This window comes from Miniopterus natalensis, chromosome 9 (assembly GCF_054644295.1).
Source record: "Miniopterus natalensis isolate mMinNat1 chromosome 9, mMinNat1.hap1, whole genome shotgun sequence".
In the NCBI taxonomy this organism is placed as follows: Eukaryota; Metazoa; Chordata; class Mammalia; order Chiroptera; family Miniopteridae; genus Miniopterus; species Miniopterus natalensis.
In genome coordinates this window covers 189,607-436,814 of record NC_142089.1, presented here as the reverse complement: position 1 = coordinate 436,814, position 247,208 = coordinate 189,607, and the positions used below count along the sequence as shown (strand labels likewise).

The window sequence follows — 247,208 nt, the reverse complement described above, 5'->3', positions numbered from 1 at the left end:
TCCCAGGCTCAGGAGTCCTCAGCCAGGGCCTCTACCCAGCCCTGGCCGAGAGCTCCTACAGCTCCTCCTCAGCTCTGCCAGGAGTCACTTCTGCTGCTCACGTTGAGCTCCCACCTGACCCCCAGGGGACTCCCCCTGCCTCCTCCTCAGCTCTCCTCCCTGGCCCCAAGTCTCATTTCTCTGTCCTGCAGCCCCCATCCCCACCCTGGGGAGACCTGGCCAGACAGAAAGTCCCCGGGGAGCTAGGGGTCAGCCAGGGGTATAGTGGTCAGGGCCAGGGCTTAAGCTTGAGGCAGACGCCAGAGGAAACACAAATATAATGGTCCGGAAAGCTCCTCTCTGAGGGAAGGCAGGCTGGGGGCAAGGAGGGGCAGAGAGGAACAGAGGCGCCAGGACACAGCAGGCCCTGGCCCCCAGGCCTCTCCCTCCCCTGGGCCCAGCCCTGCTCAGTCCTGGCGTTGTGACCTTGGTCCAGCTGGGAGACCCTGTGCATCACTTCCCGGAGCTAGCCTGCCCGCCTGTCTGTCCACAGGCAGGTGGAGAGGGTTCCAGGAAACCCAGGGACACTACTCTGTAGGCACCACCCTGCCCCCACCCGGTCCAAGCTTACTCCCTCCTCCGCACAGTCCAGGCCTTTGCAGAGAAGAAGGGCCTTTTGTCCCCAGCTCACTGTGGTCATGTTGACCCCAAGGAAAAGGGCAGCTCCCTGGGCTTCTGACCTCACCCCTCACCCAGCCTAGGACTCTTTACTGGGCCTGAGGGGCAGAAGGACCTGCCCCCTGCCCCCCTTCAGCTGTTTTTTCACGTTGTTGTATCTCCCCAGACAGAAACAGAAAAGGGGGGCGGCTGCCCTGGGCCTGGGACTGGGCTGTGGGGCAAGCCAAGGCCCCCCCGACCTTTCCCTACAACAGTAAGTAGGACACAGGGAAGGGCAACTGAGAGCAGCAGGTCCCAGAGGCCCCTTCCAAGCCCACCCAGCTGCCTCACCCACACATTCTTCTAGACTCAACCTGCCTGTTTGTGGTCAGGGATGTGCCAGGGCCTGAGGACCTGTCTGGGGGTCTGCATGTCCCAGCCTCTCACTCCCAGGAACTCAGGCCTGCAGCCTGTGGTCCTAGCACGGACCCCTACCCAGTGCCCCACCAGGGTGGCAGGGAAGACGCCTGGTGGGGTGGGCAGGCTGAGCGTGGGGTGGGTACCACCCCATCTGCGTCCGTCCATGCTCTGTGCTGAGCCCTGCCACAGGCCGGTTGTGCAGTGTGGGTGTGGTAGGCAGTTAGACAGACATGAGCAGAGCAAGGATAATGGGCCAGGTACAGAAGGTCACCAGGGCAGAAAGCCCTGGGGGCCTAACAAAGGACAACTGTTGGGTGGGAACTCCAGCCCAGGGTGACCTTTCCTCCCCTAGCATATCGCTGGTCATGCGTCATACGCGGTTTGGATCCCCTTTCCTCCCTAGAGGCCTCAGTTGTATTTCAGCTCCAGGCCCAGAAAAGCAGCAAAACCAGACCAGCGACCCCATGGCTGCCCTCAGGACCAGCTGCATTGGTAATGATGCCCTTCCCTGGTGCCCACCAATTAATCAGTGGAGACCTGACCCTGAAAGGACACACTTGGAAAGCTGCTGAATATTCTATTGAGATCTTACCCTGGGACCTCTGGTAAAATTTCCATCCTTAAAAGCCTTAGGACGGAGGCCTTAGAACACTCTCCCTCCCAGGAGCTGTCCCATGCCTTTCCCCCTCCCCCACCAGGGGTCACCTTTACCTTCCTCACTTCTAGGCTCCAAGGGCCCTTCCTCTACCTCTATAACTTGTTTCCTAAGCCCACTTCTTCTAGGAATTACTTGTACCTTTGATTTTCCTAATAAATGTTCTCTTACAGTTGAGTCTTGGCTCTGATTCTTTCCTAGCCAGTATTCAAGTGCTGAGGTTGCCGAACCCAGGTCCGGTCTGACCCCACCCACCCTTCTAACACCTGGTGCTGTTCCCACCGCCCGCAACAGGGACATGCAGGTACTGGGCACAGCCCTGTCCTCCCAGCACTGCAGGGTTAGAAAGGGGACAAGCAGTAGCTTGCCTGCAGATTCCTGTCTACAGAGGGTGGAGGGCAGGCCGTGTCAGACCAGGGGGCATCAACTACAGGACATGCTAAGCTCCTGGGTTTAGGGCAGGCAGGTGTGTGTGAGAGCAGTAAGGAGGGCTGAGGGGCAGAAATGGAGGGGGTGGGCTGTAGGGCCTTCATGGGGCAGGCCAGGGCCCATGGGGAGGGTGGTGCTGATTCAAGGCCTCCAAGGAGACTCCTGGGTAGCCGCTGTCAGAGGTAGAGCCTAATGGGCAGGGGTGGGAGGGTTTCAGCCTGCGCGGGAACTAACAGTGGTGTCCTCCAGAGGTGGGACCCCTAGCTTTGGATCCCTCTGCTGGAGTCTTCTGTTACAGAGAGGTGACCACTGCACCCCGCCCCAGGCAGGGTCCAGACAGGATTGTATGGGGAAGGAGAGAGCAGGGAGGGACTGACTTGCGTCAACACCTTGAGAACGGACTCCCCAGAAGTGGGAGTGTGGCTCAGGGGGGCAAGGGCCTTAGACATCAGAACCAGGCTCTGCCTGTTCCTATTGTGGGGTCCAGGTCAATTCATCCCTCGATGTGCTTCAGCCCTGCCCGGTGTGACTCAGTGGTTAGAGCATCGGCCCATGAACTAAAGGGTGGTGGGTTCAGATTCCGGGTAAAGGGCATGTACCTGGGTTGCAGGTTAGATCCCCAATTGGAGGCAACCAATTACATGTCTCTCTCATGATGACATTTTTTTTCTCTCTCCCCACCCCCACCCTTCCACTCTCTCTCTAACAACAACAAAAAAAATCATCAACAAAAAAATATCCCGGGGTGAGTGTTAAGAAAAAACAAACAAAAAAGCTGTCCCTCAGTGGGACACAGATCGAAGGTAACGTTAGCCTCAGGCTCAAGAGAAGCTTCTGCCCCTCCCTGACTACCTGGAAAAACTTGAATCAGAGGCCTTGCCCCTGGTAAGAGATTATCAGCAACGACCTCTTCTGACCTGTCTCAGGGCAGGACCCATTTCTGTCGACTGAGCGGGGCCTCCCCTGGCCCCTGGCTTGGGATGTCTTACAGACCCTGGTTCCCTTCTGTCTCTGATCCTCTCCTCTCGTGCACGTGGGGGTCTGTCTCTCAGGTGTGCACACCTATGTCTAAAATTTGGCTATTTTCTATCGCTACTCTGTCTCAGGCCTATTTCATTATTAGACCAGCTAGAGGAGCCCTGCGGGTAGAGGAAAGCCTGTTCCTCCCCACTCTACCCAGCCCACCTACCCCTGCTCACTTCCTGCCCAGCACCCCTTGCCTGGCCGACATGCCTGGGTGAGGGCAGGGCCCACAACTGGGTGCAAGCTGGAGAGAACTGGCCCAATCCCCGGACTCCTCCTAGCCGCTCCTTGCTGTCTAAGGGTGTGCCTGCAGATGCCTCAGCTCCCAGGAAATACTTCGTGCGTGAATAAATGACCTTGGGCAGGTCAGGGAATCTTGCACAGTCTTCATACCTGTGGGGTTGGGATAATGCCTTCCCCCCCCCCCCCACCAAGATGTGAGGGAAGGCAGATAAAATAGATACCCACAGGCACAAGCCAGAACATGTACACACACACACAATGCACACACACAATGCACACACAGGTGCATGGAGGCCCCCCAGCCAGGCACGTTCTTACAGAGCAGGGGCCTGGGCACCTGGGTGGGGAAAGAGTTTGCATCTTCCCAAGTGTAGGTCTTCCCCTGACCCATCCAGTAGCTCAGCGCCTGCTTGCTGAGGAGTTTGGGTCCCTGGATGGGTTCAGGGGTGTTGAGGTCAGTGCTCCTAGAACTTTATTTAGGGTGGGGATGGATGGGCCATTCTTGGCTGGGGTTGAGGGGACTTTCTTGGGAAAGGGGAGCAGAGGCTCCATCAGGATGGGGTCTGGGCCTGGGGGGCTGAGGCTCTGAAAGAGGGGCTTCTGTCATGGGCACCATGGTGGGCAAAGGTTTAGAAACAGAAATCTCTGGGGTTCGGATGGGGTCGGTCCTGCCCAGGGGGATAGAAAGGCCCAGATAGGTTGCCTGAATGACAGGCCTTGAGGAGGGGAAATCTTCTGGCTGGAGGGCCAGGGCCCTGTCTCCCCTTAGCTCAGACCCTCCCACCCCCTTCCCAGGAACCTGTCCAAATGGCAGCAGGTAAGGAAGAGTACCTTGGACACATAAAAGAATGGAGGGTCCTCCTCAGCCTTCCCCAGGCCCTGGGGCCTGTTTCTGGTTCTCTCTGATGAGTCAACCCTTGGTCCCCAGCACACAGTGTCCCAATTTCCCTGACAGCTGGCCCTCTAAAAGCAGCCCCACGCAGGTGTCCTTTTGTGAGCCGGTGGGAAGGAGCTGGGACTGAGGCAGGACTTCCCTGGGGCTCAGGTCTGGCCCTGGACACTGGGACACACCTTAGGAACTGTGCTGCCTCCTCAGGCAGCTGAGCTCCCCACCCCCACCAGACCCAGCTGTTGTTTGATGACTCCAGGGCCAGGCCTATCCTCAGGAGAGTCCTCATCCTAGATGCCTGGCCAGAGCCAGCCCAACCCTGGGCCGGAGGGGAAGGAAGGCGGCCTTGGACCAGGAGAAGTTATCCTTGGCAGCTGGGCGACTGGCCAGGTTCCTGTCTGACTGGGAATAGCATCAGAGCCGGGCACAGACAATTGGAAAACCCCGAGGACTCCTGCTGGACCTGAGCCAGCTACAGCGAGCTCTGCTGTAGGCCACAGAATGAGCCCTGACTCTGGTCATACCCTGAACAGCCAGTCCCGATCTTTGGGAGCATCTGAGACCTGACCCTGCGGGTCACAGGCGGAGTCCAGCTGGCAGTGTGTGCTGGATCCTTTAAAAGGCCTTTCAGCTACCGCTAGGCTCTGGGCGGATTACAACAAGCTCACATTTTTTAATACACTGCTGGGCTTACAAGGGAGTAAATATCTCCAAGGTCCCTCCAGAATCAAACACTGAAAATAGATAAACAGAATAGTGAGCAGAGACCCAGGATGATGCAGGAACACAGATGGGGAAGCAGAGGATTCTCTGGACACAGGGCTGGGGGAGCCACCCTGCAATCAGGGAGCTAGTGTGGCATGGCACGGGGGCTACCAAACCAGGACCCTATCGGGGGGGGGGCAGGCTGGCAGTGCCTCTCTGGAGGGAAGCAGCCCCCAAAATTTCACAGGTATGGGCTGACAATGACAAATGAGCCAACTTTCAGAGAAACAATATGCTATTAGTGAGAATCCGCAGAAACAACACATAGCAAAGTCAGACACCCCCACACTCCCCAAGACTAACAAGTTGGAAGTGTTAGGGACAGAATATAAAATAACTGTGAATTGTTCAAGAAATCGGAGCTGGAATCCAAAAATCAAGCATCCCACCAAGAGACCATCAAAATGAGATTTGAAAAGGAAACAAGTAGAGCTTTTAGGTACGATAATTTAAAATTAAATGGCTGAGTTAACAGGCAGGTTAGACACAGCAAGTGAGTCTGAACTGGAAGAGGGAGCCGAAGGAATTGCCCGGAAGGCGGCAGAGAGAGACAATGGGATGGAAAATACAAGGGAGATGAGTTGGCATTGAGGGTGAAGCTTTCCCCAAGAACATGTACAACAAATGAGAGGGAGAGCTCAAGGGGTGCCAGGTGAGAATTCCCCAGAACTGGTGAAGTTTGTGAATCCCCAGGAACGGGAAACACCGTATGTAACAAACAGATAATTAAGAACATATTATATCCATAACTAGAAACACACTTAAAGCACAGGACAGAATGCAGACGACACAGAAAACCTTAAAATTATCTGGAGAGAACAGAGTGAACCCTTACTCTGGTGCCTGTCTAAATGCTAACCCTGGGCACCGGCTGAGCCCTGACCCTGGTCTCAGGCTGAGCTCCAACCTGGCCACAAGCTGAGCCCTGGCCCTGGACTCAGGCTGAACTCTAACCCTGGGCACCGGCTGAGCCCTGGCCCTGGTCTCAGGCTGAACTCTAACCTGGCCACAAGCTGAGCCCTGGCCCTGGTCTCAGGCTGAACTCTAACCTGGCCACAAGCTGAGCCCTGACCCTGCTCTGAGGCTGAACTCTAACCTGGCCACAAGCTGAGCCCTGGCCCTGGTCTGAGGCTGAGCCCTGCGAGCCCTGGTGCTCTGGTCATCGCTGAGCTTCGGGAAACACGGGCTCTGGTGGAGCCTGGACGTCTCGCCCCCTCCAAACCCTCTGGAGGGCCCCTGGCTGACCAGACTCGGGGTCCGCAGGGGCTGTGTTTGGTGAGGGGGCAGGAGCCCAGGGCAGCCACAGGGGCAGAAGCCAGAGAGGCCGCCCGTCTGCGCGCCCGGCCAGGTGCCGTCCGCGGAGAGCCATCCCGCCTCCTAGGGGGCGCTCCAGCCTCTCGGCAGCCGGGGTGCCCGCGGGCGTGGGGCAGGGCGGACCCCAGTCCGGAGAGTCGAGCGCCGTCTCCCGGCCACTCGGGGCACTGCGCTCGAGCCCGAGGCTGACCTGGACGCAGGCGGCAAGTTCGCCGCCCCGGGGCCGCCTTACGGGAGTCACCGAGCGGAGTGCGGGGGCCTCCGGGGTTTGGAGGTCTCGAGTCCTTGGAGGGCCGCCGGGGTCACACCCAGGCGCAGAGCTGCTCCTCGCCGTCGGGGTGGCGTTCCTCCCGGTCCCCGACGCTGGACCCTGGGAGGCGGCGGGGTCGAGGGGTCCACGTGGGGGGCGGCAGCAGCGGGCGGAGGCGCCGGGCCAAGCGGGCGCGGGCGGCCGAGGCGAGCACCAGCAGCGGCGGCAGCGAGAGGAAGCCCAGCACGATGAGCGTCGCCGAGCTGCGGTCCGACAGCAGCGCGCGGCACCTGGGGCTGGGCGCCGGGTGGACCTGGGGGCGGGGCGAGAGGTCAGAGGGGCGGGGCCTACAGGGGCGGGGCGGGGAGCAGGTGGACCTGGGCGGGGCGAGATGTCAGAGGGGGCGGGGCCTATAGGGGCGGGGCGGGGAGCAGGTGGACCTGGGCGGGGCGAGATGTCAGAGGGGGCGGGGCCTATAGGGGTGGACCTGGGCGGGCCAGATGTCAAAAGCGGCGTGGCCTATAGGGGCGGGGCGGGGAGCAGGTGGATCTGGGCGCGGGCGAGAGGTCAGAGGGGGCGTGGCCTATTAGGGCGGGGCCGAGAGCAGGTGGACCGGGCGGGGCCTGGGCAGGGCCTGGCAGCAGGTGGGCGGGGCCTGGAGCGTACGGCCCGGGACTAGGGTGTGTGAGGGGCGGGGCCTACAGGGGCGGGGCCGGGAGCAGGTGGAGTGGGCGGGGCCAGGCAGCAGGCGGGCGGGGCCTGGAGCGTACCGCCCGGGACTAGGGTGTGTGAGGGGAGGGGCCTAAGGTCTGGGGGAGTGGGCGGCCGAGGCCCGCAGAGGGTGGGCCTGTTGTTCCCGAGTCGAGGATGGGAGACGAGGAACCCGAGGGGTAAATGGGAATCACCTGAGGCGAGGCTCAAACAATTCCCGCCCCTCCTCGCTGCTGCTGGATCCCCGCTGCCCCCCCCGCACTGCTCTCCCAGGGCCCTTCTCTGTGCTGGTATCTGACCAGGAGCCCCAACCTGTGGGTGCCGCCAGCTGGCGCCACCTTCTCCTGCCTTATGCCTATGGGCAGGGGACACGGGGCCCATCCGCCCGCACCCTCCCTGCCGCGGCCCAAGCCACAGCGCACTGCAGGTGGGGAGGCCCAGCCCAGGGCAGGAGGGGTCCGCCAGGGGCGGTGTGAGGGTTGTAAGGGTGGGAGGGGGTGTGGGCTGGTGAAATCTGACATCATCTGCTCTTCGTGGAACCCCCTCCTCGTCCCACCCTGCCCGGCTGCCCAGGCCCTGGTGGCTCCTGGTACAAGGCTGGGAGGCCTCGGGGGAGGGGAGACAGCTGCCCCCACCCCCAGTGGGGAACAAAAGCGCTTCTTCTGCTGTGGCCAGTGGGGGAGGGGTTGGCAGAAGAAGGGCTCTCCGGGAGGGACACAGTGTCTCTGGGGACAACCGGGCTGTGCCAGAAGGGGGAAGATTCACCTTCAGGCCCAGGGCCCGGGACATCCCAGGGATCCAGCCAGCGCCCCGCCCACGGAGGACTCAGCTCACCCTGGAGTGGCACAGGAATCCCAGGTAGATGACCCCAGCCGCGGGCATCAGCACCAGCAGGAACACGGTCGAGGGCAGCAGCAGGTGGAGCAGGAGCCCGGCCAGAATCCGGCTGGGCAGCAGCAGGGGCCCGAGGCCTCTGGCAGCCAGGCCTGCCCACCCTGAAGATAACAGGGCCGATGCCTGGTGGTCAGGACGCCTTCGGGGCAGCATGGGTGCTGTGTCTGAAGCGCCCCCTCCCTCGTCCTCTTCTGTCTCCCTCTCCTGCTCACTCATGCTCTCGAAGGCAACGGGCCTGGTGGGCTCCCGGCAGTAGTCAGACGGCGACTGAGACCCCCGGGGTCAGCTCTAGATCCTCACGTCAGACTCCTTCTCAGACCCCAGCAACCAAATAATGGACCCAGCTGAAGGACAGGACCCTGGGTCAGGTAGGTCCAGCCCTGACCATCAGTCTCCAGGGCCACACCACTGCCTCAGTTTTCCCCACTGCCAGGCTGGGTCTTTCTTTGCTGGGCAACTACAGCTCTGTTAGCCAGCTCCCGTGTGCTCTGGTCAGGACTTGCACAGCTGTCCCTACAGCCTGGCACTGGGGCCCTCCTCCATCCTGGTCCCGCCCTCCCCCTCCAAGTTTCCCCCCACAATGATGTCATTTTGTAGGTCTTTACTCCGACAACTGCCCCATCAGGAGCTGCCACATAGAGGTCACCATCCACCCCACTTCCCAGGCCTAGCCCTTGCTGGTCCCCTCATCTTCAAATCCAGCCCCTGTCTGCCTCGACAAAACATGGAAGATGCTGGGTGCCTACATCCTAATGCTGTTGAGAGGGTCCGTGGGACCTCTCAGACCCCCTGGGTCTCCTTGCATAGTGAGTTGACACTTAAGCTAGTGAGCAGGTTGTGAGCTGCACAGGAGGCCATGGGCATCAGGTACCCACATTTCCCTTTCACACCTCTGCTGTGACCTTTCCCCTCCGATTTTTCTTCTAATGCGTTTCAGGCCTCTCAGGCTCACTAGCTCCCTTCAGACACCTACGAGTGGGGGAAGTGACAGTGACAGCGGGGGCACCGTTAAGGAACACAAGCCTGCCTGCAACAGGCCCCATCAGGACAACGGAGCCTCCCCTGAGGCTCAGGCCATGCCCTGTCGCCAGGGACAAACACAGCTCACACAGGTCAAGGTCTTATAGTAGCTATTTATTTAATCAGACAGTGAATGTGGGGTTAAAATGCTGCAAACGGTAATGTCGGGATAGAGAGTACTGAGTGAGGATACCTGTTTCATCTCCTTTCTAGCCCCACCCTCTCCTCAGGTTGGTCATCTACAAATACTCACTGAGCTCCCACTGGGTGCCAGGCACTGCTCTAGACCCTGTGGATATAGTGGTGAGTGAGTGAGGCCGGCAGAGGGCATGGCTCTGTGTGGGCATCCTGATGGCCTTGTGTGAACCTACAGAGGCACCTGGGCCATGGCAGAACATGGGAAGGCTGCCAATAGGCATTCCTACGCTCCCCTGGCTCTAACGGGGCATGGGGCAGTCCACTGGGCCCCAGGGTACACCTGTAGCATGTAGTGGGTCCTCAACAACAGGGTGCCACCTGTGATCTGGCCCTTTCTTTTCAGTGTCTTCCTGGGGTACAGGGGACATGGGGAGCTGACACTTCTGCTCCTTTGCTTTTTTTGGCTACTTGAGCGGTAAAGTGTCTGAACCCACCCAGAGTGCTGGCTTCTTTACGGCTGAATCTGCCAGCCTGTGTGATGGATGTGCCCTCACGGGCCTCTCATTCTAGGAGAGGAAGGCAGATATTTAAAATAAAGCAGATTCTTTCATGGAGAGATCAGTGCTAAGAAGAAAAAAAAACAGGGTCAGAGACAAGGTTGCTTCAGATTGGTGGTCAGGCTGGAGGGCCCCTCTGGGGATGTGACAACTGAGCAGAGTGACTGGGGATCATGGGGTGAGGTCTCTGTGGCTTGAGTTAGGGTCCTTCACCTCTTGCCTGGAGACCCCCCTTTGGACCTGGCACCTGGAAGAGCTGCTCTGTAGGGGGGTGGGGGAGGGGCCAAGGCTCTGTTTCGCCTCTGGTTGGGGGACAGGACAGGGCCCACAGGCCTCCTCATCTCTGGGAACCTGGGGGTGGGGGCTGGGGTGGGAGCTTCACTGCTGCCTGGTGGACAGTCACACAAGGCAGCAGGAGCACCACCTCCTTCTGTGGTCAGGAGGCCTTCCCCAGGGATTGGGGGATGGGAAGGCAGGGCCAGCCCCCACCTGACCACCCTGCCCCCGGCTGGGAATCAAGGTCACTCATGCTGCAAGCCTTACTCAGGCCCCTTTCTGCAACACCATTTCCAGATGCTTCTAGTCTCCTGTCCTAAAAATGCTCCCTTTGCCTGGCTCCCTCCCTTTACTGCCCAGTGGCTGACTTTCCTCAACACCTCAAGGGGCTTCCTACCCCAGATACCCTTATCCAGGTTGCCTGGCTTGGGAGGGAAGGGTCCCAACTCCCCCTGTCCACCTCCCCAGCCCGGAATCAGGCGAGAGGCAAGGCTCCGGCGGGGAGGTGGTCTTAGTCAGCAGGGACAGGAGTGGGGGTGAGGGGCAGGGCCTGAGGGAGGGACCCATAGGAAAGCATGTGGCTACCTGGGGGGAGGGCAGAGGCAAGTCCAGGCACATCACAGGTTGTGCTCCTTGGAGGAGCTGTGGTCTGCGGGCGTGTTCCTGCTTGCCTGGCCTTTGTCGCCCCGGGGGCCCTGGCAGTAGGTTGGGGAGGACAGTGCTGGGGCAGGGGCTGTGGCCACCAGGCAGGACCTCTTCTTAAGTTTCTGGGTAAACTGGAGAAGTAGACCTTAGCCTGGCCCAGGAGGCAGCAGGAGGCAGTTCTTACCCCCCCCCCCCCAGGGCACTGCAGGTCTAGCCTTCCAGCCCTCCCTGAGCCCACACTCCCACCTCCACACCTTCAGACGGAGTTTCCTGAGAGGGCAGCCAGGCTGTGGCTGGACCAGGATCCCCATGGAGACGACCCCTAGCCAGAGGACAGAGTCCCCTCTAGGGGTAAGACTAACTGGTGGCCTGGTTCCCTGGGGAGAAGATAAGGGGGGGTCTATGTTGGGTGGGGGGACCGGGACGACACACAGGTGGGCTGGGACTGGCTGGGGGCCTCCAGCATCCGTATAGGATTCCTGTTCTTTCCAGGTGACACCTGGGAGCTCAGAGCCTGGGAAGCAGGACCTGGCAGAGGCAGAGGCAGAGCAGGAATTCAGATGGATAGAGCTGGGCTCTGAGGGGGCCCTGGGAACGGGGGCAGAGGGCCCGGGTGTCCCACAGGCCTGGGGTCGCCTGCTGCAGGCCGTGTGGAGGGGTCACCTAGGCCTCGCGACACAGCTGCTGCGGCAAGGGGCCAGTGTGGAGGAGAGGTGAGCCCCAGGGCGGGACAGGGTTTGGGGGGGGGCAGAGGTCCCTTCGCTGAGCGCGAGGTCCCTCGTGCGTGAAGTAGCAGGTCCCTTCCCCAGGCCCAGGCCCTTCCCCGAATTGGGGAGGGAGGCCCGCGCTCCCCTCACCAGGCGGGGCAGGGCCCCCCCCGCCCACGCAGCTGTCGCGCCCCGCAGGGACAGCGCGGGGAGGACCCCGCTCCATCTGGCCGTGCTGCGCGGCCACGTGCCCCTGGTGCGGCTGCTGCTGCGGCGCGGGGCGCCCGCGGGGGCCGCCGACGGCGCGGGGCGCACGGCGCTGCACGAGGCCGCGTGGCGCGGGCACTCGCAGGCGGCGCGGCTGCTGCTGCGGCGCGGGGCCCCGGCGGACGCGCGCTCCCGGGCCGGCCTGGCGCCGCTGCACTGCGCCGCCGCGCTGGGCCGCACGCTGCTGGCCGGGCTCCTGCTGGGCGCGCCGGGCGGGGGCCCCGCGGCCGCGGACGCGCGCGGCTGGACCGCGGCGCACTGGGCGGCGGCGGGCGGCCGGCTGCCGGTGCTCGAGCTGCTGGCGGCCGCAGGCGGAGGCGGTGCGGGCCTGGACGGCGCCCTGCTCGTGGCGGCCGCGGCGGGGCGCACGGCGGCGCTGCGCCTCCTCCTGGCCTGCGGCGCGCAGGTGGACGCGCGGGACAGCGCCGGGGCCACCGCGCTCAGCGTCGCCGCCGGTTTGGGCCACCGGCAGGTACGTCCGGGCCTCACCCCCAGGTGCTGGGGCGGGTGCAGGGGAGCCGCTTCCACCCCAGGGGCTGCACCATCCAACTCAGGTGCGGGGAGCGCGCAGACGGGGCGGACCCCCAGGCAGGCGGAGGAAACACCACCCTCTCCGCCTAAGGCTGCAGGGCTGGGGGATGGTGGGGAGGAGCCGGCCAGCAGGGCACCCGGGGGAGGAAGCCTGGCCGGGCGTTCGGACTTTATCCTGGTGACCGGAGGCAACAAATATTTATTGGGCACCAGGCGTGTGCTTGAGTCCAGCCAGCCCCCAGACAGCGTGCGGGCCAGCAGGTGGCTGCAAGTCTTGAATTTGATCTAAGATGATTAGAACAAGTGGAAGTAAGTCCCTAAGCAGAGCCCCTCCAGGGTGCTGCAGGCGCTGGCTCACTTATCAAACGGGGAAGCAGTGTTGAGCAAGAGGCAGTTAGGTGACTCAGGCCAGATGGAGTGTGGGTCAGGCAAATGGCACGGTGGCTCCAGCCTCTCGCCTGCCTGTGCCAAGGCTGGCCCCTGCGTTGTCCTCCCCTTCTCTTCCAGGTTATGGAGGTGCTGCTTGACCACCGGGCAGACCCAAGCCTCAAGGACAGGCACAGACGCTCTGCACTCCATAGGGCTGCCTCTGGTGGACACCTGCCTGCTGTCCAGTTACTGGCATCCTCCGGAGCTGAGGTGGATGCTCGAGACTCACTGGACCTCACACCCCTGCACCACGCAGCTCGAGGAGGCCATGTGGAAGTCGCCAGCCACCTACTGGACAGGGGTGCACAGGTCAACGCTACTGGCTGGCTCCATAAGACGCCCCTGCACCTCGCTGTGGAGCGTGGCCACAGCCCCGCCGCAGAGCTTTTGCTGAGCCGAGGAGCCAATCCTGCCCTGAGAACGCAGTGGGGAGAGGTGGCCCAGGACCTGGTGTCTGAGGGGGGCCTGTCCCAGGTACAGCCCACCCTTTGCAGGGAGCAGACTGACTGCTAGGGATACATAGCCCCCGGGGCCTGAGCCCGAATAGCCAGCGCAGGACAGGAAGCTCCAGGCTCCCACAGCCTTGGGAGTGTGCCAGGCTCCTCTCTTCTGGGCTGAGGCCACCTGCCGAGGTGGAGGGGAGAACAGCTGAGAGCTCCTGGAGGAGCAGGGGGCAGTGCCTCGAGCTCCAGCAATGGGCCTCTGGCCTGACCTGGGACTGCCCCACTGGCTCCCAGGGGCTCACCACCTCCGCAGCTCCAGCCTTCTCCGAAATCTTTGGTGGCGAGACTGAGTCGTGGCCATAGATTTGATTCAAAGCTCATGGTCTCCCCTTTGTCCGTTGTGGGGGTGTCACGCTCAGCTGCTTTCTCTGTACCTGAGGGTGCTCTTGCTCTCTTAAATTCAGTGTTTGTCTGTTTGTATCCATTAATTACAGGGCCAAACCCACGGCCACAGTACTTACAGCTCCCCTGGAACCTAGAGCCCACGCATCAGCTAAAATTGCTAAATCACCTGGGCCAGGTACCAGACAGCTAGAGGCGGCCCCTATGCAGCAAGGCCCCCCAGAGGCTCAGACCAACCAGTCCAAAAACAGTTCCCCTGCCCCGCCTCGCCTTTCCCGCTGGAAATACACAGTGCAGTCTTCTGGTGTCTCCATCTTCTTTCCAAACGATCCAGAAAACCCCCGCTGACGTGTTTATAAACATTTACTGAGAATGATTGAAAATGGAACAAAGTGTGAAGTCGGTGCTTTCGGGAAAGCGTACTTCGGGGGTTCCTTCAACCGTGTTACAACTTTTCTACGACTTACAGACAAAACGTTACAAAGAAATTGCACTTAATTTAATGCCCCCCCCCCCCTACTTTTTATTGTGGTGAAATACGCAGAATGTAAAATGTACGGGTTTAAGCGTTTTAGCGGGTCCAATTCTGGGCGCTTATGCCCCGCCCCCACTGTCCCGGTGCAGAACCTGTCAGCGCTCAGAGGAAACCCTGCCCCCTGGCGGCCACTCTCCGCGCACCCACCCCGTCCGGCTGGGCTTGGGGCCCGCGGGTCCGCCTATTCCGGGCGTTCCGTGGGCGGGAACCGCACAGCGCGTGGCCTTCGAGCCCTGCTGTTCCCCGCACGCGCCCGGGCTCACGCACTGGCGGCCGGCCTCGCACCCACGCGCTCCTCGCCGCGGGGCTGCTACCTGCTCCCGCGCCGCCCCGTCCGCCGCCCTCGGCTCCACGCCCGCGTCCGGATGGGGGTGGACGGGAAATCCCTGCAGGCTGCGCACGCACCAGAGCACGCGCACCAGAGCGGGGCAGCGGGCGGCGCGGGCGCACGCGCAGTGACCCGGAAGTTCCCGGCGCGGCGCTGACCCGGAAGCGCTCGGGCGCGGCGGCGCGGCGCGTGCGGAGCCGCCAGCCCGGGGCGCCATGGTCTTCCTCACGGCGCAGCTCTGGCTGCGGAGCCGCGTCACCGACCGCTACTGGCGGGTCCAGGAGGTGCTGAAGCACGCGCGGGTGAGTGCCCGCGCCCGCCCGCCGCGCGCCCCGGGAGCCTGCGGGCCCCGCCGACAACCCTCCTTTTCCGTTTTTTTTTGACCCAGCACTTCCGGGGAAGGAAGAACCGCTGCTACCGGCTGGCCGTCCGGGCGGTGACCAGAGCGTTTGTGAAAAGCACGAAGGCCCGGAGGCTGAAGAGGAGGATCTTGAGGACGGTGAGCCTGACCCGGGGCACCCGGCGTCCCGCCCCGCTCCTGGCTCCCGAGGGGCCCGGCCCGCCTCCCGCCCGGGCCGACGGCGCCGCTGCAGCCAAACCCCGCACCCCTGGCTTCCCCGCCGGGGCGGAAACCTCAGCACCACCCTCAGTGCCTTCGTTCCTCTCCTCCCCACACCTGACACCCCAAACTCCCGCAGGAGCCCCCCGGCCCTGTCCCTGCTCCGCCCAGACATCCCGCTGTGGCTGCTGTGACTCGTCCCTCCCCCTGAGACCCCGGGTGACTTCCCCACTCGTAGGGAAAGGCGATTCCTGCCGCCTTGGTCACTGCGGTCTCGCCTCCGACCACTCCCCCCCACCCCCACCCCCGCGCACCTGCGGCCTCCCGAGCGCTTGCACTTGGGTTTCCGCGAGGCGCCCGGGTCTCAGGTCAGCGCCGCTCAGCACCCGCGTGAACTCCGCATCCGTGCACCGTGTTTTATTTGGTTGGTGGTTTATTGCTCGTCCCCGCCCCCACTAGAATGTAGGTTTCACGAGGGGTCTTTCTGCGACCCCGGGTCCAGATCAGTAACACTATGTAAGTAGGGCCGGGTGTATAAGGGGGGGGGGGCGGCGTAATTCCGACTTTTTAAAATCAGATACGCTTCGTTAGCCGTAGATTTAGGGTCCCAGCGGGATGAGCTCTCCCGTCCCCATCCTGTGGGTCTCTGCGGAGTGGCCTCTGCTCCCAGCTCTGTTGTTTTCGCCTCTGGGTTTTCTCGGCGTGGGGTGGAGGTGGTGCAGCCCCTGGTGCCCCCGAGGCCCAGCGGGGCATCTGTTCAAATGCGCTGTGAAGAGCTGGCGCGCGCGCATTTGCTGCCACAGCAGCAGAGACTCCCAGGGTGGGGAGAGTTCCCGTAGAGCGGCAGCGTCTGGTGCGAGCTTGTTGGAAGTGTAGGTTCTCAGGCTCCACCTGCGCCCCCTGAAGCAGAAACACTGGAGGTGGGCTCAGCGAGCTGCTTTAACAAACCCATGGGTAATTCTGATGCACGATCTAAACGAGAACCACTGAAGCAGGGGAAGAAAGTGGACTCGCATTGGCACCTTGCTGAACCGTCAGGATGCAGAAGTAGCTGGCTCGAAATAGCCGGCCAGCGAGGTGTTTAACATCCAGTAAAGAACGACTTAAGAGAGTGTCCCTTGCCCTGGCCGGCTTGACTCCGTGGTTAGGGCGCCCGCCTGAGGGCTGGAGCGTCTCTGGTTCAGTTCTGGTCAAGGGCAGGGACCTCGGTGGCAGGCTCGGTCCTCCACCACAGTCGGGGCGCATGCGGGAGGCAACCAGTCACTGTGTCTCTCTCACACCGATGTTTCTGTCTTTCTCTCCCCCTTCCACTCTCTCTGAAAAGCAGTGGAAGAAAATTTCCTCGGGTAGGATTAAAGAAAAAAAAGATTCCCCTGTTTAAAAGAACAGATCCACTCAAGCGTTTGCATCACTGGCTCATCCTTCCAGATTTTCCTGGCTCGCCCCCTAGCCTTGACTCCCCTGCCCTGGAACACCCTGCAGCTCTCCTACCCCCAGCCCTGCTCTTCCCTCAAGCTTTTCTCCTCCCCGAAGCCCCAGGGCCAGTGTTGCAGCCCCAGGGTGCACTCAACCTTGACTGCTGTAATTCACCACATGGATCCTTTCCACACTCTGAGCCCTGTCTGCTACAGTCTGTCGCTCATCTGTGTTCTCGGTGCCTGAAAGTAGGTTTTTTGTGTTGTTTTTTTACCCTCACTCGAGGATGTTTTTTCCACTGCTTTTTCAGAGAGAGTGGAAGGGAAAGAGAGGGAGGGAAACAGATGAGAGAGAGACACATCGATTGGTTGCCTCCTGCTATGGCTCCAGCTGGGGTCTGGGATCAAGCCTGCAGCCGAGGTACATGCCCTTGGCTGGAATCAAACCCAGGACCCTTCAGTCTGGGGGCTGATGCTCTCACCACTGAGCCAAACTGGTTAGGGCTAAAAGTGGAGTTTTAATTCAACCTCACTGCAGGCCACTTTTCTTATTGAGAAAGAAGCTGGCATTTAGATGAAGAGCACCAACGTTTGCTTGCTGCTGTTTGTATTACAAGCCTGTTTGCTTGAATAGAAAACATTATTTACTTTTACCAAAAATCCTAGCTTATTCAGAACCTCTGTTGGGAGGTGTGGATATAACGTACAACTAGTTCTTAAGCATCTCAGTATTTTTTTATTTCAGCTCTGGATTAATCGAATTACAGCTGCCTCCCAGGAACACGGCTTGAAGTACCCAGCATTCATCGCCAACTTAATTAAGGTACGGTTGAGGATGTGGTCCTGTCAAGATGTTGACTGTCTATGGAGACCGGCCCAGCTGGCATGGCCCCGCAGCACAGCTGCGCAGTGTTGGCACCTGAACACTGCTTTTGTTCTGTGGGTGTTCTGGTAGATGCGGGGACTCCCCACACTAGCCTGCCCTTACCCTGGTGGTAGAATTGGAAATGAGCAAGACACAAACACTGGTGTTTCCCCCATCAAGGGGAAAAGGCAGAAAAACTTGGCTTTAACTTTAAAGTTTAATTTCACAGTTTTTACCCTGAATGAGTTCTGATGAGGTGGCAGATAGGAGTCGAAACTCATACCATCAGAAAGGAGGGAAAATGTCTTGGAGGCAGTAGTGTCAGCATGTCAGGAAATCTTGCTAATTGTTTTATCTGGTGATTTTGCTATTTCCTGAGGGGGTGGGTATTGTGCTTCTACCTTGTACTAGTTTCTGTCTTTGGTACTTTACAAAGATCCCTGGGTTGCTGCTGGGGAACTGGGCTCAGAAAGGAGAAGGACTTTGCCCAGGGAACACAGGTCTCAGGTGGTAGAGCAGGTTCCCCTCCTGCATATAATGCATGGAACCATCCCACCTCACTTCTGCTTCTCAGTTTTTTGTTTTAAATATATATATATATACACACACATATATATACATATATATATACACACACACACAAATATATACATATATATATATGTTTTTAGTATATATTTCAGAGAGAGGAAAGGAGAGATAGAAACATCAGTGATGAGAGAGTCATTGATCGGCTGCCTCCTGCATGCCCCTGACTGAGGATCGAGCCCGCAACCTGGGCAAGTGCCCTGACTGGGAATCGAACCCCAGTTGCCTGGATCCTAGGTCGACGCTCAAGCACTGAGCCATGCCCGGCCAGGCTGGGCTGTTTTAAATACTATGTTTTTATTGATTTTAGAGAGAGAGGAAGGGAGAGGGAGAGAAACATGGATGTGAGAGACACTGACTGGCTGCCTCCTGCACACCCCCCATTGGGGATCAATCCCACCACCCAGGCATGTGCTCTGATGGGGAATAGGATCAGCAGCAGCCTTTCAGTGCATGGGACAGTGCCCATCCAAGCCACACCAGCCAGGGCCTTAGTTTTCTGAAGTCACCTGCAGTTTTGCTTGGCAGATGACTTGGTTTGGTTGTCTCATGGGAATTGGGACTGCCCGGTTTTGGTTCCTGCTTTCTCCGCTCTTGTCTTGTAAAAGGGGAATTGTTATTTCCTCTTCTGACTGACTTCAAGGCTTATCCCAGGCCCAAAGAAATAGTTCTGTCTGGGTGATGACCGTTTACCCCAAACAGGGTCCTTGGTTTTCTGGCATCAGGACTGGGTGCCAACCTTCTCTCCAGTCACCTCCAGCCACCTCCAGCAGGGAAGACCTCCCTTCCTTGTCCACTGTTGTCCTCCAGCATCTTGCTTGGATGGGATTCACCACTCCCTTTTCCCCTCCACTCACCTCCCCAACAGAGTGTGTGTCCTGTGAAGGCAGAGCCTGCCCTGGAGTGGTGCAGGATGTGCTCTGAGGTGTTCCAGCTTATGCCCTGTTACAGGAGCTCAGTGGCATTCTCTTCTGCTTTGGAAAATGCATTTCTGATGCTGAAACAAGCTCTAATTCTCTTCACAGTGCCAGGTGGAGCTCAACAGGAAAGTACTGGCTGATCTGGCCATCTATGAACCAAAGACTTTTAAATCCTTGGCTGCTTTGGCCAAAAGGAGGCGACAGGAAGGATTTGCTGCTGCCTTGGGGGATGGGAAGGAGCCTGAAGGTATATTTTCCAGAGTGGCACAGTACCCCTAAGGAAGACACTGACACCACCTGCCCTCTGCAGCCCAGTGTCTTAGGAGGAGGTGTTTTCCCCCGATCATAATTAAAACAGCAGCTAAGAATCGTTTGCCAAAAATGTGGTAAGCTTGACTTGTAATTGTGTTAATTTACATTTCAGTAATGGGAATGAGAGAAAGGCCTGTCTGTCCTTGGGACAGACTGGAAACATCTCATATAGGTTGTATAAATAAAGCTTTTGTGGTGGTCAGCGTTTTGAGTTGTGTCCTCTGGCATCAAGCAAACACACCTTTGTGTGTTCTGCCTCTGGTGCTCATTGTCTATGGCAGTGTGGGAGGAAAGGCTGCCAGGGTTAGGGGTCAGTCAAGCACAGGTACCTTCCTCTCGGAACCTGGGATCCCCTTCTGCAAGTGGAGTTTTTGCACCAGAACTCTGAACCCTGGCTCCCCTCGGTGCTGTGGGTGCCCAGCTAGCACACAAGGTCACCTCTGGACCTACCTATGCTTGACTTCGCCCTCTGTCCTTCCAGCCTTTCCAGCAGGAACCCTGTGGCTCTGCTTTTCAGCCATTCTGGATGCCAGCCTGTTTCCCTACTGTCTCCCTCACTCCCCATCCCAGGAAGGACAGCAGGCAGGGTGGCTCTTCTGGTCTAACTCACCTTAGCCTCCACAGGCAGGGCAACCATAGGATCATCTGGGGTGATCCCTCCCCCAAACACTTGACTTTATTGAACCCAGAGTGAAGCCCAGGAATAGGATCCCAGCATGCTCGCTCCACTGAGGGCCTCACAGCAGCCCTGCAGTCTGGCTCCCCCTCCCCCACCCCTTCTCTGCCACTACCACCCAGAGGAGGTGTAGGATGTGCTCCCTCCTGCTCAGGGCCAGGGCTTCCTCTTTGCCTTCTTGGGAGCTAGTTCTACTCTCAGCCTCTCTCATCTGTATTGTGAGACCCACCTCTGGAGTGTGCTCTCCTTCCTCTCGGCCCCACTCTGGTTTTCACCTCTAGCTTGTTACTGAGTCTGCAGTAGGCCCTAATGGCTCTCACCAAAGCCATCTTCTGGAACCAAATCCAATGGATACTGTCAGCCCTCAACCCCCAAGGACCATGTACTCCCTTCCCTCTTCCCTCACTCTTCTCCAGGTCTCTGCCCCAGGGAAGCTCTGCAGGCCCACAGTAGCATTCACGGCTTGCTGGTGACTCCTGCATTTATCTGGCAACGCACACCTGTCTTACCCTACTCTTAATGCTCCCATGGTGGGTCCTGTGGTGACACCATCCTCCGTCCTTTGCTAGCAGTCCCCTGGAGGTGCTTCTGGGTTTTTTCCTAAGACTCGACACCCACCTCCAACCCCCATCCAGAGCCAATCAAGTCCTGGCCACCTACTGCCTGGTTATCTTTCCCCTTTTCTCCATCTTCATTGTAGGCCAATGTCTCTTCTGGCTCCAGTCAACACCCCTCCTGGCCCTTGTCACTGTGTGTAATGATGGACACTAGACCAGAAGCATTTGGAAGTTGGGGATGAGTCTTGTTTGCTCTTTTTTTGTTGCATCTAGTACATTGCCTGGCTGTGTGCACAAGGTGCTCAGTGCACTCACTCACCAGGAAATGGCCATTGTTTGGTCAACAGGGTGGAAGATACAGCGAGCCCTTTGGTGTGTGGTGTGAGCACACTGCACTGCTGTGGAGGAGCTGCCTTTTACCTCTATAAAGGATGGTGAGGATGTGACAGACAGCTGTGGGCTCCCAGCACTTGTTCCCCCTCCAACCACTGGACCCCTTTCCCTTTCAGGGCCTGGCCCTGACTGGCTAGAGCCATGAGCTTTTCCCTCTCCTCTGGCCAGTCACTGTTCAGGGGATGGACAAGCAGCCCAGGCAGAGCCAATGATAAGCTGTTTGCTGGGGTTTTTAAGACATGAAATTCCTCCTTTCCCACTATTAGTCCTGGTGAAAGTTTGGGGTAACTGTAGCAACACAACTAGGATTGCATCTGCTCCTCTGCTACAGATGTGACAGCAGCAGGCTGTCAGGTGATTTCAATACCACCAGAGGCTGGCAGTCAACACCCAGAGAGCACCTGATATAACCAACCAGGAAGTGGAGGATCAGTAGAATCAGTAGTTCATAATTGTATCAACACCTCAAGTGCTTCCACTGTTTGTAGGGTGAAGTCCAAGCCCCTTACAACAGGTTCTGGGGGATCCCAGCCTGGAGCCCCTCCCAATTCCTTCAGGAACCCATGCCTTTCCTCCTGGTGTGCATTCCTCATGGTGGCATGGGCTTTGTAGAAAAATTGAATTCAATGTTTCCAGCTACTCCTCTTCCCTGTAATCGCAATTATTTTGTTTTGTCTCTGACTCTATTCTGAAGGGAAGAACTCTGGTGATCTGGTGGTAACATTTGTACCCCAAAACCTGGATTCACTAAGAACTAGTAATGACCACACCAGCTGCCACGTATTAACTCAGGCAAACAGAAAAAAGAGCCCTCTAAGTAGATCCTGAATAAAGCCCAGGAAACTTGAGAACACTAAAGCAGAAGCTCGGTTCCAGGGGAGCTTACCCCTTAGCTCCCGAGCCGTGGAGAAAAACGGAGCTTGGATGGCCCGTGTGAGCGCCACACCTGTTTGCTCACCAGCCCTGGAGCTATGGGGGAGTCTTTTCGAGATCCTGGATGAGCCCCAAATATGCCGGACATAAAAAGTCGGCCAAGTGTTCATTTAGCAAAAATAATTTATCCGGGAGGGAGGAAAGATAGCAATCCGGAACGTGCATCCACGGCCAGCCAAGTGGAGGTTTCCGCCCGGAGGAAAATGGAGGAAGTACATTCGAGAACGGAAGAGGAAGTTAAGGGCGGGGCAGTCACCCCGTGGAGCTCGGTGCTGCCCCTAGAGGCGTCTGCAGGGTTCTCCCGACGGCAGAGGCGAGAGCTCCGCCGCACGCTCCGCTAGGCTAACCTGTCCTCAGCGCCGACCCTCAGACACCTCCGAGGCTCCACCCGGCTCCTGGGGCGCCGTCCCACGGCAGAAACGCCGCCGCAGACCCCAGCGTGCGCCCCGGGGGAGGGCCCGTCCCGCCTGGTCACGCCGCCCGCGGACTGCCCGCACACCCCTCGGGAACAGCCGGGCCCCTAAGAAGCCGGGCTGCAGGGCGGGACCGGCTAACTCCCGCCTCTGCCAGAAAGGAGCCGACGCGCCCGGACGGCCCGGGGTGGCACCTGCACCTAGTGTTTCCGGATCAGGGCGCAGACCGCAGCCTTTCCCGGCCGCCGTGCGGCCTCCTGGGTAGGGAGTCAACCCCCGCCCGCGCCGGGTTCCGGCGTCGGCCGCGAGGATGACGGGCAGGTCTCCTAGCCAATAGTCGTAAGGTGTCGCCGGGCCGCCCGCCGGCAGAGCCAATGGCCCGTGGCCGGGCGGGGCGGTCGCGGCCATAGAACGTCGCGAGGAGCCGCCCTGCCGGGAAGGAGCCCGAAGAGGAGTCGGCGGCACAAAATGGCGGCGGCAGCGGCTGCGACGGCCGTGGCCGGGGCCCCGGGGCCCGCGGCGCCTGCAGCAGCAGCGGCCGGGACCCCGGGCTCGGGGAGCACAGCCCCCGGGTCGCAGGGGGTGCTGATTGGGGACCGGCTGTACTCCGGGGTGCTCATAACCCTGGAGAACTGCCTCCTGCCTGACGACAAGCTCCGCTTCACGCCGTCCATGTCGAGCGGTCTCGACACGGACACGGAGACCGACCTCCGCGTGGTGGGCTGTGAACTCATCCAGGCGGCCGGCATCCTGCTCCGCCTGCCGCAGGTGAGGGCGCCGCCGCGAGCCGCGGGCCGAGGTAACCGCCGCGCCGGCGCGGGGGGCGGCCGGCCCTTTGTTGGTGCTGGGCCGAGGCCAGCGCGCACCCGCCCGGCCCTGTCCCCGCCCCGGGGCCTGTCCTTGGTGGGGGGCCGCCCGGCGCTACCCCCGCCCCAGTCCTGGTCCCGGTCCTGTCCCCGCCCGGGCCCGGGCCCAGCGCTTCGCCGCCGGTGGCGAGGGAGACGCCGCAGCGGACGCGAAGACCCGTGTCGACCTGTAAAACGTGTCTTTTCACTGTCGGGGGCCCCGCGAGACCTCCGATTGTGCGCGTTTGAAACGATGGCAACCTTTGTCTTTCCTAGGTGGCTATGGCTACGGGGCAGGTGCTGTTCCAGCGGTTCTTCTACACCAAGTCCTTCGTGAAGCATTCCATGGAGGTGAGGGCTCCGCCCGCGTTCCTTTCCCCTGAGCTGTGTCGGGAGGAGGCCGGGGTGGGTTGCCTGCCCGGCTGCTCGCAGGAACCAGCCTCCGCTTTCCTCCCGGTCGGAGGCCGCTCTCCCGGGCTTGGGAAGCCCCCGGCCCGACCGCGGGTCCCCTCTTCCTCCGGGTGCACCTGCTCTGTGCTCTTTGTCGCCTTTAAGCTGTTGGAGGCCATCGGCCTTGGAACAAACCTCTGTGTCGCAATGCTTACATTTCAGCACGTGTCAATGGCCTGCGTCCACTTGGCCTCCAAAATAGAAGAGGCTCCGAGGCGGATCCGGGATGTCATGAACGTGTTTCATCGCCTGCGACAGCTGAGAGAGAAAAAGTGAGTCTGTGCCACGTCTCATAAATGTCTGTCTCGTTTGTATACTTATCGAGTGACACTAATGTTTCTGAAGCAAAACTCGGGGTGTGAGGTTTTTAAACGTCCCTAGAAGAGGGCCTTTGCCCAGGGGGTCCCCAGCTGCTGATGCCTGCAGGGACCCGGGTAAGGAGGACAGGGCGCTGTGGACAGCTTGCTGGTGCTGGTTTCCTGGTTTCCTAGAGCTGATGGAAGTCCTTCGGGAGACAGCCTGGGACTGTAGGAAGGTTGAGCTTCCTTTGGGTTTTCGGATTTTCATTCATCCTCTGCACGCACCCTGCACCCTTAGCCAGAGTGCGTTCAGCACTGCGGTGAGGTCTGTCTGCCGAGTTGTTTCTCCGGAAGCAAAGGGAAGGCTATTGAGGGGTAAGGAGGCAGCGCCGGGTTGGATGAAGACTGGCTGAGGGAAGTGAACTTGCCACATGTCTTTTGTGGTGTTTATAGTAGACTCTCTCCCTTTGGGGGTAGTTGGGATTTGAAAGAGTTTTATTTGACCTGCTGGGCTGTGTCTTGTAGGAAACCTGTGCCTCTGGTATTGGACCAAGAGTATGTTAATTTAAAGAACCAGATTATAAAGGCGGAAAGACGAGTTCTCAAAGAGCTGGGCTTCTGTGTGCACGTGAAGCACCCTCACAAGGTGGGTATGAGGCCCCGTTGCCCCGTGAGCCCACCCAAGTCTCTGCTCCGTTCTCACCCAGATGGAAAACTCTGAAGAGGAATAAATGTGCCCCTGACTTGGTTTTCCCGTTATAGCTGTGACCTGGAGATGCTCTTTGCTCGTCAGTCTTCTCGTGTTACCTGTTAATTCTCGTAGTGCGTTAATAGTTTTGGAAGTGGCATCTTATAAGCTTGAGCTTCAAAAATGGTGATGAGCTTGTAAAAGTGGAACCTGTCAGTTTATATTTTTGTTTATCAACAGCTAATTTTCTTTTTTAAACTAACCTTCACTTGAGGATATGTGTTTTTTTGTTTTGTTTTGTTTTGTTTTAATTGACTTGAGAGAGAAATATAGGTCCGTTGCCTCCTGTAAGCACCCCAACTGGGGATCAGACCTGCAACCTTGGTGCACAGGATGGTGCTCCAACTAACTGAGCCACCCGGCCAGGGCTCAACAGCTAATTTTCTAAGGTTGCTTTAGTAATGGCTTCATTTCCTCCCATAACTGAACAGTTTTGCAGGGAGTGTCAGTTGAGGAGCATGGTTACTGTATGGTACTCTGGGTTCCTTCTTTGTTCCACTCAAACACAAAGCTGTTTTTTGTTATTGTTTATTTTTACCTATTTATTTTAGAAGGGGAAAAGAGAGAGACAAATGTGGATTTGTGGCTCCATTTATTTATGCATCACTGGTTGCTTCTTACATGTTGCCCTGACCCAGGATTGAACCCCCAACCTTGGGGAATTGGGACGATATTCTAACCAACTGAGCTACTCTGCGAGGGCCCAGAGCTTGTTTTAGAAGAGATTGCTGTTTGCATCTTTGCTTTTATAAACCCTTTTTATTGGTGGGTTTCCTCACCCCTTTTCTCGTTTATTTGATTTTCTGGCATTAAATCAGAATCTCAGTTAATTACTCACCATAGGCTTAAGAGCTTTTCTTCATTTGCTGGGAGCATTTTCATACCGTGTTTTGTGTAAATTGGTGATTGGATACAGAGCTGTTTAGGGCAGGCTGATCTCACTGGTGAAAATGTGTGAAAAAACAAGGCCTTTTCTGTGGGGGCAGCTTGGGCCTTGTGCTGCCCGGCTGCAAAGTCAGGGAGCAGGCGTGTCAACAAAAGCCCCTCCAGCTGAGCTGTGCACTGGGCGTGTGACCAGGAGCCACCCTGGGATGTAGCATGAGACTCTTATTTGCTGCATGGACGCCCTCAAGATCTGAGTTCTGGGTTCCCAAGATTCTTGGTAATAACTGCCTGACCCGTATCTTCCAGATAATCGTTATGTACCTTCAGGTGTTAGAGTGTGAGCGTAACCAACACCTGGTCCAGACCTCATGGTGAGTTGACCTTCCTTGTTTTATGAGACCAGCCAGGGCAGTGCAGGAATATGTTGATTTGAGGCACTTGGGCAGTGGGTAGTCGGTCCCATGACTTGGTTGTGGGCTGGAGTTGTCTGAGTGCCCAGTGTTCCTGCCATGTAAATTCCAACCAGCCTCCCAAATATCAGGCACTGGTGTAACGGTAAGGTGCCCACACTTCCCCTACCCCAAGAGCAATTAGTAGGCTTCCTGTGGGGGATGTTGACTGGGCACCCCAGGATCTTTCCCATGGGTGCCAGCATGGAGTTAGTCCTGTATCTCCTGTGAAATTGCTCCTAGCTGTCTCTCCTAAAGAGAACCCTGTGGGAGAAGGGGGTATAAAGTTTATCTACAATTTTGGGGGCTGATTTTAATGCATATGTTAGAAATGAATCCTGAAGTAACTTTTTAGTGCTGGGTACTTTGTGAATGTTTTCCACAGAGTTAAGTCTATAAGGGTCATATTTTTGCTGCCTGAATTGTCTGGTGCTATGCTATGTCTAATAGAGAACCTATTTTGACTTTTCTTTTCTGTACTCTTTCAATCAAAGGGTAGCCTCTGAGGGTAAGTGACTAAGACTTCTCCTCTACTGTCCAAGCGCTTCGGTGCAGGGACAGCGGCCGTCCTCAGCCACTCCCGTGCAGGCTCTCCACCGAAGGCTGGCTCTAGATGGTGGTATGCTCACGATAGTAGAGTGCTGGCCGACTGCTGCTGTGGCTCTGATGGTTGTGCTTCTTGCTAACCCTCTGTCGGGCTTTGGTAATTGTACTGATTAGACTTGGTAACTGTTTTGACTTGAATTTTGTCCCTTTAGAACTGCTGTACCTACCTGTGCGATAAAGATGCAATACCTTTCTTTGGAAAAAAAAATTTGTGGAAAGCTGTAAGAATTGGCTGGTGGGAATTGGGACTTAAGCATGATTATGGCATTGTTTCTGGACGTTCTAAAGCTGCTCTTTTCAGCAGCTAAGTGTTGACACTCTATAAAGGGTTGCATCTTTATATTGTCCCCATGGACACTTTATATTGTAACATTTCAAGTATAGCAATATAAATATATGTTTTAAGGACTTAAGTTTAATAGATTAATATTATCGTTATTTGAGAATTGAAAATTTTTTACTAGAACCAAAAAAGTTAATGATGGTTATGTGTATAAAATGTTTGAACTGTTCATTTGCAATGCTGTGGTTCATGTGGCCTTGGTGCCATCCATTCTTGTCCTTAATTACCTCCTGATGCCTGGAGCCAGTGCTTCCAGAGCCAGGTGCTGCCAGTTGGCATACGTAGAATTTATCGTTGAGAACCCTCGGAGTGGATTTGTATGTCTCCTTCTCCAGGGTTTAGGAGCAACGATACCAGGGGCGGGGGTGGGGGGGTGTATCAGTCAAATCACGGCATGATTTGGCTCACCTGTGGAGGTTGCCTGACTAAGGCGTGTCATATTGGGGTATGTTGGGAGCAGTGAATATATATGACCTGTTCAACTGTTTTCTTATGGAGTTAACTCTATGTGTGTGCAGTACTGATAACATTTAATATGAAGTCTGATTTTGGTCTGTTAAATCTTAAGAGAAATATATATGAAAGAAAATGTTAAATGTAGCCAATTTTAAAACCCTTTACCTTTTAAAAAGTGCAAATGTTTTGTATTTCTCTATTTTCTAAAGTACGATAATGTTTTTAAATGTACTGATTGTGGTGAAAGTTGTAGTATTTTGTTGCTTTTGTCTGATTTTATGAATATTCATTTTAAGACTCCTTGTTGAAATGGGACAATTTGGAAACGGTTCTTTGATAAGCCTGAGAAGAGGACTGCCCTCTGGGCACTGAGCCCTCCTCGGCATGATGTTCCCATGCTCCCAGGGCACGCCCCCCTTTCCGAGCGACTCCGAGGAAGAAGGCCAGGCCATGAACCCTCTGGAAGGAAGAGGAATACGAGTTGGGGAGGATGGCTTGTCTCCGAAAAGCCTCACAGCTTCGTGCTCGGCAGTCCATTGAGTTTGCATGTTTCTCTGCACTACGGATTCTGAGCGCTTAGATTTCTTTAATCAAGTACTTTCTCACCCCTGCAATAGCTGATTTCTTTCTGAGGCATTGTGCTTTGCATGAGAGCAGGCCAAAGTTGAGAGGGAAAAGTAAAGTTAAAGTTGGTTCTCTTTCATAGCAACACGGATTGTCTGACGTTCAGCCAGCTTAAAATTTTTTTGCCAACAATTTCCCCATCTTCCTGTCTTGTGTTCAGAAAAAGTAGTTAGAATGTTTTCCCTGAACTTGAGAGTCACGGGACTGTACAGCTCCAGTCCTAGCAGTAGACTCCTTAGAGGAGCAGTCACCTCCCTAGATAACACAGACGGGTGTCCTGGGTCACCGGGGTGTTGCAATTCTTCTTGCATTTGGTTTCAGGAATTACATGAATGACAGCCTTCGCACAGATGTGTTTGTGAGGTTCCAACCCGAGAGCATCGCCTGTGCCTGCATTTATCTTGCTGCCCGGACACTGGAGGTCAGTGCTGTGCCACCACAGGAGTCCAGTCAGACCCTTTCTCCTGCCTCCAGAACACTTTTACGTAGTGTTCTTCAAGTTATGCTCCTTGGTGCCAATAAGAAGCCTACTTCTTGGTTACCAAGGACCTTGTTTGCCATGAAGCACAAGCATAATGCAATGGCATTTGTGTTTTCAGATTCCTTTGCCCAATCGCCCCCATTGGTTTCTTTTGTTTGGAGCAACTGAAGAAGAAATTCAAGAAATCTGCTTAAAAATCCTGCAGCTTTACACTCGGAAAAAGGTTCTTCATTTTTTCCATGTAACATAATGCATTTGTCTTTGAGAAGAAGCATCTATTTCTGACTAGATGGACTTTGGCTTTTCTAGGTTGATCTGACACACCTGGAAAGTGAGGTGGAAAAGAGAAAGCACGCCATGGATGAGGCAAAGGCACAAGCCAGGGGCCTGCTGCCAGGTGGCACCCCTGCCCTGGACAGCACCTCGGGGTTCTCGCCTGCCCCGAAGCCTGGTGAGTGCTTCCTGTAGGCTGATCCCCCCCTTCCAAGAAGACTTGTCTGAGCACCGCAGGCGCCAGTCTTCAACAAACACCTGGTGATCTTTGAAATGGGACAGGACTCCTGAATGAGTTTGCTTCCATCATTGTTGCAGTTTTGTTAGCAAAGGCTATGGACAGGTTTTCCAAAATGGTTTTGTTTACCTAGCCTACCAGGTTGTATAGAACTGGAGCGGTAGGCTGTGTTGTTAGACCCTGCAGTTAGCATGATGCCTGTGCTCAGTCTCTGAGGGCAGCTGAGCCGGACTGGCGGCCCTTCTGTGTGTCTTCAGTGCATATTCAGGTTCTGAGTCCCAGGTTGGGAGGAGGAAGTTAGGATTAGCATGTGTCTCTATGAATCCCATAGAAGTGGTACTCTGTTGCTCTGCTAACCTGTTTCGTTTTCTGAATGTCAGGTTTTAACTTCTTGTACTTGGTTCTAGTGGAGTCTCCCAAAGAAGGTAAAGGGAACAAGGCTTCCCCGCTCTCTGTGAAGAGCACCAAGAGGAAAACGGAGGGCATGAAGAAAGCCAAGGCTGACAGTCCGGTGAATGGGTGAGTGTCTGAGTTCCCCAGAGGCTGTGGGGGTTGGCGGAGCTCAGGTCTGTAACTGCTACTCTCTGTTCTTAGTTTGCCGAAGGGGCGAGGCAGTCAGAGCCGGAGCGGGAGCCGGAGCCGTGAGCAGAGCTACTCGAGGTCCCCATCGAGATCCGCTTCTCCTAAGAGGAGGTATGTGCCTGGGGGGCCTGACCTGGTGGGCGGGCGTTTTCCCCAGGTGCAGAGGTGATGTGGCCACCCTTCAGGTGTCTGGGGCAGTTGGTCACCCGCTTGGTGGTGGTGTCCTTCATAGGAAAAGTGACAGTGGCTCGACGTCTGGAGGGTCCAAGTCCCAGAGCCGCTCACGGAGCCGCAGTGACTCACCACCGAGACAAGCACACCGCGGCGCCCCCTACAAAGGCTCCAAGGTGCGGAGCTATCGGAAGTCCAAGGACTGCAAGTACCCCACCCAGAAACCACATAAGTCTCGGAGCCGGAGCTCTTCCCGCTCTCGGAGCCGCTCACGAGAGCGGGCAGATAGTTCTGGAAAGTACAAGAAAAAAAGTCATTACTATAGAGATCAGCGACGGGAGCGTTCGAGGTCTTATGAACGAACGGGCCACCGCTATGAGCGGGACCACCCTGGACACAGCAGGCATCGGAGGTGAGGCTCGAGGTCCTGGAGGGCTGCCCTTCAACCCTTGGCGTTCACACCTTGGCATGACTGACCTGTGGCTCGACTCTTTCTGTAAATGGTTGACTCTGGACCTTGTGATGAATTTGGAGATGGAATCAAGAGGCTGGCAAGGTGCCCTTCAGGTTGGCCTGGGCGAGGTGCATACCAGTCCCAGCGCAGGGCCCATCTCGGCCACAGCCCTGTGGCAGCGAGCTGCAGAAGTAGATAATGCACATCCCGGTGGTGTGGATCGGTGCTAATGACAGGCTGTCTTCACTCCCATACCGATACTCAATTACGTTAAACCAAGAAAATGACTTTGAGAACCTTTGCCTATATTAGGTTGTACTTCTGTACATATTTGCCGTGTTTCACAATGAGAAAATGGCCTTAATAGCCCCTTATTCTCTATCCACGTTGTAAATAAACATGTGTTTAATGCAAGTGAAAGCTATACATGAGAACTCAGAACTTGAATTCTGTCAGCTTAAAACTTGTGTAGAGAATTTGATTTTTTAAATGTGAAGGTATTTAGATCTGTGTTGAAAGTCGTATATTTTTATCTGCAATGCTGAGTGCAGGCCACCAGCTCCTAAATAGAGGTTTCCTATATATGCATTTTATGTGGTTAAATAAACACAATTCTCTCTACTCAGGATATTTGGAACATTAAAGAATTTGTAGTTTGTCCTGCTTGCTTGTTACTGCACACAGCCTGCAGCACCCGTTCTAGTGGTGTGTCTGCGCTGCCGTCTCTGATCTCATTAAAGTTGTGTTTTGTATCAGGCTCCTGTGCGCCTGCTCTTCTGTCAAAGGCTATGGGGCCTCAGCCGGCTGCATGTTCTGACAAAGGCTGCTTCCTGTGAGCAAGGAGGGAAGGTGTGAGAAACACAAAACAGCCTGCACCTGACGAACACTGGTTTGTCAGGACGGTGTCAGGCTGGTGCAGCCGGGAACAAGGCACCTGGAGCATCATCCCTGGCATGTCCCCCTCAGAGTGGGTGGCAAGTGGGTGGACAGATGGTGGTGCAGGTGAGCAGGGTGGATCTTGGGGCTGTTTCCCAGTCCTGGGTGGGCTGCGGCTCCAGGGCTTTTGGGGCCTGTCTTAAATGCCCACTGTTGGCTCTCCCCAGACTAGCACCTGGGTGCAGGTGAGAGGGTACTGGATATGGCCTTTCTGGTGCCACTGAGCCTGGAGAAAGGTGTATGGAAGTCATACTGCCAAGGAGACGTGAAAGCGACAGGGTCAGCACCTAGTTTCCAGGTGGTGCGCTCTTCCGACCAAATCATAACAGCCTCGGAAGCTGCAGCTGGAGAAGCGGGCTGGCAGGCACGTTGGTGCACCTCCCTACTAAAGCAGCCCGCCTGGAAGGGGGGTACAGCGCCCTCCTGTGACCTCAGGAGAGCGGGGCCTGGAGCCTGGGCTTTCTGCCCTCCCGTGGGCGCATCCAGCAGTCGTTGCTTAGTTAGGTCGGGGCCTGGGGATGACCAGGCCTGGCCACTGGCCACTGCTAGGACTCACTGGCAGAGCCACCCACGGGGCTGCAAGGAGCGCCGCCGCATCCCTCTCCTAGCCGGCGCCCTGCAGGCCCATCGGGCGATCCCTCCATCCCAGGCGACCCCAGCGAGAGGGCGGCGACGCGGTGCGCTGGTCGTCCCGGCCCTGAGGACACGGGCTCGGCCGAACCCAGCTCCCCACGGAGGCTGCTCTGGGCTTTGGACAAAAACTGAAGTTTGACTTTTCCTCCCACAGGCACAGTTTGGGAGTTTGCTTTAAAAAAGGAAAGGAAATCCACCCCTGCAAAAGCAGGCCTCGCGCTGGCGGGGAGAGGCGGCGGCCAAGGGACTGGGCGGCGCCCTGGCGCCCGAGCTGCGGAAGCGGGGCCGGGCTGGGCCGCCGTCGCCCGTCGGACCCCTTCACGCCCGCCCGGGGGAGGGGAGGCGGAGGGGGGAACCGCCCGGCCTTCGCCTCCAGCCCCAGGGGGCGCGGCACCCCAGGCACTTCCGTCGCCCCGCGCACTCCACTTCCGTCGCCAGGATGACGTCAGCCTCGGAAGCCCGAGAGGCCTCTTCCGCCTGCCTCGGCGAATCCGACGCGAGTTCCACCCGCGCAGGCGCAGAGTCCATCCCTTGGGATTGTGGGAGACGCAGTTTTTGCCTAAGAGCCCGCGGGGCTGGGGCGGCGCGGGGGCGGCTCCTCTGGCCGGAAACCGTGGCTTTCTGGGCCCGGTGGGGCCCGAGCGGTCGCGGAATCGGGTTCCGGACCCGGGGCTGAAGACCGGCTTAGGGACGGACCGGAAGTGCCGGAGCCCGGCGGCGAGCGGTCAGCAGGCGTCCCGGTCGGGTCGGGGGAGGGCGGGCGGCCCCCAGGGACGGCCGGGAGAGCCGCGTTCCAGCGTCGAGCCCGCCCGCGTGGTCAGCGCCTCGGGGCGGAGCGGAGGCTAGGGGAGGTGACCGGCCCGGACCCGCGCGTTGGCGGAGGCGGGCTCGTGCGCGCGCGCGGCCGCGTGGGGGGAGCGAGCGGGGTGCGAGGTAACGTCCCCGTGGTGGGGAGGGGCCGGGGCCGGGCCGGGGCGCCCCGCGACCTCCACGCGCGCCTGTGTTTCAGCTCCGCCGAGCACCTGGGCCGCCGCCACCCGCCGACCATGATCCCGGTGCGCCTGGCGTCTCGGCTGCTCAGGGTTGTGCCCCGGGCAGGTAAGAGGCCCCGTCGGGGCGGAGGGGCGGGTGCACCAGCTGCCCGGAAGCATCCAAGCCTCACCGAGGGGGGCCTGCCCCCCACCCCACCCCCAGCGTCAGCAGGGGTCCAGGCCAGGAGTGAGTGCAGGTCACCCCAGTCCCGTCGTGTCCAGTCGCCCCGCTCAGGTGGAGCCCTGCGGGTGGTAACTGCCGTCGTGTTTCCTGCAGGCCTTAGTCGGCCCCGGCCTGTCTCGGGGGTGCTGGGCAGCCGTGTCTGCGCGCCCCGGTACAGCACGCAGCCCGCAGGCCCGAGTGGCGTTACCATCCTCCCTGGCAAGGGGTTCCAGGGGGAGCTCGAGGAGATGCTGGTGCCCAGGAAGATGTCCGTCAGCCCCCTGGAGAGCTGGCTGACCGCCCACTACCTCCTGCCCAGACTGGATGCTGCGGCCCCGGGGACTGTGGCTCCAGCCCAGCTCTACGAGTGTCCGCCTAGCCCGGCGGGGGAAGGGGCCGAGCAGGAGGAGGAAAGGGTCCAGGATGCGCCCCGGATGCAGTGCAAAAACGTGCTGAAGATCCGGCGGCGGAAGATGAACCATCATAAGTACCGCAAGCTGGTCAAGAGGACCCGATTCCTGCGGCGGAAGGTCCGGGAAGGACGCCTGAAGCGGAAGCAGGTACATGCGAGCCCCCGGCCGGAGTGGGACAAGGTGGCTGAGTGCAGGGCTGCGCCACAGACGGTGAGCGGTGCCTCCCTCTGCCCTCGCAGATCAAGTTCGAGAGAGACCTGAGGCGCATCTGGCTGAAGGCGGGTCTGAAGGAGGCCCCTGCAGGCTGGCAGACCCCCAAGATCTACCTGAAGAACAAATGAGCGTAGAATGCTGCTCCGGTGCTGCTGCTGTTCATTGTAATAAACATGCACAGAGCTCAGTCCTTCCTGCCGCCTGGGCCCTTTTCTGCCTGGTGTGAGCTACCTTGGGATCGAGGCTGATGCCAGCCTCTGGGTGTTAGAGGAGGCACCACACCCTGGGTGGCAGATCAGCAGTCCCTTCCCCTAGCTGGCCTCGCCTTGGTGCTGGGCCTGCAGGAAAGACAGCCTCCCTGTTGATGGATGGATGCCGTGGGGATAGCTGTGCACAGAGGCCAAGCCCTGCCTGTGGGGCACTTATGTAACGGTCCACTGGGGGAAGGCAGCCTCTTGGTGGTCACACAGATGGCGTAAGTGCCACAGACGACAAACATGGGGCGTCAGGGAGTGCCCAGGCTGAAGCGTATGTGTGGGGGCTCAGGCAGGGCTTCAGTGGAGAGACTGGGAGGGGAGGCAGGAAAGGCCCCCTTGTCCCCAGAGAAGACAGTCAGTGCCCCGCAGGCTTCGAGGACCTGGGTGTCGAGTGACCTCCTGAGTGGCCCTGCTCAGCTGGGGTTGGGGACCTCTGGCCTGCTGTGGGCTCCTTGTTCTCTGCCACTTCCTGCGGCCTGAGAGGGGGTGGCCTGGAGGGTGTGCTCTGGCAGGTTCAGGGTTGCGGCTGGCTGAGGAAGGTGCCCTTCGTGGAGTCACACAAGCCCTGGAGCCTAAGTGTGAGCCAGCAGCCCCCAGTGACTCCCCCAGTGACTCCGGTTCCTTTTGGGTGGAGATGGGGAATGCATTGTCCCTAATAGCGGGGGCCTGGAGAGGCCTGGGGGCCTGCATGGGCTTGAGGTGAGGGCTGGATTGACGAAGGGAGGCTGGTTCCCACCCTCAGCACCTGCTCTGCTTCCTGATGTCTGAGCGAAAGGGGAGGAAACCAGTGCATCCTTCCTGAGCTGCCTCCTCTCCCTCGCCCACGAAGGGCCACGCCACTTCCCATGGGGCCGTGGGACTTCTTGTTTGGTCACAGGAATGAATGCAGGGCCTGGGCTTGAGTTCCCTGTGGAGGAGGCAGTCTTGGAGAGGCTTGAGCTCTGGGTTCCCAGCAGTTTTCCTGGAATGGAACAGACCAGGCTGTGCTGATAAGTCACGTTGCTTCAGGGACCAGGTGGGAAAGCAGGCTTCTGATAGCTGGACCAGTTGGGACATGGGCCCCTGTAGGGCCTGCACTCACCAGCCGAGGAAGCTGGTCGCGGCCTGGAGGGACCTGGGGCCGTTGAGGGCACAGGCCTGCTTCTGCTGGTGGCCGCAAGGGGGCAGCAGTCAGGTCTGGCAGCCCTGGGGTCTGGGCTGAGGACCTGGAGGCGCAGAGCACCCTGCTAGCTCCTGAGAGGGCCCCCGCTGGGGTCACGGACATCCTTTCGAGGTCTTGGTTTCCCCAACTGTGGGTGGCCTGATGTCCCAGGGCCAGGGCCTCAGTGGTGGAGCCGCCCCGGGGTGGAATGGACCATGCCTTCCAGGTGCCAAGTGTGGCCTCAGCTCCGCAGGGCCTCTGCTGAGGTAGCCGCCCCGTGGCTCGCCCGCCCCACCCTTCCCCGGCTGGTGGGAGGAGAAACCTGCTCAGTTGTTAGAGCTTTTTGGAGACAAAGCCTCTGTTGGGAGCTGGGCTGTGCGGGGAGTTCTGGGGGCGCCGCTGCCAGCCTGTGTGCCTGGGGCTGGCAGAGCACCATGGGGCCCACCTGCTGCAGCCTCCATCCTGGGGCGGGAGCCAGCTGGTCAGGCTGCCCATGTCCTCCAGGCCACTTGGCCTCACGATTCCTTCAGGTCACACCTGGGGACATCTTGGTTGTGGCAGTGGAGGCACAGTGGGTAGGGGGCAGGGATGTGCTACATGTCCTGCTGTGCACCAGACAGGGTCCCCCCCCCATAATTAGCCCCGAGCCCAGACCCCTGGTCCAGATGTCACTTCGCTGGCCCTGTCAGGGCAGCTCCAGGGCCTGCCCAGCCTCCTGTCCTGACGGCCTGAACCCCAGCAGCCCTCTCCCTGCCCCTGCTGGGTGGCATGTGCCCAGCTCCTGCTGCCTGTGGCTTGGATGCCTTTGGGCCCCAACCACGAACTCCGGAGGCAGTTCTGGGTTTTATTTTTATCTCTGCAGCCCTTCCCTCTTCCCCGTGGAGCCGCCATCCTGCCCCCAGGCTGTGGGAAGTGCAGCCCCTTCTCCCTGTAGTCTCCCCTGTTCTGACCCTAGGTGTCCCCCGAGCGAGAGTGCAGAGGGGGGTGAGGGGGGAGCAGTGGGGGCCTGCAGGCTGCCTGCGTGGTGTGGTCCTGCCTGTGGCCTGCCCCTGGCCCCGGTCTCCCTTTGCAGGTGCCTAGGGCTTGAGTTCCAGTCGGGAGGCCACAGCTGATGGGGGTGGTCTGGGGACCTTGCTCCATGCCCAGGGCACAGCCTGTGTCCTCTGGGCTGGACGTTCCCACCAATGTGGCAGGCCAAGGAAGGAGCCGGGCAGGCTCGGGCCCTGTGGGAGGACGCTCGTGCTGGACACTGGGTCCTGGTAAGGGCCAGCTGGGCTCCCAGCTCATGCTCGGGCAGACACACGAGCGTCGCTGTGGGCCCATGCTGTGGACAACAGAGCTCCTCCCTTTGAGGGAGACAGGATGTCGGCTGGAGCTCGAGCCAAGGCTGGAGAAAGAAGCCTGCTCCCCGGGCCTACCCACGGTCCCTCACGGGAAGGACACCGGGCCCTGGGGGGCGGAATTCCTCTCCAGGGCTGTCTGAGTTTTGCAAAAAGCCCTTGAGCCACAGCCCCCAGGATGGGCCCAGAAGTCCAGACCTGGGTGTGGAGTTAGCCTCCAGGTGGGGCAGAGGGTGGCAGCCCTGGGCCTGGCTGGGCACCCAGAGGCCAGCCTGTGCTCCTCTGGTTGTATGGCCGGGACGCTTCCTGAGCCTGTTGGTTAACTGTCCCTGTCCTACTGGGAACCAGACGCAATCACTGTGATTATAACGTCTGCAGTGTGACGGAGTCTGATGGTGTGGGCAACACCGAGAACCCGAGGATTCAGAGGGAAGGAAGTTGCACTTTTAACGCCCAAGGAGCCTTCACCCTGTAAGAAGGGCCATTTTCTCACAGAATCTACAGAAGAGGGAGGGAGGGAGGGAGGATGGTGGGTGGTCCTCAGGTGAGATGTGAAGTCCTGGGGAGGGCGAGGATTGCCCAGGAGACCGCACCTCCCGTAGCTGGACTCCGGTGTTTAAGTCAGGCTGGCTGGGAAGGGTGGACTTTCACAATTTACGGTAGAAACTGTCTAGATAACATATGTATTTAAATATGTCTTCATTGATTTCAGAGAGAGGAAGGGAGAGGGAGAGAAACATCAATGATGAGAGTCACTGATCGGCTGCCTCCCGCGCACCCCAGGCTGGGGGTCGAGCCCACAACCGGGGCCTGTGCCCTGACCAGGAATCGAACCCCGATCGCCTGGATCCTAGGTCGACGCTCAGCCTCTGAGCCACGCTGGCCGGGCTAGATAGATAATGTTTTTAACCCACATGAATCCTTGGGCTAATCAGCCTGGTTTCATACTTTGTTTGTTGTTAGTACCTGAGGATTCTCCCCCCTTGATTTTTAGAGAGAGGAAGGGAGGGAGGGGGAGAGAGGAACATCCAGGTGAGGGAGACATCGAGTGGGTGCCTCCCACATGCCCCCCAACCGGGCCTGGGCTGGGGATCAAACCCACGGCCTTCGGGTGCTTGGGGCAGCGCTCTAACCACTGTGCCTCCAGCCAGGGCTGCTTCCACTCTTTTGATTTAAAACAACTGTGTAACCTGCCGAGCAGCTCAGTTGTTTTTACACCAAGATTGTGGGTTTGCCCCCGGTCAGGGCAGCCAGTGAAGGCGTCCGTAAGTGGGACGCAGGTCGACGTGTTGTTTCCTCTCAATAAGTGAAAATTCAAACAACTATTACCCTTCTCGGAGTTTATGACGGTGTAAAAGATAACGTGACCTGATCTGGTATTACAGCTTCTGGGAGAATTAGACTGATTTACTTAAGTTAATAAAGCTTAATTAAACTCCTAAATGTCCTAGTCTGGCTTTATGGGTCAGGTAAGTCCCCCCCCCCAAAATACTTTAAGGTCTTATAAATAAATGTTAATGTATATGTGTAACTATTTCGATTAAAATAACCAATAAAACAACTAATGTCTTTATAAAGGACCTGTTGTCGTAAACCTCAGAGCCCTGCGTTGCTTGCCTGCCATTGTTCGCTTACCCCCCCCCCCGTGGCGTATCATCTGTGCAGATGTCACAGCCCCCCCTTCACTGTCCCCGAGCCCCTTGACACTTCTCCACCAAAACCTGGGGTCTGTGTCCCTCCCTTGACCTGGGCTGTGACCTGCTCTGGCCAGTAGACTGGAGCGAGGCCGCCGAGCTGGCCTTTCCCGCTGGCGCGTCCACCTGTGGGAGGAGGAAGCGGGGCCTGGACCGCCGAGCGAGGTCATGGGGGGGGCCCGGACCGAGAGGCCCAGCCGCAGGGTAAAGCCGCCCGGGCCCAGCAGCCCGAGCCGAGCCACCGGAGCCTTTCCCACTGCCCTCGGAGCCCTGCCCGACCCCTGACCCGCGGGTCGCAGGGCGGAAGGTGACCCGACCCGGCTCGGCGGTGCCTGAGCGGCTGGGACGCCTCCAGCCACGGTCCCGCTTCATCTGCACGAGCGAGTGGGATTCCCCTCGGCGTCTCGGCGCGGACTCTGCCCCCCGACCCGGGTCGCTCACTGCTGGTCCCTCCTTCCTGCGGGCTCGCAGGCGCTGCAGGCCAGCCTGCCCCCCAGGCCCTAAGGGAGCCGCCTGCCCGGGACGGGCGGGTGAGCTCGGCGCCTCCTCGGGTGACGGGAGCCCGCGTGTGTAACCGTTGCCACAAGCAGCCGTCTGCTTACAGTGTGCCAGGCGTGGGCTCACACCCGTGGCTCCAGCGGGGGCCCGGGCAGCACTGGGCCCGTCCAGCCCCACTCACCCGGAGCCTCTCCCCCGACACTGAGAAAGGGGCTCCCACCATCTTGCACCCGCCCGCTGCAGCGTCCGGTGCCGGGCTGCATGTCCAGCAGCGTCAGGCCTGGTGGGCCGCGCCCGTGGACAGAGCTCATAAACCGTGGGTCGCGTGCGTGGACGTCGGCCCCCGTCCAGGGAGCGACCGGGCGTGAAGTCGGAGCGACGGCAGCCTGCTCTGTACGCGGCTGGTACGGTGCCCGGAGCGGGCAGTGTACACTCGTCACGTAGCAACATAAACGCTGGGCACAGACCCGCGGGCAGGCCTGTTGAGGCCGCGGAGCTCGGGACGCGTACACGCAACAGAGAAAACAGCAGCTTCGCGCGGCCGGGAGGCACCCTGACCTCCGCTGCGGGCCGGGCAGGGAGCGCGCCCCCCACCCAGGCTGGCCTGGGCTGGTCCTCACCCGACCAAGCGCTCGCCGGAGGCCCCGGGTGACACGCTGCCCCCTGGGTCCCCGTGTGTCGCCCGTCGTTGGCGTGTGGCTGGCGGTGACTGGCACCCGTCTCCTCTGACAGCTCCTGGTGTCACCTCCCCCAGGTTCGGGCCTGGGGTTCGGAATCCGAAAAACTGACACCACGTCTTTTACTTTTTTTTTTTTTGGCTTCAACTACAGACCTTTATTTCTCACCGTCCTGGGGCCTGGGAAGTGCACGACCACGGCGCTGGCAGACCCAGTCCGCCGAGAGCCCGTCTCCCGGCTGGTCCCCAGCGGCTCCTGGTGTTTGAAAAACCGACAGCGTGTCCGAAACTGTGCCTGTCTTCGGGGTCCCCCGCACAACGCAAGGGCCAGTGGACGCGGGGAACCACAGGCCGGCGTTTCTCGCCCTTCCTCCCGCGCTCAAACCAATAAATATTTAAAAAGAAAAGAAACCAGGTTGTAAGCCGGCCGTGGGCGCAGGAAGCTGGTCGGGTTGGCGGCTCTACACCCCCGGCCCCAGAAGAAAGACGGTCCCCTCTGGGCTCCCGGGAACGTGGGTGGACACGGCCGGTGGAATCTGAAGCGGGCGGGTTTCCAAGCGGCCGGGCCGAGAGGGGCGGCCGGGGCCGTTTCTGGCACCACGGGCGAGATTCAAGCGCAGAGGCCCCCCCTGCGCCTGGGGACCCGGCTGGTTCAGGTCTGCGGCCCCCACGCTAAGCAGGCCTCTGAGCGTCTTGCCCTGTAGCCTCCGCCCCCACCCGGAACACGCCACGCGCGGGCGGGCACCTGCGCTCGGCCCTGGCTCCTTGACCTTCTCCCAGCGAGAAAGGCCGGCCGCCCATGAAATGATGTCCGTGCATTTCCAACTCTTCTTGTCCGTGTTTCCAGATCACAGTGTCCTCCAGCCGTCCGGACAACTGGTTCTCCCCCGGGGGAAGGCGAGAGCCCCGCCCTCCGTGGGACACGCCCGGCTCTCAGACTTGGGGTCTACAGAGTCCCCCGCCTCGTGCCAAACCATCGGGACTCCAGAAGCAGGGAGAACGTGTGCAAGTGACCGCTGCCAGGAGGACCGGTCAGCACCAGCGGGAAGAGCCTGAGCTTGACGTCGCTGTGGTCTGTGCCACACTCTGCCCTCTGGCCTCAACCGCATGTGGACGGTGCATCAGCTCACGCGCCTCCGGGGAAACGCCAGGGCACCGCGTGGCTCCGGCCTCTGCCCACGGCCAGCTCCTCGGCCAGCGGCCCATCCTGGACGGAGACAGCAGTCGCTGCTCCTTGTGCGGCTGGGGGCTCTCACCCGCTCGGGCCCTGCCGGCCTCGCTCTGAGGCTGTCGGATTTGTCTCCCGTGGCTGCGTCCCAGGTCACCACGCACCGAGCGGCCGAACGCAGCCTGCGGCGCCGGGTCTCGCCAGGTGGAGCCCATCTCGGCTGGGCAGTGTCCTCACCTGCGGCGCAGGCTGCTCCCGGGTGGTTGGCTCGCCCGGCTCATTGCCGTTGTGGGACCGAGGTCCCTGTTCTCGTTGGCTGAAGGCTGGGGCTGCCCTCACTCAAGGCCTCGCCACGTGGCGTCCACCACGGGCCCTTTCGCAGCGTGGCCAGCGGGAGAGCCGGCTCCTCGGCTTTGATGGGGACTGAACCACAGAGTGACGCCCTAGCACCTTGTCCTGCGGGTGGGAAGCACTACCCACCGTAATCACCACTCCCGCGAACACTCGAGGGGGGACAGCGGTGTGGACGCCGTGGCCGGAGCCCTGGGGAGCACCTTAGAACTGCCCGCCACCCGGCCCCTGGGCGGCTGTTTTCCTTGTAGGTCCCTGTGAATCCTGACAGCTCTAAACTGACCACGTCTGCGTTTCCTGAGTCATGAGACCACATCCCTCCTGCACTTAACCCCCTCCAGGCCCAGGCCTCCTGCTTTCCCTGGTGGCGGCCGCGTGGAAGCCAGACCACACCAGCACCGCTCCCTCTCACCTGGGAGGCGGCTTCCCTGGGCCATGCACTTGCGGGTGTCCCTCCCTCCCAGGCCCCAGCGGTCGGTCAGTCGGGGAAGTAGCCCTCCCTGCTTTATGGCCGACAGCACTTCTCACGGGGCATAAAATGACCTCATTGATCAGCCAGCAGGTCTGCCGCTCCCAACAGCTCCGACAGGGCGACAGGGCGGGAGCCTGGCATCCCCTCCCACCGACTCCCCCGCCGGGCACACAGTAGGTGCTCAGCAAGCAGCAGGTGTGACCACGTGTCTGAGTGTCTGGTTGGGCCTCTGAGTGCCTGTGGTTTTTCCTCCTAATGAGCCAGGCTGCCTGGAATGTCCAAGCCCCAGGAACAGGAGCCAGAGTCTGGTTCTCAGCGCCTCTTGGGCCACACCTCCCAGGAGAGGGGGGTGGCCTGGGCTCTGGGGTGGCTGGGGGCTCCGTGGAGCTCGAGGGGGGACTGGGGGACGTCAGTGTCCTCTGTCCCCATCTGTTCTCTTCCCGGGTGGAGGTGGGGGGTACTCAGCAGTCCACAGGCACTGGAGAAGGAGCTGGGGGGACTCAGGCCCTGGCTGTGGGAGGGGCAGGTGGCCTGGTCGCAGCCCAGGCCGAATGCTGGACCTCTGCTCTCATCTGTGGTCATTTCCTGCCAAGGATTTGGGGGGGGGGGGGAGGCAGCAGCCCTTTGCCGCTCTTCTTGGCTCCCCGGCCTCAAGCAGAGGACCGATGGGGCAGCGAGGCCGGGTTGCAGCCCTCTGCTGCTTCTGTCCATCACTGCCCAGTGGTGCAGGGGGGTCAGCTTGCACTCAGTGGCGCCCCCCTCAGACTTCTGTCTGCATTGGGGCTGAGGGGAGAGCTCCGTCTGCAGCAGGATGGCCTCACTGGACCTCAGTGGAGAGGGAGGGCTCTGCAGGGAGTTTAGGGTGCAACCGGGCGCCTCCAGGCTCCTAGCTCGGGGCTGGGAGTGACAGGGTCCCCTCAGACCCAGGGGCGGGCCCCGGGCCATCCCTGCCTGTCCCCGGCATTGCTCGGGCGTCTTCCCTCGGTGGAGGAGAGAGGGCGGCAGACAGAGGCAGGAACTGAGGACAGAGATGGAGAAACAGACACGCGGGGGCGCAGGGGGGAGGGCGGGGAGGGCGGCCACCAGCACTAATATAAACCAGTTAGAAAAACAAGAGGGGAGGCCAGGCCCCAAGGCCAGGCGGGCAGGCTTGTTTTTCCAGAATGAAAGGCCCAGGGAGGAGCTGGGAGTGAAGGAGACAAGAGCCGAGTTCTGATTCAAGTTTGGGAAACAGGCTCCACCCTCCAGGGCCTGGATCCTCAGCAGGATCCGTTAAGTGAGTGTGGGGGGGCGGGGGGCTCCCTGTTGTCACCCCTGTCCCCTCTGCAGCAGCGCTGGCCTCCTCCCCTGCCCTGCCCGGAGCTGGGCTGGGCTCCCGGCCTGTCTGAGGACTTGGGGACCAAGGCAGGGTTCGAGGGTGAGACCCTAGCCCACCAGGGACTGGGGCTCGTGACTATAATTTGACCCAAACAGGCCATTGGAAAAATGCTCTGTGGGTTTTTGTGGTTGTTTGGATTTTTTTGAGGCTTGCTTAAGTAGAAGGAGTGGGTTTGGTGCACAGTGCGTGCTCTGTTATTTCGCATTTGTTTATGTGACTTTGTAGGTTTTCCCAGAGTTTCAAATTTGTGCCTCCTGGGGCGGAGGGACTCCTACGGCCCTCCTTCCTCCCCTCTCCTCTGGGTGGGCAAGGTGCTCGCCGGAGCAGCGCAACCCAGGTTTGCTTTCAGGGACACCCGATTCCGCCCTTGATGGTGGCAGATGTTGGGGGGACAGAGAGGTGGGCATTGCTCACCCACGGGCCCCCTCAGTGCTCGGGGCTCAGGGTCCCCACCCCTCATCTCCCTATGGAGGGTGAAGGTGACTGGAAAACAGCAGGGTCCTTCATGCTGTCCCCAGACCCCCTGCTGCTGGGCTCCCCCCCCCCCCCCCCCGGGGCTGGTGCTATTCTGATCCCCATTTCATAGTTGAAGAAATGCAGCCTCAGAGGAGAAGGGCAGGGTCACCGCAGGCTAAAGGGAAGAGCCCGTGGTCTGGCGGCCTGGGCTCCTTGGGGGTCCCCGCCCCCGAGATGCCTTTCCGCAGGCCTCCAGCTCCACAGCAGGCAGAGAGGGGACCCCGCCCAGCACAGTGGCCAGGCTGCCCACATGGGGGAATGCCCTGGGACAGTGTCCCCCTACAGAGGCGGGGTGAGGGGATGCTCACTGCAGAACTCCAGCCCTGCAGCAACCCCAGAAGGGCCCCATATGTCACAGCCGCCCACATGGCATCTGGGACCCCGCCCTCAGGCCCTCCTGCCCTCTGAGGGCTGGGCTATTGCCCCCTCTCCAGGACCAGAGCCAGAGAAGGGACCAGGTCTCTGCCTGGACTCCCCTCACTCTCTGGAACATAGTGGCCACCGTGCCCCCCTCCCCACCAGGCCAGCTTAGGATGGGGGGAGGCCAAGGGGCTGGGCAGAAGCCGAGGGGGCGGTCTGCAGACTGTCGACCGGCCCAAAGCTCCGTGATGTCATGGCGGGTGCTAAGGAGGGGGAGGGGGCCGGGCTGTTTTTCTGGAGAGTTAGAGCCTGAGGGAGTGAGACAAAGCCAGGCCAGCAGGGCCAGGCTGGCGGCGGGCGCCATGGAGCTGCGGTCCCAACGAGTCTTGCTCTGGAAACTTCTGCTTCTGCAGAGTGAGTTTGGGGTGTGGGAGTCAGGAGGCGGCAGCCGCCAGTGGGTCTGAGTGAGCTCGGGGTTTACAGGCAAATCCGCCCGTCTGAGCTCAAGCCCTGAGGGGCACGCTGCCCCCACTGGGAAGGGGACAGGTCTGGGGGACAGGTCTGGGGACCTCAGAGGGAGCAGCTTGTGATGATGAGGGCCCCCAGGCCCTCGGAGGGTGTGAGTCGTCAAACATCCTCCAGAACTTCCCTTCATGCAGAAGCTGGAGTCAGAAGCCAAATGGGCAGGGAGGCTGAGGCAGTGGACCGGGTCCCTGGCGCAGGGGGAGGCACCCCAGGCTGGGCTCCCAGTGGTCAGAAGGGGAGCCAGCTGGGGATGGGGGGCCTGGGAACAGTGAGGCTTGCAGGGTCTGCTCCAGCCTCCCTCCCTGTCCCCAGCCCGACGCCCGAGGCTGGCCTGCTGACCCGGCACATTCCTTGCCCTGGGCACTCAGCCACATCTCTGCAGCAGGAACTTGGCTGTGAGGTGGCGGATGGCGGGGTCACTCCTCACGTCCAGCGTTCTTGTGCTCAGACCTCTGCGCTTCAGAAACACCAGGGGGGCTCCAGCCCTGAGTGCTGGGGGTGGGAGGTGGCTCCCGGTGGACCGAGGACCGTAAGGGCTCCTTGGCCTGGCCCTCGGCAGGTGCGGTGCTAACCAGCCTCCCTCCCTCCTGCGTCGGGCTCCAGTGGCCTTGCTGCAGTGCTGGGGCCGGCAGCCTCCAGTCCTTAGGGTGGCCTTTGGTGACAAGCGCACACTCCTGAGCCAGCCAGTGGGGGGTCTAACCCTAACCCTGCACTCACCTCCCAAAGGGCAGGTGCTGTCCCTGAGGCCCAGGGCAGGTGGCTGTGAGGATTAGGTGGGGCTGTGGCTTCTTTGGCCCTATTAGCACCCACCTCAGTGGGGGCTACAGAAGGGGCCAGGGGCCAAGCGCCCCTCCCCGCGTTGGTGACTGGGCCGTAAAGGCCCAGGTCCCCCGCCCCCGCGTGACTCCCCCCTCTTCTCCTTCCAGGCTCTGCTGTCCTGTCCTCAGGTTAGTGGCCCCTCTCCCCTGGGCGCCCGCCGCGCCAGCCGCCCTCCTGCCCGGCCGGCCCCGCCCTGTACCTGTCCCCTTAGGGCCCGCCCGTCTTCCAGTGACCCCGCTTCCCCGCAGGGTCCGCGGCCACGGGCAGCTCGGTGGTGTCCGAGTCCGCCGTGAGCTGGGCGGCGGGAGCCCGGGCGGTGCTGCGCTGCCAGAGCCCGCGCATGGTGTGGACCCAGGACCGGCTGCACGACCGCCAGCGCGTGGTCCACTGGGACCTGAGCGGCGGCCCGGCCGGGGGCGCCGCGCGCCGGCTGGTGGACATGTACTCGGCGGGCGAGCAGCGCGTGTACGAGCCGCGCGACCGCGGCCGCCTGCTGCTGTCGCCCTCGGCCTTCCACGACGGCAACTTCTCGCTGCTCATCCGCGGTACCGGGCGACCGACGGCGGCGGGGGCGCGCGGGGCGGGGGCGCGCGGGGCGGGGGCGCACGGGGCGGGGGCGCGCGGGCGGGGGCGCGCGGGCGGGGGCGCGCGGGGCGGGGGCGCGCGGGGCGGGGCGCGGAGCTCAAGCCTGGTCTCCCCGGGTGCGTAGCGGTGGAGGAGACGGACGAGGGGCTGTACACCTGTAACCTGCACCACCACTACTGCCACCTCTACGAGACGCTCGCCATCCGCCTCGAGGTCACCGACAGCCGTGAGTGCGCCGCCCCGCGCGGGCCCCCCCCGCCCCGCCGCCTCCCCCCGTCCCTGCCCCCGGCCCCGCCCTCGCCCGCCCCGCCCCGCCCCGCCCCGCGCTGACGCCCCGCGCCCCGCAGCCCGGAAAGCCGGCGCGCACTGGGACGGCGAGAAGGAGGTGCTGGTGGCGGCGCGCGGCGCGCCCGCGCTCCTGACCTGCGTGAACCGCGCGCACGTGTGGACCGACCGGCACCTGGAGGAGGCGCAGCAGGTGGTGCACTGGGACCTGCAGCCGCCCGGGGTCCCGCACGACCGCGCCGACCGCCTGCTCGACCTGTACGCGTCGGGCGAGCGCCGCGCCTACGGGCCGCCCGTCCTGCGCGACCGCGTGTCCGTGGAGGCGGACGCCTTTGCGCGCGGCGACTTCTCGCTGCGCATCGACCCGCTGGAGCCGGCCGACGAGGGCACCTACTCCTGCCACCTGCACCACCACTACTGCGGGCTGCACGAGCGCCGCATCTTCCACCTGAAGGTCACCGCGCCCGCCGCCCCCGCGCCGCCCCCGCGCGACTCGCCGGGCAACGGCTCCAGCCACAGCAGCGCCCCGGTCCCAGGTGCGGGAGGCCGCCCTGGGCGCCCGGGGAACGTCCAGGGGCTGGGAACGGCCCAGCCCGTCGAGCGGGAGCCCCCCGCCCTGCCCGTGCCCGTGCCCGTCCCGCGCCCGCCCCACTCACGGGACCTGGGTGTCAGCGAGGGGAGGCGCCCACGGGCCGCGGCCGCCTGTCCCTTCCCGAGGCGCACGTGGCGCGGTCAGCCACGCGGCGCACCCCCTGACCCGCCCTCCGCCCCGCAGACCCCACGGTGACGCGCGGCCGCAGCGTCATCAACGTCATTGTCCCCGAGGGCCGGGCCCACTTCTTCCAGCAGCTGGGCTACGTGCTGGCCACGCTGCTGCTCTGCATCCTGCTGCTCATCACGGGCATCCTGGCCACCCGTCAGCGCCGCCGCGGAGGTCAGCGCGCGCGGGGCCGGAGCCGGGGCGCCCCGGGGCCAGAGGCGGGCGCGGGGCCCGGGGAGCCTCTGCGCTTGGCGGGGAGGGTTCCCGGGCCGGGCGCCAGGCTGCCCCGCTACACGAGTCTCCCTCCCCAGGTTACGAATACTCCTCGGACAGGAGGTCGGGGAAGCCTAAGGGGTGAGTGCCCCTCCCGGGGTCCTGGGCGCTCAGGCCCGGCCCCACCCGCGGTCCTAACCTCCCTCCCGCCTCCAGGAAGGACGTGAACATGGTGGAGTTTCCTGTGGCCGCAGGGGACCAGGCTTTTTATAGGAGTGAGGACATCCAACTAGGTGAGGGACCCCCCCCACCCCCGCCAGACCCCCCCCACATGCACCCAGTGAGGCGGCTGGGGCGGCGCCCCCGGGGGGCTCACCCTGCTTTCTCCCTGCACCAGATTACAAAAACAACATCCTGAAGGAGAGGGCTGAGCTGGCTCACTGCCCTCCGCCCGCCAAGCACATCGACTTGGACAAAGGTGAGTGGCTGGGGAGGGAGGCCGCTGTCCCTCTGAGCCCGGCCAGGTCCCGCTCCACTCCCTCTCAGAAGGCACCAGCCAGCCCCAGGGGAGGAGCCCCTGGCCACCTGGGCAGTCTTGCTGGATGGGGAGGTGGAGGGCAGCCGCCCACCCACCTGTCCCCTTGGCTTCCAGAGTTCAGGAAGGAGTACTGCAAGTAAGGGGATCGGGGCTCCTGGCTGGCCAGCAGCTCTCCCACCCCCTGTCTGTCCGTCTCGGAGCACATCTTCCTGACTGACCCTCCTGCAGCTCACCTGGTCCCCTTCCAGCGGCTGGTCCCGCTGTCCTGGAACTTGGCCCGGACTGGTGCAGAGTGGGCGGCCTGCAGAGCCCTCTCCTGGGAGCCACCCTCATTCTCAAAAGTAACAGTGGGCTCCTTGGGACCCTGCCTGTTCTGCGGCTGTACCCAGGCCCTCAGCAGCCCCTCTGCAGGCGCTCACTGCTGGCCCTGCCCCCCTCTGGCACAGCTGAGCCCACACTGATGTTCACCAAGCCCTCAGGCTCTCCAGGCCTCTGCCCTCCGGAGGAGCCCGGCCTCTGCAGGGGAGCTCAGCACAAGCCTTGGAGCTAGGGTCAGCCTCAGGGCCGGCGCTGCTCCTTCTCCACGGCTTCCTGGGGGGAGCGGCCCGCTGGCTCCCAGACTGCACTGTGCCTTACCCAGCCAGGCCGCCATCGGCTCTGCACAGGGACCTGAGGACTGCACACTGCTGGCCCTGGGCTGATGCCCCTCTGTGGTGCCTCTGGCCACCTGGGGCTGCCCTGGGCCCTTTCTCTGCTTTCCACCCTGCTCCAGCCTCCTTTGCAATAAGCTGCCTTGACAGTCACTGGGCTCCAGGTGACTTTTGGCCCCTCCCTGGGCTGGAGTCTGGGGCTGGGGCATCATTTGGCTTCTGTTTTGTTTGAGGACCTGGGAGGGGTGAAGATGGCTCTAGAGTGGCCTGTGCGGCCACTCCTGACACCCACATTTGCTCCTCTTGGGGGATTGCCACCATCACAATAAAGACCTTTCTGATTTATAGACTTGGCCCCCGATATGCCTCTGCTGCCCCCCTCCACCTCCCAGGGGGCAGAGTCTGGGCCTTGGAATCCCCAGACTCAAGATGAATTTCCTTCATCTAAAGTCCCACGATCATCACACATGAGTGGAAGGTCTGGGAGGGTGTCCTGGGAAGGGGGACCTCAGGATTCTGCAGCACTGATGCCTGGTGGGGACGGAGTTTGTGGTCAGCTCCTGAGGGTTTACGTGAATGTGGGGGAGGGGAGCATGCTGGTGGACGTGAGGCCGGGGTGGTGTTAGTTCAGTCCTCTGAGAAGCAGATGGGACTGGATGTGTGAGGATGCAGGTGGATGGAGGTGGCAGGAGGAGGCAGGGCACCTGCAGACAGGGTGCAGGTGTGACACTCCTGGGGGGAGGGGCTACAGTAGGAAGGAGCCTGTTTCCCCAATCCTGACCCCATCCTCCAAAGCCCTCCCAGGACACCAGGGAGCCGGAAAGCCCCGATGGTCACCTAGGGTTGGAAAACCTCCGAGCTGGTGTGTTAAGAACCTGACCAGTTGAATGAGGGGGCAGGAGCCACCCACGCAGTTGGGCATACGAGCTCCCACTAGGGAAATGAAAGCTCTGGGGCTGTTTTCATGAAGATGCAGTGTCAATAAACTCACACAAAGGAAATAAAGTCTCAAGATTTATTACTTTGCAGATCCCAGAAACAGCAGGGGGGGAGGGCAGGCCCCCCTGTCCCAGGTCACAAGCCGGCAGGGTAGAAGCACCTTTGACGTATAAGTGGTTGGGGTGGAGGTCACTAATTTTTCACAGGCTCAACTCTGAGTGGTTATTTTACAAGGTGCCCAGGAAAAGCAAGGTGGGAACTTGGGTGGGAATCCTAAGCTCGGGTCCTTATCTGAGTCCAGATTCTGGTGTGAGCCGTGGTAAAATGCCACGACTCAAATAGCTGTCCCCTCCACCCCTACACATACCCAAGGACCCATAGTGGCAAAGGCATGGAGGGAGGCCAGCCTGGGAGCTGTGGCTTGCTTGAGAATGTGCCTCTCTCCCAGCCCAGTGACTCCTGGCCCCACAGTGGCCACCGCTTCCACTGGGCAAGGCCTCACCTGTAAGGGCTTAGGCTCTGGCCACAGACTCACCCCTCCTTCAGGGCCTGAGCCTGACCACACTGGCACCAGCTGGGGTAGGCTATCAGCTTCTCTCCTCCGACTTGGGCTGTCAAGTGGGACAGACAGCCTTGGGGGCTGGAGTGCAGCTGGGGCATCCGACCCCCTGCATGTGTGTGCCAGCAGCCATGCGTGTCTGGCGTAGAGGATGCTGGTCCCCCATGAGCTCTCAGGGCAGGCCCTGTCTTCCTCCTTCCCCGGACACCCAGCAGGAGGCTGTGATGGACCCTCCCTCCAAGGCCATCCTGCCTGCCTTCCTCGGATCACCTCTGGGGAACCGGAGACCCGGGCGGAGAAGGCCCAGGCTTTGCGGAATGGGTGCCAACCTCATAGAGCCAAGGGGAATGGAGGTCAGGACCCCTGGCCTAGGCTGACCTGGGGGTGGTCCCAGCCTGGGCGCCTCTAGTCAGTGGTGGACAGGTGGGGCCTTTTCCTGTGCTGGCCCACTGCCCGAGGACAGTCCTGACCAGGTAGGTGGGTCCAGCCAGCTGCAAGGCGTGTGCTGGGGACGGGTCCCAGGGGCATCACCCCCCATCCCCATCAATCTAGCGTCCCATCGTAGGGCCGCCCCTCCTGGTTGCTCTCCTGTGGGGCTCCTTCCGGCGGACGCCTCCCGGGGTTGGGGGAGGGAGGTCCCCTCACTCCAGTGGGAGCAGCGCTCAGGGTCTCCCTAGGGAGGGCCTCGTGCAGGTTCCATGGACGGCGGCCCTTCCCCGCTGCCTGCAGCACCTGCGCCCGGGCACCTCTGCGCACACGTGCGCGCTCCGGGCCGCCCTGGTGACCCCGCAGTCGCCCTGGATCACACTCGAGCTCACGCCCGCGCGCCGGGGCCCCCCGCTTTCACCTGGCCCCTGGGCACCGGAAGAGGGGGCGCGAGGTCGGAGCCGCAGCGGGGGCGCAAAGCTACCTGGTGTTCTCCGCTCCCCTGAAGCCCCCAGCAGCCCGCCGACGCTACCGGGAGCCTCGGGACTCAGCCCCCGCGGGCCCCGGAGCTCTCTCGGGGGGGCGGAGCGTCGGGACCCGCCGAGGGCGCCCGGGGGGCGGGGCGGGGCGGGGCGGGGCCCGGGTCCCCTTCGGGCAGCTGGGGCGCGAGATGCAGGTGGGTCCCCCCACCTCCTGCCCCGGGCGCGCCCCGGTCCGCCCGCCGCCGACAGCCGCGCCCGGAGCGATGCCCGGCGCCCCCGGGCGCCCCGCAGGGGGCCGAGGACGGGTCCCGCCGCGAGCGCGTGGCAGGCACGGCGCCGGCGCGCACACGCCGCCCGCCCCGCGCGCCCCGCCCCCCCGCCTCCCGCGCCTGCGCGGCCCCGCCCCGCGGCGGGCGGCCCGGTGACGTCAGGCCCGCCGGCTCTCGGGCGCCCCCCGCCGGCCGCGCGCTCAGCCCGGTGCCCGGCGGTCCCTGGAACTGCGCGGCCCGAGGGGGCGGCGGGGCGCGGACGCGGCCGGGCCTCGCGCGCTCCCTGCCTGCGTCCCCGCGCCGGGGGCGGATGGGCGGCCGCGGGCCGCGGGGCAGCAGCCGGGGCGCGCGCGGAGCCGGGCGCGGCGGGCGGGCGAGGCCGGGGCGGCGGGCGGGGCGCAGGCCGGCGGCGGGGAGGCGCCCGCGCCCGAGCCCCGGGCCGGGCCCGCGCCCGCGCCATGGCGGAGACCAAGATCATCTACCACATGGACGAGGAGGAGACGCCGTACCTGGTGAAGCTGCCCGTGGCGCCCGAGCGCGTCACGCTGGCCGACTTCAAGAGCGTGCTCAGCAACCGGCCGGTGCACGCCTACAAATTCTTCTTCAAGTCCATGGACCAGGACTTCGGGTCAGTGCCGGGCGGGGGCCTGGGCTGCGCCCCGCGCGCGTGCGTGCCCGCCTGCCCGGCCCCGAGCCGGCGCGCGGGGCCCGAGGACTGGAGCCGGGCGCGCGCCCTGGCCTCTCCACCACCCTGGGCCTGACCCGGGTGCCCGAGTGTGCGTGACCTGCGGGTCCCGGTCTGGGGCCCGGGGCGAACCTGCAGCCCCGCCTCGGGCCCGCCGCCCACCTTCTGGGAGGGCAGGTGCTTGGGGCTGGCCTGGAGGGCGTGTGATGCGTGGTCTGGGGTCCGAGGAGGGTCTTTGGGGAAGGGGTGGAGGTGGGGGCGAGTCCCAGCCCCCCAGCGGGTCCCCTCGTTCCCATGGGGGGGGAGATGAGGTGACCTGGGACAGGGGTATGGATCAGTCCGCTGGGGTCTGTAGAAGTTTCTGGAGGCCCAAGACAGCCTGCCCCTGGCCCCCTCCTCCAGGATCCGGAGTACAGGGCAGAGGTTAAGGGTCACTCCCCCCACCCCTGCCCTGGGGTTGCTTGCCATTTGGCCTCTGTCCCTGCTGAGCCACACGGCACTGGGTGTCCTCGGAGCAGCCTCTGGGTCACCGTCCCAGCGTCTGGTCTTGGTGGTGGCTGTCTGCTGCGAGGACTTCCCGCTTGCACTGCCCGGGCCTCTGGGCGGCGAGCGGGAGGCGGGCTGTGTGGTCAAGGCCTGACCTGACACAGCCACCAGTAACCTGAGTCCCCAGCTCAGCCGCGCTGGGGAGGGGGAGCCAGAGGCCCCGTGGGCTGAGCAGGTGCGCCCAGCTGCCCTCAGGCAGTCCTTGCCCTTGTGTGCGGCTGTGTCTGGGTCTTTGACATTGAGGCCATTTCCTGGATTCTGTTGTTTGCCTGGGCCCTGGGCAGCCCCGGGTCAGGTCAAGCTGGGGCTACTCTGCAGCTCTCGGGGACCTGAAGGATGGATGCTTGGACAACCGGACTCTCTTCGGCCCCCCACCACCAAGGGGAGGCGGGGAGGGGTGGGTGTGTCCCTGGCAGCCTTAGAAGGCTGGACACCCGGAGCCCTGCTTGGCTGGCCTTCCTGCTGGCCCAGGTTAGGAGCCCACATGAGGCCAGGCTCATGGGCGGGGCATCCTGTGCCCTCCCCCTGCCCTCCCTGGGCAACCTCACAAAGCCTCTGCACCTCTGGATCTGGGCTGCTTTGGCCCTGACTGTCGGCTGTGTGAAAAGGCACTTTTGTTTTTAACTTAGTTTATTGTTTTGACAAAAATTACCAAAGTTACAAACCAAAGCCAGTAGAGAGCATATGGTGTGGCAAGGCATGTGCCCAGCCCGTAGTTTGCTGCCCTCGGACCATGCGCTGGACCATGTCCTGAGGGCCTGCTGCCAGAGAGCCACTGTGGGCCGCCCACGAGCTGCAGAGGCCCCCACTCCCCATGCAGTCCCAGCAGGACCTGTCGGTGCCCTGGCTGAGGAGGTGGGTGGGCAGGCCATTGGGGTCTTGGAGCAGGACTGGAGTACTTCAGGTTGTCTGAGCAGGCCTGGAAGTGGCTGGGATGTGGGGGAGGGAACAGGACCTGGCTGGGAGGCAGGGGCAGCTGCGAGGCCAGTGTGGGTCGGGACAGGGGGATGGGTTTGGGTGATGCTGGTAGGCACAGTGGGCAGACAGATGGGGTAGGCTCCTTGGATCTCTGGGTGGTGTGGCCTGGTCACCGAGGACCCCCATCAGCTGCCTCCTTTCTCCCGTTCCCTGAGATCTGCCTGCAGAGTCCTGAGGTCCGCCTATCCTATAATCATTTATTCAGCGGCTTAAACTTCCTCTGGGAGGGGCGACCAGTTACACTTTAGCGTGAATGAAATCTGGGTACCTAGTGGAGGTGGCTGGAGGTCGGGAGAAGGTGGGCAGGTCCTGCAGGGCAGGGAGCATTGGCCACCCCATGCCACGGTGGCCTCAGATGGGGGGCTGTGAGAAACACCTTGGTGAGCCTGGGCTTCCTGCTTCCCCCCACCCACAATGGGCTGGGCCCTGAGTCCCCTGAGTCCCCGTTTCTGGCCACGGCTGGCCACCTAGTGAGGGAAGGGGGAGTCTGACACAGGGCTAGGGCCATGTGCTCTGGAACGGGCCCCACTTCCCATGGGTGTCCTTGGCCAAGTGGGTAGAGGATCCTGCACTCATCCCCCCCTTTCCGCATGCATGTCACAGTCTGTTCTGACCCAGCAAAGTTGGGGAGGGTCTCTGGGTCTGTGATGAATGGCAGTGTAGGGAGGGGTCTGGGCCCCGCCCTCGGGTTCCATGAGTCTCACAGCACCTTCAGCAGTATTGCTGGGCTGATTCTCAGCCTGGCTGGACTTGGCACTTAGCGCATCTGGCTGTAGTCCAGGTCCCTCTATTTCTGGGCCAGGACCTCTGGTCTCTGGGCCACTTGCTTATGGGCCCTGGGTGGTGCTGTGTCGGGGCTACAGGGCAGGGGGTGGGCACTCAGTCTGCTGAGTCCCATTCTGCTCTCCACAGCTGTGCCATTTGGGGTCAGTGGCCCAGGAAGTGTTGGTCACCTCGCCCCCCCCCCCCCAGCTTGTGGCAGGGTGTGGAGGTCTGAGCCCCCCTTACCCTGAAGCCTATAGAGTCTGGGTTTGGTTGGGGGTGCTCTTTGGGGTATTGGAGACGGCCTTCCTCCCCTGGCTGGTGCCAACTCTCTTTGCCAATTTCCTGCTCTGTGACTACCCTGTGCCTCTGGGGGCGCACTTAGAGCTGTCCCTTGGGGAAGGGCTGGCGGTGGTGTGCTGTAGCCTGGGGAACCCCTCGGGTTTTCCTGGGCCCTTGGCCACACTCAGCTCTCGGGGCCATGCTCTGAGCAGATTCCTCGCCAGGGAGAGCCTGCGGGGGTGGCGGGTGGGGCCGGACAGCCACAAGTTTGAGGTTAACTGGGATCTCGCCAGCAATTCTGAGGTCAGGGGCAAGATGCCACCAGGGGTGCCTGGGTGGCCGCCTCTGAGGTTTAGTGGAGGCTGCTATGGAGGTCTGCTCTCCCACCCAGTGAGGCCAGCCCAGGGGAGCCTCAGGGGTGTTGGGTGGCATTTCCCCAACCGCCACCCCTTGGCTCCCAGCCAGCAGTGGGGCACACCCCGAGGAGAGCCCTGTGCCCTTTGTCCTGGGGGCTCTCTGGTCTGTCTCCTCCCTCCCTGCTGTCCTGGCCTAGCTGGGCCGGGGCCTGTGGAACCCCCATTGCCCTGCCCCCAGGTGGAAAGCAAGATGCTCTGTCATGGGTATAGGACGGGGGTTCCTCAGGCTGGGGAGGGCCGGGGGAGCAGGACCTCTGGGACCTGAGAGGGTGTCTGTGCCTGGGTGGGGGGCTCACAGGCCTTGGGCAGCCCAGGGTGATGGGTCATGGAGAGGCCCTGGCTGGGTGGGCAGTACGGGACTGGGGTGCTCCTGGGCCTCTTGGGGAGCCAGGGGTGCCCTGTGGTATGGGAGCTGGGGGGGGTTGCTCATCTCCCTCCCTGTGGGTGAATCAGAAAGGGCCAGAGCTTGGGTGTGTCAGGAAGGCCGCCGGCGTGGCCACCTGGGCTGTGTGGGGACTAGGTCCCACCTGGGTATCTCTTCCTGCTGTCACTCAGAGACGGTGCTTTCAGTCCACTGGGCCCCCCTCTCTGTCAGCTGCAGCTGGCAGAGTCCCAGATGTCCCCAGCCCACCCCAGGTCTGGGCCAGGTCACAGTCTCCCCGGAAGCTCAGCTCTGGGGGGCTGTGGTGCATGAGTGGGGGCCCTGAGAAATGACCTTTTCTGCAGGTTGAGGTGTCCACCTTATTGGTGCATGTGGGGCTGGCCCTGGAAGGTGTCACGGGTGTGTGTGTCCATAGGACCTTGGCAGTTGCTCCCTCCCCCAGATTGGCCCTGTCTCCTCCATCGACTGCCCCAGGGTCTAGGGCCCCCTCTCCATGTTTGGGGTGAACTGAGGCCTTGCTCCCCAGGTGGGAGTGTGGGGTGCTGGCTTTGCCACCTGCTGCTGCCTAGGACTAGCCAAGCTGAGTCTGCTTCCTGCCTAGTCTCCTGGCTCCCGTTTCTCTACTGGGCCCAAGTCCTGGGCACGGAAATCCTGTTGTACTGGGCAAGGCTGAACTCCAGGGGGCCAGGACATCTGGGCCCCCGCCTGCTGCAGGCCCCGATCCTGCCTGGCCTGCTCTCTGGGCCTCCAGGGGCCACCCTGTGGGGGTGTGTCTGGTCCACACCCCAGGCCTATCCTTCCCCATGGCCCCTTGCCAGCTGTGCTGGCTGCTGTTCCCCTCACCTCTCTGAACCTGAAACCTTGACCCCACTCCCACCCCCCGCCTGTTTCCCACACCAGGGTCATGGGCTTCCTTCCCAGTCAGTGTTGCCCTGCCCTCTGCATCCTGCCTTCCCCATACCTCAGGCCCACCTGACCAGGGGCAGCATTAAGAAATAGGTCCGGCTGGTTGATGTGGAGTGGGTGTGGCCAGTGGGGCTGACTTCTCCGGGGCCTAGCTGTCCTCTCAGGTCTTGAGTTGGGCTGGTGCAGCAAGTGGGGTCTACTTGTCTCCCTGGCTGGGCAGGTGGCCTGCCCTTGGAGAGAGCGTGTGGTACTGTGCCATCTAGACCTGCCTGTGTCCATGGGGTCTGACAGCCTTCGCACCTGTGCTGACGCCTGCTGTGAGCCAGGCCCCATGCTGGGCTGTCGGGGGCGGGGGGGGGGTGGGGGGCTGCAGGGAAGAAGCCAGACAGATCCCCTCCCTCACGGATCTGCCCCATGGGGCGCACAGACACAGAGCAAGGTGGAACTCGCATTATAGGGTGCTGCAGGTGGTGGCACCCCCATGCTGGAGTCCCCAGCAAGAGAATGTGGTGGGCAGGACATCCACACAGACTGACAGCTGGGCGTGTGGCTGGGCACCTTGGTGGGTTGGGGGTCTTGTCTCCAGAGCTCACTGGTGAGAGCAGCCCCCTTGTGGGTGGTCTCACCGAGGCGTTTGCCTGCAGGGTGGTGAAGGAGGAGATCTCTGCTGATAACGCCAGGCTGCCCTGCTTCAATGGCCGCGTGGTCTCCTGGGTGAGTCTGGGGGGTGTTGGCAGAGGGCGCTCGGCTGGGGTGGGGGTGGTTCCAGAATCGCAGGGGGCTGGGCTCAGGTGAGCTGAGTGTGTGTGTGGGAGGCTGGTCACCTGCACCCTGGGTGTCCTGTGGGAGTCAGTGGCTGGAGACTAGTGGCACCCCTGAGCCTCACTATCCTCCATCCACAGCTGGTCCTGGCGGAGGGTGCTCACTCGGATGCAGGCTCTCAGGCCACCGACGGCCATACTGACCTGCCCCCACCTCTTGAGCGGATGGGCGGCATCGGGGACTCCCGGCCCCCATCTTTCCAGTAAGAACTCTGGGGGGGCTGAGCCCAGTGGTCCTGTGGGGCCCCTGCCAGGCCTATCCGGGGGTAGGCAGCTGAGAGGGACTCACAGACAGTAGGAACTGATTAGCAGAGGAGGGGCCGGCAAAGGCTCAGACCAAGCAGGTGGGTGGACAAGGGCCCCTGTGGAGTCAGGGCCTCACCAGGCAAGGGGAGGCAAAGGACTGAGAGGGGTCCGAGGCGTTGGGGGCCCAGCCTGCCCAACACTCTTGTTGGCACAGCCCGAATGTGGCCAGCAGCCGTGATGGGATGGACAACGAGACTGGCACCGAATCCATGGTCAGCCACCGGCGCGAGCGAGCCCGACGCCGGAACCGGGAGGAAGGTAACAGGCCATACCCTGGGCCCTGGACCCGTGGCCACCCCCGGTCCTTGCTGATCACGAGTTACTGCACCAGGCCAGTGGGGGTCTCTGGGAAGAGGTCCTAGGCCTGACTTCTCAAGGATTTCGCTGACCCACCAGCAACCCCATAGTTTTGCTGCCAGCTCTGAGGTCAACGGGCTTGAGGCTGCCCATGACCTCCAGGGATCCCTGAAGTTGGCTCACTTCCCTTCTGTCTCCACAGCCACTCGGGCCAACGGACATCCAAGGGGGGACCGGCGGCGGGACTTGGGCTTGCCCCCTGACAGTGCCTCCACCGTGCTGAGCAGCGAACTCGAGTCCAGCAGCTTCATTGACTCTGAGGAGGATGACAACACGAGCCGGTGCGTGGGCCTGTGCAAGGATGTGTGCACGTGTGTGTGCATGTGTGCACACGTGTGTGGGTGTGTGCATGTGTGCTCGTGTGCACAGGCATGTGTGTGTTCAGGTATGTGCTGTGTGTTTTGACGCATGCACCTGTGCAGGTGTGTGTGGGCATGGTCACGGGCATGTGCACATGGGTGTTCGTTGTGATTGTGCAAATGCGTGGTATTTGCTGTGGCTGTGGGTGTGTACACGAGCATGTGTGCAAATGGACGTGGGGGGCATGTGTATGTCATGCTTGTGTGTGCAAACGGGTGTTTTACAGGGGTGTGTGCGTGTTGTATACGTGCATGTGTGCACAGGTGTGTGTCCATGTGCACTTTGTACACACACGAGTGTGTGCCAACATGAATGGCCATGTTGACTTACCTGGTGCTTGTGTCTCCACGTTTGCTTCGATCTTTACTCTCTTTATAGAGAGCAAAGATCCCTGTAGGTTCGGGGTTTGCACATCACACGTGCAGGGTGGGGTGTGTGCAGCCAGGAGCTGAGCCTTCTGACAGATACCACCTGGCCCCACCTGCCACCTCTGGTCCCCTCCCCTCTGCACCTCTGACCTTCGTGCCCCCTGACCTCCATGCCCCCCCACCGCACCCGCAGGCTGAGCAGCTCTACGGAGCAGAGCACCTCATCCCGGCTTATCCGGAAGCACAAGCGGCGGCGGCGGAAGCAGCGCCTTCGGCAGGCAGACCGCGTAGGTGGCAGATAGCAGGTAGTGCCCCAGGTAGGCGGGGTCTGTGCTTCCGGCCCGCCCCTCACCTTGCGCCCTGCCCTTCCCAGGCCTCTTCCTTCAGCAGCATCACAGACTCCACCATGTCCCTGAATATCATCACGGTCACGCTCAACATGGGTGAGGATCCAGTGGGGTCCCTGGGCAGGTGGGGGGCCCCTAGGTGGAAATGGGAGTCCCTGGCTGGGGGTGTTGGTTCCCTGGGTGGGAACGGGGGTCCCTGGGCTGGGCTGCTAACTACTCCTACCCCCCAGAGAGGCACCACTTCCTAGGCATCAGCATCGTGGGTCAGAGCAACGACCGGGGCGATGGTGGCATCTACATCGGCTCCATCATGAAGGGCGGGGCTGTGGCTGCGGACGGCCGCATCGAGCCCGGAGACATGCTGCTGCAGGTGGGGGCACAGGGAGCTGCTGGGGGCCAAGAGGCCAGCACCCCTGCCCACCGCACTGAACCCTTGTCCCCCCAGGTGAACGATGTCAACTTTGAGAACATGAGCAATGACGACGCTGTGCGGGTGCTGCGGGAGATTGTGTCCCAGACAGGGTGAGGCCCGAGGGACGGGGGGGGGTGGCACGCGGGGGACACGGGACGTGAGGCCTGGCCCACGTGACCTGTCTGTTCCCGCCCCACAGGCCCATCAGCCTCACGGTGGCCAAGTGCTGGGACCCAACCCCCCGGAGCTACTTCACGGTCCCAAGGGGTGAGTGAGCCCACGGGTGCTGGTGCAGGGGTGGGGGGATGGGGCTCCTGGCCCAGCCTGAGGGCCTCTGTCCTCTTTGTCCTTTTGCTCCACTTTCTCTCTTATATCTGTCCACCCATCTGTCTGTTGCCACGCGGTGGCCACCCAGCTGACCCCGTCCGGCCCATCGACCCAGCCGCTTGGCTGTCGCACACGGCGGCGCTGACCGGAGCCCTGCCCCGCTACGGTACGAGCCCCTGCTCCAGCGCTGTCACCCGCACCAGCTCCTCCTCACTAACCAGCTCTGTACCCGGCGCCCCACGTAAGTGGCAGCTCTTAGTTTAGGGAAACTGAAGCACCAGGGCCAAAGATCGGGCTGAGGTTCCACCTGGCACGGTTGCACCCAAGGGCCGTGCCAGCCTCAGAATCCATGCTGCTGTGAGGCCCCTGGGTCAGATACCGGGCCCACATGTGCCTACAGGCTCAGGTTCCTCCCAGTGCACATCCTGTGCCATGCGAGTGGAGGTGCCTGGAGGGGCTGGGCCAGCCTGGGTCCCTGCCCAGGGATCCTCTGTGGCTGGGCAGGCAAGTGTGCCCATGGTGGAGCTCCACCTGCTTTCTACCACTAACACGACTAACAGCTCGGAGGCGGGGAGGAAAGAGGCTGTGACCTGCGGGGCTCTAGGCTGTGGTGGGGATGCCTTGCCCTGGCTTGGGCCCAGGTCCTGTTGAAGTATCTGCAGGAGTAGGACATCAGTCCCCGGACACCTGCTTCTGGGCCCCGGGTTCCGAGGGGGTGCAGTGGGCGGCGGCCTGTGCTGAGAGCCCGGCTGCTGCCCGCTGAGGGGGCCGTGCCTTGCAGAGCTGGAGGAGGCGCCTCTGACGGTAAAAAGTGACATGGGAGCCGTGGTCCGGGTCATGCAGCTGCCGGACTCTGGCCTGGAGATCCGCGACCGCATGTGGCTCAAGATCACCATTGCCAACGCCGTCATCGGTGAGCGGCCCGCCGGGCGCTGCGGGGTGGGCAGCGGGGGTGGCCGGCTCCCGCCTCACACGGGCCTCGGCAGGTGCTGACGTGGTGGACTGGCTGTATACGCACGTGGAGGGCTTCAAGGAGCGGCGGGAGGCCCGCAAGTACGCCAGCAGCATGCTGAAGCGCGGCTTCCTGCGGCACACCGTGAACAAGGTCACCTTCTCCGAGCAGTGCTACTACGTCTTTGGGGACCTGTGCAGCAGTGAGTGGGGGGGCTGCAGGGTGGGGGTCCTGGGGGACCCGCTCACGCCACCCTCACGCGTCTTTCCCTCCCACCAGATCTTGAAGCCCTGAATCTCAACAGCGGCTCCAGCGGGGCCTCGGATCAGGACACGCTGGCCCCGCTGCCCCACCCGGCTCCCTGGCCCCTGGGTCAGGGATACCCCTACCAGTACCCAGGGCCCCCGCCCTGCTTCCCGCCCGCATACCAGGACCCTGGCTTCAGCTACGGCAGTGGCAGTGCTGGGAGTCAGCAGAGTGAAGGTGAGAGCCCGCTGGTGCCTAGCTCCCTGCCGCCTGCCGCTTATCTCTGCCCTGTGTGCCCGCTCCCTGCCCTGTGCGCTCTGCCTGCTCTGTGCTCGGGTTCTGGGTGGGCTCCCTCTGCATGGGGGGGGGGTGAGGAGGAGGAGCCTGGAGGCTTTGTGGGTTGCGGGGCAGAGGCAGGAAGTCAGGAGGTGGTGTGGGAAGGATGGTGTGGTAGCCTGGGGTGGGGGAGGGCAGAGGGGCCCCAGGACACAGTGGGGGACAGAAAGCTCCTCCAGACACCTGCAGCCCAGCATGGAGCCAGAGTGGCCATCTTCACAGATAACCCCATCCCCACGCTGGGATGTGTGGGGAGCTGAGGGGACAGGCTGGGGGCATTCCTGAGGAGGAACAGTGGCCCGAGGCTGAGTAGGGACCAGTGAGGCCAGAGGGCAGTGCCCATAGGGTCAGGGGAGAAGTCAGGCAGCTGGCCCTGTGGATCCAGACAGGAGAGCAGGTCGAGGCCCGCAGTGCCAGAGGGGAAGCTGGTGGGGGGCATGCCCTGTAGGAGGGCAACGGGCGCGGGTGCCGGGCTGGGCCTGGTGTGTAACTCATGCTATCCCTTGCTTTGTGCTGAGCAAGCCTTAGACTGAAGGACTAGCGGAATGGACCCTCGGGGCCGGTAAGCCAGGGTCCTGCCCGGCGTCCCTCTCGGCATGTCCCTAGCCAGCTGGCATCCTTGAGTTCCCAGCGTTTCTGAGAACCCAGGGCAGGGCTGAGCCGAGTAGTTAGCCAGGGCCTTGGGGTCCAGTGGAAGGTGGGTCTTCGGGTGGGGGGGCCCAGGTTGGCCAATGGGAGCCGGCATATGGGGTCTTCACGGGTGCCTCAGTTTCTCAGCTGCTAGACCAGGCCCTCCATGCAGGCATTGGGGTGAGGTTTGGGGGCATCGAACTGGCCCCAGCGTGTCCCCACCTGCCTGCCACTGCCCCCTGCCCCCGCCTGCTGCAGCTGCCCCTGCGTCTCTGGGCAGGGCCAGTCCTGCTCTCGTGTCTGCATGGCCACCCCTCTCATCCCCGCCCCGGCTCGGGACCACCAGGCTCTGCCCTAGGTGCCCTAGCAGGGGTCAGTTGTCCTGGAAGAGGTGAGGCCTGGCACTGACAGTCCATTCCTTTCCCTTTTCCATCCCAGGAAGCAAAAGCAGCGGGTCTACCCGGAGCGCGGGCGGGAGCAGCCGGCGGGCCCTGGGCCGAGAGCAGGAGCGCCGGGGGCCTGGAGCTGGGGGCAGTGGCAGCGAGTCAGACCACACGGCCCCAAGCAGAGCAGGTGGCAGCAGTTGGAGGGAGCGTCCCGCCAGCCAGCTCAGTCGTGGCAGCAGCCCACACAGCCAGGCCTCGGCCACTGCTCCGGGGCTCCCCCCACTGCACCCCCTGACGAAGGCGTACTCAGTGGTGGGTGGGCCGCCTGGGGGGCCCCCTGTCCGGGAGCTGGCCGCTGTCCCCCCAGAGCTGACAGGCAGTCGCCAGTCCTTCCAGAAGGCCATGGGAAACCCCTGTGAGTTCTTCGTCGACATCATGTGACCGAGGACAGCATGCCTTCTGCCCGCCTTGCTGTGGGGGCCCCGGGGGTCCTGTTGCTCCCGCAGGAGGGCGCTACATCTGGAGTTTGTGTGGCCTTGCCTTAGCAGTGGCCGTCATGGGTCAGCTTTCCATGTGCACAAGGGGCCATGCTGTGGGGTCCGGAGCAGACGGAGTGGGAGCAAGCTGGAGGGCAGCCTGAGCTCCGATTTGGACTCAGCACTGCGTCCATTCCTGGTGAGAGCAGCTGTGTCCATGGGGATCTGGGTGGGGGCATCTCTACGCTCAGCAGTCTGACCTGCCTCCCTGGTGTGTGCCTCAGGGACCCCCAGTTGCCCACAGCGCTGTATACAGGGCTCCAGGCCAAGCTGAGAGGTGGCTGCTGGGCCTGGGCCCCACTGGTCACTCAGTTTGCAGGCCCCACCCATCTTGCCTAGGCTGGGGAACCATGTTGGGGGTGGAATCAGAGCCTCCAGACCTCTCTGGCTGCCCAGGGTAGGGGTATAATTTATTTATTTATTTCTTGTCCTGTGTCCTCTGGGAAGGGTGGTGGCCAAGCCAGCCCCCATGCCCAGCTGGAGCAGAGTTTGCATGTCCCCCCACTGCCGGGTCTCGGAGCTAATGCAGGGACACAGGTTGTGTCTGAAAGTGTGTGTGGGGGGTGGTGAGGGGGAGACGGGAGAGGGGCACATCTCGGCGGTGGTAGGAGTGGGACTTGACCCACAGGCGCTCAGCTGCTGCAGGGACAGGTCTGGGGGAGAGGGGCGGCCAGCCCGCCCTTCCCTGCTGCCCTCAGGTGACCACCCACCAGCACACATGGCTTCCTTCCCAGCGACTCTGGCCTGCACACGGCTGCGCTGTAGATACTGTATCACGTCAGAGCGTCGTCTGGATAGTTACTAGAGCTGCTTCTGTGTAAATGCTATTTTAAACACTAAAAAGCGTTTTAATTTTATGGGACTGAGGTGTGGCCTGTGTCTGTTCTCTCCTGCCTGGCTGCCTGAGGAGACTGGGGTGTGGGGGTCGATCCAGCCTCCCCGGGTCTGGCCGGAGCGGAACCAGGACTTGCCGGGTGCTGTCTTCTGGGCCTCCGCTCAGCAATGAGACTGTGACCCCGGCTGGCAGCGGGCAGGGTCCTGGCGGAAAGTCTTCTGTCCGAGGTGCTGGCTTCTGGCTCCAGGGGTCTCGGCGGCTGGCGCTGGCCTTGGTGCTGAACCCCCACCCGGCCTGGGCTCTGTCCGCGGTGCTGGAGGTGGGCTGACCCCGTTCTGCGTGCTCAGGCCAGGCCAGGGAGAGAAAAGGAAGCTGGTGTCCACCTTCCACCAGAGTGGGCCTCTGTCCTGCACTGGGGCCCATGGTCAGGGCAGCTGTAGGCCACTCACTAACCTCCCACTCCAGTGATGATTAGAGGGGTGCTGGGCGGGGGACCCAGGCTCGGCCCAGCCAGGTGAGCGATGTCCAGCTGTGATGTTTCCTGAGCTCTCTGTGGGCCGCAGGGGCTGAGGAACCCTCTCTAGGCCTCTTTCTAGCTGGGTCACTGGGCGGGCCTTAGCGGGGCAAGGACAGAGCCTGACTGGGGCACCAAGAGGTGACATCTCACAGGGCCGAGCCCCCTCATGCCCAGTGCAGGCCCAGGGGTCATCAGGTCAAGGGCAGCAGTCAGCCTGGGTCAGAATCTAGGGAGGGGGGGTGTCTCGGCAGAGTCCGGCAGTCTGGGGGTTGCTATATAGAGACTAGGTCTGGGGTCACTGGGGTGAGGTTACTGCGTCATGCGCCACTTGTTTTTGCTGAGTCACTTCTCCACCCCCACTGCTGCCCTGCCCTCTGGCACTGCCAGCAGGATCCCCTCCCAGGAAGAACTCAGGGGTGTTGCTTTCCAGCTGCCGCAGCAGCAGGTAGCACTTGGGCAGGTGGAAGGTGGCCAGGATACCCAGGGCGCAGAGGAGGCTGGCACCCATCTGCACAGCAGGCTGGTAGGCCACGTGCACGTTGGCAAAGATGGGCACAAAAGAGACCCAGGTGATGAAGTAGACCAGTATGGCAAAGGTGAGGCCACGGGCGCCATTATAGCGGCCAGGCTGCTGGTGTACCAGGAAGGTGCCCAGGAAGCACAGGGAGGCCAGCACACTGTTGGCAGCGTGCACCAGGCCAAAGCTGACCCAGGAGCGCACGCGGCAGTGCACCAGCGCCTCTGTGGGCAGTGCCCCCCAGTCTGTCACCACCTCCGGTGGGAAGGCCACCAGGTACCAGGTGCACAGTGCTGCCTCCACCAGTATGGCCAGCAGCACTGTCAGCCAGGCCTGGGGCCCACGCAGGTGACCGAGCAGCCGGTCTGCCCAGCTCGGCGGCAGCTCTGACTCCACGAAGATCTCCGCCGCCTGCAGGAAGAGGGTGCTGAGGCAGCCAGTGAGCGGCAGGTGCAGCAGCGGCTGCTGGGCCAGGCAGCTGGCGCGACTGGGCCGGCCAGGGAGCAGGAGGACACTGAGGCAGACGAGGCCCAGGCAGGCCAGGCCAAAGCAGGCCCGGGGCCCTCCCGAGGCCCGAACCAGGGGGCTGTCCCGGTGCCAGATGAATAGCCCCAGGGCCACCAGCACCAGGCCCAGTGCCAGGCCCAGCAGCGCCAGCAGCAGCAGCACGGCCGGCTCCCCCCACGCCAGGAACTTGGGCCTGCGGGGGAAGCAGCGCAGGCTCCTGTCTGGGGACCACTGGTCTTGGTCACACTGGGTGCAGAAGAGGTCATCTGTAGTGTGGGAAGAGAGAGGGTGCTGGTGGCAGGGTTTCCCCTGGGCTTGCCTCCACCAGGGGCCCTGGCCTGGGTGTCAGCCTGAGCCAGGACATGCCAGGACCCTGTCTAGCTGTGTGCTCCTGACCCTGCGGTCCCCTCCCCCACTCCTGCCTCCGCTTGTATAGATCAGCAGGGAAGGGCGCTGACCCGGGAAGGGGGCTCACCTGCGTTGCGCTGGTAGCTGCCTGCCTTGCAGTCCACACAGTCGTAGCAGCAGGAGTGGAAACCCTTCACCCGGCGCACCTGGCCCTCCTTGCACTGCCTTGAGCACTGGGACACAGGCTTCTGGAGCCAGGGCTCAGGACTTAGGCTCTGCTGGGCTGGGTGCACCCACCAGGACCTGGGGATGCCTCCCCCCCCCAGGTAGGGCAGACCTTGCTCCAGAGATTCCGTGTGGCTAGAGACACAGCCTGGCACTCACCATGTTTCTTGGAGTGTGCCAGCGCATCTGGGACATCTGCAGCGTCAGGCGGCCATTGAAGCCACCCACAGTGTGCAGCTTAGGCGTCTGGTTCTGCCACACCCACAGTTTCAGGTCGTAGCTCATGTCCACGTTCCCGCTGGTGTCAAACCGCAGAGGCCAGCCGCGCACCCGGAAGCTCAGATTGTACATGCTCTCCAGGAGCTGGGGGCGGGGGGAGCAGTGGGCGGGACTGGGCCAGCCGCCTGCAGCCCAGACCCCCCGCCGCTGTCCCTTCTTGTTGGACACCCGCGAGGATGGCACAGCTCCCACGTCCTCACCTGCCAGGGCCGCACGGGCGCTTGTGTGGGGCAGCCTGAGGCATTGCAGAGCAGCGTGTTGTGCAGGGCCTGGGCCACGCTGTACACGGCCGCGTAGGCCGCGAAGGTCTGGTGGTGCAGCAGGCCGGAGGACACGTTCTCCAGCGAGATGTGGTCGCACTGGGGGCAGCGTGGCCCCACCACCTGCTCCTCCAGGCCGGGCTGCTCTGAGTCCAGTGAGGCACAGAAGGCGGGGTCAGCGGCCAGGGCCAGGCAGGTCCGCACATAGGACGGGAAGTCGGGCATCGGGGCCCCCTGCTGCAGGAAGCCCAGCACGGTGCCCACCTGGGCCATGCCGGGCAGTGTTGTGACCAGGTCCGAGGTCAGCCAGGCCTCGCTGGCCACCCACACCTTGGGCGAGAGCCTGCTGCGGATGCTGTAGCTAAAGAGGGCACGGGCGGCCCAGGCGGAGGAAAAGAGGACCACCACCTGCACGCTGCTCTGGTTCACCTGGTGCAGCAGGCCCTGCACGGAGCCCAGCCTCAGGCCGTGGGCGCCAGGCAGCGGCACCAGACCCTCGTGGGCGATGCAGATGCCCCGCGCGTTGGCCAGGCTGGAGAAGAGGCTCAGGCCCTGCCGGCCGTATTCGTCGTCGCTGCCCACGGCGGCCACCCAGTTCCACCGGAGCCTGTGCAGCAGCTCCGCCACCGCTGTCGCCTGCACCCGGTCGCTGGGCACCGTGCGGAAGAAAGATGGGAAGGCCTCCCGGTCGCTCAGCCGGTCCGTGCTGGCACCGTAGCTGACCTGCAGGGCCAGGAGGCACGTCCTGACGGGGGCGGGCCCCCTTGGGCAGGGCTGGCGGGGTGGGGGGCGGGGGAGAGACTGGGCGCGCACCTGGGGCATGAGGAAGAAACCGAAGAGCTTGCCAGTGACGAGGGCGAGCTCAGTCGAGTGGGGCCCGATGACGGCCAGCACGCGGGGCTGGTACTGCGCGTAGTTGCAGTAGGCGGCGACGTCGCAGCTGCCCGCTCTGGCCATGAACACCAGGCTGGGCTTCATGGCGACCACGGGCTCTGAGCATGTGTCGAAGATGTCGTAGCCCAGGCGCAGCCCCGGCAGCAGGGTGGACCCTCTGTTGATCTCTTCCACGGCCATCTTCATGGCCAGTGCCCAGAGTAGGCCGAGAGACGAGAACCTGGGGACACACAGGGCTGCAGGTGGCAACGCCTCACCCCTGCTGGGAGCACCCCTGCCCGCCACCCCTAGCCTCCCTACCTGGTGCACACCGTGGTGTTGGGCTGTGTCCTGTTGCTGAGACCCACGTCCTCAGCTGATCCCAGGGGAAAGAGCCCGCCCAGCACGTAGTCCCCCTGCATCCTGAGCTGCCTGGACAGGCACAGCGGTGCCCCGGCCCCAAGGCCCAGCAGAGCGGAGAGGCCCAGGAGAGCCAGGCCTGACATGGCAGGTGGCAGCTTCTGGCAGGGATGGCAAGTGGATGAGCTGGGTGGGGCCCAGATATGGTGAGTCGGGGCTGGGAGGGGTGGAGATTTGTTTAGCAAAAGACCTAACCTCACCTGCCAAGCCCAGGGGCCCCTGGAGAATCTACACTTCCCTTGGCCCAAGGTGTCCACACATTGGACTCTGTTATCCTGATGCCACTAGGCTCTCTGGCTGCCAGTGACCTGGGTAGGCAGGCTTTGAGCAGCCACTGACCACAACCTTGTTACCTGCTTCTGCCCAAGCCCCTCGGCACCTACCCCATTCCCGGGGAGTAGGCACAGGAACATCTCTCCAGCCCTGGGGAGGAACCATCTGCAGTCAGGAGGGGACTGCAAGGGTGACTCCATCTGCAGGTCCAGGGGCAGCCTTGGCGGGGTCCCACAGGCCTGCCCACCAGCCAGGACAGTGGCCCACCGGCCTGCCTGGCTTCCACCCTGCTGCTGGGGTGGGGACAGTCCTGGGGTGGGGGTTGTGGCGTCTCAGCCTGCCTGGGAATAGGGCACTTTGGGGGGCTGGGTGGTTCCTTGGCCAGGGGCCTGAGGTCTGGAAGCTTTGGGAGCTCTGTGGCTGTCTGTGTCCCCCTGGGTCTGGGCATGACACAGCAGATCCCTCCCTATGGGGACAGGGCTCTCAGGGGGGCCTGCATGCAAAGGAGGAAGAAAAAGCTGCAACCAAATGGGCCACAGCAGCTGGGTCAGCACCAGGTGTGCAGCAGGCAGGTGGCAGTGCCTGGGGACCTGTGTTCCCTTGCTTGGGGGCCTCACTGACATCATGCTTGGGGGTGGAGGTGCACCCAGAGGAGCTGGGGGAGGCTGGCAACGCCCCTGGGGTTGGGACTCTAGGAGTCTCAACCCTGGCTGGGCCTGGCAGACATTTACAGGTGGTGATCTGGGGACCAGTGTTTGCCCATCTCCACATTGCTTAGCACACTCAGTACATGCACATGCACGTGTACTACAAATGGGGCACAACACCCACAGTGAGTACGTTGCACCTGCACAGCATGACACACACAAAACACACGTGATACACACACAGTGCACCTCACCTGCATGACACAGTACATGCACGCAGTACACCTGCATACTTGTGCTCACACGTGTACAGCCTTCACTCTCTGGCCCATCTGGACCCCAGGTTATCCTTCCAGGCAAATCCTTCATTGTCACCGGTCTTTGTTGGCACCACACAGGGCTCTGGGCTGTTTGGAGTGGGGCAGAGCTGGATAGGGTACAGCGGTGGCAGCCTGGCTTTGGCTCTCACACTAGGGGTGGAATGTTCAAGGGGACCCTTCCTGACACTGTGTGGCCCAGAGCAGCTCCCGCTCCACTGGCTTAGCTGGGCAAGGCTTTCTTCTTCCTGCAGGGGGTGCAGCTGGCCCAGGTCTGCCCTTCCAACCCAGCCCCTGGGGCCATTCTGCGTCTGTCTTCTCACCAATAACATGATAATCCCGTGGACCTTGGCAGGGGTGGGGTCAGTGTCCAAGCTAAACCCTGCACAGGGCAGCCAGACAGCAACCCCCCATGGTGGATGGGGCGTGACACACGTGGTGGACACCACCCTGCCATCCTGACAGTGGGGCCTCAGCCCCTTCCCCCTTGGTAAGCAGATGCCTGGCTCACTCCATACTCCCATCCAGGAGCCCAGAACATACTTGTGACATTGTCATTTATTTCTGCTGGAAAACCATCACCCGTATGTATCACAGTTTCCAAGGGTCCCCACTGCGTGCAGACCTTTGGCACCTGATGTCCTGAGGTTCCAGTGAAGAGCCATGGGCAGGCAAGGCTGGGTCTACCAGCCTGTTAGGGAACGGGATCCAGGCCCCGGCCTGTGCTGTGCATCCTGGGTCTCCTGAGCTCCATGGGGATGGGCAGCAAGGGGCAGGGGAGAGGGAATGCAGCATCTTGCTGGGAGCCGGGGAGGGAGAGGCCAGCTGGCCCAGCAGTCATGGGTTCCCGGGGGGCTCTGGGGCTGTGCTGTGCAGACTCACAAGCAGCTGCCTTGGGGAGCACATTGTGGCTGCAGGAGGCTGCTGATGTGCGGGGCTACAGAGGCAGGGTGGGACTGTGCTTGGGGCTCCACGTCCCTGCTGTCATGCTGAGGACATGTGGGCCCCTGGCTAACAAGGCAACGAGGGGCAAGGAACCAGATGCAGTGCCAACAGCTGCCCAGGTTCCCTCCTTGCTCTGGGGATAGCCAGCCTGGTAAGGAGAGTCCATAGGGAGCTCACCTGGCCACAGATACTGGGTCCTGGGCCTGGAACCCAACAGACGCGAGCAGCACACACACCACCAGCTGGATACGTCGGCTGGTAAGGAGTCTGCTCTCCAGAGACCCGTGACTCACCCGTTTTGCAGACTCGACCCATGGGTGAGCGCAGCCTCTCAGGCTTCTGCATGGACTCTGATCTTGCCCCCACCCTCCCTGTGTTCTGCATTTTACCCACCTGGCCGGCGCCTGCCTTCTCTGTCTGCAGCCTGGGTGGGCCACACTAGGCCTATGGCTCCCCACAAGCTCAGCTCGCAGGGGGATAGTGGCTTTTCTGCTCCTGGGGCACCCAGAAAGTTCCGTGGTAGGACTGATGGGCCCTGGCTGCCCCAGCCCAACTCCAGAGAAGGGAAAGCCCTCCCAGCCTGGGCCTGCTGGCCCCTAGGGCAGGTCCAGCAGGGTGTGGTCAGCATAGAGCTTCTGGGAGACATTGTATACGTGCTCGATGTAGGGCAGGGCCTCGCCCAGCATCTCCACAGCCTCCTCAGCGGACCCCACGTTCATGGTCTCCAGGAAGACCTTGCGTGTGGGCAGCGTGCAGAAGGCCACGGTGGCGGCCCGGCGGATGATCCAGGGGTGGTAGGCAGCTAGTGAGGCGTTGTAGGAGTCGGTGCAGAGCATGGCCGTGCTCGCATCCTCAGGGCTGGTGCGCAGGCCCTCCAGGAAGAGCTGCAGCCAGCGCAGTGCCCGATGCAGCCGCAGCACCGTCCGGCAGCCCGAATCTGGGTGACGGGAGCGGCGATCCAGGTCCACCAGCTGGTTGCCCACCTCATAGGCCACCATGGACTGCAGGCTGCTGTAGTGGTGCTGCTGGGGGCCACTGCACAGGCCCTCCATGATCTGCAGCTTCGCCACCAAGTCCTTGGAGATGAAGGAGAAAAGGGAGCCCAGGCTGTTCAGGAACCTGTGAGGGGAGGCAAGGGCTGAGCCGGGGGTGTAGCGGTGCCCACTGCCCGGGGTGTGTGGCTGGGGAAGGCCCGCCTTGGCAGTGGCCCCTCAACGCACCTGACCAGGCCCCTCCAGCCAGCGAGGTAGTGCTCCAGCAGCACATCTTCCTTCAGGAGACACTGCTTGAAACTGACCAGGACGGTTCTCAGATTGAAGTCAGACTGCAAGTCGACCATTTTCAATAGGGCTGGGGGTTGTCTCACTGGGAGTTGGTTCACTCCTCTGGGGGGTGGGCAGGAGAGTAGGAAAGAAACAGCTCGGGTCCCATTGCGCCCCAGGAGCCGACCTCACTCTGCTTGGGCAGCACTCTGACACCCGCCCGACCCTACCATGCCCCTTCCCAGAACAGGTGCCCACAGACCTCAGCATGGCCCCTCCCTGTCACTTAGGCACACATCTCTACAGCCAAGTTCTCTTGCTTGTTTCGGTTTTGTTTGTCTTTCTCACCAGAACACCTGTTTTCAAGACTTGGAGAAATACGTGCTGAGTCCCCACCCGGAGCCAGGCACTTGGGTGCTTGGAGACAGAGATCAACAGCCCAGCCTCATCGAGGCAACATTCTAATGGGGGGCGGGGTGAGACAATGACAAAGACAGGAAGTTCCAACAGGGCAGGTAAAAGTGGGTCAGCACCATGTAGAGAGACAGGGCAGTGAGGTGGGATGGCTGGGGAGGGGGCTGGGCGGCCGGTGCCAGTGAACACCCCGGCCCCTGCCTGCCTGGGTGCCCAGGGCTGGCACTGAAGCGTGGCTCTTATTGGGCCCTGCGGTCTCAGCTGCATCTCACCTAATGTCCAGGACAAGCTCCCATCCCACTGGGCCTGGGGGGTCCTGTGCCTTTGGTGCTGGGTGCCTTGTGGGGACCCGGCAAGGGAGGGAGGCCACCCGAGCCGTGCCCCAGCCCCAGCCAGGCACCGGGCCTCCGGGGGCCTGCGCAGGCCCTGCCCTGCCTCCCGCTCTGAGGGCAGGTCCCTCACCATCCTGAGACTCGGTCCATCATCTCCGGGGAAAACAGGCCAGCGCGCCCGGCCCTGTCCACCACCCAGGCCGCGGACCGGCTGGCTGTGCCCAGCGGGTGCTGGCCCCGAGGGCTGGGCCGAGTGCCTGGCGTCGGGCAGAGCGCTCAGAGGTGAGCTCACCCCGTCTTCAGGGGGGGGGCGCCCGTGCCGGCCAGGCCTCGGGAGCTGCCTCTCTGGGGACCCCCCCGCGCCTGTCTGTCCCCCGGGCGCGGGCCTGCAGGTGCCCCGCGCCCTTCCCGCCCGGGACCCCCGCCGGCGCCCAGAGGAGGGCCGGGGGCTCTCGGGGCCGGACGCGGGAGGGCAGGGCGGTGCCGCTGGGCCGGGAAGGGGACGCGGCCGCCGCCGAGGCTCGGCCCCAAGGTCGGGGCTCCCCGCGGGCCCGGGCCCCCGAGTCCTGTGCCGACAGCAGGGGACGGGGGCGCCGCCCCGGGCCCGGGCCCAGAGGAGGGGGAGGCCCGGCCGCGTCCCGCGGGGCTCGCCGGGGGGCGAGGGGAGCCGGGCTCGGGGGGCGGGGCCGGGCCGGGCGGGTCCCGCGGCAGCCGAGGCCCCGGGGGGCCGGGTCCCCGGGTCCCCGCGCCCCCCTGAGCCCGCCCCTAGCGCTCACCTGCGGTGCCCCTGCCGCCGCCGCCGCCGGACCCGCCGCCGCCACCGGACGCGCCGCCGCCACCGGACCCGCCTCCGCGCCCCGCCCCCGGCCGCTCGAGGGACCGCCCGCCGTCCAATCAGGAGCCGGGACGCGCGGCCGCGTTTCCGGCGCGCTCACCGGAAGCCGGCGCCCTAGCGGGTGCGCCTGCGCAGTGCGTCGGCGCGAGTCGGGGTCGCGAGCTGCGGTTCGGGTCCTCGCGTCCGGGGTCTCGTCGGGCGGCGCTGGGGACGGGGCCGGGGAGCGCGCCCCGGCGGGATGCCCGAGATCAGGGTCACCCCCCTGGGTGAGTAGGGGCGCCGGGCGGCGTCGGGCGGTGGGCGCCGGGGCCTCGGGCCTCTGCCCGCCTGGCGCAGGCCCCGCGTGGACCGCCGCGCCCCGGTGGCCTCGGGGTTGCGCCCCGGCCCGCTGCGGGGGGTGTCCCCAGTTTTCCTAGCGGCGAAATGAGGACGAGGTCGCCGAACGCGGGCCCCGGGCGACGGCCACATTTCACCCCCTTTTGCACGTGGACTGATGCTCGTCACCCCTGCAGCCCCCCGTCCACTCCCCCCTCCCCAGTCCTCCTCCGTCCACTCCCCCCTCCCCAGTCCCCCCTCCGTCCACTCCCCCCTCCCCAGTCCCCCCTCCGTCCACCCCCCCTCCCCAGTTCCCCCTCCGTCCACTCACCTCCTTCCCCGTTTCCCCCTCCGTCCACCCCCCCTCCCCAGTCCCCCCTCCGTCCACCCCCCCAGTCCCCCCTCCGTCCCCTCCCCCCTCCCCAGTCCCCCCTCCGTCCATTCCCCCTTCCCCGTCCCCCCCTCCCTCCGCTCACTCCCTCCCCAGGCTGTCTGCAGCCTCCCATTTACCCAGCCCTGCGGGCCATCCTCATTACAGCCCTGGGTTTACTTTGTCTCTGTGACGTGAAAAAAAAAAAAAAAAAAAAGCTTTGCATCTTGATAAATATTTTCACGTGCACGTTTAAAAGCCTGGACAGCCCAGAACAGTGCAAAGGAGGCAGGATCACTCAGAACCCAGGGGCCCAGAAGCAACTGGAGTTGTCGTTTGGGTGGCCGCCCTCCAGGTTTCTCTGGGCATTTTTCCTGCACACGCCCCGTGCGCTGTCCCAGCACCTGCCTCCTTCACTGGGCTGTGTGTCAGGAGCATCTTTCCGTTCGGGTGCCTTGTCACACCCATGGACTCTTGTGGCTGTTGGCACAGGGTCCCCTCTGGCCACTGTGGCCCCATGCCCGTCCCTGCCCGTGGCTCCTTTCCAGGGGCCTCTGCAGAGCCCTCCTTCCAGCCCCTTCTTCGTTTGGCCCTTTTTGTCAACACCCGCTGTCCTCAAACAGTCCTGTCCGTTTCCTGCTCCCTTTACCCAGTCTGCACCTACGTGTGCCCCCAAGGTCACTCAGCCTCATCACCCCTAAAGCAGAACCATTTCTCCACTATCTCCTGTCATGTTTCTGCCATGTTTGTGGACTCCCTGGTCACCTGGACCAGGTACAGAGAGTCTCCTAAGTCACTTACGCCACAGGGCCTTTGCACACCTGCCTCCCCCTTGCTGTCCCTCTCCACTCTGCTTGGAGGTCCTAAGCCTGTCATGGTTCTGGAAGTTTCTGTGGCCCCTTCCCTGCCTAACTTTCCTCCCTGGCGCTCATCTCCACCTGGTGCCCTTGGTGTGTCTTGTCTGTGTGTTCATCATCTGTCTCCTTGCTCTAGAACATGAGCTCCTGCAGACAGGCTGTCTCCTGTCTTTTCTCCTGAGCCCTGTCCCCTCCTGTGTGCCCTGGACTCAGTTCCCCATATCTTCTGCCCAGCTCAGGCCACTGTTTTTGCTCCCTGAGATTATCCTGGTTCCTGTCGGGGGCAGGCGGCCAGTGCCTAAGAGCTGGGCTCTGGAATCCCGAAGGCCATCCCTGGCCTGTGCTTAGGAGCCACGTGCCTGGGGTGGGGTGGGGTGAGGTGGGATGGGGGGGCGATCCCATGCTTCCCCCATCTACAAGTGTCTGAGCTGCCATCGTAGGGAAGAGACAGCTATTACGCTGCTCTCGGGGAAGCCCATCCTGGTGGGGACAGGAGCAGGCCTGTAGGAGACCTGCAGGCCACCACCTGTGGCTGGGCTGCCTGAGGCACACAGGCAAGCTCTTGGCTGACATCCTCTGCTATTGTCACTGGTGATAAACTTCCCAAGGACCAGCCCCATCCTGCTCTGGATGTGGCAGTGTCACCTGTGTGTGGTGCCAACAGAAGGTCAGGTGGCAGCTGGAGAGAGGCTCATACGGTTCAGGATGGAAAGCAGGCCGTTTGCTCTTATCAGGCCCTGCAAGGTTGTGTCCATTTCCTTCTGGACCCCAGACCCCAGAGGAGGCCACAGGTGGCTATCGGAGGCGGCTGAAATGGCTATCCTGCTGGGGCTGGAGCAGCTAGCTGGGTGGGGCTTGGAGGTCAGGAATGTGGACAGGACTCAGTTTCAGGTCTGGTCACTGCAGTTGGTTGTTGCTGGACAGCTGGGGCCTTGTTTCTCTGTGGCTGGGCTAGAGTCACATGGGGAACCTCTGGGTGGCACCACCAGGAGGTGCCTGACACCTCTTGGGGGCATGTCCTAGGGGAGGGGGTCTCACAGCCTAGATGTGACCCCAACACAGGTTTTAGGAGGTGTGACGAGGCCCCCAGAGTGCCACTGCCTCTCTTGGTGCTGCGACCACAGTCCAACACCTGTTCCTCAGCCCTTGGCCATTGAGGGTGTGGGTGGGTCACAGCAGGTGGGCTTCGACCTTCCATCTGAGCTGGGCCTAAGGCTGGAGGCACTGTGGGGTGGGCACTCAGGTCAGAGCTCAGGGGAGGACCTGGCGCTTTGTCTCCTCCCTGTGCATTCCCCTTCCTGTCTGTTGTGGAGGTGGCAATGTTCTCCCCTCATATGTGGCCCACACAGCAGCCACAGGGCTTTCCCCACCCCACTGAGGGCTCTGTGGGGCCAGGGATCCAGAGTGCCTGGTTGGGGTCTGGGACAGGCAGCTGGACCTTGGCCTTGGAGTTGGGGAAGGGGACTCAGGGGAGGGGCAGAGGGCGGTAGGGGATCGGGGAAGCGTATGGCAGCACCTCACTGGCCACTGTCCCTGCAGGGGCTGGCCAGGATGTGGGCCGAAGCTGCATCCTGGTCTCTATTGGGGGCAAGAACGTCATGCTGGACTGCGGGATGCACATGGGCTTCAACGATGACGTGAGTCCTGTCGGCAGGCTGCAGGGAGGACCCGTGGGGCTGGGGAGGGCCTGTCACCCAGCCTGTTCCTTGTCAAGGACCGCGGGCAAGTGGGCAGGGTAGGAGGCAGGTGGGTCTGGGGTCACTGTTCCTGGGCAGCTCCCACCGTCATATGTCAGATGGGGTGCCTTGTGTAGGGGCTGGTCTGCAGAGAGGGGGCTTGTGGGCCTCTGCAGGGTCATGTGGGGTGGGCTGGGCTCGGTTACTGGTTCCAGCATTTGAATCCCCTGTGCTCTCGGAGGCTGTGAGCAGTCAGCGGTCCAGGTGTAGCCGGCTGGACTGGGGTGTTGGTGTCCAGCTGCTCCCCGGAGCACTGGCTGCCCCTCCTGTCACCTGAGACCCAGGCAGCTGCTGTGTCCTGACACTTTTTCTCAACTTCTCAGAGGCGCTTCCCCGACTTCTCCTACATCACCCGCAATGGCCGGCTGACCGACTTCCTGGACTGTGTGATCATCAGGTGGGCCCATCACAGGGCTGCTGGTGACAGTGCTGTGCTATGCTGTGCTGGCTTGAGCCTTCCCTGCCTCCAGGACCCCGTGGAGGCTGCATCCCGGGGTGTCGCTGGCTGGGGTCTCTGTCCCAGGTTGCCTTTGTGGCTCACCCCAGGCCTGGCCCTCCCTACCCTGATGGCTGGCCCTGTCGGTGGTGTCTTTGTGTGTGGTCATAGGTTTCACAGCTGCTCCTTGGTGGGCTGCAGTCAGCCCTGTGGGGGGAGGGGTGGACAGTGCTATGACCCCAGGTGTGGACGAGAGCCCAGGTGCCCAGGGAGATAAGGCTGTGTCAGGCCTCCAGATGGTGGGCCCGTCTACAGCAATTATTGCCCCTAATCCTGCCCCAGCCAGAGGTACCCTGTGTAGTGCTCCGTCCTCAGCTGCTCTGAGGCTCCTGTGATCTCCTCCTAAGTTGAGGACTCTCACCCCATCTGCTTCAGTTGGGGACAGGCACGGCACTGCTGTTCCCACTGCCCAGTGCCTTTCCAGGCCTCACCCTGGTTCTGTCCCTTCTCCTTCCTGCCTTGGTACATGTGCCTTAAGGTGATAGGGGTTGTCTTCCCGCCACCCACTGAAGATGGTGACTCCTGGTACACTGTCCCTTTAGCTGCTCTGTTTCTTCAAGGAATGTGTCACCGTCTGATACACACTTTAACTGTTTATTTGTTTATTGCTAAACTAGATATTTAGACTGTACAGTCCAGGAAGACAGCAGTGTCTGTCTGCTGGCTCTCCACTCCCTTGTACTTAGCACAGTGCCTGACACACAGCAAGCACTGAGTGAATGAATGAATGAATGAATGAGTGGGCAAGACAATCTGAGTCTTGGGCTGGGGTGGAGGGGCTGCGGCAGGGTGGGGCGTGGTGACCCGCTGACTGTGCTGCGCCCCCAGCCACTTCCACCTGGACCACTGCGGGGCCCTACCCTACTTCAGCGAGATGGTGGGCTACGACGGGCCCATCTACATGACCCACCCCACCCAGGCCATCTGCCCCATCCTGCTGGAGGATTACCGCAAGATCGCCGTGGACAAGAAGGGCGAGGCCAACTTCTTCACCTCCCAGATGATCAAGGACTGTATGAAGAAAGTGTCGGCTGTCCACCTCCACCAGACGGTGCAGGTCAGGCCTGCAGCCCCGGGGGCTGCGGAGAGGGAGGGACAGGCCAGTGGGATACTTGTGCCATGTGAGCTGGACAGAGCTCTGGTGTGCGGGCCGGGGAGGCAGGCACTGGATGGTGCTGGGCTGTGGGGTGTGGGCTCCGTCTCAGGAGCTGGTGTGTGTGGGTTGGGGAGGGGACAGAGGGCTGCAAGCAGGTGAGACATCAAGCAGGTAACGTCTGTCAGAGATGTTTGTCTGTTTCTCCTTAGTCTGTGGGGTTTGCTTGTTGTTAGGGACCTACACGTTTGGGTCATTTTTTCCTGGCTGAACCTTATGTCAGTGTGAAGTGTGTGTGTTTATCTTTAATAATGATTTTCACCCTGAAGTCTTCCTGGTAATGTGTTGACACCAGTCCCACCTTCCCCACCTTGGTTCACGTTTGCAGAGCGTATCTCTTTCCATCTTTTTACTTTCAACCTTCCTGTGTCATATTTTAAATGTACTCTTTTAACTAGTGTGTGGTTGGGGTCCTTCAAACCCAGTCTGATACCCTGTCGTTTAGACGCGCGTTGAGACTCCACATTTCATAGGGTAACGGGCTTGGCTGTGCTGGCACCACTCGCTTCTTATAACTTTCCTGCTCTCTATTTTCTTTCGTTGCCTTTTTTGAATTGATTTTTTTTTCTGTTTTTAGTCTTAACCCAAGGACATGTTTTATTGATTTTTTTAGAGAGGAAAGGAGAGAAACATCGACATGAGAGAGAAACATCAGTCGGTTGCCTCCCATATATGCACCCTGACCAGGGATTGAACCCGCAACCTTTTGGGGTGTGTGACAACGCTCCAACCAGCTGAGCTGCACCGGCCAGGGCTGGATTGATGGGTTTTTTCGTTTTGTTGGTTTTTTGTTTGTTTGTTTTTTGCGTTTTGTTTTTAAAATATGTCTTTATTGATTTCAGAGAGAGGAAAGGAGAGGGAGAGAGAGAGATAGAAATATCAATGATGAGAGAGTCATTGATCGGCTGCCTCCTGCATGCCCCTGACTGGAGATTGAACCTGCAACCCGGGCATGTGCCCTGACCGGGAATCGAACCCCAATTGCCTGGATCCTAGGTCGACGGTCAACCACTGAGCCACGCCCGGCTGGGCTGGACTGATGTTTTAAAAAATTCATTGATTTCTCCTCTTATTCGGTCAGTAGTTGTATACTCTCTTGTAATTATTTTAGTGGTAGAGATGACCAGATGCATCCTTGACAGCAAAAGTCTCAGGTACTTGCCTCTTTACAGGACAGGGCAGGGGTCTCACGTTTCCAGCCCGTTGGTCTCCACCCCCAGCACACAGGCTGTTCTGTATTTTACCTCCCGTGGGTAGTGAGCCTGGCAGGACCTCGGTGTGGGGGGGTCTCTCTGCTTATACTCTGTTCTCCTGTCTACCTGTGGTCCTCACTTCTGATCTGGGGTAATTTACCTCCTGCTGAAGAGCGCCGGCATGGACCTGCTGGTGACGGGTCTCAACTTTTGTCTGCAGGTGGGCTTATTTCACCCTCACTCTGGGAGGACTTTTTCATTAGGTACAGAATTCTAGGTTCACAATTACTCCCCCTCAGTGCCCTGAATGTGTCTTCTAGCTGCTGTTTGGAGGACAGCCTTTCCCTTGGGCTCTGCGGGGCCTCTTGGGTCTGCTGCGTGATGTCTGTCATCGGGCTCCTCCAGTGCTGATCTGCCCCTTCTTGTCCTGCAGCCCAGGGCTCTGGACGCTTGAGTATTAGACCTCTGCACACTAGGCTTCCCACCCTTCTGTGTATTTCAGTTCACCAATTCTTTTTGGTTATATTTAATGTGCTGTTAAATTTCTCCATCGAATTCTTAATTAGGGTTGTTATAGTTTCTGGTTTTAGAATTCCCACTTTTTATAATAACTTTTGTTGCCCTGGCTGGTTGCTCAGTGGTTAGAGCGTCGGCCCTTGGACTGAAGGGTCCTGGGTTTGATTCCAGCCAAGGGCATGTACCTCGGTTCAGGCTTGATCCCTGGCCCCAGTTGGGGTGCATGCAGGAGGCAAACCATCAACGTGTCTCTCTCACATTGATGTTTCTCCCCCCTTCTCTGAAAAACTGGAAAAAATATCCTAGGAAGAAGATTTAAAAAAAAACAAAACTTTCTGTTATTTTGTCAAAACTCTCAACCCTGTCTTTCGTTAATCACAGTCCTTGGAAGTCTGCACCTGAAAACTGCAGGGCCCTTGAGGCTGCTCCTCTAGTTACTGTTTCTCTCCTTCTAACGCTGTTGCTGTTGTCTCACCTCTTGTGTTGAGTCGCTTTGGTTGAAAACGACATCATCTGTGAAAAACAGGAAATAATGAAAGGCTTAGAACGACATCCTCTACTTGCACCACTGCCTCCGAGCCGTTTCCTCCACGGCCCTCTGCTGTTCATGCTGACCCTGCCCAGCGTGGCCCAGCCTTGACTCGCCCTCTCCCCCCAGGTGGACGAAGAACTGCAGATCAAGGCCTACTACGCGGGCCATGTGCTGGGTGCGGCCATGTTCCAGATCAGAGTGGGCTCGGAGTCTGTGGTCTACACGGTCAGTGGGAGCCCTTGGGACACAGGAGAGCTGCTGGGCGGGGAGAGGAGGCCCTTTCCTTAATGCTGCTCCCCTGCAGGGCGATTACAATATGACCCCGGACCGGCACCTGGGGTGAGTCATGGTGTGTTGGTTTCATCCTGGGGATCCCCCCCCCCCCGGGAGTGCATTGACCTTCAAGGATGTGCTGGGTGCCTGAGCAGCATCAGTGGCCCCCACGGGTCCCCCATGCAAGGCAGAGTCTCTGCTCCTGACTTCCCATGAGTGCTACCCATTGCATTCTGCTGACTGGGCCTGTACAGGGGAGGCTGCCAGCAGGGGTCCTAGAAGGCCTTGGCTGTGGACGGGGTGGGGTCCAGTTCATTGCTCCCAACCTGGTGGCCGTGTGGGCTGTCCACCTCGGGCCACACCCACTATTCCAGGGCCGCCTGGATCGACAAATGCCGCCCCAACCTGCTCATCACAGAATCCACGTACGCCACGACCATCCGAGACTCCAAGCGCTGCCGGGAGCGAGACTTCCTAAAGAAAGTTCACGAGACGGTGGAGCGTGGTGGGAAGGTAGCTGGCCACAGTGGGGGCGCCAGGGGAGAAAGCCTCACAGAGCAACTGGGAAGAGAAGCTCCCTCTGATCCTCTGGGTTCTCCCCTCACGTCTCGGGTTCCAACGCGGAGCTGGCCGGAGTGTCCACTAGGGCCCCTTCTGGATAGATTGTGGCTGGAGGCAGGAGTGAGGAGCAGAGTGTGGGGGGGACCTCCAGCTCTCAAGGATGCTTGGCCATGATCTCTCAGTGGACAAGGCCTCTGGTCATAGGAGCTGCCAGCAGGGCCAGTCTTCACAGCAGCTGCTTCCTGAGAAGGTGGCCACAGGGAACAACTGCCCAGGCACTGTGCTCACCTGTGGGCTTCACCTGGGTGGGCAGGGTGGCCAGGGACTCCCACCCACGCCAGCCTTGGCCTCCTACCCCACAGGTGCTGATCCCTGTGTTTGCATTGGGCCGTGCTCAAGAGCTCTGCATCCTGTTGGAGACCTTCTGGTAGGTGCAGCCTGGACAGCTTCTGGGAGCCCTGGCCTGAGTGGGCGGTAGAGTAGGATGCCCCATGGCTGTGGGGGCGCAGCCTGATCCGGGAGGTTTGTGACCGCACACGGGCACCATCCTCTTGCACCGAGGCCTCCACACCTCTCAGCTCAACACGTCATAGGAGGCGGCAGGCTGAGGGCACTGGCATCAACCCAGCTGCGGGCTTGGGGGACACATAGCTTGTCCTGCCCTGGCGGCTCCTCCACGGTGGCCCCACGCTGTCCACAGGGAGCGCATGAACCTGAAGGCCCCAATCTACTTCTCCACGGGCCTGACGGAGAAGGCCAACCATTATTACAAGCTGTTCATCACCTGGACCAACCAGAAGATTCGGAAGACCTTTGTCCAGCGGAACATGTTTGAGTTCAAGCACATCAAGGCCTTTGACCGGGCCTTTGCTGATAACCCGGGTCCAATGGTGAGGCCCTGGCCTGGAGGGGTGGGCATGGCCGTCTGCCTTTTGCAGCCAGGACACTCCACCCAGGCTGGGGCTGGGGCACAGCTGCACTGAGTGTCCACTGCGCATTCCTCCGTCCTGTCGGGGGCCTTCCAGGGGTCTCTGCCTGCGGGTTCTCAGGGGAGTGGGGCACACACGTGTTGTGGGAAAGATGGAGGTTGGGGGTGGGAGGGGGCGTGGTGGGTGCAGCTGAAGGCCTGGCATGGGCTGCCCTGACTGCCCCATGGCCACCCCCAGGTCGTGTTTGCCACACCAGGGATGCTGCATGCTGGCCAGTCCCTACAGATCTTCCGGAAGTGGGCAGGGAATGAGAAGAACATGGTGAGGGGTCTGGGCCCCAGGATGGCTCCTTGGAGGGCCTATGAGGTTGGGCAGAGGTGGAAAGCAGGGCTCCCCCTGGCTTGGGGACACTGCTACTATCAGCAGGGGGCTCGGTTCCCTGGGGCCTGGTGGCCAACCCAGGCAGCTCAAACTGTCACCGTGTCTCTCTCTGTACCAGGGGTTGTGGCGGCCAGGCCTGGGCAGGCTGGAGCCAAGACCTCTGAGCCTGCCTGGGTCTGTAGCTGGGCCGGCAAAAGGGAGTCAGCAAGGGGAAGGGACTCTGCCCAGGGTTCAGAGGAGCAGAAAGGTGGGGTGGGAGTGTCCCAAGAGGAAGCCCTGAGGCAGGAGATGGGAGGCCAGCAGCTCTGTCGCTTTCTGTCCCACAGGTCATCATGCCCGGCTACTGCGTGCAGGGCACCGTGGGCCACAAGATCCTCAGCGGACAGCGCAAGCTGGAGATGGAGGGGCGGCAGGTGGTGAGTACCTCCCTCCCCCAGCTCCTCGGGCCCTCTTGGGTGGGTGCTGACAGCCCCTGTGCACTGTGCCACTGCAGCTGGAGATCCGGATGCAAGTGGAGTACATGTCCTTCAGTGCCCACGCGGATGCCAAGGGCATCATGCAGCTGGTGGGCCAGGCAGAGCCTGAGAGCGTGCTGTTGGTGCATGGCGAGGCTAAGAAGATGGAGTTCCTGAAGCAGAAGATTGAGCAGGAGTTCCGTAGGCAGCCTGGGTGGGGTGGGCTAGGCTGGTGCCGGGGATGTGGGCAGGGTCTACCCACGGGGTCAGCAAGGCAGTGTGGGCCAGGCCTACTGACGCTCTCTCTGCCCCTTGGTCCAGGGGTCAGTTGCTACATGCCGGCGAATGGTGAGACGGTGACGCTGCCAACAAGCCCCAGCATTCCCGTGGGCATCTCGCTGGGGCTGCTGAAGCGGGAAATGGCACAGGGTATGCAGGGCAGGCATCGGTGTCTTAAGTGGAGCCAGGCAGGGTGGAGCTGGGTAGGGCTGGCAGACTCTGGTGACTGCTCTGATTCCTGTCCTCTAAAGGGCTGCTCCCTGATGCCAAGAAGCCGCGGCTCCTGCATGGCACCCTGATCATGAAGGACAGTGTGAGTGTGCACAGGCAGTGACGGTGGTGGGGGGTGGGGTAGAGCTCCTGTGCGCTCTGACTTGCTCCTGCCCCATAGAACTTCCGGCTGGTGTCCTCAGAGCAGGCTCTCAAGGAGCTGGGCCTGGCTGAGCACCAGCTGCGCTTTACCTGCCGTGTACACCTGCACGACTCACGAAAGGAGCAGGAGACGGCCCTGCGTGTCTACAGCCACCTGAAGAGGTGGGTGCCAGCCTGGCCCCTCTGGCCCTGGGGGCAGGATGCAGCACCACCAGGCAGATGGGATCTCACTGTGTCTTTCTGCAGCCTCCTCAAGGACCACTGTGTGCAGCACCTTCCCGACGGCTCCGTGACTGTGGAGTCCACCCTCATCCAGGCTGCTGCCCACTCAGAGGACCCAGGCACCAAGGTGCTGCTGGTCTCCTGGACCTACCAGGTATGTGGTAGGACACAGAAGGGCTTATACCTGGCAGTGGGTCAGGACAGGTGGGTCACCCTATCACCCTGGCCGCCTGGATGGGGTGGGCTGGGGAGGATGGGACAACAGCCCCTGGTGTCCTGTTGTAGGATGAAGAACTGGGGAGCTACCTCACGTCTCTGCTCAAGAAAGGCCTGCCTCAGGCCCCCAGTGGAGGCAGCTGACCGCAGCAGGCTGTCCTGCCCTTCCTCTGCCCAGCTGGAGGGCCCTGGGCTTCCCCTGTATGAGTGTCTGTGCCCGGCCTTCCCTCTGGGTGTGCAGCACACAGCTGGCCACAGCCCTCAATTTGGGGACATTGTCAGTGTCACATCTGCCCAAGAGGCAGTTTTTGGTGGAATAAATAAATAACCCTGGAGACTTCTTCACATTTTATTTCTGAGTCTGAGATGATAATTTCCGGTAAACAGAACCAAAGGCTGCCTGTGTTCCAGTCTTGGTGCTCACGGTGCTCACACCTGTTTCTTGTACCTACCCCGGGGTAGCCTACCTGGGGCAGACAGGCACCCAAGGTGGTGGGGACTTGGGGAGGCAGGAGGCCTGCTGTGGCCCCAGGCAGCTGAGTGCTTGACAACACAGGGCATGTGGTGTGCAGAGCTAGGCAGGGTCCAGTGGCCTGGCCAAGTGAGCCAAGGTTGCTCTTGACCTTGGCTCGGCACCTGGGGGTCATCTGTGGCTTCAGTGCTATGGACCCTGCAGACTACACAAGGCCAAAAGCTTTGGGAATGTTGGAGGCAGGACCTGTAGACAGATCCTAGGTCAGCTTGGGGGCAGGGAGTTCTCTGCAGGGGCTGGGGAGCCCCCCCTTAGCCTCCCTCCTCCATTGGGAACTCGTGGGGTATGGGCTGAGGGGGCTCTGCCCCTGAGGAACATGGGCACCTCACTCCAGGCTGTTTGCCTTTGGGCCATTGGTCTCTGGCCTGAAGTCCTCTGGCTGACCTGGGGCCTCCCTGCCCCCTGGTCCCTGGCTTTCCTGCTGGGCCCAGGCTGGACTCCCAGATGCTAGAATGACAGATGAGGGCTGTGACAGCACTGCCACCAAGGGTTCCTCCAGCAAGGGCCAAGCCTGGAATGGGGCCAATCAGTGGGGTACACGGACAGGGATCTTCCCAGGCTGCCTCTTACCAAAGTCCTTGAGGCCGCTGTATAGCACTGACTTCAGGAACAAGCCGTGGGCCGGGGCCACACGTGTCTGATGCTTGCCCAGGGGGTCCCGGCTCTCAAGAATCATCTTCACCTGAGTAGGAGTCAAAGCTCCTAGTCCCACGGCCACCAAGATCGCTGTCATCCTCCGCACCTGCAACCCAAGGCCAAGGCTGCCACCATGGCCCGAGTCCCCCCGACCCCACCCTGGGAGGGCACCAGAACAGAGCCCACCTGTTTGTACAGGAAGGACTGGCTCTCAAACTCCAGGCTCCAGAACTGTATCCTCCTGGGGACACAGGCACCTGTGATGTCCAGGCCATAGGGCAGCCCCAACCCAGTTTGGCCCCAGACAAGGAAAGTGGGCTGGGCAAGGCAGGGGCCCCAGAAAGATTGTACCCACCCTCTCTTCTACCCCTGGGTCCTCCACTGATGTCCCCACCCCTACAAGAAACCTGTAAAAGGGAGATTTAAAACCAGACAACTATCACTTGTGGGAGGAAGGGATAGCAGAGCCTTCTGGGGGCCTTGCTGTGGGGACGGGGCCCTCGGGAGGAGATGCTAAGGTCCTGGTATCGGCTCAGATAGCTCATCTACTAGCCTTGGGCTGGGGCTCTTTGGCGTGAGTCTAAGGCTGACCATGTAGAAGTCTCTCCTCCCTCCAGTGCTGGCCCAAACTAGGAAGGTTCTGGAACTCAGCAGCTGCCATGGGGCCAGAGGCCCCTGGGACAGTGCTGGGGGCAGTGGAACCAACCCTGTGAGACTGGGCCAGAACCACTGCCTGGTGCTTCCCCAGCTGGACCTTCTCAGTGGCTGCCAAGATCCATCCACTAGACAGTGAGCTCTGGGCAGGGCTGGGAGCCCTCAGGGAAAGAGAAAAGCCCCCATTCTCGTCCTCTGTCCCCCAGCCGGGGGGGAGCGCACAGCTGCAAGTTACGGACACCATCCAACTGCCCAATAGGTGCCCAGGACATCCTGCCTCTGCACTGCCCTCACCAGGGAAGGTGCTGGAACTAAGGCCAGCCCCACAGCCTCCAGACCAGCACGCAGGCTGCCTCTCACCTCTCCTGGGGGACGACAAAGGGACTGGCTGGGTCAGGGGACACCGAGGCTCGGCGCAGTGTGCGCACCGAGGTAGTGGACGGGCTGCCGGCCGACTGGAAGGCGCTGAAGTCATGTGTCCCCAGGAGGTGTTGGGCAGCCTCCTGCATGGCAGCTATGTCCAAGTGGCTGCAGGGAGCCAGGTGAGCGGTCAGGAGGAAGTGGCCAGCCAGGTGGGCCTGGCAACCCCCCCACTCGCTGTCACACCCCCACACTCACTCTGCCCGCAGCGCCCAGCATCGGTTCCGTTCAAACACAGACAGCTGGTCATGCCGGGGGCAGCCGGTGGCCAGGCGGTACAGGTAGGTCCTGGACGTGGCGGAGTGGCGGGCGTGGAAGTCACTGGGCACACGGAAGGCCTGCAGGACCCTGTGGGAGTCAAGTTAAACACAGCAGAGAAATGACACGCCCCACGCCCGTGTCCCCTTTCTGTCTCCCGTCACCCCCAAGAAGCTCTGTCCAGGCACAGTCCTTCCCGGTCTCTACCCGCGTGGACCCGTGGGTGAGAGCGCAGGGTGCTCACCGGATGGCGGGGTGCTTCAGGTGGGTGTTAAGGGCCTCCGTCAGGACCGCAGGGGAGAAGGGGGCCTGGCCGGAGCGGCGCTGGACGTCCAGGTGCGCCGCGTTGCTCAGCGCGTGGACCCCGGCGTCCGTGCGGCTGGAGAGCACGAGCTTCACGGGCGCGACCGACTTCAGCCTCTGCGCGGCCTCCTGCGGGGCCAGAGCCGGGGCGGGCGGGCAGCGCGGGGCGCAGGCCCGGGCGCCCTGCGTCCCTCCCGGGTCGCCCTCCCCCGCCCAGGCCCTGCCCGCGGAGCTCACCTCCAGGTAGTTCTGCACCCCGACCGCGCGCTGGGCGCCCCGGACGGCCGCCACCCCGCTGCGGGCAGAGGGGGCGCGTCAGCCCGGAGGCCGCCCCGCCCAGGCCCGCCCTCTGCGGCCCGCGCGGCCGTTCCTGCCGTTCCTGCCCCGGGTCCCCGCCGAGCCGCAGGCGCGGATCCTAAATATAGCTCCCCGCCCCCGCCCGCCCCCCGGGACCAGCTCCGGGGCTCCCCGCGGCGCGGGGCCCGGGGGAGGCCGCGGCACGTACTTGAAGTCGGTGCCCACGTACTGGAAGTAGACGAGGTAGCGCGCCCAAACCGAGCCCGCGGCGGCGCCCGAGCCCATGGCCCGCGGGGACCGGCGCCCGGAGGAGCGGGGGCCGCACGTGGGCCCCGCGCGCGCGCAGTCTGGCCTCGGCCGGCCCCACCCGCGCCTGCGCCTGGCTGTCGCCCCGCCCACCCGGCCCGAGGCCGCCGAGGGAGGGGGAGCGGAGGCGGGGTCAGGCTTAGGGAGCGGGTGCAAAGTGCGGGCTCGCTGCCGAGCGCGTGGGCCCGACTCGGGCCGCTCGTCGGGGGAGACGCTCGCACAAGCACGCGCGGGCCCGCACGCCCCCTCGTGCGCGCACTCGTTCGCCCGCCCGCCCCCCCACCCGCTCGTGGCGCCCGGGCCTCGCGGAGCCTGTCCTTCCGCCGCGTGCCCGCCCAGCGGGTTTTGCAAACGCCCCTAGTTGCGCAACGGCCGCCTCGCCGGAGAGGGCGGGGCCCGTGCCCTCCCCGCGCCTCGCGGCCCGGCCCACGGCTCCCCACGCCCGCTGTCGCCGAGCCCGCCTTGCTCCCCGACCTGGAGTGGCCCGGGGCGCAGGGGGGCGGCACGTCGGGGCGTCCGGGCCGGAGCCGGGCGAGCCCGCGGCCGCAGAGAGGGGCGTTTGGCGACGCTCCCCGGCGGTGACAGCGGGCGGCGCCCGCGCGCCGCGCACTTTGGCGACGCTCCCCGGGGGTGACAGCGGGCGGCGCCCGCGCGCCGCGCACTTTGGCGACGCTCCCCGGCGGTGACAGGCGGGGCGGGGCGGCGGCCTCATTCCGGGCGGGCGGGCGCCGAGCGGGCCGGCGGGCGGAGGATGCCGCTCGGGGCGCCGCGGTCCTCGAGCCAGTGAGCGCCGCGCCGCAGCCATGACGGTGGAGTTCGAGGAGTGCATCAAGGACTCGCCGCGCTTCAGGTGCGCCCGCCGCGCGCCCGGGTGGCCGCCGGCGTCGCCGCCCTCGGGCACCGGGCGGCCGGGGGATGGGCGCGGGGCGGCGGCGGCGGCGCCCCCTTTGTGCCCGGCGCGGAAGCGGTGCCGGGAGCCGGGGGACCCCGCCTCGGACGAAGCCCGCGCGCCCCGGACGAGGCGACGGAACAAAAGAGGCCCCTCGCGCGGGTCACCTCGCGGGGGCGCGCGGGGGCGGGGCTGCGCCGCGGGCCGTCTCCCGGGGCGTGCGCCCCGCTTTGTGTCTGCGCCGCCCGCCGGCCACCTGCGCGGGGCCGAGACGCGCCCGGCCCGGGACGTGCGTGCGAGGGGCGTCGGTCCCCGCGCCCGGGCGGTGCGTCGGGCGGTCAGCCGGGCCACGTGCGGCCCGGGCTGGCCGCTGACAGGGGCGACCTCGAGCCGGGGGTGGGGCTGGCCGGGCGGGCTGGGCGCGAGGTGCTGGGGGAGGCCTGGGCCGCGCACCCCGGGTGTGTTTCTGGGGTGCAGGCGTGCCCGCCGTGTGCCCGCCCGTGTGCCCGCCCCTGCGTGTCTGCTTTGCCCCAGCATCTCCCGTGTGCCAGCTGCACACGCGGGAGGTGCGCCCGGCTGCACCCTGCCTTGAGGTGCCCGCCCCGGGTGCCAGTGCGGGTGAGCTGCACCCCTGTGCTGACACGCCTGACACATGCGTGTAGGCCAGTAATGGGTGCGCGCTCGTGTCACGTGTCACTTCTCGACGTGGACACACGCCTGTACTGTGTGTTTATCACGCCGGCGTGAGTGTTGGCACTGAACACACGTCAGTTTGTTCGTGTGTATCCCAGCACTGGGACCCACGCCTCTGCACGCGTGTCTGTGTGTGCCCTGTGCCACTACACACATGCACATGGGACGGCGCAGGGGCGTAGCTACTGTGCCTCTGTGCACGTGTGCGCTTGGTCATGTGTGGCGTGCATGCTGGGTCTCTGGGCTGTGCCAACAAGGGGCCTGTGTGTGCCTGCACCAGTGGGACTCGGCCTCCTGCAGCCAGCCTCTTGCACAAGGGAGGCTGAAGATGAGGGGCCTGGTCCACCCCGAGTGGCCCCAGGCCCTGGGCGAGGGGTGGGGGCGACCCTCTCTGTTGGCCCATCCTCTGTTGCTCATTGAGGGAGCGGGTGTGAGCAACTCAGGCGCTCAGGATCCTGGGCGCCCGCCTCTGCTCACTGTCCTCCAGGACCCTGGCTGTGGAGGGAGGTGCAGCCAGGGCCTCAGCTGGGCGCTTAGTCCTGGCTGAGGCACCCTGGCCTTGCCCCAGCCTCTCCCGCAGAGCTTCGTGCTCTTCCTCCCCTGCGTGGAAGGGTCCAGGCCCACCTGGCCTGGTCAGGTCTGGGGCCCCAGCACCCTGTTCACCGCCAGGTCTTCCCTCCCACACCAGCCTGCTCTGCCTGTGGCACCCGCACTGGCACTGGGTGCTGTGGCTTGGTCGTGCCTCCCCTGGCAGGGAGGGGCTGCCCCGTGAAAGTGCCCGGCTGGGCCTAGGGGAGAGGCTTGGTGGATTCACCCAGACCCTGGGCCACAGAAGCCTAGCTCTGGATTTCAGGTTGGGCTGAGGTTTAATGGGGGTTTGAGGCCACCCTGAGGTTCCCGTTTGCTTAGCTTCTGATGCAGCTGAGGATGTAACCTGGGCTTCCTGGAGGTTGGCCTGGGGCGGGTGGGGCAGGGTGAGGCGGGCAGCGAGGATGTGGTCAGTGATGTGAGGCTTGTGGCCCCAGCCCTGGGAAGGGGGACCCTGCCTGTGCACTCTTGACCTGGGGAGAGCCCCACAGACCCCATGCATGTGGTTGGGGGGGTCCAGACTCTCCCAGACAGGCCTGGGGCCTCCGCCCACCTCTTGTTCTTGGTGCCCCCTCCCTTGGGTGGGGCTTAAGGCACTGAGTCATGGCTTTGGTGGGGGAACCGGCCTCTCTCTCCTCTCTGTCCGCCAAGCTGCTGAGGAAATCCTGGAGGGAGGGCAGAAGAGGAGGCCTCTGGTCCTCAGGGGCCAGGGAGGGAGAGCTGGCACATCGGCTCCTTGCGCAGCCCCACCCTTGCTGCACTCCAGGGACCAGGTGCCCAGGCCCAGGGGTAGCAGCTTGCTGTGCAGCTGCCCAGGGCACTGGGGTATCCGGGGCTCGAGGGCTATGTCTCCCTCTGCAGCATGCTCTTCTGGGTGGGTGTTTCTTCCCTGCCTTGGGACCCTGTGAGGGGGACAGGAGAGGGTACAGCAGAGGTCAGGGTCCCCAGGGTCCCAGCCTTCTGCAGTCAGGCCACACCCCCAGGCTCTTCAGAAGAGCAGTCCTGGGTGGGCTGCGGGGCACCCTGCTGGGGTGCCCTTGTACCTCCAGTACAAGTAGACAACCCCTCTGACCCCTCTCTGCTCCAGAATGTAGTCCCCTGAGACCCTCGGGAAGGGATGGGCACTGTTCAGAGAGGAGCCCACCTCCTGCCAGGTGACACTGGTGGGGACCTTACAAGGTCCCTGGCCCCCTCCCACCTCCCCAGCTCCTAGTGGAGGTCATTTTGAGCTACACCCCCCTTGAGCAACCAGGCCCTACTCACCAGGCGCCTGGGAAATCTTGGAACATGCTCCTCTCCCTGCCTACCTCCCCTCTGCCTGACCCCGCCCAAGGCCTGTCCCAGGAGGCCTGCCTCCCGCACCTGGCCTGAGCCCCACTCCTGTTATCCCTCAACCCCAGGAGGCCAGATGGGCCCAGCTTACCAGCTGAGGGTGTGGGGGGGCACTGGGATACTGGCCTGATTTTCCTATTTCCTGTTCCCGGAGCATGGAGGGGGGGGAGTGTCACGTGGCTGATCCATCTGCCTCTGCCTTCCGGGGATTCTCCTGTCCGTGGCTTCTCCGGTGATGTCATGTGTTAACTCTCCCCTCCCCGAGAGAGCACATTGTCCGGCTGCCCCAGGGAGTGTCCTCCGAAGCCTGACCCGCCCCTCTCTCCCGGCAGATGGTTGTTTTGAGGCTGAGGGAGTCTGAGGTCTCAAGGTGCCCAGGGAACCAGAGAGAATGGCCGCTGTGCTCTGCGATCTGGCTGAGATGAGCTTGCTGCAGGGGCCACCCGGCTGGGGTGGGGGGGGTCCAGTTGGTGTGTAGGGTCATCTCCGGGCCCTGGGCCTGGCAAGAAGGTAGCTGGCCTGCCTTGTCCCCACCCTGAGTGTGTACCTGTGCTGGGGTTCCAGCCCCTTTCTCTGTCCTCAGACTTGCCTGACCTCTCTCCCCAGAGCCACAGCAGCCCAACCCTAGATGGGGGTGTCACATCCGACTGGGCCTCTTCTGCCTGGGGTTGTGGTGGGTGTTGGGCAGCTCTGGAGTCAGCTGGACCTAGGTCCCTGTCCTGCCTCCTCCCGGTGTCAGCTTCTCCCAGCTTCCATTTCCTGGCCTCTCGGAGGGACGTGGGGCCACGGGTCAGCCGACAGGAGCAAGTAGCCATGAGCCCAGCAGTCGCCTTGGGGAGGTGCACAGGGAGGTGAAGACCCAGCCTGACACATGGTCAGGGCAGCTGACTGCAGACTGACCCCTGGACGACCCATTCCCATTGCAGGGCAACTATCGATGAGGTGGAGACAGATGTGGTCGAGATTGAAGCCAAGCTGGACAAGGTGAGGGGCCGGGGTGCATGGGGTCCAATGCTGCTCTCTGCCCCCCCACCGAGCCACCGGTCTGTGTGTGTGCGTGTGTGAGCGTGTGAGCCCACACGTGCTATGCACAAGATGTGGCCGTGTCCCTGCCACCCTAGCTGTGCCTGCCATGCCTGCCCCAGGTGCACAGGCTGCACACACATGAGCCCGCCCCTGGGCCTTCCATCCGGTGGGCATGGGCTTTGGTGAGTCCCTCCAGTGTGTCTTCAGGGCCAGAGACAGCTGCTGGGCGGCTGTGCGTTTGAGTGACCAGGTTGGGGGCCAAGGGGATGGGGCAGAAGGAGGGGCAGCATCTCTAAACCCCCTCAGTGGCTGGTCCTGCTGACCCTTGGCCAGGACCACATGTCCATCCCTGGGTTCTCTGTTTGGACTTCCCTGTCCTGCTCTGACCTGCTCTGGAGCCAAGGCCCAGGTGGCACCAGGCTGCCCAGTGGGCTCTGGGTGGAGGGCAGGCAGGGATGGTCCCTCCCCAGCCTCAGGCTGCTCAGGGCAGCTGTGTCCTGGGCACTGCTGGGCCCCGAGCTACATTCTGCTGCCCCTGCCTCTCGGCGGCCGTGGTGAGGGCCGGTGAAGGCAGGTGGCCTGGGCGTCACTCCCTCTGTCCCTTCTGCAGCTGGTTAAGCTGTGCAGCGGCATGATCGAGGCCGGCAAGGCCTATGTCACCACCAACAGGCTCTTCGTGAGCGGCGTCCGAGACCTGTCTCAGCAATGCCAGGGTGATACCGTCATCTCGGTGAGGGGGCAGCTGATCTCTGACTGCTGGTCGGGGGCAGGCATGGGCAGGCAGCCCCTTGAGGGTGTCCAGGCCCTGGGAGCAGGTGGGCATCTGTGCTGGGCGGCAGGGGTTGTTCTGTGGCCTGTTTCTGGGAAGGTGCTGGCCACTCGGGGGGCATGACTGTCCCATCTGAGTGAGGGGCCTCCCACCTGCCCTCCAGGAATGTCTGCAGAGGTTTGGAGACAGCCTACAGGAGATGGTCAACTACCACATGGTAAGCCTGCCAGGGTGGGGGTGATGTCTTTGAGGACCTATCCAAGGGCACGTCCCAAGGAGCTGAGCTGGCTGGTGGGGCCGGCTTTGGGAGAGGCCACATTTCGGCTTTTCCAGTTTGTGGGGCAGGGGGCATCATAAGGCTCTTTGCTGTGCCCCAGGTGAGGGTCAGACAGTGGGGAAGGCAGGGGAGGAGGCACCACAGCCCAGGGCTGCAGGCACTGGGGTCTCAGTGTGGAAGACGTTGTGGAGGTTCATCCAGGGCCCCCCAGCCAGGCAGGGGTGGGCAGCCATGCAGCAGAAGCACCTCCCAGGCTGACCCCACGGCCCCTGGGTAACTCTAGCCTCCCTGCTACCTGGGCGGGTCTGGGTGACCTTGAGCCCTTGGGTCTGCCAGCACGGTCACACAGAGCAGGGCCTGAGGCACACTTGGGTGGTTGGACAATGGCCTGGGAACCGGAGCCCCAGACTAAACAAGGGGCCCCACCCCCCACAGGGGAAGTTCAGAAATAAACCAGCTCAGAACAGCTCATCCTGCCCGTCTGTCTGTCTGTCTGCTTCCACATGGCGGATCTGATTCTGGGTCCCATAAGTGCTGTGGGGTGCCCTTCAGCTCAACAACCACCCACCCCTACTCCCCAGGCCAGGTCCCTCGGGAGCCCTGGCTCCAACCTAATCCTTTCTCCTTCAGTCCTGAACACCCTCAAGGTGGCGTCCCAGGGTTAGGAGGCTGTGGGTGTCACCAGGTGCCAGTGTGGTGTGGGGTCGTAGGAGGGGGCGCATCTGGGACAGCTTTGGCTTCTAGTCTGGCCTGGAGCCAGGAGGGGAGATGGGCAGGTGGTCACAGCTGTCGCCTCTGGGCACCGACCCAGGCCTGGGGGCCACGCCCACTCCCCTGGACCCTGTGAGGCCGGCTTTTTGGGGATGAGCAGCTGGAGGCCCAGGCTGGACTAGGTGGGGCTTTCCCTGGTTTTCACCTGGAAGGAACAGGGACCTGGTCCTGGGGTCATGTGGGGACAGACCACTAACACCCCCCTGTCCCTCGAACCCCAGATCCTGTTTGACCAGGCCCAGAGGTCCGTGCGCCAACAGCTTCACAACTTCATCAAAGAGTGAGTGGCCTGAGGTCCCCAGAGCCGGAGGGAGCCTGGCCTTTCCCAGCCTGGGAGGAGTCAGTGGTGCTGGAGTGGGTAGCAGACCTGCTGTGCTTGATCTGGGGGGGCCTGGGGCCTGCTCAGGAGGGGCCTTGGCTGAAGGCCTCTGGGAGCCCCTACCCTGATATCCGCCACCCCCAGGGACGTGCGGAAGTTCAAGGAGACCAAGAAGCAGTTCGACAAAGTGCGGGAAGACTTGGAGCTGTCCCTGGTGAGGAATGCCCAGGCCCCGCGGCACCGGCCCCATGAGGTAGAGGAGGCCACAGGTGCCCTGACCCTCACCCGCAAGTGCTTCCGCCACCTCGCGCTAGACTACGTGCTACAGGTCAGCTGCTGGGCATGGAGGGGTGGGGGGTGTTCCCGCACAGACGGAGCTGTCGTCTGGAGAGGTGCCTCTGGCTCAGTAAAACCCAAGTCAGATCTTGGGAAGGGACGTGGTGGGTGGCAGCCAGAGAGGCCCAGAGATGGGGATGGGCTGGGACAAGCCGGGGGCCTGGGAGTAGGGGTGAGAATTCTTGACTTTGCCCATGGGGGGGGACCCAACTTCCTGACGTGGGAAGGACTCCGGGTCGTGGGAGGATGGGGTTGGCCCAAGTGCAGGGATATGAAGATGAGCTGCAGGTCTCAGGGAACCACAAGCAGCCCAAGTGGACTCTGGCAAGGTGCAGGCCACGGGCTACCTCGACCCCGACACGCTGCCCCTGTTCACCCCTTCCCTGGCAGATCAATGTCCTCCAGGCCAAGAAGAAGTTTGAGATCTTGGATTCTGTGAGTGCCTGGTGAGGGGCACAGGTCGGGGGGCTGCCCTCTAGTACAGGAGTGTGCAGCAGGTGTGCTGGGTGCAGGTGGCCTCACCTGTGCCTCCGCCTGCAGATGCTGTCCTTCATGCATGCCCAGTACAGCTTCTTCCAGCAAGGCTACAGCCTGCTGCACCAGCTGGACCCCTACATGAAAAAGCTGGCGGCAGAGGTGAGCCTGCAGGGAGGGGAGGGACCCCGGCCAAGGTCTCAGGGGAAGGAGGTCCCTTTCCCTCCCTGACATCCCTTCCCGTAGCTGGACCAGCTGGTGATCGACTCGGCGGTGGAGAAGCGGGAGATGGAGCACAGGCACGCTGCCATCCAGCAGCGGGTGAGACCCTGACCTCCCTGCCTGGGGGTGGGGCGGGTAGGGGGGTACACCAAGAGGCACCACCTGCATCCCTCTCCATGCCACTAACCTGGGAGGCCCACCGCCCCCTCCTTTCCCCCAGGCCTGCCCACTCTGCTGGGGTCCCCATCCTTAGGGGCCTCAACACAACGGAGCAGGAGGGGCAGGGTGGCCAGGTCCGGGGTGGGCAGGGGGCCAGCCCCCTCAGCACACAGTAGCTGGGACCTTCGTTCAAGACCAGTGGTAGCCTCTGGGGACTGAGTCGCTAGCTCCTACTGAAGCCTCTTTGGTCACCTGCCAGACTGTTGCCCCCACACTGCCCAGGGCGGGAGTGGGCTGCAGGCAGAGCTACCCTTTCAGAATCCCTGGGAGCCTGGGCAGGTGGGGGGCTGGAGGCGGAGCTGTCACTCACTGGAGTCCTCTCTCTCCTCCCACCCCCTTCTGCTCTGCCCCAGACGCTGCTGCAGGTGAGTAGGCGTCCACCCTAGGGGGAGGGAGGAAGGGGAGGGCCGTGTGGGTGGGGCTTCTGCCCTCCTTCACCCCGAGGCTCTTCAGCACCAAGGACACCTCCCAGGCACCGGTGGGCACTTCACCGTGAGCGGTGGCTGGCACCAGTGTGGACACGGGGCTGAGCCGGGATGCGTCCCCCGTGGGAGTGCCAGCAGCTGTCCCTTCCTGCCCCCGCTCAGCCAGGGAGGCAGGTGGCTGGGCCTCCTCTCCCACCGCTGAACACACAGGACAACACTCAGTGTCTCCCCAGCCTGGTGAATGGAGCTCTGTCAGGCAGGGAGCAGGCCCAGCTGGCGACATGAATGGGGGACGCGGGATGGGGGAGGCAGCTTCCTTCCTGATCCCAGAGCCTGCTGTTTCTCCAGGGCTGCGGTGGGGGTGGGGCCTGGGCTCTGGAGCCCCAGTGGTGATGTGAGACAACTGCCCCCAGGGGGCTTTGGGTAGGGGCTTTGCTCAGGTCTGGGGTAGACATTCACGGGGGGCCTGGCTCCGACCCCCCCAGGACTTCTCCTACGATGAGCCCAAAGCAGAGTTCGACGTGGATGCGCCCAGCGGTGTGGTAATGGAGGGCTATCTCTTCAAGAGGGCCAGCAACGCCTTCAAGACGTGGAACCGGTGAGGGAGGGCCTCCTCGGGGGCAGGGCAGTGGGGTGGACATGAGGCCGGCCCTGCCTGACCCCTCCTGGCCTGTCCTCCCGCCCAGGCGCTGGTTCTCCATCCAGAACAGCCAGCTGGTCTACCAGAAGAAGCTGAAGGTTCGTGCAGGGCCCCTCCTCGCCCAGGCTCTGCGGTGGGCTGAGGACAGTGATGGGCATCATGGCCTGAGCGGTCAGGGGACAGGGAGCACTTGGGTCTCAGATGGTCTGTAATGCAGAGCAGTAAGTGGGTGGTCGGGGCTGGGTGCTGAGCATGAGGGCCCCCGTGTGCTGCCTGCAGGACGTGCTGACCGTGGTAGTGGATGACCTCCGCCTATGCTCCGTGAAGCCATGTGAGGACATCGAGCGGAGGTTCTGCTTCGAGGTTGTGTCGCCCACCAAGTGAGGAAGCCCAGCCTGGCAGGGTCAGGGAGGGGGCCCCCTGCCTGCCTGGCCTGATGTCCCCTCCCCCCAGGAGCTGCATGCTGCAGGCCGATTCTGAGAAGCTGCGGCAGGCCTGGGTCCAAGCCGTGCAGGCCAGTATCGCCTCCGCGTACCGGGAGAGCCCGGACAGCTGCTACAGCGAGGTGCGGCCCTACCAGCACTCTCCATGTGTGCACGTGTCCCCCACAGGCCGCCCTCGAGCCTGTGTGGGCAGTGCAAGCATGCACGTGTATGTGTGTGCATTGTGGGCATGTGCATGTGAGTGTGCCTGCTCACGTGTGTGCACGGGCTTTGCTTCGAGGTCTTAGCCTGTGCTGGCACCTCTGGCTGGGGAGAGGAGGGGGCCTGCTGGGGAAATGAGGCTGGAGCTCCTGAGGGCTGAGTGGCCCCTCACACCGTCCCCAGAGGCTGGACCGCACGGCGTCCCCATCTACAAGCAGCATCGACTCCGCCACGGACTCCCGGGAGCGAGGCACCAAGGGAGAGAGTGTGCTCCAGCGCATGCAGGGCGTGGCTGGCAACGGCCAGTGTGGCGACTGCGGCCAGCCGGACCCCCGCTGGGCCAGCATCAACCTGGGAGTGCTGCTCTGCATCGAGTGCTCAGGCATCCACAGGTGGGCCCATGGGCGGGCGGGCAGGGGTGCCAGGCCCAGCCATCCCCTGACTTACCCCTGCCTCCCCGCCGTCTAGGAGCCTGGGTGTCCACTGCTCCAAAGTGCGGTCTCTGACTCTGGACTCGTGGGAGCCTGAGCTGCTAAAGGTGTGTGTGGGGGGGTCATTGCAGGCCACTGGCCACTGGTGCAGGGTGGAAGGGGATGCTTCTGCAAGCTGGGGGTGTGCAAGCTGGGGCTGAGGCCCACACCCTTGTCTCTTGCTAGCTGATGTGCGAGCTTGGAAACAGCACCGTGAACCAGATCTACGAGGCCCAGTGCGAGGGCCCGGGCAGCAGGAAGCCCACGGCCAGCAGCCCCAGGTGAGGCAGGCGCAGCACGGATGGGGTGGCGAGCCCCAGCCCCGAGCGCACCTCATGTCCACTTCGGTCCAGGCAGGACAAGGAAGCCTGGATCAAGGACAAGTACGTAGAAAAGAAGTTCCTCCGGAAGCCGCCCTCTGCACCAGCCCGGGAGGCCCCGCGGCGCTGGCGGGCCCTGAAATGCCCGGGCCAGCACAGCTCCCCCCGTGCCCCCACCGCCCGCCGCAAGGTCCGGATGGAGCCTGTCCTGCCCTCCGTGGCTGCTCTGTCTTCAGGTGGGAGGGCTTCTGGCTCACCTGGACCTGGATGGGTGGGGAGAGGGTTCCACTAGGGGTGTGCCACCAAGGCCAGACCCGGGGAGGTCAGGCTGGTGAGGCAGGAGGTGGGGCTCACGGGTGCACTGGGTGCACCGGGTACACCGTGTGAGGGCCCTGGGTCTCCCACTCCTGCGCAGGCGCGGTGGAGCGTAGGTTCCGCCGGGATTCCCTCTTCTGCCCCGACGAGCTGGATTCGCTCTTCTCCTATTTTGACGCAGGGGCTGCTGCGGCTGGTCCACGCAGTAAGTGCTGGGAGCCCCCCAGTCCCTGCTGCCCACCCCTCTGCCAGCCAGGGCAGCAGGGCAGGACCAGGCTTGGCTCACCAGGGGGGTGGACCACCATGGCCACTTGCTCGGGGACTGGCAGGACAGGTGTTTTTTGCAGGAGGTACAGGGCTCCGAGGTGGTGTCAGGGGAGGCTGGTCTGGGGGTGGGGACGGGATAGCACCTCAAGGGGCTGAGGTTAATTTGGGCACTTAGAGGCCAAGGCCATGACCCTTGAGTGATGTGTGTGTGTGTGTGTGTGTGTGCGCGTGTGCTGTGTGCACACAGGAGCGTGTGTGTGTCAGTGTGCATACGGGCGTATTTTACAGGTACGTGTATGTGCATGTGTGTGCCGGGGGCCTAGAAAACTCGGGACACAGTTGTGCACATCTTTCTCATCTCTCTTGGAGTTGGGGGGCAACTGCTACACGTCAAGCTCCCCCCCCCCCGAGGGCTGCCTGCTAACGGTTGGGCAGCACCTATTGGCCTGGGGCACGTGCGGAGCCTTCCTGGGCAGTGTGGGCAGCAGGCAGGGACCTCAGCCAAGAACTGGCAGAGCTGATGGGGGCGACAGGGGTGACCGCTGGCAGCAGGGGGCGCTGCCTCACCGTGGCTGAGCCTGGGGCCTTCCTCGAGGGCTGCCCTTGGTTGACCCGGCTGAGAGCTCGGTCAGTGCTGCCTGGGGCCCCTCTCCAGGGCCTGGCCAAGACCCCATCCTGGGCAGTGACCTAGCATGACCGGGCTCCAAACAGGGTGAACACCCACAGCGCGCACACGCCCGCCCCTCCTGCTGGGGCTGACCTGCCTGAGGGTGGGTGTCCCTGGGGGGCTGCCCCTTGTTTTTTCCCCTATTCTCCCATCCTGAGCAGGGCTCCCCCTACCCCCTAGTGGGGACTGTCCTGCCCCTGGGGGTATCCCCTGGAGGATGGCTGGGGGTTTGGGGAGGAGTCAGGGATGCTCAGGACCCCCTCTGCCCACGGACCCCGCAGGTCTGAGCAGCGACAGTGGCTTAGGGGGTAGCTCTGACGGCAGCTCGGATGTCCTGGCCTTCGGCGCGGGCTCTGTGGTCGACAGCGTCGCTGAGGAGGGTGGGTGTCCTGCCGCCCCACCTTCAACACCGCTGATCCCAACCCTCCCCCGCCCCCGCTCCAGGCCAGGTCCGTGTGGATGACCGAGCCCCTTCCCCCCCTGCAGAGGGTGCAGAGTCCGAGGACTCCAGTGGCGAGGTGGACGGAGAGGCAGAGGCCTGGGGCTTGGCCGACGTGCGGGAGCTGCACCCCGGGCTGCTGGCCCACCGCGCAGCGCGCACCCGCGACCTTCCCGCGCTGGCCGCGGCGCTGGCCCACGGGGCCGAGGTCAACTGGGCAGACACAGAGGATGAGGGCAAGACGCCGCTGGTGCAGGCCGTGCTAGGGGTGAGCAGGGCTGGGGCTGGGCGCCGGGCGCAAGTGCACGCATGCAGGTTGGCATCTCCAAGCTGGCTCCTTGGTGGCTTGTACACAGGGCCCCTTGTCCTCCACTGGAGCCCGGGCTTAGTCCGGCTAGGGGTGCCCAGGGCCCTCCTAGGGGCCGTCCCCTGGGCTCAGTGTGACCGCCCCCCCGTTCCTGGCTCCCCAGGGCTCATTGATCATCTGCGAATTCCTCCTGCAAAACGGAGCCGACGTGAACCAGAGAGACAGCCGGGGCCGGGCGCCCCTGCACCACGCCACGCTTTTGGGCCGCACCGGGTGAGTCACAGGTGCCCCTCCTGCTCACCTTCGGACCCTGTGGCTTGGGTGCGCCCCAACTCATCTCCTCTGCCCCTCAGCCAGGTCTGCCTGTTCTTGAAGCGGGGTGCCGACCAGCACGCTTTGGACCACGAGCAGCAGGACCCGCTGAGCATCGCGATCCAGGAAGCTAACGCTGACATCGTCACGCTGTGAGCGCTCACGTGGGGTTTGGGTGCCGTTGGGGGTGGGGAGCAACCTGGGGCCCTGGGGGGGCGCCCTCACACACCGCTTCCCTCAGGCTACGTCTGGCACGCATGGCGGAGGAGATGCGGGAGGCCGAGGCACCCCCGGGCCAGCCAGGCCCCCTAGCGGGCAGCAGCCCTACCGAGCTCCAGTACCGCAGGTGCATCCAGGAGTTCATCAGCCTCCACCTGGAGGAGAGCTAGGGTGGGTGGGCCTGCAAGTGGTGAAACCCAGCTGCCTGGCCCAATTCTGAGAGTCCTGGGGCCCCAGCAGCCTGCTCTGCCCTCCTTGGAGCTGTCCGGAACCCCAGGGCCAGGGGAGGGACCCCAGTCTTCTGAAGCCCCGCGTTTCCCCAGAGGTGCTGACCCTATGGCTTCAGGTGACTCCTTCCTTGGGGGCCTGGGCTCCTCATGTCACAAACCACTCATAAGGCTCTGTGTCACCTTGTGCCCCCGTCCCCAGGGCCCATGTAACTTTGTGTCCCTCTGTCCCTGGGGCCCATGTCACCTTGTGTCCCTCTGTTCCAGGGACCTGTGTCACTTGTGTCTCTCTGTCCCCAGGGACTGTGTCACCTTGTGCCCCCACTTTTATTGCTCCAGACACCGACCTGCTAGTTGGGTCCCTCCTACACACCCCCAGAGCCCCTCCACTAGGCCCTGAGGCTGGTGGCTGGCCACCAGCCCCTTGCGAGGGCAGAAGGGGCAGCCCATCCAGGGAATCAACCCGTGTACCTCACTTAGTGACCCCAGCGTCCAAGCTGGGCTTCTCGGGTGCTGGGGGGGATCTGGCGTGGGGTCTCAGCCCTCGCTGGACGCAGGCGTCCCAAGGCCACGTGGCTGGCCACGCGGACCCCATGCCGGGAGGCCCTAGAGGGGTCCCTGCCTCCTCTGGAAGTACTTGGCCCAGAGCAGGTGCATAAAGGACTTTGGCACTTTGCACCCCTGCATCCGGTGTTTTGTCATGGACTGAGTGGATTTTCTGCAGCCGCCTTGTTCTCACATCTCCCCTTTTCTCTGTGGACTCTGGGGACCACCTTGACCCCAGTTCTGTCTGCTGCTAGGGGGAGGCCCCTGCAGCTCTGCCCCCCACTCGCCAGCTCACTGCTTGGGCTAGGCCCTCGGATGGGTCTAGGGGTCCCTCAGCTCCCTCCCCAGGGCCCACAATGCCTTCTGCCTTCCCTGTTCCTGGAGCCCTGGGGCAGCAGCTGGGCCTCTCCCAGACTCGGGTCCTTGATCAGGCCAAGGCCAGTCGGCTGGTCACTATGCAAAGGCTGCCCAAGGAGGCTTCATAGGTGGCAAGGTGGGCACTGCCTGGGTCCCTCAAGTCCCTCGCCTGCTGGCTGTGACCCCTAAAGAGCAGAATTAACTCCTTTCTCTTTCCCTGCTTGAGCTCTGCCCCACCCCACTGCCTGTCAGTGCCTCCTGCCTGGGCCTCAGGCTGGTGGGACCGCCCACTCCAGATCACTCAATAATAAACTGCCGCTTGCACCGCTGCCTGTCATTGGCTCACCTGCCTCACTCCGCTGTCTCAGCTGGGGAGGGGGTATCTCTGGGCCCCCTGGCTTAACTTAGGGGTGGCCCTGAGTGGGGTAGCACCAGAGCCCCCAAAAGATGCAATAAGCCGGAACCCAGGAGCCTGATGGGGGGTCTGGGCTTCTTTGATGAAAACTGACTCCTGATACCCCAGCCCCCATTCCCTGGCCCCTCTGTTCTTCTCTGGCCTGGACAGTGGCTCCTGGTAGGAGTAAGGGTGGATGCCAACTGGCACGATGGTCTGGGCTTGGTCTTGTCCCCTGGGGAAGCCCTAGACCTGCAAGGTGGCCCCCTGCTCAGTGTCCTTCTGCCCCCCAGCCCCCAAAGTGTCTGTGGCTCCAAGGAGTACGGAGGTGCAGTCTAAGGTTTTCAGCTCATTTGGAAGGGTGACTGGGGAGGCACGCACATGTTCCACCCACCAGGTAGAACTGCTGGGGGTTTTTTATTTTTTAAAACATTTTTAACCCTCACCCAAGGAAATTTTTTCTGTCGCTTTTCAGAGAGAGTGGAAGGGAGAGAGGGAAAGAGAGAGGCACACATACACGTCGATTGGTTACCTCCCGCACGCACCCCAGTCGGGGTGTGGGGATCAAGCCTGCAACCAAGGTACATGCCCTTGACGAGAATCGAACCCAGACCCTTCAGTCTGCAGGCCGATGCTCTAACCACTGAACTAATTGGCCAGGGCTAATTGCCAGTTTTATTACAAAGCAGGCCAACATTACCACCTGGCCCTACCCTTCCTCCCACCTGCCCTGAGCTAAGAGAAGCTCTGCCTGATGCCTGCACACCTACCCATAGGTGTAGGCAGACATACTGACACAGGCAAACATATAATACCAAACACAGACACACTCCTCCGTGGAGGCACCCCCCACGCATGCACATCTGCATGAATGCACATGTGCACTCGCCCCTGCACACATGCATGTATGCATATGCACATGCATACTCCCATGTGTGCACACAGACACATGCATGAGCACTCAGTCATGCCTGGAACATGGGAATCCAAAGTGGTGGGGACACTCCTCTCCTCCCTGCCCTCGGCTCCTTGAGAACTGTGAGGCCACCATGGGACATGGTGGCTGTACTGACGAGAGGCCCTGATGTGCTGGGCACCCTCATGCCTGCCTGCCAGCCCATGGGCTCCAGTGCTGCTGCTTCCTGGGCCCTAGGCTTTGCTTGGCTGGCCAGGGAGGCCCTGTGATGCTAGTCTGGCCCACCCTGGGCAGCCAGGAGAGCCCACTGCTGCTACAGCCCCCATGATCAGACTAAGTTCAGGTTGGTGGCTGGTTCAGGTGTCAGGGGTCTTGGGGGACCCACACTTGACCTAATTCTTCAGCTGAGACTCCTGCCGGAGCCTCGGGAAGCATCGCCGGCTGGGCCCCTGGGCGTTTGAGGTCATGCCTGCAGTCACTGGGCAACTGGTTGGCCTCTGGCTCGGTGTGGGCCATTCCCAGTTGGGACCCTTGCGTGCGGCGGAGCCAGCGCCAGCCCAGCAGCAGGGTGAGGGCCATGGCATCGAGCAGCAGCTCCAGCAGCTCCAGGACAGAGAGAACAGATGAGCCGAACCACAGGCTCCAGAGGCTGCCCATAGCTGAAAGCAGCTGCGGCACCTGTTGGTGTCAGTGGGCAGTGAGCAGTGCACTGGGTCTTCGTGCACCTGCGCTCCCCCGTGTGCAAAGCCAGGCTGGGGTGGCACCCCCATGTCTGGCCAGCTGCTGTCCCCTGCCCCAGCCCTTGGACCCTGGCCTGCTCACCGAGTAGACAGGCGTCTCGTCCACTGTGCGATAGTTGAGCTCCTGGTAGAAGATGTTCACCTTGGCCACATTGCTCCTGGGGTGGGGCAGACATGAGAGGGGCTGGGCCCCGGGCCTGTGTGTGTGGGGGGGCTCCTTGGGGGCACTGAAGGGTGAGGTTGGCAGGAGGAGGGGCCAGGACATGACCTCTGGTGGAGGAGGAGTGCACCCACCTGGGTCTCGGGCCCCAGCTAGGGCTCCTGCTCGGGCTCCTGCTCGGGCTCCGGCCAGGGCTCCGGCGGCTCTGTTTGCCCAGCACGGCCAGGATCCAGTCCTGCACACAGAAGGCTCCCTGTGGTCACTGCTCCTCCAGCCTTCGAGGCACTGCCGGCCGGTGTAAGGCCAGGGACCGCAGGGTCAGGGGCTGGTCTAGGGTGGGCTCTGTGGGACCCACGAGGCCCGTGTGCTTGTCGGCCCCTCACCCCACCCACCCCTTCAGGGGACTCACCTCTGCCTTGGAGGAAGGCCACCTGGAGGCCCCAGCAAACAGCTTGTAGGAGGACTCCCTAGGAGAGAGCACGCCCGTCACGCCCCTGTGGGGTGCCCGGGGCAGGAGCCTGGCCCCAGCGCCTACTCACCTGCAGGGCCTGGGGCAGCGCGCGAAGCAGGGGAGCCGGTGGGTCTCCAGTTTTCTGTAGAGGCGGTAGAAGCAGTGGCCTGGGGACGGCGGGGGGCGGGGGGTCACAGGTGAACCCCTTAGGGGAGACCCAGGGGTGGCGGGGAGGTTCAGGGCTGATGGGGCCGCCTGCCTGCGACTCCGCCCCGCCGCCCAGCTGCAGGTGAGCGGGGCGGGGCTGGGCGATGGGCTGGGCGGGGCTAGAGGTGGGCGGGGGCCGAGCGTGGGCGGGGCCGGCGGTGGGCGGGTCTGACTATGGGGCTGTGGGCGGGGCCGGCGGTGGGCGGGGCTGACTATGGGGCGGTGGGCGGGGCCGGCGGTGGGCGGGGCTGGCTCACCCCAGGCCGGGTGCCGCGCGGAGCTGCAGTACTCGGCGCCCGCCGGCAGGGGGTAGAAGTAGTAGCCGCAGGAGCAGGTGTCCACCATCAGGCGCTGGAAGCAGGAGACCAGGCAGGCCTGCGGGGGCGGCAGGGCGCGGAGCTGGGGGTCCGGGGCAGCTCTGCCTCCCTCCCCTCCCGGCCGGCCCCCTTCCCCGGCCCTTCCCCACCCCCGCGGCCCCCGCCGGCACGCACCTGCATGGTGTACGTGGCGTTGTAGAGCATCCGCACGTCCACGCCCTCCGCGCTGTCCGTGCAGCGGCCGTAGGGGCTCCCCAGCCGGTGCACCTCGTCCTGCGGGGGGGGGGGGTCAGTTCCACCCGACCGCCCTCGCGCTCAGACCCCAGGGCTGGCCCCTCCGCCCGCGCGGGCGCCGCACCTCGCGGATGCCGATGGTGGTCTCGGTGCCCGGGCGGATGCTGAAGCCGCGGTGCTCCAGGAAGGGCGTGTGGTCGCGCTTGTGCACCATGACCTTGATGCCCGCCTCGGTGGACAGCAGCGGGAGGTGGTCCTGCTGCTCCGCCCTGAGGACCAGGCTGATCCCTGCGGGAGGCTGGGCGTAAGGCCGGGCCCGAGGGCGCACCCTGCCCGCACCCAGCCCCGGGCCGGCATTCACCGTGGGTGATGCCTGGGCGCTGCGCGGCCCACATGCCATCGAAGGTGTAGCAGCTGCCGTAGGTGGGGTGGTGGAACGTCTTGAAGTGCCTGGAACCCGAGGCAGGCTCAGGTCAGATCAGCGCCCGCCTTCCGCCGAACCCATGGCGTGTGGCCCCGGGACCGCAGCCTGCCTTATCTCTGCAGAGAGCTGTTTGCTGCGGGCGGGACCCCATGGGTGGCACCCGTACCCGCTGGGTGGGGCAGAGAGGAGGGCCCCCGCCCTGCCCCACTCACCGGGCCTGGCAGTCCTGGCCATTGTAGCGGCAGGAGAAGACAAAGTGGCCGCCGTGGCCGCCGTGGCCGTCCTCGGGGCCCGTGGGCAGCGTGGCCAGGATGTTCACGTAGTGGAAGCGGTACCAGGCCCGCACGGCGGTCACCCCGGACGAGTAGGCGCGGTAGAAGCAGTCGCCGCCGGTGCTGTTGCACTGGGTGGGGGGCGTAAGCTCAGCACAGACCCTTCCCCTGCCCTGCCCGCACCCAACGCAGCGCCCCGGGGGACACTCACCAGTCTGAAACCCACTTTGTTCTGGCCGCCTGGGCCGCTCAGCCTCTGCAGACGGATTCTGCGGTCCAGCTGGAAGGGGGGCTCTGGGCCCGGGTCCTTGGCAGAGGGGGTGTCCCCACTCTCCCTGAAGTTGAACTTGTAGAGGGCGTAGATGTTCTCCTGGGCAAACTCGTCCAAGGCCTGCAGGTGTCTGCCCAGCAGCCTGGGCCTGAGAGGGAGGCGCAGGCTGGGTCAGAGTCAGCCTCCGAGGTCCCCCACGTAAGTCCCAGGGCATTGCTGGGGCCGGCTTCTCCGCCCCAACGGTGCTGACCCCAAATCAACAGAGCAGCCCCTCCCCCTCCTTGGGATGCCCAGAGGGAGGTTCTGAATTGGGAGCCTGGCCTGCAGCGTGAAGTCAGGCCCCAGCCCGGCCTGGCCCCTGTGGACCTCGCGGCCGCTTCTTGTCTTTGCTCCTGCTGCCTCCCCACCTGAAATGCTGCCCTGCACCCTTCTCTCGGGGGGGCCCCCATGACGGAAGCCCCCTCCCAGCTCTCCTCACACTCCCCGGCTGCCCAGCACCTGGGTGCCTGCCAGGTCCCACTGATCACACCAAGCTTCACCTGGCTCTTCCTTTTCTCTCTCTCTCTCTTTTTAAAAAAAATATGTCTTTATTGATTTCAGAGAGAGGAAGGGAGAGGGAGAGAGAGAGACATCAAGGATGAGAGTCATTGATCGGCTGCCTCCTGCACACTCCCTACTGGGGATCGAGCCCGCAACCCGGGCGGGTGCCCTGACCGGGAATCGAACCGGGGTCTCCTGGTTCACAGGTAGAGGCTCAACCACTGAGCCCACAAGCCCGGCTCTTCCTTCTCTTTTAACACCCACCCTCAGGGGGCAGCGTCTCAGGGGTCCTGCCCGCGCACGGGGTGGCGTGAGGTGGAGTCATCAATACCCCAGGCACAGCTGGAGCCCTTTCCCCCCGCCCGCACCCTCCACCCCACCCCGCCTCACCGGTGTGGGTTCATGTCACACAGGGTGACGGATGGGAAGAGCTTCCTCTCTGAGTGCATGGACACGGTCATGATGACGGGGTAGCGCCAGTACTGCTCGAAGAGGAGCCCGAATTGCCAGTAGAGCACGCCCATGGCGCCCAGGAACAGCAGCCCCCAGGATGCTGTCTTGAGGCGGTTCTGGCTGGAGCAGACGAGGCGGATGGCGCCGTGCATGGTGGCGTTGGCGCAGAAGAAGGTGAACAGCTCCCTGAAGGAGGCGTGCAGCTCCACCAGCCTCTCCCCCTGCCCCTCCTCAGTTGGCTGCGGTGGTGGCGGCTGGGCCAGGGGGGACTTCCGGGCCTTGGGCCCCTTACCAGCTGCTTGGGCCACTTCTCCAGCCTGTGTCCGAGAAGCGAGCCTCAGCAGGGCCTGGCCCAGCCGGACCCCCACCCAGGCCTCTCCACCCCAGCCAGTGGACTTCCATTCTCTGTCCCTGGGAACTCCCAGGACAGATGTGTCCCTTGGCCACCAGTGGCACGGCCCAGCCTGCTGAAGCTCCAAAGAGGCCCCATCAGAGGCTTTTCCACACTAGGAACTGACCCTGCAGCCATCCCCACAGCGCCTGGCAGGGCACCACCCGGCCTCCTCAGGTGTGTCTTATCACAGCAGAGCTGAGCCTGGGTGGCGGGGGCAGGGCCCACAGGGGACAGGCGTCCAGGCAGGCTTGAGGCTGGGTGGGTCTCTGCTGCCATCCCCCAAGTGGGGCAGGGGCCTGTGGGCAGGAGTAGGTCACGTGACCTGCTCAGGGTAGAGACTGCGTTGTGTCCGTGGGCCCCGAGGCCAATATTGGGCGTCCTGGGAAGGCTTGACTCTGGGCCTCGATGGCCTCCCCCAACCCCCAACAGTCAGTGTGGCCATGTTTGATTGCGGCTGACGGAGCCAGGCTGGCCAGCCATGTCTGGGCCAAGGGTCAGGCCTGAGTGTTGTGTTGTGGGCCCAAGGTGGGGCATGGTCCACTGAGCTGGACCTTGGGCTTCAGGGAAAGTGGGAAGGGGCCCATGGGCCAGTCAGTGCTGGGGATTCAAGGCCGCAGAAAGTAGAGCCATGGCCTGCTTGGCCCCCAGTCCTGCCCTGGACATTCCAGCTCCCCCAGCACACAGGGATATGGGGCCCTGACCAGGCCAGACCTGCTGGCCCTGGACACGCACTGAATCACTGCTCAGGCTTCCTGCGGACTTTCCACACTGTCCCCATCTTGATCTGAATCATTAGGCTTCCTTGTAACCAGGTGCAGCCTCCGGCCCCTCCCTCTAACCAGGCCTGTGGCACCTGGGGAGGGGGCTGAGCCAGGGGAAGCATCTGCTGGGTCTCAGCCAGCGCACAGCCAGGTCTGCCTGAGCAGACTGCTCCCACGTGTTCTGAGAACATGCGTGTCTCAGCAAGCCAGCCAGCTTCATGAGACCTCAGGTACGGGGAGGGGTGGGTGGGGTGGGTGGGTCTCCCCACTTTTGGCCTCGGGTTTGTGGGCTCCCTGCTTGCCTTGCGACCAGGAGCCCGTGCCACCATAGGGTGCTACTAGTGGGCTCCTCATGGGATAGAGCTCTGCCCACACCCATGTCCCCATCCCCATGATCACGCTAAGCCCTCCCAGGGAAGGCAGGACCCTTGGCTATGTGTTGCAGGTGAAGCAAAGGAGGCTCTTGAAGGTGCTTTCTGACTCCAGTAACCATGCTGTCTCCCCTCCCCCAGACACGCCGCCCAGACCAGCCCCCTTCCACCCCAGCTGGGGCTGCAGGGCAGAGGTGGAGCTCTGGAGATGGGTCTTAGGGCTGCTCAGAGCCTCCAGGGCTCCCTGAGATGGGGCCCCAGGCACACTGGGGCAAACGTGGGCACTCGAGACCCGAGACACCTCAGATACAGTAGGAGCAGGATGCTCGCCCAGTCATAGATGCACACGCATGTACACACCTGTGCACACCTGTGTGCACACACGCTCCTCACACACACCAAGTCCTCAGTCAATGGGGGCTGCATGACCAAGGAGGGCTTCATGCCCCTCCTGCCCTTTCCCTGTGCGGGTGTGCGTGCCCTGGGCTTGAGGTGACACGTGAGACACCCCCCTCCACTTCAAGCTGGGGAGACCCCAGGACACGGCTGCCCAATTGCCCCACATCAGGTACCTGTGTAGGTGCCTCCATCTTCCTGGGGTAGGTGGCCTGACTGTGGCAGCTCCAGCAGGTGACAGAGGGATGTGCCCAACACTGGCCCAGCAGCCTCCTATTTATAACAGGCCAGCACCAGTGAGGTGTTGGGGAGGGGCCAGCTTCCCGAGGCAGCCACGCCTGCTCTGGACACGGAAAGGGAAGCCTTTGGGGACAGGGATGGGGGCCCTCCCCTGGGTGAGTCTTTCTTGCCCAGAACCCTGGAAGGGAGGCCTGGGACCCTGACCCCAGCTGGAAATTAGGAGGTTCAGGTTTCTGGAGAGAGAAGGGAGGCCTGTGTTGGCTGGGACCCCCTTGGATGCCCAATCTGCACCTTCTGGAGGAGATGCTCCTGGCCCCTGAAGCTCAGATCTCCCTCAGGCGAGACACCTGCTTTTCCTATTCCCTGCAGACCCTGTGTGTCCTGGCCCCTCAACTCCCTGCCTGCTTCCTCCTGCCAGGCCTACTCACTGCCACCTGCCCAGCTCACTCTGCCAGCTCTGAGAACAGGTGTTTGTGGCCAAGGGATGCTGGGCGAGGGCCTCTGCTCCCAGAATCCAGGTGTCCCCCAGGGCAACCACTCAGCCACTCAAACGGGTGCTAATTGTGGGAACCAACTGGGGCCTGGGTGTGGAGATGGCACTTGGTGTCCCAAGGCACCTGGCTCAGCCTCCCTGTTACACACTAAGGCCACCACTGACCACACCACACACTGAGATGACACAGCAGACCTGAGACCATACCCTACCTGCTGAGACCACACACCAGGAGCACCCACGAAGGTGACATGCCATGTCATGGCCACACACAGGCTAAGACCACACACCGCATGCTAACACCACACACCATGTTCATGCTCAAATCACACTGCCTCTGAGGTCGAAATCCTTGGTTTGAAGGGTCAGCTCAAGCCCTACCACTCCCTCCCCAAGGCAGGCTCTTGGTCCCTGGTACCCCACCCCAGATCAGTGCTGGGACCCAGGCTGGTCTGAGGGAGGGACCCGCATGCCTGACGGGCTGTTCTGGTGGCCTTGGCATTTCCTCGTGGTTTTGGACGGAGGTGGATGGCTATGGGTGACATCTGGAAGAGGGAAGTGATGCTGGGGGAAGAGCTAGCCCTGGACTCACCAGGGTGTGTGTAGTAATCATGCCTCTGTCACTCGGTGGCGGGGACCTTTCCCTAATTACTCAACCTCTCTGAGCCCATTTCCTCAGGTGCAAAGTGGGGCTGAGGTGCCTCTCCATGCTCGGGCTCAGAGGCGGGATCAGCTGATGTCACTGGTGTGCAGAGCCCGCTCCCTGCCTGTGTCAGAGCCCCCAGACTCAGCAAAGGCCTGTGTGGTTTTTCTTTGGGGAGTGGGCCATGTTATCAAGGTGACTGGGGGTCACGCTGCACTGGGGGAGGCCTTGTGGCAGGAGAGGAAGGCCCCAGACCCTCTGGGTAATTAGAACTGGAGTCACTAGGTTGCAAAGTGAACTGCCTGGAAAGAGGGGCTGCAGAGCCTGGCCTCAGAGGGTCCATGCCAGCCAAGGGAGGCTTGCAGGGAGGGAGCCCTGGTTAGGGGCAGGGGCATGCCTGCAATGACCCATGCCCTGTGGACTGGAGTCAGAGCTTGTCTAGGCAGAAGACACAAACCCTCCTTACCTTCTCCTAGGGGAACACCTAAGGGAACACTGCCAAGGCTCTGACAGAAGGTGCTGCGGGCTGAGGGTCAGCAACTGGGTCCATGCCCATATCTGGGCCACTGGAGAGGGGAGAATGCCTCAGAGAAGAGCTGGGCCTTGGGGTATTGAGGCAAACCCTCCCAGGCCAGCGTGCCCTGGACACTGCAGGTGCTCCTGCGGGACTCAGGGTCTGGCCCGGTGTCTCCTGCTGGAAGGGGTGGAATGTGTGCACACTTCCTCTCTGTCACCTCCAGGCTGGCTCTTTGATGCCCTGGCCAGACAGTCCCTACTGGTCAGATGTGACTGAAACCTTCAGGTCCTGCCCTGGGGAAGGGGCAGCAACCATAGGGTGGGGTATGTTTTCCTGATTCTAACTCTTTTTGGTTTCCTGGCAGCTCTTAGGACACAGAAAGTGGACCTCTTTTTCAAGGTGCTCTGGAATGGATGCCACTGTCCCCTTCCTGTAGCTCCGCCAGCAGGAAGTCCCTCTGGAGGGCTAGCCCTAGTCTCTCCCGCTCCAGAGGGCAGCTTTGGGGTTGAGATGGCCTCAGTCACCACCTGCCACCATCCTAGCTGCCCACTCCCATCCCAACCGCTGAGGCCGCCAGCTGTATGGCCAGAGGACTGGGCTGCCTAGGTTTTGCTGGCCAGAAGTTTGCATATGTGGGTCTGGTGGGGTGAGGCTATGGGGTCTTGGCAGGACATGCTGGCCACACCTGTCTTAGGCACCTCAGGGTGCAACTCGGGTGCTTGGTGAGCAGCAGGCTGGTGGCTGACACTGGGGGTTCTAAGTTGAGCCTCCCTCTGCAGCCTTCCCATCGAGATGCTTCCATGTAAGCTGGTACCCCCATTTTATGCAGAGACAAACCGAGGCCCCAGCCCCACACTGTCACTGCCTGTGCTCTGCAGGTGTGGGTGGGCGTGTGCCAGACACACTGTGCTCAAACCCCCAGGCGCCCTAGGGTGGCCTCCCTTATGCAACTTTCCATAAGCTAAAAACAGCTGGGTCCGCCCCGCTTGGGGATGGCGAGCTCTGAGGAGCAGGCGGGGGAGTGAAGGTGAGAGGCTTAGATGTTTTCTGCAGCAGGAGGCGGAGCCGGGGACCACCAGCCTCCCGGAAGGAAGGAACGAGCGCAGGGAGAGGAAGCTAGCTGGGCTCCCACGGGCGGCCTGGTGGTGGACTGACAGACAATGAGCAGTCTCAGGCTCTGCCCAGGGGCTCAGGGCCAGTCCTGCCGCAGCCACTCATATCCTGTCTCAGGTGTCCCGGATGCGCCAGACTCAGGTGAGCGTGGCTGCCCGCCCACCCGCTGCCAGTGGTCATGGCTGGACCTGTCTGTGCTTGGTGTCCACCGTCAGTTGTTGTGTGGTCAGTCAGCCTACTCTGAGAGGCAGCCAGGATAGTGGTGGAGGGTGAGGAGTTGGGGTTTGAATCCCAGCCCCGCTGCACACAGCCATGTGGCCCTGCAGGGTGATGGCCTCTCCGGATCTGTCCAGGATGATGACCACTGATTGCCTCTCAGTCAGTATGCAGCATCTCCCCTGGCACAGCCTGGGGGGGGGACACCCTAGTCCCCAACATGGCCCTCTCCTGGGCTGCCTCTTGAGGGGGTGTGGTGGACAGTGTGCTGGTCTGCCTACCCACCTGGCCCCCCCTTGTCCAGACACCAACCTTCCCACGGCCACCTGTCTGCCATCCTCATGTCCCTCTAAATATTCCTCCATGACAGATGTGAGGTGGAGAGGACCAGCTCCAGGCCCCTGAAGTCAGGGCTCCAGATGCTGCCTGGGAACAGTACCCCCCTCTGGATCCCCACCCTGGCCCTGGCCCTGGCCCCCCACTTGGGCCAAGCTCTGCCTCCCCTTCCCCAGGGCCAGGGAGGGGACCGTGGGAGCGGAAATCGAGCCTCAGTGCGGTGTCCACTGGTGCATAATGACCCTATTCATGGGCTGGGTGGAAAATACGCTGGGGAAACAGTGGAACTATTTTTACGAGAATAGCTCTCCCCATGGGCAGGGGCTGGGCAGACTTGCCCACAGCGGACCCCACCTGGCACAGGCTCCGGCAGAGGCCAGACACGGGGCACCCAGGACTTGACTCTCAGGGACCCTGGGCAGGTTTGGGTCACTGATGGGCTGGGGACCTCGAGTGCCTGGCCCCCCTCTGTTCAGGGGCCAGAAGAACTGGGCCCCCAGCAAGGCTGGGCGGGTGGGGAAGTCGGGTCCCAGGGACTCAGGGCAGGGCTCCCTCTGGCTCCCGCCCCGTCACCCTTTCTCTGGGCCTGTCTGTCTTCTTAGATTTGTCTTTATTGATTTCAGGGAGAGGGAGGGACAGGGGGAGGGAGAGAAACATCCATGATGAGAGTCGTGGACCGGCTGCCTCCTGCACGCCGAGGGGGGATCGAGCCCCAACCCCGCACGTGCCCTGACCGGGACCGGACCCCGATCTCCTGGATCCCAGGTCGATGCCCCACCGCGAGCCCCGCGGCAGGACAGTGTCCCCGGAGGGCGCCCGCCTCCGAGCAGGAGTCCTGGGGAGACGGGTGGGGGTGGGGCTCCGGGCCCCTTCGGCCGACGACCGCCCCAGCGCTTCCCGCAGGACCGGGACACGGCAGAGGGGGTCCCCCGCTCCGATCCCACCTGCCGGGGTCGGGGCACAGCCCTGCGAGGCTGCCCGCCAGCGCGCACGCGCCGAATCCCCACCTCGCGGGGCGGGAGGCGGCAGCGAGACGACGCAGGCACAGTCCTCCGGGCCGCCTAGAGCGGCCGCCCCGGCAGGCCGCGCACCGGAATCGGAAGCGAGGATGGTTCCGCCCTCGAGCGGCCATCTTGGAAGCTGAGGCGGCGGCGGCGGCGCTGCGGCGGTGCGGTGGGCTCGGTCCCGGGGCGGTGCGGCTCTCCGGCGCGGGCCCCACTCTCCGCTCCCTGCTCCGGCCTCGACCACGGCGAGCCTGAGCGCGGCGGCGGCCCACGCGCGGCGACAGGGAGAGGTGAGTGCGCGCCGCGGGCCTGCGCCGGGGCCACGGCCGCGCGTCTGACCCGCCGGAACCGGCCCGAGCGGGGGCAAGGGGCGCGGGGTCTCGGGGCCACTGGACGGCCCGTCCCCGCCCGAGGCGCCGCTCGCGGGGCCCCGGCCCGGAGCTTCCGTGCGCGGAACCCGAGGTCGGTTACGGCGGGGCGCCGGGGCTCCCGGCGGGGTGGTCCTGCGGCCGGCTCGGGCATTCGGTTGGCCGGCCACACGGTGGGTGTTCTCCGGAAAAGCCCCCTTTAGGGGCACCGTTGCGGGCGCCTCCGGGACGAGCTGGCACAGGTCTTGGTTGTAAGTGTGCCCGGGAGTCCGTTGGAGGCCGCGGCGGTGCCGTGCAGCCCGCCGCCGCTCCGCCCGGGCCAGTGAGAGCCCCAGGCTGCTTCATCAGCCCCGAGGAAGGAGTGTGCCCGTTGGGGTGATAACCGGGGGCATGCGCGCGGTGAGAGAGGGGAGCCGGGTCGGGCGACTCCGTTGCCGGGATTTGGGACTTGGGTCCGGGGCAGGCTCCTCGTCCATGTCGGCGTCACCCTCCTCATCTGCTAGTGAATTTCCCGCACCTCCTCCGACTCTGGCTAGGTGTAAGCTTCTAGTTTCGTGTTCAGTTAACGCCACTCAGCTGGCCTAAATTCAGATCCAGTTCCCAGCCATTCTTCCCTGGGCCCCGGGACACAGCAGCCACCGGGAGGCGAGGCCGCAGCTGGGTGGGAGCGGAGCTAACAGGTGCGCGGGGCACACCCCGCGGAGGCGAAACGCGGTGTAGTCCGGCGCCAAGGGGAAGGAACCTGCGGGTCCCGCTTAACCGAAGCGCCCAGTGTCCAGGCTTCAGGCACGGCTGGATCTCGGTGCCCGAACCCACGGTTAACAGTGCGCGCGTCTTGGCAGCGCCGACCTCTGTTGGCAGCTCTGTTCTCAGGCAGGTACACGAGAGGTGGTGGGGCTGCCTCCATCAGCCTGGGCTCCCGTCCAGCCTGTGAAGCAATCCTGGTGGAGACCAGAGAGACTTCTCTCAAAGCCCTGGGCGTGCGTGTGTCACGTGGCCGTCTGGTCGGTCAGGCCAAGGTCTCATGCCACGTTGTCACCTGAGCTACCTGTACGCAGCGCGGGAGAGATATCCCGAGAGAGAAGGAGCAGGGTGGACAGATGCTGGGCAGACCTCCTGTCTCAGTGTGAGACTGAAGGGACGCGTGTCCTGTAAGTGGGTTGCCTTCCTTCAGCTTTCGGGTAGACTTTTTTTTTTTTTTAATCCATGCGGAGTCTTTCCTTCGTTGTGATATACCCTACGAGCTCTCTCTGTGGGGACTTGGCGTGAAGGGAGCTGGAGACACCTCCTGGTCTGAGTAGGTGCTCTACACTGTTCTGGTGGGGAAAGTTGGGAGAAACTGGCCTGAAATCACCTGGAGGGGTCCTGAGAGCACTGTTCTGACGAGGCAAATGAGGGAGTCCTTTCCTTTGTATGAATCTAGTAGTTGAATCATAAAAACCATAAATCATAAATATGGTTTTGGAAGCAGGAATCAGAGAGAAGTCTGCCCCTGACCAGACATGGTCAGTTTTATTCTGTATGGCTGTCCATTCACCTGCATGACACGTCAGGCCCAGCCACTTAACTGAGGTCAGGTACAGTTGTACTTGAGTTATCCAGTGAGTTGTTTGAGTGTGGCAGAGTTAACTTCAGGGCAAATGTTTAAAAGAAACAGAACAAGTCCTGTGGAGGTTCTGCCTTTGGGTTGTTGCTGTGTGTGTTACCAGGTGTTGGTTGGCCCAAGGTGAGCCACCTGGGCCATTTGGCGTCTCCGGCCAGGAGCTTGGGAGCAGTGCTGTGTGGAGGGACGCTCCCTCCCCAGGCTGGCCTGGGCTGCGCAGGGCGCACAGGTGTCTGCTGGGGCCTGATAGGCACCTGTGTTGTATGGAGCTGGGCCCCGAGGCCAGCAAGGGACAGTGTGGAGGCATGTGACGAGGTAGTCAGGGAGGCTTTTGAGGGACTTGGCTTTCAAGCTAGGCCAGGAAGGGCCCAGGTGAGTTTTCTGCCAGCAACCCTGTGCTTATCATGAGAACAGAGTTTGGACCTCAGGTGATTCAGCGGCCTTGGGAGTTAGGAACTAGAAGGGCTGGCAGTCAGGGGAGGTGTTGGTGTTTATCTGTTTGGCTGTGGGAGGATCTTGAAGGGCTGTGATCAGAACTGTGGTGACAGTTAATCTGACTTAAGTGTCCAGGGTGGACCAAAATGGGGAGAGATTTGAAGCTAGGAGGCCAGTTGGAAGGGAAAAGTAACGATACCTGCTTTAGGGTGAATGTGGTGGGAGGGGAGGGGAAGCAGGACTCTGAGGGTAAGGGACCTCAGAGCCAGCAGCAGGGGTGGGCGATGGTGCATGCAGGACCCCTGTGGGTGCCCTGGCTTGAGCCCCAGTCTGCAGGCTCTGGGGGTGTGGAGTGAGCGCACCAGGCTCGTTGTGGTCAGTGGAATAGTGCTCTGGGGAGGGTTCAACAAGGTGCAGGTGTACACCTCTCTGATGAGGTGATGTGGAAGCAGAGGCTGGAGGGAGGGAAGGAGCAAGCCCATGGCTTTACCTAGGGAATCCACCGTGCAGAGGCCCGAGGCTGAGAAGGGGCAGGATGGTAGGGGGTGGATGACTTCAGGTTTGTATAGACAGGGAGGTCAGGGTGGAGAGAGAGCCTGGCCAACGATGTCCAGTGCTGTGGCAGGATGAGTTGGGAACGCTGGGCAGCAGAGTGTTGGAGGTGTGGGGGTGAGTGGGGTGGGTGTGGCTTCTCCTCCTCTGCCCGCATCCAATCTGCCACCACTGTGGCCTGGACGCTCCCTCCTCCTTCCTGTCCCTGCACACCCTGCGTGTCCTCTGGTCTCTGTCATGTCCTGGACCAGTGGCTTTCACACTTCATTTTTAGCATCACAACTTTCCACGTTACGTTATGAGAAACTCCGGTATACAAAGCAGTTGGGTTGGAGCTGTTCTGGTGCCTGGGGGGGGGGGCACCCTGTCTCCCCATCATCAGTAACCCCCCCCCCCCGCCCTCTGGAGCAGAGCTGAGGTGTCCCAGGGCTCCCTGACCGAGGCCACTCCCTTTTCTTGAGCGACTGCTTCACTCCTGGCCCCAGCCTTTGGTGCTGTCCTGCTCCATCTTATCTGTCCCTTGCATCCTGCACTAAACACCAGAGTGACCTTTTCAACAGAAGGTCTGATGCACCTTATGCTTGGGCCTGAGACCCTCGAGCACTGCCTGGCAGCCTGGCCTGGCCCCCCTGTTAGCCACCATTCACCATGCTTTGGTTCCTGACTCAGTGACCAGGGCTCTTCCTGGGCACAGTGCTTTCTTAGGCCTTCTGCCCGGAAAGCTTTCCTTCCCCCTCTGCCCAGCACATGCACCTGAGTCTTTCAAGGGCCCCATGTCTCTCCCTGGTCTCAGAGAGAGGTCTTTGCTCCCCCGTTCCTTCCATGTACAGTGACTGTGGTGAGCATGCTGGGAATGCTGCAGGGGGGCCTTTGCATGGGCTGTGGTGTGGTGCTTCCTGAATGCTGTGGCAGCACAGAGCTGGAGCGATGGGTGTAGTTGCCTAGGGTCGGTCCATGCTTCAGACACTTCCACCCATGGCTGTTTGAAATTAGATCAGGTTTTGAAAACAATCTTTGCATCTGATGTTGCATACGTGAAGGTTATTGCAGGGCAGATGGAAAAGGAGAGTCAGTCTGCAAGACTTTCGGTGTCTGGGTGGGCTTGTTGGAATGGCCTACAGGCCTCGGATCTGGGTGCTGTGTGAGATGGGCATGAGAGATGGGCTGCTGGGCTTGGGGGTTGACACATGGTCTGTGCACTCTTCCCTTGTCAGTACAAGTGTTTATTTTTAATAGATGAGCAACAACAGCAATAAGAGAGCTCCAACCACAGCCACCCAGCGACTGAAACAGGACTACCTTCGAATTAAGAAAGACCCGGTGCCTTACATCTGTGCTGAGCCCCTCCCTTCCAATATTCTTGAATGGTAAGGCTCTGCATCGCCAGTCACACCTTACTGTCACCCAAGTTCCCTGTGGTTGGGCAGGTGGGCTTGGTGCTCCTGTCATGGAGCTCTGAAAGAGGCGCTTGCACCCGCCTGAGGTGTCGGTAGACATTGTAAGGCCTGCAGACACTCAGGATGGGCAGCAACCGGGACAGAATGGTTTGTCCTCAACTCTTGCATGCTGGGGTTGGAGAGGATCCTTCCTGGGAGAGGACTGGGTCTGGGAGACCCAAAGGGGGGTGGCTTTGGTGCAGGCCTCACAGCTGTTGAAGGAGAAGCTGCATTTCTAGTCTCTTCTCTGCTCTTTGCCTGAACTTTGTGAAATAGCCTGCTCTGCTTGGAGAGTTTGACAGGGGCATAGATCCTAACACTGTAGCTCCTGGCACTGCCTGGGCAGGTGACATGAGGGGACCTGTGCCTGTTGAACATTTGCTTCCTGGTAACTCTTGCTGTGTTAGGGTGTGAAGTTAGGAGGCTGTACACCTCTACGGAAGTGCTGCCCTTAACCAGATGTAGGGCTAAGAAGCATTTTTGCTTTGTTTGAAGACTATTTTACATTTTGATCTTAAAAAGCTCTTAAATTTTTTTTTAAGTCCAGAGGAAAGAGACTGAATTAAAAACAAGTAGTTTCCAGATGGGACAGGTGATCAAGGATTCTGGGTCCAGCTTCCGTGGCTCATAGGTGGGGGCAGCTCTGGCAGGTGGGGTGGAGGTTCTCAGGGTGATGTGGGCCTCAGCCTGTGAGTGGCACAGCAGAGGTCTCCCTGCCCAAAAATGACAAAAACCAAGTGTGGGTCCAGGACATAATCGGCAGATGGAGGAACAGTTTTCACCGCAGTTGAGGGGACCCCTCCTCACATGGAATCGGGTTCCCCAGATTCAGTCACTTATGGCCACGGTTTATTACAGTGAAGACAGAAAAATCAGCTAAGGGAGGAAGCACAGGGGGCAGAGTCCACAGTGGACCAGGCATAGCTTCTGTCCCCGTGGACTCACACGGACAGCACAGCATGTGTGAGGTGCTCTCTACCTGCAAGCCCTTTCAAGACCCAGCACCCTGGATTCCAGCAGGGGCAGGTCTCGTAGGCACCTCTGCCTGGTACCCACCAGAATACCAGACTCCCCGCAGGAAAGCAGGCTTCCTCTTGGTATATCCAGCCTGAGGTATGGGGAGGACTGCAGTTTCCGGCCCCTTCTCTGGGTGAGGCCTGTCCTCTAAGCGCTGTGCTGCCTGGGCCTCACTCTGCGAGCCCAGTGCTGCTGAGCTCAGAGCACTTGCATGCTGTCCGTTCCTGGTGTTCTCAGGTTGGCACAGGAACTGGAGCAGTGACAGATTAAGGCCATGCTCCTGGGTGTGTCATGTGCTTAGTTCTGAGGGCTGTTCCTGGTCCCTGACATAAGATCACAGCATTTTTATTTTCACAATACAACGTATCAGCCAACAGATAGCAGGTGTCTGATCGGTGGTGTTACAGGGAATGTCCGTGTCCCAGTGGGAGGAGGTGTTTGGAAGCACAGCCCATGCAGCTCTGTTTGCTCTGGCATTTCTACTTAACTTCCACTTTCCCCTTTGTGCTTTTCTGTTGTGTTTGAAAATCGTAAGTCAAGACACCTCCTGACATAGAGCCGACATAGAGCATGAGGAGAGGAGGCACATACACCACCTGGGCTTCGTGTGCAGGCTGTGGTGACAGTCATGCTGTCTCTGTGGCTCCTGCTCAAACAGCTGCTCCGAGGTTGAGTCTGGTTCTTTTTTTAAAAAAAAAAATCTTTATTGATTTCAGAGAGAGGAAAGGAGAGAGAGAGAGACAGAAACATCAATGATGAGAGAGTCATTGATCGGCTGCCTAGCCCGCAACCCGGGCATGTGCCCTGACCGGGAATCGAAAACTGATCGCCTGGATCCTACGTTGCCGCTGGGCGAGTCTGGTTCTTGTAGGACATCAGCCTGGGGCACAGGGCCTTTTCATGTCTTCTGCATGACATTTGGGCACACTGAAAAATACAAAATTTCAGGTCCTGCTCAAGAACATTGTGGAATTGAATTTTTAAAAACTTTCAATTAATGTTAATCGTTAGAGAGGCTCAGCTTTCATGTTGTATTGTGGAGACAAAGTACTTTGTGGGGAACTTAGCCTTAAGGTACAGCCTGTTACAAAGTGACTAAAGAAAGCATTGGCTGCACCAGAGCTGGAGGGGCCTTGAACGGCCTTTCTGGTTGGCCCTAGACCTTCAGTGTTCACAGACTGGATGTTTGTGAATGTCTGGTTTTTGTGGCCCTGCAAATCCCTGGCCTTGAAGTGACTCAGATTTTGGGGAATTTGCCATCCCCAAAGCCAGCTAATTTTTCTTTCTTCCTTAGGCACTATGTGGTCCGAGGCCCTGAGATGACTCCTTATGAAGGTAAGTCATTGCTCTGAGTTAGAGCAAGAGGCAGTTTTGTGTTCTGAGTAGATCTTGCCTGTTGAGTGTCATTTATTTGTAAATAACACGCTTTCTATGTGGGACTCGTTTGGAACTCATGCTAGTATTTCTCCAAGTCCTAGAGGTGTTTGCTCAGAGTTTGGTGTTGCCTGTGTGTCTCAGGGGCCATCTGTCAGTACTGGAGTAATGCCGAGTCTCTGTCGTCAATGAGGTCGGGGCTGGGTGGACAGTAAAAGACGCCTGGTTCTCGCTGTTTCTGAAGGATGTGTGTTGTCGAGGGGAGGACAGCTGTATTGACTGCTCTCTCTGGATGAGTCCTGTGGGCTCAGTGGTGGGCCCCTTGTGTGTGGACAGGACACTGAGGCTTAGGGAGGCTGTAGGACCTGCCCTGGGACAGTTGGGTACTTTTGCCTCCTGACTGCTGTGGATGCTGGTCTGCTGATGCCATCTAGGGTGCCAGTGTCCTTTGCCATGTAGACCTTGGAGCTGTCAGCGAAGTCTCGGTGCGCCAACCTTGGTTGAGACGTGAGCCATGGCCAGGTGATCCCAGGGCACAGCCATGTCCAGGTGAGCAGTGCCTTCAGCTTTCTAGCTGCTAGGTCCTGCCTTGAGGTGCCTGGAACACTGTGTGGGGTGTTGCATAAGATTTCACTGGAAAATAGTTGTGCTGTAGGGAAGGTCTGAGGGCCACCACTGACGTCAGTCGTGGGCAGCTGAGCATGAGGAAGGCCCAGCCTCTCGCAGGCCCTTTGGCACATGTGTCACTAGCCTCACGTCTGTTCCAGGCTCCCAACCTGGGAGGATCTGTCCCAGGAAACCCATGTGCAGAAGCAGACCTGTAGGGTGGGCCTGTTACTGGAAGGTTACATTGGGGATCGTCCCAGAGCCCAGCAGCCGGGTATGGCTTGTCCAGGCAGGGTTCAGTACAGTGTGTGGGCCATATCAAGGTGCTTATTAAATGTGTGTATGTTTTTTAATGAATAGAACGAGCTGCCAGTTCCCCTGCAGTTCATCTCAGCTCAGGACTGCCCTCTGCTGACCACTCTCAGCAGGGCCTCCAAGGGACCATCTCAGTTGCCACCTCCCTCCATCAGTAGGGGGCCATTGGGGGGTGGGACACACCCAGGGACTGGGACACACAGCTGTCTGGGCTCTGACTTTGGGCCTTTGTGGACCCTGAGGGTGTGACTCTGTCCTCCCCCCATGCTCCTCCTCTGGCTCCTGAGTGTTCTGACCTGTTCTTCCTGGTCCCCCTGCTCCTTTCCCATGTCCACACCTGTCCCTGTCTCGGGCCCATACTGTCCTGCTCTCTCTGGGCGCAGCCAGTCCCTGCAGTTCGCAACAGCTTCCCATCACCCAGCGCTGCCACGGAATCCTCCCAGGTGGATCTGCTGACTCCACCCAATCCCACCAAACCCTGACAAAGTTCTTCACAGACACAAGCTTATTCTAAAATTTTTATTCTGAAATTTACATGGGAAGACTACCTAAAATAGCTCACAACTTAAAAAATAAAGTGAGAAGAGTCCCTCTGCCTGATAACTTGTGTCTGGAGGGAGAGGCTTGGGAATAGGATTGGGTGGGGGACGCAGGACAGCTTGCACTGCAATGGCCCAGGACTGTTGACCGAGTCACAAAGGGAGTCCATGCCGCCCAACCGGGTCTCCCTACTGTCGTGGCTTGGTCCTCCTGGACACTGGACTGCAGGGGTGCAAGCTGCTGGCACGGGGATCCGCCCTCCTGGCACCCCTGCCTTGCCTCTTCCCGCTCTCGAGGACACCTCTTGAGGCTTCCCTCAATCATAGGCTCTCCCAGAGTTCCCGCTCTGCGGTGTGGAATGCACATCTTTGTGGGTTCGGGGTTTAAGGTGCACGGCTTGCAGCGTGCTGTCTTCTCCTTGAGTGTACGCCGGCCATTTGCTTGTGCAGCGCAGGAGCCACGCCCAGAGCTCTGGCCTCTGAGGACAAGTGAGTGTTGGCTGGCTCTTTCCTATGCTGGTTCTTGGGGCACTGGGCTGTGTTTGTTTCTCAGGTGGGTGATGGGAGGAGGAGTGCTGGGTCAGTGCATGTGCTTAGAATTTGGTTTTCTCGGCAGGGTCCTCACAGTGTGGTGGGCCTCCTCTTACTGCCCTCCACAGTGCTCACAGGGGCATTGTCCCTGCTGTTTGGGTCACTTCCTGAGGAGCCCTGAGCCAGATGGGGCTCCAGGGCGTATGGCTGTTCTGCTTCCTCCTGGGGACAGTGCCTGTTTGTGTGCTGGGCTTTTCTTAGCGACCTTGAGTGTGTGTGTGCTCTGAGTGCCATATCAAGTGTTGTCTTGCTGGTGGGCTCTTCGGCCTGTTGAGCTGGCTGGACAGATGACACTTGGAAGGGAAGGGACAAAGTTGTGTGAGGCGGCTGGGGCACTGCAGCCATACAGGGTGGTGGCAGGCCTTACCCAAGAGTGGCCTTGGAGCAGAGCCCTGTGGTGTTTGGGACTGGTGTGTTCCAGTCCTTGAGGCAGGACCACACCTGGGTGTGAGGACAGGGCAGCACTTAAGCCTCATGGAAGGAATGTGCACCCACATAGGCATTACCGGTCTGGGATGGTCCTGAGGCTTTGCATTTCCGACAAGCTCCTGGGGGCTGACTGAGAGCAAGGGCGTGGGGCCTCGGTTGGGGATGGGTGGGCTGAGCTGAGTGGGCTGGGGGCGAGGCAGTGAGGCCATTGAGAAGGGCTCTGGATCAATTGGCAGTTTGGGTCAATAGGATTTGCCGATGGAGTGGGTGTGATGGGGGTGAGGGATCCCAGATTTTAGTCTGAACAACCGAGAGGATGGAGTTATTGTTTGAGGGAAGTAGCAGGAAACCTTTTCGGACCTTTCTGGGGTAGTGTTGTCTGGACGGTCAGGTGAGAACATGGTTCTGGAGTTTGAAGGTGCCAGTTGGAGAGTCATGACAGTCTTCCCCATGTCACATGAGTCCAGGTGAGACCCCAGGACTGTGAGTGTGGGACGAGCCCCAGAGGAGCTGAGTGGCCTGAACCTGGGGTGAGAAGAGGAGGAGGGCCAAGCCAGGGTGGGGCCTCGAGGCAGGCTCAGGAGTGGCCGTGAGGCCTGAGATGTGGTCACAGCCCAGTTGGGAGGTCCGGTGACCTCGAGGTCAGGCCTGGGGGGCCATGGTGCAGTGTGAACTGGTGAAATGACAGCCCCGGACCTACTGCCCAGGGATTGTGCACAAGAGGGGGGCAGGTGGCAGGAACTACACTGTGTGGGGATGAGAGTTTTGTTTTCTGTTTTTAAGGTGGGAGAAGTGGCAGGTTTGCCTCCTGCTGGGTGTAGTTTGGTGGGAGGAACAGGTGGTGCTGGAGAGGGGACCCAGGGTAGGGTGACCTTGGCCAGCGCTCCTGTGGGTGGATGAGGTGGCAGTGAGGAGCCTGTGCACATGCTCATATGAGGCTCTGCTCTGGGCAAGGGGCGTGCAGGAGCTGTGAGGGCTGCCCGCAGTGTGTTCCGGGGATGGTGAACGGGTGGGCACAGGTGGGGGCCCTGTGAGCAGGATGGAGGGGTTCACGTTGGAGTCTGGGAACTGCTCTGTGGACATGACTGAGCGGGGTGGGGGGTGCACAGTGGAGACTGGAGCTGCTATGTGGACGTGACAGGCTCTCTCTCTGCTCTGTACAGGTGGCTATTACCATGGAAAACTCATCTTTCCCCGAGAATTCCCCTTCAAACCTCCTAGTATTTACATGATCACCCCCAATGGAAGGTTTAAGTGCAATACAAGGTAAGGTGTTTCTGCCCTGCTTGCTCTGAAGCTGATGGTGGTCGTGGGGTCGTGTGCTCTGTTGAGTGGGCCCCTTTTTTGCAGGCTGTGTCTTTCCATCACGGACTTCCACCCAGACACGTGGAACCCGGCCTGGTCCGTCTCCACCATCCTGACTGGGCTTCTGAGCTTCATGGTGGAGAAGGGCCCCACCCTGGGCAGCATAGAGACGTCGGACTTCACGGTGAGGGGTGGAGGGTGTCGTGGGAGTTCCTCCCATGTCCCTGCTCCCCAAGCACCATGGAGAGACCCTGGCCCTGGGGTCCCTTGTTCTCGGCCGAGCTTCCTGGGTAGCCCTGCAGACCGTGAGGGTGTCACGAGTGGTCACAGCACCTACTCCATCTTGTTGACTGGCTTTTACTGTTCTGTTTTATTGAGGGTCAAGTTTATTAATTGGTGGTAAGGGAGATGCAGAGAAGCCTTTGTGACTGTAAGTAAATTAGCCTGTTGCAAAGAGCAGCTTGTCGAGTGTCCAGCAGCGTGAAGAAGGCAGCCCTTGACTGAAACCACCTGCTTTTGAATTTTATTTTATTTTTTACTTTATTATTATTTTAAATATATATCTTTATTGATTTCAGAGAGAGGAAGGGAGAGGGGGAGAGAGAGAGAGAGAGAGAAACATTGATGATGAGAGAGTCATTGATCAGCTGCCTCCTGCATGCCCCCCACTGGGGATTGAGCTGGGAACCCGGGCATGTGCCCTGACCGGGAATCGAACCCAGATCTCCTGGATCCTAGGTCGATGCTCAACTGCTGAGCCACGCTCAGCCGGGCTGCTTTTGAATTTTGAAGAAGTGAAGTTAGCCTTTGGGCTGACGTTTCTCTCCTCTTTCTTCTTAGAAAAGACAACTGGCTGCACAGAGTTTAGTGTTTAATTTAAAAGACAAAGTCTTCTGTGAATTGTTTCCTGAAGTTGTAGAGGTAAGAGTGGAAGCTGGCTGTCAGCTCTGCTCCCCGGGGTTCAGAATTTGGTTGTTTCCAGAGGGAATGTGTGCTCCGGCATGTCCCGTGCTGCAGACAGCGCGAAGGCGGCTTGTTACCACACTGCTTTAGGTGCAGCAGACCTACCCCCTCAGGTGCCCAGGGACTGCAGGGATTGGGGGGGGGGGCGGGTCGGAGCTGCGGAGAGATCAGGGACTCAGGGACTGGATGTGAAGCTGGCCAACTGAGAACCAGTGTGGGCTGCTGAGGTCCTGGGTGGGCCAGGAGAGGGGGAGGGCCCTGCCATGAGGGACTGGAATACTCCCTGGTCCGGGGGCGGAGGGCGGGGCGCTGCACAAAATTTAAGGCCACAGTGAGAGTCACTCAGTCCTGGGCCTTTGAGGTGCAGGTCTGGTAATTTGTCAGTCACTTAGCCCCCACATCTGTAAAACTGGGTGGGTGCCAGGAGTGAACCCGCCAGCGACCCCCAACATCTCAGGGTCTTTGTGGGGGATTGTGGGACCCTCCTTGGTCCTAAAGGAGCTGGGTTGTTTAGACCACCTTTGTCTCTTAGGAAATTAAACAGAAACAAAAAGCACAAGACGAGCTCAGCAGCAGACCCCAGGCGCTTCCCCTACCAGACGTGGTTCCAGACGGGGACACGCACCACGGCCAGAACGGGCTTCAGCTCCTCAACGGGCACGCGCCGGGGGCCGGGCCACACCTCGCAGGGCTCCAGCAGGCCAACCGGCACCACGGACTCCTGGGCGGTGCCCTGGCGAACTTGTTTGTTATAGTTGGGTTTGCAGCCTTTGCATACACAGTCAAGTATGTGCTGAGAAGCATAGCGCAGGAGTGAGCCGCACGCCACAGCTGCAGAGGTGGTCAAAAATGAGGGACGCAGGCCCAAGCTTGACACTGGCTGGCTGGACGTGCCATTGAGCACAGGGCAAACCTGCCTGACTCCTGGGTTAGCTTTTTAAAAACCGTTAAGAGGAAAACAAAAACCAAAGTGTGTGGTTTGGATTTGGAGCACACTGACGCGCGTTCCGGCCCATTCTCGCCCTAGGTCTCGGGCTGTGGCGCTCGGGGGCCGAGGAGGAGGGGGCCTCACGCTTTGGTTTTACACCTTCTCTCTCGTATTGTCTTTCGGACCTGTTTTAGTAAACCTGTTTTTCATTTTATAGATTTGATCACTTAAAAATATAAAACTCAATGCCTATGAAATACTCGGCGTGCGTTCTTAGTCCAGTGGCTCTGGCCCACCAGGCGGGGCCGGTCGCATGGCTGCGCTTGGTCACATGGGGAGGGCTTAGCGGTGGGGCCTGGGCCCAGGCCCGGCTGGCCAGGGACGGCCATGGGGGTCCAGGAGTTTGTGTTCACTTAGAGTGAAACAGATGCTTCCCAGGAAAGCCACCTCTGTGTGGCTGAAGTCGAAGTTAAGAGTCTGCTCACTGTGACCACAAGGTGTCGCCTTTTACTTAAGGAAGTGGCTGGAGCAGGGGCCTTGCTGCCCTGTCCTGCCAGGCCTTGGCCTCCACAGGCTCCTGGTGCCCCAGAGCCTTTGCTCTGAATTCCTTGGGTCCGGGTGGCCCAGAAGCCCCTTCCTGTGCTGTGGAGGCTGCAGACCCCAGCAGCCCCAAAGGAGTCCCCCTCAACAGGCAGGCTCTGCACTTTGGCGCTTCCCTCACACTTGTTCCAAACTTTGGGTTGACCCCAAAGGTAGGCTCTCAGGTCCCTTTTCACAGCAGGTCCACATCAGGTACTGGCCCTTTCCAGAAGGTCACACAGGGCACTAGGCATCACAAGGACACGGCCAAGTTTAGGGGCAGAGCCCGCGGGCATTGTCTCAGTTTTGGGATTGACGGCCCCCTGGACACCCTCCCATTCTACATCTGTGTTTACTGATTCCACCTGAGAGCCACCTGCTGACACGCGGTGACTTCACTCCAGGGGCCATCGGGGAAGACTGAAGTGTGGCCATGCATTTTTCATCTTTGACTTTGTTTTTTGATCAGTTTATTTAAAATTGCCCTATAACTTACCACTTGTATGTGTTTAACCCACTCTTGTGAAAAAAAATCTTTCATTATATCTTTGTTCCTAAATTTTGTGCTGTTTGCGTCTGTGTTGGCGGAAGGGTACCTGCTGGCCTGTGGGCAGCTGTAGGCTTGGCCTTGGGGGCCACAGCCCAAGGTGACATTCTGACACCGACAGCGGATCCTGGTGGCAAGGCCATGCTGCTGGGCCTTGCGCTCTGTCCACGGCTGGCTTGAGGGCGAGTCTGGGTCAGTGTCTGTTCCACACAGTTTTCTGAGGCTCATGGGAGGCGGAATTCTTTTGTGTGTGTGATGTCCGTGGTGGGGGTGGGCTGGCACTGCGCAGAGCTTTCAGCAGAGGCCCCGGGTCCAGCTGTCTGACCCTCTGAGTCGGGTCGTCAGTCTGGTGTGCAGTCCCTCCTGGAGGGCAGGTGCATGACCTTAGACCACTTCTTGGACATGTGTGTCCCCGCGAATGGGCATAGCTGAGCCCTTCACGGTGCAGGCCGTGTCGAGAAGTGTGTCTTCATCGAGGGAGCAAAGCCTGACAGTTGATACTCCACAGACACGTAGGAGGCCGTCTTTGGTGTGGAGTGTTGCCTTGGAGAAAAGTATTTCCCATGTTTCCCTCCAAGGTTGAGGCTTTCACACCCAAGAAGTCTGTCTGAGAGGCTAGAGTGACCCCCTGCTCGAGGGCCTGCTGCGGGGGCTGTACCCGGGCCTCTGTGGTCCTGTCCTCCCCCAGGGCGCCAGGGTGTTCAGGGTCTGGGCTGTGAGCTGGGTGGGTGAGGTCGCCAGCACTGGCCTGAGCCTCCCCTCTGGGGGGGTAACTGGTTGCTGTGGCAGGAAGGCCTGACAACTCAGCAGGCTCCCTCTTGTCTTTTCCCAGGTGGCTCCAGTTCCGGGGGGGTGGGGGGTGGAGCTGGGCCCTGGAAGGACCCTTGGGGCATGGAGGAGGGGTACTGGAAAGCCTGGAACCTCTGGAACCCACCCCCATCCCCAAGCTTGAGGGCACGTGTCCCTGCTGCAGAGCACGGGCTGGCTGACACACACCAGTGGACTGCTTCCTGCTTGTGAAGGTGCCTGGAGCTGAGAGCTGCACCCAGGGTTCGGGTGGGGCTGTAACTGTTTGAGGCCCAACTTCTCTTGCCTCCACCATGTGCCTTCCTGTCCAGTGCCAGAGCCATCTGCCATAGGGCTGCTGGGGGCGGCACAGGTGCGCTGCCAGCCTGACACGCAGGCCTTGAAGGTCTGGGTCACTGCGATGCAGGTGATGAGAAGCGGGTACCCGGCCTCTGAGGAGGGGTCTGGCAGCTTCGCCAGGTCTCTTGGACTGCCTTTCCTGACCCGGTGCTGGGCACAGGTCACTTAGGGGGCCAGCCGGTGGGGTGAGAAGGGGGTCTTACGTCATGTGGTCTTCCTCAAGACCCCGCCGTTTGGAGCTGGCTCGCCAGCCGGACACGTGAGGGAGCTGAGACTTCAGCAGGCTCAGGGTTCACAAAGCCAGAGCTGCTGTCCTGGATGTGACTACCTTTGCCTGAGCCAGGAAGGAGGGTGGGCATCCCTGGGCCCACCCACCTCATCCTCTGGCCAGCTTGTCTCTGGAGTATCTCTGCCAGTGGCTGACTGTGGGGTCGCCAAGGTCGGGGTCTTCTGCTTGGCTGCCTCCATTGTTCCTGGCAGACACCTGGAAGTTACAGAGGGTCTGGAGGGCTCTTCTGAGCCCTGTGTGATCCACCCCTGCACTGTATGCAGCGGCTGGGGTCAGCTATGGCTCTGACTATCTCTAGCCTTGGTCTACAGCACCGGGTGGGCTGCTGGCAGCCTGTAGGGCCTGTGAACTTGAGCTGGCCCCAGCTGTCCAGCCTGAAGCCTGGAGGTAGTTAAGGAAGGACCCAACTCCCCCTGGAGATCCCCCACTGTTGCTCAGGTCCAGCTGAGGGAAACGGCTGGATGGCTGTGGAGGGAATGGGCTCTTTGGGCAGGCATGACCAGCGGGGCTCACGCAAGGGGACTAGTCTCCCCTCCTCCCTCCTGGCTCAGGAAGCCAAGAGGCCTGGCTGAGAGGGAGCCCATCAGGCAGTAAGGATTGGACCTGTGTCCCAAGAAGAGGAGGGGACACCTGTCACACCTTTGAGGTCAACCAGTCCCTCCCCTGCTGGCACACTCAGCCCAGTGGAGAAGCAGCACCCAGGGCCATCAAGGCCAGCATGAGGCTGGGAGTGCGGTGGGCCAGCTGCCCTCCTTCCCTGGTCCTGCCTTTCCCAGGAGCAGTGTAAGCAGCCAGGCTTTCAGGCACCACCAGGACCCTGGGGCAGGGGGACCCAGCAGGGCCAGAAGGACCCAGGAGATCCTGAGTGAGGTGGGTCGTCGGAAGGGGCTGATAGCGCTGTGTGTTCCTGAGTACCCTGTCTCCTCCCCGGGGGCCCCGGGCCACCACCCTGCAGGGGCGGGTGTGAGGTGCGGGAGCCGAGCTGGGTCGGGGGCAGGGCCAATCCTTGTTAACGGTTCCCAGGGTGAGTCCGCCTCCTGGGAAGGGGTGGGGGCTGTTCCAAAGCACGTGGGAGGGCCTGGGGAGGCGCAGCCCCAGCGCGTGGTCAGCGGGGCTGCCCGACCCGTCCACGCCCCGGCCCGGGAGCCCGCTGACGGATCCTCCCTGTGAGCCCTCCCCCTTGGAGCCCGAGCTTTGGGGCGGAGGGAGGGCTCATCCGGCGGCGAGGGCACTGCGCGCGGGAGGGAGGGCGCACGGGACAGGAGCGCGCCGCACCCTCCGCGCCCTCGCCGCCCTGGTGCCCGTCGTGCCGCCGCGCCTGGCTCGCCCCGCACAGACATGCCCCGGAGGCGGCCGGGCGCCCCCCGGGCCCGCGCCTCGGCGCCGGGGCTCTGAGGCTGCGCCGCCCCCATGAGCGCCCCCGGGCGCCCCTGCGCGCAGCGCTGAGCCGCCGCCATGCGCTGGGCCTGGGCCGCGGCCGTGGCCCTCCTCTGGCCGCAGCTGGCTCTCCTCGGGGGCGTCGGGGCCCGGCGGGAGCAAAAGAGGCCGCGGCAGCCCGGCCAGCGCACCGAGCCCCCCAACGCCACCCTGGCCAACAGCGAGGGGCTGCCTGGCTCCCCCAAGGTACGCGCGGACCCGCGCACGTGGGCGCCGCTCGCGTCTGGGGCTTCGACTCCGGGGCACCGGCGTCCCACCTGCCCGGCGGCCCGCCAGGCCCCTTCCCGTCCCGGTGGGGTGGGGCTTGGGGCCGCGGTCATCGGTCCCGCGGGGTCTGGGAGGGGGAGGAGGAGGGAGCCTTCTCAGCTCAGCGGGGTGCACTGACCCCCGTGAAGCCCCTGGCACGTCGCGCCCCAGCAACCTGCTGCCTTTAGGCAGAATCCCGGGTTCAGGAGGGTGGGAGGCGCCCCAGGCAGCCTGCTCCTCTTGCTGTCCAACTGCCCCTTGTTGGGAACCTGTCCCCGCCACTCCGAGGTTGGAGAGGCCAAGGTAGCCCTGGAGGTCCCCACCCTCACCCCTGCTGTGTAGCCAGCCAGCACCCCCACCCCCAGCCTCTGGTGGGGGAATGCTCCTGTCCTTAGACTCTCTCTGGCCCCAGCCAGCCTCGGCTCCTCTCTGAGACCTGAGACCCCCACCCCCCGCACCTGCCTCAGCCCTGGGCCTCTACCGTCTTTGGCTGAGGATCTCCTGAGGGATTTTGGAGCGGACCCCATAGGCTGCAGGATTGGGAGCGGAGCGGTGGTTGCCAGGACAGGCTCCCCCGCAAGCCCTCCTGCCTTTGATCCCGGCCTCCTGCCGCCCAAGGGCGTCTCTGTGGCGGCCAGCCTGGCTGCTCTCAGCCCACGCGGCCCCATGGAGCCCGAGGCCCCGTTTTCCAGATGGGCAGGTGAGGAAAGTGAGTCCCTGGGCCCTGCTAGCCAGGGAAGAGTGGTTGCCAACCCAGCGAGTCCATGGGGCAGTCTGGGGACACACAGGTGGACCTCTGTCCCAGGTGGGGCCTCCATGGGGGTGCCCTGGGCCATGTGACACATGCCCCAGGACGGCCCTCCCCACACATCAGGACCCCTGCTCTGCCTCCATCTGCCCCCACCTGGCTCTTTAGGGCCCCTGGGTACCTCATGTGCAGATAGGGTCTGTGGTGGCCAGGGACACAGGCAGGAATCAGGGGGCATTTGAGTGTTCTTGGCTTCTCTCTTCCCTGGGTAGGGCCCAGGTCTGGGGCGGGAGGCATCCCTACCCTGCCTGTCCCTCCCAGCCCCCCAGGACAGAGGCCTGTCTGGTCCACTGGGAAGAGCCAGCCTAACCCTGGTCAGGAGGCTACCCCTGCCCCAGGAGTCTGGCTCTTGCTGTGTCTGTGTCTGTGTCTGTGTCTGTGTCTGAGGGCTGACTGCAGGACTGGACCTGGGGCCAGGACCCCTGGGCTTGCCCTGCCTGGGATGGCTCTCCGGGGGTGGCCAGGACTCTGACTTCATGGCAGTGGTTTTCTCCCAGCCAGGCCAGCATCTGCTCCGCTTCTGCCCACTTTATGGGCTTCCTGTCTGAGTCCGGCACAGACTTTCTCAGAGATGGCAGGCTCTCTCTCCAGCCTGCCCCCCTCTCTCTCCAGACCCCCTCACTGAGCACGGGTCTCCCTCTCAGACACAGGCAGGGATGTCCCTGCCTCTCCCACCTGCCTGGCGCTTAGGCAGCTCTGCACTGCCCTTCCCAGCCCTTCCTCGGACAGCAAGGTGGGCTGGCAGCTGGGGCCTGGGTCCAGTCCCCTCCCTAGCTTAGCGAGACACTCCAGGACTCTCAGAAAGGCCATTGGAAAACTTGCTCCTGTCTACCGCCCGCCTTGGCCAGGGCCAAGCCCCTGTTGGGACACGTGAGGCTGGCCCTGTGTGTACACAGGTGTGCCTGTCTGTTTGGAAACAGGGCACAGTGGAAGGGGACAGGTTGCTCCAACACACAGCCAGAGCCAAGGTGTCCAGACATCATGCTTATCTTTCAAAAAGGCCCCAAGCTGTCACCCTGCCTGAGGTCCTGGCCTGAGTCCCCAGGCATGGCCTTCGGTGCTCCCTCGTCTTATTCCCCAAGTATTACCTGAGGCGGCCTGGGCCCTAAGGGTTCCTGCTCTCCCCTGGGGCAGCAGGGAGGACCCAGTGGGGCCCAGGTCAGCACACTAGCCCTGCCATTTCGCCCTTTAGCCGCCCGAGGCCTCAGGGCCTGAGTTCTCAGATGCCCACACGACCTGGCTAAACTTTGTTCGCCGGCCAGATGACGGGGCCTCGAAGAAACGGTGCCGAGGGCGGGACAAGAAGTTGGTGAGCCTGGGGTCTGAGCCCAGGGCAGGGGTGGCTGTGGCTCCTGCTGGGATCCTCATGTCCTCCTGCCTCTCCCAGCGAGGCCTCTCTGGCCCCCCAGGCCCCCCCGGGCCCCCAGGTCCCCCAGGACCCCCTGGTGCAGAAGTCACACAAGAGACTCTGCTGCAGGAGTTTCAGGAGATGCTGAGAGGTGAGGTGCCCCTGCCCCTACTCCTCCCAGATGCTCAGGCGGGTCCCCAAGGCTCTGGAGGTGACCCCAACCTGCTGCTCCCACCATTGTCCCCACAGAGGCCTCCGAGCGTCGTTTCTCAGGGGTTTGGGGTTCATTGCTGCCCGAGGGGACGGGTGGGCGGCTGGTGGCTGAGGCCTTCCACTGCCGGCTGAAGGGTCCTGTGCTGGTGGACAAGAAAACGCTGGTGGAGCTGCAGGGCTTCCAGGCTGTGAGTGTGCTGGGGGCGTACCTGAGGGGCCCTGCAAGCCCTGGTTGTCTCTGGGGGCACTGCTGGGGGCAGGATGCTGGGGCACCCCCCCAGATGAGGGGTTCACCTCCATGGATGGCCAGGGGCACATCTACCCAGCGGGGTCCTGGGGGAGTGGCTACTATGGGTCAGGGCTGGGTCCCGCGTGCCCAGACTCCCATCCTGCACTAAGCCTTCGAGTGGGGTCCAAGGTGGCCAGGTGTCAGTGTTCTCTCTCCTGTGGGGGCTCGTGGGGCCTCTTCTGCCCCTGGGGCCTGAGGCCAGAGGCCCAGGTAGGTGCAGATGCATAGGTCACACCCTCTGTCCTGCCCACCTGGGGTGTGCTTGCTTTGGAGGCTATTGGTTGTAGGCGCCTCTTCTAGGCCCTGTAGCTCGATGCTCACCTGCTGTCCCTGCAGCCCACTGCCCAGGGTGCCTTCCTGCGGGGCTCTGGCCTGAGTCTGGCCTCTGGCCGATTCACAGCCCCAGTGACCGCCATCTTCCAGTTCTCCGCCAGCCTGCACTTGGGTGAGCAGGGCCGGGCCATGTGGGGGTGGGGGCAGGTTCTCCCAGGTGGGCCCCCACATCACAGGCCGCAGGACTGGGTCCCATTGCACAGCTGCCTGCTACTCCAAACCCTGCTCCCACTGGGGGCTTAGACGGGGTCCCACGTCTACCCATCTCCAACTAGCAGCCACTCCTGGGCCTGTCTTGGGCAGTATGCCCGGAAGCCCCCAGCTCCGCTCTGACTCTCTGCTCTGCCCTCCCCACAGACTGCAGGGGGCTGCAGGGCAGGGCCCGGGCCCGCGACACAGTGCGGGTGCTCATCTGCATTGAGTCCCTGTGCCATCGCCACACGTGAGTGGGCCTCCTGGGGGCCACCCTTGATGTAGGGGGCTTGCAGGGGGCTGGGGGTGGGTGCCTGAGTGTAGACTGTCCTGCCCATGGAGAGTGGAGGGGCTGCCCCAACAAAAGGTGGAACTGAGCCCTGGAGTGGGGTCCAGGCCCTCAGGCTGCTGTGCCCTCACCCTGGGCACCATGTCCAGATCCCTGGAGGCCATCTCGGGCCTGGAAGGCAGTGGCAGGATCTTCACAGTGCTGGTTCAGGGGCTGCTTCAGCTGCAGGTGAGACCAGAGGGGCTGGGCGGGCAGGAGGGGTCCCGTAACTCAGCCTCAGAGGGGTACCCTAGCCCAGCACATAGATGGAGATTGGCCATGTGGCCACTCAGGACCCCCGGGTGGGTGCCCCATGTGCTCCCCATGGGCAGGCAGGCCCTGTGGGTGGTGATGTCCACTGTGGGGTGTATGCAGGCTGGACAGTACGCCTCCGTCTTCGTGGATAATGGCTCTGGGGCAGCCCTAACCGTCCAGAGTGGCTCCAGCTTCTCCGGCCTGCTCCTGGGCATGTGAGGATGCCAGTGGGTCCCAGAGGAGCTTCATCGAGAGGACCCCCGGGGCCATGGGGAGCTACCTGGTCGCCCATTCCCACAGCCCTGTGTTAAACATGTGGTCACAGCAATAAAGAGTCCCCTGCCTTCCGTGTCGCCTGGTCACTGTGTTCTCATGCGGGTGGGGGTGGGGTGCAGCCCTGGAAGAACCCGTGGCCTCAGAACAGTCCTCGGGTGGGGGTGGTGTGGGGAATGGTCTCTGCTTTGGAGGTTCTGGCTGAGGGTCCTGCAGCCTTGTAGCCCCCAGAGCCTCTGCACCTGTTGGGGTCCATGCTTACCCTGAGGATAGGGACAGATGTCCATCCAGGTCCCTGCTCAGCCCTGCCCACTGCCCGTCGCCACCCCTCTGCTCACCCAGGGCTGATCCAGCCTCGGAGGGCAGCAGCCTGTGGACACCCACAGGGCTGGGGACCCACATGTGTTCAGCCTCAGAGCTTGGTGAGCGGGATGGAGCTGGAGCCCATGGGCTGTGTGTGTCTAGGGGACCGAGGGTGAGGTGGGAGCCCTTGGAGGGCCTCATCCTGTGGGGGCAGGCACGGGGAGCAGACGTGTGTGTAGGTAGCACACAGAACTGCACACACATGTACAGGCCATGGGCACCACGTGTGGACCTGGAGGGTGCTGAGTGCACGTGTGTGGGGGCTGGGTGAAGGATGTCCAGCCCAGACCAGCAGGGCACCGAGCTCTGGCCACCTTCCCCTTGGTGGCTGCCACACCAGGTGGATGCAAACTGCCACCCCAAAGGTGGGGTCAGAACTGCCCCAGGTGGGGCAGCCAAGACCCTGTCTGCAGGTCCTGTGGATTTGGGGCCCCTGCCCCCACCTCATTTTAGCTCCAGCAAACCCAGACCAAAGAATGTAAATTGGCCCTGGGATGTCCAGGCCTCTGCAGAGCAGCCGAGATACCATCTCTGGTTGGCACCTGGGCCCCACCTGGAGTATATGAGGCTGGTCCCTGACCCCTCTGCAGACACCCCGGGGGTGGGGGTGGGCTTGGCTCAGCAGCAGGGCCTGGAGACCCTGGTTCCAAAGGCTGAGCAGACAGAGAAGGGTGTCCTTTTCTCGTACATGGGGCAGGGGCTGGGGAAGGGCAGGGGTTGGGGGTGTGTCTGCAGGCTCAGGGGCAGGAGTGGGAGGTGGGGCAGGTGGAGGCTGGAGCCCGAGGGCCATTACCAGCCCCTCCCCCAAGGCCCCTGACTGGTCAGGCTGGGTAATGAGGCAGCAGAGCCCTGGTGCCGGGCGGGCGCTGGTCTGTGCAGCTCCGGGCTTGGCCACTGACCCGTCCCCACCTCTCTCCCTGGTCCCCCCAGGGTGGCGTCAGGGGCTTGGAAAGTCTGGGGGGGTGTCTCTGCTTCACAGCAACTGTAGGCGCCAGCTGGCCTGAGTGGGGCTGTTCTGGCTGCAGGGGCGTGTGCACTGTGGTCCTTGTGGAGGGAGGTGGGGAGAGGAGGGGCATGCAGGGGAGGCGGAGGAATGGGTCCCTGCCCTGCCCCCACTTCCCATCACGGGCTTGTGAGCGTCGGCCTGGCTTGGTGTTGGTACCAAGATGTGCTGGCCGCCTGTTTACTGAGGCGACCGCCCTGGGCTGTCGGTGGGGATGCTGAGGGACCACGGCCAGCACCCAGTCAGACCCTCTCAGCCGGGCCCGGGGCCTCACTGCACCCAGGGCGCTCTCCTGACTGTCCATCAGCACCAGCCAGTCCCCCGACCTGCCTGGCCAGGAATGGGGGCAGGTCTCACCTCCGAATCCAGACCTGCTGCAGGGGGCTGTGATGACAGAGATGGAGACCCAGACCCAGAGATGGGGCCCAGGGCCCTGCAGAGAGGCAGACAGACGAGATGAGGCGACGAGAGACGAGGAGAGGAAGGCCGGGCCAGCCCCGAGGAGCTTGCGGTGGGCAGGTGGCCAGGGCCGGGGAAGCGGCATCCTGGCGCCCGACTCCACCTGCCTTCTGTCTCACCTTCACCCTTGTCTCTGGCCCCCTAATCTCAGGCCATTACCACTTAGCTGCGACTCCCCTGGAATGTACTGTCTCCAGCCCCCATGGCTGGGGTGCAGGAGCAAGGGGTGGGGTTGGGCAGCGGTTACTGCTATAGGGAGGTCAAGGGGCATGAACTGGGGGGGCCCAGGGCTCGGGGTTCAGGCCGCAGGCTCAGCCTTGAAAGACACAGGCTGGCCCCCCAATGCAGAAAAGGGACCATTGCAGGGTGCGCCCCCAAAGGCCCCATCCTGAGCCCCACAGCATTATCCGTCTCAGTCCCACTGTTTCCCAGGCCCAGCCCAAACCGTGGTGTTGACAAGCTCCCCAGGCCTCAGGAGGGGTCTGGCGCTCCCCTAAGGGGCCCTGGGCCCTTGTGATCACACCCACCCAGCCTGAGTAGGGTCCATGGGTGAGATGCAGACTGGGCCAGACCTGCTGCTGCTGAGGGCAGGGGGCTTGCTGGGGGTCCCTGGGGGTGGCGGAGCCTGGCCTGGTGTCTGGTTGTGGAACCGGGCTTTGGGGTGGCCCGAGTGTCTGGCTGTGGCCAGAGCCAAGTGGTCAGCACAGTGCTGGCCGGCCTCAGGCTGACCCCTGACCGAAGCCCCACCTGGAGCAGCGGGAGGTGCTGGGCTGACCTCATTGACCCTCCTAGGGCTCACTTCCCAGAACCTCTGTCTGACCTGCCGCCTGCCAGACGGGCTGAGGGGCTGTTGCCAGGGGCTCGGGGAGGCCCTTTGCTGGGTGCTTCCCAAACCCTGGTCTTGGGGCTACAGCCAGGCGGCATCTGACTGGCCCTTCCTCGTCCCGGGGTAGCCCCGGGGGTGCTGGGGGCAGGCAGGTCTGTGTTGGCTCAGAGCCTGCACCCCCAGCACCCTCGGCTGCTGTCCAGTTTGAGTGTAGACAGGAATGTGGGTGTCTGGCTCAGGACAGCTGGAAAGTCCTCTCAGGGGCCAGGAGCAGCCTGGACTGGACAGCCTGGCACTGGACAGCCAGGCCCCACCCGGGTCTGTGGCAGAAGCAGGGAGGGGTGGGGTGGGCGGGGTGGGGGACTCCCAGCTGTGAGCAAGAGGCTGCCAGGCCCCACTTTCCATGGTCCTCTCTGGGGCTGTGGAATGGCACAGGTAGGGGTGAGGCTTGCGGGAGAGGCTGGCCACCTGTCTGGGGCCCTAGGGTACCTGTAACTTAAGGTTCAGCCAGGGCCTGACTTTGCCCTGCTCATGGTGCGTCTGGGGCCGGGAGGGGGTCTGCTTGGGCTGTCTGTCCCTAGGCGGGCCCCTCCCTGCTGGCCTGGAAGGTTCTCACCCAGGCCAGACATGCTGAACTCCCGTGACCTGGGCCAAGGACTGAGAGTGGCCTGGGGGCATAAGGGGTGTGGGGCATGTGGGGGATGTAGGGGGCATGGGGGAGACATGGGGGGCCTGGGCACATGTGTCCGTGCTCCCCTCTCTGGTCTGTGTACCCGGGCTCCCTGTGTTGACCCCTTGCTGACCCCACACGTCCTTGGTGGCTGTGATCTGCCTCGGCTCAGAGCAAGCTGCAGGGTGCTCCTCGTGTGCGTGATGCGTCTGTGTGACCTGTGGGGTCTCCATGTCCCCCGTATCCCCACCCTGAGACCTGGCTCTCTTGGCTGAGCTGGAATTGCCAAACCCCTTGGAAGCAAACACGGGGCAGGTGTCTGTGACCCAGTGGCTGGAGCCCCTGGCTGGCCAGTCACTGAGCTCAGGGATGGCCGTGGTTGGGGTCCTTGGCATCAGGGAGACCCACTGGCATTGGTCCAGCCGAGGAGCCCATCATGCTGGGTGATCAGGGTGGCAGCACACAGAACTGCTGGACCCCAAGCGGGGAGCCCGGGTGGTGGGGCCAGGGAAGGGGTCCTCTCCCAAGGAGGGGCTTCCAGAACCCTGTCTGGATGTAGGAACTTCCTAGGGGCAGCGGGGAACACTTATGGTGTCCAAGGCCTCGGTCCTGCACACAGAGTGCTGACCAGGGGGACTGGGCTGTGGCCGGGGAATAGGGGGTGCTGCGTCTTAGGGCTTTCACTCACGGGCTAGGCTTGGCCAGTGTGCCCTCTGGGCTCCGAGCTCTGTATGACCTCAGGGTGCTGACTAGGGTCAACGAGATGCTGGATCTCCGGCCCCTGCAGCCTGAGTGGGCCCAGGGGCTGAGGTGTCCCGCAGCCCTAGGTCTCCTGCAGCCCGGCCCCTGGAGCTGGGTAGAGGCAGTGGAGGAGCTTGTCCTGCCCACACCTGTGCCTGCTGCGGCCGTCGGCACGTCTGTCCGCCAGTGTGTCTGACAGTGTGCACAGGAGGCCTGGCAAGGAAGGGGGTGGCTCGGGGACAAAGGGCTTTTGTTTGGGAGAGTTCGGGGTGCAGCCCCCGCTCTTAGGCAGTGACTCACAGGTTCCTTTGCTGTGATAGCATCAGTTTTACAGCAGCCGGCGTGTCTGCCCCCTGCCCCGGGCAGCAGCAAGGGCAGCAGGGACCCCCACCTGCGCCTCCGGCCCCTCCAGGCTGCTCAGTCAGAGCCTGGGTGTGTGAGGGGGTGGCGGCGAGAGCGGCAGGGAACAAGAAGGGGCATCAGGGCCAAGAAAACATTTCTGAAGCCGTGTCTCCAGCAGCAGTGTCCTCGCCTCCCATCCCCCTGCGGACGGCCAGAGGCCCCTAGCAGCCCCGAGCACCAAGGCCAGGCCCCAGGGTGCACTTCACACCTGCAGCCCCTCCTCTGGGGCACACATCTGGGGCTTGCTCCTGGCTCTGGCCATCTGCCCCTCGCGCCCGGTCAGGATCAGGTGGGCAGCTGTGACAGGGGCTGTGAGGGCTGCTGGGGCTGGGGCTGGGCCACCGAGACCCTCAGACGCCACTGGAGGAGGGGCCAGGGCTTGGGCTTCCTTCTCGGGTCGCTGGATGGGTCAGGCCTGGGGTCAGTGGGAGGTGGGAGCTGGACTCCGGCCCTCCCTGGGCTCCTGTCCTGCAGCTGGGCTGTGGAGGGTCAGTTGCTGCCTGTGGTGTTTACTCTAGAGGACGGAGCCAACCACTGGCCAGGCTCCTAAGGCCACACGGTGCGGCCCCTAGTCTTTTCCCAGCCTCAAGCTCACCCAGTGCCACGGCCAACTGAGCCCTGCCTGGTGGACCCTGCTGGCAGGAGGGGCCCTGGGACCGCATGCAGGAGAAATACAGGGACCTGTGGCCAGTCCCCAACGGTGGTTTGCAAAACCAAAGGACAATGTCACCCAGGCTGATATTCAAATACCCGCTCTCACCGCACCCTTCCTTGACCTGAGATTCCCATTTTCGTAGGTCAAATCTGTTTGCACATGTGGTTTGGCTGAACGCTAAAGCCCAGGTCCCCCGAGGACATGCGCCTGGGTCTTGGGCGCTGCTGCCATGCTCTCCGTGGGGTCCACTCTCTGGAGAAGCCTGGGAGCTATGGCAGGACCAGATGGTGCTAGGCAGGAATCAGGGATCCAGCCCCCAACTGGAGTCCTGGCTGTGCCACTGGCCACGTGGGCCTCAGCAAGTGCTCAGGCTTCTTCAGGCACCTGCTCCTTGTCTGTGTACGCCAATCGCTCTGATGATCCTGAGGCCCAGACGGGGCATCCGAGGTCACACCTGGCAGGAATCGGGTCCTGATGCTATCTGCATCCCACTGGGGGGCAGGGTCACAGTCTGCTCACCCTGGTGTCTGCAAACCCGGACCCTCGTCCTATGAACAAGGTGTACCCAGGGCCTGTTGGTCCTGGCTCAAGGGTGCCAATCATAAAGGTGACTCACACCTTGCTATCGGAACTGTGTGGGATCTGGGGACCTTTGAGGTTCAGCCTCTACCTCCTGAAGGTGGTAGAATTGCTTTAAGGTCACCAACCACATGGTCCCCGCTTTCTGGCCCAAGACCCTGAGTTCCACATATTCTTCTACCTTTAAACAAAAATAACCCAAGCCTGCTGCTATGGACTGATTACATCCTGCAAATTCAGGTTGAAGCCCTAACCCCTGGTGTGATGGTGTTAGGAGGTGGGGCCTCAGGGAGGTGATTTGGGTGAGATGAGGTCATGAGGGTACCTCCTGCTGATGGGACTGCGAAAGGAAAGGACACAGGTAGGGGGCACCTGCACACCAGAAAGAGGCCTCACCAGAACCTGACCCTGCTGGCACCTGATCTTGGATCTCCAGCCTCCAGAAGTGTAAGAAATAATTGTTTACTGTCTCAGCCGCCGGCCTGTGGGATCTGTCACAGCAGCTGAGTTGATGGAGACATGAGAATGTGAGACTGGCAATGAAGAGGCTCGTCAGGGATCTGCACCCCCACTCATACGGCCCCAGTATGGACCCGAGACCATGGCAGCACAGCCTGGCCACTCAGACATAGCGCCCAGCGTGCACACGTGCGGACTGGGAAAGGCTTGCAGTGTCCTGCAGCCACTTTATTTCATTTCTGCAATGGCCACACCACCCACTGTTCACATCTAATGAGGAGAGGAAAGCCTGGTGTCCGGAGGATGGTGGGTGTGCGAGGCGATCGCCTGGCGCATGTCGTTGCCTTCTGCAAGAGGACATGCCGGCCAGCCAGCCTGTTTTCTTAAGACAGAATCTGGGAAACCGCATCAACATTCCAAGGGTCCGATTCCTGGAACTGGGCACAGTAACAGGCGCAAGAGTGAGAACCACTTGCCCCTGTGTGGCCACGAGGAGGCCGTAAAAGGAAAGTCTTCTTAGGAATAGACAATAGGACTGACTAATGTGTAAACTGAAAAGAGAAATGTACAGTTTTAAAATTCTTCCGTGTTTAAACACACACGCAGCGACGGGTCTTCAGCTCACGCTGTAAAAACAGATTAATCCACGGATTCCAAGTTCTGATAGAAAAGCCTTCTTAAATAATTTAAAAAACACTGAGACCACACACTCACAACTGGAACTCTTATCTACACAAACTTAACAGTATTTATAAATAAATCACAGGCAGGCGCTGAGTATCATTTACCATAAGTTCACTCTAGGGAGACAAGGAGACCAAAGCTAGTTAACGTAAAACGAAGTTCAATCTCAGACTTACACCCAAAGACACCCACAGAAGACATACTGGAGGTAACCTGCCTGAAGGAGACAGCAGCAGTTCCCATAAAAGCCACTGGGTTGCAACACAGCTGAGTTGCAACTGGTTAGGGCCTGCGATCAGTTTACAAAAGTCACAGCTCTCGATGCAGAGTGACTTCCTAGGCGGACGGTTGAGACAATGGCCTTAGGACGTGATGTAGTCCCCTCCCAGAACAAGTCAGATTTGCGTTTGGGGTCAGCTCCAGCCTCCGGGCCTTCGTCCCTGGACTTGGGACATGACAGTGGGACAGCCGGTGTGTGTTGTGTGCGCGCAGAGGGGCTGCAAGCCCCTGCAGGCCCGGGAGGTTCTTCCCCGCTCCCACTCAGAGCTGGGCATCTTCCCAGCCCAGGCAAATGCTAGTGGAAACCCAGGGGCGGGACGCTTCTACCTGGACATGAGGCATTGCCCTGGCGAGCCCCTGGGTCCGCCAGACCCAGAACAAGATGCTCTTGCAATACTATAGGTGTGGCCCCTGACGTGCTCGCCCCTGGGTGCAGACTGGAGCTGGGGCCCAGGAGTGGTCCGCGGCGGCCTGGCATCTACCCGAAAGCCCCGCTGGTCACCAGATAAACTAGGTCGCCTTGAGCGCCGGTCTTATCCAGGCAAGCGGCCAGACCTGCGGGCTCCCCCGGTGTAAGGCCAGGGCGCTCAGGGGATGCCCTCCTTCCTCTGGCAGCACTGCGAGGGCGGCGCGGACCAGTCGTAGACGTAGGAGAGGCGCAGCTGCACCTCCTGCTTGCACAGGCGGCCCTCGCGCGTCAGCGTCTGGTGCTTCTCCAGCATGTCCTCCAGGCTCTGCTTGTGGGTCACCAGGTACTGGTTGCTGCAGCCGCGGGACTTGTACTCGGTGTCGAAGCGCGGGTCGTGCTCGCGCTGCACGTCCACGGGCGCCAGCCAGGCGCCCACCGACACGTCCTCGCTGTGCCAGGCGCGCAGGTACTCGCGGCTGAGGCGCAGGTAGCGCACCAGGTCGGCGGAGAGCACGTAGCCGCCGCCCAGCGCGTAGGGCAGGTAGTAGTCGCAGAGCTGCCAGGCCGCCTCGCGCCAGCGGCCCCCGGGCTTGACGCGGCCGCGGCCGGAGAAGAAGCCCCAGTAGAGGCGGCGGCGGCGCGCGGGGTCGCGGGCGCGCAGCTCGGCCAGCAGCGCGTCCAGCCGCGCGAACGAGTCGTCGTCCGCCTTGAGCACGAACTCGAAGGCCACGTGCTCGTCCAGCCAGGCCAGCATGGCCAGCACCTTGGCCGTCAGGTTCTCGTAGGCGTCGCGCAGCGCGGGCAGCAGCAGCAGGTCGCCGTGCCGCGCCTGCTCGCGCTCCAGGGCGCGCCGCTCCTCGGCGCCCAGGCCGCCCGTGCCCACGGCGAAGCGCGCCCACACGTCCCCCGGGCCGCCGCGCCGCGCCGCCGCCAGCCACGTGCCGCGGACCACGCTGCGCCGCTCGGCCGCCCGCGGCGCGCTGGCCACCAGCACGGCCAGGAAGGCGGCGGCGCGCGCGGGCCCGGCGGGCGCGGGCCCGGGGCCGGGGCCGGGGCCGGGCGGCGGGCGGGGGCCGTCGGCCGAGCAGCGCGCCAGGTAGAGCAGCGCGGCGCCGCACAGCGCCAGGCCGCCCAGGCCCAGCGCCGCCCGGCGCCGCCACGCGCGCCGCGGCAGCTTCATGGCCGAGCCGGCGGCCTGCGAGCGCGCGGAGACCTCCCGGGCGGTCCTCGGGCCGCGGGGCTGCGGGCCCGGCCGGGCGCCCGTCACATGGCCCGCCCCCGTCACGTGACCCGCCCCGTCACGTGGCCCCGCGCGCGCGCTCCTCACGGGTCGCCCAGGGAGGACCGGCGGCCGCTTCCGCCCGGAGGCAAGATGGCGGCGCTGGCGTCGTCGCGCGGAGGTCGCGCCCGCCCCGCGCCCCGGAGGCCCGCCTCTTCCCGGAAGAAAGATGGCCGCGGCCTAGCCGAGTGCCCCCCCCACCCCGGCGGCGTCCGCGTCTTCAGAGGCGCTCGGCGACTCCTGCGCGGTGAGTGCGGGCCCGGCTGGGGCGCGGAGGCCGGCGGGCGGCCCCGGTGTCGGGGACACGGCCCGGGGCGCGGGCAGCGAGGGGTGACCTCGCCGTCCTCGTCTGCGGAACGGGGGCCGTGACGCCGGCCGGCAGGACTCGGTGGGGACCCGCGCTCCGCCCGGCTGGCCGGCGCCATCGCCGCGACCGCGGCTGGAGCAGCTGTTAGAATAAGCGCTCGCGTCTGGGGCGACAAGAAACGAGTTTCCCGGGGAGGGACACCCAGGGGTGGCCCCGGAGGGTCGCCCCCTCGCGGCGGGGCCCGTCGGCGCTCCCGAAACTGTGGCCTCGGGGGCGGGGCGGGGGGCGCGGGGCCGGGTCAGCGCGGGGCGGGCGGGGCGGGGCCCGGTCAGCGCTGGGCAGGGGTCGGGGCGGGGGGCGCGCGGGGCCGGGTCAGCGCGGGGCCGGGGCGGGGGACGCGCGGGGTCGAATCAGCGCGGGGCCGGGGCGGGGGCCGCGGGGTCGGGTCAGCGCGGGGTCGGGGCGGGGGACGCGCGGGGTTAGATCAGCGCGGGGCAGGGGTCGGGGCGGGGCCGCGGGCGCCTGCGCAGTGGCGCGCAGGTGACGGCCGTGCGCTGCCCGCGGGCCCGAGAGGCGACGGGGTCCCTTCGTCCTCCGCGCGGTGGGCCCTGAGCGCCCTGAGCGCCCCAGGGGGCTGCCCGGTCCCGCGACGCCGCCTGGGCCGGGGGACCTGGGACGTGGGGCCGCCCCCAGCAGGAGGGGCGCCCGGACCCGCCTTGAGCGCGGCCTGCACCCCCAGCTGCCTCCCTGGGCCGCCGGGTCCCTGCCGCCGCGTTCAGGGCGCACTTTTTCCCTGTGAACTCTCACCTGAGGGTCTTTTCCACGGACTTTCTGAGCGGAAGAGGGAGAGGGAAACGGCCACGTGAGGGGCACACCCGGGGGCTGCCTCCCGCACGGCCTGACCGGGGCAGGGGGTCGAACCCGCAACCCGGATACCTGCCCTTGACGGGGAATTGAACCCGTGACTCCTCGGTGCACCCGCGATGCTCTGACCACGGCCCCGGCAGGGCCAGTGTAGGGTTTTGCCGGACGCTGGTGTCTTCAGGGTCCCGGGTGTCCCGCGTGGCGGTGCAGCTGGAGCGCCCGCCTGTGTCCTCGCTGTTTTGTCGAGGATCAGGGCGCGGGGATGGCGTGACTGGGTGTGTGGATGGAGGGCCAGGGCGCGGGGATGGAGGGCCAGGGCACAAGGATGGCGTGAGGGGGCGTGTGGATGGAGGGCCAGGGCGCAGGGATGGAGGGCCAGGGTGCGGGGATGGCGTGACGGGCGGGGACCGAATGCCCAGGGAGGACAAGGAGGAGTCCCTGGGGACGTGGCTCCGGGTCCATCCCAGCACTGGGAGCACAGTGGGGCAGCTGGGGCCGTAGTGGGTGTGGGGAGGGCACAGGCCCCACACACCTGGGAAGGGACATCAGGCTGCCCTCCAAGGATGGAGACCAGAGAGCAAGGCCTCGTCGAAGGGCCCAGTGGCACTTGGGTGCCAAGGACTTACGTGCAAAGGCATCAGTCCATCAGCGGTATTAGCCAGGAGGGTGGGGCAGAAAGGAGGCACCAAAGAAGCAAGTGGTGGCATCTGCCAGCACTGCCAGGCCAGCTGGAGGAGCCGCTGCCAGTCCTGTCCCTGTGTGGCCCTGTGTGGGGGGGGGCTGGCATCCTGGTTCCTAAACCCCCCAGTGCCCCAGCTTGGCTGCTGACGGTACCCAGGCCTGAGGAGAGTGTGTCCAGGGCCACCACCTCGGGCCCCAGGTGCCAGTGGGTTTCTCTCTGCTGCTCCTCCCTGTAGAAACTGCCAGAGGAGGTGTGTGTGTGTGGGGGGGGGGCTCAGCTGCACCTGGAAGGACAAGCAGATGTTTGCAAAGTGGACACACTATGAGAGGAACAGGCTAAGGGCAAGAAGGAGGTAGAGTTCCTTTTGGGACAGGTGAAGTGTGGAGGTCCAAGTGGGGAGCTGGGGAAGCAGCTGGGCCCTGTTTCTGGCTCGGAGGGGCCCTGGAGAAGGAGCCCAGGGTGTGAGGGAAAGCTGGCAGGCCCAGGTGGAAGGGGCAGGTGTGGGCAAAGGCTGTGGCCATGGGATCCCTCACATGGCCGTGTGGACAGAGGGTTCCTTTGCCGCCAGTCCCAGGTACACCTAGGATGACAGACTTCTTGAGCACTCCTGCCTGAACATGAGCAAGGATGTGTTGTGTGTGCATGCGTGTGTGTGTGGTTACACACGTGTAAGTGCATATAGGTGTATGCATGCTTGTGTTAATGTGTATGTGTACACACATGTATGTGTGTGCACTCACTGTACTCAAGTGTGAGCACCTTCAGGGGTCACTGAGTTGGGAAGGTAGGAAGGGACTGGTGCCCTGCTGGGTGGGTTTGGGTGTTTGCTGGTGCCAGGCCCAGACCTCACAAAGCCTTGGGGTTGGGAAGAGAGCTTCCTGTTTCATAGGGGGAAACTGAGGCTGAGGAGGTCAGGTGGCTTAGCTAAGGTCCCAGAGCTCACAGTGCTGAGTTGGGATCTGGAGAGTGAGTTACCATGACTCGGGGGTAAGCCCTGATGCTGGGAGGGACGGAGACAGTTCTTGGAGCTGCCACTGTGGGCGCTGAGGAGGGGCTGCTTCCTTGAGCAGGAGAGACCAGAGCTGGAAACCCAGTGTCTTTGAAGAAGGAACTAGCACCATGCCTCGTGTGGGTCCTAGAAGCTGTCTTCTCAGCCAAGTGTTTGCTGGGATCCGTCCAACAAGCAGCTCTCCTTGTCGGGGCCTGACGGCCGTGGACTGTGGCCTTACTTCCCCGCCTGCCTCTCCTCTCTCCCCAGCTTCTGGCCACACTCGCAGGCCATACCGCAATCCGGACCCAGGGAGCCATGGCGTCCAGGCGGACTCCCTGCAGTGCCGTGGCTCCTCTTTCCCTCTGGCTCCTGGGCGTCATCCTTCTGATGGGTGTGTCTGCCCGGCCTGCCAACCACTCGTCTTCCCGGGACAAAGCAGGCCACAGGGAGGACAGTGAGATCCTGCCCCCGGACCACCTGAACGGGGTGAAGCTGGAGATGGACGGGCACCTCAACAAGGACTTCCACCAGGAGGTCTTCCTGGGGAAGGACACGGGTGGGTTTGAGGAGGATGCCGAGCCGCGGAAGAGCCGGAGGAAGCTGATGGTCATTTTCTCCAAGTAGGTGCTGGGCCGCGGGCCTTGGGGGTGCATGCCTGGTGGCCAGCATTGGCGGCCCTGTTGGTCCAGTCCTGGCTTTGCATGGTGTGTGAGGTGACGCGGGGCCTGCTTGGTGACGTGCTGTGACGTGTGCTTTTGGTTGACAACACTCGGGAAGTTAGCAGGGGTTGAGCTGAGGACGTGCAGCCTGAGCAGCATGCTGGGCCAGGAGGGGCTCAGAGGGCCAGAGCCAGGGCTGCCCCGTCCCAGGACCTTACAGCCGGAGGCTACGGGGTAGTCTGGAGCAGGGCCTGCCTCGTGCACAGTGGCCTCGAGCCAGTGTCTGCAGTGGTGAAAGGCGGTTGATCGTGGGAGTGGTCACAGCAGGTTGTGTTCAAGTTAGGTGAGGCCTGGAGGTGTGGGGAAGGCTGAGGTCATGACTGGTGCACGGAGCTGACTGGCGAGTGGGTGTGAGAGCTGGTGATGGGCACGTGTGTCTGGAAGTTCCTGGAATACCGGGTGAGAGAGTCAGGTGATGGGGAAGCAGGACCCATGGAGGGAGCAGACTGGGGGCACAAGGGGGCTTGGGCAGCTGCCGCCCTGTGCAGGGTGGTGGTAAGGAAGGGGTGAGGTTGGTCTGGGGGGACCAGGCAGAGGATGGAGCGCAGAAGCTGTGGGGGTCATGCTGGGCATTTCCAGGCTGCAGTGCAGTGAGAACGCCAAGCCTGGGGACTGTCAGTATCAAACCAGTTCACTCACCTGGCACGTGTTGTGGTCGCCATGCACACAGCCATATGCTGGGGCAGGATGGGGTCCACAGGTCCTGGGCTCCACACCCAGCCTTGTGGGCTGCAGGTTCTCAGGGTTGTTGGTGATGTGGTGGCCTGCGGGTCATGTGCTGGGACCTGGAACTCATGATTGGACTCCAGGAAGGAGAGTGGGGGTGGTCGTCCAACCATGCTAAGCATATGCACAGATTGGTAGGCTGTGAGGTTGGACGGCCTGGGGCTTTGGGGCCGCCCGAGGGAGGTGAGGGGCTTCATGGCCACAACAGGAGCTGAGGATGAGTCCTTGACAGCTGGACTCTGTCTCTGTTCCACAGTCCGTCAGCCTCATGTCCTCACCTGTGAATCAGGTCAGTGAGCACCCTGCTTCCTGGGTGGGTGAGAGAGACCTGGCACACCCTGCCGTCCACCCACAAGGGGACCAAGAGCAGGGGCAGACAAGGGTGGAGAGCCAATGGAGGGTAGTGGGGCTGGGGGAGGGGGGTGCAAGACACAGGAGAGGCTGGGCAGGCCTTCTGAAGGTGGGATGGACAGGGTGCCTGTGAGCTTCCTGCAGGCAGAGGGAGCTGGGACAGCAGGAACCCGGGCATCAGGTCCACTGTCCTCGGCGTTGAGGGTGAGGTCTGGACACGGGGTGAGAAGTTGGAGAGAGGACCACGGCCAGATGAGGGCCTCTGAGGTTCACCACTCAGAAGAAAGGAGGAGTCAGAGAGGAGCCGCCAGGGACTGGAGGCCCAGAGCCCAGAGCTGGGACCAGCAGTTAGCTTGTCAAGCCCTCCTGGACAGCTCCCTTGCTGGACATGAAGAACTGGGTACAGACAGGGTGTTGCTCTTCGTGGCAGTTTCTCAGCTGCCTGTGGAGCCCCCGGCCATCCTTGTGTCCTTCTGTCTGCCAAGTCCCAGGCCTTGTCCGACCTGCCCTTTTGCTTGCAGGGTGGATGTGAATGCTGACAGGAAGATCAGTGCCAAGGAGATGCAGCGCTGGATCGTGGAGAAGACGGCCGAGCACTTCCAGGAGGCCGTGGAGGAGAGCAGGGTGCACTTCCGCACGGTGGACCCCGACGGCGATGGTACCATCCCCACCCTGACCTGACCCCAACGGTTCTGGGGGACCCTGACGGGCCTGGGGGACCGGGATGGAGGACGTGAGAACCCGACAGGCCCTCGTGGGTGCTGCCCGAGAGGCCACCTCCCAGCTCGCTCTGTGGCCAGGATGGGGGCTGGATAGAGGTTGGAGCTGGCACCTGTGTATGTCTGTCTCCACAGCTGCCTTCAAATGAGGATTTTTTTTTATGTTTTTTTATTGATTCTTAGAGACAGGAAGGGAGAGAACGAGAGAGAAACATCAATCAGTTGCCTCCTGTATATACTCCAACCGGGGATCAAACCTCCAACCCCGGCATGTGCCTGACCGGGAACCGACCTGGCGACCACTTGGTGCCCAGGATGGTGCTCGCCCACTGAGCCCACCAGCCAGGCCGCTTGAGGATTTTCACAGACGCCTTGAAATGAGTGAATCTCTTTCTGAAAGTGTTTGAACGTTGTCAGAGCCCTAACAGGACGGTTTGCTCTCTCAGGCCGCGTGTCGTGGGACGAGTACAAGGTGAAGTTCTTGGTGAGCAGAGGTCACGACGAGAGGGAAGTTGCTGCGAAGGTGAAGAGCAACCAGGAGCTGAAGGTCGACGACGAGAGTGAGCGCCGGGCCCGGGCCGCAGTGCCGAGCGGGCAGATGCCGTGCGGGGGGATGCTGTGCGGGCGGGATGCCGCCGTTCGGAGGCCCCCTGTGGGGTCGGGGCCCGGCAAGTGGGTGGGGGCACCTGTGTAGGCGCAGAGACCAGGGGCGCTGGGGGCGCAGGTCCTGCCCCTCCCCTCCATTTTCAGTGCCGTCCCTCAAACACATCTCACTGGTATGAACTTGGCGCATGAGGGTCCTGGCGGGTCCACCTCGGCACCAAGAGACTGCGCCCTTCACTGGTCACTGTCTCCAGCTTGCCACCCACCCTTCCTTGGGCATTTGCCCACAGCCCGGTATGGGTTGGGCTTGTTGGGGGTGTTGTGAATGCACCACGTGGCGCCCGTCGGTCCTGTTCTTTCTTCATTGGTGGGTCGTCACCACCATGGTTCCTGGGGCTGTGGGACGGACGTGTGTGCAGGATTCGCTCAGAGGCACCTCTGCCCTGACACTGTCCCTGTGGGTGTCGTGTCCCCTGGCTGCTGCATGGAGTGTGTCAGCCTTGGTGGTGTCCCTGTTGCCCTTCCATCCTCTGCTCTGAGAAGGTCCTGTGGCCACTGTGTTCCCCTCCGTGTCCGTACGTGGACCAGGGCACTGCTGTTCCTGGCAGTCCATCTGCCATCAGCCCTGCAGGCCTGCCTTCCCGGCCTCTAATCCCAGATCCTGTGTGTGCCTCGCTGTGCACAGGAAAGAGACTGAGTCCTGTCAGCCTCCCCCAGGGCTGCTCACCTGTGCTGTGGACCAGGGTGCCGACAGGTGATGGTGGCTCAGCCTCCCCCAGCCCTGCTCACCTGTGCTGGCCCAGGGTGCCGACAGGTGATGGTGGTCAGCCTCCCCCAGCCCTGCTCACCTGTGCTGTGGACCAGGGTGCCGACAGGTGATGGTGGTCAGCCTCCCCCAGCCCTGCTCACCTGTGCTGGCCCAGGGTGCCGACAGGTGATGGTGGCTCAGCCTCCCCCAGCCCTGCTCACCTGTGCTGGCCCAGGGTGCCGACAGGTGATGGTGGCTCAGCCTCCCCCAGCCCTGCTCACCTGTGCTGGCCCAGGGTGCCGACAGGTGATGGTGGCTCAGCCTCCCCCAGCCCTGCTCACCTGTGCTGGCCCAGGGTGCCGACGGACAGTCGTGAGGTCTGGGAATGGACAGCTGTGCCCTCCCTGGCCCCTGCCCTGCTTCCTCATCTTGTCTCACCGTGTGAGCTGGGCTCCCAGGACGCTGTCGGGAAGGGCAGGAGAGGGGCGTCCTTGGCTTGCCCCCGACCTTGGCGGGAGAGCTTCAGTCTCCTCGGTGAGCACGGCGGCAGCGGTGGGTTCGGCAGATGCTCTTCACCAGGTTGAGGGAGTTTCCCCTCTTCCCCGTTTGCTGAGAGTTTTGATCACGAACAGTGTTGGGTTTTGTTTGGTGTTTTCTGTGTATCCAGTGACGTGACCACGGGTTTCCTTCAGCCCTTGACACGAGCCGGTCGGTTTTCAGGTCCAGCCCCGCACACCTGGGTGAGCCCACCTGGCGGTGGCGGTAACTATACCCTGTTGGGTTCCACCTGCTGTTGTGTTGCAGGTTTCTGCACCTATGTCTGCGAGAGACACCGATCTGCAGCTTTTTTTCTCATAACGCGTTTGTCTGGTTTACGGGTTGTGGTGAAGCTGGCCTCGCAGAATTAGCCAGGAGGGTTCCCTCCGTTCTGTCTTCCGGCAGAGGCTTCCTTTCCAGGGGGTGGACTCACCAGTGGACCCTTTGCTTGTACTCTTTCTAAGGCCTTTGTTTTTATGTCCCAGGCGTAGTTTTGTTTGTGAACCAGTCTGAATTTTTTGGTAACAGGTGAGTTAAGCTCAGTGACATATTTTGTTTCTTTTTTCCTCCCACTTTCCCCTCTGCTGGCGTGAGGCTTAGAGACCAACCTTCCCTCCTGTCCGCGGCGGCCTGGCTGCTCTCGCGGCCCGTGGGGCTGCCTGCGCGGTGGGGGTTACACCTCACACCTGCATTGTTTTTGCTCAGCCCGTTGGACTCGGTGTCCCAGCAGCTCCCCGCCCTGAGCGGTACCGTGTGACCCTGGTCTCCCAGTTCACAGCCCATAACCCAGGGTGGGGTCCTCATTCCGTCCTCGCTAACCCCGTGCACCGCGCTTCCCCGTGGTCTCTCGAATGTCTGCCTGCCTCTTTTATGTGCTTGTCCTGTGTTCCCACTGTGTGTCCTGCGGGTCAGGCTCCCCCTGAAGGCACCTGGGTCCTGGGGCCTCTGTCTCCTCCTGCTGGAGGGGGCGACATCAGAAGTGGCTGCTGGAGGCCTGTCCCCGCCCTGCCTGCACCTGCCTTAGGGAGCTGGTGTGTCTGGGGGTTGGGACGTGTCCTCTGGGACTCGGAGGAGGTGAGTGTAAATCCCGCACTGTCCCCTTGGCCTGTCCCTTGCTCTCGTGTCTGCTCTCCTGCGTGTTTGACAAGTCGTCGTTTCCCTTTCAGTCTGGGGGAGCGGAACGGAGGGCAGGGGCAGCTTGGGGCCACTCGGGGCCTGGGTTCCCGGGGCTGCTGTCACAACACACCTGACGGCCATTCCCTTAGGCGCTTGGGGCAGGCCTGTCCCCGGCGTCCGTCCAGCTGCTGGTGCTGTGGGCGTCCCTGCTTGTAGCCACGTCACTCCAATCTCTGTTTTAAGTGGCCTCTCACACAAGGGTGCTTGACACTGGGTGTAGGGCCCACCCGCAGTCCCAGGTGGTCTTGTCTTAGATCCTTAACTCAGTACAGCTCCAAAGATCTTTCTCCAAATGGGCTCGGCTCACAGGCTCCAGGTCGACGTACAGAGGGCTCCCACCTTGGGCCCTCTGTCCATCACTGGGCAAGGCCTGGGTGTCCCTGCTTCCTGCTGAAAGCTGGTAGGACCTGGGACCAGGGAGGGTGGAGAGACCCTGCGCCAGAGTCCAGATGGTCACTGAGCGCATGTGGCCCTCGGTGGTGACCCTTGCTCTCACCCCAGCACCCGCCTTCCCACAGAGGGGGAGGGAGAGCTTGGGGCAAGCTCGCGTCGGAGCTGGAGAGAGGGTTTTCCTCAGGGCCTCGCCCTCCGCACCCGGCACCAGTCCTGGTTCTGTCCCTAGTCAGGGCGTTTCCCTGATGGAGCAGCAGGCCGGGGCTGCACCTGTGACTGTGGAGGTCTGTGCCCAGGGGGCATGGCTGCACCTGCTTGGGGGGCAGGCCTGTGTCTGAGACTTGGGGGGCTGTTCTGGGGGAACGTCTGTGTTGGGAAGTTTGTGTCTGAGGGGTGAGTCTGCGCCATTCACTTCTGGGGGCTGAGCTCTCCCCTGAGGGGCAGGGCCTGTGGCCTCACTCGGCCATGTCCTGGGCTGGCCTCAACATTCAGGCAGTGTGTCTCGGAACTTTCTGGGTGTGTGCAAGTGTCCCAAGCGTTAGGATGCTCACAGGTGCACCTCTCTCAGCACAGGAAGTCCTGGAGAACCTCAAAGACCGCTGGTACCAGGCGGATAACCCTCCGTCAGACCTGCTGCTGACCGAGGACGAGTTCCTGTCCTTCCTGCACCCCGAGCACAGCCGTGGCATGCTCAAGTTCATGGTCAAGGAGATCGTCCGGGACCTGGGTGAGGCCAGTCCCATGGCCCTGCCTGCCGAGGGGAACAGCGGGACCGGGGGGCTCGCTGTCTGCTCGGCCCCTCCTCGCGCGAGGTCATTGTGGGTGGGTCCCAGGCCAGGGTGGCCTCGGCTGGCTGTGAAGGAAACCCAGCCTTGTGAGCACTGTGGGGCCTCAGCCAGGTTTCCAGCTGGCCCGTGAGGCTCGGCTGTTTGGCTTCAGTCAAGTGTCACGGGCACAAAACCCACTTGGTTGGCTCTTCTCCATGGCCCTGGGGGTCCTGTGCCCACTCGAGTTCTGTACACCCTCCTCCCGTTGTCCCCAGACCAGGATGGCGACAAGCAGCTCTCGCTGCCCGAGTTCATCTCCCTGCCTGTGGGCACCGTGGAGAACCAGCGGGGCCAGGACATGGATGACAGCTGGGTGAGAGACAGGAGAAAGGAGTTTGAGGAGCTGATTGATGCCAACCATGATGGAGTCGTGACCATGGCAGAACTGGAGGTGAGCGCGGGGGCCCCATGGATGTGCCCGTGCCCGTGTGAGGTCATCCTGAGCCGGGAAGGCAGTTAGTCACTTGGTCACTTAGCGGGACCTGGAGCAGCTGAGCCTGTGTAACAGCCTGCCTCTGATGGCCGCAGGCTCCCGGGGAGGCCCCACCAGCCAGCACCGTTGGCCTTCACGCCCAGCAAGGTAGCCCTGCTGTCCCCTGGGTGTGGGTGCCTGGGGGACACCGCTAGTCCTGGCTCTGAGAAGCTGCTGTCCGTCGGGGGTCAGGGCCAAGGGTGTGGGTTGGAACCTTCCTGTGCACCGTTGCACCCTCGTGTGTAGGTGCCTGTGGAGGTGTTTTCCCTTTTGGGTGAGTCATTTTGTTTTACGTGAGAATTCTCTGATCCTGGTGATAGCTGGGGGGCAGCTCTGGGTTAGGGGTTTCTGTCTACACCGCAGTCCTGGGGGCCCATTCTATCCCTGTCCATGTGACCGACAGGCCCCTGGCTCCATGCCGGGCAGGGCCCCTCCCCCACCCCCTTGGGTCAGCGGAGGAGGTGCCCATGGCCCTGAGCCACTGCCAGCCTGGCGTCTGTCTTCCTGAACATTCCCGACATCCCCGCGTCCCTGTGCTGCGGGAACTCTGGCAGGTGCCATAGAGAAGGCAGAGCTGCTGTGGCAGTAAAGCCCAGTGGCTTCCTTGAGGCCACGGGCGCTGACCCTGGCCAGGCGTCTGGTGGGTGGGGTGTGTCCCGGGTTCTCGCGGCCAGGCCGGGTGGGTGCTGACAGGTGTGGCGCCCTTGCAGGAGTACATGGATCCCATGAACGAGTTCAACGCCCTCAACGAGGCGAAGCAGATGATCGCCATTGCAGACGAGAACCAGAACCACCACCTGGAGCCCGAGGAGGTGCTCAAGTACAGCGAGTTCTTCACGGGCAGCAAGCTCATGGACTACGCCCGCAACGTGCACGAGGAGTTCTGAGTCCTGCGCGCCGTGTGTCGTGTGCCTGATGCAGCATTCGCCGTGTGCAGGAGTCCCGCGTAGTCACTGCATCTCGCTTCTGAGAACTCGAGCCTCGGGGGGGCCTGACCACATCGGGGCCTGTGGGCTTGCTGCCGTGGGAAACAGCACGGCTCCCGGTCTCCTTGAAGCTGCAAGGTCGAGGGGGTGACTGTGCTGTTGGAATCCAGTGTGGCGGCGGGCGGCGGCCGAGAGCTGCTGTCACCGTTCAGTCTCCAGGAAAACACACCTGTGGCAAGGATCACTCTAACTTACTTCGCAGTGTAGCCCCTCTTTCTCCCAGCTTTATCTTTTTGGTGGACAAAAACACATAAACGGTAATTTCGAACATTTGTGGCCAGGTGGCTTCCCCTTGGTGTTTTTGAGGCGGGGGACGGGTTAGAGTCCTGCGCTCGAGTGTGGTGTCGTGTACTGGGTTGGCAACGGGATGGGGGCCACTCCAGGGGTGTGAGGGAGGCAGGGTCCAGGTGGGGCCGCCCTTGAGGGGCCAAGAGGGAATGGCAGTTCCAGGTATAGAGGGTCATCTGGGGACAAGCTGTGGGCCACTGCTTTAGGGCTGGGGCAGGGTGGGGGACAGGGGGGCCCAAAGGGGCCTGGAGCCTGGGGACAGGAGGGAGTGGAGGCTGCTGGTGGGCCAGTCCCACCACCCTGTGCTCCCTGTCCAAGACCTTCCTGGTGTGTGGGGAAAGAGGATCAAGCCCTGAGAGTTTAAATGACAGGATCCCTGATCCCACCCACCTAGTAAGTGGCCACCTCCCAGCACCTGGTCCACCCGCTGGTCCCTCCTCGTAGCCTGTGGTGCCTCAGTGCTCAGCTCACTTGGCCCGCAGGTTGGCTCAGGCCTTCGAAGGTCCTGCTGGGGTGGTCTGCTCTGGCCTGAGCAGGGGCCACCCTGAGCTGCCCCCTTGCCACAGGGACCCACTTCCAAGCAGCACGGGGTCGGGGCCGCCACAGAGGAGCCGGCGAGGTAACACCTGGGTTTCCAGGCAGACGCAGCAAAGACTTCTCAGAACTAAGACAGGAGCTGGGAGCTTGTGGGAGGGAGGTTGCAGTGGGCCAGGCCCCAGGGGCGGGGGTGGTGAGCAGGCCTGAGCTCGTACAGATGTGGCCTGAGCGCCTGGCCAGCTGGACCACAGGGTGGAGGCTGCGTGACATGCAGCTCTCGTGCCCGCGGGTCACCGTGAGCAGACGCCCTGGGCGTGGGCTGGAAGTGCCGGACCTCGGGCAGCAGAGACCCACACTGCCGGAGAACAGGTGACCTCACGAGGCCAGGGAAGGAGTGGGTGCTGCCGCCAGGCTCCGTTGCCTCGGAGAAAACACTTCTTTCAGCGTCAGCGGGAGATGGGACAGGCGCACACGCACCGCGCACGCCAGGCTGCCCAGTGCCCTGCCCCCCCGCGGGGACCCTCGCTGCAGAGGCTCAGGGAGGCTGACCTGCTGCGGCGGCCGTGTCGAGGTGGAATTTCCCGGAGGTGGGCCGGGAAACGGCTTTACCTGAGCTGCTCAGGAGGAGGGGACTTTCCAGGCTTTCGTCCCTGTGGGAGGCTTCTCTGTCTGAAACTTCTCAGATTAGCTGTCTAGGTATCTTGTGCCAGGGGCAAGATTCAAAATACGAAAACAACCTGCGACGCCTCCCGTGCCTCGGGCACCTGGCGGTACCGGACGCGTGTGCGTGCCTGTGCACACGTGTGTCTGCTGCGTGCACGTGTGCATGCATGTGCGCGTGTGTGCCTGTGCTCTTCCGTTACACACCGTAGTGCCCACCTGTCCTGGGACCGCCCGGTCCACGTCTGAGGACACGACGCGCCCCAGGATGGTTGAGTGGGCCACCCAGCCTGCCCCAGTGGACCCTGGGAATGCCCGGGACCAGGGCTCAGCCACGCTGGTGGTTTGTCCTCGAAGGGCCCCCCAAACAGGCCCAAGTGCCCTCGGGAGCAGCCATACTCATACCCCAGCATGCAGGCCAGACACATGCCACACGGACACGGACACGCACACACGGACACAGGCCCACACGTGTTCCCAGGCCACGTCACGCCCAGGAGAGGGAGACGCCTGCTCAGCCCCACGTGCTGGGTGTGGACTTCGACATCCAGGGGTCAACCAGGCTGAGGCCTCTCCTTGGCGTGCAGACGGCCACCTGCCTGTGTCCTCATGTGGTCGTCCCTCTGTGTGGCTGTCCTGGGGTCGCTCCCTCTTCTTGCAACGACGCCAGTCCTGGGGTCAGGCCCCTCCCTCATCTGACCTTATTCACCTCCAAATATAGCCACCGTGGGTGGCAGGGCTTCAACATCTGAATTTGGGGACAGAGCAGAGCAGTCCCTCCTACCTGCTGTGCCCAGACATACCTGGCTGCTCCCAGGCACCTGCTCTCCCAGCTGCTGGCCGCTGCGTCGGTCCCAGCTGGTCCTGAACTCCCGGGCGGGTGATCACGCTCTGGAGCCGGGCACCCCTCTGCCCCTGCAGCTGGTGCTGAAGGAAGGTCCTGACCTCGTGTGCTGCCTTGGTTTCCCCGTGTGCCCTGCGCCTTCTGCTGAGGGTTGCGGGTTAGCGTTCATAGTCCCCCCCCTCCTCCCGAGGGGTCTGCCCTGTGCAGGGACAGGGTGCCCAGAAGGAGCAAGCGTGTGCGGGGCCCTGAGATCACCCTGTCCGGGCAGCTTGGCCGGGCTGGACAGTGGGCAGCCAGGCACCCAGCCGCAGGGGCTCCACTTCCTGGTGAGATGGTGTGGGAGGGCTGATGGGTGGGGCGGGTGCAGACCAGATGCGGGGGGCCCTGGCCTGGCCCTGGGGGGTTGGGGGCTGTGGGTCCTCACTTTGGCCCCCAGTCTGCATGTGGCGGGAGGGCTGAGCCTGAGGTCAGTGGGCACACCAGTTGAGGGGTACCCTTCTGGTTCCCTCCTCCTGCCCTCTCCGCCCCTCCCCCAGCTTTTATAGCCACATCCTGCAAGGAAAACACTCAGACTCCTGCACAGCTGGTGAGTGTAACAAAGATGTGTGTGGGTGCTCAGCGGCCCAGAGCACCCTGTTCAGCCCTCCTGCTCCTGGGGCTCATGCTGGGTGCTGCGGCCAAGCCCAAGTGTGTGGGGAACACCTACCCCAGAGGCAACAAGTGCTGCCACGATTGCAAGCCAGGTGAGTGGCCTGGCTGTGGGGTAGGGGAGGGGTGCCCGCAGGGACGCAGGGACGGGGGCGTGGAGGACATGGGAACGGGGAGACGGGTTAGGGGACCTGCGGGTGAGATGGGGGCACGGACATGGGGACGGGGCGATGGACACACCGGTGCTGCGAGTGCCGCGGGTGTTGTGGGGACAGTGGACTCGGGGTGACAGGGTGGATGACGCTCTGGGGTGGCGAGGGACCTGGGACCAGGTCTTGAGGAGCCCTGACGCCCCCCCAGGTTACGGGATGAAGAGCCGCTGCACCGAGGACCAGGACACTGTGTGCCACCCGTGTGGACAGGGCTTCTACAACGAGGCCATGAACTACGAGGACTGCAAGCCTTGTACTCAGTGCAACCAGAGTGAGCGCCCCCCACCTCCGCCCGCCGAGACCACATTCATAGGACGCTCCGGGGCCCCCACAGCCGCAGAAACAAACCCCAAACCACAGCGGGGCTTGCTCCGCCCGGGGGTCCCCAGGGATGTCTCCCTCCTCCCGGGGGGCCGAGACTAAGTGGAGTTGGGGTGGAGCGCCTCTCGGCCACATGGCCTGTCGGGCCACGGAGGGTCCTGCTGGAGGCTGGGAAGGGAGGCCAGGCCGCCACAGGGCGTCCCTGGGCCACGTGGCCGAGAGGGACGCCGCATCCAGGGGCCAGAGGGAACAAGGAGCCACCAGGCGCCGAGGGGGCTGCGGGCCTGGGGGAGGTGGCTTTGGGCCCTGGGCCTGGTCCTCCAGCCCCCGACTGTGCCCCTCAGGAAGTGGGAGTGAAACTAAGCGGATATGCACACCTGTGAACGACACCGTCTGCAGCTGCCGACCCGGCACCCAGCCCATCCACGGCTTCAAGCGAGGAGTCGGTGGGTGAGCCCGGGCCAGGGTCAGGTCCACGTCCCCCACGTCACATGCTGTGACCTCCCCCCCAGCACTCCTGACCCAGGCTGGCCAGGCGCCCCTCCCCTAAGATGTGGGTTCGGAGGTCGGGGGCTCCGGGTCAGGGCCAGTGGGTGGAATGTGGGCAGGGAGGGGCTCCCAGAGGCCTCGGGGGGTTGAGTGCCCAGTGGCACAGGCCCTGCCGCCACCGTCTGTGACAGACAGCACTGTCTTTGTTGCAGACTGTGCCCCGTGCCCCCCAAGACACTTCTCCCTGGGCAATAACGAGAACTGCAAACCCTGGACCAAGTGAGTGTCCCAGGGGCTGGATGGCTCAGGGGACCTGGGGGCCTGGGAACTGGGAGCCGGGCTCAGACTCCTGCTCGGCCCTGGCCCTGCCCAGTCCTGTCCCACCGTCCTTCCTGCTGGGCTGACGCAGGTGTGAGGCCCTCATCAGCCACAGCTGGGAGGCCCCTCTTTAGACATCGCGGTGGGGCAGGGGTTTGGGGTGAAGGGTCAGGAGGAGCCCGTGGGGGGCAGAGCGAGTGAGGGGACATGGGGGTGAGCAGTGGCCTTGCAGACCCTGCAGGCGGGGCTGAGGTTCCTGGGGGAGGGTGGCAGGGGCCTGCTTTCCGGAGTCGGATGCAGCCGGAGGTGACGGCGAGGACGCAGCCTCCACAGTCCTGTCCCAGCCCTGGGCCGGGAGGAGTGGGGGGCGGGGGCCTGGCCTGATAGCACCCCTCCCCCTCAGCTGCACCTTGGCGGGAAAGCGCACCCTGCAGGCCGCCACCAGCAGCTCCGATGCCATCTGTGAGGACAGGACCCCCCCTGCCACCCTGCCCTCGGAGACCTGGGGCACCCCAGCCTGGCCCCCCACCACCCAACCCACCACAGCCTGGACCAGGACCTCACAGAGGCCCGCTATACCCCCCACAGAGCCCCCCAGGGGTAAGGGCACCTGGCCTAGCCCAGCAGGGCCCCCAACCCAATGGGGAGGGGGGCGTGGGTGGGACTGCCCTGGCCTTACGCTGGTGGACCCCACTCCAGCAGTGCTGCTCCCTGCAGGCCCTGAGCTGGCCGCTGTCCTGGGCCTGGGGCTGGGCCTCGGCCTGCTGGCCCCCATCGCTGCTGCTCTGGTCCTGCTCCTGCACTACAGGGCCTGGAGGCCACTGTCCAACGCTGCCAAGCCCCCCGGTGAGTGCTCGCCGGCCAGCCAGACACCCTGAGGCCAGAGGCCCGGCCCGGCCCGGCCCCACCTCCCCCTTCATCTCCCCTCTTCCCCAGGAGGAAACGCATTCCGGACCCCCATCCAAGAGGAGCACTCGGACGTCCATTCCACCCTGGCCAAGATCTGATGTCCGCAGGGATGGCGGCTGGTGCTCCAACCCAGGCTGGGTGGTGGGCGTGTCCCCAGGCGCAGGCCGCCACCCGCTGGCACCCCACCACCCCATCGGCTTCTCACCTCGTCACCCTATCACCCCCTTGGCTCGTGACCCCATCCCCCCGTCTCCGCGGCGCCCTGTCACCTGCCCTGCACCGTTCTAGGTGCTTCTGGGCTGGCACCTGGGCCCCGCTATGTATGCCATGCATACTCCCCGCCCAGGGCGGTGTCCCCAATAAACAGTGTTGGCTAATGTGGGTCTCTGTCTGGGTGCCCGTGGGCTGGGGCTGCACCTTCATGGGGAGGCTGGGGGCATCTGAGGCAGGGGTGTGGGGTAGGGGCTCAGTAGACCACTCAGGCCTGGGCACTGTCTTGCTTACCCTCTGGGCACATCCCAGAACCTGTGGGGGAACGTGGAGGTCAAACAAAGACCATGGGCAATCGGTCAACGAGATCCTGAATGTGGGCAGGTGGACCCGTGGCCCCCACAGCGAGGCCCACGGCCCAGGCCCGGGGGGGTGTCTGGCTGGGGTCCTGGGCTGGGTGCTCATGGAGCAGGGGGAAACCGAGGCCCTGTCCCCAAAGGGGGCGTTGAGGATGTCCCCAGCTCTGTGTTCCTCCCGGAGGGCCGAGGGCAGCTTCCTCCCCCCCAGCCCCTCAAGTCCCACACCTGCCTGAGTTTGTGGTGACCCGGACCCCCACCTATGCCTTCAAGGGCCCCTCAGTCTCTGAGGCTGCTTGGTGCCCTCTGGGTGCCCAGGGCCCAGCGCCGCCCGGGGCCCTCGTGAGTGGCCGTGCTCCCAAGTCCTGCAGTCAAACGCCGCTCTGGGAAACTGGAGGTGCCTGACGGGACATGAACAGAAAGGTCCCAAAGTGAAAACCCACCCTGGCCGGTGCGGCTCAGTGGTTAGAGTGTCGGCCTGGACACCGAGGGTCTCGGGTTTGATTCCTGGTCAAGGGCGCGTACCTGGGCCCCAGGTTCACTCCCCACCCCGGTCGGGGCACGTGTGGGGGGCAGCCAGTCGATGTGTCTCTCACATCGATGTTTCTCTCCCGCTCTCTTCCACTCTCTCTGAAAATCAATGGAAAAATATCCTCCGGTGAGAATTAACAAAAAAAAAATTTTAAAAAGTGGAAATCCAAACGTCCACCGGTGGCCAGGTGGACAGAGACATCGCGGCATGTTCAGACAGGCCGCTGGCCAGCCCTCAGGGACAGCACTCCTCTGTGTGCAGCGTGGACAGGCCGCTCGTGGTGTTTTGGGAAGGAGACCAGCCCGCGATGGCCCCTCCGGGCCGCGTCCTGAGTGCACATGGCCCGCCTCAGCGTCCCTTCCAAGGAACTGAAGGCAGAAAGTGCAGCGGAAGCTGGGATCCAGCCGTGGAAACGCCGACGGAAACTGTGTGAGACCAGCCAACGTGAGCGAGACCACGAGCCACGGCGGGAGGTGGGGCCCCCCTTCCGCGTCTGAGACACACTTAGGAGCTACGGCGAAGGACTCAGAAACGAAGCACTCCACGCATGAGCGAGCCTACTGGGTGCGCTTGGCAAAGACTGGGGGAGCCCTGCTCGGCTGCAGCCCCCCGTCCCCTCCCGTCCCACTGCTGGGGTGTCCTGCCAATGGGAGCTCCCTGCGTGCCGTAGCCCCCGGCACCCGGACCGCGGTGTGCGCAGCGGGGAGGACTCTGGGCTCTGGTTTTGGCGGAGCCTCAGCACCCCGCCCTCGAGCCGGCTATTTCGCCCCTAAAGTCAGCCTCCAACCTTTCCCTCCTCAAACCTCTGACCCCCGTCCCTGGACCCTCCAGCTGCGAAGGGAAGGAAACCACCCTCCCCCCGGCAGCGGGTGCTCGCTGAGCTCCCACAGCGAGAAACAAGGCGATCGCCATTGACGTGGGGACGGACAGTGGCCCCCACGTGGACCCTGAGGGATCGGCCAGACCTTGGGGCTTGGAAGGTCGTGGGGAAGGGCTTCCTGCCCAAACTCACCCCGAGCCCAGCTACCCCACGTCTGCCCTGGGACAGATGCGTGGACAGGGGGTGGTCATCTCCTTGTAGCTTCTACACACCCCTCGCCCATGCCTGGCTCTGCTGACAACCCCCGGACCTCCCCCTCTCCCGGCCCTGCCTGAGTCCCAGGCCTGGGTGTCGAGCTGTGTCCCGCTGGCCCCCTCCCCGCGCCTGGGAGCCCATGGGCGCCCGCCCGCATGTCCCCACCTGGCGCCCCATCCGACCCTGTGGGGCGCCAGCTCTGTCTCTGCACCCTCCCCGGCCCCCAGCCCTTCTGCTAAACGCCAGACTCCCCCGTGGGACCCTCACTGCCCTGAGCTCCGGTTACTTCTAAGCTGAAATAAATGATTCAAAAACAGGACTGCTTCTGAGATAACGGAAAATGGAAATAAGCAGATAAGCGCCTCGCGTCCCGGTGCCCGTCACGGAAACCACACTTGCCGAGCGGCCTTCCCCAGCGGCTGGAACAGGAAGGAAGGCATGGTGCGGATGTCTCCTGACGTCACCCTTGGCTTTTTAAGACCTCGCTCGGTGGCTGTGTGGTCAGGTAACCTGGCGCTTTCGTTGCCGTGGTGCTGCAGGTGGGGGCAGCGGCTTGGCCCCCGGCCCACCTCTCCGGTGGACTTTTTCTGCAGATCCCTGCCCGGCCCAGCTGCCCCCTTGCCACCTTCACCCCCCCCATAGCCAATTCCAGAAGGTTCTAACCGTCCCCGCTTCCAGAAGGACCGAGTGACGCAGCACACGGTCCGACAAGCATCCCTGCCGGGGATTTATCGTATCGTCTGGGCCACAGGGTACTGGGTGCGAGCCAGAATCGGGTGGCCCGTGCAAGCAGACCTCACCGCTCATGCCTTTAAAATGAGCAGTGGCAGGCGGTCCCGCGAGGCCCGAGTCTCCACTCAGCACCTTTACCTGGCGTCCAGGTATGACCAGGCGGCCTCCCTTCCCCACCCAGCTCTCAGGCCCACCTCCCCCTAGGAGCTGAACGGAGGTCTCAGGGCTCCCCGCCCACGGTGCCCGCCAAGTCCCTGGCAGCCACGGTCCCCCTGGCGACTCCTCCCTGAGGAGGGCTCGTGCACCTCGGGATGGAGAACAGCGTTGAGTCACAGACCGCCAATTCCGGCCTTTTCCCTCAGAAAAGGAACTGCTGCCTCGTGCAGGTCTCAGAGGGGCTTGAGCCAGGTCTCCTGCGTCTGCCCGCGTCACAGCCGGCACCCCCAGCCCGTGGTGGCACCCAGGGCACGTTCTTGAGACCCCGCTGCCACCCCCAGCGTTCCCAGCAGTCTTCCCCAGCTCCCCTGTGCCGAGCCTCAGCTGGAGGGCTGGGAAATAAAGCCGAGCAATACAGGCAGCCTTCCCGGAGGAGGTGGGCTCCAGAACCCTTCAGTGCCACATGGGGAAACTGAGGCTCAGAGAGACTAGGGACCTTTTCAAGGTGGGTTGGAGGCTGTTCTCTGTGGCTCAAGGGCTCTGTCAGGGGCTGGCCCTCCACAGCCTCCAGGATGACCAGGTTTGTCCAGGGAGATCTGGGTTCAGCAGAGTTGCAACCAGACAGGCCTCCTCTGGTCCAGGCTTCAGGCGGCTGGAGCTTCGGTCAACGCCCTGGCCTCTCCTCTCCAGCCCTCCCCACACCCTCCCGAGTCCTGAGGGGCTCCCTCGGTTGGGACAGGTGAGGGGCTCCCCCAGGGGCTCTGAGCCCTGGGCAGGGGGCCCGCAGGCTGCAGCCCATGGGGGTGTTTGGGGCGCCCCAGTCTGCTGGGTGCTGAGCTTAGAGCTGAGGTCTGGAGGGTGTGGCCATGCCCAGGGCAGGCGTGGGCTCTGGGGCCTGGGGGCTTCCTGGAGGACCAGGGAGAGCTTTAAAAGCCCGTGCCCCCCACCCCCCCAGGAAGCTGAAGGTGGGAGGGGGCTCAGCCAGGAGCCAAGGGGTACAGCAAGGGAACAGTCCTGGCATGGGGGGTCTCCTCTCAAGCCCACCTGTGGGCACTGCCCACCCTCCACGGCTCAGGGCCCAATCTGCCACCCACATCCGGAGCCCACCCTGCTGCCCTCCTGCCCGCAACCCATCTCTCCGGACCTGGCAGCCACAGGTTTTGCATAGATAACATCTCAGACCTCTGCTCTGCCCACAACCCCGCTGGGGACGTCTGGGCAGGAGTTCCTGGGCCAAAGGGCGCAGACACTTAGGACCCCCCCCAAGGCCACCCCACATGTGCCTCAAGCTCAAGTGGTCAGGTGCTGGGTGGGCTCCGTTAAATTTTAAAAAAATAGACTTTATTTTTCAAAGTAGCTTTAGGTTCACAGCAAAATTGAGGGGCAGGCACAGAGATTTCCCCACCCACACAGCCTCCCGGACTATTGAGGTCCCCACAGGGGTGCACGTGTCACGGCTGAGAACCTGCACTGACCGGGGTCCTGTTTACGTTAGGGTCCCTTGGTGCTGTGCGTTCTGTTCACATTAGACGGGTAGTGCCATGTTCGCCTACATTTGAGCTGCTGCGTGTTGGGGGTCCCCTCCCCACTTGGGCGTGGCTGAGGCCGGGCGTCCCGCTGGGCTGTGGGGCGGGGTCTGGGCGTATCCAGTGCCGGCGTTTTGGAGGCTTTAAAGGCCCGAGCTCGCAGGGCGATGGGTGCCATGGGAGTGAGGGGCGCGCGGGCCGCCCTGTGGGGCGCCGCTCTGCTCTGCGTGCTGGGCCTGGGCCAGCACTCCCCTGGGGCCCGGAGCTGCGGCCCCGGCTGCGTTCTGCAGGGCACCGGGGAGGGTGCGCGCTGCTGTGGCTCCTGCGTCTCAGGTAAGGCTCTGGGGGCGGGGGGACGGCAGCTGGACTCCGGGCGCAGAGCCGGAGGCAGTCAGTGGGCAAACCTTCCAGGTCCAGAGCCCGGGGCCCAGCGCAGTCCCCGAGGAGGTGGAAGTGCGTCCTGCCCAGCCGGTGGCCCGAGGCTGGGGCCAGGGGCCAGGGCTGTGGAAGCCCTTTCCAAGAAGGGTCTGGGGTCCCGATTCCTACCAAGCGGGTAATGAGTCCTTGGTCATCACCGAGGCCACTTCTTGCCCAGTTTGGGGTCTCAGCTGCTCTTTCTGCCTCCCCCCCACCTGCGGCTGCGGGAGAGGGGCAGGTGGAATGTACCTGTCTGGGGACAAATATAAAAGGGGAAACACTCCAGAGCATCACCCTGAGGGGTCCTCGGGGTCCTGGGGGCCGGGGGGGCCGGGGGGCCAGGCAGGCTGCCTCAGGGGCAGTGCAGGGAGGGGGGCCCAGGCCACTTCCTTGTCCTGCAGGGACAGCTCCTGGTCACATGCTGAGCCACAGCGCACTGGGTGGGAGCAGTTCTAGTTTCAAGGCTGCGGGGGCACAGCCAGCCCACGCAGGTGGAGGAGCGGGTGTCCAGGGGGAAGGGACTCGGCTGGACTAAGCAAGGGTCCTGGCTCCTAGACAGGCGCCCTCTGCCCCCTGGCGGTGTTTGAGGGTGGGGACCGTGGGCTGTCCCGCCCTGACAGCCCCTCACCCTGGGGGGCTGGAGAATCGGGGAGCCCTGGGGAGGAGGGCTCGGCCCAGCTGCTGAGAGGCCCAGCTAGTTTGTCTCCTGCCCAACAGAGGCCTGTCCGAAGGGGAACTGCACGTGTGTCGAGCCCGGGTTCTACTGTGCGGACCCAGAGTGTAAGACCTGCAAACGCCACCCCTGCCTGGCCGGCCAGGAGGTGAAGGCCCACGGTGAGTCCCCGCTGGCTCCGGCCAGAGCTCGTGGGAAGCGCTGCACTCGAGTGGCCGGTGTGGAAGGAAGTCGGCGGGCGTGGGGGGTACAGATAATGTCCTCAGGGCAGGGGCACCGGGGCTCTGTCCCTGCATGTTGGCAAATCCTTTCCTCTCCCGGCCTGGAGGAGGGCACTGGTGCCCCTCGGGGCTGATCGTGAGGAGCAGTGGGGCTGTGCAGGGGGTGTCCAGGGGCTGTCGGTCCTAGGGCCCCGGCTCTGACCGCACGCGGGTCCTGCACCCCCCTGACGGTCTGCGTGGGGACAGTCAAGCCCCTGAGCCCCATCTGGGGGCCAGCCCCTTTTCCGGAAGGAACAGCTCAGATCCCATGGGAGCCTGTTCACGTGACGGGAGGCGCCGGGCGAGCGCAGACTGAGGGGAGCCCTGTGTGATTGGAGGCGCAGAGCCGGGTGAACTGGGAGGCCAGCCTCAGCGCCCTCTCCAGGACCCTCTCTGGCCTCCCGCCCTCCAGCTGCTGGACCAAGCATGAGGCCGCCTGGCCTGGCGCTGGCCTGGCCTCTGCTTTCACACTGCCCTCCTCCCCGTGCCCCTCGCCGGGGAGCCTCCACCCGCCTAGGGTCCCAGCCTCTGGGTCCCCCCAAGACGCCTGCCTGGACCGGGTACACACGGGCACTGCCCGTCCCAGCCCTGGTTCTGCGGGCATTGGAGACCTCTGTTGAGGGCTTGGGGGCGCAGTCCACACCCATCCAGCAGCCCCGCAGCCATCTGTCTTTCTGTCCATCTGTCTGTCTCCAGGGAAGTTCACCTTCGGCTTCGAGTGTGTCGACTGCGCTGCAGGGACCTTCTCTGGGGGCAGCAGGGGCTGCTGTAAACCTTGGGCAGAGTGAGTCCCGGTGGCCTGCGGGCGGCTCCCAGGGAGGGGCCCCCCCGCCCTCCTGGTGCGGGCCGGCAGCGTGGAGGGCTGCTGGGTGCTAGGGCTGACCGAGGGCTCTCTGTCCGTGTGTCCCAGCTGCTCCCAGCCGGGGTTTCGCACCGTGTTCCCTGGGAACAAGACGCACAACGCCGTGTGCGGCCCGGCGCTGCTGCCCACTGAGCCCCGCCTCCCCCTGACCCTCCTCCTCCCCGTGGCCACCTGCACCCTCGTCCTGGCTGTGGTCCAGCTCAGCCTGCACATCTGGCAGCTGAGGAGGCAGCGAGTGTGCTCCCCAGGTCAGTTGTGCTCCCCTGGGGTGGGGGAAGCGGGCCCGGCCTACCCGCTGACCGCAGCCCCTTTGCAGAGACCCAGCTGCTCCTGGAGGCACCGCCCGCAGCCGAGGACGCCTGCAGCTGCCAGTTCCCCGAGGAGGAGCGGGGGGAGCAGCCATCGGAGGACAAGGGCCAGCTGGGGAACCTGTGAACGAGGCCTGTTCGCCTCCTGGCACCGTGGACCTTGAGCCAGACCTCCCTGGAACTCGCCCAGGGCTGACCCTTGGAAGCAAGGGCCCGAGGGGCCCTGATCTGGCCCCGCCCTGCTCCCCTCCACGCGGAAGTGGGTGGGGATGGTGACAGTGCCGGGCCTCCAGACCATGCAGAAGAGGCAGCAGCTGTGAATAGACTGTGGGAGACACAGACGGGGCTGTGGCCGCCTCCCTCCCTCGCCAGCCCTACTGCGGTGGGGTCTGTGGGCCCCTAGTTCCCCAGACAGGAGGCCGTACCCAGCCCAAACCCTGGCTGCAGGCAGCCCTCAATAAATATTTGTCCAGCGACCTGAGTGGACATGTGGGGGAGGCAGGGGCAGGGACACGAGGCGTGGGCTCCAGCTCCTCCCTGCCAGTGCCCACAGTCCCTCCCACACTAGGTGGGGTTAGGGTTGGGGTTAGGGTTGGGAAGCAGAAGTCGGGCTGTTCCAGAGTGGGGACCCTGGGGCTCCGTAGGCTTCCTGGAAGAGGGGGCGAGGCTGGACAGCTATCCTCTGTGCCTCTTTGCTGCCCTGTCCAATCCCCTTCCCCTGGCAGCCTACCTGGCACACGCTAGGACAGCAGGGTCCTGGGCCCGTGTCCGATCTCAGGGCCACAACTGCCCTGGACTCTGGGCTCGGGCTGGCCACACAGCCTGGGGCGGGGGGAGGGGGGCGCAGGGCCTGCCCTTATGTCATTTGGGCCCAAAGCCTAGGGTGAGGTCAGCTTCTACGCTCAACACTTCCTGGTGGCAGGCAGTCTCGGGGTGGCCTGCTTTTGGCCCCCACCCTCTCCCCAAATCCTGCTGCTGGCTCACGGGACCGTCCCTCAGAGCACGGTTCTGGGCTCTACCCAGCGGAGGTGAGCAGCTCCCTCCCCGCCTGGTAAGGACTGATAAGGACTCGTTGGCACAGTCACCCCGGGTGCGGCAGGCAGGCCAGTGGAGACCCGTCCCAGCGGCAGCACCCTCCAGGTGCTCGCACACCTCGCCACCTGCCAGCAGCCCAGGTGCCCTTCCCCCTGCCCTCCCCTCCCCTCCTGCCGGCACGCTGCCTAGTAGAGCCCTCGAGACTCGGTCCTTGCTCCCACCCGGTCTCAGTGGGCAGTGCGCCAGGTGGGCGCTGCCCATAGCAGGTAGCTGGCGGAGAGAGGGGCTCTGGGTGTGTCCCACCCAGGGGCATTGCCCCACCCTGGCGTAGCACAGCTCATTTTTACCCCTGGAAGGAGGGTGGGGATAACACAACTTCACTCTCTTGGGAAATACTTTTCCTTGGGCACCCTCTGTGCCTGCTGGGTCCCAGGCTCTAGGAGCCCAGGTTCCTGGGGAGTATCCAGGGGAATTAGTTAATAAATAAGAAAACGCAGGTGGGCTGGCAGGAGGTCTAGCAGAGCCCTCAGCGCAGACGGCTCTGGGGCCTGCCAGCCACTCCTCCGCCTCCAGGCCAGGCCTCCTGTCCTGCCAACCCCTCCTCCACCCTCCTTCGGGAAGCCACCCTCCTTGGGGCTTGCCCTTGTCACCTGGGTCACTTGACGGCTCCAGCCTGAGGACCCGCCGCCCAGGCTGCCCCGGGGAAGGAGGTCGCGAGCCTGGCTCAGCCCTCTGGGAGGGGCCGGGAGTCAGGTAATCTGAGGACCTTCCTCAGAAACCACCCTGGCCTGCCCACGCCCAGGTCCCGAGGGGCCTCATGGGTGGGTGGCAGGGCTGACTCAGCGCGGAAACTCCTCATGGGCGTCTTGCGCGTGGGAACACGTCGTCCTGACGGACGTCAGCGCGGGGGCAGCGAGGCCCGAGGCGGGGCTGACAGAGCAGCGGGGGATTCCAGGCCGCCCAGGACAGAGCGTGGCGGGTGGGAGGTGAGGCCAGGCTTGGGGTCTGGGCAGGAGGGGTTTGGCCCCAGGACGCTCAGGACCCTGGGGGGGCTGGAGGGAGGTTCCCTCCACGCCACCTCCCCCTCCGCCATGTGCCCCTCGGGCTCTCACTGCCCCCAGCTCATGTCCCTGCCAGGTATTCTCCTCGAGCCCCCAGGACCCCACAATTTTCAAGCTTGGCCTGGCTCTGCGTACCCCAACTCTGCCGTGAAAAGGGCCTGTGCACCGCGCAGGCGCTGAGGCTGGGGGTCAGGCGGGGACCCCAGCCTGCCACAGGTGTTTGGAGGCAGCCCAGGAGTGTAGGTTTAGGGGGGGCCCGAGTGACTCCAAGTTCAGAGGTGGGCAAGGTGGGTGGGCCCTGGGGGGGCAGTGTCCTGGGCAGGGGGCACTCAGAAGACTCACGGGCGCTGCCTTTGGGGAAAGGGGGCGGGGGACAGGTGCTGCGAGAGGCTGCCTTCCCCTCGCACTCAGCCCAGATTCCTAGCATGGGGCAGGTATGCGCCCACCTGCAGAGGCTGGTCCCCTGCCTGACCTGGGCGACCAAGCCCGAGGGGCCGAGGTGGTGCTCTGCCTGGGAACCCTGTCCCCAGGAGCAGCCCTCCAGCTGGTCCGGAAAACCACAGCCCCTCCCCGGGTTGGAGCTGAGTCTCAGATAAGGATCCAGGGGCCACTCTGTTCTCAGAAGGGCTTCCGGCCACAGCAGCTCCTCACCCAGCACCCACCCTTCACCTGCTGGAGCCGGCCCCTGCCCGTCGCGTTACTGAGGCTGGGACTCAGCCAGCGTGGGAACCCCAGCTGGAGAGAGACCCACGGCGGGACTGGGAGGAGATCCATCCCAAACAGAACTGGACACCAGCCCCTCCCGGCTCCCCGTCCTAGGACGCTGCAGCGGGCTATCCAGGTCCCCGGCTGCCCCGGGGCTGTGACGTGGGCCCACAATGTCAGGCCTGGCCACTCAGGATCCTGGACCAGGACCTGGGGCCCTCACTCCCCCACTCCCATCCCAGGGTGTCCTGGGCATTCAGGAGCACACCTGCTCCCCAAGCTGGGCTGGGTTCAGGGGTCAGGAAAGGACTCTCTCCTGGAGGGGCCGCCGGCCCCTGTGGCGGTCGGTGTTCAGGGCCGCGGACCCCCCACCGTGGCTGTGCCTGGGGTGGATGGAGACGCAGCCGCCTCCACCCCAACGTGTCTTATCTTCCCAGGAAACTCAGGAGTTGAGGTGCTTTCCAGAGATTGTGACTCAGGCCAGGGTTGCGGCAGATCTGCTCCTCAGCGACACGTTCTGGGGTGAGGGGTTAGGTGTGTCCCGTGTCCTTGGGGTCCCATGGCCCTGTCTGGCTGAAACAGACCCGTGGCCGCCAGAAGGTGCTCATCAGACCCGGGCCCTGCCTGCCAGGGGCTGAGGGAGGCCCCAGCGGGTGCCAGGGCGATGGGCAGCCCTCAAGATGAAGACTGCAGCCCTGGCCAGCGTGGCTCAGTGGTTAGAGCATCAGGCCTGAGCACCAAAGGGACTCAGGTTTGATTTCCGGTCAAGAGCATGTACCTGGGTTTCCGGTTTGCTCCCTGCCCCTGGCTGGGGTTCATTCGGGAGGCAACTGGTTGATGTGTCTCACACTCTCCCTCTCCCCTCCCTTCCTCCCTCCCACTCTCTGAAAAGCAATGGAAAAAATATGCTCATGGGAGTATTAACAAAACGATGGAGGCTGTAGGGTTGGTGGGGTCCCTGGGTGGTGCCTCGGCCAAGGGCAGCTTGACCCCCCCAAACTTTCTACAAATGGAAGGTGCTGCTTGAGTTCTCCACCCACCAGCAGGACCCCTGGAGGAGATGGGGAGACAGAGGGGGAAAGAAAGGGAGTGTGGGGGATGCATAGGGGGGTGAGGGTGGGGGGGAGGGGAAGGGGGAGAGTGGGGGCAGACAGCCGGCTTTTACACTGGGCTGGGCGAAGTGCTGGATCCTCCCCTGCTGCAGGGTCCTGGCCGCCTCTGCTGTGATGGCCACCCACCGTGTTGATTCACTCTTGGGAGGGCACCTCCTAGCTGCAGATGCCCAGGTGCCCCATGGCCCACAGCACCCCAGGCTACATCTCCTGCCCACCTCTCCCTGGGTCCTTCAGGTCCTGAATGTGGGCTGGGTGGGGCTGGGAGTGTGGCATCGCCTCTGGGGGTGAAGGAAAAGCAGGGGCTCTCGGGAAACCTCATTTGACATTCGGGCCCTCAGTGGGCACCAGGGACTAAGAGCAACCGATGGCCCAGGCCTTTGGGGGAGCCCTGGGATGGGAGCTCCGTCAGGGTAGGGCTGGCTGCTCTGCCAATGTGCACGTCTCGTCACGTCACGGGTCCTCATGGCTCACTGCACCCGCTCAGGGCTCGGGTGGCAGAGGCATCAGGGACGGCAACTCCCTGAAGGCTCAGGCCACTGCCACGGGCGCCCGCAGCCACAGGCTGGCCCCCTGGGGGAGCTGGAATGTTCTGGGACAGTACCGATGCCATCACAGGCCACACCCCAACCACGAGACAGCATGTGGGCAGAGATCCTGAGGAAGGCAGGGACTTGCAGGGTGGGTGGGATGTAAGGGAGGGGATGTGGGCTGAGACATGGGGTGCAGAGGCCCTGGGGGGATCAAGAGATGGCCCTGAGGTGGCACGGCTGGGTAGCAGCTGAATGCCAGCAGGGAATATGGCCATGACCCCTGAAGGCCCAGGTGTGGGTTTTACACACACCTGGGTGCACTCAGTCACCCAGGAGGCCCCCTCTCCCTGATGGAGGCTGGTCTTCACCCCACCCCAGCCTCTGGCACAAAGCGGGCCAGCTAGGCTGCAGAGCCAGGCAGTAGCTGAGTGTGGTCCCATGGAGAGGCCAGCAGACGTGCTGGAGGGGACCCAGGGCTCCTGGGTCCTGGTCACACAGTGACGAGCGTGTACCGCCTGCCTCTTGCCTGGGCATCTCACTCCAAGCCCTAGCAGCAGGACGATGCGGGGTGCAGTGGCTGGGGGCTGAGTGGCTGGACAGATTGGATCCTGGGACCCTCACTGGCTCTGTGACCCTGGGGGACTCACTATACGTCTCTGAGCCGGTTCCCTCCTTCCTCCCCTTGGCTCCCTGGCTGCACCCTCCAGCGGGCAGGCGCTGGCCGAGACCGCGGCGCATAGCGCCCCCTGGTGGTGCTGTGGCCATCGCATCCCTCGGAAGGCAGCTGAACTTGCCCCTAGAGCGGTGGGGCGGCCAGTGGTCGAGTACTGGGCCCCTCCAGCCCCTCAGAGCCAGAGCTCCAATGCACAGCACAGAAGGGGCCCCTCAGCGCCTCCCACCTGCCTTGGAGGCCACTGATGTCTGGGGTGGATCTGAGGTCAGAAACATGGGTGACCAGGAACGTTCGTGACTTGGCGTGACTGCGTGGAGGGGTGAGCAGGGCATGAGGGAGGGCAGGAGGAGGGCGTGCAGGCTGAGGTGGGCCGAGGGCCAGCTATCTGGACCCTGGGGTTTGGGCCTGGGTGGGTACGGGGACCTGGGGGGGGCAGGGTTGGAGACGGGATTATGGCCGGCCCTGGACACTTAGTGGTAGGGGGCCTTGGACACATCAGGGGCCCTGAATCACCCTGAGAGCTTGGGGCTGGGCCCACGGAAACACCTAGGCCACACAGGGCATGGGGCCTAGGTCCTCCAGGCCCGCCTGCTCGGAAGTCAGGGGCCTCAGGGCTTGGAGAGTGCAGGGTCCTGGGGCCCTGCTGGTCGAAGGCCCAGGCGGGAGCTGCGACTGGGGCTGAGGGGAGGGAGAGGATGGGGGGAGGCCTGGGCAGGGGCTCTGAGGAACAATCTTGGCTTCAGGGAGCCCTCCTTTGGGGATCCAGGGGAACACCAGACACCTTTCCTGGGGGTCGCAGAGCCAAGCAGAAGGGGTCACGCAGCTGCAGGAAGGTCCATGGATGAGGGACACTGGGTGATGGAGGGGAGCCCAGGAGCGGTGGCTTCCCCAGGAGGCAGCCCCCAGGATGAGCAGAGTAGGGGGGTCGTCTCCCCTTCCTGCCAGACAGGCCACCCCATCCCTCCACCCCTGTGCCTCCCAAGGACAGGTCCCAGTGGTGGAGGGGGGGTGCAGAGAGAAAGGCATTGGGACAAGGGGGCGCCCAGGGGAGCCCCCAGGGGAGGGTCCCAGGCGGCTGGACCGCCTGATGTGCTTCAGAGGCTGCGTTTGTAACAAAGTAGCCTTTATAGGTCCTGAGAGGGTGCTGGTGGCAGGCGGCCGCTAGGAGCCCCGGTGGTCCTCGGCCTGTCCGGGGCACGGCTCCTGTGCCGGATCCCTGCCTTCTGCTGGCGGCCACTTGGTGTCCCGGGCCTTGGGCTCACCACCCTGGGCGCTGTTGGGGCCTGGGGCGGGGGGCCGGGGGCGTTCCTGCACAGAGTGGGGCGCCCCGGCCCGGCGTGCACCCGGTCTGTCTGCCGCGTGGATCCGGGGCCCAGAGAACGCAGCCTCGCCGGGTGGCCGGGGAGGCGGGCGGTGGATGTGGCGGGGGCTCCCCAGGCGCGGCCAAATGTCCGTCTCTCCGTTGTGCAAGAGCACGAAGCGGCGCTGGGACAGCAGCGGCAGCATCCGCTGGCGGCACAAGCTCTTATGGAAGGTCTCCAGCGCCAGGTCTGCGGAGGCGGGCGGGAGGCGGCGCGTGGGGCATCGTGGGGCTGGGGGCGGGGGGCGGGGCGGGGGGCTGCCTGGGGCAGGGATTCCTTTTCCTCCAGGGCCTGAGTTGACACACAGGCGCTCGGGGTGTTGGAGAGCTAGGCCTGGGGGCATCTGAACTCGGGCAGAGGGTGGGACGGCTCCTGCGAGACGGGGCGGGCAGTGAGGGGGCGGTTGGAGGGTTTCAGGGGCCTGTGCAGGGGCCTCACCCAGGGTCTCCATGACCACGCGGGGAATCACCTCCTTCAGGACTTCACAGTTGGTGTGCAGGGCGGGGTTGGAGTTCATTTCTAGCAGCCACACCTGGGCCCAACACTGGTCAGCATCCTTCCCCACCCACCACTTGGCCAGCAAGAGGCTGAGGCCCTGGTCCCTGTTAAGCCAGGTGACCCTGGGCGGGTGGCTCCTTTTCTATGGCGCACTCCCCAAATTTGCCCGAGGAGCTGGGACTCTAAGGGTCTGAGGGTCTGGCCTTGGAGGCTGCCCCAGCTGCAGGAGCGGAGCCTTATGGACACACCACCCCCAGGGCTTAGGGAGGTCTGCCTGCAGAGTCCCCCCTGGAGGCCTGCCTGGGTGGTCGGGCTGTGCATAGACAGGCCCTGGCCCCCCTGCACCTGCCTACCAGGCCCCACCGCCCTGGGACACCTCAACCACACCTTGAAGTTGTCATCGATCAAGAAGTCACAGCCAATGAGGTCGAAGTAACCCAGCTTGCACTCCAGCTTGGACTTGACCGCCAGGAAGCAGTGGACCATGATCTGCTGCATCCGCTTCTGTGGGTGGGGCAGGGAGGGGGGTCACTGGATGTCACCTGTAGGCACTGATTATGCCTCCCAGGCCTGAATAGCCACAGCCACACCCCTCACCTGCAGTCTCACCTGCGCCTCACCTAAAATTCACCTGTGTCCTCACCTGCAGAGCCACACCTGCCCACATTTTCGCACTCTTGGAGTTCGAAACAGGCTTACAGCCAGAAACTCAGTCACTCTCGTTTTATCCATTCAGCATACGTGTGGAACTCCGGCTGTGTGGTAGGTGCTGGGGCACTAGAGCCAAGAGGACCTACGAGGACTGTCTGCCCCTGAACAGATCACGTGCAGCAGGAGAGACAGGCAACACGTGACCCGTAGAGCATTATACGCTTTGCACAGCCCACTGAGCAATAAATGCTGATGGAGAAAATGAAGACCGGTGTGGAGATGAGGGTTCTGGGGTGGCTTTTGTGATGTAAAAAGGGGTCTAGGTGAGCCTCATCGAGGAGATCCTGAGCAAGGACTGAAAACTGGAAGGAGGTGCTGTGGGGCGGGGCAGGGGACAGCTCAGCATGCCCAGGCGGTGGAGCAGCAGAGTGAGCCCGCTGTGTCTGGAAGGGCAGGGGGAGCAGGAGACCAGGGTGGCGCCAGCCACACTTGGGGGCATGGGAAGGGCCTTGCCTTTCTCCCTGAGATCAGAGGATACGAGGGGCCTATGTGGCCCATGCCCCAGTAGGGCCCTCTCCCTGCTCTGCTGAGAGACTGAAGGGGCTGGGAGCTGCTGCAACAATCCAGTGAGAAATGGCGGTGGCTTAGGCAGCTAGAGGTGGTGGGACGGGTTCTGAATATACTGTGAGGTAGAGCCAGGCCGAGTGGCTGATAAAAGAACCGTGAGCCGTGAAAAGAGGGATAAAGGGTTATCCCTAGGTGTTTGGTCTGGGACTCGTGAAAGATGGAGCCCCCATCAACTGAGAAGGGGCAGGAAGACCACGGAGTCTGAGACATCTATGAACTGCAGATGGGGCGCTGACAGGCCATGGGATCAGGGGAGAGGTCAGGGCCGGATGTTTAAATATGTCCTCTTAAGCACATAGATGGAATTTGGAGCCAGGAGACTTTCACCACCAATGGGTGTAGATAAGAGCAGAGAGGACATCTGCTGAGCCCTGGGCCTCCAGAGAGCGGAGGCTGGGAGACGAGGGGCCAGCACAGGGGCTGAGATGGAGGGAAGGAGGCCCCGGGAGTCACGGGAAAGAGCAGCTCTGTCTGAAGTGGCTGGCAGGTCAGGGCTGAAGAGGGCTGGGGACTGACCCCTGGGTTTGGCAAGATGAAGGTCACTGTGACCTTGACGAGTATTTCAGTGGCACAACAGGGAGAAGCAGCCTCACTGGAGTGGGATCAAGAGACAAGGAAAACATCAGTGCAGACGTCAGAGGAAGGACGCATGAGAACAGGCCGCTCCATAAATGAAACAACAAAAACAAAACTGGCAGAAAATGGTCAGAATAAATGTTTTCAGAACTCTGGACATTAACCAAAGGCTTGCAGCAACTTGAGGAGTGCTTATTCAAGAAAAATCTTGAACCCTGGTAAGAACAGTGAGCTTTGTGGCATTTTAAGTTGCCCTGGTGATTTTTATCTCCCACTCTCCCGCTCAGCGCAGCCTCAAAAAAAGCCCGCACTCTCAGTCCTGGGGACAGCAGACTGGACCTGGCTGGCAAACAACTGGAGTTACCTGTTGTGTCCTGTCTGGTGGCCCCCTGGAAGACCCCACTTGAAAGGAATCATAGGAAAATATGAGAATGATGTCTTATCAAATAGAAACTATCAGGGAAGAGAGATAAATCATGAAAGGGAGCCAAGTAGAAATTCTGGAGATGAAAGCATTAACAACTGAAATTTAAAATTCACAGAGGGGCTTAACGGTAGAGCTGAGTTGTCTGAAGCTAGGTCAGCTGGGATGATCCAGTGTGAAGGTCAGAAAGAAAGAAGGGAGCGTAAAAGCTGCCGAGACCTGCGGGCACCACCAAGCGGACCCACGTGCACGGCGGGAGTCCCAGGAGAGAAAGAGGCGGCGGGGAGTATTCGAAGTGATGACGACAGAAAACTTCCCAGATTTGATGAAAAACATTTTACACACCCAAGAAGGTCAATGAGCTCCAAATAGGATAAACTCAGATAGGATGAGATCCACCACAGCATAAGCAAACTTGCAAAAGACAAAGAAGTGACTCATCACAGGGCTCCTCAGGAAGATCATCAGAAGCCACGGGGTCCGGGAGGCAGCAGACGACACATTCGAGCTGAAACAACAAACCTGTCAGCCAAGAATTCCACGTCCAGCAAAACCACCCTTCAAAAATGAAGGGGAAATAAGACATTCCCAGATTTAAAAAAAATAAATTTAAAAAGGAGGTTACCACTAGGACTGGCCCACAATCTTTCAAGATGAAATAAAAGGACACTGGAAAATAACTTAAATTCACATTAAAAAAATAAAGAGCACCATAAAGGTAATCACAGAGTTAAACATAAAAGATAGTACAAAAGCATTTTTTGGTAACTGCTCTTTTTTTCTATCTGTTTTAAAAGACAACTGCACAGAGCAGTAATTATAAGTCTGTGCTGATGGAAACAGTGTGGAGAGCTGTCGTTTGTGACAAAACAGCATAAAGGGAGGGTCGGAGCTATATAGGAACAATTTTTTATGCTATTGAAATTAATTTGGTATTAACCCAAACTAACTTGTTATAAATTGAGATGTTAATAGAAACCCCCAGGTCAACAACTAAGAACTCAAAAATATATAGTAAAAGAAACAACTAGAAATGCCATATTACAAAATGCGTATCCACGTAACACAAAAGGAGGCAGTAACTCGAGGACTGAGTAACACCAAAGATATAAGACTGATAAAAACAAATAGCTAACTAGCAGATGTAAATCCTACCTTATCAGTAATTACGTTAAATGTTAAGTCAAACTTTCCAAATAAAAGACAGAGGCTGGCCAAATGCACAAAAGCCCCTTGATATACTGTCTATGATTCAGAGACACAGGATGAAAGTAACAGGGTGGAGAGAGAGATTTCATGCAAATAGCAGCCAAAGGGAGCTGCAATGGCTATACCGACATCAGAGAAGATGGATTTTAAGACAAAAATTGTGGGTATTAAGGAAAAAGTACATTTTATAATGATAAAGATGTAGTAATTATAGCCCAGCCGGCGTGGCTCGGTGGTTGAGCGTCGACCTATGAACCAGGAGGTCAGGCCACATGCCCGGGTTTTAGCAAGATCCCCAGTGGGGGGCTTGCAGGAGGCAGCTGATCAATGACTCTCTCTCATCACTAATGTTTCTCCCTCTCATCACTGATGTTTCTCTCTCTCTCTCCCTCTCCCTTCCTCTCTCTAAATCAATAAAACACATATTTAAAAAAAGATGTAGTAATTATAAACATACATGCACCTAACAAGAGAGCCTCAAAATACATAAAGTAAAAAAAAACCTAGAGAATTGCAGGGAGACATAGACAATTCAGCAATAATAGTTGGAGACTTCAATACCCCACCTCCCATGGTGGATAGACATGTAAACAGAAGATCAATAGATAAATAAAAGACTTAAGTGACACCGTAAGTCAACGAGACCTGATAGACATCTACAGAACCTCCACCCACGAGCAGAACACACTCTTCTCAGGTGCACAGTGAACACCCTCCAGGACAGACATTTGTTAAGACACAAAACAAATTCTAGTTACTATTTTTAAAGGGTTGGAATTACACAAAGTATGTTCCTGGACCACAACGGAATGAAATTAGACATCAATAAGAGAAGGAAAATTGGAAAATCCACATATATGTGGAAATTAAACAATGCACTTTTTTGTTTTGTTTGTTAGGCACCCAACAAAAACAGAACACCCAAACTCAGAGGCGTGCAGTGTAAGCCGCGCTCAGAGGGCGCCTGTGGCTGGAAAACACCTGCGTTCAACAGGAGGGAAGATCTCAGGTCAACAACTGATCTTCAACCCTGAGAAACCAGAACAGAAAACTAAACCCCAAGTGAGCAGACCAGAGCAGATATATTTAGGAACAGAAAGTAGAAAACACTAGAGAAAATCAATGACACCAAAGGCTGGCTCATTGGAAAAAGTCAACAAAACTGACAAAGTCTTTCCTAGATTGACCAAGACAAGAAAGAAGAGAAATGACTAAAATCAGAAAAGGCAGACCTGAGCCCTGGCCGGTTTGGCTCGGTGGTTAGAGTGTGAGCCTGTGGGCAGAAGGGTCTCCGGTTCGGTTTCAGCCAAGGGCATGTACCCCAGTTGCAGGCTCGATCCCCGGCCCAAGTCAGCGCGCGTGCGGGAGGCAGCCCATCGGGGTGTGTGTGTGTCTCTCTCTTTTCCACTCTCTCTGAAAAGCAATGGAAAAAAGATCCCCGAGGAAGGATTAAAAAAAAACCAAAAAAAAAGGTAGACCTTACACAGAGATGAAAATGATTGTAACAAGGATTACAGTTGTTCATAGACTACTACAAATGACTGTATTTTATTTTTTAATTTTTTTTAATTTTTTTTTTTTCTTTTTTGAACGATTGTATTTTAAACAAATTAGGTAATGTAGAAGAAATGGACATATTCCTCGAAGGACAAATGGATAAGCCTGACCAAGAAGAAATAGAAAATCTGAATATAACCTGTAACAAGTAAAGGTTGAGTCAGTAACAATAATAAACAGACACACGTTCCCCATAGAAAAGTCCAGGACAGGTGGCCTCCCTGGTGAATTCTTCCAAAAACTTAAAGAATTAACAACATTTTCACAAATTCTTTAACAATAGGACAGGAGGAAACACATCAAAAGCCACATAAACACACAAGAAAAGAAGGCTCTCGACCAATATTACTCCGCACGTAGACACAAAAGTACTCAATGAAGTGCCAAGCAAAGCCCAGAAGTACATGTAGGGATAACCTACCCCGCCCGGTGGGGTTTGTCCAGAAATACAAGAGCGGTCCAAGCAGTGCCACACGGCACACCAAGAGGATGAAGCTGCTGCATCGGGCGTGGGGTCCTGGCTCGAGGACGGACACCCCCGCCCCGCAACTGGAACGGGGTGGGGAGAACGGAAACAAGCCCAACCGTGTGTCAAGAACAGTCTCTTTGACAGATGGTGCTGGGACATGGGACGTACCCATGCAAAAGAATGAAGTTGGACCCCTACCCCGTGCCCGATACAAGAAATGACTGAAAATGGGCCGATAATCTAAATGTAAGAGCTAAACTAAAAAACCTGTAAAAGAAAACATGTGTCTAAACCTTTCCAACCTTGGATGTGGCAATGGATTCTTAGATCTGACCTCAAAAGCATGAAGAACCAAAGAAAAGATGGATAAGTTGGACATAGTCAAAAACCTAAAACTTCTGTTCAGAAAAGGACATTATGGAGAAAATGGAAGAACTCACAGAACAGGAGGAAATGCTTGCAGATCACATATCTGGCAAGGGTTTGGCATCCAGGATGGACAAAGAGCTGTACCGAGGAAGGAAGACACAGCATCTGGATAGAAAATTTTCCGGAGCAGATCCACGGATGGACGATAAACACATGAAAAGACACTCGACATACGATCATCAGCAAAATGCAAATCAGACCCACACGAGGTACCACGTCACAGCTTGTTTTCTCCCCTTTTTTTAAAGAAGAAAAACTGTTGGCAAGGATGCGGAGCCCTCGGAGCCCTCATCCAGGGCCGGTGGGATACGAGATGTTGTAGAGAGAGGAGAGGGAGAGACGGAGACCCCTCCGAGCGGCCAGCTTCCACCACCCGGTTACGCACAGAGAGACACGCTCTTTAGTACAGACACGCCCCTGGCCCCAGATTGTCCACTCACCTCGTGCCCAGTCCAGGGCCGAGGGAAACACTGCCCCCGCTCCCACATACCCTAAGGGGTCGTGACCCTTGGCCCTGCCCCCCAGGTGGAGGTCGGCTGAGGAGCTCACGGACCGTGAAGGTGGTGAAGACCCAGTCTCTGGGGAGGCCCTTGGTCTTCCGGAACTTGTCGTTGATGTAGCGGTTGAGCTGCTCCATGCTCCACACTGTGTCTTCCTTCAGGAGCATGTACAGGGGGCTTTTCTTCTGCATGAACTGGGGAAGGTGGTGTGGCCTGGAGACCTTCTCCCCAGAGCACCCAGAGGCCCTGTCCCCCGGGACACCCTGCAGCAACCCTGCTGCGGAGACCCGCCCACAACCCCTCCTTCCGCTGAGACCTCTGCAGCCACCAAGTCCCCCACCTACCCTCACCGGAGGCCCCCACCTGGACTCCTCCCGTTATGAACCTTCCACGGAGACCTCTGGCCCACAGGCTGTCTCCACAGAGACCCCCTCCCCCGGGCTCCTACCCCTCCCCTTGCCTCACCCACACCTAGAGGGAACCGAGCTGTGGCAGGCGGGTGCAGGGCTCTCGGTCGCTTCACCAGGACACCCTGTGGTGGCTGCGGGTGAGGGGCCGCGCTGGCTGCCCAGGCCACCTCAGGGCTGGACCGCCTCGGAATCTGAGCCACGTGTGCAGCGGGACTCTCGTCTGTGTTTCTGAGCTGCAGGGAGGACCCGCACCTGGTTGGTCAAGTGGCCACTGAGGTCTTCGGAATGGGGGTCGTAAAGGCTGAGGGTGAGGCGAGCGTAGCCATGGCCAAAGAAGACCATGTAGGGCATGGCACAGGCGATGAGCAGGTAGGAGCGCACGTCAAACTTCTTCCCATCCAACAGCAGTGGGTTCTGGATGTACCTGAGTGGGCACATGAGGGCTGAGCACACGGCCAGCCTGGCCAGCGTGTGTCCTTTTGCCTCAGCCTAGCCTGGACCAGTTCCTCAGTACCCCCCCACCTGCCCCAGGTATGACCTGTGCCCCGTGCCCCTCCCCATGAGCGCATGTCCATTGATGGGGGGACATTTCTGAGCCTGCACAGTTCAGAGGATCCCTGGGTGTCTGGGTGTCTGGGGCGCTCAGGCTGCAGCAGGGAGGACTGCCTGGAGGAGGAGGGAGGGCTGACATTTGGCCTTAAAGGGTGAGTGGCACGGGAGAGGCAGGGAGGGGCCGTCCCAGGCGGAAAGAGCTGCGGGACTAAAGCTCCGTAGGACAGAGCTTGGGATGGCCCGGCAGCCGGGTGGCCGTGAGACTGACTGGTTCACAAACGCGGAGGAGGAGCCCCGGGGCGAGCTTTCCGGGGTGACCGTGCCTCCCCGCGCGAGACTAGGGTCTGGGCCCCGCCCAGAGGCGGAGGGATGGGGGACAGCCAGCTCTGGCTGCAGGCCTGAGGGCTGCAGGCCTGGGTGGGCTTCCTGCAGGACAGAGGGGCAGTGCCCGGGCAGGGGGTAAACTGACCAGACCTTCCCCGCGCCACCCCCACGTCCACTCAGGAGCCTCTGTCCGGCGGCTCGTCTCCTCCGCCTCCCCAACTGGATGGGACACCTCCCCTCTGCTGGCTGCTGGGCGCCCCGCCGGGGCACTGCGGCCTTGCACAGCCACGGACCCCGAGGGCCCACGAGCCCCAGGCGCCCGCGGGGCGCGGCCGCTCCCACGCCCCTGGCACCCCGCGGGGCGCGGCCGCACCTCTGCACCACGCGAGCCTGCGGCGCGCGGCAGGGCGTCCTGCGGTAGGCGGGGTCGTCCTCGGCGCTCTGGGCCTTGGCCTGGAGGGCGGCGGCTTCCTGCCGGCTCCTGAGCAGAAAGATGCCCTTGCCCTGGTTGGAGGCCGTGGGCTTGCAGATCCACGTCTGGGTTCCTGCGGGGAGGGCCACCTGCGTCCCCGCTGCCCGCCGCCGCCCACGCCCCGCCCCGGGCCCGCCCGCACGCCCCGCCCACCACGGCACGCCCACGCCCACCCAGCCGCGTGGCCCCGCCCCTGCTGTGGCCCCGCCCACCACGGCACGCCCACGCCCACCCACCCACGTGCCCCGCCCGGATCTGGCCCCGCCCACCCAGCCACGCGCCCAGCCCCTGCTGTGGCCCCGCCCACCCAGCCGCGTGGCCCCGCCCACCCCATCCACGCCCACGCCCCCCAGCCTCGTGGCCCCCACGCCCGCCCCAACCTGACTATGCCCCCAGCCCCAAAACACGCCTGCCACGCCCCGAACCACGCGCCTCTCGGCCCCGCCCCCTCCCGGCCTCGGCCCCGCCCCCCGAGGCCCGGCCACGGCCCCGCCCACCTGCCCCGCCCCTTCCCGGCCCGGCCCCGCCCACCTGCCCCGCCCCCTCCCGGCCCCGCCCCACCCCCTGCCCCGCCAGCCCCGGTCCCGCCCCGAAGCCGTGCCCCCGCGCCTCTCACCGTCGAAGAGGGCGAAGAAGGCCTCTCTCTCGTCCCTCACGTCCAGACGGTAGGTCTCTGGGAAAAACTCTTCCATTTTCAGGACCCTGGGGAGCGGGGGGGGAGTAGGGAGGGCCGTCTCCCTCCCCCAGGCTTCGCAGTCATTCTAGGGCCCTACTTGGGGCAGGCTGGAGGGACCGTGGCCCTGGGAAGCTGGGTTGGGCTCCAGGCATCCCGGTGTCCCCTGCACCCACGCCCACCCCGGGGTGTTTCCTCTCCAGCCCCAGCACCCTCTTCCCTCGCTGGAGCATCTCGCGGCTCCCCGCTCACCTGGCTCCTCTGCCGGCGCCTGCCGCAGGCCTGCCTCACCTCCCCGCCCTCTCCCGCTCCCCTCCCCCTGGCTGCCCTGCCCCCTGCATGGCCCAGGCACTTGTGAGCCGTCTGTTTAGAGCTGTGTCCCTGGGCCAGGACAGTGCCCGCACTCAGGCCAGGACAGTGCCCACACAGGCCAGGACAGTGCCCGCACTCAGGCCAGGACAGTGCCCGCACTCAGGCTAGGACAGTGCCCGCACTCGGACCAGGACAGTGCCCGCACTCGGACCAGGACAGTGCCCGCACTCAGGCCAGGACAGTGCCCACTCAGGCCAGGACAGTGCCCACACAGGCCAGGACAGTGCCCGCACTCAGGCCAGGACAGTGCCCGCACTCAGGCCAGGACAGTGCCCGCACTCAGGCCAGGACAGTGCCCACTCAGGCCAGGACAGTGCCCACACAGGCCAGGACAGTGCCCGCACTCAGGCCAGGACAGTGCCCGCACTCAGGCGTGCAGCCAGCAGGATCTGAGTGCTCTGGGCCATTCCAAGCTGCCTCCGCTGGCCTGGGATGCCCTTTCACTCTTTGCCATCTACCACCAGGCCATGCTTCAATTTAGGGCAGAATGGCTCCTCCCAGCTGGGCTGAGTACATCTACCTCTGTGGCCCAGGGCATCCTGGGCTGGTCGAGGTGAGCTCCTCCAGGGTGGGTGCTGGGTCCTTTCCAGATCTGTACCCCAGGGGGACACAGGGCCTGGCCTGAGTGTCCACTTGGCAGTGTGTGGAGGATGGATGGGTGGGGTCTGGGGAGGTGGGGAATGGGTAGGAGCTTTGAAGTAGGTAGTGGGTGTGTGGATGGCTGGTGGTTGGGTGAGTGGATTTGGGATGGAAGAAGGTGGATGGACGGGCAGGTGGCTCGGTGGGTAACAGATGCCCGGAGGGGAACGGGTGAGAGTTGCTGACCAACATGGGTGGAATGGAGGTGGACGGCTGGACGTGTAGAAGTAAAGATGGTGTCGTGGTGGCCCAGTGGGGTTGGAGGTGGACAGTAGTTGGGTGGGTGGGCATGTGTATAAGTGGGGGGGCAATGAGTAGAGTGAGTAGACAGGTGGACACCAGATAGGTGAAGACGCTGAGTGCCTCAGGCACGACTGTGCTGAGCGAAGGGAGCAGACAGTGAGTGTAGAGGGTCTGTGGGATTGGGAACTGGGGTGGACGGCACGGGTGCAGTGGGTAATGAATGACTAAATGGGGGACACCAATGGGTGGCTCCGTGGTGGGTGTTGTGTAAGGACTCTAGAGGGGCTGAGGGGGACGTAATGGGTGGTGGGTGTTTGGGGTAGAGACAGATTGGTGAGTGAGTGGTGGGAAGATGGGTGGGTGGATGGGCAAAGGTGGGTGGACAGAGTGAAGGGTGGTTAGGACCAGCTATTGACTGACATTTCAGATGGGTGGGTGTGCAGCTGAGTGGAGAAGGGACAGGTGGGTTGGTAGGATGGATGGGTGCATGTGGGGTTGATGGTGGGGGGAGCTGATGGTGGGTGCCCAGCGGATGGTGGGTGGACCAGGGCGTGCGTACTTGGCCTGTGCACACTGTGATGTCTTGTTGATCTTGTTGGTGACCCTTGAGTACTCCCTGAGGGTGCTGAGAAGCCCGATCTTGGTGGTGAGCACTTTGTTGTTGGGAAGCTGGTACAGCAGCTGCTCACCTGGCATGACAAAGCCCTGGGCAGTATGTGGGTGACCACAGCAGGGTCTCAGCCACCCAGACCACCACCGGCTCCCAGTGGGGGGGGTGGAGCCACTCTCCATGCTCTGGCCCAGATGGTCCTTGAATGCTGTAGGCCCCCAAGCCCCTACCCCTCCTGACTACCTTCCCGGAAGCTGAGGTAGCTGTCTCGACACTTGACCTCACACCACTTGAGCTTGTAGTCCTCCCTCTGGCTGTCCTGGATGCGCTGCCAGCCCTTCCTCTTGCAGTAGGAGCTGATTCTGTGGGGTGGAGGCCAGCATGACCCTGGGGGCCTTAGGACCTGGGGGAGGGATGGGCATGCCAGGGGAGGGGCCCCTTGGGGCCCTGGGGGTGGTGGGGCTAGGCCCGGCCTGAGGGCCCCACTCACATGGAGGCCCCATTGGCGCCCCCGATGTAGAAGAAGGGGCCACACCCCGTGCTGGATGGCTGCTTCTCCCCCCCCAGCAGATGCCTCTCCAGGAGGGTGGCCTGGGGCTTGGCAGCAACAGCATCTTCCAGAGGGTCTGCAGACAGGTGGGTGGTCAGAGGCCTGGTTGGCGGAGGCTTTCCTGTCCCCTCCCAGGCCCTGCCTGATCTCACCTGCATCCTGGTCCAGCTGGCTTAGCTGACTCAGGAGCCCGTCCAGGTCGCTGCTCCCCATTGGTCTCTCATGGGCCCAGCCTGTGAAAGGGATGGCACCCACTCAGAATCTGGCCCAAGTCCAGTATCAGTTGGGCTCCAGATCAACCGACCCTGTCCCACCCGTTTCTTGCAGCTCCCAGGCAGTCCCCCCAGCCCATCTGGGCACATCTCATCCCAGGCACAGGCCTGACCACTGGGCCTGGGCCTACCACGCCTCCTACGAGAGAGGGGATGGTCACCACCACTCAGGGTCAGCCTTAGAGTGGGCAGGGTCCCCCTTCACCAACAGGGCAAGTGCAGGTAAGGGGCGAGGGCGGAGGCTGGAGCTGGGGGCAGACGTGGCACAGGGGCATGCCCAGGAGGGTGGGGTCATAATGTCCATCATGATGTCATGGGTGACCCATGTCAGGCAGGGGTGATGGGGCTGGGGGCTGGGGCAGGCACAGTGCCTGGCAGACTGTAGAGAGATCTTTCCCCTCCCTGTGTCTGCTCAGATCCTCACTCTGCTGGCCCCTCTCCTGGGGCACAGTTGTGTGTGGTCCCCTGATTAGTACACTGTCCCTGGATTGGCGCTCCAGGCCCCAGGGAAGCCATCCCAGAGCTGCATTCACCTGGCACCAGGGGGCGGCTCCGCCAGACCCCTTTGATCCTCGATGGCTTGCCTCTCTTGGTGCCAACCCGGGTCCCAGGGGGCAGTCCCTGGTGGCAGTGGGTGAAGTGGGTGTGGCTACGGGCCCCGGGTTTGGGGACAGTGAGGCAGGGGCTCGGCTGAGAAGATGCTGTCCACACCGGTCTTTGGCACCTTCTCACAGCCCGTGGTCCTAGCCCCCGGATCTTGCAGATCAGGCCCACCCTGCAGGGAGAGCGGCGTTTCCTGGGGGTTTCGGCCTGTGGCTGGCTCTTGTCTCCATGGCGACTGTGGGGCCTGGTGTCCCTCAGGGGCAGGGTGGTCTCTGCATTCTGTCTGTCCCCCTTGAGGCCTCCCTTGTAGGGACTGTCTGCCTCGCCTCGTTGCCACCTGTAAGAAAGGTGTCCGTCAGGTCTTCAGGGGTCGAGAGGGGCACCCGGGCCCAGAAGTGGAGGTGCCCTGTGTCTGAGGGGGGCTCCAGCAGTGAGGTGCTGTCAGCCCCCATAAGGGGGCCTTGCTTTGAGCACCTTTTGCCCTGTAACCGCCTTGGGTACATCTCAGGGAAGTTTTAGCCGTTCCTTAATGGGTCCCTCTCAATTTTGGGGCTGCTTGGGGGTCAAGGACTTTCTGAAGGATTGAAAACACAAGCAGTGGAAAGGCAAGCACACTGGGGAGGAGGCGGGACAGAGGGCCCCCTGCACCTGCGCCCAGGTGCCAGCAGAGACAGTCACTGTGAACACATCCAGCTGGTCACCCGAGAAATGCTGGCGAGGCCTCAGTCCCCACTTCGGACAGAAGCGTGCACAGTTCTGGGGGCCGAGCGCAGGCAGGATGGGGGGAGCCTTACACCTCTGCCCTGGCCCAGCCTTTCCCCCCCAGAATGGGAGGGCTTCTTGGAGGAGGCTGAGTGTCTGGGCTGGACACCGTGCGTGGGGAAGGGCCTCTGTGTGCACACGCAACTCTCCTCATCGCCGGGAGACCCCAGCCCCTTCGCACTTGGTTCCCAGCACCTGGCAGCAGGTCCAAGGGGTCCTGCTGAGGATGGAGCACCCCCCACACCATACCGACGTTCAGTACCTTCCCACAGCACTCCTAAGTGAGCGGCCACCGGGTCCGCAGGCATCTGAGGAAGGCCCCCAGGTGTGAGCGAGAGCTTGACGCAGACACACAGACACAGAGATGTGCACACAGACAGTCACACCCACCCACAGAGGAAGAGAGGGAGACGGTGGCACAGACGCTGGAGGAAACGTCCCCTGGAACACCCTAGGGTGGGAAGGGGAGGAGCCCCTAGGAGGGCTGGGTGCTGTCCCGGAGTGCGTGGGAATTAGAAATAGGACACAGAGGCCAGGACATTGCCCAGAAAGGAGAACACGAGGATGGAAGCAGGGAGCAGGTGGAGCTGAAGGCACGTCCAGAGAGATGGAGGAGGGGACGGCGAGGCCAGCGAGCAGAGGCTGGGCTCTGGCGGCCCCTCGAGGAGGTTCCTGAGAAAGGCGGGACAGTGGGCCGGGGCAGTGCAGTTTATGCACACGGCGGGCTGGCGGGACCATGGGGGGTGCAGTGTAGAGCCAGGCGCGGGGCCCTGAGCCAGCTGGCAGGGGACCCCGAGGTTAGGACGTGCGCACACGGTGGCGAGGGGCAGCCGTCCCCCATCCCAGCTGTTGGGCATCCCCTGCAGTGGGAGCGGAGCACCCGAAGGCAAGTGGCCAGGCAGCCCGGACGCTGGCCGGTGGCCGTGGGCAGGCAGGGGGTGGCGTGGCCAGGACACTGCCTCCTGCCTGTTTGGCTTTTGTAACTGTGCTGATTATTTTCACAATGAATAAAGCCCGGAGTTACCAGTTCTTGCCATTAAAATTAACAAAGATGAATAAAAGCCCCGGGCAAGCCCGCGTGTGGTGCGGCCTCGGCGTGGCTGACCGGAGCTTGGGGTGGGGTGCGGCTGGGGGGTGTCAGCTCTGCTCCAGAGCCCTGCGCTCTGGCCGGTCAGTCTCTGAAGGACAGAATCTAAACGAGAGGAAGGCTGGACCACACAGTGTCGCAGGGGAAGATGGCCACCGACATTGCATCAGGACGATGCTGGGAGGGGTTAAGTGAAAACTCAACTTTTACAATAAACTTTGAAATAAATGTTTTACCTGGTCTGGTGCAAAGACTGGCAGGAAGGAGCACCCTGGCGTGGTGAACGTAAGGCCCTCGTGAACCTGAAGAAAACGTCCGAGGAAATGAGACGTCAGTGTCCTGTGGGGTGCTAGGCGGGCGCTCACACTGTCTGCTGGGCTGGCGCCTCCCGGGCAGGGCCAGGCTGTCCACGGGGACAGGGGTCCCCACAGATGTCAGGACGCGGCCCTTTTGAGCATAGGTTCTGGGAGACACACCTAGTCTTGGGCGAGGTAGCTCGTCCTGAGGAGCCGACACTCCCGGGACGCACACCCTTCTTGGCCTGGCACTGGGGTTCGTGCCCCTCACGCCGTGGCCCTGGGGGCATGGGCTCTCCACAGAGTGGGGGCACCCTTCCCCTGCCCTCCCCTCCCTCGTCTCTCTCTGCTCCTGGGCAGAATCCCCAGAGGACCAACAGGGTCCTTGGTGGCCAGGCGGGGACAGAGGATGGCAGGCCCCAGCCCTCACGCCCGGCCAGGACCCTTGCTGCTGACCTGCCCGTGCCTCTTACCTGCCCTGCAGGCTGGTGTGAGCCCTCTGCCTGGGAAACAGTGGTGACCTGGCAACCATCACCTGGCAACTGCCTCCCAGCAACCTCGACCCAGGGCCCAGAGGAGAGCAGGTGGATAGGGAGGGGCAGGGGCCAGATGCCCCGGGGGAGCTGGGCCCCCCATTCTCTCCAGGATCATCCCTGAGCCGTTGAAGACCCTCAAATCCACGCCCAGGCCCCAGACCTGACCCCAGAATTTTTTGCGTGTTCACTAGGCTTTATTGCTGTATTACACCTTCCTCACTGCAGCCCCAGCACGTGGGGTCCCCACTTTACAGAACAGTGCGTGGGGGCTCAGCAAGCCAGTGCCACTCCCAAGCGTGGGGTGCTCACACCTGGGGCTGGGCTCCCGTCTGCCACAGCCTTGCATGGGTCATGGGGGTGTCTGTACTTTGAGGGCCTTCGCTTCTTGCAGGGCTGTAGGTAGCCCCCAAATGCGTCTCCATTCTGAGCCCCACACCAGCTGATGTGATCGATCTTGGGAAAAGGGTCTTTGCAGATGTGATTAAGTTAAGGATCATGGGGTGAGGTCCTCCTGGGGACCCTAAATCCAGTGACCAGTGTCCTCCTAAGAGGGAGGCAGACAGATGAGGAGACACAGGGAGAAGGGAGAAGCCACGTGCAGATGGGACAGAGGCTGGAGGGATGCGGCCACAAGCCCAGGGACACCCGGAGCCACCGAGGCGGGAGAGGCAGGAAGGACCCTCCCCTAGAGCCTCCGAGAGGGCGCCCACACCCTCCACTTCTGACCCTGGCCCCCGACCCGGGGGGGTGCATTCTGTAGCTTCCACCCGCCCTGTGTGGCCATTTGCTGTGGCCGCACCCCTTAAACCCCTCACTTTCAAGGCTCCTAGCTTCACCCCCACTACAGGGAGGCCTCTGTGAGCCTACACGCCTGCCTTGGCCAGATGAGGGGCCCTCAGGGTCGGTCCTGCTGGACTGTGGTCTGAGACCTCTCTGCCCTGCAGGAGGGCCTGGGGCTCTGGCTAAGCCCTTCCCGAGCAGCTGGGCATGGACTCCAGCGTGGGACTCGCAGTGGGGGGCATTTTGGCCCCTGGTCACCTTTAGGCCCCTCCTCTTCCCTGGCCCTGAGCATGGAGCCCTGGGGAGTCATAGCTGCCCTCCCTCTGGAGCCCGAGCCCCTTCCCCACGCTGGAGGCTGGGCCCCTTGGGGGCTCCCAGGCTCCTGCCCACCACCTCGGTCCCCTGGTTCCTCACGGGTTCTGGGGAGGGGGCCCCTGCTCACTGTCAGCAAGAGCTCGGGCTCGAGAGGTTGGCCTCATAACCAGAAGCACCAGATGGCATGGTGCCTTGCACTGCTGTGCAGCTGGGGGCCTCCTGGCCACGGGGGCGCTTGGCCTGGGTGTGCTGGCAGCAGGAGGGGCGGTTGGCCCCTCTGCGGGGCCACGGGAGCCAGGTAAAGGCCCAGCACCCCTCCTGCAGCCTTGGGGAGTTGGCACCTTTGCTGGGGCCGGGCCAGGGCTCCTGGAAGCCCCCCCGCTGGAGCCAGGCAGCCTCCGGCCTCCGGGTCTCCGCTTGGCTCCTGCTGCTGTCCGCAAGTCCTGCACTCGGTCACTTGCTCAGAGAGGCCTTCTGGGGCCACTCTCGACCCCCTTCTTGCTCTAGAACTTGCTATGCAGACCGTGTTCAAGGAAGACTCAGGGAAAAGGGGTACAAGGGGAGGGGCAGAGACCTCCCCCAGGAGCCCTGGGGGCCCCTCCACTCGAGCGGCAGAGCCCTTGGGCTGTTGCAGGGTCTGGGGCTGTGACCTCAGCGGGTCCTTTGCAAAGCTGTGGGTCAGGCCCCTGGGACCTGCTGAGAGTTCTCAGGGGAAGGAAGGGGCTTTGGGGAGACAGCCATGATGCTGGGGGTGGGGTCAGCATCAGGGTTTGCTTTTGGGGACTTGAGACAGGACATCTTGATGAACCGCAGTGGGGGGAGCAGGGTGGGGCCAGCCGAAGTCTGGGGTGGGGTGGAGGTGAGGGGGGATGCATGGCACTAGCAAAGCGTGCCCCCCAACTGCCCAGGCCCCAGAGACAGGTTGTGGGAACCTGGTGGGTGCCCTGAACTGAGGCCTGAGGAAGGAAGGGGGTGGCTGCCCCCTGCCCATCCCACTCCTCCCTCCCCCAGCTTCTTGCTCTAAGTTGAGAGTAGGGGCTCCCCTCCAGCACCCTCCAGCCACCTGACACTGCTTGGGGTGGGGAGGGGCAGCCCAGGTTTCTGGGAGCACTGCCTGCCACGGGCGCTCCTCACAGTGGGTTGGAGGTCTGGGGGCTGGGGCTCCCCGGCCTGGTGCAGATTGGGGCTGGGTGAAGGCTGTGCCCTCCCTGGAGAGGGTTCCAGGCTGGGCCGCGGGTGGGGCTGACTGCGCTCCTCTCTCTTCTGGCCTGGTGGCTGCACGAAGGCCTTAGTGGGCCCGAGATGGACGGAAGCCAGCCAGCCTCACGCCCTTTATTACCCCAACAATTTATTATGGCTGTGACAGAAAGCCTCCCTGGGGTCAGAGGGCACCCCAGGCAGGGCCTTGGGGGCTGAGGATGTCCCAGTTTGGCCTGTGCCCTGGGGAAGACACGAGGGCCCCAGGCTTGGGCAGGTGTGCACCACCTGCCTGGTCAGGGCCACCACTGCTGGACCTCATGGACAGCGGACCCCAACTTCCACCCGGCATCTGGCGAGGGGCCCTCCTCCGGTGACCAGGCCGTGGATGGACGGCATTACCAGACAGTATTAGACAGAAGGACCCAGGTCTAACCGTGTCTGGTAAGACACCCATCACAGGCTACCTGTTCTGCGGCGTTCAGCTGGGTGGCAAGACCCCTGGGCCCTCCCGAGTCTGCAGAGTGGCCCCCCCAACCCCCAGTGCCCCGTGGCTTGGTGTCTGGCTGGAGCCTTGCCCCTGGGCTGCTCTGAGGAGGGCCTTCCACAGACTCCATCCCAGCATACAGTCCCCCAGAACATGTGTGTGTGCGTGTGCGTGTGCGCGCGTGTGTGTGAGTGTAAGTATGTGCGTGCGTGAGTGTATGTGAGTGTGTGTGAGTGTATGTGAGTGTGAATGTGCGTGTGAGTGTATGTGTGAGTGTGCGTGTGCGCGCGTGTGTGTGAGTGTAAGTATGTGCGTGCGTGAGTGTATGTGAGTGTGTGTGAGTGTATGTGAGTGTGAATGTGCGTGTGAGTGTATGTGTGAGTGTGCGTGTGGAGTGTGTGTGTGTGCGTGAGTGTGTGAGTGTGAGTGTGCATGTGTGAGTATGTGTGCATGTGTATGTGTGCGTGTGCGAGTGTGAGTGAGTGTGCGTGAGTGTGCATGGGGGGGGGTGTGCGTGCAGCTGGGGCATCTGTACCCTGCCCTTGACCCTGAATCGGCCCTCAGTTAATGAGTAACAGGAGGCCAGAGGCAGACCCTCCTCCCTAGAGACCAGCTGGGGCCCAGGGCAGGGTGGGGTTCCCAGGCCAGAAGGGCCGCCCAGTGCATGTCAGCCAAGCAGGTCTGGGGGCCCCAGTCCTGGCTTCCGATCAAACAGATAAAACCAAGGGCCTCTGGCCTTTGATTCCAGGCGAGGTTCCCATTCTCACCTGTGACACTGTGGGGGCTGCTGGGGTGGCAGGGAGACTGCCCTCTTTGGGGAATGGCACAGAGGGTCCACCACCCGCATGCGGGTCGGGGCAGGGCACCTGGACACACCCTGTCCTTCCTGCATCCCAGGTGGCCCGAGGAGCACATTCCCCTGACAAAGCAAGAATGCTGTGAGAGGCCAGCTCCCGACAACGAGTGTGGCTGGGGTGCCCTGGGATGGCCACAGTGGACACGGGACTCTGATGGTAGATGGACGGGAGGGGCTGCCTGCTGCCAGCTCTGGACCAGCCACAAAAACCATCTCCCCGTGTGGCTGCTGACTGGCTGGGCGGCCAGTTCTGTGGAAGTCCTGAGGCCGGCAGTGGCAGCTATGGCACCGGGGGTGCAGGCCAGGTCCCCAGACGAGGTCGACGTGCAGGACGAGGCTGGTGCCCTTCTCCTATCCCAGTGTCCTGGCCTTAATGGTCTCTCCTGGAGGTCAGGTCACGGTGGGCCTGGGCTGAGACAGGTTGTCCCCCTGTGCCCCAGCCGGCCCTGAGCCTCAGCACAGCCCTAGAGTCCAGGGACTCAGGACAGTGCGTCCTCGGGCCGTTTCCTGGCAGCGAGCGGCGGGTCACCTATGAACATCGTTACCAGACAGTGTTAGAGTCAAGCCGAGAAATCCAGCACTGTCCGGTAAGATGCCCACAGAGGCCCAGGTGTGCCTCGGCCCGAGGACTTGGGATGGACACACGGTGCCCGCCCCGGGCAGGAGGACCAGGGTGGGAGGTCTTCCTGCTCCCGCTTTCTCCAGAGTGAGGACTTGGCGCCTGGGACCAAGGCTGGAGGTGCGGCTGCTCTGCCAGGGGGGCCCCTACCCTGGGCCCTGGCCGGCTGACCATCCCTGCTGCACCTGCTCGGGCCGGGTGGGCAGGGCCCGGACACCTGAACATCCTAATCCCCCGGATTGCTGTCTTAGGAGGGGGGGTCAGTGCAGCTGCAGGAAACCTTTTATTCTATGGGGCTGGGAAGAGGCTCAGACCCACAGGGCCTGCGGGAGGGGCCTGCCCGAGGTCACCTTTCTGCCCCATTGCCCCACCCAGAAGCCACCAAGCAGGACAGGGTGGGGGGACCCGTGTGGGGAGAGACAGGGCTCCTGGGGGCTCGGGCCGGGGGCGGCCCCGTTGCTGCGTGCAGGGCCCCGCCGTCATCATTACCAGGCAGTATTAGAGACCTGACACCATCCAATGCTGCCCAGTAAGATGGCGGTGGCCACCCCGAGTTGGGTCTGGGGGCCGCCCGGGCTGGGGTCAAGAGGGGCTCGATGTGGGGGGCACTCAGCAGCCTGAGGACACTGAGGTGAGGAGGGGTCGGGAGGGATGGGGCTCATGACGGCCCCATGTAAGGCCCCGCTTGCGGGGGCTCGGCCGGGGGAAGGCTGGGCTGCTGCAGCTGGAAGTCCCCGGGGGCCAGGACCACAGGGTGACCTCCCTGCTGGGCCAGCCCCTCCCACCCAGCAGGGCCACCAGCTCTGGGCTTGGGGTGGGCACCTGAGGAGGGGCCAGGGTGTCCCGTCGGCCGGAGGCTGGCAGCCCCAGGACTCGGGAGAGTGGTGCCCTCCTGCTGGGTGGTCCCAGGGAAAGGCATGGACAGCAGACTCAGCCCTCCGGGTCCCGGGTGCGTGTGAGTGCCTGAGGCTGACCCGACCGCTGTGGCTGGACAATGGGCCTCTGCCCCCGACACCGCCCCAGCCGCTGCCTGCAGCCCAGCCCCCTCTTGTCCTTGGCAAGGGTGAGGAAGGGCATCAGGAAGGGTGCAGAGGGGGCTGTGGCTCTTGAGCCAGGACAGCCCCTGGGGGCCTCCTCCCCCCACCCACCAAGCAAGGCAGGCGCCCCCTGACCGGGGTCCCCCACTTTGCACAGTGCTGTCTCTCACCAGCGAGGTCACGGATGGGACTATCTGCCCGCCCCACTGCTCCGGGGCCCTGGGATTCTGGCCACTGCTGGCCGTGGAGTCCAAGGGTGAGATGGCGCTGGCCCTGCAGGAGGGGTGAGAGGGGCAGCCCTGCTCAGCCTGTGCCTGGCGGTCACTCTGACTTGCTCTGGTCAAACCCCAGAGCAGATGGGACAGCAGCCCCCAAACATGGAACGCAGGACAATGACCCCCAGGTGCCTGCCAGGAACAAGTCAGTCTTTAGTAGCAACCCCCCAGGACCGGGGTGTTCAGAGTGGGGGGTCAAGCAAGTGGGCATATCTGCAGTCTGTGCCTGCTCAGGTCCCACTCAGGCCCCTGCATGGGGCTGAGAGACCCTGGCACCCAGGCCCTGGGAGGACTGAGGGGCCCGTCCTCCCTCTTGTCCCTTCTCTGTCCCCTGCACAGGTGGAACCTGGGCCTGGAGAGCCGGCCAGAGCAGCCTCTCAAGTTTTCCAGCACCTTCCACCCACAGAGTCTGCAGGGAGGAGGTGAGGGCCCTGTACTGACTCCCCCTGGGCTGCTGGGCTGACCACAACAAAGCCTGCGTCCACCCCACCCCCAGCCTCAGCCAGGTCCACCTGGTTCTCCAGCTCCGTCCTCGGGAACGGCTGATATTTCTCAGAGGACTGACCCTAACAAAGGCCCAGCGTTGAGGGACGGGTGGGATGCCCAGGCTCCCGCCCTGTGCCCCTACCCCCAACGCTGGGCCCTCCTGGCTGGACACCTGGCTGGTCAACGTCTGTCCCACAGACCCTGTAAAATCAGTGTGCTCCAGAAATGCAGCGCCTCTGTTTTCTGAGCTAAGTGAAACCAATTAGGCTTCACTTGCAGAGCTGAGTTAAATTTCAGCTTCCCTCCCGGCTGCCAGGCCCCAGGGGGAGGTCAGTGGGGGCTAAGTGAGGGGATGCGGGCAGGTGCCCAGTGTCCCTCCCTTGTAGCCAGCCCTCCGAGCTCAGGCCGGCCTCCTACCTTGTGGCTTCCAGAGGGGGAGACTGCCATCCCCAGAGCCCCTGGCTACTCAGGGCCAGCCTTCCTCGGGGAGCACCAAGGGCCAGAGAGAACCCACAGGCCCACAGCCAGCCCTGCCACAGGCTCGGTGGGCAGGCAACCGCACTGTTACCAACCACCTCCTCAGCCATTACACCCTTGCTTAGGGGCAGAGAGGACCACAACAGACAGACACAGGGACGGCCTGGGTGGTGGGCCTTGGAGAGCTGTCTGCTCACTTCCAGGACAAGCCCCATTCTCGTCCTGAACTCAGAACCCATAAATGCAGAGCAAAGACCAATGCCCAGCCCGGGCCTCAGCCCAGCTCCGAGTGCGGTCAAGGGCTTGGACGCCTGGCACCAGGGCGACGCGGGAGTCTGACAGGCTGAAATGGAAAGTGAAAACGAAGGTCCCCTGTGTCCGAGTGCCCTAGACAGCGCCGTCCGGCCTGCTGCTGGCAGGGAGGGAAGCCCGCCAGCGTCCCGGTGCTGGATCGGGTCTGGTTAATCATCACCATGACGACTAGGCTTGGCGTGGGAGACCGGAGGAAGGAGTCCTTGCAGAGCAAACACCCCACCTGAGGGCACCGGCCTGCAGCCTCGGGGCCCTGGGCAGGCGGGAACCCGATCCCGGCGTGAAAAACTCACTCTCTGCTGGTTAACTTGCCCGACGGGCCTTAGTCAATGGTGAGGGCCCACAGAGAACAAAGCCCTGAAACCCAACGCCGCTCGCTCCGGAGAGGCGGGGGCGTCCTCACGAGGGCCTGCATCCAGCCAGCCCGCCCGCCGAGCGGTGCGTCCACAAGGACGCCGCCATTTCCCCTCCCGGCCCTGTTCCTCGGCCCTCTGGGGGTGCCCCGCGCTCCCCACACCAGCCAGCAGACAGGCTCCTCAGGGTGGGTGGCTTCCATGGACCTTTTACTTTCTCTTAAATTCACCCAAAACAACATTCCTACCAACTGACTTTGCAAATGAGGAATTTGGAAGTTACCAAAATGTCAGAAACGGACAGAGGACTGCGTCCATTTCTCCTGTTTGCTTTGCGTTTTCACAAATGCAAAACTTATTTAGCTCGTTCAAGGTCCTGCCAACCACTTTCACTTGTAAGCATTTCATCTGGTTACTAGAGAAAAACAACCGAAACAAAACCGACCTATTTTTCCAGATGCTCGCCTAACAAGGGCTAAAACGCTCTCAGCAGATTAAAACATACGCCTATCCCTGAAAGTTTTTCAACAACAATGAAGCCCGTATTATTCCTCAAAGAACGCTAGCCTGTGTCCCACCCGTGGGACCCCCTCCTACACGGCCCACCCGCCCACGGGAGGCAGGCTTGACCACAGCACGGTGCTCCTGGGGCCGCAGGGCCATTCCGCATCTCGGTTAAGAATCCGCAGAACAGACTTTGGCCCTGACCCTGAGTAACCATGTCAGCCGAGGGCCAGCCCACTCCTCCAAGTGGGTTCCGGTTTTGTGGGTGCCTCACGCCCGGGCGGGTGAGAAAGAGCCACAGTCCGGGCCAGACTGGCTCTGCCCCGAGCTCCAACCGTCCCAGTGTGGCCACTGGCAAAGCCAAGCCCGTCTCGGGAGCCAACTCCAAGCCCAGCACCAGAGCGGGGCGCTTGCGTCCGTCCCCCCAGCCCCGCTCTCAGGGAGCCAGGTGCCCCTGCAGCCAGCACAGCAGCGGCTTGTTTGGGTCAGAGCTTTCCAGAAGGAGCCGTGTCCGGGCGGAAGGTGGGAACCCTCTCGGTCGCCGACCCCAGCTGCCCACTGGATGGGAAAGACGCCCACCACCTGGTGCCCGCCTGGCCCTGAAGACGTGGCCTGTGGGCCCCAAGTGGCTGGGCCCAAGATGGCCCCACACCCAACACCCAGTGTGCCCGGCCCGAGGGGCTCACCTTCTGGGAGAGCAGGGACCACCCTTCCCTCAGTGCTGACCGAGAGCTGAACGGCCCATCGCCACGGCTGCCCCTCCTGCCTAGGTCAGCCGAGCAGGGGACCGCGTCCACCGGGAGGCTCTCCCCGCAGCGCAGCCTCCTGCTTACCTGCCCCGACAGGTTCTGCACCTGGAGGAGGAGGGTGGGAGGCCACTCCCTGCCCCCAGCCTGGCGGCCGGGCTGGCGTGTCCAGCACCGTCCTCGTGCCCGGGACCCACCGGGCCTCCGAGTGGACACTGGAGAAGCTTTGGCACCAGGAACCCCAAATACCTGTCAGCCCGGGACACAGGCTTGGTTTCGGCCCGGGCGCCCCACCAGCCTCGTTGCGGGGAGACCAGGAGGGCAGCCACCCCCTTGGGGAGACCAGCTCCCCCCTCCCTCGGCTGCGGCTCCACACAAAGGAGAAGCCTAACTCCACACTCAGCCTGTCTCCGGGAAGTGGAGCGAGTGACCGGAACAATGGAGGTGGCCGGTCCTCCCGCGGCTGGGCAGGGCAGGGCAAGGCAGGGCAGGGCAGGGCAGGGAAGGGGCGGCGTGGCCCCAGGCTCGCCTTACATGTAGGGCCTCACCCCGCCCCACGCAGGTGCCTGCTCGGGCCGACCAATCTCCGCTCCCGGCCTCCGACAGGTGTGTCCCCCGGGCTCCCATAGGCCGGCGGGAGGCGGTTACGTGACGCGGGCGGCAGCCCCTGCACATTCCTGCCCCCACCTCGCGCCTCGCCCGCCTGGGCCCAGGTTGAACAAAAACCAGGGCAGAGAGCTTCTGCTGGAGCTGCAGCGGGCGTGCCAGCCAAGGGGGTGCGGGCGGGGAGGGCGGGCGGGCCCTGTCCAGGCCCGAGGGCCTCGCGGGACACGGCAGGGCGCCGAGGGGTCACACCCTGCACCCTCTCCCCCCGGGCAGCCCCACAAAGGCCTCCGCCCTCAGGCCTGCGGCCTCCCACCAGCAAGGTGTAGTCTGTGCCTGCCCTCGCCCCAGCCCCAGCCCCAGCCCCAGCCCCAGCCCCAGCCCCAGCCCCAGCCCCAGCCCCAGCCCCAGCCCCAGCCCCAGCCGGCTCTGCGAGGATCCCTGGGAACCCTTCCCCCGCGGAGTGTCCTGCACGGGCCCACACGCCCCGAGCGAGGCTGCCGGTGGTGTCGGCCTGGTGGCGGAGGCTGCGGGAGCCCCTGAAACACCCCCGTCTAGAACCCCTGACTCAGGGCCCGAGGTGTCCTGTGGGGTTTGGAAGGGCCTGAGAGCCGGCGGCCACAGGGTGGGAGGACAGGGCCCCATCCCCTGTAAGGAGGCAGGTAACCCTCCTGACTTGGCTGCAGGGCCCGTATTCAAACAACAAGCAGCCCAGTAATTAGCCGACCAGCAGAGAGGTCCCCAGGGGCCCAGCCACTTTCCATAACAAACTCCGGCAGCTTTGCTGGAAACTCTTAATGACAGGGCTTGTCCCCCGACTGCTGGCTCCCTGGTTCCCTCACCCCTGGGCCAGGGCTTTGTGGGGCCTGGGCCAGACTTGGGCAGAGGGGCGAGTCGCCGCCACAGAAGGCTTCCGAGGGCCACACAACGCCCGGGGGCTGCTCCCCCTCCCCCTGGTTGGCCTTTGTACCTACTACATGGGGACCCAGAGGATGGCACAGCCCCTCAAAAACTCCCATGGGCCTGGGTCACGGGGGGGGGGCACGAAACTTCTCTTTACCCCCTCAGAGCAGGGTTCTGAGTCCACTGCCTCCTGGACGTCCTGAAGCTGGTCCACTCCCAGCTGAGCTCAGCCTGGCCTCATGCCCTAAAGGGCTGTGCGGGGGTGGGACTGCCATAGCCAGGCAGGCTCCTCCGCTGCCCCGGGAGAGCAGGGCACCTAGGAGCTGGCTTGATGCCCCCGGCCCCAGGGAAGAGCTCCTGGAAGCCAGTCCTAGGAGCGTGAGTGACCTCTGACTCTCCAACCCTCTGACTTCCAGACCCTAGGGCTGTGGAGGGCACACACAATTTTGTCAAGACACCCACCCACCCCGATACCCATTCAGGGTGTCTGTGTTTGCGTGAGAGTGAGGCTGGGATACCTCTGGCTGGTGGGCACCTGTGCTTTGGGGAAACTGAGGCATTGCTCACTGACCCCAAACCTGGAGGCGTTTGTGGCTGGATGGGAATGGGAGGAGGGGTACTCGCCACTGGCCCTTCTCAGGCTCACAGCCCGTCTTGTTCACTCGGTTCCCGAGCATCCTGGTGCTGCCACTGGTCAGGACCTCCTGGCTCAGCCCAGGTGGGTTGGGTTGGGGCTGATGGGCATGGCCTTGCCAGACTTCAGAAGCTCCCAGGGGAACAAGGGGTGGCCAGAGGGAGCCATGGCCAGTCTCCATGGAGCCCCCGAGTGCTAGGACGTGGTGAGGATTGAAGGGGGGACAGTCACTTGAAAAACACTGGCCCTCTACCCTGACCCATGGAGGAAGACGTGCTGGAAGCCAGTCCTCACTGAGTTTGGGGGCCAGGCTGGGGTTTCCTTTGCTGTCTCGTTACCACAGCAGCACCTAGCCTGTCCTGACTACTCCGATCCTATTATCGGCCAGGTCAGAACTTGCTGTGCTTTCCCCACCAGTTCTAACGCTCCACCCGCAGACTCGGGAATGCCTGGGTCGCAGTCAGTCTGACTCAGAAGCGAAAGATCGGGCTGCTTTCTGCAGGCGGTTTAACCAAGCGGCCGCACCAGGAGCTGCCAGAGCGGCAGGACGTGCTGATTGTCCCTGGGGTGCAGAACACCCCACCACGTGCTCCTCGCCCACTGTGGGCATCTGTCACAAACTCACTGTCAGGTGAGAGGCTACCCAAGCTGGCCAAAGCTGGGTCTCAGAGGCATGCTCTTAGCCAAGGAATGAAAAGGCCAAGAAGCAGCTGAGCTTTGGCTGAGTGGAGGCCAGCCCCTCAACCTGAGCTGCTGGCGGAGGTCGAGGTGCTGCAGGTGAGGGGCTAGAGACACCGCAGGCGGGGTTGAGGCCCTGTGGGTGGAGGTTGAGGTGCTGCAGGTGAGGCTGGGCCCAGAGGGTGTAGTGTCTCTCCACCTACAGGTGGAGGTTTGGTTGGTGCAGGCAGGATCAAGGCTCTGCAAGTGGGGTGGAGATGCTGCAGGCGAGGGATTGAGACACTGCAGCCGGGGTCGAGGCTCTGCCCTGCATGGCTGGGTGGTCCGGGTGTGAGTGCCCCCGGCTGGTCACTTTGAAGAGGAAGGCTCTGGTCCGGCTGACCACCTGCTCCCTGACCTTGAAGTGACCCCTTCACAGTTCTACTTGTACTGTTTTGCCTAAGTCCCAAGTAAAGTAAAAATGACCCAAAGCCATCTGTGGAGCCTGATGTCTGCCACCTTGTGGGGTGAGATGGTCAAGGAGGGGCCCGTGCCCGTGGGCAGGATTTGAACACCCCTCACCACTTGGCTTCAAACCAGTGGCTGGTTGAGACATTCCCTTTGCCCCTAGTCGTCACAGCCAGCCCCAGCCGGCTCCTGGACCCTCAGGTGTCTCTGAGCTACGCTGAGGGCCAGCTCCGAGGCCCGAGCTAGGTGCAGCCACTCCTAACCGAGCAGCTGAGGGCTGTCACCAGCCGTCAGCTGCAGCAGGATCCCAGCCCTTGCCCCATGCAGAGGCACTGGGAGGGCACAGGTCTCTAGAGGCAGCACTCCCCCCGCCCAAGAATGTGTGTGGACACGGGGTGGCAGGGCAGAGACATGGTGAGCACCTGAGTGGTCAGCATGGGCCACCCCACAGCACACCAGGCCCACATCATCCTGCCTGGTGGGTGGCAGCTGTGCCGGGTGCCAGGATCGCTGGAGAAACCAGTGGCTGCCAGACAAAGGTTCTGGCTAGCCCGCTTCGTGGGTGTGGGCGTTTCCAGGAGAGCAGGAGGGGGATGCTGTAGGCAAAATGGGCTGGGGGGGGGGGGGGGAGGCTGACTGAGGGGTGGTGGTGACAAAAGCCACCCCTACACTTGGGAACACAGTGGGCTGGTGGGAGAGCTGGCCGGGCTGGGGCTGAGGCCTCCCTGGGCGGGGCAAGCAGGACAAAGGGCCATTGTGCTGTGGCTTGAGGCAGCTTCCTGCATGGCAGCCAGCCACAGCCAGCCACAGGGTCCCGCACCCTCTGGGCCCAGCCTTGGCCTGGAGGCCAGGCGGATGGGGGAGTCACCTCCTGCTAGGACAGTTTGGGACAGGGGGACTGCCCTGGAGCCTTTGGGGCTTAGATTCAGGGCTGGGGCTCTTCTAGCACTCGAAACCAGCTCCGGGCCCCCCGGGGATCTGGCTCAGAGGCGCCTGCCTGTGCTGGCTTCTCGGCTTCTGGTTGGTGTCTTCCTGTAGCCCTGGGCTCCTCTGACTCACCTCCTGGCCTCGGCAGAGCAAACCCTGGGCAGGTGCGGGTGGGTGCTGGGGGCCACCCGCCAGCTCGCTGGCCCTCCACAGGGTGGCAAACGCGGTCACTCACCCTCCTTGGCTCTCTTCAAAGTCAGGGCCGTTGACCTGGGTTGGGGAGGGGCCTGTGATCCCCCATCCCACTAATTCTGACTTTGGCCACCCAATCAGCACTTTCCTAGAACCCAGACATGCTTCACTCAGCAAAACCCAGAGGGAGATCCGGTCACAGGCCCAGCAGAGCAGACCCTAGTTTCCACCCTGGACAGGGGCTTCCGGATGGGACACCAGCTCTGCCTGCTCTGGGACTCCCAGGGATGTCTCTCTGGGGCCCCTGTCCCCCACTTCCACTCTGAGCTGCAGAATGCAGCAGAACCCCCTGCCCACCCCAACAGGAAGGCTGTGCTTGGAGTGGGGGTGGGGTTGTGGCACCTGATTCCCCGGATCCGCCCACCAGCTTCAAGTCCTGCCCCTGATGGAGGGGCCAGGTGCTTCCCTGCCCAGGCTGCTCCCTCCGGCTGTGCTGACAGGTGAGCGTGACCTGGCACAGGAGGGTGGGCCCTGCTGTAATAAAAGGCTGCACAGAGAGGGGGCTCAGCAGCACCCACCTTTTGATCTATTTTTCCACTCCTTCTGGCCCTCCAACCCCACCCAAGGGCCCAGAGACTGTTGGCTGCCCCAAGCTCAGGGCAAGAGAATTGTCACCCGAGGTACCTCCCCATGCCCACCGAGCTGGCCTGGAGGCCTGCTCACCCCATGAGCCCCTGGCCATGCTCATAGACAGGGTTAAGATTAGATCAGCCCTGGGGGCCCCTCTCCAGGCCTCCTGGACAAATTCCAACCACCCCTCCCCCCAACTTTCTGTCCTAGACCACACTTCCAGGCACTAGTGTCCCAGCAGTGACACCCACAGGTCCTCCGAGCCCCTGGGCATGCTCCTGCAGCCTGACGTGACCCTGACCTTGACCCCTTCTACCCAAGATCCTGCAGCACCTGTGTCTTCCCCAGCCATCCCCCTGAAGGCCATACCTGATCACTGCATCTAGGAAACACTGAGCCAGAAGTCTGAAGCCTTCAAACATCATTCTTGGATGAGTTTATCTGCCAGGTGTCTGGTTTCTTGATCCTCAGATGATCCATTTATTTCTTCTTGAGTGCTCACCGAGACCCACCCCAATCCTCCAGCTAGCACCCTTGAGGTCCCCAACTGCCAAATTCAGTGAGGAGCCCTCAGGACTCCTGGGTTGGGCCTGTGGGTAGCTGGCCACTGTGTGCTCTCAGAGCCTCTGCTCAGCTTGTCCACCAGAGCCCAAGGCACTCTGGGTCCACCCTGGGTTGGAGGGGGCGGGTGTAGATGGACCCCTGGGCACCCTGACATCTAGAGGTTGGGGAAGACCCAGAACACTCCTCCCTGGTGTCCAGTGGTCTCAGCTCAGACTTCCTGATGGTTCTGATTGGGCAGGTGGAGTTTGTCTAGGAGTTTTCCAGGTGAGATTCCAAGCTGGCTGTCATAGGTCAGCAGACACCTTGGGCAGGAAACACATCTGGTGACTCCTGCTGATGGTGGGAATGGAGTCCACCGTCAGGGTCTCTTGTGCTGGAGGGGGTCCCAGGATTCCTGGCTCCCAGTAGAGACAGGAGCGAGAGGGAGAGTGAGGAGTCCGAAAGTCAAAGGGAGAGAGTGCTCCAGGGAGGTCGCCCACACTGGGCCGCCTCTCTGCAGTAGTGGTGGGCAGAGACGTTCAGGCCAACCCGCTCTCCGAGACAACTAGTACTCCAAAGCCATCTTATTAAACCATCAGTGAGCCCAGGAACTGGCCAGGATGCATCAGGCTAAAGCCAAAGAAAACATGACCTCAAGAGCAAATGAGTACAAAAGCTACTGTCCCAGGAGGGTTCAGGTGTGAGCATCTGTTCTGAGGAGCTGGGGACATAAATGAAAGCTCAGGGTCCCCACTAAGTGAGGGTGTGTGTCTAACCGGACATCCTTCCCCACAGAAAGCTGGGAGCCCCAACGGTTCCACCCCCGCAGTGAGGATGATCAGATGAACCCATTCTCTACAGGCTTCCCAGCCCGAGTTCAAGCCCCCTCCTCTTCCATGGAACCTCAAATCAAGGCGGTCCCAGACCAGGTAAGGCCCATGTGCCTGGCAGAAGAAAATAAAATTGGGAAGATACCTTCACACCCTATCAAGTTATTCCTACAAGTAATTTTTCAAGTACAATGACTAGCATACAGCCAAAGATAACTGGGCATGTGAGAACACAAGACACCACCAGCGAGAACCAGCAGAAACAGCTGTCGTCAGGAAGATGTACAGGGACCTCAGATATCGGGGTGATCAGACACACATGAAAAACAACGAAACTTACAATGTGGAAAAAAAAGAAGACAAGTTTAGTATCTTCAGGGAACTGGAGTTTTAAAGTTTGACGTGGTAGATTTTGGAAAAGAAGCCAATGAATGCTTAAAAATGAAAATATATAATAACCACCATTTAAAACTCAATGGGTAGGCTTATATCAGATTAAAAGTAGGAAAAAGAAAATTGGGGAACTGGAATGCAGGTAAGAAGAATTTATCCAGAATGAAGGCTAGAGGTGAAAACAGAGATATGGAGTCCGGCTGGCACGGCCCAGCAGCTGAGGGCCGACCTAGGATCCAGGAGGTCGAGGTTTAATCCCCATTCGGGGCACATGCCCGAGTTGTGGGCTTGATCCCCAGTGGGGGGCGTGCAGGAAGCAGCTGATCAACGACCCTCTCATCATTGATGTTTCTATCTCTCCCTCTCCCTTCCTCTCTCTGAAATCAATAAAGACATTTAAAAAATAATAATAATAAAATAAAGACATTTTTTTAAAAAAAAAGAGAGCCATGGGAAACACAGAAGGGAGAGTAAGATATATGTGTTGTGTATAATCTATACATATAGAATACATGTTAGGGAATTGGAAGAGAAGGGGAGAGATTAATTTTTGAAAGAATACTGTGAGAGAATTTTCCAGAATGGTTGAAAGACATCAAAATACACATTCGAGAAGTCCAGGCTCTGGACAGATAGCTCAGTTGATTAGAGCATCATCCTGATACCCAAAGGTGGTGTCAAAAAGCAGATTCTGACGGAGCAGCCCCCCCTCCCCAGGCGCTGTCCAAAACACACCTGAGCTGTGAGGTTCTGGACCAGGTGCCTCCAGACCAAACCCTTGGGACCAAACCAAGGACCTTTCCAAGGCTGTGCTGGGACCTCAGGATCCTGAGCACTTAGGGGCTCAGGAGGCCAGAAGCAAGGCAGAAAATCCCGGTTTAGCAGAAGATGGATGGAAATGACTCAAGCGACAGGCAATGGTGACCCCAGCAGGCACTCAGGCCCCACACTGGCCTCCCAGGCCCAGCCTCACCCCTGAGGGCCTCCTCTCAACTCCCCTCTGACCTTCAGGAGGCCCAGAGGAAAGTCTGGAGACGGCCTGATGACGGCAGCTGCCCCCTGGGGGTTCCCAAAGGAGTCCAAGGCTGCCTCCAACCCCCTGTGGCTAAAGAAACTTCCCAGAGACTGAGCAAAGACTGGCCCAGGCTCTGAGTGGCCAGCGGCCAGCCTCTTTTCTGGGGAGGGGCAGTGATGAAAGCTGACCACAGAGCTTTGGTGTGGATGCCCCCCCCGGGAGATGTGGAAGGCATGTCTGCATCCCGTCTCCCTCAGCCCCTCAGCTGAGACGGAGAAGGTGGGCTCAGATCCCCTGACTGGGGAGGCCCACTGAGCCCTGCCCACACTCTACCTCAGCTGACCTGCCCTGTGCCCTGGTGACCCCTGGCCTCTTGACCACAGCCTTTCCCAGACTTGCTTGGCACTTGGCCTTTGTTTCTAATTGCCCACTGTCCCAGCCAGCCAGATGGGAATTGAGCCTCTGGCTGTGAGTCTCACAGTGGTGAGGCCTGTGCTCCAGGACCCCAGGCTGTGTCCAGCAGGCCCAGCATGGAGGGCCTGGTGGAGCCAGCCTGAGGGGCTGGTGGATCCTCTGTGAGCTTCTTTCCAGTTCTTCTGGCCCTAACAGTGAGGTCCAAGCCCTGGGCAGGTGTGGTGCAGTGGGCAGTGGGCAGGTGGGGATGCTGGGCTGGGCTCCCTGGGTCCTGGGGACGTGTCAGGCCCTGACCTGTGGGCCAATACTGAGCAGCTGCAGACTGACGCCAGGGCTCCCAGCCTTTACCTGCTCTCCGGCCCTGCAGGGCCACACCTGCCCAGCCTGACTTAGGGTCCAGCCCTCTTAGGTGGGGCCAGTCCCAGTGACTCAGGAAGAAACAAGGAGCCCGGGGTTGGGGTGGGGCGAAGGGGTAGGCTCACGGCAGATGTTGGGACAGCAGCCTGGGCGTCTTCATTTACCACACAAATGGGTGCAGCCAGGGGGCCAAAGCCATGCACTGGCCAGGGAGACAGGAAGCTTGGCCCCACCTGCCTGCCCGTAGCCAGCAGTTTGCTAGTGTCACTGTGGCCCCTAGAGCCCCACTTCCACAGGTATCATCCCAAAGCCAGGACTAAAGAAAGGAGGGGTTTCCCTGGCCTCCCAGCCTCTCCCCAGGGCCCGGCCTGAAGGGAAGGGGATCCCCATGTTTCAGGTGCTGGAGAGAAGGCAGGGAGCTCCGGGCAGAAGAGGTCCTGGGGGACTGGGAGTAAGGGTTCCATGCTAAAGGGGTTGGTTTTGGAGATTCAGTGGCTGCGAACCTGTGAGGGTGGGGGTGTCTGGAGCTCCCCCCTGGATGAGGTAGAGACCTGGGGGCCTGGTCTAAGACCCCCACAAGGGGACACATGCATCCTGGGTGGATGGCGATGGAGTTGTGGCTGCTAGAGCCCACCCCTCTGCTCCAGGCCCAGTTGAATGGCTGGAAATGGGGGGCCTTGGAGGGTCTGCCCTGAGCACCAGGGCTGCAGGCCCTCTCCCAAAAGGTTCCTGCAGGGCCATGATGGGGGGGACGTCAGCAGAGGCCCGGGGCTCCCCAGCCAGGCCAGCTCACCGGGGGTGGGGGGACAAGGGTCAGTGGGTTTCGGACCCAACAGCATGAATGCTGGTGCCAGTGAGGCCACGGTGCAGTTTGCCCAGGTGGAGGCGAAATGAGGGCAGATCGTCAGAGTGTAGACTTTTAACCAGTGCTGCTCTGATTTAAATGGAGACGACCCTCTCCTGCGGGTGGGGCTGCCCAGGCCCTGGAGGTCCCCTCACTGGGCCAACGGTCAGCACACGGAAGTCCCCTCCCAGCACCTCACTCCAGTGGCACCACCAACAGGGGTGACTTTGGCTTCTAGGGAAACCTGAGCACACAGACCCCACCCTGGCTGCCTGGCAGCACATGCAGGGCTCAGATTTGCGTTTCAAATCAGCCACTGCAGCTCATTAGCATCTGATTTGAGTGGAAATTCTCAGATTCAGGGCGGGGGCGGGGGGAGGAGGTGCCCTTAGGCCCCAGGCAGCCCTGAGTGGGGGTGGGGGGTGGGGGGGTGGGCTCCCAGGGGACGTCCCGTCCCCCCACCCTCACTGAGTGGAAATGGAAGCCCCCAGGAGGGGCAGGTGCTGGCGAGGCTCTGAGGGCAGGTGGGGCTCCCCAGCTGTGCCCAGGGCCCTGCCGCCTCCAGCCCTCCCAGCCCCTGCACTCTCCTCCGGGTCTGGCTCAGCTGCAGCGGCCACACTGCTTTGTGGACTCTCCCCCTGACCCCTGACCCCTGACCCCTGACCCACCCCCTCCAGCCACAGCCACAGTCATGAGCGGGGAGGACACACCATCTGCAGCCCAAGACCCCTCCCTGAGCCTCACTGGTGATGTGGGCAGGTGGCAGCCCTGGCACAGGCCCGGGTACTCCCACCTGCCATTAGTCCAATAAGACCCAACTGGCTCTACCTTTGCCCAACATCCCTGGTGGCTCCCAGGGCTGGTAGGAGAGGGCAAAGGCTGCAGTGACAATTTGGCCCCCTGACCACTCCATCTGGCTCTACCTGACCCTCGCCTCTGGCCCTGCCCCTGTCCCAGCCATACCTTCTGGGGGCTTCCCCGTCAGGTGGACACACTGCCCCCCTTCTGGAAGGTTCCCCCCTGGTTAACCCCTGACCTTCTGGTGCCCCCACCCCATCAGGCTATAGGACCAGGAGCCCCCCACTGTCTCCAGTGCTGGCAGAAGTGGGGAATCAGGAAATCCTCCTTGGAGAAGGAGACGGAGGAGGTCACTCTGGTTGTTGGCCCCTCCTCCATCCCTTCCCTGGGGTCCCACCTTGGGACACTCCCTCCTGGTCCTGGGTGGCCCCTTGGCTGTTTCTGTATGTAGTCTCTTCTCGGGGGTCCGGCTGGGGGAGGGACTGCCCGGAGTTAGATTTGAGTGTGACTCAGGGTGAGGGGTTCTGGGGCCTGCCCAGAAAGGGTGCAGGGTCGGGGTGGGGTGACCTCCATGGAGGAGAGAGGGCATGGAGTTTAGGGGTGCTGTGGGGCAAGGCCCTTCCTAACTGCTGTGAGTCCTGGAGCCAGGATGAGCTCCACCCACGGGTGCGTCTGGGGCTGAGCTGGAGCAGGACACGGTGGCCTTGAACTTTCTGCCTTGAGGGGAACAGGAGGCAGCTCCTCAGGGCCTTTGGAGCCAGAGCCAGCTCAAGGGTTAGGGGAGCGAGGGGCAGAGGCTCTGGGCTCCCTGCTTCCGTGGAGGGTGGGCAAGGGGTCAGGAAGTTCCTTGGACCCTGGGTCCTGCCCCAGGAACTTCCAGAGGCCTCTAGGGGGTCAGTGGTCTGTTTGGAAAGTTGTTCTACAACCAGCTTCTAGTTTGGCCCCCTCCCATCCAGTCTGAGTGGACTTACAGAGGATGGAGATGGAACCTTCCAGAAACCCACGTTTATCAGGCAGAGGAGGGACTGCTGTGGGCACCCGGGGGAGGCAGCTCAGGCCCGGTGCTGGGAGCCCGTGGGGCGGCACACGCGGGCCTCAGGTGCTGCAGGAACCCTCGTGGGGCCACTTGTCTGATGCAACCCAGGCACCAGGACAGGGCGTCAGCTGGGCTGTCGCCACTGCAGGGAGGAAACTGCAGCCCCCGGTGCTGGGCGGCCTCGCCCGGGAGGGGCCGGAGCCCACCTGGGGCCCTGGGCGGGGCCGGGCTCCTACTGCACCTCCAGGTCCTCGGGGTGGCTGAGCTGCCCAGGCCCTGGACCAGCCGCCCTCCCGGAGTCTCCTCCCACGGAGGCAGCGAGTTAATGAGGCCGCTGGGCCCTGCTTGTCTCCACCACCTGGGTAATTGGTCTCCAAAGGCAAGAAAGAGCCACTGAGATGCCTGGTGCTGCCACCAGGGATGGGGCTCGAGAAAATTACCACCTTTTTCCACTCGCTGGAGCATAATTGTGCCGGGCACCGGGCGCTTGTTTTTCAGATGCACACTCACATGAGGGAGGGTGCGGGAGGGACGCGGGAGGGGACCATGGAAGGGCCCAGCTCCTGGATCCAGGTCTGCCCGGATCGGGGAGCTTAGCAGCTTATTTTGCAGGGAGTACTTTTTTTTTAATTGAAGTGAAATTTACATAACACAAAGTTAACCGTTTTAAGGGGAATAATTCAGGGGCGCTTAACGTATTTGCCATATTGTCACCTATGTCTGCTTCCAGAGCACAGCTTCCCCCCACCCCGAGGAACACCCACCAGGCCCCCACCCCTAACCAGAAACCACCCACCTGCCTCTGTCTGCAGGGACACTTCCTGTCGACAGACCCACCCCTGCTGCTGACCTCCAGCCGGAGCCCTGCCAGCCCACCCTTTGGGTTAGAGGACAGGCAACCTCTGGGCCTGGTCACCCGAAGTGGGCAGCAGAGGGCTGAGCGGGGGAAGGGAGTGGGAAGCCAGTGAGGGTAGAGGTCGGGCTGCAGGGAGACCAGGAGATGGGACAGAGGGGGGCTGCAGGGAGACCAGGAGATGGGACAGAGTGGGGCTGCAGGGAGACTAGGAGATGGGACGGAGGGGGGGCTGCAGGGAGACCAGGAGATGGGACAGAGGGGGGCTGCAGGGAGACCAGGAGATGGGACGGAGGGGGGGCTGCAGGGAGACCAGGAGATGGGACAGAGGGGGGGCTGCAGGGAGACCAGGAGATGGGACAGAGGGGGGGCTGCAGGGAGACCAGGAGATGGGACGGAGGGGGGGCTGCAGGGAGACCAGGAGATGGGACAGAGGGGGGCTGCAGGGAGACCAGGAGATGGGACGGAGGGGGGGCTGCAGGGAGACCAGGAGATGGGACAGAGGGGGGGCTGCAGGGAGACCAGGAGATGGGACAGAGGGGGGGCTGCAGGGAGACCAGGAGATGGGACAGAGGGGGGGCTGCAGGGAGACCAGGAGATGGGACAGAGGGGGGCGCTGCAGGGAGACCAGGAGATGGGACAGAGGGGGGGCTGCAGGGAGACCAGGAGATGGGACAGAGGGGGGGCTGCAGGGAGACCAGGAGATGGGACAGAGGGGGGGCTGCAGGGAGACCAGGAGATGGGACAGAGGGGGGGCTGCAGGGAGACCAGGAGATGGGACAGAGGGGGGGCTGCAGGGAGACCAGGAGATGGGACAGAGGGGGGGCTGCAGGGAGACCAGGAGATGGGACAGAGGGGGGCTTTAGGGAGACTAGGAGATGGGACAGAGGGGGGGCTGCAGGGAGACCAGGAGATGGGACGGAGGGGGGGCTGCAGGGAGACCAGGAGATGGGACAGAGGGGGGGCTGCAGGGAGAGCAGGAGATGGGACAGAGGGGGGGCTGCAGGGAGAGCAGGAGATGGGACAGAGGGGGGCTGCAGGGAGAGCAGGAGATGGGACAGAGGGGGGCCTGCAGGGAGACCAGGAGATGGGACAGAGGGGGGGCTGCAGGGCGCCCTGAGACCGAGGGGTCTGGCAGACGGGCCATTTCCCCCGTGGATGTGTCAGGGGGCGGGGTGCCTGAGAGGAGATGACCGGTGCAGGCCGGTGGAGCGGCTGTGTTGGGGTGTGGAGGGATGCTGAGGCGGGCGGGTTTGGGAGGAAAGACCGAGGTCCTTTTCCTGTGACCTGCTGGTCAGACGTTTCAGCCAGGGCGCCGAGCAGGAGCCCAGGTGCCGAGGGCCAGCACTGGGAGAGTCACAGGGACCAGAGCTGACTGAAGAGTCCGAGCCCCCGACACGTGCACCGGGTCACCCTCACTGGGCACATGTGAGGGGCACCAAAGCTGGGTCCCTAAAACACGGGGACAACAGTTGGAAGCGATCTGTGGGTTGGTCTTTTTGAAAAGAGGCTGAGAGGTCTGAGAAGCGTCAAGACTGACGAACCCCCTTCCCTGGTGGGTGAGACTTTGCTTAAAACTGTGGCTGGTGGGCGGCGGGAGACGCCGCCGGGGGGCCAGAGGGCCGGTGGACGGGGCACGGGGGCCTCTGCTGTCACTCATCTGTGACCAGGTAGGTCTCAATCTGTGCTCGCCAGGCGCCCGCCTGCTTCAGACCTGTCGGAGCTCTACCCAGGGTCCAGCGTCGCTGGGCAGGCCCAGGGTCCGGATGTGGGAGCTGCGGAAGGGAGAGACCGGGGACCGGTCTGCAGCGTTCGTGGGAGGCAGGAATGGCTTCGGCAGACGGGGGTGGGGAACTGGAAGGGGGACATAAAGCAGAAGCCAGGCCAGTAGGAGGCCAGGACGAACGTGGAGGTCACTGTGACCTTGACCAGGCAAGCGGCGGCAGGGAGGAGCCGGACTGTGGGTTCTAGAGAGAGGAGGGAGGCAGTGAGCAGCTTTGCTGACCAGGAGGCAGAGACGGGCAGTGGCTGGAGGGGTCACGGATCACGGAGGGCTTTGTCCAGAGATGGGGCGGCAGGGGTACTGCAGGGCTAGCACAGGGGGGTAAAGACAGGCTCCGTGGAGCCCAAGGCCCCCAGGAGGCTCCCCCCAGCCAGGAGCGTGGCATCCGCCCCAGGATGGGTGGGGCCTGAGCACAGTCTGGGAGGAGGCGCCAGGCCGGGCAATTCCTGCAGCCACGGAGCGGAGGAGAGTGGGCACCCCTGGGGACCAGAGGCAACCCCGAAACAGAGGCGGGGTGGAGTCCACACAACAAGGAGGTTCTGTCTCGCTGGTACCTGTCCAAGGGGCAGCCAGGGGCCTGCCCAGACTGACCCTCGGGGGCCACAGGCTACAGCCCAGAGGCCAGGCCTGGGTGTGTGCATGGGCTGGGGCCCTGAGGAGAGGCCCCTGTGGGTGCAGTTAGGGTGAGAGAGTACGGGAAGGCCCTTTGAGGCAGACGGTGGACCCTTGGCCTAGGGCAGTGGGCTGGGGGGAGCTGTTTGGGAGCCGGATTTTGAAAATGGGGTTGGAGGAGGCAGGGCCCGGGGTCGGGGGGAGGGACACCCATGGGCCCTGGAGGGGGCATGGGGGCCCCTTTGAGGGAACCAGTGCACAGCTCTGGACCTGGGCTCTCAAACCCCTGGAGCCTTCAAGGAGGGGGCGTGGGGGCATTCGGAGGGAGAGCACCAGAGCTGCTTTGATGACCATGGTGTGGCAGATGTCTCCCCGGCAGACAGAGCAGGGGGGCAGGGCCATCCTGGCGCCCACACCAGTCTCATGGGTGGGGCTGCTTCTCCTCCCCCACCAGGTGGGCCTCTGGGCTGACTGAAGCTCAGGATGTGACCCCAGGCAGCGCCTCACGACCCCTGTACCCCATTGGGGTGCAGGAGCCTTCACACCCCAAACTAGAGGTTCCTTATATCCTCTGTCGCCCCACCCCATTTCTGCCAGTGCCCACGGTGCCCCCAGAGTTGGGTGGGGGCCGGGCCAGGGTCCCAGGGACGTGCGACCTCTGGAAGGTCTCCCACCCACTTGGTCATGTGCTGGCATCATCAAGGGGCGTCTGGGCAGTGGGGGGCCACCCCTGAACTGGGGCCCGGGCTCCTGCCTGGGTGGGGTGAGGCTGGATGCTAGACTAAAGTCCCCCGGGTCAGGAGCTGCAGAGAACAAAGCAGGGCGGGGCCTGAGCGGCGAGCGGTGTGGCTGTGCGGGCTCCTGGGATGGTCCGAGCGAAGCCCAGGGGAAAGCCAGCAGCAGGAGCGACGGCACGAGGCCGTGGCCGTGTGTGCAAGCGTCAGCCGGGTGGCTCTCGGGCGGGCGGCCGGGGGGGGCTTGGGGAAATTAATAACCTATAAACACTAGACTGACACAGGCAGAATGGCAGAAGCGACCAGAGGCCCACTCGTCCGCTGTAGGCCGGGGAACATGACATCACACGGGGGGACCCGCGAGGACCGTCCCCTAGTTACATCCCCATAAACCCATCAGAGGTGAAAACACTGTCCGTCGAAAATGCGTTTAATGCACCGAAACCCACGGACCGCACGGCTGAGCCCGGCCCCCCAAGGTGCTCAGAACACTCCACAGCCCACAGCGCCGGGGACCTTGGGCTTCCTCCCGAGCCCCTGCTTCCCCGCCTCCCGCAGGGCAGGAGACACAGGTGGGCGTTTCGCGGACGCGATGAGATGCGAAAACACAAAATGCGGGGCGCACAGTCGGGCGGAGGGTCGCCGTCGACCCTGACCCCTGCGATCTCGCGGCGGCATGTTGAGAGCCCGGGAAAGGTCAAGATTCAAAGGGTGGCTTCCACTGGCTGCGTCTCGATTCACACCACCGGAAAGGCGGGCAATCGGGAGCAGCCGCCGTCAGTCAGGACCCGTCTGTACTCCATGTTCAGCTAACAGATTCCATCTGGGCTTCGGTCCTTTCAGGGAAAATGTCTGTCTGGGTTTTTTCCACAGCCTGTCCTGGCTGCAGCTGCCGGAGGAGGCCAGAGGCGCCCATGGCAACCAGGTCCGGCCGCCGGGGAGCCGGGCCCAGCCGACGGCGCTGGGCGAAGGGCTGTAGCCAGGCGTCAAAATGCCCACCGGGGCCTCGGCGCTCATTCTGGTCTGCACCCTGAGCCGGTGCCTGAGGGGCGGGCGCGGGGGCCGGAGGGCACCCACTGCGCCGCCCGGGCCTCCGCTGCCCTGCCTGGGCCTCTGACCTGCTCCGCGGGGACGGTTCTGGGCCCGACACACAGGGACCCCGCCCCGTTTCCACTTCAACATCCACACGCTCTCCTGGTTCACCGCCCTGGCAGCTCCCGCAGGCCCAGCGCCCCCGGGAGCAGAGGCCGCGGGTCACTCTGGGGACGCGCCCCGGGAAGGGTGTCCTGGGGGCAGCAAGCCTGTCCTGTTAAGAGGGGTCTCCACCCCAGCAGACCTGCTGCCAGTCCAAGAGGTGAGCCCGTGGGGTTCACACCACTCAGGACACAGCGCGGGGTGGGGGCCCCTGCCCCGGACTTCACACTCCTGACCCCCGGGACGCGGAGGGCGAAGGGGCACCACGGCTTATATGCTGGACTCCGAAGCGCTGAGGCCGAGGACACCAGCCCGGCCCTCTTCAGCCTGACCTGCTTCCTCGCTGGGCCTCAGTTTCCCCGTCTGTACCTCCCTCACCCCACTCCTCCCCCTTCTGTCTCTCCTAGAACAAGGGGGCAGGTGGCCGGGGGGGGGAGACGCCGGAGCCGCCCGAGCGCGGCTGCTTCATTTCTGGGGACGGGCCTGAGGCGCACCCCCAAACACAGGGCGCCTCGTGCCGGGCAGTTCCTGCCCCTCAGCCCACAGCCTCCTCCAGGCCCAAGCGCGCCCAGGGCCTGGGGACCGGCAGCCAGCGCCGGTGGGGCGCCCGGCCCCCTCATGACCTGCCTCCCGATGGCTCTCCAGGCTGACCCAGGGCCAGGGACGCCTGTGGGCCAGGGGCAGTGAGCGGGCGTCCAGAGGCCCAGGGGCCCAGCGTTTGGACGCCGTTTTCCTTGTGCCTTCAAACGCAGATACGGCCCCCCTGTCCTAGAGGTCGGGGGCTAGCCCCTGTTTATCTGACAGAAAGGGGCACTCACAGCGCCACCGTCCACCAGCCGTCACAAAGCAACAGCCGCTCAGCTCCCGTCGGCGGGGAGGACCCAGGCCCCATAGAGGTGCTTTCTTTAAATCGTACAAGTTCAAACCCAGCTTTCTGAAAATTTCACTCATTCCAGAGGCCAGGAGGCTCTGGGCGGGCCCAGAGGTGGGGAGAGCGCTGTCTCTGGGAGGGGGACCCCCGTGCACACACCCGTGGCCAGGGCTGTGCGGACCTGCAGGACCACGGCTCCCCCTCTCCTCTGTGCCCCCCTTTCCGCCACCGCTTCCTCCCTCGTCCCGTCTCCCTGCCTGCGAGCCCAGAGTGTGAGGGAAGTGGGGAGCAGTCACCGAGGGCTTCCTGCGGGAGTCACCTTGGGTGGGGAGAGCAAGGACCACGCCTGTTCCCAGAGACGTGGAAGGCGGGAGGAAGCCGGCGGCTGGCAGCCAGGTGGGGCTGAGGTTGCCGGCAGGTCAAGGCAGCCCCAGTCCCGACGAGACCCAAGGACGGAGGTGGAATGGGGCTGTCTCTGCTCCGGGGCTGCCGTCCCCTCCCAGGCCCACAGACAAGCGGACAAGCGGGAGGCAGGGAGGCCAGAGGCGCCCGCACCTGGGAGTGGGTCCTGGGGCTGGAATGGGAACCCAGGGTGGGTGCGGATCCCCGCGGGCCGCCAACTCCAGGCGCACAGCAGGCGTGTGCACGTGGCTGTGCGTGGGGCGTTGGGGCTGCGGTGTGTGGCTGAGCATGTGTGTGCCTGCCGAGCGTGAGGAGCCGAGGAGGGAGAGCCACAGGGAGGGCTGGCCGAGGGCCCGGCGAGCAGGGAGCGGGGTGGTCCCCGCCCCGGGCCCCTAAGGGGGTTGTGCCAGAGGGGGCCGGGGGACCTCAGGAAACCCCAGAGCTCCTTCCCGCTAACGCTCGTGGCTGCCTGTCCCAAAGGCCTCAGTCGGCTCCTGCGGCAGGAGGCCTGGACCTTTCCCCAGGTCACAGGGATTTGAACCCAGGCCCGGAGGCTGTGCCACACCCATGGGGTGGGCCAGGTGGGGGTAGGAGGGGTCCTCTCTGCAAAAAGCCCCACCCTCTGTGCACCCCAGCCCCCCAGGGGGTGCCCATGTGCACCCAGGACACTGCAGGTGGCAGAGGCCTCAGAAGGACCACAGCCCTGGACACTGGAGAGGGCTGGAGAGCCCAGGCCTTCAGCCCAGCGTGTGAGCGGAGGGAGAGGGGAAGGAGGAGCCAGCCAAGCCCCTTTCATTTAAGGCCCCTGCCCTTTTCGGGGAACCCCTCTCCAAGGGCTGATTTGGTCCCAGGGCTAAAGGATGGTCCCCGGACAAGCCTGCCCTGCTCCGGGCGCCCCTTCAGCCCACAGGTGCAGGGAGGGGTGGGCAGGGGTCCTGTGGAGCCCGGGCCCCTGGCTGCGGGCTCACCCCTCGCCCTCCCCTCCCCCTCCCACGCATGGTGGAGGCCCCGCCCCGCCCCCCGGCCCCACCGCCTTTGTCTCCTGCGCACCTGGCGGGGGCTCGGGTTACCTTATGCAAAGCTGGGCTCCCCACCCACCCCACCCTCTGCACCAGGCGGTCCCCAGAGTGAGGCCACCACAAAGCCCCTGCCCGCATTGTTAGCTGGAAAACCGAGGAATGGGTGGGGCCGGGGTCGAGGACAGGTGCTGGGCCCCTGGGCCCAGGTGTGAGGGCCCCTGAGCGCGGGCAGGGGCTGCCCCGTCCTTTCCCAGTGCCAACCCCACCCAGCCCATCACAAGGGCTGCAGCCTGCCAGCCCCACGAGGCCTGTGGCCAAGTGCCCAGGGCAAATTGTCCGCTTGGCCCAGGTTCCAGCCTCCTGGCCCTCTGGTCTGCCCCCTTCCTGGGGCTCCCACAGCGAGAAAGGGTTAAGCCGGCTTGCGCCCCACCTTTGTTTGCGCATCTGCACCTGCCCTCGAATTAACCCCAGGCGAAGGAAGGGAGGTTGCATGGGTCCCACCGGGAAGATCCGCCCTCCTGTCTGCCCTGCAGGGCTTAGTGCCTTCAGGGACCCCCAGGGACCAGTCCCCACCCCCACCACCCTGCAGCCTAAGGTAGCCTCAGCTCTCCGTGGAGAAGCTTTGAGTCCTGTGCTTGGGTTCTACCTGCCCGCAGGCTTTAGGGGGTTTGCCCACACGAGCCCCAGCCCCACAGGCCCAGGCAGCCCCTCCCAGGCCACCTTCCCGGTGAGCAAGCCTCTGACCTCACTCCTGCTGCAGGTGGCCACAGCTGCCCCCCACCTGCAAGCCCAGGGCCTCCTCCCCAGGGCCAGGGGCCCCCACAGTCTCCACTCATAGCCCCCCAGATGCTCATGTTTTGCCAGGCCTCTGCTCAGCCCAGAGCCTCCAGGGGCACCCCTCCATCCTGCCGTGCCCAGTTCCCACTCCATGTTTCTCGGAGCTCTGCCTGCCCCTCCTCAGGGGCCCCCACTCCCGCTCAGCCTCCCCAGGCACCCCGGCGGCCGGAGAGGGTCGCGCGGACATGAGGCTGCAGGTGCAGACGCCTCCCTCATTCCCCCGCAGGCCCCCACCCCCATTCTACCCGAGCTCAGAGGGGCATGGCAGGCTCCTTGCCCGGGCTTGGGGGTCACGGGCCACAGTGACACGAGCCCAGGGCCCCCACTTTCTGACCAGAGACAGACCCGCTTCCAGTGATGGTTCGCGGCCCACACAGGACCCGTGAGGACGTGGACAGCTCTGGACTCCTCACGTGAGGGCGCCCGTGTTAGCCCGGCACGCGGGAGACTGTCCCGCCCTCGAGGCCACCTCGCCGGGGGCGCTGGTGTGGGCAGGATGTGAGGAATGGTTTTAAGGGGAGAAGGCATCAGTATTTTCTGATGTTTACAGTGGGATGGGGGGAGCCAAAGGCCTGGGGGGCCGTGGGAGCAAGGGCATGCCTGGGGAGTCCTGTGGGGCAAGCAGGGGTACTGGGGCCCTGCAAGGTGGGGGTGGGGCGGGCACGGGATTTTGCAGTGAGGTGACGTCCGCTGTGCTCTTTGTGCTGGGCCTGTTTCTCAGGAGGGAGAGAAACTTCCCTGACCACTAACTTCTCACGCCCACCAGCAAAGACCTGCACCTTCATCGGATCGGGTGGGGTTTTTTTTCAGGAAACGAAACTCAGGATCCACACTCCAGGGCATGTCCTCTCCCCAGACCTGCCACTCACTGGGTCCAGCTCCAGAAAGCTCTGCACGGGTTCCGACAGACCTGGGAACCCAGACCTGACCTGAGCCGGCGTCTCCTGGGCCGGCGGACAGACACCGTGGGCGCCCCCAAAGCCTGCGTTGGCCGACACACACGGGAGAGGTTAGAGGGGAAAGCCAAGCCCGGCCCTGGGCAGGCGCGGAGGCAGAGTCCTGCGGGAGGGGGGCCGTCCAGGGTTAATCATCCCGGGGAGGAAGTGAAACATTAAACACGGCCGTTGTCCCGCCGGCCGCCTCCCACCGCTGCCTGGGAACAGACACTGAGGCTGCAGAGCCTCCTTCCGGGCCGCCCGGCCCTGGGGTCTGCGGAGGCCCCGGGGGCGGGAGGCCGCCTGGCCCAGCTCCCGGGCCCACCCGCGCGGACCCCGCGGACCCCGCGTGGGAAGGACACGCTGGAGGCCGAAGACCGGAGCCCGGCCGCCCACCCGGGCAGCGGGGACAGGCAGGGCCCCCACCTCGGTCGCCCTGGTTGGCCACGTGCATCTTTCTTGTGCTTTTCCTGTGAGAGGCATTTTTACCATTTCTCCCTCATACCAATACGTGTGCACGGTCATTCCGAAGGACGTGGCCGCCCGGCCGCCCCCGGTGCGGCCTTCCCTCCCTCCCCCCCGGGCAGCATCCCTGGCCCGTGTCCCCAGGCACCCACCGTCTCCCTCCGCCGGTCGACCAGCCGAGGACAAAAGTCAGCATCCTCGCATTCCCACCCCTGGAATCCCAACTACAGACCCAAAACACTACGCCTGATGGAGCGAGGCTGGTCACAGCTCGGACGTGCAGCCCGCGGCCGTCGGGCCGGCTGCATTTACTGCGGAAAATGCCCAGCTGAGAGGGGCCGCAGCTCAACTGCGGGTCTTCCCTGGCGCTTTGCAAGAGTGACGCGTCCGATGAACTTATCGTTTCCCACCTATGTCTGATTCCCCCGTGTCGCCTGGGCCCCTTCCCTCCACGGGGGCTGCACCTAACGCCCTGTTACGGCTAAACCGTGTCCCCCGAATTCGCAAGTGAAGCCCTGCCCCAGTGCCTCGGGATGCGGCTGCACCCGACACGCCAGAGACAAGCTTCCCCGCAGCGCCGGGCTGGGACACGCTGGGCGGAGGGTCAGGGTTCGGGGAACACGGTGACCGTGGGCGTCCTGCACCCACCACACTGTCCCCCAAGGAGAGGGGGGTGAAGGCATTTTTTTAAAAAATTGATTTCAGAGAGAGGAAGGGAGAGGGAGAGAGATGAGAGTCATTGATCAATGAGTCATTGATCCGCTGCCTCCTGCGGGCCCCCCACTGGGATCGAGCCCGCAGCCGGGCAAGTGCCCCGACCGGAATCGAACCTCGATGCTCAGCGGCCGCTCTTTTCCAGGCCGGTCTCTCTCCGATCACCTTCCCTAACTCAGCTGCGCTTCCCGACCTCCTCGCGGTCTCCGCCTCCTCTTTCCAGCTGGGACAACGTCCGTTTTTCTGGGGTTTCCCGTCGTGGAACCACAGCCCCACCCATGTCCACTTTCCCGGTCGGGCAGGTCTCCATGACAACGCTCCCAGTTTGCCACGTGACCACTCAAGACCCAGTGCCCCAAGGGGCCGTCCGCGTCTTAGGCCCCCATCTTATTTCTTTGGTGCCCCCACATTTACTGGGACCCCCTGGCCCCGGGCTCAGGGTCTCGGCAGGATGGAGTTTCAGCTTCGGCGAAGGAAGCTGGTTCTACTCCAGCGATTAGGAATCCCACCCTCACAGGGCATCCACCGTGTGTCCACAATGTACGTGCGTCTTGTTACGTGGAGTCAGTTCGGGGAAACGTAAATCAAGGCATCCCAGGCCTGCTCCCTTCCTCCCGGGCCGAGCGGCTGGGTCATAACTAGGTCCCGTGAGCAGTTTAGGGCCTTAGCAATCATCTCTTCCTACAGGAAGCTCAAAAACACCTGCAAACGGCCCCCAGTTTCTCCCAGGGAGCCGGGCCCCTCGTGGCCTTTCCTGCAGACACATGGGGCTCAATCCAGCGGCCCCAGCGACCGCGGTCCTGTGGGGCCTCAGGTGGGTGGCCGGCCGGCCTGCACGGCCCCTCGGCCAGCCCCGGCTGTTTCGGGTGCCCCCAGCGTGCCGACGGCTTGATCGCCACCCCACCCCCAACGAGGAGCAGACGCGCGGCTTCTGGGAGACTCTCCCAAGGCGCCCGGAGCCTGCCCAGGGCCGGAGCCCCTGTGCTCACCACTGGGACCTCCAGGGTCCCGATGCCCGGGCGCCACCCAAGAGACGACCGCAGGCTGGACAGCAGCTCAGGACAAAAAACTTCAGAAATGGGGGGTGGGGGGTGACCGCAGACCCCACAAGGCCCACTTCCCAAAGCTTCCCGTCAGCCTCAGTCCTACCTGGTCCGGGGACGGCGGAGGCCGCGGCGACGAGGCTCCCAGGCGGCGTTATCGGCCTGGCCGGCCGCGGAAGGCGGTGGAAACCTTTGCCTGGTACAACCGGCCTCCGCAGCAGCCCAGGAATTTCGTGTTGAATAATTTTTAACTTCTGCTCTGAGAGAAAACCAGGTTTGTGTATCGTGTCTGTCTACACAGGAATGCCAAGGGCTTTCCGTTCAAAGTAAATACGTCAGTAATGACAAGAGAAGCTGCCTTGGGGGGCAGAGAAAAGAACAGAGAAAGAAAGGGGCGAGGCCAGGTCTCACCTCCCCCCTGGAGGGAGCCAGCAGCCTCTGGGGTGGGGCCCGGCCCCCGGCCCAGCCACAGCCCTGCACCCCCACCTCATCACGGGCTCTGCCCGTAGCCCCGCGGCTGGACGTGGCGGAGGCCCCGTGGCCATGATGGGGAGGGGACAGCCCAGCAGCCCTGCCCTGAGTGACCGTCACTCAGAGCTGGGAGCAGCAGAGCCCGAAACCAGTTCTCCTTTAAGAAGACCTTGAGTTTCTCGAGCTCCGGGACGGGTGGGACCTCTGCTCACGGTGCCCCCAGTGAGGCCTGCAGACCCCACCTGGGAGGGCGCTGGGCCACCACGGGACGTGGCACCGCCACCCGCCGCAGAAGACGGGGTCCAGGCAGCCACTCGGCTCGCCACGGCGGCTGCTAGCCCAGCTCCGTCCACACGTGGGCTCAGCATCCGGAGGGAGCCCTGTGTGCTGGAGCAGCTGAGCTTGGGGGGCCTCACATCCAGGCCCACCCGGGAATAAACCTCGGGAACATACGTGGGTGCAGGGGTCCACTCGGAGTGTCGAAGAAAAGAGGGAACAGGCCAAACCCCGCAAGGCCACGAAGTCAGGACCCGAGGGCCTGTTGAGGTGTCAGGCACCTGCAGCTCCACCCGGAGCTCAGTGGGGATGCTTGGGCTGAGAGTCCACCTCCCCGGCCACCCGGTGCCCCACACCTGGCCGCCCCAACCACACCGCCCCCAGCCACACTGGCACCATCCACACTGGATCCCATGGCCACACACACCAGGGCTCTGGTGGCGAGAGGCCCTCTCTCGTGACTGCTAACGGGCTTGGATTTGTCCCCACAGGGCCCAGAGCTTCCTCCTTGGGACACTCTTGCTCATGGCCTTTGCTTAATCCCTCACCCGCAGGAAGGTGGGCACCGGGCCCTGAACGCCAGGCTTCCGACCGCCGTGGGCGGCTTTCCCGCCCCAGCCTGTGTCCTCTGCGCCGGGCGCTGGGGCACAGCCGTGAACACCACGCACGTGTCCCTTCCTGACTCCCAAGCATCACGAAGGCCCCTCGGAATTTGAGGGACCGTCAGTGGCGTCCCCGTAGTGACTGCAGGCGTCACGTGAGATGTCAGCTCTAATAGCATTTTAAACGGTTATGCTTCTCAGGAAGGAGGGTCCAGGCGAAGGGAACACAGGCGGCGTTTCAGGAAACAAAGCACACGTGCGCGGAACGGGAACGGGGAACACAAGCTGGGAAACGAGCTGGCAGCTGACACGCTCGACCCCCTTTTCACCAGGGAGGCCCCTCAGGAAGGCGCCCGACACCCGGAGCCGGAGACTCACAAGCCACAGCACGAGGTCAAGTTTATTCAGAGGGTCGCAGGGCTCCGGGTGCCGGAGCCCCACTGCCAGAAACAGGCGAGGAGCAGGCCAGCGGGTCATCTCGGGGTGCACGCTTCCCGCCGTCGCGAACCAGCAGCCCTCTCCGGGGACCTGCAGGCGGGCTGCCCCGTCCCTGGCAGGAGCGGAGGCCGTGACCCAAGACCAGGACACTCGCTGCCCAGCGTCAGGTCTGAGGACGGGGGAACCAGCAGCTCCGGGCCAGCGGGGTCGGAGGGAGGCCACGGCGCTGGGACCTCACCGCCTCCCAGACGGCCACAGGGCCAGAGGGGCTGCCTACCCCCCGAGCAGGCACCCGTCAGGGGCCAGCGATCTGCCCCGGGGCCCAGAGCGGGGGAGCGTTGAAGCCGCACCCCTCCCCACTGGTCTCCGCTGCTGACTGCCCGCCCACGCCCAGCGTTCCGTCCTGCGCCTCTGGGGCCATCTGCTCTGCCCCCGGGACACTTCACGTCCGAGCGGAAAAGGCAGGGTGACCGTGAGCTCTTCCGGCTCATGGCAATTTTAGGGACACCAGGGATGGGGGGTGGTGGGAACACTGCCAGGCTGCTAGGAGAACGGCTCCAGAGCAGGTCCGCTGAGGTGTGCGTGCATGCGTGTGAGCGTGTGCACGTGTGCGTGTACACACGTGTGCACATGCACATGGTCACGTGTGCACGCGCGGGTGTGCATGCTTGTGCGTGAGTCTCTTCCACACACACACAACCAGGGAGGTGACTGAGGACCAGGTCCAGGCCTGGTCCCTGGCTCCTGAGGACACAGCCTGGCCCTTGGCCGGGAGGGCAGTGCCCGGAGAAGCCTGCCCAGGTCCCCGGCTGCCACAGCTCAGGAAGCTATAGGGTGTGCACCAGCCAGGCGGGTGCCCCTTCCACCGGCCGCCCTCAGAGCCCGGGGCCAGGCCCAGGGCCGGGAGGTCCCAGCAGGGCCGCTGCTGGCTCGAGGTGGAGAGGCCCTTCCCGGGACGCACGCTCTGCGGGGCCGAGCTCCTTTAGCCTCCGCAGGCTGCACTCAGGGCCAGCCGCCCGCTTTCTCCGCAGAAGGGGAACTGCAGCACCCAGTCAAAGGGGCGCCCGCAAAGGGCTTTCCCGCCCGAAGTGGACTGGAATCTGTGACAGTCCCCAGCCCATCTGACGAGCAGGGAGGCACCCGTGCTGGCGGCCAGGCTGCGGGGATGTGGGAGCCGCGGAGGGAGCAGGCCGCTCCCAGCCCTCGGCCGCCTCCAGGAACGGCAGGCAGCACGACAGGTACTGTGGATCGTGGGCTCTCCTCAGAGCCGGCCACCTTGGCCAGCCCCAGGGGAGCGGCCTTGCAGGCCCGGCCCGAGGCAAACCACAGGTCACCTCCTGGTCACCCACTGGTCACCACGGGTCACCCACTGCAGGGTGGGCAAGAAGGACCCCAGCGCTGACCCACCTCGAACGTTACCGCCGCTGACGCTTGGGCGCGTCTCCTTACAAAGCTTTTGCTCTGCATCCGTACGGTAAATGCAACATCAACACATACACGTCGGTTTACAACCAGTGAGGCTCTTTCCAGCCGAGACATACTGTGTTTCCCCCTTACTGTCATCACTTCCCACCGACCGGCCGTGTGGCGACACCGTCTGACCCTGTGGCTGAGTCAGGACGTTATTTGTCCACAGCAGGGTGTCAGGTGACAACCTTGTCTCCTGCTTCTGATTAGCATTCCAGGGACAGGTCAGAGGCCCAGCGCCCAGGCAGGTGCTGACCGCCCGTGTTCCCTGCTCGCACTGGCTTCACAGGAGCCACAGGCAGGCTGGGGGCTCGTCGCACACCAGCCAGGAGCAGGGCCTAGGGCCAGCCCCCGGCTCTGCGGGAGGCCCCTTCCTTGGCCCCCTTGGTGCTGCCCCTGGGAACACTGGGCCCCCTTCCTGGGCCAACGCCCCAGGGTGGCTGAGGGGACCCTGCTCGGAGCCGGTCTCCCGGGCGGCGCCCCGGCTCCCTCCCACCCGCCCCCTTCTCACTAACCAGGAGCAGCCCGGTGGAGCCTCCTGGGTGTGGGGAGCAGCTCTAGGGCCCCTTTGTACCAGGGAACTTGGGGACTGTCTTTCTGCAGGCGAGTGACCCTTGTTGGGATCAGGCTTGTCACCCCCTGGACGGCCAACTCTCAGAGACTGGGGTTAGGACTCCATGGTTCCACGTCGCCTCCAGGCACCCTGACCGCATGCCCAGCACCCAGAGAGCAGAGGGAATTCAGTCTTGAACCTGCACCTGCCCAGGAGATGCCCAGGGGGGTAGCAGGAGGACTGGGCTGGACCCAGAACACAGCCCCTCCCAGGCCTCCTTGCCCTGGGGCACCCCGAGGGCTGGGCAGAAGGTGTCCTCGCTGGAATCCGCATGAGTCCTGAATAGGCACTGACCAGCCCAGGGCCAGCTCTGGGGGCCCCTCGCAGCTCAGCCAGCAGCCACCTGCTGCTATGACCAAGGCAGGCCCTTCCTGGCCTCTAAGTCCATGGGTCTGGGGTCCCCACAGGACATCTCTCAGCCCCCACGGCCCCTCCAAGGTGAGCAAGGCCTGGGGCGGTGCCACCCGGAGAGGCCTGCAGGGTCCCGAAGGGGCTCCTGGTGGACACCCCACCCCTTGCCTGCGCTGCGCTGGGGCAGGGAGCCCACTGGTCTCAGGCCTCGCTGAGAGCCGCCCACGGCACTTTTCCAGACCACAACCCTGGTACAAGGAAGGTGCTCCAGGGCTTGTGGTCCCTCTAATCACCTCTGCCTGCATTATCGCACCATCGGCACACAGAGACCCAGCTCAGGACACATCCAGGCCTCTGGCCCAGCTCCCAGCTCGGGGCTCGCCACGCCCAGTGCGCAGGAACAGACGTCCACAGGACCCCTCACCCGGCTCCTGCCAGCTGGGCGTCTTTGTTTTACGTCTCCAGGAAACCTGAAGTCCTCCAGCACCCCCTCCCCTCCCCACGAGACCCCCTCCCTGGGCCAGGGGGCCCATGGCGTGCGCATACGCCCTCGGTGCGGTGAGCCTTTTGTGGCCTTCGTCCTGGTGAGCCCTTAATGACTAAATACATATTTGCCCAGGGCAGGGCTTGGTGCCCAGGATTCAGTATTAAATGGGCCTAAAGTCAGAGGATACTTTGACAGCCCTGTAGGGGCCGGGCAGCCGTGGGAGCCTGGGGGGTGCTGGACCTGGGGTCACGCCAAGATTGGGGCTTCCCCTCGGGCGACCTGGTGTGGGGACGCCGAGCTCTCCGCAAGCTGCATCAGGTACCGTTGCTGTGAGAAACGCCCGGGGGTCGAGCCTGAGAAGGGCCTCTGTGGATGGAGCAGGGGCGGCCTTCACCCTGTGGGACGGCTGCTGGGTCCCAACGGGACCGTCCCCCGGGCTCCCACGAGGGCTGCTGCCCCCAGGGTGGGACAAGCTGAGGCCCTTTTATAACCATCCTTGAAAGTGCCTCCCTCCCTGGCCCGCGTGGCTTGGCTCCGTTTCCGGTCAGGGCACGTGCCCAGGCTGTGGGTTCGATTCCCAGTCGGGGTGTGTGCAGGAGGCAACCGATTGATCGATGTTTCTCTCTCTCCCCCTCTCCCTTCCTCTCTCTCTAAAATCAATAAAAACATATTGAAAAGTAAAAAGGAAGGGCCATCCCATCACTTTTGTTGTTGTTAATCTTCACCTGAGGATATTTTTTCCACTGACTTTTAGAGAGAGTGGGAGGGAGGGAGGGAGACACATCGATGGGTTGCCTCCCACGCAGGTCGGGCCCAGGGCCCAGGATCGAAACTGCAACCCAGGTACGTGCCTTTGACCGGGAATCGAACCTGAGACCCTTTGGTGTGCCAGCCGGCGCTCTAACCACCGAGCCACACCCGCGGGGCCATCCCGTCACTTTGCCACGTGCCTCCCTTCAGGAGCAAGTCTGGCGGGGACTGCGCAGGGCAGCGGGTCCTGAGAGTGAGGACCCCGCCATCCGCGGTCAGCGGCTGGGGTCCGGCGGCCGGTCAGGGTCTGTGCCCCCTGGGTTTTGTTTCGCTCCTTTTTTTGGAAGCCATTCACCCCGTCTCTGGGTTTGTTTTTGCCGCTGGACTGGCCCTTGGTTGGTTAAGAGTATAAAGTGGAAAAGATACACATTCTGTTCTCACTTGACTCGTCCAAACGCGAGGCCACGCGGGTCCCGGAGCCGACGGCCGGCAGCTGTCCGCACGCGGCCCCGCGCCTGTCCTGCGGGAACGCGGGGCTTCAGGGGAGCTCCGCGCTCACTCCGCCCTTTGTGTCCTGTTTCACTAAGTCGCCCCAGCCCCTCTGGCTTGTGCCCGGCCCCGCAGGGAGCCGGAGCCTGGGGGGTTTCGTGTCAGCCTGGCTGGGCCTCAGGTGCCCAACGTTGGGTCAAACGTTATTCCAGGTGTTTCTGGGTGTTTTTGGAGGAGATTAACATTTAAATTGGTGGAGTGAGTTAAGCAAATTGCCCTCCCCTGGGGTGGGCCCATCCCATCTGCTGGGTCCCTCCAGGGGGATGGCCCTCAAACTGGGGTGTTGGGCTCAGAGGGGAAGGACCCCACCGGCTCTGCTGGGTCGCCAGCCTGCCCACCGCAGACTCGGGGCGTCTCAGCCCCATAGCCGCGTGAGCAATCCTAGTAATGTCGCTGTGCACGTACCTCCCAACTTTCCCGGCCTCTCTGGAGAACCCCGACGCCCTCCCGGGAGCAGTTTTGAGTGGGTGCTGCTGGCTCCTCCTAGAGGAGGAGAGGGGATAAGGGTGGGCCCGTGGCCATGGGTGGGGGCCGGGCATCCATCCACCCAGCTGCCCCGGGTCAGTCAGAGGAGCTGGGTCACCCCGGTGGACCCAGAAGTCAACCAGGGGCTGTCCTGGGGGGCGGGGAGCCCTGAGTCCGAGGGACTCGAGAAAGAAGACGCTTCAGGGGTCAGTCTGTTGATAACAGAGCGTGAGGGGGTCCAGCGGCTGGCCTGGCCGGGAGGTCTGACGGCCAGTTTGACGTCTCCCTGAGGGGCTGGTGAGGGTTCGGGGACCCCAGGAAGCCATGATTTGGGCTTTTAGGTGCCTGGAACTTGGAGGCACAGGTCAAAGGCGGGGTGCCTTTTCCTCCCAGGGAGGGGCTGCCTCTGCGCGGACCCCAGGAGCACCCCACATCCCTCTGCATGGAGGAGACAACGTTCAGATCATGGGGGCCCCCACTTCAGCGCCTCCCTGAGAAAGGGTCCAGGCCCGCACTTCCTCCCGAGGTCAGAAAGGCCTGGGGGCCGGGGCGGGGGCCCGAGTGGTCCAGGCCGGCTGCCCGCTGGCGGAGTCGCCACCTGCAGGCGGGCTGGAGAATTATGAGGGACTGTCCCTCCCAACCCGCCCAGCACTGTGGGGAGCTTGGGGTCCCAAGTCCGTCCCACAGGCCAAGACCGGTGGTCACCAGGCCCCAGCCAGGCACTGGCCGAGCCCCAAAGGCAGCCTGACCTGGTCACCGCAGCCCACCATGGAGGCAAGGCCGGGTACGGACCAGACAGGAGACTGCCTGGGTTCCTGCAGAAGGTTCGGGCGAGGCCAACGCGTACTTGGGGCCCAGGGGCTCATCTGGCGGGCACCCCCAGGCCTGTCCTGCCAGCCCTACGGCTGACTAGGGACCTCTTCTCCCAGTTCACCAGGTGACCCTCGGCTCCTGGGGGCTCTGGGTGCCCCCAGTCCCGCCGACCCAGACACACTGCTGTGCTCCTGGGTCCTGCTGGCGGCCACCGGTGAGCACGCAGGGCCCTGTGGTGAGCGCCCCATCCCATCCGCACCCCAGAAGGCAGGGACAGGGTGGGACAGGCTGGGGCACCCAGCCGGCTCCCCCCCGTCTGACGGCTTTTCACTCCTGAGGACTGAAGGACTAGGCGCCGGGCAGCCCAGCCCGGGGGTGAGGGTGGGGTGGGGGTCTGGTCGGGAGAACAGCAGGGGGTGGGGGCAAACAGCAATTAACTCCACCCTCTAATCCGGGCAATGACTTGGCTGGTAACTGAGCCTCCCCCAGCATCTGCCAGTTGGGAGGCGCTGACGACCTTCACCTGCTCCTCCCGGGGCTGAGTCCCTGCAGGTGGGGGGGTAGGGGCTCGGGGGTTGGCTCTGTGTCCTGGACGGGAACCAGGGTCCCGAGCATGCCCACGTCCCCACACGTCCGAACTCTGGGAAGAGCTGGGTGGACCGTGAAGCACCTTCCCGGTAACACAGGACAGGCCCCGGAAGCAAAGTGCAGGTAATTGAGGAGCGGGAAACGAGGAGCCCTAGCCCAGGCACGCCTCCTCCCCGGGGACCCACCCTCCTCAGGTGACGAAACAGGCCCACAGATGCCCAGGAGCCCTGGGGGGCGGGCTGTTTTTCAAGGCTGGGGGTCCTCTGGGGCGATCCTGGCTCCATGCAGCTGGCCCTGGGCTCTGAAGGCAGCCCCACGTGGCTTCCCCTTTCTGAAGCTGTGGGTCATCCAGGGTCTGTAATCCCTTTGCACAAATAACCATGTTACAGGGACAAGCTGAGCATGAGGAATGTCACTGGGTTTCAGGAGACAGCACAGAAACCAAAGTCCAGACAGAGACAGAAAGCCACCGGGAAGCTAGGCAAGCACACCCCAGAGGCCCCGTCAGTGACATCTCCTGAAATTTCAGCAAATGAAGTGTTTGGTCCTCCTATCTCATGGGCGATTCCCGTGGCCACCCCAAGTCAAGATGCAGAGTCCCACCCATGAGACCCCTCCTGCAACCCCTCTAGTGGCCTCACCATCCCCAACCCTACACACACGCTGTCTGTTGGTCAGTCTATCACTTCAGGAACGTGAGACCAGAGGATTTTTCCCCAGCAATGCGTCCACGGTGTGGTGGAGCCCCAGTGGCTGTAACTGGGGTTGTTTCCAGATGGAGCTTTATAAATAAAGCTGCTGTGAATGGTGCGCGCAGGTTTCTGTGTGGACACAAGTGCTCATTTCTGTGGGATGAATGTTCAGGAACGTGGTTGCCGGGTCACATGGGGAGCGAGTGTCGTGTTTTAAGACACTGTCGCGTGGCCTCCAGATGCCCACACCATTTTATGCTCCCACCAGTGACACGCGAGGGTCCAGCCCATTCTCTGCAGCCTCGCCACTTGGGTGGCATGCGGTGTCTCACTGGTTTCGGTTACGTTACATTTCCCTGGTGGCTCTGCCATCTGCGTGTCTTCCCCTTCAAATGTCTCTTGGTGTCTTTTGCACACCTTCAGATAACTTAAACTGTATTTACAAATATTATACATTCTGTTTCCTTTCCAATGCTGTCTGAATTAACAAAGTCTTCTCAGGTTAAATAACAGACACCTAAACTTATACGTATGTTTTCCCAAAAAGTCTCTTAAATTTTGTAACACTACACATAAGTTTAGTAGGATTTCACCTTTGAACACCAAGTCTAAATAACTTCCGTTAGAATGACGATTCCGTGGCAAAGCCAACCCTCTCTTGAGCATCACAAACACACGTGTACTGGCACCATCTCAAGTCTCTCCGTCTCCCTGGGAGGGACAGTGTCCACCCAGGGTCATGACCACCCAGTGGGCTGAGGCAGCACCCAACACCTGGGTATTTCTGCAGGACACTGGCCACATCCCATTGGTGCCCTGGGCAGGTTTCACTGAGCACCAGCGCACACCTCACGCCCCCGGCATGGCCCTCAGGGACTGACCCCATGGGACGGCTGTGCGGGTGCGTCTCTGTGTCCCTGAGACAGTGAACACCTTTTGCACCGCAGTCACAGACATTTTCCTTTAACGTGATGGGCTCCCTCCCGAGAGGTGTCCTCACTCTCCACCTGACCCATGGAATCCCGCATTCTTTTGTATCCCTAGGACCCTGTAGCTCGTGGGGCTTCTGGAAAGTTCCAAGAACATTCCTCTTGGTCTTACCTGGGCCACTGCCCATCATCTTCACCTGATGGAGTCTTGCTAGTCCTCCCCCTGCACTGGAGTGGCCAGGTGACCCCACCTGCCTTGGCGGGGAGGGACTGGTGCCAGGCAGGTGCTCTGGTGCCAGGCAGGTGCTCCGGTCCCTGGAGACCAGCCTTGGGCAGCCAGAGAGGGGCCGGGCCCAGGAGGGTGGGTGTCAGGTGAGCCCTGCTCCGGCCTGAGCCGAGCTTGGGGACTCAGGAGGGCACAGGGGGCTCCTGTCCAGCTGTCCCACGGCCCCTATGGCCCAGCACACCTGCAGCTCCTTGCCCTGACTGGCGCCCAGGCCACCCCAGGGTGCTGCCGGCCCAGCCCGTTCAGGGCACACACGTGACTGGCCAGGGCCGTGACTTCCGCGGGACACTGCTCGAGTGGGCGCTTTGTGTTTGGTGCCGGGCGGCTAGGGGCAGAGCCCGAGACCACACATGCGGAACCCCACCTGCCTGGTGCCCCGTGGGGACAAGGCGGCCCAGGGCGCCCCCGTCACCTCGCCCGGTCTCCGGGCCGACCGGGAGCCGCGCGGGGCTCGGGCGGGAAGAGCAGCCGGTGGGCCGGCGTCCCGGCCGCGGGGGAACGGGGGGCGCGGCCACACCGCCGGCCCGTCTTCCCGGGACCCGCAGGGCCCGCGAGCGCGCGCGGGAGTCCCGGGGCGCCCACGCCCCGCTCCGAGCAGCGGCCGCGAGGAAACCCGCGCGGACCTCGCGGGGCCCGCGGAGGGCGGGGGCGGGGGCGGGCTCGCCCCCCGGAGCCCTCGGCGCCCCCCGGGCCAGCTCCGCGAGCCCGGCGTGACCGCGCCGCCGCGTTCCACTCAACGCCGACCCCACGAAGGCTGTCACCCCGAAAGGGGCGGCGCCGGGCCGCGGGCGAGCCGGGGACAAAGGCGCCTCCCGGGCCTCGCGGCGGGAGCCCCGCAGGAGACGCGCGGGGCGAGCCCGGGCGCGGCTGTGAGAGGCCCGAGCGTCCCGCTGCGACGGGGTCGGTCGGCGCGCCCTGCGGCCCCCGCCGTGCCCTGTGCTCGCCGAGGCGGCCGCGGTCACTTTCTCCGAAGCCGAGGCGCGCCCCCGGAGCCTTCCGTTCCTGCCCAAAGCAACACGGACGCGACCGAGGCCGCGGCGGGCAGACCTGCTGTCTGCGCCTCGCGGCGGCCTCTGCGGAGGCGGAGACGGGCCGGGCCCAGCGCCCCGCGGGCCGCGGGGGGACGAGCACCAGCACCCCCAGGACATCGCCCTCCGGCTCCTCCCGCCGCCGCTGGGCTTTCCGGTCTCCTAGCAACGCCAAAGATGGCGTGCGCGCGAGGAACCCTGGGTAGTGTCGTCCCAGCCCGCACCCCTCCCTCCCTAGGCTGGTACTGGGTCCAGGGGCCAGGACCGAGGAGCCCCAGACTACACTTCCCAGGTCACTCCGCGCGCGCCTCCCACGGCCTCGCGAGAATCCTGCGCCGGAACCCACCTGGCGAGAGTGGGCTCTCGCGAGGACCGCTGGGAAGTGTGGTTTGGAGCTGGAAGTCTCTCGCCCTGGTCTCCGGGCTGCTGCAGCCGAGAGACTACAAGTCCCAGGGGCCACCGCGCGACCGCCTGGAGGGCGGGGGGTACGAAAGAGGAACCCTAAGGGCGCGGGGGTGAGTGAGGGGCTGGGGGCTGGCCGGCTGCGGGGCGGTGGGGCAGGCGAGGGGCGGGGCGGCCCCGGGGATGCCGACGCCCGGGCTGGGCAGCTCGGGGCGGGGCGCGGAGGCCGGACAAAGGTCCGCGGGGACCCGGGGGCCGACCGGACCTTCCCGGGCGTCGTGGCCTGAGGAGCCCCCGTAACGGGACCTGGAGCCGCGTCCCCGAGCCCCCGGCGCCTCCCCACGGCGTCCGGCCGCGCTGGACCGTCCGGGGCCTGCGGGGCCTCTTCCCTGAGGTTTGCGCGCTTATCGCCCGACACAGCCCGGGTTCAGCCGCCGCGGGGCTTCAGGTCGCAGGTGCGCGCCGGCCCCGCGTCGGTGAAGCAGACGGTTCGGCTCCGGTGAGACGAGGCCAGGCGCTTCGGGTACGTTTTCCACAGCATTTCAGGGAACCGCGCTTTGGCCGGCGCACCTTCTGCCGAAGCTGTCGGGGCCGGAGCTCGGACCCGCCCCGTCCCCTCGGACTCGCTTTGTCCGCGGCTCCTCGGCGTCGCCGCCGCGCGGAGAAGGCCCCGCGGCCCGTCCTTGGCGCCCGCTGCCAGGTCCAGCCAGGGTCCTGCTGGCCGCGCTGTTTGCAGCAGCTCCTGGGAGGAGACGGAGCCCGGATGGCGCAGGAAGCTGCCCTTCGTGGCCGAGCAGCCCCCGCCCCCCTCCCGAAAGCGGGGCGGAGGGAGCCCTGCAGGTGGTCGCTCAGTGGCTGGTCCGCTGCAGCCTCCCCAGGGCCACGCCCCCCCCCCCACCCCCAGCCCCTTGTTCTGGGTCAGTTACAAGGGCCGCGGTCACCGCAGCACATGGCCCTTGGGCGGCTGCCCAGCACGCAGAGCCCTTGGGTGAGCTGACCCCCAGCGGTGGGCAGCGCGTGCCCTGCGTGTGCCCAGCCCAAAACTAAAAAAACAATGTATTGATTGATGTTAGGGAGAGAGAGAAGCATGGATTTGTTGTTCCACTCATTTATGCATTCACTGGTTGACTCTTGTATGTGCCCTGACCGGGGACTGAACCCGCTGCCCTGGTGTGTTGGGAGGACGCTCTGGCCAAGGGAGCTACTGGGCCAGGGCCCCGAAAGTTTTCCCTTATGTCCAGAAGAGCTGTTGACCACTCTTACTTTCTCCCCCAGCACAAGACAGGGTTTTGTGATGGAGAAGCATGTCTTAGATTGAGAGCAGCTTTTCACATTGGCTCCCTTTGCTGGCTTAGGAGGTGACCAGCCCAACCTGCACGGGTGGGTGGATGTCCAGCAGGCCCTCTGTGCTGTGCCCAACAGTGGGAGAGACAGAAAGGTCAGCACACCTGCTGCCCCCCTCCTGCTGTCCCCCCTGTCCCCCATGCCCCCCCTCCAGCCACAGTGCCTGGAAGGCAGGGGCCGTGGGGGGTCCCCCTACTCCTGGTGGGTGCCCAGGCAAGCCTGTTGGGCAGCCTGTGCACATGGTTGTCCTGCCAGCACCCAGCCTCTGACCGACTGACTGAAAATCAGTCCACCCAGTTACCTTTATGCATGACTTGTTCAGAATCACATGACCCGAAGACGATTTTTTATTGAAGCCAGTTTTCTAAGGATAAACAAGAATTTGAGAGAACAAATAGTTCAATTTAAAACCTCACCAAATTTCTCATTACCTTGTAGAAATAGTTTTACCCAGTTATTTAGCTTTTTGGCTCCAGTAAGGTTTTCAGAATAGAAAAGGAATTGCATTTACTCAGTTGGTTTTGAGGTGTAATTCCCATGTAGTTACAAGCACAGTCCAGTTCCACCAGTTTTGACAAATGTGCCCAGCTGTGGAACCTGCACACCCATCATGCTCGAAAACATTCCTGTGGTCCCTGAGGGTCCCCTCGTGTTGTGGGCTGAATGTTTGTGCCTCCAAGTCCATAAGTCGCAGCCCCAACCCTGCGTGAGGGTGAAGGTGTGGCCTTCGGGAGGTGGTTGGGGGACTAGAGGTCTGCAGAGTGGACCATGGTAGGATCGATGCCCTGATCAGAGGGGAGAGACCCCTGTCCCAGCTCACGCACCCGGGAGAGGCCACATGAGCACACAACAAGGGGACCCTATCTGTGAGTCAGGAAGGGGCCTCACATACCCAAATCTCCAGGCCCTAGTTTTGGACCTCCAGCCTCCTTCACTGTAAGAAACAGGTGTGGGCTCTGCTGGCTTGTCTTATCCAGAGCTGACGGGAACCTCATAAGCCTTCCCAGACCTGACCCCCAGAGGCAAGCACTCCAGTTTCTGCCACTGCTCCTTAGATTTGTCAGTGTGAAATTGCGTTTTAACAGAGCCGAACCACGCCTGCCCTTTGTGTCCAGCTCAGTTCCTGCATCACCGCTCCTGGGGACATGCCACATTTGCTGGCCTGCTCTCTGGTGGGACAGGGGTTTCTCCGGTTTGGCTCCCATGACTAAAGTTGTGCACATTCTTGTACCCATTTTCTGTGGCATGTTCTCCTTTCTCTTGTGCACATACCTGGGGGTAGAGCTGCCCCGTGGGGCCTCATGGCCCAGCAGCAGACTTAGTTTGCATTTCCTTGAGCTCACTGACCTGAGCAATTCCATGTGCTGTTTCTGCCAAGTACATGGTGTTCCCAGAGGGAACTTTTATATGAGAAAATACTCATTGTGCTGTGATTTGGACAGATTGCAGCTGTGGTCACCACCCTAGACGTTGGCAGAAGTTTGCTAAAGCCTGTCTAACCATCACATCGGGGTTGTGCAGGTCTGGCTGCATTGGGAATGCGACAGCTCAGGCTCTGAGTCACTCACCAGTTGAGTTCAAGTGTGTTAGTGTTGAAACTTTGCCTGCAGTGTGTGGCACTGTCTTGCTCTGTGTTCCCTACCCCTCAAAAGTTTTTCTGCTCTAGTGTGGCCCTGCGTCATGATTTTAGATACTGACCATTGTCACCCCAGTGATGTCTTTTGCTTTTCTGTGAAGAAAGTGGGGGTGCAGCAAGACACCACCGAGTAGGTGTGTGTTGGGGCGGAGGTGCTTGTGACGGGATTAGAGTTTTACTAGGACAGAACGAGGTGATGGACGGGAAAGCCTGTCTGAGCTCATGTGCAGGAACAGCACATCCCGACCCTCCCTGCTCAGTCCTTCCTCCTGGAAGCCGTTGGGCAGAGGTAGCCATTCAGAGCACAGATCAAATGGGCTGATCACAGCCCCTCTGGTCCCCCTGCTGGGGCAGGGGGAGCTCCAGATAGGAAGTCCAGTGGGACCTGGAGCACCAGAGGCCAAGGCCCTCGCCTGGTTTGGCTGCACAGTGACCAGCAGTGGGCCTCACCCAGCACCTTGATTTGCAGGCCTCGGACCAGCAGGACTTGGGTCGTGAGACTCCGGTAGCTCAGCAGTCCTGACCGCTGAGCACCAGGTGGTGAGGAGCTGGATGTCTGCAGCTTGCGTCCTGCGGGGCCAGGTCAGGTCCTCTGCCCCCATGCCTTCCTCGTGGCTGCACAGCACCCCTCTCTGTTGCAGACCCCGTGCTCTTGGGACATGGCGCTCCAGCGCACCATCCTCCTGGCTGGCCTCCTGGTGGAAGTTGCCAGCAAATCCTCAGAAAGTACGGTAGGTGCCCTGTCTGCAGCCTGGGTGCCAGGAAATAAGGTTGGAGCCGGCTGGTCCCAGCCCCTCATAGAGGCAGGGCCGTTTACCCATGGGGGTCTCACCTTCAACCTCTAGAGGTGCTGCATGAGCCGCCTGGTCACGGGGTCTAGAAACTGACCACTGTTTCCCCTCTAGGGCCAGCAGTCCGAGTGTTGTGTGGACATGGTGGATGTCAACACCACCTGCCCAGGCACAAGCCTGTGTGGCCCAGGTAAGCACTGTGGTGTGAACCAGCTCTAGTGGTGGCACTGCTGAGCTCAACACGCCCAGTGAGGGGCAGGGGGCACACAGACCTCTCAGGGAGGGCACAGGAGGAGACCGGGCTCCATGCAAGCCTCCCTCCTGGCCTGGCTGCCGCCTCCTGGCTGGTGGGGCACAACCCTGTGAGGAGATCTGAGCAGTGGAGGGTGTGGGGAGGCAAGGGTGTGGAGCTCTGCTCCAGGGAGGCCCAGCTGGGCCTGAAAACCCAGCTGACGGAGAGAGGCTAACGGGAGGAGCCCTTGGGAGGAAATGCTGGGGCCAGGGCTTCCTTCTTGCACCTGCTGTGCTTTTAAGTGTCTTGAGCTAAAAATAATTTTTTGTCAGAGAGGCATGTTTTGGGCAGTGTATTCTGGCTCCCTTCCATCCCCCATTTGAAACTGTACCTTCAGAAGTTTCACATGTCAAAAGCCAAGTTAGTGGCTGTAGAAACACAAGCAGCCAGGAGCTGGGCTGGGTGCGCCGTCCACACATGCAAGCCGCTCGGTCAGTGGACAGCTGTCTCGTATCAGGAGTCACTGTTGCGGATGGGCTTCCACCAGTTAGGTCTTCATGGTGGCAGCAACCAGGGAGTAGAGGCAAAAGAAAGATGAAAGCTGATGGTTGGAGCAAATGCAAACCCGGTTTCTGTATCGAGAGCAGTCATCCGAGACAGTTTCTAGATTTGGGCTTACAGCCCCTTCAGGTGGCGTGAGGGCGGCAGTGGCATCTTCGGCGAATTTCCCGGTTAGCACCCTGAACGCCTGGTGATGGCACTGGGGGCCCCTGTAGATGAAACATCTGTGAAGCTCACTGTGAGTGGCTGCGGCCTGTGGCTTATCCCTGGATTTTGGTCCATGGCCAGCACTGACCTTCAGTGTCATCGAGCATGTGTGCTGTCAGCCTGTGCTAAGTGGTGAGGAAGTTAAATGATAATGGTGTGGGACACAATTCCTTCCCAGCTGGCAAGACGGACTGTCTATCAGCTGCTGGCTGGGGAGGGCTGGGCTGCTGGTGGCAGCCTCCGTGTGGAAGGGAGTGCTGGGACCAGGGAAGGTCTCACCTGGCCGAGTGAGGAGTGTAGCCGTCCAGGCCCCAGTGGAGGTGATGTGAGCCCTGGAGTCGAGGCCATGGTGGCGGGAGGCCCTGTCCAGAGTGTGAGGCCCCACAGCACCCGTCTGCTTCAAATCCTTGTCCCGGCCTCTCTGATGCCATCCTGACTTCCGGGCAGGTTAACTAGCGTTCCGGAATGAACACTGTTTCACAAACCAGGCGAGTAGGCAGACCGCCCGCCAGCACACAGTGAGCTGACGGCTTTGCTCGAGCTGAGGCCCGTCTTCCCTCTGTTGGCACAGGCTGCTTCAGGCGCTGGAACGAGGATGGGAGTGCCAGCTGCATCCGGTGCAGGACCGGAACCTACAACAGCTCTGAGTGTAGAAGCCGTAGGTTGCCTGTCCACCCACAGCTCCACCTCATACCCACCTGGCCTGCCTCTCACCAAGTCCACGCCTCCAGGTTCTGGAGGAATGGGCAGGAGTTGCCTTTCCTATCCCCAGAGCAGTGGGGGCCCCACCTTTCCCTGGACCCTACTCTCCCCAAGTATCTTCCTGTGAGGATGACTGTGGGCTGAGGGTTGCTCTGCCTCTACAATCACAGCCATGACTCCCTGTGGGGCGTGTCTCTGGCTCCCTTGGGGTTCTCACGGGGTCCCCACACATGGTCCAGCACTGACAGGTGTGCTCCCCACAGTTGTTGGCCAGGGCGCACAGTCCCCCTTGAACAGGAGCACAGGGACACCTGGACGGCCGAGTCTTGGTAAGTGTCCTGCTCACGAGACCAGAGTAGTGCCTCTGCGCAGGTCTTGGGGGAGGAGGCATCATCAGAGCTGGTCCCAGCGTAGACTCCACCATGGGTGCTGGCCGTAGCAGTGCCATGTCCACATCAGGGTGAGACTGCCCCAGCCATAAGCTGTGTATGGGGAGCAGGGCCACTGGAGTGTCTGAAGTCCCTGGGGCTGTGGTCAGTGGGCAAGGGCCTTCTCCCTTGCCTCTGGATGGTCCCAGCAGGTGGAAGCCCTTAGAGCCATGAGTCACACCCTTTGCATCACTCTTAGCCTTCCAAGGCTTTCAGTCCATGGTGACTGGGACCTGCAGTTCTCCAGAGATCGGAGGACACCCTAGGTCTCCCTGCCCTGTCCCCAGTGGCTCTTCTAGGATGGGGGGCTGGGAGGACTGCAGACACTGCCCACCAGACAAGTCCCTCTTCCCTCCTGGGCTCCAGGGGTGGGCACAGGACCCACCTTCTGGACGCTGTCCTTGGCCTGCTCTTACCTGAGGTGCCCGCTGGGGCCACTGCAGTCAAGAAGTGACAGTGCTGGGTTATAAGGGGTCATGTCCCCAGACCTGCTTCCTGAGGTACCTGGACTGAGGGCTTACGCCATCCACGTACGTCTCGTGACCAGAATGGCCCTGCACTGACCTGGCTTTGGAGGCCAATGGCACCAAGCAGCCACCCTTAGGGTGCCTGTAACCAGGACTGGAAGATTTGAGGTAGACACACTTGCTGACTCAGCTGGGATTCCACCCTCCCAGCTCCTACGTGGCACCCTCCTCGTGCCTGTCTCAGGGTCAGAATGTTACCCCCCCCCCCAGCTGGCAGGTCACCACCCTGCCAGAGCCCTGGCCCCTGCCTGTGGCCAGCCCCCGCGCCCAGGTGTGTGCAGGAGGCTGAAGCCCTGCCCTTGCCTGCAGGCGGCCCTGGAGTGGCAGCCTCCCTTTTCCTGGGGACCTTCTTTGTCAGCTCCGGCCTCATCCTCACCGTGGCTGGTTTCTTCTACCTCAAGCGCACCAGTAAATTGCCCAGGCTCTGCTACGGAAGAAACAAAGGTATTTCCTTGTGCCCAGCTGGAGGCCCCTGACCAGCAGCCCCTGCGAGGCTCCGGGTGCTGCCTGGGGGACACTGAGAACTGGAGGCTGTGCTGGTGTCCAGCCGTGAGGCCTCCTTGAGAATAAAGAGGGGCTGTCACCTCCTAGGGATACTCCATGCAGACTGTGGGGTAGCAGCTGCCCCTCTGACCACGTCCTCTCCCCACCCTCCCGGGGTTGGGAGCAGCCAGGCTGGTGCGAGGACAGTGGGGCTCCAGGCTGCCCAGCTTACCCTGGGCCTGGACACCGGCCCTGCTTCCTCCTGAGGACACGGGTGTCACTCCCACTGTGCTCTTCAGGGTGCTAGGCAGGTGGGCAGCCAGCAGACCTGACTCCTCAGTGGACAGTCTCAGTGGGCAGTTGGCCAGAGCTCACCTGTTAGAGGCCTTGGCTGGGAACTCCTCAGCTGGCCTTGTGACACCCCTGCCTGCCACCCTCAGCCAGCACTAGGCGCTTTCGTGGGGCTGCTGGAGCTCCCTGGTCCCAAAAGTCGGGGCCTGGCCCCTCTGCCTCTCAGGACAGGTGCTCTGGGGTGAGCTGTGGGAGGCTGCTGTGCAGTGGTGGGCCCGGGGCCTGCTAAGAGTCTCTCCTCTCCGTTGCTCCACAGCTGGGCTTGCTCAGCCTAGGTACCACAGTCCAGGGAGAGGGCAGGGCAGCAGGGGTCTGGTGGCCGGTGGAGGAGGGGATAGAGGTGGTCTCCCTGAAGCACCTGCTGGGAAACTGGGAAGTGTAGAGCTTAGTAGTGGCAGCCTTGAGAAAGGCACTCTGAGGACTGGCCTGTGAGCTCTGCTGAGGCAGGAGGGTGGGACCTAGGAGGGGGCAGCCACCCCCGAATGCAGATGAGAAATGTGGCCGGGCTTAATGCCAGGTGAGGGCACTGCTGGGGAAAGGTATGGGAGGAACCTCTGCAGGGCCCTGCCCAGGATAAGGGACCTCATCCTGCATGGCCTCCAGGTGACACCTGTGCTCTTACCCGCAGCCCCAGCCCTGCAGCCTGGCGAAGCCGTAAGTAACCTGGGTTGGCTGAGTGCCCTCACGTCCTGTGCCCTGTGTCTATGCCTGTGTGTGCGTGTCTGCAGTCTCACTGTCCTTTCCTTTTCAAGGCCGCGATGATTCCCCCGCCACAGTCCTCAGGTATGTCTGTCAGCTCTTACTGTCCCTTGCCTGCCCAGGTCCCTTGTCTCTGGGCAAGAATTTCAAAATGCCAGACGTGTCTGTGGGATCAGCTGCCCTCCGGGGGCCACAGCCGGGTCAGCAGGGACTTGAGCATCTGGCCCCACATCCTCCATCCCTGGTGGCTCTGGACACTGGCCAAGTCCCCCTTAATCAGCCATGGCCTTCCTGTCTTTCCCCTTTGATCTCTGAGACCTTGAGTCCTGGCCCCTCCTGAGGGCTGGTGTTTTAATTTTACCAGCTCCAGGTGTGACACGAGCACAGGTCATACGGGCATGCACCTGGCCCCGCCCTAGCCCGGTCTCACCACTGTGAGGAGGACAGAAGTGGGGACAGGAGAGGATGTCTCCTTTTGGGGACAGTGAAGCTCCTTGGTCAAGGCTAGATTCCGCTGTGTTCCCTGAAACACTTGTCCACGGTTTCTTTAAAGCCGCCTGTCTACAGCAGCTTGCATTTCCCGAGTCCCCTGCTCGGGTCTTCTACTGCCACCCCAGCAAACAGCCACACACAGGGCGGGTGGAAGCTACAGAATGCACCCCCCACAGGTCAGAGGCCAGGGTCAGAAGTGGAGGGTGTGGGCGCCCTCTCTGGAGGCTCTAGGGGAGGGTCCTTCCTGCCTCTCCCGCCTCGGTGACTCCAGGTGTCCCTGGGCTTGTGGCCGCATCCCTCCAGCCTCTGTCCCATCTGCACGTGGCTTCTCCCTTCTCCCTGTGTCTCCTCATCTGTCTGCCTCCCTCTTAGGAGGACACTGGTCACTGGATTTAGGGTCCCCCAGAGATCCAGGGGGATCTCACCCCATGATCCTTAACTTAGTCACATCTGCAAAGACCCTTTTCCCAAGGTCACATCTGCTGGTGCCAGGGCTTAGAATGGGGACACTTTGGGGACCACCCTCCAGCCCTGCGCTGCGTCATGTGGCCTGTGGTTCTGCGTCATGGACGTGCAGGCCCTGCCCAGGCCAAGGTGCTCAGGGTGCAGGGGTCAGCTTACACTCATCACAGAAGCTCTCCGCTGCAGTGGCCCGCTCCCCGGTGGGGCCTAAGTGGGGTCTGCTCCCCGTGGCAGCTCCACGCCCCACTCTCCACCCAGGCTCCACGCTGACCCCACCTATCTCCGACCCTGTTTCAGTGCGGAAGCCGCGCTACGTCAGGCGGGAGAGGCCCTCGGACAGGGGCACAGGCCCTACTGCTGTCTCCTTGGTGGAAGCCCGGGTCAGCAATGTCTGACCGGAGGCTCACCTACAACTCTGCACACCGCCTTGGAGGGAGCCCCGCACACAAGTTAGGCTCCTCCCAGTGAGGCCTCGGGACAGGCCTGGACTCACCCCTGGCTCAGCTCTGTGTTGCCAAGTGGCAGCCGGCCAGCTTCCTGAAAGTGCTGTGTTCCTGCCCACAGCTGCTCAGCATAACAGACCAGGAGCAGGCATCCCTGAGACGGGCTGGGAGCGAGGATGTGGGGGTCTGGGCCCCTCAGGAGAGACTTGAGGGACCACTGGGCTCCTCCATGCCTGCAGCGCTGGGCCCAGTGAGCAGACACCCTTCTAAGGGCAGTGAGACAGAGGCTGTTGGGTGTTCCAGCTGGTGTCCAGATGGAGGTGGGCAACAGGGACTTGGAACTGGCCCTCAAGGGCTGTCCTGCTGTGGCCAAGCCCATGACCACTCATTTCCAGGAGCTGCAGAAGTGATTTTCCTGATTTCCTGCTTACTTCTGTCTGTTTTTAAGAAGAAATGCAAAAAAAGAAATGAAATGCATTTTGTAGAAAAGTGAGAGACGCTGCTTCCCTTGTCTGCTCCCCACTCCCAGGGCCCCATGCACTGCGGGGCTTTGTCCATCCAGGACGGACACTGCTGCAGCTGCTGGACATCAAGCCCAGGCCCCACAAGGATGTGTCTCCAAGGGCCCTGTTTACCTGGGATGCGCTTGGATTGTCTGGCCATGCTGACCTGTGGAGAAAGTGTGCGTGGCCACCTCCCCTCAGCAGTATCTTGCATTTTCTCCTTCAGCGTCTGATTGATATCGGAGGGGCTGGAGGTGGGCCCAGCATGGTCAGCCTCTGTGCCCTTCTGCATGGCGATGCCTGTCTCAGGCATTTCCAGTTTACAGATTCAAGCTTGTCATCCATCCAGCAGCGGGGAGCCAACTTAAAATTAATGTCCAATAAATGTCAGGGCTTTCTCTGCCTGTCCTCACCCCTCTGGGCTCCTCTTCCTAAGTAGGGGTGAGGCTTCACTCTCCAAGCTGCTGTCCCTTGAGGGGACGGAGGCTGGGAGGGTGGTGAGTGCTCAGCAAGGACTAGGACCCCTGTCCAAAAGCCTGAGCCTCAGCCAGGACAGGTTCCCGCATGCAGCCCTCACCGTTTGGGATGTTATTCCTGGGAGAAGGGGGCTTGTTCCTGCCTTATGCAAGCAGGATGACTCAGTGGCCCCCCAGCCCCTGTAGAACCTGAGATGGGTAAAAGTGTGGCTGCTTCTTAGAAGGGCTTTTCTGTAAAATGAACAGGCCTGGTAGGGACCATGGAGACCACAGGGGACCACAGGCCCCTGTGCAGACAGGACACCCATGGGGCCCCCAGGAGGAAGTGACAGATGGGCACAGTGCCTGCTGCAGGGGCTGGTGGGCATTTGTTGACTTGCAGTGGGTGGGCTGGCCAAAGAAGGCCCAGGGCCTTATCCCCAGAGCTGCCAGGGCTGAGCTGTATTGTTGCAGGACAGCCCTGCCCATCTGTCCACTATCGCCTGGAGGGCATGTCCTTAGACCTGCTCACCTGTCCCTGGGAATGCCTGGTCTAAGATTGACAGCTGTCCTGGCACTTGGGGGAACGTCTGCTGTGCCCCGGGCCTGGGCTCCTGCTGGGCCAGGGAGGGCAAGAAGTTGTGTTTGCACAGCCTAGGGTCTGCAGGAAGACTCCCCAAGGCTCTGTCTATTGTTCTGGAGACAGTGCCCTGGGAACTGCCTGCCCCGCTTGTGGCCAACAGCTCCCCAGGGTGGGGCCCTGGCAGGGAGGGAGGGAGGCCACCCACCTGTCCCTGAGCTGAGGTCTGCCGCCTGAGGGATGTCTGGCCAGACTGAATCAGTGATGGGTGGGGTCCAGTACTAGTCCTGGTAGGAAGGGACGTGGCCAGGATCCTGGGGTGCTGTGGAGGGAAGAAGCTGCCCCCCTATGGCTCTTCCACTTCACAAAGACTGGGGGTTGGGGGGAGAGGTAGGGAGACCAGGGTCAGGTTCCCAGTGGCTTCAGGGACCACAGGGAAGGGAGGACACCTCACAGCCAGTGTGTGCTTGGCCCCCGAGGTCAGGGGAGCCCATCTAGGCCCTGAGAGGATGGGGAACAAACCAGGGCATAAGCCGCAGTCCTCTGCTTCCGTGTTAGCACCAAGCCGGGCTTCTGACTTGGGGCACAAAGCAGGAAACAGAACCATGTTCAACCAGGACAGCAGGTCTGGCTAGTCAGGCCCTGGAGGCCCAGGCCAGGCAGAGGGGGGCCCTCCCCAGCCATCTGCACCTCTGAGTGCCCCCTGCCCTCTCCGTCTCCTCCCATCCAGAAACCAAGGGTCACTGTGGCCAGCTCCACATCCCTTCCCAGCCCACCTTGGAGATCCTGCCAACTCTCTCTTGGAATTTCTCTCCTTCCCACCAGCCCCAGCCCCACATTCAGCTGCCCTTCACCTGACCTTTGGGGCCTGTGTGGCCTGGCCCCTTGGGCCCTCAGCCATACCAGCCTCTGCTGCTGGGCACCCCTGGGCCTTGGTGCAATGTCTCAGGTCCCCAGATGATAGGAGTGGGATTGCTGGACTCACCAGCCCTATGACCCTGGGTGTCCCGGCTGGAAAGCAGGCGGTGGGGCACCAGAGGTGAGGGTGGGGCCGCTGGCAGAAGCAGGTGGTCTGCAGTGGGGGCCCTGCACAGCCCCCTCCTCAGTTTCCATCCTGAGCCCCTCACCAAGCCATTACCTGGACTCCAGGCCCTCACATAAGGGGCCAAAATGAGGCCAGCTTGTGGGGTCATTAGCTCAGGCCAAAGCAGGCAGGTGGGGCACCATGTCAACCACCATGGGGGTCTGAGGGACTGCGTTCCCCACCACACCACAGGAGGTGAGCATGGTCCAGGGTGCAGCCCTGGAGCCACAGCTGCAGCTCAGTGATTCTGTCGTCCGCCCAGCACCAGAGGCCCTGAGAGCCAACAGAGGTCAGCAGGACAGACCCACAACAGCGTTGGGAGGGGGGTGCACAGGGCATGACGAGCGAGCGGGGCCTGAGGAGGTGATGTGAAGGCAGAGATCCTGGCCAGGGGCCTGGGCATGGCCCCCAGAAAGAGCCGGCCACAGCAAGATGGGCGAGGAGGCCAGGCAGAGCCACCTTGTTGGGAGCCCAGCACCCAGAGGGTGGGGCAGAGGCTGGACCCAGGTGCTTGGCCCACCCAGAGGCCCTGCTTCAGCCCAGCCTCTGCCTCCTGGCACCAGCCATGTCGGGGCCAGGCTGGCACGCCTGGTCCCAGGGGAAAGAACCGCAGCCCTGGCTGTCCCAGAGCCTCAGTGTCAGTGTCCCAGCTGGCGAGCATGGGGCCGCAGAGGCGTCGGCAAGTTAGCCTGCATGGGGCCAGCAGGGGTCAGCCCTTGGACCTCCAGGGCCCCAGGCCCCAGAGGAGCCTGGCAGGACCGGGCTCCCCTCCCCACATGGTCATTTCCTGTGCTGGGCAGCATGCAGGGAGGTGTAGCCAGTCCTGTCCTGGTCCTGGGAGTGGGGGACCATGCAGGGTGGGCCTTGAGGCCCAGTCCTCGCATCTCCCCTGGCTGAGGAGGCCTATGTCAGCCCAGGACGCCCAGGCATCTTGAGGGCTCAGGGCTCCCACATCGAAGAGCCATGACTGTCCAGGGTGTCACTGGGGGCCTGTCCTCTCCCCAGTCCAGTGAGTCCCAGGGCTATGGGGTCACACGTCGGCATCCTCACACACATCCCTGCACCTGCACACGCAGGGACTTGTGTCACTCAGCCAGGTTAATGTGCTGGTGTGCACGCCCCCCACCCATCGCCACAGAGGACACGTGCAGCCCACACACAGGCACAGCTGGTCCTCTGCCGGCTGGGGAGTGAGCAGGTGTGTGGGCCAGGTGGGCTGGCCAGGCCCCAGCACCAGGGTCTGGCCCGCCTCCTGTTCAGTGAGGCCTGGTCACGCCCAGACGGCACATTCCTCAGGGATTCCTCTCCCTTTGCCTCTGGCCACTGACTGTCCCCTGAGGAGCTCGAGTGACCTCAGAGCTGGGATATTCCCGGGAGCCCTCAGGAAGGTGCTCTCAGAGCAGAGGGACCGAGGACACTTCCTAGAGGCAGCACGTGACCCCGAGTCACAATCCCTGTGGGAACCTGAGCCCCATAATGCACAGGCTGGGCCACTCCCTCCCAGAGGCTCTGTACATGGAGGCCCCACCCTCTGTCTGAATTCCCACCCTCCTCCCTGGGCCCCCCACTCCCTTCTCAGGGCCCCCCCTCCTGTCAGGCATCTCACTGAGATCCCCCCATCATAGGCACACAGAGGAGCCCTGGTCCCTTCCTGAGCCCAGGTCCCCCTTCTCTTCCTGCAGGGATAGGCCACTGCCCCACCCCCTCACAGTCACCCCACATCTCAGCCTCCACATGAGAGCCTGGGCCCCCCATCTATCCCATCTCCCTGTGGCTGGCTCCTCCTGGGGTCCCAGGCAGCCTGCTCTGTGTACCCACCTCATGCTGGTCTTCCTCTTGCTGACCTCTGACCTCTGCTGACTCTCAGAGCGTCTCCTAGTGCTTTTGGGGCTGGGCGGTCTCGGGGAGGGTCCCAGGCCACCAGCTGAGGGGGGTCAGTGGACACCTGCCAGGTGAGTGGGCCAGCCTATGGGTGTAAGGCAGGCCATCCCCCCATCAGGGTGGACACCCCTCCCCAACAGGCTCCAGATTGGGGTCACATGTCAGCGGGGGAGGGCGGCCATCCTGAGTCCAGCATGGACATGCACTAAAGTGTGCTCCTCGCAGCTGAGGGGTGGGGGCAGCCTGCCATGACCAAGGGCCGGGAGGGCCGGGCGTCAGGTGTGAGGGGTCTATGCCACTCAATAAGCCCTGGCCCCTCCAGCACGGCCCAGGCCCTTGGGGCCCCAGCGAGGCCTTTGCACAGGAAGATTTCTGGAGCCCCTGGCTGGGTCAGGGGTTTCCTTGGGCTCCAGGATCCCACATGTATAACCCAGGGTGCCCCCAGCAGACACCCTAAACAAATCCTTGTGGCCCTCCTGCTCCCTGAGGCATCCTTACCTCTGACCCCGTCCCTTGGGGGCGCTCTCTGCTCCCAAAGGCTGTGGGGGGCAGGAACTGGGTCAGCAGAATCGCAGGTGCAGGAGGGCCATGTGTGTGAACACGGGTGGCACATACGTGTGGACGCATGCATGGCAGTGGGTCTTGTACACAAGGTGGGGGGGCAGGAACGAGGGCTTTGGAAGGAGGGCATCGGTGAGGTCACAGGGTGTGATAAGCTGGGCTGAGAGTATGAGTGAAGGGCTGGGAGGCCCCCCAGGAGGCCCCTCAGGTGCCACCAGGGCCCTGCACTAGGGCTGTGAGCTGATCTGTTTTTGGAGGGGCTGCTCCAGCATCCAGGGGCTGCAAGGGCAGGTTTCACCCAGACCCACCCCCAGGACCTGCCCAGGCTGCGGAGGCCAACACTGACCCCCCAGCTCCACCCCCGGCTCTGATCTCTCACCTCTGATCCCCGCCCTCTGCTGCCCAGCTTACCAGGGAGAGAACGGGAGGCCAGCCAATCCCGAAGCTGAGGCCACGCCCCTGGCCAGCATGACCTGAGAGTATAAATACACCTGCCAGGACCCAGCCAGAGAGTTCACACCTGCCTCAGCACCCCACAGCTGGAAGAGCACAGGCAACCTCCTGCGCTCCACCTGCCAGGAACATAGCAGAGGGCACACCTGCCAGACCAGGGCCACCAAGACAGCTGCTGGCGACCAGCCCGTGGAGGGACATCTGCCAGGTGGAGCACAGGCTGGGCCTGGCCCAGAGGAGACAGCGAGCGTCGCTGGAGCAGGAGAGCTCGGAGCCTCAGAGCCTGGCCGTGGCCGGCCAGGAGGACCATGCCCTGGCCCCACTGACCCCCAGCCGCCAGGTAAGGCCAGCTCAGCTGGCATTCACCTCTCACCTGTACAGGCTCAGGGTGGGGCAGCTCCTCGGGCGTGGGGCCTCAGTGCCAAGGAACCGGTTATGTGGGGCAAACTGGCCTGGGGGAGAATGGCCCACAATCCCCCAGATCCTCCCAAAGCTGCCTCTTAACCTGCAGCAACCACTTCACCAGGATATGGTGACATCTCACACTGCGATACAGGAGGCGCTCGTGACATCACAGTGATGTCACTGTGACTCACCGCAGTCAGTCATGGTGCAGCAATATCCGAGCCTTCACTGCATGTCATCATGAGGTCATCCCACTGGCCCATCTAGACTGACCGGAAAGTTAGGGTCAGGGTCACCTCTGGGGCCACATGGCCAGAGTCGTCCCAAAGGCCCTGGTCTCCTCTGTCCACCATGTGGCTGCCTTGGGTGAAGACCTGGCCCAGCAGAGGGGTAGGGGCAGGGCTGGGCAGGGCCCTGGTCAGCAGGCTGGTCACCTGAGCCTGCTCAAGGAGACAGAGACAGGGTCTCCCATGGAAACGGAAGTGGGACAGGACCCAGTTGTGTGCTGGGCCAAGAGAGGACAGGTGGGCCCATGCACCTCCCGTCCCCATCAGTGGGCCAAGGGCTGACACAGGGCCCTCGACCAGCCAGACAAGCTGGCCCTTCAGGTTCGGGGTACGGCTGGGAGACAAACCCTCTTCGGGCTACTAGCCTCTACCCCTGCTCAGGCCTCTCCATCTCCCATACACTGACCAGCGTGGCCCAACCCCCAGCCACAGCATCCTGACCTCCCCCAGCCAGGCCTGGCACCATCCAGTCCTCACATAGTTCCCTGAAAATTGGGTGCCCCCCAACCCAACCAGGCACCTACACTGGGATCCGTGTTCAAACCCACTTCACTTGACGCAGAGTCATATCCTCCTGTGAGAGCCCAGGGCCCGCTGCCGGGTGACCTGGCTGAGTCACCTCACCCTCTAAGCTGCCTTTTCCACTCCGTGGCTGTTGTCACATGACCTGGCCCAGCCTGGCAGAGCCCAGATGTAAATAGTACCTATTGTGGGCCACTGTCATCATCACCTTTCTCTCTGCCAGGGGACAGAGCCAGGTAGGATAGGGCCAGCAAGAGGTGTCCACCAAGCAGTCAGCAGGAAACCCTTGTGCACAGGGCGTCTGGGCTGCTTGGGCCTCAGCACTCAGGACACTACCCCTGCTTCAGCCTGGGAGGAGCTGGAGGGCATGGGGCAGGGTATAGGTGGGACTTTCTGAGGTACCCACAGGTGGGCAGTATCCTTCCTGGGATCTTTGGAACTAGTGCCGGGCAAGAGAGGACAGGCCGACCTCACAGGAAAGGGGCAGCCTATGGTCACTCACAGCCATCTGTTTGTCCCACAGCTCAGAGCCATGTCATCAGGCCAGCAGGTGTGGCATACAGCCATGCCACCCCCTGGCTGGAGCAGCCCCACAGCCACAGTGCCCAGGTCTCCTGGCTCGGTCAGCAACCCCACGTCCCCCAGCTCGGTCAGCAGCCCCAGGTCTCCTGGCTCGGCCAGCAACCCCACGTCCCCCAGCTCGGTCAGCAGCCCCAGGTCTCCTGGCTCAGCCAGCGGCCTCAGGTCCCCCAACACCCCTGGCTCCGAGAAGGTGGCCTCCCCGCTTGAGTGCTCCATCTGCTTCTCGGGCTATGACAACATCTTCAAGACGCCCAAGGAGCTGTCCTGCACTCACGTCTTCTGCTTGGAGTGCCTGGCACGGCTGGCGGCTGCCCAGCCAACAAGCCGGCCTGGCAGTGAGGCTGTGCCCTGCCCATTCTGCCGGCAGCCCACGGCTGTGCCTGCCGACGGGGCCCCTGCACTACGCACCAGCCGTCAGCTGCAGGCCAGGATGCCAGCGCACCTGCGACGGGAGGAGCCCGTGTGGCTGGAGGGCACCAAGCTGTGCTGCTTCCCCCCGCCCTCTGCACCTGGCCTCTCGGCACCCGGCTTTGTGTGCGTGGACGTGGGCCTGAGCAAGCCTGCTGAGCCCACTGTGCCCACACCCACCCCAGTCCCCACCCACCGCCGGGGCCGCCTGGCTCGCTGCTGGGCACGCTTCGGGGACTGGAAGCGCATGGCACTCATTACGGCCCTGCTGCTGGTGCTCTTCTGTGTAGTGCTCTGGCCTGTGCAGTGCGCACTCAGGACAGGGAGCCTGCACTGCCTGTCTCGGCCGCCTAGCAGGCCGCCTGCCAGCACTGCCCCAGCCACCATCACCTATGCAGACACCTTCTCTCTTGGGCCCCTGGCTGACAACTAGGGTTGTCCCATGCTCCATATGTGGGTCCCCAGCCCATAGCTGAAGTCACAGGTGCAGCAGCTGTTGGGAGTCAGTTCCCAGGACCCTAGAGGAGCCCCAGCATCTCTGAGGACCCCATTTGGCTCACCTGTCCCCACTCTATGGGGCTGGTTCCTGATGGGGTGGACAAAAGTCTCCCCAAAGATATAACAAGAATATCTCCAAGATATCCAAACATATCCCCAAACATATCCCCCTCATAACAGGCTCTTATGAGCCCCAAAGAACACTGCCCTAACTCCCATCATACAGTTGGGGAGACTGAGGTCAAGGAGAGACAGCCTGACCAGGCCCCCTCCCTGTACACACTGTGAATTGCCCACGGGGCCACCCTTGCTGAGAGGGGAGGGGGCTCACCACCCTTATTTTCACATTTCACCCACGTTGCTTCCCCAGACCTTCCCCAGGCAGGGCTGGCCCCTTCTGTTGGGTGGGCGTGCTGACCCTGCCCTCTGGACAGGGTGACAGGGCAACGGCAGAGAGCCCAACCCCCCGGTGCCCCTGCAACCCACCTGAATTGTACATTTCTAAATAAATTATTTTGTATCCGCATTTGGTGAGGGGTCCTTACCTTATGTACCCTCCTCCCTGCACCACTGAGTCCCTCCCTCCAGAAAAGCCCTGTCCACCCCTGCCGCAGAGGGCCTCAAGCCAGAGGACACCCCAGCTTGATCCAACTCCCAGCAGCCCCTAGGGCAGGTGAGCCCCAGGTTCCAGGGGGTTCAGCTCCTGTCCCCTCCAGTCTGTGGATGGGCTGGAGCAGTTCTGGACTTGGCTGTCCCTCAGGACCGTGAGGCTTCCCTAGTGAGCTGGGGCAGG

General features: G+C 62.6%; 22 protein-coding genes across 26 annotated transcripts; 15 read left to right on the top strand and 7 right to left on the bottom strand.

Moving 5' to 3' along the window:
* Positions 1-6,676: 6,676 nt before the first annotated feature.
* TMEM278 (transmembrane protein 278) lies at positions 6,677-8,445 on the bottom strand. Its single transcript, XM_087820745.1, has 2 exons — positions 8,170-8,445; positions 6,677-6,937 (listed from the first exon to the last, which is right to left on the bottom strand). Exons 1-2 carry the CDS (start codon positions 8,443-8,445, stop codon positions 6,677-6,679), a joined length of 537 nt encoding a protein of 178 aa, XP_087676871.1.
* A 640-nt stretch (positions 8,446-9,085) lies between these two features.
* ANKRD65 (ankyrin repeat domain 65) lies at positions 9,086-13,871 on the top strand. The gene is made up of 5 exons (XM_087820300.1): positions 9,086-9,096; positions 9,480-9,552; positions 11,340-11,578; positions 11,771-12,311; positions 12,878-13,871. The coding sequence occupies exons 1-5, from the start codon at positions 9,086-9,088 to the stop codon at positions 13,310-13,312; spliced, it is 1,299 nt and encodes a 432-aa protein (XP_087676426.1). The 3' UTR covers positions 13,313-13,871.
* Positions 13,872-14,696: 825 nt separating this feature from the next.
* On the top strand, positions 14,697-19,368 carry MRPL20 (mitochondrial ribosomal protein L20). The gene is made up of 4 exons (XM_087820744.1): positions 14,697-14,809; positions 14,896-15,006; positions 17,227-17,304; positions 18,960-19,368. Exons 1-4 carry the CDS (start codon positions 14,723-14,725, stop codon positions 19,131-19,133), a joined length of 450 nt encoding a protein of 149 aa, XP_087676870.1. The 5' UTR covers positions 14,697-14,722; the 3' UTR covers positions 19,134-19,368.
* Positions 19,369-22,606: 3,238 nt separating this feature from the next.
* CCNL2 (cyclin L2) lies at positions 22,607-30,799 on the top strand. 2 transcript variants are annotated; one of them, XM_087820053.1, is made up of 11 exons: positions 22,607-22,906; positions 23,260-23,334; positions 23,596-23,705; positions 24,258-24,378; positions 25,672-25,736; positions 28,165-28,264; positions 28,443-28,547; positions 28,634-28,775; positions 29,243-29,354; positions 29,430-29,528; positions 29,650-30,799. In XM_087820053.1, exons 1-11 carry the CDS (start codon positions 22,607-22,609, stop codon positions 30,002-30,004), a joined length of 1,584 nt encoding a protein of 527 aa, XP_087676179.1. In that variant the 3' UTR covers positions 30,005-30,799. The 2 variants fall into 2 exon arrangements, with proteins under 2 accessions (XP_087676179.1, XP_087676180.1); XM_087820054.1 differs by lacking the exons at positions 28,443-28,547; positions 28,634-28,775; positions 29,243-29,354; positions 29,430-29,528; positions 29,650-30,799 and having other exon boundaries at positions 26,309-28,170.
* A 1,466-nt stretch (positions 30,800-32,265) lies between these two features.
* On the top strand, positions 32,266-33,621 carry AURKAIP1 (aurora kinase A interacting protein 1). The gene is made up of 4 exons (XM_087820743.1): positions 32,266-32,335; positions 32,621-32,709; positions 32,920-33,365; positions 33,458-33,621. Exons 2-4 carry the CDS (start codon positions 32,658-32,660, stop codon positions 33,557-33,559), a joined length of 600 nt encoding a protein of 199 aa, XP_087676869.1. The 5' UTR covers positions 32,266-32,335; positions 32,621-32,657; the 3' UTR covers positions 33,560-33,621.
* Positions 33,622-43,293: 9,672 nt separating this feature from the next.
* On the top strand, positions 43,294-48,004 carry MXRA8 (matrix remodeling associated 8). 2 transcript variants are annotated; one of them, XM_087820742.1, is made up of 10 exons: positions 43,294-43,696; positions 44,734-44,754; positions 44,875-45,171; positions 45,336-45,437; positions 45,559-46,032; positions 46,272-46,430; positions 46,568-46,610; positions 46,686-46,762; positions 46,867-46,947; positions 47,122-47,327. In XM_087820742.1, the coding sequence occupies exons 1-10, from the start codon at positions 43,456-43,458 to the stop codon at positions 47,145-47,147; spliced, it is 1,521 nt and encodes a 506-aa protein (XP_087676868.1). In that variant the 5' UTR covers positions 43,294-43,455; the 3' UTR covers positions 47,148-47,327. The 2 variants fall into 2 exon arrangements, with proteins under 2 accessions (XP_087676868.1, XP_087676867.1); XM_087820741.1 differs by having other exon boundaries at positions 43,300-43,696; positions 47,236-48,004.
* Positions 48,005-50,778: 2,774 nt separating this feature from the next.
* On the top strand, positions 50,779-62,530 carry DVL1 (dishevelled segment polarity protein 1). Of its 2 annotated transcripts, none has more exons than XM_087820052.1 (15): positions 50,779-50,960; positions 55,934-56,003; positions 56,192-56,313; positions 56,571-56,674; positions 56,916-57,054; positions 57,695-57,788; positions 57,875-57,944; positions 58,079-58,218; positions 58,294-58,370; positions 58,460-58,527; positions 58,676-58,753; positions 59,369-59,500; positions 59,574-59,741; positions 59,819-60,022; positions 61,190-62,530. In XM_087820052.1, exons 1-15 carry the CDS (start codon positions 50,791-50,793, stop codon positions 61,576-61,578), a joined length of 2,025 nt encoding a protein of 674 aa, XP_087676178.1. In that variant the 5' UTR covers positions 50,779-50,790; the 3' UTR covers positions 61,579-62,530. The 2 variants fall into 2 exon arrangements, with proteins under 2 accessions (XP_087676178.1, XP_087676177.1); XM_087820051.1 differs by having other exon boundaries at positions 58,676-58,828.
* A 546-nt stretch (positions 62,531-63,076) lies between these two features.
* On the bottom strand, positions 63,077-66,540 carry TAS1R3 (taste 1 receptor member 3). Its single transcript, XM_087820050.1, is given in 7 exon segments — positions 63,077-64,315; positions 64,525-64,651; positions 64,654-64,773; positions 64,776-64,985; positions 65,102-65,884; positions 65,975-66,275; positions 66,356-66,540. Coding segments are annotated over 7 exon segments (2,721 nt in total). The 3' UTR covers positions 63,077-63,320.
* Positions 66,541-69,012: 2,472 nt separating this feature from the next.
* On the bottom strand, positions 69,013-71,437 carry CPTP (ceramide-1-phosphate transfer protein). The gene is made up of 3 exons (XM_087820740.1): positions 71,421-71,437; positions 69,857-70,021; positions 69,013-69,755 (listed from the first exon to the last, which is right to left on the bottom strand). Exons 2-3 carry the CDS (start codon positions 69,973-69,975, stop codon positions 69,233-69,235), a joined length of 642 nt encoding a protein of 213 aa, XP_087676866.1. The 5' UTR covers positions 69,976-70,021; positions 71,421-71,437; the 3' UTR covers positions 69,013-69,232.
* A 227-nt stretch (positions 71,438-71,664) lies between these two features.
* Positions 71,665-82,568, top strand: INTS11 (integrator complex subunit 11). The gene is made up of 17 exons (XM_087820048.1): positions 71,665-71,745; positions 74,561-74,658; positions 75,081-75,154; positions 76,082-76,310; positions 78,774-78,872; positions 78,952-78,986; positions 79,295-79,433; positions 79,844-79,908; positions 80,182-80,371; positions 80,648-80,731; positions 81,118-81,207; positions 81,285-81,447; positions 81,568-81,675; positions 81,777-81,838; positions 81,917-82,059; positions 82,144-82,273; positions 82,405-82,568. Exons 1-17 carry the CDS (start codon positions 71,718-71,720, stop codon positions 82,477-82,479), a joined length of 1,812 nt encoding a protein of 603 aa, XP_087676174.1. The 5' UTR covers positions 71,665-71,717; the 3' UTR covers positions 82,480-82,568.
* A 408-nt stretch (positions 82,569-82,976) lies between these two features.
* On the bottom strand, positions 82,977-85,738 carry PUSL1 (pseudouridine synthase like 1). The gene is made up of 9 exons (XM_087820049.1): positions 85,644-85,738; positions 85,376-85,433; positions 85,080-85,267; positions 84,776-84,925; positions 84,518-84,685; positions 83,690-83,744; positions 83,438-83,609; positions 83,192-83,314; positions 82,977-83,053 (listed from the first exon to the last, which is right to left on the bottom strand). The coding sequence occupies exons 1-8, from the start codon at positions 85,718-85,720 to the stop codon at positions 83,193-83,195; spliced, it is 990 nt and encodes a 329-aa protein (XP_087676175.1). The 5' UTR covers positions 85,721-85,738; the 3' UTR covers positions 82,977-83,053; position 83,192.
* Positions 85,739-86,529: 791 nt separating this feature from the next.
* Positions 86,530-99,584, top strand: ACAP3 (ArfGAP with coiled-coil, ankyrin repeat and PH domains 3). The gene is made up of 24 exons (XM_087820047.1): positions 86,530-86,591; positions 90,170-90,227; positions 90,880-90,999; positions 91,202-91,255; positions 92,308-92,366; positions 92,550-92,733; positions 93,132-93,176; positions 93,282-93,377; positions 93,462-93,536; positions 94,010-94,021; positions 94,567-94,679; positions 94,768-94,819; positions 95,001-95,101; positions 95,175-95,286; positions 95,549-95,757; positions 95,834-95,903; positions 96,022-96,116; positions 96,189-96,391; positions 96,571-96,675; positions 97,686-97,784; positions 97,891-98,111; positions 98,314-98,423; positions 98,504-98,614; positions 98,704-99,584. Exons 1-24 carry the CDS (start codon positions 86,545-86,547, stop codon positions 98,849-98,851), a joined length of 2,499 nt encoding a protein of 832 aa, XP_087676173.1. The 5' UTR covers positions 86,530-86,544; the 3' UTR covers positions 98,852-99,584.
* A 1,900-nt stretch (positions 99,585-101,484) lies between these two features.
* On the bottom strand, positions 101,485-106,738 carry SCNN1D (sodium channel epithelial 1 subunit delta). The gene is made up of 13 exons (XM_087820295.1): positions 106,648-106,738; positions 105,128-105,608; positions 104,138-104,345; positions 103,867-104,057; positions 103,592-103,680; positions 103,355-103,518; positions 103,171-103,269; positions 102,937-103,054; positions 102,561-102,639; positions 102,431-102,488; positions 102,203-102,256; positions 101,944-102,030; positions 101,485-101,799 (listed from the first exon to the last, which is right to left on the bottom strand). The coding sequence occupies exons 1-13, from the start codon at positions 106,736-106,738 to the stop codon at positions 101,485-101,487; spliced, it is 2,034 nt and encodes a 677-aa protein (XP_087676421.1).
* Positions 106,739-115,811: 9,073 nt separating this feature from the next.
* On the top strand, positions 115,812-124,392 carry UBE2J2 (ubiquitin conjugating enzyme E2 J2). The gene is made up of 6 exons (XM_016221282.2): positions 115,812-115,999; positions 118,380-118,420; positions 122,103-122,205; positions 122,290-122,428; positions 123,085-123,165; positions 123,740-124,392. Exons 1-6 carry the CDS (start codon positions 115,869-115,871, stop codon positions 124,022-124,024), a joined length of 780 nt encoding a protein of 259 aa, XP_016076768.1. The 5' UTR covers positions 115,812-115,868; the 3' UTR covers positions 124,025-124,392.
* Positions 124,393-128,151: 3,759 nt separating this feature from the next.
* On the top strand, positions 128,152-132,452 carry C1QTNF12 (C1q and TNF related 12). The gene is made up of 8 exons (XM_016221273.2): positions 128,152-128,319; positions 130,380-130,496; positions 130,575-130,686; positions 130,785-130,936; positions 131,374-131,482; positions 131,728-131,812; positions 132,001-132,079; positions 132,266-132,452. The coding sequence occupies exons 1-8, from the start codon at positions 128,152-128,154 to the stop codon at positions 132,362-132,364; spliced, it is 921 nt and encodes a 306-aa protein (XP_016076759.2). The 3' UTR covers positions 132,365-132,452.
* Positions 132,453-139,141: 6,689 nt separating this feature from the next.
* B3GALT6 (beta-1,3-galactosyltransferase 6) lies at positions 139,142-141,127 on the bottom strand. Its single transcript, XM_016221272.2, has one exon. It carries the CDS (start codon positions 141,125-141,127, stop codon positions 140,126-140,128), a length of 1,002 nt encoding a protein of 333 aa, XP_016076758.2. The 3' UTR covers positions 139,142-140,125.
* Positions 141,128-141,389: 262 nt separating this feature from the next.
* SDF4 (stromal cell derived factor 4) lies at positions 141,390-152,599 on the top strand. Of its 2 annotated transcripts, XM_016221287.2 has the most exons (7): positions 142,540-142,672; positions 144,338-144,690; positions 146,388-146,524; positions 147,032-147,145; positions 150,611-150,769; positions 151,085-151,260; positions 152,052-152,599. In XM_016221287.2, exons 2-7 carry the CDS (start codon positions 144,386-144,388, stop codon positions 152,226-152,228), a joined length of 1,068 nt encoding a protein of 355 aa, XP_016076773.2. In that variant the 5' UTR covers positions 142,540-142,672; positions 144,338-144,385; the 3' UTR covers positions 152,229-152,599. The 2 variants fall into 2 exon arrangements, with proteins under 2 accessions (XP_087676865.1, XP_016076773.2); XM_087820739.1 differs by lacking the exons at positions 142,540-142,672; positions 152,052-152,599 and adding an exon at positions 141,390-141,473 and having other exon boundaries at positions 151,085-151,344.
* A 2,658-nt stretch (positions 152,600-155,257) lies between these two features.
* On the top strand, positions 155,258-157,685 carry TNFRSF4 (TNF receptor superfamily member 4). The gene is made up of 7 exons (XM_016221280.2): positions 155,258-155,399; positions 155,665-155,787; positions 156,182-156,283; positions 156,539-156,605; positions 157,048-157,244; positions 157,362-157,490; positions 157,581-157,685. The coding sequence occupies exons 1-7, from the start codon at positions 155,258-155,260 to the stop codon at positions 157,649-157,651; spliced, it is 831 nt and encodes a 276-aa protein (XP_016076766.2). The 3' UTR covers positions 157,652-157,685.
* Positions 157,686-162,307: 4,622 nt separating this feature from the next.
* Positions 162,308-164,817, top strand: TNFRSF18 (TNF receptor superfamily member 18). Its single transcript, XM_087820738.1, has 5 exons — positions 162,308-162,478; positions 163,277-163,391; positions 164,187-164,274; positions 164,401-164,600; positions 164,669-164,817. The coding sequence occupies exons 1-5, from the start codon at positions 162,308-162,310 to the stop codon at positions 164,785-164,787; spliced, it is 693 nt and encodes a 230-aa protein (XP_087676864.1). The 3' UTR covers positions 164,788-164,817.
* A 6,123-nt stretch (positions 164,818-170,940) lies between these two features.
* Positions 170,941-186,235, bottom strand: TTLL10 (tubulin tyrosine ligase like 10). Its single transcript, XM_087820285.1, has 15 exons — positions 186,015-186,235; positions 185,886-185,951; positions 183,731-184,137; positions 183,078-183,158; positions 182,866-183,001; positions 182,619-182,737; positions 182,325-182,454; positions 181,404-181,475; positions 180,455-180,540; positions 179,740-179,911; positions 178,743-178,914; positions 178,134-178,274; positions 172,026-172,142; positions 171,579-171,672; positions 170,941-171,329 (listed from the first exon to the last, which is right to left on the bottom strand). The coding sequence occupies exons 1-15, from the start codon at positions 186,233-186,235 to the stop codon at positions 170,941-170,943; spliced, it is 2,403 nt and encodes an 800-aa protein (XP_087676411.1).
* Positions 186,236-229,157: 42,922 nt separating this feature from the next.
* C9H1orf159 (chromosome 9 C1orf159 homolog) lies at positions 229,158-239,111 on the top strand. Its single transcript, XM_016221917.2, has 9 exons — positions 229,158-229,361; positions 232,460-232,549; positions 232,724-232,799; positions 234,181-234,267; positions 234,575-234,640; positions 235,576-235,710; positions 236,729-236,754; positions 236,853-236,883; positions 238,051-239,111. The coding sequence occupies exons 2-9, from the start codon at positions 232,478-232,480 to the stop codon at positions 238,146-238,148; spliced, it is 591 nt and encodes a 196-aa protein (XP_016077403.1). The 5' UTR covers positions 229,158-229,361; positions 232,460-232,477; the 3' UTR covers positions 238,149-239,111.
* Positions 239,112-243,880: 4,769 nt separating this feature from the next.
* On the top strand, positions 243,881-246,941 carry RNF223 (ring finger protein 223). Its single transcript, XM_087820737.1, has 2 exons — positions 243,881-244,053; positions 245,451-246,941. The coding sequence occupies exon 2, from the start codon at positions 245,460-245,462 to the stop codon at positions 246,348-246,350; it is 891 nt and encodes a 296-aa protein (XP_087676863.1). The 5' UTR covers positions 243,881-244,053; positions 245,451-245,459; the 3' UTR covers positions 246,351-246,941.
* The last annotated feature ends 267 nt before the right edge of the window (positions 246,942-247,208 follow it).

Coding starts and splice junctions, on each gene's coding strand:
- C1QTNF12 (XM_016221273.2), top strand. CDS start 128,152: ATGCGCTGGGCCTGGGCCGCGGCCGTGGCCCTCCTCTGGCCGCAGCTG. Junction 128,320..130,379: donor GGCTGCCTGGCTCCCCCAAG/GTACGCGCGGAC, acceptor TTCGCCCTTTAG/CCGCCCGAGGCCTCAGGGCC. Junction 132,080..132,265: donor AGGGGCTGCTTCAGCTGCAG/GTGAGACCAGAG, acceptor GGGTGTATGCAG/GCTGGACAGTACGCCTCCGT.
- B3GALT6 (XM_016221272.2), bottom strand. CDS start 141,127: ATGAAGCTGCCGCGGCGCGCGTGGCGGCGCCGGGCGGCGCTGGGCCTG.
- SCNN1D (XM_087820295.1), bottom strand. CDS start 106,738: ATGGGGATGGGGACATGGGTGTGGGCAGAGCTCTATCCCATGAGGAGC. Junction 105,609..106,647: donor CACGGGCTCCTGGTCGCAAG/GCAAGCAGGGAG, acceptor CTGTCCTGGGAG/TTCCCAGGGACAGAGAATGG. Junction 103,519..103,591: donor GCGCCCAGGCATCACCCACG/GTGAATGCCGGC, acceptor AGCCTCCCGCAG/GGATCAGCCTGGTCCTCAGG.
- RNF223 (XM_087820737.1), top strand. CDS start 245,460: ATGTCATCAGGCCAGCAGGTGTGGCATACAGCCATGCCACCCCCTGGC.
- PUSL1 (XM_087820049.1), bottom strand. CDS start 85,720: ATGGGCTCGGGCGCCGCCGCGGGCTCGGTTTGGGCGCGCTACCTCGTC. Junction 84,926..85,079: donor CTGAAGCACCCCGCCATCCG/GTGAGCACCCTG, acceptor TGACTCCCACAG/GGTCCTGCAGGCCTTCCGTG. Junction 83,315..83,437: donor CAGCGGCCTCAAGGACTTTG/GTAAGAGGCAGC, acceptor CTGTCATTCTAG/CATCTGGGAGTCCAGCCTGG.
- TNFRSF18 (XM_087820738.1), top strand. CDS start 162,308: ATGGGTGCCATGGGAGTGAGGGGCGCGCGGGCCGCCCTGTGGGGCGCC. Junction 163,392..164,186: donor CCAGGAGGTGAAGGCCCACG/GTGAGTCCCCGC, acceptor GTCTGTCTCCAG/GGAAGTTCACCTTCGGCTTC. Junction 164,601..164,668: donor GCAGCGAGTGTGCTCCCCAG/GTCAGTTGTGCT, acceptor GCCCCTTTGCAG/AGACCCAGCTGCTCCTGGAG.
- TMEM278 (XM_087820745.1), bottom strand. CDS start 8,445: ATGAGTGAGCAGGAGAGGGAGACAGAAGAGGACGAGGGAGGGGGCGCT. Junction 6,938..8,169: donor GATTCCTGTGCCACTCCAGG/GTGAGCTGAGTC, acceptor CCCCGCCCCCAG/GTCCACCCGGCGCCCAGCCC.
- MXRA8 (XM_087820741.1), top strand. CDS start 43,456: ATGGGGGGAGGCCAAGGGGCTGGGCAGAAGCCGAGGGGGCGGTCTGCA. Junction 43,697..44,733: donor GAAACTTCTGCTTCTGCAGA/GTGAGTTTGGGG, acceptor TTCTCCTTCCAG/GCTCTGCTGTCCTGTCCTCA. Junction 46,611..46,685: donor AGGTCGGGGAAGCCTAAGGG/GTGAGTGCCCCT, acceptor TCCCGCCTCCAG/GAAGGACGTGAACATGGTGG.
- C9H1orf159 (XM_016221917.2), top strand. CDS start 232,478: ATGGCGCTCCAGCGCACCATCCTCCTGGCTGGCCTCCTGGTGGAAGTT. Junction 232,550..232,723: donor GCAAATCCTCAGAAAGTACG/GTAGGTGCCCTG, acceptor TTTCCCCTCTAG/GGCCAGCAGTCCGAGTGTTG. Junction 234,641..235,575: donor ACCTGGACGGCCGAGTCTTG/GTAAGTGTCCTG, acceptor CCTTGCCTGCAG/GCGGCCCTGGAGTGGCAGCC.
- ANKRD65 (XM_087820300.1), top strand. Junction 9,553..11,339: donor TAGACCCTGTGGATATAGTG/GTGAGTGAGTGA, acceptor GCATCCGTATAG/GATTCCTGTTCTTTCCAGGT. Junction 11,579..11,770: donor GGGGCCAGTGTGGAGGAGAG/GTGAGCCCCAGG, acceptor CGCGCCCCGCAG/GGACAGCGCGGGGAGGACCC.
- CPTP (XM_087820740.1), bottom strand. CDS start 69,975: ATGGTCGACTTGCAGTCTGACTTCAATCTGAGAACCGTCCTGGTCAGT. Junction 69,756..69,856: donor GGCTGGAGGGGCCTGGTCAG/GTGCGTTGAGGG, acceptor CTCCCCTCACAG/GTTCCTGAACAGCCTGGGCT.
- AURKAIP1 (XM_087820743.1), top strand. CDS start 32,658: ATGATCCCGGTGCGCCTGGCGTCTCGGCTGCTCAGGGTTGTGCCCCGG. Junction 32,710..32,919: donor CAGGGTTGTGCCCCGGGCAG/GTAAGAGGCCCC, acceptor TGTTTCCTGCAG/GCCTTAGTCGGCCCCGGCCT. Junction 33,366..33,457: donor GACGCCTGAAGCGGAAGCAG/GTACATGCGAGC, acceptor CTGCCCTCGCAG/ATCAAGTTCGAGAGAGACCT.
- ACAP3 (XM_087820047.1), top strand. CDS start 86,545: ATGACGGTGGAGTTCGAGGAGTGCATCAAGGACTCGCCGCGCTTCAG. Junction 86,592..90,169: donor AAGGACTCGCCGCGCTTCAG/GTGCGCCCGCCG, acceptor TTCCCATTGCAG/GGCAACTATCGATGAGGTGG. Junction 96,117..96,188: donor CCCACGGCCAGCAGCCCCAG/GTGAGGCAGGCG, acceptor ACTTCGGTCCAG/GCAGGACAAGGAAGCCTGGA.
- TNFRSF4 (XM_016221280.2), top strand. CDS start 155,258: ATGTGTGTGGGTGCTCAGCGGCCCAGAGCACCCTGTTCAGCCCTCCTG. Junction 155,400..155,664: donor CTGCCACGATTGCAAGCCAG/GTGAGTGGCCTG, acceptor ACGCCCCCCCAG/GTTACGGGATGAAGAGCCGC. Junction 155,788..156,181: donor TTGTACTCAGTGCAACCAGA/GTGAGCGCCCCC, acceptor TGTGCCCCTCAG/GAAGTGGGAGTGAAACTAAG.
- CCNL2 (XM_087820053.1), top strand. CDS start 22,607: ATGGCGGCGGCAGCGGCTGCGACGGCCGTGGCCGGGGCCCCGGGGCCC. Junction 22,907..23,259: donor TCCTGCTCCGCCTGCCGCAG/GTGAGGGCGCCG, acceptor TGTCTTTCCTAG/GTGGCTATGGCTACGGGGCA. Junction 23,335..23,595: donor TCGTGAAGCATTCCATGGAG/GTGAGGGCTCCG, acceptor CTTACATTTCAG/CACGTGTCAATGGCCTGCGT.
- SDF4 (XM_016221287.2), top strand. CDS start 144,386: ATGGCGTCCAGGCGGACTCCCTGCAGTGCCGTGGCTCCTCTTTCCCTC. Junction 144,691..146,387: donor CTGATGGTCATTTTCTCCAA/GTAGGTGCTGGG, acceptor TTTTGCTTGCAG/GGTGGATGTGAATGCTGACA. Junction 150,770..151,084: donor GGAGATCGTCCGGGACCTGG/GTGAGGCCAGTC, acceptor CGTTGTCCCCAG/ACCAGGATGGCGACAAGCAG.
- DVL1 (XM_087820051.1), top strand. CDS start 50,791: ATGGCGGAGACCAAGATCATCTACCACATGGACGAGGAGGAGACGCCG. Junction 56,675..56,915: donor ACGCCGGAACCGGGAGGAAG/GTAACAGGCCAT, acceptor CTGTCTCCACAG/CCACTCGGGCCAACGGACAT. Junction 58,528..58,675: donor CTACTTCACGGTCCCAAGGG/GTGAGTGAGCCC, acceptor GTGGCCACCCAG/CTGACCCCGTCCGGCCCATC.
- MRPL20 (XM_087820744.1), top strand. CDS start 14,723: ATGGTCTTCCTCACGGCGCAGCTCTGGCTGCGGAGCCGCGTCACCGAC. Junction 14,810..14,895: donor AGGTGCTGAAGCACGCGCGG/GTGAGTGCCCGC, acceptor TTTTTGACCCAG/CACTTCCGGGGAAGGAAGAA. Junction 15,007..17,226: donor AGAGGAGGATCTTGAGGACG/GTGAGCCTGACC, acceptor TTTTTATTTCAG/CTCTGGATTAATCGAATTAC.
- UBE2J2 (XM_016221282.2), top strand. CDS start 115,869: ATGAGCAACAACAGCAATAAGAGAGCTCCAACCACAGCCACCCAGCGA. Junction 118,421..122,102: donor TGAGATGACTCCTTATGAAG/GTAAGTCATTGC, acceptor TGCTCTGTACAG/GTGGCTATTACCATGGAAAA. Junction 123,166..123,739: donor TGTTTCCTGAAGTTGTAGAG/GTAAGAGTGGAA, acceptor TTTGTCTCTTAG/GAAATTAAACAGAAACAAAA.
- INTS11 (XM_087820048.1), top strand. CDS start 71,718: ATGCCCGAGATCAGGGTCACCCCCCTGG. Junction 74,659..75,080: donor ACATGGGCTTCAACGATGAC/GTGAGTCCTGTC, acceptor TCAACTTCTCAG/AGGCGCTTCCCCGACTTCTC. Junction 81,839..81,916: donor CCCTGATCATGAAGGACAGT/GTGAGTGTGCAC, acceptor CCTGCCCCATAG/AACTTCCGGCTGGTGTCCTC.
- TTLL10 (XM_087820285.1), bottom strand. CDS start 186,235: ATGCCCCCAGGGCCACGGCGTGAGGGGCACGAACCCCAGTGCCAGGCC. Junction 183,159..183,730: donor GAGCCGCCCCCTGGTGCCAG/GTGAATGCAGCT, acceptor TCCCTTTCACAG/GCTGGGCCCATGAGAGACCA. Junction 179,912..180,454: donor CTTCTTCGCCCTCTTCGACG/GTGAGAGGCGCG, acceptor CCCTCCCCGCAG/GAACCCAGACGTGGATCTGC.